The sequence below is a fragment of the Heterocephalus glaber genome, unplaced genomic scaffold (assembly GCF_053883595.1).
Source record: "Heterocephalus glaber isolate CG9 unplaced genomic scaffold, H.glaber_assembly_v1.0 deba00000331, whole genome shotgun sequence".
Taxonomy (NCBI): Eukaryota; Metazoa; Chordata; class Mammalia; order Rodentia; family Bathyergidae; genus Heterocephalus; species Heterocephalus glaber.
Genome location: NW_028258142.1, coordinates 45,415,553 through 45,703,910, shown reverse-complemented (window position 1 = coordinate 45,703,910; position 288,358 = coordinate 45,415,553). Strand labels below are relative to the sequence as shown.

Here is a 288,358-nt window from a genome sequence, read left to right as displayed (position 1 = left end):
CTCCCTAAGCCAAACCAATTAAACTAACAAACAAAATCAAGGCCTCAGCCCTGATGCATCAGCCTTTATAATGTAAAAGATCCTCAACCCTGGACAACTGGAAGGCAGACCTAAGCCGACTGCAGTTCTCTAACCCAAGCCCAGCTTGCCCCTGCCCAGATCCACTCCAAATCAAGCACAAGCTAGACCCTGTTCCAGGGACCCTGAGGTTCCTTGGCACCCCGGGGCATTATGGGAACTATGGGGACAGTGTCCTGGATGATGGTCCAAGGAAGAGGGTTTCATTGCAGGCTTCAGTGAAATCCTTGAGGAAGATTATTGACATGTGGAATGAAGTAGAATGAATTCCAGGGAGGCTTCAAAAAACAAACTATCAATGCTTAGTGAACAGTGGTCATGGAAGGGAAGAAAGTCAGGTGCCTGTATAGGCCTGCTGCTTTGGGTCAATGAACAGCAGTGGACACCACTGTCTTCAGAATCCATTCAGAGAAGTCAGAGCCTGGATTCATAAGCCAGACTATACTGAACCCATTTCATGATGGGTGTGGTATTAGTCTGCCTGGCCTGCCACCACAGAATACCATATTGACTGGGGATCTTAATAGAAATTTACTTTAGTTTTGGAGGCCTGAAAGTCCAAATGAAGGTCCTGGAACCCTTAGTTTCAGGTGAGGATTCTCTTGCTATCTTGTAGACAGTTGTCTTCTTCCTACCTCCTCACACGAGTTTTCCTCAGTTCATGCTCATAGGGGTGAGGGGAGATCGAGTATCTCTTCTTTTTTTTTCTTTCATTTACTTTATTGGTACATTTTAGGTATACAATACAGTTACATTCATCATTGGGATCTTGTACCTTCACATGATTTATCTTGGTTTTTATTTTTTTCCCATTCCCCTGCCCTCCATCCCTTCCACCCTTCCCTATTTACTAAGACTTTGTTTCCATGTTTTTCCTTTTCTCATATTTTTCCTTTTCCCTTCTTTCCTTTCCCCTACCTCTCCCACTTCCCCTACTCCTTTAGACATTTTCTTCCTGTTTCACAATATCAATTATACATTTTGATTCTTATTTATACTTTTAGCTTTTCACACCAGAAAAACTGTTCAGTATTTACACATATGTGTCCTATTTATTTCACTTAAGCGTTTAGCCTCAGTGTGCATCCACTTAGCTACAAATGTCCCCAGTTTCTCATTTTTTTATGGCTGAGTAGTACTCCATTTTATAAAAAAAAAACCACCACACATCTTTATCCAGTCTTCAGTTGTTATTATTATTTTTTTTTTGTACCAGGGATCGAACTTAGGACCTTGTGCTTGTGAGGCAGGCGCTGGAACCACTGAGCTAAATCCCCAGCTCTGTCCAGTCTCCAATTGATGGGCACTTGGGCTGCTTACAAGCTTTAGCTATCACAAACTGTGCCACTATAAACATGGGTCCACATATATCACAGTGGTATGATTCTTTTAATTCTTTTGGGAAGATACCCAGTAGAGGAATAGCTGGGTCAAATGGGACTTCCAATCCTAGATGTTTGAGGCATCTCCATATTGATTTCCACAGTGGTTGCACCAGTCTGCACTCCCACCAACAATGGAGAAGGGTTCCTTTCTCCCCACAGCCCTGCCAGCATTTGTTATTGGTTGATTTCTTGATAGCAGCCATTCTTTCTGGGGTGAGGTGGAATCTCAGCGTTGTTTTCATCTGCATCTCTCAAATGACCAGTGATGTTGTACATTTTTTCATATGTATGATGTTGGCTGCTTTTACTTCTTTGAGAAATGTCTGTTCACTTCAGGTGCCTATTTTTGAATTTGGTCTTTGAATCTGGGGGGCCTGATTTTTTTAGTTCTTTATATATTCTAGATAGTAGACCTTTGTCTGAGGAACAGCTGGTGAAAATTTTTTCCCACATTGTAGATTGTCTCTTAGCTCTGTTGGTGGTTTCTCTTGCAGTGCAGAAGCATTTTAATAAGATGAGATCCCAGTTGTTGATTCTTTGTGCTAGTTCCCGTGCTATTGAGAATTTGTTCATGAAGTCCTTTCTTATGCCAATGTCTTCGAGAGTCCTACCTAACTTATCTTCTAGCAAGTTTAGTGTTTCTGTTTTAATATTTAGATCCTTAATCCATTTTAGTTTAGTGCATAGTGAAAGGTAGGGGTCTAGTTTTCATCTTTGACAAGTTGAAATCCAGTTTTTCCAACACCATTTTTTAAAGCGGCTATCTTTCCTCCAGTGAGGATGGTTGGCTCCTTTGTCAAAGATGAGGTAGCTTAGTATGTCTGGAGTTGTTTCTGCATCTTCTAATCTATTCCACTGATCCTTGGGTCTGTTTCTGTGCCAGTACCATCCTGTTTGTATCACAGTGGCTTTGTAGTACAGTTTCAAGTTGGGAATTGTGATACCCCCTGCCATGACCCTGTTGCCTAGACTTGCTTTTGCTATTCTAGGTCTCTTCTGGTTCCAGATGAACTTTTGGATTGTTTTCTCTAGTTCTGTGAAATATGCTGTTGGGATTTCAATTGGGATTGCATTTAATCTATATAGCAGTTTTGGAAGTATGGCCATTTTCACTACATAAGTTCTTCCTACCCAGGAACAGGATGTTTCTCCATTTTCTTATATCCTCTTCAATCTCTTTTTTCAGAATGCTGTAGTTCTCAATGTAGATGTCTTTTGCTTCCTTCATTAGATTGATCCCTAGATATTTCATTTTTGGGGGTGCTATTGTGAAAGGGATTGTTTCCCTAATTTCTCTTTCAGTGAGTCTGTTATTTGTGTATCAGAAGGCTATTGATTTTTGAGTGTCTACCTTGTATCCAGCTACTCTACTGAATCTGTCAATTAAGTCTAGAAGTCTTTTGGCGGAGTTTTTAGGGTCTTCTATGTAGAGTATCATATTGTCAGCAAATAATGACTGTTTAACTTCTTCCTGGGGCTGGGGATTTAGCTCAGTGGTTTCACCGCCTGCTGCACAAGCGCAAGGACCCGAGTTTGAGCCCCAGTATCAATCAATCAATCAATCAATCAATAAATAACTTATTCCTTTCCTATCTTTATTCCTTTTTATTTCTTTCTCTTGTCTAATTGCTGTGGCTAATGTTTCCAAAACTATATTGAACAGGAGTGGTGATAGTGGACATCCTTGTCTTGTTACTGATTTTCGCATAAAGGTTTTCAGTTTTTGACCATTTAGTATGATGTTGGCTGTTGGTTTTTCATAGATAGCCTTTATCAAGTTGAGATAAAGACCATCTATTTCATTGTTCTTCAGGGGTTTTTTCATGAATGGGTGTTGAATTTTGTCAAATGCTTTTTCTGCATCTATTGAGATGATCATATGGTTTTTGTCCTTGACTCTGTTAATATAGTGTATTACATTTATTGATTTACATATGTTGAACAATCCTTGAATCCCTGGGATAAAGCCAACTTGGTCAGGGTGTATGATCTTCTTTATAACCCTCTCTGCATTCTGTTTGTCAATATCTTATTGAAGATTTTTTTTTTTTGTACTGGGGATAGAACTTGGGTCCTTGTGCTTGCACAGCAGGTGGCGAAACCACTGAGCTAAATCCCTGACCTCTTATTGAGGAATTTTGGTCTATGTTCATTAGGGAGATTGGCCTTTAGCTGTTTTTTTGGTTGGGTCTTTCCCTGGTTTTGCAATCAAAGTAACACTTGCTTCCAGGAATGAATTTGGAAGTACTGCTTCCCTTTCAATTTCATTGAAAAGTTTAAAGAGTTCTTCTCTAAATGTCTTGCAGAATTTAGCAGTGAAGCCATCAGGATCTGGGCTTTTCTTTGTTGGTAAATTTTTAATTACATTTTCAATTTCACTCATTGTAATTGGGGTGTTTAGAATTTTTATATCTTCTTTGTTCAACTTTGGTAATTCATATGTAGCTAGAAATTTGTCCATTTCTTCTGTGTTTTCCATTTTATTAGCGTACTGGTTCTTGAAGTAGATATTGATGCTCCTCTGGATTTCTACTGGATCTGTTGTGACTTCACCTTTTTCTTTCCTAATTACATGGGTTTGAGCCTCTTCTTTCCTTTTTTTGATAAGGTTGGCTAAGGGTTTATCAATTTTTGATTTTTATTTATTTATAGATTTTATTTATTTATTTTTTGATTCATTATTTTTTTTGTGTCATTCTCTTAGTCTCCATTGCATTGATTTCTGCTCTGATCTTTACAATTTCCTCCCTTGTATGAGCTTTGGGTTTCTCTTGCTCTTTTTTTTCTAGGAGCTTAAGATTCACCATTAGGTAGTTTATTTGAGCTCATTCTATTTTTTTTTGTTGTTGTTAAATTCTTTTATTGGTACATTGTAGGTATATAACACAATTACATTTCTCATTGGGAATTGGACCTTTACATAATGCATCTTGGTTCTTATTTTTTCCCCATTCCTAGCCCTCCCTTCACCCCCTCCACCCTTCCCTATTTACAAAGACTTTATTTCCATTTTTCATCATTTTTCCTTTCCCTTCTTTCCTTTCTCCTGCCCCTCCCACTACACCTACCCCTTTGGACCTTTTCTTCCTATTTTTCATTATCAATTATTCATTCTAATCATTGGTACATTTTAGGTATACAATATAATGACTTTCATCTTTGGAAATCTGCACCTTTACATAATCTCTCTTGGTTCTTATTGTTCACCCTTGCCCAGCCCTCCCTTCAACCCCTCCATTCCTCCCTATTTACAAAGATTTTGTTTGTATTTTTCCATTTTCTCAAATTAATCCCATTCCCTTCTATCCTTTCCCCTAGCCCTCCCACTTCTTTCCCCTTTGCCCCTTTTCTTCCTATTTCACACTACCTATTATACATTTTAGTTCTTATTTACACTTTCAGTTTCTCACATTAGAGAACGTATTCGGTGTTTACACATGTGTGTCCTATTTATTTCACTTAAGAATATTCCCTCAATGTGCATCCACTTAGCTATAAATGTCTCTAATTTCTCATTTTTTATGGCTGAGTAGTACTCCATTTTATTAAAAAACCACATTTTCTTTATCCAGTCTCCAGTTGATGGGCATTTGGGCTGTTTCCAAGTTTTAGCTATCACAAACAGTGCTGCTATGAACATGGGTGCACATATATCACTGTGGTATGATTCTTTTAATTCTTTGGGGAAGATCCCCAGCAGTGGAATAGTGGGGTCAAATGGGACTTCCAGTCCTAGTTCTTTGAGGTATCTCCATACTGATTTCCACAGTGGTTGCCCCAGTCTACAGTCCCACCAGCAGTGGAGCAGGGTTCCTCTTTCCCCACAGCCCCGCCAGCATTTGTTATTGGTTGATTTCATGATAGCAGCCATTCTTTCTGGAGTGAAGTGGAATCTCAGTGTTGTTTTCATTTGCATCTCTCAAATGACCAGTGATGTTGAACATTTTTTCATGTATTTATTTGCTATTTCTACTTCTTCGTCTGAGAAATGTCTGTTCATTTCAGATGTCCATTTTTAGATTGGGTCTTTAAATTTGGGAGGTCTGATCTTTTTAAATTCTTTATAGATTCGAGATAGTAGACCTTTGTCTGAGGAACAGCAGGTGAAGATTTTTTCCCACATTGTGGGTTGTCTCTTCACACTGCTGGTGGTTTCTCTTGCTGTGCAGGAGCTTTTTAATAAGAAGAGATCCCACTTGTTGATTGTTTGTGCTAGTTCATGGGAAACTGAGGTTTTGTTCATAAAATCTTTTCCTACACTGATGTGTTCAAGAGTTCTACCTAACCTCTGTTCCAACTAGTTTAGAGTTTCTATTTTAATATTTAGATCTTTAATCCATTTTGATTTTAGTTTAGTGCATGGTGAGAGATATAGGTCTAGTTTTAATCTTTGGCAAGTTGAAGCCCAATTTTTCCAGCACCATTTATTAAAGAGGCTATCTTTCCTCCAGTGAGGGTGTTTGGCTCCTTTATCGAAGATGAGATGGCTGAGTGTGTCTGCCGTTGTTTCTGCATCTTCTAACCTGTTCCGCTGGTTCTCAGGTCTGTTTCTTTGCCAGTACCATGCTGTTTTTATCACAGTAGCTTTGTAGTATAGTTGCAGGTTGGGGATTGTGATACCTCCTGCCATGTCTCTGTTACCTAGAATTGCTTTTGCTATTCTGGGTCTCTTCTTGTTCCAAATGAATTTTTGAATTGTTTTCTCAAGGTCCATGAAGTATGCTGCTGGGATCTCAATTGGAATTGCATTAAATCTATCTAGCAGTTTTGGAAGTATGGCCATTTTCACTATATTAATCCTTCCTATCCAGGAGCAGGGGAAGTCTGTCCATTTTCTGATATCATCTTCAATCTCTCTTTTCAGAGTGCCATAGTTTTCAGAGAAGAGGTCTTTGATTTCTTTCATTAGGTTGATTCCTAGGTATTTCAGTTTTTTGGATGCTATTGTGAAAGGAATTATTTGCCCTATTTCTCTCTCAGTGAGTCTGTCATTTGTGTAGAGGAAAGCTATTGATTTTTGTGTGTTGACCTTGTAACCAGCTACTTGACTGAATTTGGTTATTAAGTCTAGAAGACTTTTGGTGGAGTTCTTGGGGTCTTCTATATACAGTATCATGTCATCTGCAAATAATGACAATGTGACTTCTTCATTTCTTATCTTTATTCCTTTTATTTCTTTCTCTTGTCTAATTGCCGTGGCTAATGTTTCCAGAGCTATATTGAACAAGAGTGGTGATAGTGGACATCCTTGTCTTGTTCCTGATTTGAGTGTGAAGGATTTCAGTTGTTGACCATTTAGTATGATATTGGCTGTTGGTTTTTCATAGATGGCTTTTATCAGTTTGAGGTAGACACCATCTATTCCAATTTTTTGTAGAGTTTTATCATAAATGCATGTTGGATTTTGTCAAATGCTTTTTCTGGGTCTACGGAGATAATCATATGGTTTTTGTCCTTGGCTCTATTGATATAGTGTATTACATTGATTGATTTGCGTATATTGAACCATCCCTGCATCCCTGGGATGAATCCCACTTGACCAGGGTGTATGATGTTCTTCATGATCTCCTGCATTCTGTTTGCCAGTATCTTATTAAGGATTTTTGCATCTATGTTCATTAGTGAGATTGGCCTATAGTTCTCCTTTTCGGTTGGGTCTTTCTCTGCTTTGGGGATCAAGGTGATGCTTGCTTCCAGGAATGAATTTGGGAGTATTGCTTCCCTTTCAATTTCATTGAAGAGTTTAAACAGTAGTGGCAGCAGTTCCTCTCTAAATGTCTTGTAGAATTCAGCAGTGAAGCCATCAGGGCCTGGGCTTTTCTTAGTTGATAAGTTTTTAATTACATTTTCAATTTCATTGATTGATATTGGGTTGTTCAGAATTTTTAGGTCTTCTTCATTCATCTTTGTTAATTCATATGTATCTAGGAATCTGTCCATTTCTTCTGTGTTGTTCATCTTATTGGCGTATAGGTTCTGGAAGTAGGTATTGATGATCCTCTGGATTTTGCTGGGTCTGTTGTCATTTCAGCCTTTTCATTCCTAATTGCATGGATTTGGGCCTTTTCTTTCCTTTTTCTGACAATGTTGGCCAAAGGTTTGTCAATTTTGTTGATTCTTTTGAAGAACCAACTCTTGGCTTCATTGGTTTTTTGTATTGTTCTCTTAGTCTCCATTGCATTGATTTCTCCTCTGATCTTTATAATTTCCTCCCTTGTATGAGCTTTGGGGTTGTCCTGCTCTTCTTTTTCTAGAAGCTTGAGGTTCAGCATCAGGTTGTTGAATTGGGATCGTTCTGTTTTCCTAATATGAATATTCACTGCTATGAATTTCCCTCATAAGACTGCTTTCATTGTGTCCTATAGATTCCTATGTGTTGTATTGTCATTGTCATTTAATTGAAGGAACTGCCTGATTTCTTCTTTAATTTCCTCTGTGACCCATTGGTTATTCAGAAGTGTGTTGTTCAATTTCCACATGTTTATGAAATTTTTCCAGTTTCTTTTGCTATGGATCTCCAATTTCATCGCACTATGGTCTGATAGTATACAGGGGATAACTTCAATTCCTTTGCACTTACTTAAACATGTTCTATGTGTGACTATGTGGTCTATTTTGGAGAATGACCCATGTGCAGCTGAGAAGAATATGTATTCTGATTTTGTGGGGTGGAAGACTCTGTAAACATCTGTTAAGTTCATTTGTTTGAGAGTTCGATTGAGTTCTAGTATTTCATTACTTATTTTTAGTCTAGTTGATCTATCTATTTGTGACAGTGGGGTGTTGAGGTCCGCCACTACAATTGTATTAGTGCATATATGACTTTTCATGTCCATTAGTATTTGTTTTATATAGTTGGGTGCACTAGTGTTTGGTGCATAGATATTTATGATTGTCATGTCATCCTCTTAGATTTTTCCCTTTACAAGGATATAGTGTCCTTCTTCATCTCTCTTAATCAGTGTTGGTTTGAAATCTACTTGATCTGCCAAGAGGATAGCTACTCCTGCTTTTTTTCGAGTTCCCGTCACATGGAGTATTGTTTTCCACCCTTTATCTTTCAGTCTACGAGTTTCCTTTTGAATGAAGTGTGCTTCTTGTATGCAGCATATTGTTGGATTTTGCTTCTTGACCCATTCTGCCAGTCTATTTCTTTTGATTGGTGAATTGAGACCATTAATGTTGATGGTTATAACTGAAATGTATTGATTTGTCATTGCCATGACTTTTTCTTTTTGTTGGGTTCTCCCCCTTTACATTTAATTTCTTGTCATGCCAGATGGGTTCATTCTGCTTTGCTTCCTGGGGTTGTGATCCTCAATGTCTGTTCCTAGGATATTGTCTAAAATTTTTTGGAGTGCTGGTTTGGTATTCACAAAGTTTCTAAGGTGCTCTTTGTCATGAAAGTATCTTATTTCTCCATCAATTTTGTTGTTGTTTTTTGTTTTTGGTACCAGGGATCGAACTCAGGTCCTTGCGCTTGTGATGCAGGTGGCAGAACTACTGAGCTAAATCCCCGGCCCTCTCCATCAATTTTGAAAGATAATTTTACAGGGTACATCAATCTGGGTTGGAGGCTGTTTTCTTTTAGGGCTTGGAATATGTCACTCCAAGCTCTTCTTGCCTTGATGGTTTGTGTTGAGAAGTCTGCTGTGATTCTGATGGGCTTTCCTTTGTATGTGATTTGTTTCTTTTCTCTAACTTTTTGTAGAACTTTGTTCTTCTGTTGAGTTTCTGGAGTCTTAACAATTATATGCCTATGTGTAGATTTTTTTGATCAAGGCTATTTGGAGTCCTATATGCCTCACTTATCTGTATGTCAAGCTCTTTTCCCCTGCTTGGGAAGTTTTCTGCCATTATTTCTGTGAAGAGTTTTTTATGTCATCTGCACTCTCTCCTGTTTCTTCATTGACTCCAATCAGTCTTATGTTATTCTTCTTTGCATCATCTAGCAGCTGCTGGATTGATTTCTCATGTTCCCTTATAATTTTGAAGCAATTTTTCTTTTCCTGGTGATTAATTGCAATCTTATCTTCTATATCTGAAATTCTGCCCTCACATTGGCTCATTCTGCTGTGTCAACTTTCAATGGAGTTTTTCATCTCCTGGAAATCTATTTGCATCTGTTTTATGGATTCCATTTGTTTCTTATGTTGGGATTCCATCATGTTCCTCAGCTCCTCTCTAGATTTATTAATCATGTCTTGCATTAGGAGCACAATTTCTCCTGTTATCTGAGAAATTATTTCTGATTTCATTTTTTCCAGATCTCCTTTTGTTGCCAGTTCAGTGGGTCCAGGTGGTTGAGTATCAGAGTGTTCCATCTCATTTCCCTTTGGGGTTGCGGTAGGTGATCTGGAAGTCTGGTTTTGAGACTTATTTATGTGTTTTCTCATTTCGACTGGGGAGGTGGGCTGTTGGCACCTGCACGGATTATCTCCTCTGAGCTGGGAGAGGTGGGACAGGGGCCAGGAGCAGCGGTAAGAATGGTGGCCCAAAAGCCCTTTCCTCTGGGCTGGGACCAGCAGGAGGGATGGTGACCGGGAAGCCCCTTCCTCTGGACCAGGAGCAGTGGGACGGCGGCTCAGAAGCCCCTACCTCTGAGCCGGGAGCAGCAGGACTCAGTACCGTGGTCTGGTGGTCTGGTGTCCTCTGCATCTTTGTAGTGTGGACTCATTCTATTTTTCTTTTCTTTTCTTTTTTTTTTTTGGTACCAGGGATCGAACTCAGGTCCTTGTGCTTGTGCAGCAGGTGGCAAAACCGCTGAGCTAAATCTCAGGCCCCTCATTCTATTTTTCTAATGTGGGCATTCACTGCTATGAATTTCCCTTGTAGAACTGCTTTCATTGTGTCCCATAGCTTCCTCTTTGTTGTATTGGCATTATCATTTATTTGTACAAACTGTCTAATTTCTTCTGTGACCCATTGGTTGTTCAGGAGAGTGTTATTCAATTTCCATGTGTTTGTGAAGTTCTTGAGGTTTTTTATGCTATTGATCTCCAGTTTAATTGCACTATGGTCTCATAATATAGACGGGATAACTTCAACTCCTTTGCATTTACTTAAACATGTTCTATGAGCTAGTATGTGGTCTATTTTGGAGAATGACCGATGTGCAGCTGAAAAGAATGTATATTTTGATTTTGTGGTGTAGAACACTTGTAGACGTCTATTAAGTCCATTTGTTCAAAAGCTTGGTTCAGTTCTAGTATTTTGTTGTTGATTTTTTTGTCTAGAAGATCTGTCTATTTGTGACAGTGGGGTATTGAAGTCTCCCACTATAATTGTATTAGTGCTTATTTGGTTTTTCATGTGTCCTAATATTTGTTTTGTATAGTTGGAGGCATTAGTATTTGGTGCATACATTTTTATGCTGGCTTTTTGGTTTTTTTGGTACCGGGGATCAAACTTGGGTCCTTGTGCTTCTGAGACAGGTGGCAGAACCACTGAGCTAAATCCCTGGCCTGGTGCATATATATTTATGATTGTCATCTCCTCCTCTTGGATTGTTCCATTTACAAGGATGTAATGTCCTTCTTTGTCTCTCTTAATTAGTTTTGGTTTGAAATTTACTTTGTCTGCAAATAAGATAGCTACCCCTGCTTTTTTCTGAATTCCTGTCACATGGAGAACAGTTTTCCATTCTTTTACTTTCAGTCTATGAGTTTCTTTTTGAACTAGTTGCATTTCTTGTATACAACATATTGTTGGGTTTTGCTTCTTAATCCATTCTTTCAGTCTATTTCTTTTGATTGGTGAATTGAGGCCATTAACATTGATGGTCAAAACTGATATGTATTGACTTATCATTGTCATGTTATTTTCCTGTTGTTGGTACTTTTTAATTTTTTTTCCTCTCCTTTTAATTTCTTGCCTTGCCTGATGAATTTGCTCTGTTGGGCCTCATGGAGTTGTGACCTTTGTTATCTTTTTCTAGGATACTGTTTAGAATTTCTTGGAGTACTGGCTTGGTGTTTATGAAGTTTCTCAGGTGTTCTTTGTCATGGAAGTATCTTATTTCTCCATCAATTTTGAAACATAGTTTTGCAGGATGCATCAGTCTAAACTGGAGGTTGTTTTCTTTTATGGCTTGAAATTCCTCACTCCAGGCTCTCCTTGACTTGAAGATTTGTGTTGAAAAATCTGCTGTGATTCTGATGGGCTTTCCTGTTTCTTTTCTCTAACTGCTTCTAGTATTTTGCTCTTCTGTTGGGTTTCCGGGATCTTGATTATTATGTCTCTAGGTATAGATTTTTTTTGATCATGGCCAGTTGGAGTCCTATATGCCTCACTTATGTGTATGTCAAATTCTTTTGTTCTTTTTGGGAAGTTTTCTGTTATTAATTCTGTGAACAGTTTTTTTATGTCATTTGTACTTTCTCCTGCTTTTTAATGGGCTCCTATCAGTCTTACATTATTCTTCTTTGCATCATCTAGGAGCTGCTGGATTGATTTCTCATGGTTCCTTACTATTTTTAAGAGAACTCTCTTTTCTTGGTCACTGACTGCCATCCTGTCTCTGTATCTGATATTCTGTCTTCAGATTGGCTCAGTCTGCTGTGTATGCTTTCAATAGAGTTTTTAACCTCCTGGATATCTGTTCAAATCTGTTTCATGGATTCCATTTCTTTCTTATGTTGGGCACTCATGGTTTCCATTTCTTTTCTATCCTGGGCATTCATGGTTTCAATCATGGTCCTGAGCTCATCTATTTTTTTTTATTTATCTGTTTCTGTTCTAGAGTCTCTAATCATGTCTTTCCTTCTGCTCAGCATTTCTGTAGTTATCTGGGAAATTATTTCTGTTTTGAATTTTTCTAGAGCCTCATTCATCTGTTTTGTTACTTCTTGTGCTATCAGTTCTGGGTGTCCAGGTGGTTGATTATCAGACTTTTCCACCTAATTTCTCCCAAAATTTGCCTTTGGTGGGTGGAAGTCTGGGTTTGTGCCTTGCTTAAATGTGTTCGCATTTTTGTTTTTGGTACTGTCCTTGGTTTAATTTCTGGGTTGATACTTCAATATTGCTTATTGTAAGTATCATTGTTACTTGTATTTAGAACCCTTATGGAATGATTGCTTCTCAGAGGTGTCTTCTAGGTATAGCTGGTCTTTAGGTTTTGAGTCTCTAATGACTCTGAGGCTAATTTTCATTATACCAGGAAGGACAACTGCTTAGATCAATCACAACACCTTAGCCCAAGTGATATAATCAGCAACAGAATAGCATCAAGCACAGCTTAGAAAATGACAATTTATGGTAGTTATTAATCAATCACCTTTAACTGTGTGAATTAAATCAAAATTGAGGACCAGCCCAACATATGATTATAGTGAATAAACTCTTCAATATAGCAAATTTACCCTTGGGATGGGGACTTAGAAGGAGTTGGGGAGGGAGGGATAGATAGGGAGAAGGATAGGGAAAGGTTAGCAGTAAGGCCAGAGGACACAGGAAGATCATGCAAAGTCTAGGAAACTATTGAAGACAAGAGGAAAAGACAGAATGAAAGAACAAATATGAGGACAGAACAACCTAACAGCAACAGGGAGGCTAGAAACTATTACTTTCCTTTAAAACTAATGACCATTGAGAGAAGGAAAAAGAGAAGAAAAGAAAAAGAGAGAAGAAATCCAAATTAGGGCCAGAACAGGAACAAAAAGGGAGATGAACAACGATGTGGGACAGTGAGAGAATGAGAGAGAGAGAGAGAGAGAGAGAGAGAGAGAGAGAGAGAGAGAGAGAGAGAGAGAGAGAGAGAGAGAGAGGAGAGAGAAAAGAGAAAAAGAAAGAGAAGAAAAAACTTTGAAAAGAGTAGAAAAAATTAAAAATAAAGAGGAAAAAATAAATTTGAAAATAATAAACACAAAATAAAAATGAAGAGCCTCCTTCAGGGTATGTCTCTGCTGTCACAATAGACAATGTAGGCAGCAGTGTTCATATATAAGTCAATGAGTCTCAGCAAGCCAGTAGCAGACCCCTAAGATTCAGGCAGATTTCTGGCTGCAAGTCCCAAGTTGAGCTCCCTGTCCTCCTGCAGGGTTTAACTCTGCAAGGTTCTACTGCAGGTTCCAGCTGCCCTTCCCCTTAAGACAGTCCAGGTTCCGATGGGAGGTGATGATCCCTCCAACTTACCAAGTATGGTGGTCTGGTGTGCCTTTATTGCAGAGATTCTCTTCACTTTTCCTGTGGGCTTCAATTTTCATCAAGGAGCTTGACAGAGGCCCTCTTTCTGTTAGTCACTTCTGCTCTATCTTCTGGAGCTCAGGACAATGGTCTTTATGACCTCCTGTGCCTCTGTAGTGTGGAAGGAGGTACTGGTGCAGCCAGGAGGCCAGGGTGGGGCAGAGTAGGGGGTGGCAGGGCGTGCTGCAGGTGTGGGCGAGACAGAGCCCCCGCTCCACACTCTATGTGGCTGAGGTCCTCACCTTTTGCTTGCTGATCGCTGGGAGGCAGGGTGTGGCTTAGTATCTCTTCTTTTTTTTTTTTTTTTTTGGTAACTGGTATCGAATTTGGGACCTTGCACTTTCGAGGCAGGCAGTGGAAACACTGAGCTAAATACCCAGCCCTAGTATCTCTTCTTCTAAGGGTACAACTATGGTTTGGATTTGGTTTGAGTTTGGTCCTCCTAGTCGGAGGTGGTTAGGTTACTGGAGTCACTGCCTTTGGAAGGAATATACATAGTTCTTAGTGGGTTGTTGCAAAAGATCAGGACTGGCCAATCCCACTATCTAGCTTCCTATCTCACTATAATCTTTTCCTCTGGCAACACTTCTTCAATGATGTCATCTGCCATGATGTGACATAGCCAAGGGCGCCTTCACAAGGTGGAAATGATGGAGTTGCCTAATCTTGGATTTCCAGTCTCCAAAACTATGAGTTAAATAAATCTTTTTCTTTATAAAGTACCTAGACTTGGGTATTTTGTTATAGTAATAGGACAAAGACTAATATACACACTAATTCTATCAGATCAGCGCTCCACACTTATGACCTCACTAATCTAAATTATCTCCTTATATGTCCTAATTCCAAATATAGTTGCATTAAGGCTTCAGTGTATAAATCTGAGATGGATGTAATTTTGGATTATCAGAGGTCAGCCAGTCTTCTGACTGTCTAGAAAGGGGGACAGTGAGGGGTAAAGAAAAAAGACAGTAGAGACTTGCATAAGGGGCCAGAAGGTCAGTGCCTCAGAGCAGGCAAAGACCAAGACACCCCAACCTTGCCACTATTTATTGGGTTGGTTCATAGGGAGTATCAGATGTCTGATAGGCCAGCGATAATCCTAAATTCACAATGATTTAATAATCCAAGGGAGTATCAGATGTTGGAGAGGGCAGCAATAATCCTGAGTTCACAAAGAGCTTATGCCGATGTAAACTTGCCCTTGAGCATCACAACATTATGGGACCATTGAGGCTTCAGACAGCCCTAATAATAATTTAATTGTGAAATGATTTTTTCCCAAAAATTATGTAGAATGGCTCCTGACATTGAGTGGACACAAAGCTATAGCAGAAAATGGTGTTTCACTTTCCTAACTGAAAGGAGGCCAGGAATTCTCCAGGTATTAATTTGGTCAAGGTTGTCTCACAAAGAATATTGGGAGATGGCCTACCACAAAATTAAATGGCTTAAAACAAAACAAACGCACTATCTTATGGTTGTCTAGAGGTAAAACTCTGAAATGAGTCTCATTGGGTTAAAATCAAGGTGTGACAGGGCTGTCTTCCCTCTGGAGGCTCCAAAGGAAGAACATGTTTCTTGGTCTTTTCTATCTTTTAGAGGTCACATGCATGCCTTGGCTCATGGCCTCTTTCTCCATCTGCAGAGCCGGCAGTGTAAGTGAATTCTCTCTCTCTCTCTTTCCCTCCCTCCCTCCTTCCCCCTCCTCCTTCCGTCCCTCCCTCTCTCTCTCCGTCTCCCCCTCCCTCTCTCCCTCTCTCTTTCACTTCCCTCTGAGCTCTACTTCCAAGATCATATCTTCTTTCATTCTAATTCTTCTGCCTCCATCTTGAAACAACAGGAGTGATGACTTCAGGTCCAGTTGAATAATCCAAGATAATCCCTTTATCTCAAGAAACTTTAACCATTTCTACAACATAAGTTTTGCCCTGTAGGTAACACATTTACAGGTTCCAAGGATTAAGATCCCCATCCAAGATGGGGGGGGCATTATTCAGCCTACCACACAGAGAAAAGTGACAGTGCCCAATCACACACACTTAAATGATCTTCCCAGAGGAAGCACACTTCATAGGCAAGATAAAAGGAGAATGGGTAGAAAGAGAGAAAGTTGGGAGGATCTTTAAGATCTTTAAGACCCATGGATGTTTTGCATTAGATTTTACTACAGGAGTTGTGGATTGGCTAGTTGAAAGAAAACAAACTCAAAAGGGTAGCTTATTTATGTGAATCTAGCATTGACCATTAGGTTTATTATAGTCAATAGGTATGAGTGTGTTGGGTTTTAGGTTCATGGGATGAGGAACAAGAAGGCTATATTGCAAACAACTATGCGGAGAGGAAGTTTTAACTAGGCTAAAAGTGATACAACAAAGTCTTAGGATATAAGGCCACTTTATAAATATCAATTTGTATTTCTATGTGGTAGCAACAAGCAGTTGGAAAATTAAATTTTAAAAATATTGCTTGACTACAAATGGTCAGATTGAAGGAATACTTCGATGTGTTGGAATCACATTTATGGTGGTAGTTATACATAATCTGAAAATTAATTAAGAAAGCAATTTCATTACAATAATATAAAAAGAATAACATAGGAATAAATTTAGGAGCCAATATACTTGGATATTGAAATATATAAAATATTGCTGATAGAAATTAAAGAAGACCTAAATAAATAAAAGGACATCCCATGTTCTTGAATTGGGAGATTTAATACTCCTAATATGACAATACTGCCCAAAGCAATCCACAGACTCCATACAATTCCTTTCAAAATCCAAACTGCAATTTTTATAGAGATGGAAAACCCATCCTAAAATTCAAATGGAATCTTAATAGCCCAAATAGTTTTTAAAAGAAAAAAATTGGCAGACTCACACTTCTTGATTTCAAAACGAACTAAAAATCTACAGTAATCAAAACAGTGTGGTACTGGAATAAGAGCAAATATAGATAAATGAAATGGCATAGAGAGCTCAGAAATAAACCCATGCATATATGGTCAATTGATTTTTGACAAGGGTGCCAAGACCATTTAATGGAGAAAAAAGAATTTTTACAACACATAATGCTGGAAAAATTGGATATCCAGATGCAGAGGAATGAAGTTTGACCCTTATACCATATACCAAAAAACCCCCCAAAACCTCAAAATGGAGTAAAGGCCTAAATATAAGAGTTAAAACTGTAAAAATCTTAGAAGAAAACATGAGAAAAAAACTTTCAATGAGTAGGGCAATAATGCATTGGACATGACAACAAGAGTACCAGCAACAAAAGAAAAATAGATAAATTGGACTTCATCAAAATTTATAGTTCTTTTCATCAAAATATATGACCAGGAGGGTAAAAGGATAACCTATAAAATAGGGCAATATATTTGCAAATTATATATCTAATAACAATCTAGTATCCAAATATTTAAAGATCTTTACAACTCAACAACAATCTAATTTTAAAATGGCCAAAAGACTTCAATACACACTTCCCTAACAGAGATAAAATGGCCAATGAGCACATTAAAAAGATCTTCAGCATCATTAGTCATTAGAGAAATGCAAATCAAAACCACAGTGAGATACTACTTCTTACACACTAGGATGACTATAATGAAAACCAAAGCAAAATAAACAAGTGTTGCTAAACATATGGAAAACTTGGGACTCTTCACACATTGCTGGTGGAATGTAAATTGGTGCAGCCACTATAGCAAACAGCTTGATGGTATGTTAAAAAGTTAAACATGGAATTATCAGTTCCTTTTCTAGATACATACTCAAAGTAATTGAACACAAGTATTCAAACAAAAACTTGAACATAAGTTCAAGCACTATTTATAACAGCCAAAAAATACGAGCAACTCAGTGTCCCCTGATGGGCAAATGAATAAACAAAACATGGTTTATCCATTTGTTTGGGGTTTTTGTTTGTTTGTTTGGTACCAGGGATGGAACTCGGGTCCTTGCGCTTGCGAGACAGGCAGTGGAACCACTGAGCTAAATCCCCTGCCCTATCCATTTAACGGAATATTACTCAGCTATAAAAGTATTGAAGTACCAATACATTCTACAATATGGCAGAACCTTGAAAACATTCTAAGTGAAAGTGAACTATCCAGAATAGGTAGTCCATAAAGACAGAAGTAGATTGACAGTTGATTGGGTCTGGGGAGAGGGAGAAATGGCGACTAATAATGGATATGGGGTTTCTTTTGGAGGATTGATATTTATGTTTTAAAATCAGATAGTGGTGGTGGTGTATAATTTTATGAACATACTAAAAATGACTGGATTGTACACATTAAAAACTTTATTGTATGTAAATTATGCCTCAAACTTTAAATAAAAGAATCCATACAACATAGAAATGTAAACCACTCTTTTTAGTTAGTGGTGGAACGTGAGGAAGCTGCTGCCTGCGAAACAGTAAACCAGCACTTCTGTTTATCTGTTTGATTTGCCCTTAGTTCCACCAGTCCAAAACCACCCACCAAGGACCTTGAACCTGTCCACCCCAGGCGAATCCAGACCTTCTGGCTGGGTCCCCCCGATTTGGGCTGACTTTGCGCCTCCAAACAACCTTAGCATGATGTCTTATCTAAAGCAACCGCCTTATGCAGTCAGTGGGCTGAGTCTGACCACTTCGGGCATGGACTTGCTGAACCCCTCCGTGGGCTACCCGGCCACCCTCCGGAAACAGCGGCGGAAGAGGACGACCTTCACCCGGGGAACAGCTAAATGTGCTGGAAGCACTGTTTGCCAAGACCCGGTACCCAGACATCTTCATCCGCGAGGAGGTGGCACTGAAAATCAACTTGCCTGAGTCCAGGTTGCAGGCGTGGTTTAAGAATCGAAGAGCTGGGCCAGGGATTTAGCTCAGTAGTTCCGCCGCCTGCCTTCCAAGCTCAAGGACCGGAGTTCGATCCCCAGTACCAAAAAAAAAAAAAGAATCGAAGAGCTAAGTTCCGCCAACAGCAGCAGCAACAGCAGAATGGAGGTCAAAACAAAGTGAGACCTGCCAAAAAGAAGACTTCTCCGGCCCGGTAAGTGAGTTCAGAGAGTGGAACAAGTGGCCAGTTCACTCCCTCCTCTAGCACCTCAGTCCCGACCATTGCCAGCAACAGTGCTCCTGTGTCTATCTGGAGCCCAGCCTCCTTCTCCCCACTGTCAGATCCCTTGTCCACCTCCTCCTCCTGCATGCAGAAGTCCTATCCCATGACCTACACTCAGGCTTCAGGTTATAGTCAAGGATATGCTGGCTCAACTTCCTACTTTGGGGGCATGGACTGTGGATCTTACTTGACCCCTATGCACCACCAGCTTCCTGGACCAGGGGCCACACTCAGTCCCATGGGTACCAATGCAGTCACCAGCCATCTCAATCAGTCCCCAGCTTCTCTTTCCACCCAGGGATATGGAGCTTCAAGCTTGGGTTTTAACTCCACTATTGATTGCTTGGATTATAAGGACCAAACTGCCTCCTGGAAGCTTAACTTTAACGCTGACTGCTTGGATTATAAAGACCAGACATAATCGTGGAAATTCCAGGTTTTGTGAAGACCTGTAGAACCTCTTTTTGTGGGTGATTTTTAAATATGCTGGGCTGGACATTCCAGTTTTAGCCAGGCATTGGTTAAAAGCATTAGATGGGATGACGCTCAGACTCCTCTGATCAAAGTTCTGGGAGGCATAGAAGGAAAAATGAAAGGCCTTAGAGGGGCCTATCAACCAGCAACCTGAAATGGACAAACCGATCTACTTAAGATCCTGTCATAGTTTTAGATCATTGGTTTTCCTGATTTGCAAAGTGATCTATCCAATGCATTTTAGCCATGTGCAACTAAACACACCAAAAATCAAAATCAAAATGAAGTTGTGAGGGAAGGGAGGGAAGGTCATAACCTTCCTAAACAGAGGTGATCCAATGTTTTAGCCAATCCTTGGTTGAATCTTACGAATGAACAGTGTCTCGAGCTCATTCATGTTTCATGACCAACTGGTAGTTAGCACTGAAAAACTTTTCAGGGCTGTGTGAATTGTGTGACTGATTGTCCTAGATGCACTACTTTATTTAAAAAATAATGTTCATAAGGATTCAATATGTAGTTTAAGAGACAATCAGTGTGTGTCTTATATAAATGGTACATCTGTGGTTTTTAATCTGTGCTAGATTTCAAAACTGTGATCTCCTGTTATTGTATGCAACCTTGAGCCCCACATCCGCAGGGGCCCTTCTGTGATTAAATAGGTTATAATTATAAGCAAAATTCAGAGCAACTGAGTACAGATCTAAAAAGATTACCTTTGGCTGGAGGTGAGCTGCACTGAAGCTTTCTGACAAAATTTCTCTGGACAAGGAGAGTGAGAGAAGAGACAAAAGGATATTAATTCATCTGTAATTTGATGTTGGTAAGCCTACCAGTAAGGAGACATTGGTCAATTGCTCTAACCCTGATGAATTTTTAAACTGAGATCATTGTCGTTTATGCTTGCAGATGTTAACTGGCAAAGTGATACATGTGTAAACTTTTTCTTCCTGGATTTGGCAGATATGTATAATTATATTAAAATGGTTCTAGCACAAAGAAAAAAAAAAGAAATGTAAACCAAAAAGTAAATACTACTGTGTGCAAAGAAATTTTAAAAAATACTATTTATAGGATCAACAAAAAACCATAAAATAGAAAATATATAGGAATAGATTTAATGAAATGTATGTAAAACTTCTACCTGAAAACTACAAAAAAATCACTGAAAGAAATTAAAGAAGACCTAAATAAATGAAGGGATAGGTCAAGTGAATATTTTAGAAGACTCAAGACTTAAGATAATTCATATTTCTCAAACTGATCTACAGGTTCAGTCCAACCCCAATCAAAATCCTAGTAGGTTTTTTTCCCCATAGAAATAAACAGTCTTACTTTAGTATTTATTGGGGGAAAAAACAAGGACTGGCATAACCAAGATAATCTTGAAAAAGACTGAAGATTTACACTACTGATTTCAGCACTTCTATAAATCTATAGTAATCATAACAGTGCAATATTATTATAAAGAAATGATAGGACAGAACTGCAAAAATCACAAATAGGTTCACACATAGATGTTCAACTGATTTTCAAGATAGGCATTAATGTACTTCATTGGGGAAAGATAGTATTTTTAACAGATGGTACTCAAACAACTGAGTATCCATACTGGGGAAAAAAAACTTTGATCCTTACCTCACATCATACACAAATTAATTAAGTAAAACTATAATGCATTAGAAGAACATGTTCATGACCTTGAGGTAGGCAAATATTTCTTAGATAGGACACACATACACATACACACATACACACACAACCACTAACGAATAAGAAAAAAAGATTGAAAAACGGCAACAAAATTAAAATTCAACTCATCAAAAGACATCATTTAAAGAATGAACTCAACATCCTCTTTAGTAGCACTGGCTTCCTGCTTCCCTGATTGAAGGGTTTGGATCATTTAAGAAAATCTTGTCATCTTTCTTTAATTAAGCCTGACAGATTGATAGGTTTTGAGGGATAAATACAACCCTGCCCAATTCAAGAGCTTTCCTGTCTAACAACAAAGATTGCACCTCTACTGACATTTCTGCAAATATCAATAGGACATGGTTTTTCCTCAACATTCTTTTTTTTTTTTGGTACCAGGGATCAAACTCAGGTCCTTGTGCTTGTGCAGCAGGCAACGAAACCACTGAGCTAAATCCCTGGCCCTCCTGAACATTCTTTTTAATATTCAATTAGTAGCCAACTTCCAGTCACTTAAGACATTAAGAATCATATTTTATTTTAAATGTCATGATAAAATTGACAGTTTTAAAACTGCTTGCATAATAATTAAGCTTGTTCAAGAAGCACCTTCTGTAATGTTTTTATACCATAAATGCTAAAGAACTTCATACTTGTAGCATATCTCACTGCTGATACCAAATTCTGTTTTGGTTACTTTTTACATTGCTGAGACAAAGTACTCAACACCCAAAAATTAAAGGAGGAAAGGTTTATTTTTTAATTTTATTTTATACTTTTTGAGGAAAGGTTTATTTAACTCACAGTTTGTAGAGGTTTCAGTCCATAATTGACTGGCTCCAAGGCAGGGTGGCATGGCAGTCAGGCATCTCAGAGGAGAAACAGTTCGTGGTGGGCAGAAGGTAGCAAAGCAAGCAAGCAAGGGACAAGCCAAGCCTCTTTCTATCTCTTATATTGTATCTAAGCTACCAAGATTAATGCAGTACCAAACAAATCAGTAGACTGATTTAGTAATCATCCACCTTTAATCCTAGCACCCTTAATCGCAGCATTGCACCATGAATCAGTCACACACTCTAGATCCAGCTACCTCTGAAAAAGCCTCACCTATAACTACATGAGGCTTTGCGGGGACATCTAAACACAAGCCATAACATTCTGCCCTGGCTCTCCAAAGACTCAAGTACATCCCTTTATGCAAAAGGAATTGAAGTGTTCTTTTACAAGAAATTTCACATGAGCCCCACAACACACAGGAATTTTTATCTCCTTTTTATGATGAGCCCTTAAGATACTTGGGGATTCTTGTAACTGACCCCTGGGTACCTATCTATTAAGTAAACTCAAGCCCAAATCCTCAGACTCCAAATCCAGTACTTCCTACCTATTGTCAGCCCCAGACAGAAGAGTTTAGGGAAATAGCCACTAACTGTTATGTCAGTATGGGAAGATGAATCCATGTGAAATCAACATTTACTGAATTTATAGAATGGTGATGGAACAAACCCGACATTTTTGCTTATTCCAGGATTCTTTTGTGCTGTATAAGCAGCCAACATGGTGCCACTGAAAGCTCTGGGAGTCCTAAGATCTTGTTTCATGGTAGTAAGCAGCATTAGAAAAATCCAAGTATGAAGAGATCAGCTAGATTTTGCTTAACATTGGGGATCCTTGGTTTCACTACTTATGACTCAAGCAGAAGTAAGGCAACAGACTAATTTCTTTCTTTCACAGTTTTTTTTTTTGTACCGGGGATCAAACTCTGGTCCTTGCGCTTGTGCTGCAGGCGCCGAAACCACTGAGCTAAATCCCAGGCCCTCTTTCACAGTTTTTTAAAAGAAGATTTGACAAATTTCACTTAGCCCAATACACCTAAAAGGAAACCACAATACAATGAAAGATTTAAATCAAGGCCTCAAGAACAGACTAATTTCATGAGACCTTTGTTGTGGCCATGGACCAGTCTCAGACATGAGTTTTAAGATATTAAAATCGCTGAGTTGCTCTGCACCTTTTTTGATTGGCTGATTGTTTTCTGTTTTGAATCCTTGTATTTTGAAATGCCAAATCCATTGCTTACTAAATGAGACAAACTGTGGGAAGCACTTGACAAAAGCACACAGGGACCTCAGTAGAGGTGCTGACATCTCCCTGCCCCTGGCAGGGTAGAGACTTAGACAGAGCTTTCTGTGCAGACTCGGATACAAGTGAAGCTGGAGACACTGGAGAGGGAAGAAGCTGGCAAAGGTTAGAAAATAGGGGCCAGTATAGAAATGTGAAGAATCCCAAGAGACAAGTGAGCTGGACAGACGCAGATAAAACAGTGACATGTTAGGATTGCAGAGTGAGTAGGTCTGTGTCAGGCTTCATGGTGTGTATTTTAGTTTTTCAAAGGCATTTGCAAGCTTGGTTCTTTTCCATTCATTTCTTTCAATAGAAAAGTTTCTATAACTTGAATGGTGTCTTGAGGTGTTATATGCCACAAATAGGCATATCAAGACTCTAATGTCTTATTTGAGACGTTTCCATTGAAAATCAGAAAAGCTCCTTTCCCAATTTGTCCTTGATAACATCTTTCCCTTTCCTAAATCCTCCCTCCACCCATAATGCAACAGCAGTACAAGGAGCACATGATTAGTAAAAATTGGAGTACTATATATTTATAACCTCACAAATGACTGCAGGAAAAATCGGATAGACTTTTTATATGCACTGTGAGATAGGAAGCTACTTATTGGAGAATTGTCACACCTGGCTATCACTGGATATTACTGCTTCATTACAATATCTTCTGAGCAGAATGCGCTAGAGTGAGCATTCTGAATCATTTTCAAAAATTCTGCAAATAATACTGTTTCTTAAGGTAGAAACAATTTTCACAACAATTTCTTCTTTTTTTTTCAAGTCCTACCTAGTAACATGTTGCCTTTTGAGTCAGAAATAAGTTAAACCAGAATTTTAAAGTACATATTCATAATAGTTCTGTTGGATTATATAATAGATACTTAAAATAGTAACAAGGAAGCGAATGTGGATGAGCTCTTACTTGGTAACTGCTTGATACGTAACATGCTTATGGTCTCAAAGGCAGCGTGTAGGATTTATGAACAAGATATTTTTTCACGATATCTAACAGAGCAGCTGCTGCTCCTTTGAGGGTTGTAGGATGGCTTTTTACTCTTTATTATTTTTAACAAGCTTTTAATTTAAGGACAGTTTTAGATTTACAGAAAAGTTGCAGAAATAAGACATAGAGTTCCCATATTCCCAACACCCAGTTTTCCATATTAACATCTTAACATCAGTATGGTACATTTGTTAGAATTGTTGAACCAATATGGACATTATTAACTGAAATCCATAGTTTATTCATATTTCCTTAGCTTTTGCCTAATGCCTCATCCTGTTGTATGATGCCAACTAGGATATCATATGACATTTAGCTGTCATGCCACCTTAGGCTCTGTTTGCTATGACAGTTTTTCAGACTTTCCTTATTTTTGATGACTGTCCGTTTTGAGGAGTATGGATCTGATGAAGTGCCCCTCAAATGGAATTTGTCTGATGTTCTTATACTTCGGTTGGATTTACCACGGTAGGGAGGGCAACCACAGAGGTGAAGAGCCTTTGTCATGCCCTAGCAAGGACACTTGCCATTGATTTTCACTGGGGGTGGGAATAGGGTGATTTTTTGACCCCTGAGGGGTGACAAAGAGTTCCCCAAAGAATTGTGTCAGACCCTGGCTCCCAGTTTATGTGCTAGAGGCTGGAGAGAGGATCTTGCACTCCAGATTCAGCAATGGAAAAGCTGGAGAAACTCAACCAGGAGAGACCATGTATCTCCCAGGAAGCCACTGTGGTCTACATTGCTGAATGAAAGTGGTTGCTGCCAAAGAGGGAGACTGTCCCCTGCCACTGGGATCCATTTGGTCTCCGCTGAGTATATACCTTGAAAGGGTACTTAGTGCTACAAGGAAGCCCTGGTATCCCATGGGGTGGTGGGGTGGCTCAGGTGGAAGTCATTTATGAATATGGGCATTTGCTTAGGAGAAGAAGCTATGTTTAAAATGGTGGCCATTTAAGGAAGCATCCTAAGTATATTAAGGCTCAAGCAACTGAGAATTAATAAGCCTATTGAGGATTAATAAGCCTGAGATTTGAATGGCTGGGTTATGAGCTGCAGGGCTTGAGCACATCCCAGGGTATCCTGAAAAAGGGTTTAGCACAGCTCATGGGCTTCTGGGCCTTAGGAGGCAGGAGTCAGCAGCAGTGAGGCTGGCTGTGCAACCCAGTGGACTTCAGTCATGCCACCTCCCCAGTCTCCACTGTGACTCAGTGATAGGGCCAGCGCATTTCCAGTCTTCTCTTAACATGCACAGTCTGGGCCTGGCTTGACGTACAGGCCAGAGTTCTCTTGGGGTGTGCCTTTCCATGTGTGCTCTTGCATGGAAAGTCCCCAGGCTACTCCAGGATGTCCTCTGCAGTGCCCCATCCGGTCCTCCTCGTCGCAGCTGCAGGCAGCCTGAGCCACATTCCTCACCTCTGAGTCACTGCTCCAGGCCTTGGGTTGCCTTGCCTCCAGCTTGGCCTAAGGACCAGGTCACTGTTGACTTCATCTTCTGTTTGTCCTTTTATTCACCACAACACTACAGATTTCTTGTATTGACTACCTGGAATGACTAAAGAAATTTTTCCTTTCTTAAATTATCCCCTTCCCTTTTCTGTGTCCGCTTCTAAAATCTAGCCTATCCAATCCCTAACATTTCTTCTATCAGATTTTCTTGATTATTCAAATACCATTTTAATCTCCAGTCTAGCATATCCAGTGGGTTCCAGACACACTCCCAGCTACCTCTTTGGTGCCCTCTGATCTTCTCCTCCATTCTTATCAATGTCTTATTTCCTTGACTATCTTTGTGGGCCTCCTACGGAGGAATATTGCTTCTCTCCATTCCTCACAGGAGTGCATGGGATAAATGGATAAAAATGAATGATTGCAATGATGCCAAACATCTAAACCAAGTGATTTTTTTTTGTACCGAGAATCGAACTCGGGTCCTTCCGCTTGCAAGGCAGGCAGCGGAACCACTGAGCTAAATCCCCGCCCTAAATCAAGTGATTTTGAGTTCAATGAACCAGATATTTTGAGACCAGGTAGATTTATCTTAAATAAATGGTAGAACTCCCAGAATCATGTCATTGAATTTCAAATATGTATCATACATAGTTCAGGGCTAAATTTGTGCTAATTACTAATTCTAGATAAGTAACAAGGAATGCCAATGGTTTTAGAAAATTTATGTCAGGGAAACTTAAAATTGAAAACATCCTTCCCTGATCATTGGCATTTTTACCCAGAAATGACAGTGGCACTGCCCACCATCTACACAGCACATCTTAGGTTGGGGCTATTTATTCTCGGAACATTCTTTCTAATATTCTGACTTTGAGGAACCACTCATTATTCTATAAACAGTATTCATTGTGTGTTGTGCAAGATGATTCGCAATTTCTAGTTATTTTCCCCAATTAGAAGATTTACTACTTTACTAACTTACACTGTCACACTACTGTTAACTGCTTTCCATAACTTGGTCAAGAATATTTATGGAGTTCTACCATATTCAGGCTCTTCTGAGAGTTAAGCTCCCTGCCCTCCCTACTCAGCCTGGTGAGCAGGGCAACATGCGAAGGCCTCTGGGCTTCACTGGAGGGAGGCAGGGACAGAGGAGGGGACAGGGAAGCTTGCTGGAGTAAGTGGCTGTTGAGCTATGGGGAAGTTCTGCAAATAATACTATTTCCATCAAGTGCTAAGGGATGAGAGAGCACTCTAAGGGACAGAGGACAGGAAGTAAACCTGCCACATTGTGGGAAATCAAGAGTTATGTTGGACACAATGCATTTGGAAAACATAAGGCCAGAAATCTTAATGGGCATTAAGAAGCACTTTTCCACATCCAATATGGGGTTCTGAGGGCAGTGAAATCAAGCTGCAAAGTCTCAATCTCTTCATGAGGATCTGCTCTTCAAGAAGCAGTGGAGATCAGTCATGGGGACCCCAGGGAAGCCAGGACACACCCTCCTGACACTTCTCCCATTCCCAATAGCCCCAGGACAGGCTCAGACCACAAGTCTTAGGCAGGCTTCTCCCATGGGTTTGGGCAGATGGTCAACATCCCTGGGCCTTATTTTCCTTCAGATTAAAATGGGAGTAATAGTGCCTGCCTTGGAGAGTGCTCAGAAAGTCCTGAGGGATTGGCTTGCAAAAATAGCTTGTACCTGGTGTTTGTGGTTAAGGATGGGATGGGATTGGACCTTCCTTAGAGAAGGGCCTGCATGTCAAGAGGCTCGGGGCACTGTGTGGGAGAACTGGACTCTGCCTAGAACTTTCCTTTGGCCCTCTCACTCCTGCTTACACTGACTGAAAAGACAATAAAACCTAGAGTTTCTGGAATAGCAATGAGTCAGAAATGGAAAGAACCTTACCACGTATTGCTCCCAATCCTCTCCCCCCAATTTCATCAAGACAATTTCTGTTCTTTTCCACTAGGTTCGATGACTTAGAAGGAAACAAAACAATAGTTTAGATAAATATCACATTTGGCAAAGCCATCGAACATTTTTAGTCTTGACGCTGGTTTTCACTGAGAAATTTATGAAACACATGAGATATGCAAGGCTCATTGTTGAGCATTGTATTACCAATGAAAAGTAGGTGAAATTAAGCCCAATCTTTCCTTCAAAGATAGTGTATTGGTCAGGGTTCTCTGAAGACCAACCCAGAACCAGAAGTTTGTGTGTGTGTGTGTGTGTGTGTGTGTGTGTGTATGGAGAGAGAGAGAGAGAGAGGGAGAGGGAGAAAGAGAGAGAGTTATCTTAAGGAATAATCCACAGATGGGTAGGTATAGGTAGGGAACATTTGAGTATGAAGACAACTTGAAGGCAGAATTCCTTCTTATTTGGGACCCTAAATCTTTTTTACTTAAAGTCTTCAATAGATTGGATAAGGCCTGTCCATATTATGAGGGATAATTTTCTTTAACTCTACTGGTTTAAATATTAATCTCATCTAAAAAGTACCTTCACACCAATATCCAGACAGTTTAAAACTTGGATACCATGGCCCAGCCAATTTGACACATAAAATTAATGACCACAGAACATGACATGTACATTTGTACAGCAATGTTCTCAGGAACATGTAGGCAGAGTTCCTGGGCTCCTTCTTGCTCTCCTCAGGCAGCTCCAAACCAATTGTCTCCTGCCAGAGAAAGCAGAGGTTGAGGAGTCCCACGCATAGACACAGAGGTTTGGCTCACAGCTTTCTTGCCCCTAGTAGCTGTGCAGTTTTTCCCTTGAACTTCAGGTACCACTGGTGTAAAGTGAGCATGCCACTACACCTACCTACCTTGCAGGATTATTGTGAGCATGAAATGGAAAAGTATATGGGATGCTCTGTGCTCTGCTAGGGGCAGTCACTGTGCTATTGGAAAGGGTCAGAGTGCTCAGACACAGAACAGTGCAGAGAGGTCCTGTCTCCTGATAGGTGGATGTAGGCTCTTCTTATGGGGTGAGAAAACAGAGAAAGAAGCTCCAACCTCAAAGACAAGTCCAAGATCCGTGGGAATACATCAGCAATCCTCCCAAACCTGAGCTCCTATACTGGGTGTCTCTCTTTAAATTACTATGTGCTTGTTCTAAAAATTCAGAGTAAAAAATTTAAATTTCCCTTCTTGGTCACTGTTATGATTCATATCTACAATCCCTTCAGAAGTCTAATGCATTTGGAAGGTGACTGGATAATGCAGGTGCTATACCCATCAGCTGGTTAGCCCATGGATAGGTTCATAGCTCACTGTGTTGTTCAGAGGTGGGGCCTGATCAGAAGAGGTGGATTACTAAGGGCATGACTCGAAGGTGTATTCTTGTCCCCAGCTCCTCCCCCTTCTCTTTGCTTCCTGCTGCCGTGTGAGCAGCTTTCCTCCACCAGGCCCTTCCACCAAGTGGTTTCTGCCATGGACTGAACCCACTGAAGCTGTGAGCCAAAATAAACCTCTCCTCCTTCAAGTTGTGAATGTGGGATATTTTGTCCCCGTGACAGTAAAGTGACCAGAACAGTCATTCTTACCCCAAAATCCTCTCCCTTCTTCAAAGGAGATTACTATTAACTCTGTGGTATGAATCAGTTCACATCCTTTCTTAACAGATCTTTTTCTTTTACTGCAAAAATGATGTTTGTGTTCATCTGTTTTCTGATTTTATAAGGAATACCACATATTGAATAAATTATAAACAATGGAGGTTTGTTTGGCCTGGGCGTCTGGAGGCTGAGAAGTCCAAAGACATGACACTGGTGTGGTCTTTGTGCTATGGAAGAGCAAGTGAGCACATATGAGACATGGAGGGGTGTAGAGAACAGGGGAAGGGGACGTTACCAGAACCTCTGCAGTGAGTCCTAGTCTCCTGGGAGCCACGGCAGCACAAGGCGAATTACAGGAAAGGTAGAAAAATGAGACTTGGAGAAGAAGCTGAGCTTTGGGTCTGATCAGTGCTGCTCTGGGAAACAAAGACAAAAGCCCCTGAGTTTGCCCCACCTTTTATTCAGCACATCAGGAGAAACAAATGTAACAAATGACTTGCAGAGAGGTCGGTACACTGGGATGAACAAAGTGTAACAAATGACTGGGCCGAGGATTTAGCTCAGTGGTTTCTCTGCGTGCCTCGCAAGCACAAGGACCTGAGTTCCATCCCCGGTAGCAAAAAAACCCCCAAAACACAAATGACTAGGGGGCGGTAGAAATCCAAGAACAATGAGGAACTGAGCAGGAGAAGATTTTGTTCCTCCCAGGATGTCTTCAGCTGGTGTAATCTTGTCCTGGAGCATCACAGCATCACCAGACTGCTGAGGTCTTAGCTGTGACCGGAGGCCAAAATGGAATTATGTCTCCAAATGCCATAGCTGGCCTGTAGGCAGGAGAACTAGGCCTAATCAAATGATTTTTCCCCAAAATGATGTGGAATTGCTCCAGACAGAGGGGTAGAGGCCAAACTGATCCTTTTTTATCAGGAATCTACTCCTGCAGTAACTAATCCAGTCCTTCAATAAGAATGAGTTCCTTGGTGAGGGCAGAGACTTCTGGACCTATTCACTTCTGAAAAACCCCACCTCCCCACACAGTTGTATTGGGGATTAAGTTTCCAACATGTGAACTTGGGGGATGCTTCAAACCATGGAAGAGTTTTGTGATTTTGTTGTTCACTGAGCCATATACCACCATATCTGCTTTTTCGTATCTAAATCTGACTTTTTGTGTAATAGGTTTTAAATTTTTCTATTCACTATTTAGAGAAGAAAAGAAAATAAATAAAAATCTTACAAATGAAAGATAAGCCTCGCTGTAAGCCTAAAAATCAGTTTTATCTAGTCCCTTACTCTCTGAGAAAGGCCTCGGCAATACCACCATAGGGTCTTGCCTTTGCTCTCTGAGATCCAGCCTGCACCTCAGTTTCTACTTATGTAATCCATTCCTAGAGTATCCTCTGTTCCTGGCTTCTGTCGTCAGGGTGAGCCAAAAGTGTTGGCGTTCTGTTGCTCTATAATCAAAGAAATGTTACAATCAAATTTCAGAGACTGGTAACCAGAGGGCACAAATCCTTAGGTTACTGATACTGCTACAAAACCTCCCTGACAGTCAAGCAAGAAGCTTGGAGGAACTGTACAAATATATATCTTTGGGGCATCGTTTTCAAAGTCTGGCATGGTCTTTGAAGGGACTTTTTGTTTGAACAAAACAGAAACTCTCATCTTTATCTCTAGTTAGCAATTTCCTCTCCACTTGTTATTGGGGGAGATATCAGTCAGCATGGCCTTGGCCGGATCTCTCAGAAGCCCTTGCAATATTCCACACTGCAAAACCCTCAGGCCATGCCCTCCTGGAATGATCTGAAGCTCCAAGTCACCAGGGTTGGTGGATGTGACTCATCTTCCTGACCCCAAGTGCAGGAGAGTGGCGTGTTTGGTGCTCGCTGTGCACCTGTCAGCAGTCAGTATCCTGTAGGCCCGGAAAACACTGACTGCCCAGGAAAGCCTTTGTCTTTAGTTGGAACAAAAGCACCAGTGGACAAAGGCCACTGAGTCATGGAAGAAAACCAGGTGGATCCAGGAGTCCTGTGTTTGCGTTGAAAAGGATCCCCACTTCCCCATCCAACACTGGCACACAACAAGTAAATTACTAGTGCTTTACTCATTTTTAAGAGTTTTATGGCCTGTTATCATTTGAGACACAATGGTTACATACATAAAATATCAAAAAAGTCGTAAGAAGTGATGATTTTTTAGAGACCAGTAAATAGTTTCTATAAGCTCCTCCTCTAACTCCTTTATTTGCTGGAGCTCATCCATGAGGGGCTTCTGCTGACCCCCCAAAACTCTCATGCCCCGTCTCTTCTGGCCTCAATCACAGATCATTTATTTATTTCACTAGTTTACTCCTTCCTTTACCCCATAAAAAAGTTGAGCTGGCTTATTAAAATATACAGAATAAGGCTAGAATAAATGCCTATGATAAGCAATAAAGAAGATATGGAAAATGACTGATAGGAGACAAATATATGGAAATGTCTATCACACGATGTTGTTCAGTTGCTGTAAGTGGACTGCACCTTTAGATCAAAGACCCCTAGGAGCCAAAGAAATGAAAAAAATAGGCAGAAAGTGCAAACAGAGAGAGGTTTGCCTTTTTAATGCGTAGACCAAAGGGGCAGTGGGTGATCACAGTCCATACAACAAAAGAATGAGTTGAATGCTCTGCTGACATTTTCTCATTTGATCCTGACCGTCATGTGTGGTGGAAATTATTATTATGCTCATTTTACAGATAAGAAAACTATGAATTGAAAAGTCAGACACTAACTTGACCAAAACAACAGGCTTAGTCAATCGTAGAAATCAGATTCAAAACCAGGCAGCTGGACTCCAGCTGTGGATGCTGAACCAGAAAGCTCACCTGGCAGAGTAGTGGGGGCCATGAGGGGCTGTGGAGGGGACTCTTCTACAATAAGCATTTTCATAAGACTGTCCCCTTCCCATTTTCAATGCAGCTCCTTAACACAGGCACAAAAGCATAAACCCAGCTGAAATTCAGTGAAAGCAATTTCTTGATCCCCAACCGTTTAGTCATATGCTTAGTTCTTTGAATATCTAATTTTCTTCTCTGTATTTCCAGCATGAATGCAGGAGGGTGTGGTCTGTGGCTTTGCAGTGTGGAATACTGGAAGGACTTTTTACAGAGATCCGGCCAAGACCTTGCTGACTGATATCTCCCCTAATAACAAGTGGGGAGGAAATTGCTAACTAGAGATAAAGATGAGAGTTTCTGGTCTTTTCAAAGAAAAAGTCCCTTCAAAGACAATACCAGACCTTTGAAATGATTCTCCAAAGGCATACAATTGTATAATTCCTCCAAATTCTTTGCGTTGATGTCTACAAGGCTTTGTAGAGAAACAGTGATCTAAGGATTTGTGTCTACTCATTACCAATCTTATCTATGTGCTGAGTCTATCAGGAAGGCGATCAACAGCTATCTTCTCTCACCAGAGTCAGTCATTCTAACACACCCAGAATCCTCTCTTGTATGATTCACTGGTACCCCAGGAGAAATTCAAAACTGATGTGTTTGATTTCTCCACAGCCTACTAACTTATATACAGGAAGGTCTCATTTTCTTCCTCAGCCCCCCAGGACAGTGGAACACACAACATAAACCTCTATTAAAAAACACCTAAAAGACAATTGCACCTGCCTTGTGGGTTTTTTTTCTCCTAACCTATGGTTTGTGAGATGCTTTAGGAATTGAATGTTTCTTGTATTCAAGAACTCGTACTATTTAAGCAGCATTTCTCAAACTATCAGCATCCATGAGCCAGTTCAAGCCAATGTACATCATCAATTTAATCATAACTTTTTTTTGGTACTGGGGATTGAATGCAGGACCTTGTGCTTTCGAATCAGGTGCGGTGCCACTGAGCTAAATCCTCTGCCCAGTCATAACTCTCAATAATAAAAAATCATATTCTTTAAAAAGTTTTTAACTATGGAGAAATTGAAAAAGATACAACAGTAGAATAGTATAACAAGCCCCCAGGTGCTCAGCACTCAACTTTAACAATAATTGACTCATGGCCAATCTTGTTTCAACACTACACCCATCCACTTCCTCTCTCCCACATTATCCTAAAACAAATCCCAGATATCATATCATTCCACCCATAAATATTTCAGCAAGTGTCTCTAAAAATATGAACCCTTTCTTTCAACATTACAATACTACCATCACAAAAATTATTCATACGAATTCGTAAATATCTTCCAATATCATGCTACATCAAATTTCCAATTGTCTCAAAAATAGTTTAAATTTTTTGTTAGAATCAGGCTCCAAATAAAGATAGATAGAACATTATTTTAAATAGTACTAATTGTTCATGCATTTGTAACAAGACATCATTTGCTATCTCTCCCCAAGATGTCTGTCCTATTTGACGATGGGTCAAGTTCCATACTCCATCAGTTTCCTTCCTTACCCTTTATTTTTACTAAGTTCAACAAACATTCCCACCTCACAGATATTGCCAGTGTGAACAGTATCACATTTCTTATGCCTTTTCCCAAGACCCATGGATTCAGAAAACAGAGATTCATCATCAAAAGCATTTTTGACCCACCATCAGGTTCCAAATCAATTACAACACACATTCAAAATCTGGACAGTGGCACACACCTGTAATCCCAGCACTATGGGAGGTTGGGGCAGAACAATGGCAAGTTCAAATCTGCATTGGGCAATATAGACCTTCTCTCAAAATAAAAAATAAAAAGGGCTGAGGCTGTAGCTCTTTGCAAAGGCCTTGGGCCCAATGTCCACCACGCCCTGTGCCAAGTCTGGACAGATGCCTACTTTAACTTGGGAGACGGGAGCAAGTGGGTCTCCTTTAAACACAAGAACTGTCCCCATCCCTCTGGAAAGTAAATTTCCAACATAATGGGTAGTTCTTAAATACTCATAGATCTCTTGCCTCTCTTACAATGAAGATACTTACCAAATATTAGGAAAGAGTCAAACTACAGTCAGAGCATATTGGATTTTAGTGTAGACTTAAGAAGAAAATCGGATTTCTCAAATTCAGCTAGTTGTTCTTCCTTGTAAGGGTTGTATTTATCTTTTGGACCCTCAAGAACAATGCCAGAATTGACCAGGAGTCAGTGACAAATCGCCAGTAGACACATCACGATGGGCAGAGTCATTCAAGTTGCTGGAAGGTGCTCTGATAGCAGAGTGGAAAGCAGAGGGATAGGATCAGAGTGCCACAAAGCATGGGCAGGAGGACACTGGAAATGTCAGAGCAGGGGGTGAGGTGCTCCTGAAGTCAGGCTGGAGCAGGCTCAAGTAGAAGAGGAAGAGCATAATATGAGAGATGAGGAGGCAAACACTTGGGGGCCAAGTGAATGTGTGCAGAGGTGCAAAGATGGAAGAGGGAGGAGACTGCGATGACATTCACGTTTCTGACTCCAGCATGTGATGCCATAAAAAGGGATCCTAAATACACACTGCTGTGATTTGAACATTATTTGTCTCCCAGTGCTTCATGTGCTGGGAGCTTGGTCCTTGGGGTAGCAATGTTGGAAGATAGGACCATTAGGAGATGAGGCTTAGTGGGATGTCCTTGGGCCTGGCAGCATGCCCATGGAAGGGACTGAGCAACCCCAGTTGCTCTCTCTCTTGCTTCCTGTTTATCTGATGTGAGCTCTTCTCTCTCATGTGTTCCTGCTAGGGTGTGACACAGCCAAGAGGGCCTTTAGCAGAGCATGCCAGTGCAATGCCCTCAAATCTTCAGGACTGCGATTAAAAAAAAAAAACTCTTCTATTTATAAAATTAGCCTGCCTCAGTTATTCAATTATAGTTGTGAAAATTGGACTAGTACAGACACACACACACACTGAAGCCTCTGTCAAATTGTCCATAACCCTGAGATAGAGAAAGCTGATTTTGATTTGGCAATAGAAATGTATCCTTGTGAGATATTTTGTTTGTAGTTAGAGCACGAGTCCTCACCACTGGCTGCATATTGAAAGCATTAAAAGAGTTTAAAATATGCTATGCCCAGGCCCGTGCTCAGCCCAATTAAATCAGAGTCTGAGTTTACTTTTTTTTTTGATTCTTTGGCTTTTGGAGATAGGGTCTATGTATTCTGGCTGGCCTTGAACTTGCAGTAATCTTTGCCTCTGCCTCCCGAGTGCTGGGTTTATAAGTGTGTCCCACCATGCTCCAGTGAAGTTTTTTGAGGCAGGGTCTCACTATGTAGTTCAGGCTGGTCTTGAACTCACTAGGTACCCCAGGCTGGCCTTGAACTTGTACCAATCCTTCTGCTTCTGCCTCCTGAGTGCTGGGACTACAGGCATGCACCACAATACCTGGTTGAGTTTGTTTTGTTTTTTAACCAAGGAAAAATGGATTTAGTTAGTAACAAATTAAATATGAACATGAGGCAAACTTGAAACATAGCTCCTCCATTTATATTTCATTAAAACTCTGAATGACTAAAAAAAAATCTTCTAGCCAGGCATGGTGGTGCATGCCTGTAATCCCAGCACTCTGGGTGGCTGAGGCAGAACTGAAAGTTCGAGGCCAGCCTGGGCAACTCAGCAACTTAGTGAGATCTTGTTTCAAAATAAAAATGAATAAGGACTGAAGATGTAGCTCAGCGTGAAGGCCCTGAGTTCAATGCCCCATATCACACACACACACACACACACACACACACACACACACACATAAATAGAGCCACACATGCACAAATCAGCTTCTACATTTTGGGATGCTGACAATTTCATATGCTGATTTTGATGGAGACTCAACTATATACCTTTTTCAAAACTCATTGCATCATAATTTAAAATTAGTGAATTTCACTGAGTCTAAATTGTACTGTAATAAAGCTGACAAAATATCCAAAAACTCTTTGGCTATTTTCAAGACTCCCTCATCTCCTGACCCCAAAGGTGATTCCTGTGTGCAGACAGAGCTGAGAACCACTGGGCAACAACATGGACACGGACAGTTATATCAGCACAGTATTGATTATCACCTGTACCCAAACCTGAAGGACTCATGGCAGAAACATTCGCAGCTTGAAGCTTCGTTTGGCTCTGCTTGGACCTCTGGAGTTTGGGGTGAGAAATGACCTGAACTTTGGAATGCACAGGTCTCCCGCAGTAAGAAAAAAAATACTACTAATAAAATAAAAGCCCATGGGGAAAGCATGGTGGGGCACAGCACAGGGAGCAAGGTGTCCATTCCATGAGCTTGCCTTCTGCCTGTGGAAGGCAGGAGCCCTCACACTCCTGTGTGCACCATGGTCACACTGCGATACCTGTCAGATAGATTCCCAGCTCCACTCCCTGGGTCAGTCAGAAGGTCTCGGTGTGGCCTAGGAGTCTGCATTTCAGCACATCGCAGGGTGGCTCTCACAGAGAGAGGGTTCATAGAACACACGCCCAGAAACTCTGAGAGGCCTGTGGGAGCAAGCGCCTGAGGGTCCTCCCTGGAGGGCATGTGCAGGGCAGGGCTTCCCTTAATCTCTGAATAGGTAGGTCTGAGGTGGAACCCAGTGTCAGCGTTGGAAATGCCCATCTCAGGGGGTCTTCATGGAAAAGAAATGGCTCTGCTCCAAGTTTTCTCCACATAATGGAAGACGGAAGTAAAGCAGGAAGGGCCCTTGGCTTAATTTCTCCTTGTTTCTACTGAAAGGGAAGCTGGGGGTTTTCCTAGGATGCAAGTCAGTAGGAAGTGCAGGGGCCAGGATGGAACCAAGCAGCAGCCTTGGAGACCTTCAGTTTTACCAAGAGTCCACCTCACAGTATCACTGGTTAGAAATGCAGGTTCTCAGGCCTAGCTCCACACCACATACTGCATCAAACACCTGGGGGCAGGTTCCTAATCTGTCACACACCCTCAGGTGATCCTGATGCTCAATCAGGTTTAAGAACCCTGGGACCAGAGACTCCAGGGCTTCGGTGACCACGGGCTTAGGAAAGCTTCCCCTCCTCCCCTGCATCACCTCGGGTTCTTTCTCATGGGAAAAGAAAAAACTACACATCACCCTCCTGTTGTCATGACTTGTGGTTGGGAAGAAGCTGCTGCACTTGGAGGAAGGGACTCCAGGCTTTGGGTAGTTGCCATCGGCCAGTAGGCTGCTTTCCCAGCTGACTTGGCTGTTTTTCTTTAAGCCTGGGGAGGGCTGCTGGAGGCACATGGGTTCAGAGGTTTCAGTTCATGGTCAGTTGATTCCACTGCTTCTAGGCCCCCGATGAGCCAGAACATCATGGTGGGGGCATATGGTGGAGCAAAGTAGCTCACCTTGGCAGACAGGAGGCCAGATTGAAGAGAGAAGGGAGGAGACAAGAGAGACAGACTGAGAGGAAGGGGCCAGGCAAGATATAGTCCCCAAGGACAGGCTCCCTTCAACTAATCCCTAATCCCTTCAACTGGGCCTCACCTCCTGAGTTTCTTCCATCTTCCAATAATGCCATCAAATTATGAATCTACCAATGGATTCACTGGTGAAGCTGGAGCCCTCATGATCCAAAACATGCCACACTGGGGACTAGATAAGTTACTTTCCTGTCACTGGGACAAAATACTTGACAATGCAACTTAAAGGTTAAATTTTGACTCGTGGTTTTCAGAGGATTCCATATTTCACTGGCTCCAATGCAGACACAGCATAGTGGAAGGGTATGGTGGACGAATGCTGCTCACCTCACGGCAGCCAGGAAGCAGAGTGAGAAGGGAGGAGGCAGGCAGTGAGATATACCCAGCAAAGACACACAAAGGACAGTGAGCTGTCCCTCCAACCAGGCCCCATCTCCTAACAGCACATGAACTCACTCATCAATGGATCATGATCCAATCACCTTTCACAAGCCTCATCTCTGAATACATGAGACGTGAGGGGACATCTAGTTCTCAACCAGGTCAAGGACCACACTTCGAATACATTACATACTTCATATGTAAACAGTAACAGTTCTACACCAAGACCAGACTGCGTTTCAGAAAGAGAGTGCCCATGCTGCTTCCCACATCTCCAGAGATGAAGAGGCTGAGGCACAGGGCCAGGGCCGGCCCCGCGGGACAGGATGAGTTGCTCAGGTCCTTCTTCTCCGTTCCCAATTTGGACCTCTTCCGAGCATTCTGATCCAAGGGGAAGACTGACATGCTCTTAAAAGGAGCCACTGGGATCAAGAATAATCCAGACGTGTTGTAGATTCATTGCGGAGTCTTTAAAGGTTAGACAAGAGTTCACAAGTTGGAAATGAAAATTGGGGGACTTTCTTGGGTTAAATAAAAAGCACAATGTTATTGTATTTTCTTGTCAAATACTTTTACTTGAGGAAATAACTGAAGTATAATTTAATTCAACAGGAAATATCACACTTGGAGGGAAAACACAGAAAAAACTCTTAAGTCAAAGCCAAACATTCTTTCCAAGGCACAGAACTGACATTTTCAGATTGACAGCAGAATAAGCTTGTTTCCATAAAACAAAATCATGAGTCCAAAGTCTGCCTTTGAAACAGTTTCCACTTTGTCTCCATTTCTCAGGCTCAGGGAACGATGCTCGTGGCCTTTCTCAGGGCCAGGTAGCCAGTGACGACATCAGAAGGCAGCCTCCGAATGTAGGAAAACTCTTCGATGGTGCTGAACCGCAGCTTGCTCTGTGGGTCTGTGTAGTTGGCCTGGGTAAGAAATAGGCACAGGGAATGACAGAAAGTTGTTACTGGTAGTGATATTTTAACTGAATCACAAGTTTAAAATTTTTCTTCTATTTTACTGGAAGTGAAATATGTTCATTATGTTTTACTGTCATCACGAACACTAAATTGCTCACTTTGGCAAAGACTTGTTAATTTTCCAAGACTTGAGAAACACTTCAGAGTACAGACTGGAGGAAGAACCACATCAGACTCAGGAGCCTTCTTTTTGGTGCCTCAAGGGCTGCCAGCACCAAGTCCAAGATGGAATTCATGATAGTCATTCCTCTCTGCCTTCAGACTCCCTCCTCCTTCCAACAAATATTCCAGGTCTGGGTTCCTCAGGGCAGCAGATGCCCCAGTGCATGATGGGCCCCTCCCTGCTGCATCCCACCCACCCCCATGCATTCCTCTCCAGGTCATGCATGCCCTATCACTTCCACAGCTCCCTGGGTCATCGTATAACTGCAGTCAGGGTTATCTTTGTCACTCATAATTCTGATCATGTCACTCCTCAGCACAAAATCTCTCAAAATGGCTCCTCTCTGCTCTTGGGACAAAAGCCCAAGTCCTCAGAGTGGTTCCTTAGGCTCTGGGCCTCTCTCTCTCCTTCTCGGCCACACATCCCCACTCTCTGGTTCTGACCACCCCAGCCTCTTTCCTGCCATGCCCATCACGTTTTCTTTGGTGGAGACCCCAACCCTGTCTGGCCCACAGTGTTCAGTAATTACTCGTTTATCCTTCAGGGCTCAGTCTCACAACTCCACCTTCAGAGAAGCCTTATCTGTGCTCTCACAGGAGGTCAGGACCCACCCTCCACTCTACACACCACAGAGCTCTCCAGTGCAAGGCTTGTCTTTGTTCCTCTGAGGGTCGGTGACTGACTAAGGTTTAGCTCCACAAGAAGGACCATACTTTGCTTACCACTGTAGAGCAGCCCCAAGAGCACACTGAACAGTGCACAGGGAGCCTTCAGTCAAGTATCTGTACAACACAGGAATGGAGGAATGAATGAATGAACAAATAAATAGATGATGAGGACCATTACAGAAAAGAGAATCTGTTTCCCAGATATATCAAAATTCTCTTTTGTTCTGTTTTTTCCAAATGTGAAGTAGAAAAAAAATTTACTTACTATATATCTCAAAGCACATGGCTTCTATAGAATTTGGAAAAGAAAACACACCGGTGAGTAATTTTAAGCTCCTTTTTAAAAATTATAAAAGATACCATTAAAGTCTAGACAGATAATGTCCAATTACTCAAGTGTGGCTTGTCTGCTCCACTGTTGTCATCTGTGTGTGGACCCAGATTCTCAGTAACTCTGTGGTTTGTTGAAGGGGAAGAAGCAAGAAGCCAGAGGGAATTGAGTCATAGGTTTCTCATGCTCTAAAAAGTTTCAATCCTGCCACTGGGGATCTCCCTGAAGTATTCAGGAAAATGGGATTTATTCCTAAAAAGCTAAGAATAATTAAAGCTCACTATAAAATAAAACTTTGATCCTTTGGCTTACTCTAAGTATTACTTTTCTGTACCACACTTCCTTTAATCTGTCATTAAAGATAAGGGAAGGCTTAATTAAGAAAATCAGTGACAAGTCTCTTCTGAGGGAGAGCACAGGCTGTGAAGCAGTTGGAATAACTAAGTGGCAGGGAGGCTGCCCTGAAGTTTCAAGCTGGGTGCAGGCATTGCATCTGGCGTGGATCATCTGGACTTCACAGATAAACCAGCTGCGGCCTGGCTGTACTCTGTGGCTGCCTCACTCTAACCACCAAACTGTGCTGAGGTGGCCAGCCCCAGTCCAGACCTCACTGCCAAGAAGGCTGCTGAATAAACAATGTGGAATACAGAGATCCCGTGGCATCAACAAAAAGGTCACCAGAAAACAAAAACCATCTCCACAAATTGGAACAAATTGGACCTGACCCAGGAGCCAGCAACCAATTTTGAACAGAAAGAAGGATGTCAAGTGTTACCCTGGAGTTGAAGAAATGAAAACTTTAACTCTATAGTCCTTTCTTTTCTGATTCTGTCGCTTGAACCTAGATGAATCAAAGGCCACCTTCCTATAGGGAAACCAGCAAACAGCTTTAGGCTTTGTTGCTGCAGGGTGGGAGCAGGGGGTGACAGGCAGTGTTCACAGCTCCCATTTCACCTAGAGCCCTAACACTTCTATATTCTATGTCTTCCTGCCATGCACAAGCACAAGGGAGACAGTTACATGGCTGGCTGGGGACAGGTGTGTCAGTGTAAACACGAGCTAGGTTTACTTTTTTATTACATAACTTTAAATTACACAAGTAAAAAATAAATAAATAAATAAATTACACAAGTAATACAATGAGCCATGTTCACCTCTACAAAAGTTTGCAACATTACAAATAATTCTAAAGTCTTACCCTTTTGCCACCACCTTCCACCCAAAAATACTTTGCCTTGTGCTGAAGAAACCACTACTATGTGGGCATCTTTCTAGACTTTTAAAATTTATATCCTTGGCCAGGGATTTAGCTCAGTGGTTTCGCTGCCTGCTACACAAGCACAAGGACCCAAGTTCGATCCCCGGTACCAAAAAAAAAAATTTATATCCTCACACACATAATAAACACCACAGAGAAATTACTCAAGAGAATTACTCTGGGAGTCTGTGTAGTGTGTGTGTGTGTTTATGTAATGGTACCACACTTTTTACACTGCTCTACATCTTTCTATCTACAACATATCTTACAACTTTACTCATGTTGTTAAATATGCGTTCGGCTCACAGAATACTATGAAAATATCCCTGATGATAGACCTTTATGTTCTTTCCAACATTTTGCTAATACAGTATCTCACAAGTATCTGAGTGAAGTTCCCTCTGCATCCTATTTCTGAGGGAGCTACAAGGAAAACTGTAGGTCATAGGCTTTTTGCTTTTTCACCTCAAAAGACAGTGCCGGTTGTTCTTTAAAGAAGCTGTATGAATGCACATTCCTACCTCACAACAGGAATATATGAGCATATCCAATTCCTTATGTTGGTGTCAAAATATATAATTAAATGTCTTCATTCCTTCCCTGTTTGATGAATCTTTTTCCTAATTACCAGTGAGATCAAATACTTACTTGTTGGGCCTTGGTAATTCTGGTCTTCTAACTCCAAGTTGTTATTTTTTTTTGCTAATTATTCTATGGGATTGTCATTCAATGATTTGTGCATTCAGAATTTCTTAATTCTCACATGCAGTGGTGCAAGAGGTTTTAGGTCATGTGTACCATGGCAAGTCCTCTGCTGACAACAGAAAGAGGGCTGGATCAGTGTTTCTCAACAATACTGTTTCACTTCCTAATAGGTGAAAACCAAGGCACTAGCAGGCGAGGCGACTGAAATGGAGAGAACAAAGCTGGCATTTGTTGGGGTAGCCTCCACATCTGGCCTTAAATCACAGCTTCCAAAGGCTCAAAACAACACAGGGAGAGATTTCTACTCTGGGCCATAACAAAATAATGGGTCTCAGACTAGTTTTCCTGCCATAAACAACTATTAAAATGGGGCAAATACACAAGGCAACTATTTTCAGGCAACACACAAGAGATAGCACAAGGCTGCAATGACTACGAAAAGAGAAGTTCACAAGATGACACCCAGGATCACCTCAACTCTCTCTGCCACAATAATTCTGACTATGGGGGAAGGAGCTAGAGCTCAACAGAACACAGTGGATCCACTGAGCGTGGAGGCAGAGACCAGATTGCGGGGCTATTGAAACAGATGGAATCTGCAAGCTAGGCATGAGAATATGGGGAGCTGCACTAGAGGGGAGTAAAAGTCTTCTTGGGATTGCGATGGCTATGCATGCTCAAGGAAGGATTGCATCAATCTTCCTGGAAAGTGGATAAAAAGGAGCACAGACTTGAGAGGTTGAGCAATGCTGAGAGTCACTGAAGTTCCAGCCCCACCAGAATAGAGATCTCTACAACATTCGAGGCCTCTGGATAAAAGCTACAACTTAGGAGTAAAAACCTTGCCCTAAGTAAGGCCCACTCAAATCCCACCAAAATAAAGCCTAACACCAAACAGCAATAGTATTAGCAGAGGAAGCTGGGCATGGTGGTGCATGCATATAAACCCAGTACTTAGGGAGGCTGAGGCAGGAGGATCACAAGTGTGAGCCCAGCCTGGGCAACTTAGTGAGACTATGACTCAAAATAAAAAAAGAGCTGGGGATAACTCAGGGTGAAGGCTCTGGATCCAATCCCTAGTACTGTCCCCCTCCCAATAAAAGCAGAGAATAAGGAGCTTAGAAGTTAAGTGCAACTTAGTTAAAGGAATTTGAAGAACATCTTGGGCTTTCCATAGACCTGTCCTTAAAAAATTAGGCAAAACTAATCCTATATCTACTCAAGGTGATTGGTCAGTAATTGAGCTACCTACAGGGGAAAAAAAAAAATCAATATTCTTCAGAAAAAGATAACAAAATCTGGAGTTTGTACAATGCAACATCCACAATGTCCAGTACACAATAAAAAAACTAGTAGATATGCAAAGAAATAGGAAAATGTGACCCATAGTTAAAAAGAAAAGCAATCAACAGAAACTGGACGAGATGTTGGAGATAATAAAGAAATGCTGGCGATAGTAAAAAAGCACTTTTAAAGCAGCTATTATACATTTTTGAGGAACATATATGAATATAATATGTATATGTTATATACATTATATATTATATGTAAGTATACATAGTTTATATTTATTTGTACATATATATTTAGCGATCAAATAGTTTTAAAAGACCTAGATATGACAGATTTTGAAACTATCAGACAGAACATTTAAAACTACTACACTTTAAATGTTAAATGAGTTAAAGGAAGGACAATACGTAAAACTAGAAAGTATTTCACCAGAGACATGGAAACTGTAAGACTCAAATGAAGCCAGAAATTAAAATAGTAATAGAGATGAAGAATGCTTCTAATGGGCTCTTTGCAACTTGGTATAGTGAGGAAATATCCTGCAGACACACTGATAGAAATTACACAAATGGAATCGACAAGAAATAAAAGTTAAAAATCAAAATAAACAAAATAAAAGAGCATCGAAGAATTATTAGGACTCTATTAAATGGTTTAACAAGCACATATTTGGAATCTCAGAAGAAGAGAAGGCAAAAGAAATATGTGAAAAAATAAGAATTTTGTACAACTCATGACAGATACTAAACCACAGACACATAAACCTCTGAGAACCTCAAGTAGAATAAATAACAAAAAAATGTTACTTAGACATGGTTATCTTCAAACTACTAAAAACAAAAGATAAAGATAAAATCTTGATAGTAGTCAAATAAAAAAGAAACATTAGAGAGGAACAAAAGTAAGAATTACACCAGACTTTTCAACAGAAACCGTGCAAGTAAAAGGATGACATTTAGACAGAAAGAAAGGAACAAAAGAATAAACTGTCCACCCAGTCTTCTGTATCCACTGAAAATATTGTTCAAAGATGAAGGAGAAACAAAATCCTTTTTCACGTAAACAAAAAGTGAGGGAATTTGTTGCTAGTACCTCTATTCTATGAGAATGCTAAATTAGGTCATTTTGGCAGAAACAAATATGATATTAGGCTGAAAATTAGATGTACACAATGAAATGAAAAAAGCTGAAAATAGAATAAATGAAAGCAAAATAAACTTTTTTTTTCTTATTTTCATTTCTTTAAAAGACAACCAAAGCAAAGATTAATAGCAACTATTTTGTGTTTAAAGCATATGCAAAAATAAACTATATGACCACAAAGGATGAAAGACTGTAACTGAAAATAAGCTATTATAAGAGCTTCACATTACATATGAAGTGGTATAATATTTGAAAATAGGCTCAGATTATTTAAAAATGTGTACTGGAAATAAAAGGGTAAACATTTAACATATTGAGACCCGGTCTCAAAAATATCGAAACAAAAAGCAAAAAAAGTCTGGCACTTCATAAAGAGAAAAGGTTCACTTAGCTCAAGATCCTGCGGCTAGACGGTCCAAACAGCACGGTGCCAGTGTGCTACACCACAGAATGGCGGAGCGGGAACTGGCCAAGTGCAGAAGGGGCATGTGTGCAAGCAAGAGGCCAGTCTCACTGTTCTCATAGCAACGCTCTCTTGTGGAAACTAATTCGCCCTACAAGACCAGACCCAGGCCTGATCCACTCCTGAGAGACGGAATGAATCCATCCAGGAGGGTGAAGCCTTCAAGATCTAGTTACTTTAGTTTAGCCCCACTTCTTAGGGGCTGCATTAATATTCCCGTACTGGGAACCAAGCTTATAATATATGAACATTTGGGGCTGGGGATTTAGTGGTTCTGGCGCCTGCTTCACAAGTGCAAGGTCCCGAGTTTGATCCCCAGTACCAAAAAAACACACAAAAACCCAAAAACAAATATATGAACCTTTGGGGGACAAATCATACCCAAACCATAGCATGTTGCTATATTAACATAGACCTCAGAACAATGAAAATGACCAGGATATTATGTAATGACAGAGGAGACAATTCTCCTTCGCATGATTAATTTGGTCAGTTTGTTACAGAGGTTGAAGTCATACATTTTCATTAAATCACACAACATTTAAAGGATGTGTATGTAAGTTTAAAAAGTGGCTGCTTCATTTCTATAGCTGTGAGAAAAGTTCCATTTTCCAAATTTACAAGAGATGAAGAAAAGATTAAAAAGGAGAGCTGGAAATAATCTTTACAGGTTCTGTACCTGCTCTACATTTTGCAAATAAAGAAATACGGCTCTCTGGCTCCTGAGCTTCAGCAACTTGCCTAATTCCCACTCTTTTGGCTCTGCTAGTGGCTTCCAAACTGTGTTCCCCGGTAGCACTTGAGGGGTCACGTTGGTGGGGTTGGGCCATCCACAAAGGGCCACAGTGGGTAGCCGACTCAGCCCTTTTAGATATGTAGATTCTGTAAAATATTTCATTTGGAAAGGGGGTTCTGGTGCTTAAAAATAAGTCTGAACATGACTATCTTTATCACAGTGGCCCTGTGCAGATATTTAAGGATTTTTGTTTTTGTTTGCAGTGGTGGGGATCAAACCCAGGGCCTCAAGTATACTAGGCAGGTGCTCTTCTATACCCCTAACCCTAAATATTTTTTGAAAGTACAATCAATCAGGCCCGGGATTTAGCTCAGAGGTTCTGGTGCCTGCCTCCCAAGTGCAAGGTCCCGAGTTCAATCCCCGGTACCAAAAAAAAAAAGTACAATCAATCACCTAAAATGTAGCTTTTTAAAACTTAGGCAATGAAAAACAAAATAGTTGTTTCTTTCAAGGAAGTAAAATTCAGGTCTCCCCCCTTCTGAAGCAATCATCCTTCCAGGCTGCTGACACAAGTTGTAACATAAATGCCTTGCACAAACCCACTATCTTCACAGAATATGGGTTCCAGGCAGGATCACTGGTGGTTGACATTGAACACTGACTAGGTAGAAATCTTTTCAATTTAATGTTTAACATATAGAGATGTAATCATACTCACAAGAAGGCCTGAAACATCAGAATACTTCTTAGCTGGTTTAAAGGATGGAGGAGCATCGATACTGAAGTCTGGAAAAAAGGAAAAAGATGACTAAACTGGCCTGAAGACATTCTAATTCCTTCTCTTTCTTTCTAAAATAACATTTGACTATAATCCCAGCAGTTGGGAGGCTGAGGCAGGAAGATTTCCATGAGTTCAAGGCCAGCTGGAGCTACACAGTGAGCTCAAAGATAGCCTGAACTACAGAGCAAGACCTTGTCTCAAAAAGAAAAATTAAGTTAAATTAAAAAAATAACATTTGATAATATTCCTGACATTTTCTTCCTTGGTTATGTACTCACAGAATCCCTTGGGGGTTAACCACAGAAGTAAAGGAGGAATCTTAGAAATAGTACACTGTGTCATAAGCCAATTGCTAGCTCCACATCTAGCCCTGCCCTGTCACCAGGGACTCTATTCTAGCAGAACTGCTGGAAAACTCATCCATCCACAAGCTACTTTTACAGTTTTAGGCTGCATGGGTTGGTGGTGATGAAATGCCAAACAAGCCACTGCCTGGATCTAGGCACCCAGACATCCACACCCTGCTGACTGGTTAGCTTACGTGTCAGCCGTGAGTCACCTCCAAGAAAGATGCACAGCAGGACAGGAAGTAGAGGCATCTTTGAACCTGTATTTCCCAATGACGCTGAACAGAACATGTAACAGCGTTTTAGATAGATTTGGACATCCTGAATCAGAAAGTGTTTACTCTGAAAGGCACTGGCTCAGGGAGCAAAAGCACTGGCCTTTAGGCTGGTTGTTAGAAACTCTTGTAAATCTGGCATTAGACTTGGGCTACTTTGTTTCTGGAAACAAATTTTAAGAATAGGCTTTTGAATAATAAGCTTTTCTAAGAAAAACATCAATATTAACCTGTCAGAACCTATTTCTCCTAAATGAAATTTCACAGTGACACTAAAAACCACACACTCATGACAACACAGATTCAACATATAACGGTTAAGGGAAAATAAGCACATAATATCCCCTGATTGTGGCCACCATAAAATTTTCAGGCTGAAAACTGTTTCCTACAATAACAGGAACCCAATAAAATAACATAGGTTTGTTGTAAGAAAGTTACTAGTCTGGGCATTATAAACACATGGAAGACTCTAGACAGCTCACAGTTAGGATCGTTCAGTTGCCAAGGCAATGCCCTTTCAGCAGCGAGAATCTGTTTCAGGTTCTTCCAGGTTCTGTTCTTCTTGCCAGCTATGGCACCACCATGGCCAGAGTGCTGAAATTAAAAACATGGATCAGAAGAAACAAAAAATCAATGGATACTACCATTTAAGAATCTGACATTTATGCTTAATCATAACTGTCATTCCATCAGCCATCATTGGTACCCGAGACCTTTTAAAAAAAAGTATTTCACTTACACTTTAATCTTTGTTTTTTATTTTTATTTTATTTATTTTTTGGTCCCAAGGATTGAACTCGGGTCCTTGCGCTTGCGCAGCAGGCGGCGAAACCACTGAGCTAAATCCCCAGCCCCATAATCTTTGTTTTTTAAAAGAAGGTTTTGGACTGACAAAATTCATTAGTGGTGACAGAATAGAAATAAAAGGCTATTCCACATGCACAGAGAAAATCAAATCCTTTATTGGGTCTAACTTTGCAGAATTCACTCATGACCTCATCATTTTAAAATAAATTTACTAAAAAGTTAGATTTAACCTCATGACTATAGTTCTAAACTCCCTTCTGAGGGCAAATCTCAAGTCTCTGCCTTGCAAATTACTAGTGATCCACGAGAACTCAAGTAAGCTTCAATCATGGCATGGCAAGCCTTCTGGAAATCTTTTTTATTTTCTTGTTCTATGAAGATTACAAAATAAAATCGAAAAGACTACAAAATATTGGTAACACTGTATTTCTAAAACTCATTCATAAAAAAATAAACTTTCAATGGCATAATCTGAATTGTTGTAATTTATTATATCCTTCAAGAATGAAAGGATAAGTATTCTCTTTCTACTTCACAGTACAATAATTTAGATTTACTTAAGAAAACTGAGGAACACTCTTAAATATTTCAAGCCTCATCTAAAACTTACATAACACCAATAAAAAGGGAAAGAAGATGCATCACGCAAATGACCCACCCTGAAAATATTATCCTTTAGTGAATTCCACAAGGGTCACCAAAGTCCTCAGGGTCTGGAACATTAGAAGATGAAGAAGGGCCTTTCTTCTCCCATCCCCTCCTTCCCACCACAGCTCAGGGGGAGAAGGTGGCAACTTGGCCAGAGGGAGAAGAGGCCGCTAGAGCCACCTCAGCTGCAGCACCGGCACGCTCAGAGGACAAAGTATGTCTTTTTTAATTAACAGAATACCTTAGATGCTTACCACAAAGTTGGGATCCTTAAATGGCAAAGGTTTGGCAGCTTTTTCCACAGGTCCTGTGCTAAACTCAGAGGACACCATTTTATTCTCACTCATGGCTTCCATGCTGACACCCTTAAAACACAGTAAGAAGAGTCTGAGGTCAACTTCTCTCAGGTTCCCCACTTCTGCTCTTAACAAAACAGGACATGCAAAGGAAGACAATGAGCCCAGAGCTCCAGCAGGTACCCAGTCCCAGATGAGGCCCTGCCAGATGAGGAGCACTGCTCTGCAGAGAGGCCCCCAGGAGAGACAGGCAGGGCCACAGCTGCCATGTTTCCCAGCTGCCCTTTGTGCTGTGCTCAGGGATGGCTGTCCTACATGAGCTGGAATTCTGAAAGGTGCTACAAAGGAGGTGCTACTGTCCTCACTTTATAGAAATGAAAACAGGCTCAGCATGATGGGTTCAAGGCCACATGAGTAGACCTTTAGATTGACCTTTAGATTCAAACCCAGGTCAGGATGATTCTAACCCACAATTTCCATCACACCACACAATCCCAACTCCTGGTGATCTTGTCAAATGTGCCTTAAAATATTATGGCAAAAGGGTCTAGTCCTTGAAGGCGCTAGTCAGCCAGAAAACCCAAGCTGCAGCTGGAATGTGTAAATGGCACAACAGGACATGGGCATTCTGAGAAAGGAAAATGGAGAGGAAGCTAGAGGGCCACAGGTCAGCTGGCTGCAGCCAAAGTGCCCTGACCAGCTGGCTGATAGCTTTAAAACCCTTTAAGCTAACACTCACAAAGGAGCAAACCAAAATAAGAAACAACTTCTGATCCCTAATACAATTTCTAATCTTCCCAGACTACTTTTTTAAAAAACCGAGATAGGGCCGGGGATTTAGCTCAGTGGTTTTGCCGCCTGCCCTGCAAGTGCAAGCACAACCGCAAGGACCTGAGTTCATCCCCGGTACCAAAAATAAATAAATAAATAAATAAAAAACCCCTGAGATACAATGTATATACAGTGAAGTGCAGAGATCTTAGGTGTAGCTTTCCTGAGTTTTCTAAGTGTTTCCAATAGTGTAAACCAAATTCCGACCAAGATGCAGAACAGTTCCACAATCCGAGTTCTCTCATGCCCCTTCCTGGTCAATACCTTTCACGTTGTTACATGTATCAGCAGTGTGTTTCACTATTTACTCACTACTGGGCAGAGTAGAATTCCACTATATTTATATGCTAAAATTCATCCATTTTCCTATTAATGAACACCTGGTTTATTTTCAGGGCACAGCTATTACAAATAAAGCTGCAGGGCCAGGGATTTAGCTCAGTGGCTCTGCTGCCTGCCTCGCAAGGCCAAGGTCCCAAGTTCGATCCCTGATACCATAAAATAAAATAAAGCTGCTGTGGTGTGTTTTTATTTCTCTTGGGTGAATACACAGGAGTGGAGTGATTACGTTATCAGGTAAGTGTATTTTTAATTTTACAACAAGATTGTGTATGTCTGCATGTGTTCGTGGGCGCAAATGCACATGCGCATTCCTGTCCCCTCCACGGAATCTGTTGGGGGGGAGAAGAGGCATTAATTGTGTTGCAACAGTCCTCTGAATGGGCTCCTCAAACACTGTCCCAGACTCCTCTCCAGGGTGTCACTACATGGGCCTGGGCTCCAGCCAGAGCCTGGAACCCGTACTTCGGCTCCTCTTTTCACACTGCCTCCTCTGTCTGGGTGGCCTCTCCCCTCAGCCTCCCTCAATCCCCAGTCTTTCCTAACTGCCATCATATAAAACCTGTGGTTACACTGAAATTGCTCTTTTAAGAGGTAGTGGTCCAGGTGCAAAGAAGTAAGACCAGGCCACTGACCAGAGGAACATGAGGGGAGTAGTTCTGAGACTTGCCAGAGTTAGAAGAGACCACTCTGCCAAGCAGCCTAACTATTCCCAAGGGTTCACCAAAAGACGACGCAGCAGAAAACAGATCAATGTCCTTACACTGTCAAGAGGCCAGGGCCACTGGGTGGGGAGGTATATACTACAACCGTAAGAATCACCCAGTGGGCATCTCATTAGAAAAGGGAAGAAAAGTCATCTAGAGAAAATCAAAATTTAATCCAGGGAAAACAGGTGGAATGTGAATGAGATTTCCTGGGGCCAGATACACTTAAATTCATCTTTATTGTTTCATTTTCCATAAAGGATATGACTACTGATACAATACTGTTTCCACCTGGGAGAAACAAACTAAACTGCTACAGAAGAACTGCTACAAAGAGGAGATTGTAAAGCAAAATAAAATCCAAACCTCAAGGCCTTGACAGTGATTACAGGCACACCCCTGGAGTGTGCCCAGCTGCAGGGCCCCATCCTCAGAGAATGCAATTAGCCTTTTTCTTCTACTCCAGAAATGCTACAATACTGCATTTCTCCCTTTCTCTTTATTTCCCTTCCGTGATTCTTACTGGGGAAGCACAAAAGCCTTGAGTACTCAGTGAAAAGAAAGGGGTGCTGGGGATTCTTCTGACATAGGCTTTTTTGACCCAAGGCCCCAGGAGACAGTGTCAGGGAGCAGTACCTGACTGAGATTCAGGCAAGAGAGCTTCCCAGAGGCCGCTAGGAGACACAGGTACTGCAGCAAGTCAGCACAGGCTGGACAGTCTGGAAGTTCTGCCAGGCGAGAGGGTACTACACAACAGACACATCTGCTGACAGGAAGGGGAGGGTGGCATGATGAGAGAGCCAGAAGTTAGCCATGCCAGGCAGCAAGCTAAAGAAGTCAAGAAAGGAATCAAGATGATGCACTGAAGCATGGATTTTTTAAGTGGATCTCTTGCGCTGCAGAGCTCACACCATCTTCTGCTCTTCCTTGTTCAGCAGCAGGCACCCAGGTAAGTCCAGCTGAAAGGACCCAGAGGGGAAACCACCCTAAAGTGCAGAGCCAAAGGGCTCCTGCCTGAGAGTGGAGGGCTCTCTTGCTTCTTTAATCAGATACACACCCACATGAGGTCCAGAACTGGTTTTCTTTTCATCTTTCCTCTTCAACCCTACTCCCACACCCATGTTACTCCAGCTTGTTCCTCCCTTCCCCTCGGCTTCAGTCCAGTGGAGACTTCAGTGTCTACTAATGACAGGATGAAAAGGAGAAGACCTTAGTCAAAGGGAAGATTAACTTATGAGGCTCATATGCAATGAAATAAAATTTAAGATGATGTATAGTTTCTCTATTATGAAAGCATTATTAACACTAAGAGACTTTATGAGATGAACTGTCCTGCCTCAAGTCATGAATGCCCTAAGGACAGGAGAGGAAGTAACGCCTAGACTAAGGGCTGTTCCTGCTCAACACCACTGGGAGCTGATGTAACTCACAGGGGAAAGAAACCTGGTCAGCTTTCTTTCTTTTTCTTTCTCTCTCTCTCTTTTTTTTTTTTTTTTTTTGTGGTACCAGTCAGCACTAAGCTACAAGCTCAGCCTTTTTTATTTTTCCCTTGTGAGATAAGGTCTTGCTAAGTTGCTCAGGTTGGCCCAGAACGTGCAATCCATCTGCCTCAGCCTCCCAAGTAGGTGAGATTGCAGACATCACCACACCTGGTCTGGTATGCTATTAAAGAAGCACATGTCTGTCGGCAACAGATTGGAGTCAGCAAGCCTGGGGTCTCAGTCTGCTCTGCCCAACTGTAGGGCCCAAATAAATGGCGCTGTCTCTCCAGACAGCAGCTTGCATGACTCAGACTCAGACTTCAGGATAACTGGGGCCTTCTGTCTGTGGTTACAGGGAAAGGAAACAAATGTCTTTTGTCTTGTCACTGAAAAATCAAATACCAGCTACATCTGTCTTATAGTAGTCTACATTAAAAAAAAATGGCTGTAGTTTAAAACTACAGAGATACACGGGTTACTTAAACTGGCAAAAAGCTGATGGTGGGGGGGCACACCTGTGATGGTAGCACTCGGGAGGCAGAGGCAGGGGGATCGCTGCAAATTCAAGGCCAACCTGAGCTAACTAGTGAGTTCATGACCAGCCTGAACTACACAGCAAGACTGTCTCAAAAAAACAAAAACCAAAAGGGAGGTTAAAAAACTGGCAAAAATGCCAGATGCAATCTAAATATTCAATTATTCATAAAGAGTTTATTAGACTTTGTAAAATCTAATTGAGAGGACTACCAACACAGAGAAATGTTCCTAAAATAATGCTAAGTAAAAAACAGGTAAATAATGTTATACACCAAATACATCATAAAAACTACATCTAGCTGTAGAAAAAAATAACATGGCCAAGTTATTTTAAATAAACTCTAAAAATACTCTAATATCATCCTATGTAAACATCCTTTGTAAATTTTTAAATCCCATGAAAGTTTCATCCACTTTGTTTTTAAGAAACAAAATAGGTGAAATTATTGAAGTAGGAAAATTCAGGTGCTGAAAGATCTGTAAAATCCCTCTAATTCAAGAAATGCAATCATTTATATAAAAACTCACTTCCCTGCTGATGAAACCTTGGGCAACCAGAGTTAATCTAATGCCCAGAACTCTGAGCCTGGAATACTATCCCCATTTAATTCCACCACCCTTCAAAGTCAACCTCATGTCCCTCTGCCCCTTAGCTTCTTCTTTAACTATCATTGCCTGAGTCATCTTTTTCTGTCCTGTTACAATAAGGTACCAACATGGGAGAATATCTATGATTGGCTTTAGCTCAAGGTTAGAAATTCTGTCTTTCCAGTTGATTCTTATATGTCATATGTAGGAATTCCAGCACATCCCCACATGTACATATGCTTCCCAGTCATTCAAGCAAACACTCATCTAGGACTGCTGTGAAGGGATTTTGCAGACATAATTGAGGTCTCAAATCAGCTGACTTTAAATAAAGGCGATTATCCAAGTGGGTGTGCTCTAATCACATAAATCTTTTAAATCTAAATCCAGTGGTCAGAGATAAGAGAAATCAGAGATATTTGACTGAGAGAGGGATCAGACACAGGAAGATTCTCCATAGGAATGTTGGCAACAGCCTACTGCCAGCAAGGAGATAGGGACCCACAATCTCCAAAGAAATGAATTCTGTCAACAATCTAAATGAACCTAAATACAATTTTTGCCCAGATCTTTTAGACAAGAATTCAGCTTGCTGATTTTTCATTTCAGCTTTGAGATACATGAGGAGAACCAACATGTCTATCTTATCCCAGGACTTCTGACCTATGGAATATGATCTAATAATGGGTATTAACCCACTAAGTTTGTAGTAATTTGTTAACAGCAACAATAGAAAACTAATAAAATATGTATCTATCATCTCTTCTCTTGGGAGATTTTTGGGAGGGTGGGACAAGCTCTTTTGAAATGTCTTAAGCAAACTGCTGGGGACATAACTGAAATACAGTACTACACCATCCATTCTTGCTGCTTGAACTGAACTGAACTAAAACAGAGAAGTTGTGCAGATGAGGGTCATCTCAGGAAAATTCCAGGCAGCTCTCAAGGGGTTACTGTGTTGATAGCTGCATATGCTGTGGATCAGGGAACCAGGGCAGGACAAAAATCCAAGGCTTACTTCCAGAGACAGAAGCCAAGTTCTTTTCTTTCCTCATGGGATGCTGAGGACAGAAGTGGGGTAACTGGTTACTACATCTCTTAAAACGCTAGCTAGGAAGAGAAGAGTCAAGGCAAAAGAATTCACTATGCCAGGAAATGCCTTGCTCTTTCCAGCCTCTCCTGAAGGGGCTGCTGAAACAGAGGTCCTCATGGGATATCTAGTAGGTTGCCCTTTTCCTCAGTGAGGGTCCTGAGGTCACCAGAATTGAAATTTCTATCACGTTGGGTTATTGGAAATTTCCATCATCCGTAAGTCATGTGGCCACTCTCTGAATTGTTGTGATGGGAGTTGTTCAATGCTATCCAAGTCCTTGTGTCCAAACGAAAGGGTCAAAAGAGTAATGAGTTCGATCCCTGGTACCAAGAAAAAAAAAAGAGTAATTTCTCTGAAAATGTACCGGCTACATTACGCGATCTTGGCACAACTGAATATCAAAATATATCATGGACATACTGGGGGTACTCACAATCTGACAAAGGACTCTAATCACGAGTATACGAGGCGCCAGGGATTTAGCTTAGTGGCACTGTGCCTGCCTGGAAAGTGTGAGGTCCCGAGTTTGATCCCCAGTACCGCCAAAACATAAGCCAAATTGTTGGCTCCAAAAAGGTTTCTTATTGGTTCTGCCGCCTGCCTCAAAAGTGCAAGGATCTGAGTTTGATTTCTGGTACCAAAAAAAAAAAAAAAAAAGAGTAAATGAGAAACCCACACATATCAATTTTTTTTAATTATAAAACAATCAAGACACTTCACAACAGATATTAGAATGGTCAGCACATGAAAAGGTGGTTAGTATTAGCCATCACAGAAATATAACTAAAACAGTGAGTGACCACTATCTATTCAACAAAATTTCAAGACTGGCAATGCCAAGAAGATACAGAACTGGAATTCTCATACTCTGCTGGTAAGAATGCAAAATCGTGAAACTATATTGGGAAATACCATTTAACAGCTTCTTAGTTAAATGTGTGTCTACCTTCTGATTCACCAATTCCACTAAAAACCAAGAGAATGGAAAGCATAAATCCACACAAAGACTTGTTTGAACAAGAATGTTCATTGAAGTTTATATATAAAAGCGAAAATCTGAACCAGACGCAGTAGCTCACGCCTGTAATCCCAGCACTTGGGCGACTGAGGGAGGAGGATTGCTGGGAGTTCCAGGTCAGCCTGGACAACATAGTGAGACCTTGTCTAAGAAAAAATAAAGTGCCCAAACCTGTAAACTATTCAAATGTCCAGCAGCTGATTATATAAAGTATCAATATAAGAATGAGTCTCAAAAATACAGTTTCCTAAGGGAACTCAGAAGGCCACAAAAGAAAGTATGTTCCTCAATTCCCAATAATAACAACAACAAAAAAGTATGTTCCATATGATCCCATTTATATTATGTTTGAGCAGATTAGTGATTATCTCTGGTAGGGGCAGAAGAGAGTGGTGACAGAAAAGGTAACAGGGAATTTACTGAGGCCCTTAGGTTTTTTGAGACTGGGTTTCACTATGTAGTTCAGGCTTCCCTTGAACTATGTAGCCCATGCTGGCCTTGAACTCGAAGCGATCCTCCTGCCTCAGCCTCCCAAGTGCTGGGGTTACAGGCATGTGCCACTAGGCCCAGTTCAGTTTTTTTTTTTTTTTTTTTTTTGAGACAGGGTCTCGCTATATAGCCCAGGTTGGCCTTGAACTCACCATGTAGCTCCAGCTGGCCTCGAACTTGCAGGGATCCTCTTGGCTCAGCCTCCTCAGAGTGCTGGGATTACAGGCGTGGGGGACCACGCCCAGCTACTTAGAGATCCTTAGAGCTGCTATCTTAGCTGAGCTTCAACCACAGGTGTATAAACAAACTAGGTCAGTGATTTGTACTCTTGATTTGTGTGTTTTACCGCATGCAAACCTTACCCCAATGGTGTACTAAGAGGCTGGAGAGCGCTACCAAATATGAGGGCAGTAACCATCTATACAGAACAGTCGCTGGGCAAACCTGACACTCCAAGAGCGGTGGTGCACCAACACTCCACCTTTGCTCTCTTACTGCTGTGAATACCGTGTCGGACCAGCGAAAATACTAACCCTTTCAAGCCACCGTGTTGAAAATTCTTTGTGGAAACTGCAGAGCCTGGATCTCCGAGATTACTTTAAATCTGTGCCATAGGCTGTGCTCAGTGCTTTATAGTCATTTCATCTAATTCCCTTAACCTCAAGAGGAACCCGCTTGAGGAAAAACTGAGGGTCAAAAAGCACGTTCCTGAGGACGAGGGGAACCGTACAGATCAACGGGATTTCGTATTTCTCCACGGAGGACATTAGGGCACTTTGCACCTCTGACAGTCCCTGTAGTTAGAACGCAGGAGAGACCCACCCACTTCTGAAAAACTGTCCGGTGTCTCGCTCGAAAAGCGACCTTGAGAAGAGGCGGTCTTCGGCTATCAGTTATGACCTCTCTTTTCCCCTCACAATACAAAGCGGTGTCTCTTTAACCAAATCTCGCGTGTACAACTGAAGGGGAAAAAAATATTCACACCTAGAACTAGAGACTACCTCAAAGCGCAGCGCGCCACACCCAACACTGCGCGCGCTCCCGCCCCTGTCTCGCGATCCCACGCATGCATTCTCGTTCCCACCCAGCCCCGCGCATGCGCAAATTACGAATGCGACGGAGTACCTGTGCAAAGCCAGAGCTGGATACTTTTTTCTTCTTACTGGCGCCATACCCCGCTCCGCTGCTGCCGTTGTGGGAAGGGCTGGCCGGCCTCTTCTTGCTGTTCCGAGCAATCCCTGGAGTGGAAGTGGCAGCCACAATTGGAATTTGAGCCGCCATCCTACCCTGTGTTTGTTCTCTTGCTCCCCTCCCCCTTTCTTAGTGCGGGCTCTGGAACTTCCGGCTCACGCTTACTTCCGTCTTCAGGCTTGAAAACCCGGCCTGGATTCGGGAAGAGTTCTCTGACTTCTCTCGGTGAAATACAAAAGGCGGAGCTCCTAGCAGTCTGTCTCCTTGGTGCGGGAAGGTGTCAGTGGGGCGGTGCCCTGCTACCCTGGTATTCAGAGTCGGCCTTGGGGCACGTGACTGGAAATCCCCAGTGAACCTCTGATCTTTAAAAATAACTGTGTTTTTTAAAATTAATGATAGCGTTGCCTTTCCTGACGTTGAGTCAGACTGGTCACTTTTGATGTCTGAGAATAGAAATTGTCCACTATCAGTAGACCAGATAGATCTCCAAACTGTTAGCGTTCCCTTGGTCACTCACTGCTTTCTCTGGAGGAAGACGTTTGTGTATCAATACCGCCCAAATGGACTAGTGTTTCTTAGCATTTTAGGGGTGAAAGACCCCTTTGAGCTGTAAACTACTATCCTTGGCGTTTCTGCACTCCTCTCACAGCGTTTTACGCTTCAGATTTTAGGGAAGACATAGACGTACTGAAACCTATTTTAGAATCTGTTCCACTCCTTACACTTTGCCTCATACCCTATGTTTCTTCAGAACTTTTATGACATACAGCTCAATGGTTTATAATGGAGTGGTTAATGTCTTTTGGCCCCTGCTAGAAAGCAATCTCTGAGGGGAGGTCAATTATATCTTATTTGCTTATCTGTCCTCAGTCAAAATACCTTGAAATCAATGGTCGTTGTTTTAATTAAGTAAATAATAAGTGAATAAAGTCAATGCAGAGTCTAGTTGGAAGCTAAAGTGACATATGAATCCAGGTATTTGAAAGAAATAGGCTATAGAATGATTTAGAGATGAAAGACTGTCATGGAAACCAGCAATATCATTACTGTTATGGTTTGATCTAAAATGTCTTCCAAAAAAATAAAATGTCTTCAAACCCAGAGTGATGGTGCATGCCTATAATCCCACACTTGCCAGGCTGAGGCAGGAAGATTGCTGCAAGTTTGAGGCCAGCCTGGGCTACACTGTGAGCTCAAGACAAGCCTGCACTACAAAATGAGTCTTTGTCTCAAAAACAACAACAAAATAAAAAAACAGTGTCTTCCAAAAGCCATGTGCTAAAGACTTGGTTGTCAGATGATGGACTTCGGGAAGTGATTGGATTGTGAGGGCTCTGATTTCCTCAATAAGTTAAAGCACTGATGGATTCATTACTTGATGGCATTATTAGGAGATGATGAAAATTTAGGAGGTGTAGTTGAAGGGAGTGGGTCATGGATGTTCCCCCCTATCCCCCTTCCCCTGCACTGTGAAGAGTTAGTTTGCTCCACCACATGCTGGCTCCCATAATGTGCTGCCTCACCATGGACCAGAGGCAAAGGAACCAAGTGACTAAAACTGTAAGCCAAAGAAACCATTCCTCCTTTAAGTTATTTTCTCAGTTATTTTGTCATAGTAAAGAAAAGCTGACTAACACAGTTACATCTTTTCTCCTTTAGAGTTTGGAATAACCTACCAATGTTGAAATATTTTCTTCCGCATTGGATATCTAATTCTATCCTCGACTAAATCCAATCTTTTACATATTACATATCTCAGAGACTCATGCCTCCAGCCAGTCAGCTAAGCAAACCCTCTCTGGTATCAGTCACCCACTCAGCTCTCTTCTTCACTGTTACTGCCCTCATAACTCCAGCTCCCATGTCTGGATCTGCACCAGTCCTCAGGTGGAAGTTTGGGTCTCCATCTTTTCCCAATTCATCCCTGATTCTAGACCAGTGATGGCAAACCTTTTAGAGTTTTCAGTGATACAAACAGCCTGCTCAGCATGCATCCCATAGGTTCAACACCACTGTCGTAGACTATCCTTCCCACTGACTGCCAGAATGTGTTTTCTAAATCACCAATCTACCTATACCACTTCCTTCCTTATATTCCTCAAGGCTCTTTTACCTTTGGGATAAAGGCCAAATAATTTTTTAATTTTGGCATATAAGATCCTTAAGAAGTGGGCCTGACCCTCTTCTCTCCCTCCCTGACATCGAATTCCTGTGGTCCAGCTAGGAACTAACTGTATTTCTCAGGGTATACATTGTTCTTTTAAGTCATCATACTTTTGTTTTCATATTTCCTCTTGTAGGATTGCTTAGCTTTTGCCTAGTTACCATCCATTTTGACACAGTTCATATTTTACTATTAATGAGAAGCTTTCTACTACCTTACCCTCTTTCCCCTCTTGTTCTCATCTCCATTTTGTGCACGTGTTTTTGAGGGCATTGAGCATGGGACACTGCTGGGCTACTTTTTATATTTGTTGAATTTGAATGTCAGCTTACTACATCATCCTCTCTGCTCCTGTTTCAGTGTTTTCTATTTCAATAAATGCCACGTTTACCTAACCGTTGTTTAAACTGTGTCAAGGAAGTTTCCCTTGATACCTCCCCTTGATCCATCTCCATCCCTAACCCTATTCCAGCCACCATCATCTGTCTCTCTTGGATTGATACATCATCATATGAATTGTTTCTCTGCTTCTACCTGTGATCCCTCCAATCCAGTCACTACATACAGTTTGACATAATTTCTTTGAACACAAAATTGTGCATTTTTCAGATTATGACTGCTACCTGAAACCCTTCAGTGGCTTCTTATAGTTCCTGGAATGAAGCTCAATGTCCGTAAGATGATTTCAAAAGCTTTCAGAGACCTGATACCTCTTCAACTTTAACCTCCACTACCAGCCTCTGCATGCCTGCTCAGTTTTCACTTTTGTTGTCCCAAGGAACTAGGACCCTTCTTACCTGAAAGCCTACGCACACATTGCTCTTTCCTAAGGTGCTTTTCTCCCATTGCCACCCTTCTGCAGTCTCATTAACTTTTACTCATCTTTTTTATCTTGACTGAGATGCTATTTTTTAGCCTTTCCTAGCCAGCTGGTCCAGTTCCACGTACCTGGTCAGTCTTGGTCAACCAGTACCTGTTGATTGCCTGTTGATTATTCCTGAGCCTGGAGATAAATACAAGAAAAAGAACTATTCTTAGCTCCTGTTCTCAGAAAGCCCCCAATCTAGTAAGGAAGGAGAGACCTTCTATTTGTCTTCCCAGCTGGACATATGCTTTCAGTGGGCAATTACCAGAATTGTCAAGGATCGAGAAGCAAGAGCGTCCACAGATGATAGTAATAAGAAATATGAGAGAAATGCTTGAGGACATCCATGCAAGGGAGCAAAGGTTTTGAGCTGGTGAGAAACTGGCTCCATATCCATCTTAGTAGTACCAGTCACTGCCCAGTGTTCACCCATGGAGAGACTATACACTTTGCTGCACATATAACTCACGTTTCCTTATAGATAAACATTGATGACCCATATTTTGCTAGCTCGCAAGTTGAGACAGGGCCTAATAAGCCTCTACCAAATTCCCTCCTTGTCTCAAGGATAAGTCATTCTTTGCAAGGTGTGTCTTACTTCTGCCACACTGTGAGCCCTTTTGTGTGTTATCTCTTCTGCCTCTTTGCTTGTACCTCCAGCACCTATGTTCCTCACCAATGCCACGTTTCTTCGGACAAAGGCTGCTGGAGGCACTGTGGGATACCAATGACATGACTGAGACACCTCAGCCAGAGTCATGATCCTAGACAAGACTTAAGGATCATGAATAAATAATGTACTTGTTGAACTACTCCAAATCATTTGAGCCACAGAGTGCCCAGTTTATTGTCTCACAAAAATCTCAGGAAATGCAGTGAATATTTGGAATCATGTTGCTGCTCGATGGAAGACACATTGCATATCTTCTCAATAATGTGTATGAAGTATGCTAGTCACTGCTCACCCTATAAAAATGGCTGCTGTAGTTGACATGGGGCTCCTTGGTGACAGGAAGAAACTTGAAGCTGCTTCAGTTAAGACTTTCAAAATTGCCAGTTCATAGCTACCCAAAGGGGCAGCATCGTGTGCATTGTATTCTGAGCTATGAGATGTGCAGTTAAAACCAAACCTACTGCAATGAGAAGCTGATGAGATCAGTCACAGTCATCTCAGAAGTATAAGAGCAGCACTAGTTCTTGGCTTACCTCTGTGAGGGATCTTCTGGAAATAACCTGGGGTGGTTCTTTTTTTTTTTCTTTTTCTTTTTGCTGTTACAGGCCAAAGTATATGAGAGGTAAATGTCTGTGGGTCATAGGCTCATTTGGATCTCTGTCCCTGTTTTTAGTGTTGTAGGCACTCAATGACAATCTGCTAGATTCCTCATTATTTAGACAATCAGTATATAGTAAAAAGCTCTAGCCAGGGGGCAGGGGAAGAGCATTTCTTCGTTTTGCTTGCTTCTCACTTCATAGGCTGCATGAAAGTACTTACAGGAAGGAAAAAAGGAGTAAATGAAAATAGTCCTGACCTTAGCAAATGCAAGGTCCTGGGCAAAAATACACATGGGGGCTGACCTGCCATATGCCTTGACATTTCAGTGTACAAATCCAGCTGATAAACCATGAAATAAAATATGATCTTTCCTTGGCAAACACACTTTCACAAGTCAGAAGGCCAGGGTTGGATTAGGATGCTCAGATTCCTTGGAGTTCTGCTCCAGATGTGGCAGTGTAGAGAGAACTATCCCAGCCGGGCCCTCCTTTCATCCCTTGCTCCTCAAAGTCTCATGAAGGGACATGGGTACATAGTGTGGAAATGCAACCCACACATCCATGCTTCATCCAACCTCTCCCCCAGACCCACAGACAGTCTGTGGACCACCCCTCAGGCCTTTAGGGAAATGCGTAAAACCCAGACAAGGTCCTCAGAGGCCCAGAAGAGGTCACAAAGCCATTTGAGCAGGAGGTTCTGAGCATGTCTTCAAAGCAGAAGCCATGGACCTGGGTGGGCATGTTCCCCTGTGCTGGGAGCACTGTGCTGGGAGCACTGTGCTGTAGATCACTATGGCCAGGCCTAACTTGCCTCCTTCCAAGGATGAGGCAGGGCCCTGCATGGAAGGAGGACAGGAGATAAGAGGGTGTGGTGGAGCAAGGCCTGGTCGAGAAAATTGTCTTCCTCCCCACCCATATGCCAGAAAACAATCAAGCATGATGTCCTGCAGACCTTAGCTACTCTCCTGGCTCCAGTTACTCGCACCAGGACCTTTTATCTCCCCTTGCACTTCGCTTATCTCTACCACTATAAATAAACATGCTACTTTTGCCTGGGGTCTTTTTCTCCCATTAGGAGTTAGAGCCCCCCCTAGCCCCACCTTATATCTTTTTCTTTTCTTAATCTCCAACCGTCATTCTCTGTGGACCCTTCAGCCACGAGGGCCGAGGCATCCCTGTCTCAGTGCATAAGAGGGGCCAGGTCAGGGAGCCTTGGGTACACTTAGAAGGCTCCAGATGAAGAATAGGAACAAGGGACATGGAGCTCTGAGTTCCCTACAGCTGGCCTGGGAGAGGGAAAGGTGGCCCAGGAGGAGATGCCTTTTAGTTGCCTTGGCAGGAAGTTGATATGATCTTCTACGCTTAAGCTGGGTTATCACAGTGATGGAGGGTGGGGAGGAGGCAACATCGAATGATCCTGATCGTGGGTGGAAGGAAGGTGGAAGAGGCTTGGGGAAGCTCATAGTAAGATTTGAAAAAGCCACCATTTAGAGATATCATGAGAAAGGACCCAGGAGAGACCTGAGAGAAACCTCCTAATAGTGCTCAGTGCCACGTACTCTTGGGCAGGGCGAGCACAACTCCAGAGCACTTTTTACAGTGATGAAAATGTGAACGGGAGCCTTTCAAGCCAGGCACTGCGCCCCCTCACACACAGCTGGTGCAGCCAGGCTCATGCAGTCCTCTTTCTGAACGTTGGTCTCAATGGGTAGTATTGTTGTGCGAAGTCTGAATGAGGGCAAATAGTTTTATGAGCCATTTTGCTTACTAGAATTACTTCTTAAATCCATGCTAGTTATAAGTAAACACCAATCTAGCTCTATAAAAATAATCCAAAAAGGCTGACAAAGGACTTCCCAAATAGTGGGGTACTTACCTTTCATTGTGAGAGGCAGGAGCCTGCTTCCAGGGTGGCATTTTCTTCACCTTTGTGCTCCCCCATGAATCCCATGCTGGGCACTGCCCCTTCTCTTGCCAGAGTTCCCACCCATTACTTAAAATGAATTATTATTTTAACACTTGCTCTTTGTGCATACCACAGAGAAAGAAAACAACTATAATTACTATAATTCTCATATCTCTGAGATTCTCTCCCTTTTTTGCTCTCCTAAAACCTCAAATTTGCTAATCCCCAGGCAGTGACAACACTTGCCTTCCTAAATTGTCAGCCTTCTTCCATCCCCCTTGCCCCATAACATTTTCCTAACTCTGCTGCTGTATTGTTTGTTTTTATTCACACATGACCCTTTGTTTCTGTCAGCTGTGCGGGTACACTGAGATACTAGAGAAGGTCAGACCAAAAGTTTCATGGGTAGTCAGTTATGGAATTAAACAGACAATGTGGAGACTTACAGCTGTTCATTTTCTAAGCTCATGAGCCTCCCCTCCCCTGCCCTGCCCCACCACACACACACACACACACACACACACACACACACAAAGACTGAGAAACCGAGGCTCCCCTTGCTCAGCCCTGGTAGGATATTACTATCTCTGCCTGGAAGTAGGTGAGCCAGCCAGTCCAGCTCTCAGAATGAGTCCCAGCCCTGGGGACAAAGAGCAGAGCTAGTAGAGGGTGTAGCTGAGAAATGGAGATGATTCTGGGCAAAGGAACAGTGAGAAGGACTGAGCCCCACCCCCAGCCTGCTCAGCTCCTATCTTGGCTCTTTTGATCCCAATTTTTGGACCTAGTGGCTCTGACCTCTTGTCTTCTCCCATTCACTTTCATAACTCCCTGCCCGTGTTGTGCAGCTTTCCCTGAAATGTTCTATTTGCTTCCCATCTGCTTACACTAAGTCTCTGAACTTTTCTTAAGGATCAGAGGTTGTCAGTGTAAACTGAACAGTTCTTTAACTCGCTATAATTCAAGGAATTTCTCATAAGCAGGTATATGAAGCATTTTTCCTTATACTGAATGACCCTGCACCATTGGTATTGGGTTCTTCCCTTCTGATTTTCATTTCTGTCATTAAAAGGTTGTATTTAGACATCTTCCACCACACACTCACATTCTTAACATTTTCTGTTTTTTAATATACTCTGGTCTGAAGTGACAAAGTACCACAAGCGTTATAGATATGTTTAAAATAATCACAGGTGCCTAGGAACGAGGCTCTCACAGGGACAGGGTGGTTATCCAGAAAACAAAAATAAGTGACCAAAGTATATGGACTCTGGGGGATTTAGTATAGCTGATCAAGAACCTTATTGGAGGGGGATCTTCTAGCTTTTTTGGCTTTGCTTTCATTATCTCTGAAAGGAGCCAATCAAATTTGCTTACCTGTGTTGTCAGAGTTTTCTTTTTTAAAATTAACATTTTCATTAAAGCATAACTCACATACAAAAAGCATACAAATCGTAAGTGGACTGCCTGGTGAATTTTTACAAAGTAAACATGCTTGGTGATCCATCTTAAGAAATAGGATGTTGGGCCGGGGATTTAGCTCAGTGGTTTTGCCACCTGCTGCACAAGAGCAAGGACCCGAGTTCGATCCCCGGTACAAAAAAAAAAAAGAAAAGAACAAAGAAAAAAGAAAGAACGAAATAGGATGTTATCAACACCTGAAAAGCCCTGATACGTGCCCGTTGTCAATCTCCAAAGGCTACCATAACTCAACATTACCGCTGTCCAGGTCTTCAAGAACAGAGGTTAGTTCCGAACTTTATAAATAGGCAATGACACACTCTATGTATTCTTTTTTTGGGGGGGGCACTGGGAATCTAACTCAGGACCTTGCACTTGCAAGGCAGGTGCCGGAATCACTGGGCTAAATCCCTGGCCCATATTCTATGTATTCTTCTTTTTTTTTTTTTTTTTTTTTTTTTTTTTTGGTGCCGGGGATGGAACTCAGATCCTTCCGCTTGCGCAGCAGGGGGCGAAACCACTGAGCCAAATCCCCGGCCTTCTATGTATTCTTATGAGTCTATTTCTCTGGTGAAATTCATCTTTGGGGCATGTAGCAGTGTTTCATTGCCATTGCTGTATTGTTTTTTATTTTGAGAATATTCTATAGTGTGTTATTCTTCTAGTGGGCATGTAGATGTTCCACCATCTTTGGTTCTTTTGAATCAAGCTGCTTTGAGCATTTCATGTACATATGTTTTGGTATGCATAGGTATAGATTTTATTAGGTTCTACCAAGAATGCTATCTCTAGGTGCCAGAGTATGGTTTAATAGCCAATTGTCAAATAGTTTTGGTAAGTCTTGTGTCAATTTACCTTTCCACTAGCAGCAAATGAGAGTTCTGATTATTCCACATGATCAAGACTTTTTCACCAAACTTTACAATGAAAAACTACTTTGCCAAATAAATGCTCCTAGCAAGGAGAGAGACAATAAGGATGATAGAAATCACACTCAAGTGAAACCTCAAATGAAGCATTGAGTTGTTCTAGAACATGAAGTCCTCATCTCTAAAGCAGGGATTATCTTTAAGACCACTTTCACTGTAAAAACTTCATTCTTTTTGTGATTCCTTTGACATATACTCTTGGTGACTCCCTGTGCCAGGATCAGAATCAGCTCCGAGTGGACATCAGACAGCAGATGCATGTGCCACAGAGGCGCTGTTTCAAGTGCAGTGATCAAACTGGGTCAAGGACACTGAAGGGCTTAGGAAGGATGGGTGGAAAAAGAGAAAGAGGAATTTATAAGAAGAGCTTTTGGCCCCAGAGTAGGGTTATTTTGTCCCAGGTGTCAAAGCAGAGTTGGCAGCATGTCAGAGATTGAACGGAGACCACAGCAGATGCACGCTCTGCTCACTCACAGCCAGTGAAGCACCTCTGCCTTAGCAACACACATCTATTCTTCCATGCCTGCTTGGGGAAGGGGGGCCACCACTAGCCCTGCCAGTCTCCTCCCTACAAAGCTCTCCCAAAAGAAGGTTTGAGCGAAGCAACTGGGTGGTTGGAGCCTGTGGCCTGGGGTCAAACCCTTGCCACAAGGGAGACCTATGAAATGTGGCTCTGACAGTTTTGGCCTCTGTAAAAGGAAGGAGTCCAGATATTAGACCACGTCTATGGTGATTGATAATAACAAGAGATAAATTGCCAGTTGTTCACTCATCCTGGAGTTTTAAAAATTACAATTATAAAGAATAAAATATTGTTATTATTTATTTCATTCTTCCTTGTTTTCTACAATTAAAGCTCTCCAGATCCACACCTTAGACCCATCCCTAACCACAAAGTGCACAACTGACAGGTGTCCAGAAGTGACACAGCTTCTCAAAGGCATGAAAGGTATGCAGGAAGACTTGCCAACCCAAGTGGTGGCCAGAATAAGCCACTGGAATTTTCCATTGTCTGAAGCAGCCATCCAACAGGGCAAGTTTTGTTCCCAGACCTAGAATATAATGCTTTGTGATTCCTCAAAGATCTGAATACTTTTACTCTCACCTTCAAGCACACACCTGGTATCATTCTGAGAGCAGTGGAAATTTGGTTCCTCTCATCTGCCCAGAAGCACAGCTACATACCAACCACTAAACACATCACAAGGGGCCAGGGATATAGCTCAGCAGCGCCACATCTGCCTGGCAAGCCCAAGGTCCTGAGTTTGATTCCCAGTACCCAAAAAACAAACAAACAAACAAACACATCACAAACATATGTAGTGTCATTCTTAACCCCCAGCCTCCTGGCCATTCTCTGGCTGGCCAGACCAACTGGCTTTTATATGGCTGAGCCCTCTAGCAGGCCAGTCACAGGCAGATTGTTTAACAGCGCGTCTGCTCTGCTTCCTCCTAGCCCCCCAATACACGCACAATGTGGTGCTTCCTGTAGAAACCGTGCCTCCTTCTCTCATAAAGGCTAATCCCGCACTTTTGCCACCCCTTGCTATAGGACAAGCAATCATTCGATTCAGCTTGAGAAGGGGGGACCCCATACAGAAAACAGGACCCCAGCCCCCTGCAAAGTTCTGGAGAGCCATCACGGGCACTGCCTTTACCCTGGGACTTCTTTCTAAAATGCAGATGCTCTCTATGGTGGTCAGATGTTTAGTCATCAACTTCTGGGGTCCCACTGTAGATTATTTTGTCAGATCAGTACTTGAACCACGAAGAGTCTTTGGGGATAGGGACAGTGTCTAAAAGTCAGCAAAGAGAGCAGAGCAGCGAGGAAGGGGTGATTTGAGAACAGATGTCATTCAGGGCTCTTGTGACCCCTGCCTCTTCCTCCCACTAAATGCCATACCCCACCTTTTGCCCCTCCTGATAGAAGACACGGCCCAAACTGGCACCCCACCCAGTGTGCACTGTTGCTTGGTTTCACTACCACACCTGACAGATATTGGAACACATCTCTAGCCTGATCCTCAGCCCTTGCTGGAGCACCTACGCTAAACTTGACTCCAAACCCTCACACCTCCCTGCGGCATCTTTGTAGAACACATCGCTCCCCATCCGTTCAACATGAATGTAGCAAAACCAGATGCTGAAATAGCCCTTTCCAGTTTACAAGCGTTTTCATATGTATACTTATTCCACTTAATCCTCACAACAATCTGCCGGTGGGTTGCTATTATGTTCATCCTGATACTTAGGAAATTGAGGTTCTAGGAAGTTAAGGCATATTTTAAAGTGACACAGCTACCCAGTGGCCCAGCTTCTGCATAAGTAACATATCTGATGTCCAGTCATGTGCTGGAGAACATCAGAAGCATTCCTGTAGAACACGGTCTCTCTTCTTCATGTCAGGCCTGAAGCAATCAAAGCTTCATTCCTTCTTTCTTGCTTATTGCACTGGACTGAATCACCAGTACAATGCTGAATAGAAACAATGACAGTGGACATCCCTATCTTAGTCTTGATCTTAGTGGGAAAGCATTCATCTTTGACTATTAAGTATGATGTTAGCCATGGGGTTTTGTAGATGCCATCCTATAATTTAGCTCTGGAATGTTCTCCCCAACAGTTCCTAAGTTAAAGGGTTCATCCCCAGGCTGTGACATTATGGGGAGGTGGTGGAATCTTTAAGAGGTGCGATCTAGTGGCAGAAAGTTAGGTCCAAGGGGGACCTGTCCTTGAAGACAATATTGGAATCTCTCTCTCCCTCCTTTCCCCTCCCCCACCTCTCCCCCTCCCTCTCTCTCTCTCTCTTTCCCTCTCCCTCTTTCTCTCTCCTTTCTGCTTGCCATGACCAAGTGGCTTCCTCTACATATGCTCTCCTCCATTAGTATCTTGTCTCACCATAGGCCCCAAAACAATAAGCCAATTGACCATGAAGTGAAACCTTCACAATGATTAACCAAAATAAACTTTTCCTCCTTATAAGTAGTTTATTTCAGGTATTTTGTCACATAATAGAAAGCTGACTCACACATGCCCTGTATCAAGTTGAGGAAGTTCCCTTGTACTCTGTTTGCTGAGAGATATTAATTGTGAAGATTGGATTTTGTCAAATATTTGTTCTGCACCTATTAATGACACCAGATGGCTTTTCTTTTTAGTCCATTAATATGACAAATTAGATTGGTTTTTGAATGATAAAGTAACCCTGAATTTCTGGGTTAAAGTTCACTTGGTTATAATATATTATCCTTTTAATATTGGATATGGTCTGCTACAACTCTATTAGGAATTTTTGCATCTATGTCCATGAGAAATATTGGTCTGCTGTCTCATTTCTGGTCATGTCTTCATCTGGTTTTAGTATTAGGGCAACAATAATCTCATAGATTGAGTTTAGAAATATTTCCTCCTCTTTATTTTTTTGTAAGACACTACGTATTATTTTTTCTGTAAGTGTTTGGTTGAATTCATCCCTGATAATATTTGTGGCTGTTTTGAAGCTCCTTTGTTATTATTTTAAATAAATAATCCAGGAAATGTCAACAACTGACAATCCCAGTGGCTACTGTTAGCTTCAGTGTTCTCACCAATAGTAGACAGTGTCATGATTTTTAATCATCCCTGCCAGCTCACAGGAAGAATGAAGCTGGCATCTGAAAGATGTTCTAGTGGTAAGTTGTGGGCTGAATTCACAAAGAGCTTCTTTCTCATTTGACCCAAATATTTCAGAAACCAATGGTTTCTGAGAATGAGTACTATTTCAGTTGCCTTAGTGATACCTTCAGCTCCCTCACTTAGGACCCTCAGCCAAATGGGGACCCTCAGCACAGTTCTCACCTCCTCTTCTTAACACATAGTTTCTCCCCTAAAGAGTTCATTGTTTCTCTCTCTCTTTTGTTTTGAAACAAAATCACCATGTATCCCAGGCTTACCTCCAACTTGTGGTGACCCTCCTGCCTCAGCCTCTCCAGTGCTGGGATTATAGGTGTGGGCCAGCACACTTGGCAACACAATGCACTTGGCAGTGCATTGTCTCCTTTGCATGCTTCAGTTCTCTCCCTTCATCCAGGTCCAGCCCGTGCCCTTGATTTCCCTGAGAATCTGTCAATTTCACATAGACCTTTGTCTGAATTTCTGTTACCTTGACAGCTGGTACTATACAGTTAAACCCTTTAAAAAATTTACCTTATGCCATTTTTTCATTGATTCCTGTATATTTTCTAAGTGAATTATAAGCTACTTGACTTACACTGCCTCAGAGCACCTGCTGTGGAGTTGGCTGATTTAAGGCTAGTCATTATAGCAGTTTACATTGCAGTTCTAATTTCAAGAAGTCTGCTCTGAAATAGCACCACAGAAAAGCAAACACTAGGGAGAATGTCTTCTCACATACGTGATTGAGTATGGTAGATGTAAGACTGGTTTATCTCTTTAGTACCATACTTGGTTTTCCTATTGGCAAAGAGAAAATTAGATCAAATTGATCTGCTTTTTAAATGAAAATTCTAAAAGCATGTATGACCAAAAAGTTAGTACCCTTTAATACCTGAAGCATTTTGCCTACAAATTTCATCATATTCTGTCATGAAGTAGAGAGAGCAGGTTTCATATTTGCTGGTGTCAGGTGACCTTTCCAGCCATGGTGCTGCCATGCTTCTTCTGAGGTTACTCTTGTTCTTACTCACTCCCGGGGGTCCCACTGTCACATGCTGTTCCATGCCCCAGACTTCATGCTCATGCTCTTCCCTCAGCCTGAAAATCCACCAAAAGACATATATTAATCATGCTGGAATAGCAAGCAGTCATCAGTTTATTACCAAACCCCATGAAGTCTCTAAATGTTATCTCCATGTTTTCCAGTTCCTCGTTTTTCTGATTTTTGTTTCTCATAAGGATCCTTTATGTGTCTTTGCATCTCCTCATGTGCTCGTGACTCTGCTAGCTCCTAGCTAGCTCATGGCTGTTTGATTTTCATTGCCTTTTCTTGACTTCCTCTATTGCCTTCCTAATTTTTAAAAATTGTTTTCATGACTTGGGCTGGCTCAGGCTTGGGTTACACCAAGTCTTCGTAATGAGGAATCAACAGACACCAACACACCTGAGCAGAGACTAGAGAGAGAGCAAGATGGAAACTCTTGGCCACAGAACCCAATACTAGACAGGGTGTTGGGGAACGCGTCACAGTTTTACTTCTTGATCCAGAGAAAGCCTGCTCAACCATGTGCCTACATGTTTACCCCCCTCTCATGTAACCCTGGAGGCCGGCCATTATCCCGTCTGAATTACGTACAGCGGGTGCCTTGAACCTCCTAATACTGACTGTAAGAGGAAGTCATCTCACACACGCAGCCTAGCCTCAGAGGGACCCAGACACATGTAGATTCACTGGCATTAGGTTCATGTGGATTTTATATGATTATATATTTTTTCCTATTAATATTTTTAAAACTTTTGAGATAAAATAACACTTTAGCTTTAAAAGGCCAATGGTACATTTTAGTAATCATTGATGTACCACACACTCAGTTGTATTTTAGTTCCCTTGTGTGTTACATCCCGGACAGAGCTCATTCAATTCTTGATACACATATGCATATCCAAAATTGGAAAAAACTCATTCTTCTGAAAAATGATCTTCCAGATTTGCCCTCTGCTCTTTGGCCCTCCTCCCCTACTAGGAGTAAAAATGTCAATGTCATTTTGAAATGTGTTTTAAATGATATCTGAAATTTGGAATCCTGGGCATTCTTAAACTCCTTTCCTCTTCACAAAGAGTAGGGAGACTTTAAGCCTTTTGTTTTTGTTTTTGTTTTGCCACTGGTATAAGGAAAATATTTTTTTCAGAACAAAGCAGACTGACTAGATTTTAAAAAATATTTTTAAATTTTTTTAATTAAATTTTTTAGTACATGTCTGAAGTGTGTAATGATTACATTCATCATGGACACTTGGTACATGTACACAACACATCTTAATTCTTTTTATTTCCCCATCCCATTTGCAAAAGATCTCGATTTTCTCAAGTGATAAATTAATTGCTGGCTCCCAGGCTCAAATATTCCTGGTTGGTGAACCACCTGAGTTCTCCTTCCTGGACTGTCCTTCCCCTGACTGGGTTACATAGTGTCAGGATCTGGGAGGAGAGGGAGCTCTTGTTCTCTATGGCCAGGTGGCCTCTTCAGGTACCCAGGTCCTTGGCTTTTTCTGTGCCAAGGGTGCCTGGGGGAGTGGGAATCTAGGCCAAGGAAGCCCATGACCTAAGTTTTCAAACAGGCCCAGGCTTCAGGCTGTGAATGTATGTGAGCAAGTCCCCCTAGGGCTAGGCTTTAAGGAGTGCTTGGTCAACTATAAGCTATATTGACATTCAAATGATTTACAATACCTTGCTTTAAAAAAAGATATCTGTCTCTACAATCAAATCTTGCTAGGACCACTGGTTGCCTGGCCCTCTTCTCTGGGATTCATCCGTCTCTCTGGATGCTGCTAAGCAACTCAGTATAGATCTCCCTGTTTCAGGACCCCATAGAATACTCTGTGTGTACATCTCTCCTGCCTTCCCTTCCTCACAATTACATCTTAAAAGCCATCCTCAGAGAACTGACCAACAGAGGCCTAATCTGGCCTTCAGCTCCATGTTTAGATAAATGAGGACTGAAATTTAAGTGGGAGAGTCTACTGAAAGAGGAGAGTGACAGGAGAGAGATGTCACCTGCCCTTGCCCCTGAAGCACACTGTGGGGTACTAGTGGGGTGAGGCAACAGACTGCCCACACCCCTCCCTGCATGCTGCCATGCAGCCCCGCACAGAGAAAAGGAGAGCGATATTTTAAATGAAATACCGCTGGAGGCTTACAACTCTAAAAGTTAAAGTTAGAGTGAGATGTCAAGGAATCAAGAATGGAAATTCAACTAAATATGTTTGGATACAGAGAAAGTAATTTCCTGTTTGCATCCTGGCTGGTTCAGCTGACTCAGTAGACCAGCCCTTAGGGGCTCAATTTAGGTAGGGGAAAATCCCTCTCCCCTCACGTTTATTCTGGACTACCTGGGTCTGACCCAAGAGCAATCTTTTGGAAGATAAGGCTAACTCCAGCTCAGATGAGAAGGAAGGAAAAAAAAATAAGGACATTACTCTTACAATGCATTAGCGTAAACATGCCAATCAAAAACAAAAAATCAGAATTTAGGTTAGTACATAGGAGGTAACCTAGATTTCCCAAAACCCTCATCTGAATAAAGGTCCAGTGGCTCCTTCAGCTCATACATGCCCTCTGTGGCTAGATCAGCCAGGAAATGTCTTATCTGTAGCTTTGGGTCTCTTTATTGCTAAAGTAGCTGCCAAGAGCTGGTTTCAGCAGCCTCACAGAAGTGATTAAATACAATTTCATGAACTTACACACACACACACACACACACACACACACTCTGAGAACTCTTTACAAAGCCATTCTGTACCAAAATAAGGAGACCCTTATGGAGACTGGTTATTAGCTCTATTATTCTAAGGATGTATTTAGAGTATTCTTGCTGTGTAACTGCATTTGGGACTTTACAACCTTGTAATCTACTAATGCTAAACATGCACAGGCCCAGCTTACAAACAAGTTATATTCTAAAAGTAAATTTACAGATTGGTTAGTTGGCACTCAGAAATTTAGTTGGCACTCAGAAATTAAGTTGGCACTCAGAATTCAGTTTCACGTTAAAACCATGCCAAAACTAATCCATAAAACATGTGCAGTCACACTAGTAGAAAACAATGCTGTTATAATATGATAATGAAGTCCATATATATATGTGATATATATATATCACATATATATGATGTATATCACGTAGATATTATATAACAAATAAGAGCACATAAGTTTGCCAGCTTAGGTCTGGGTCCTCTAACATTCTTTCCTAGCGCTTGAACATGGCTATTTCTGCATCTTGAAAGCTTATGCTGGCCATAAAGCAAGTATAACAAGAGAGGATGTGGAAAATTGTGATGGAATTGTTGGCAAGTCAGAGCCACCCATGTATTTCTCCTCTAGGATCTCCCTGGGCCACCTCCAGTCTCCTCCATGGTCTCTGTTAACTGACCACTTCCTGGCTCCACTCACTCTTAGCCCATTTTCCCACCTTCCTCTCCCAAAACCAGCATGGATGACAGCTACACATAAAGTTCATGAGAAGGAAAGTTTGACATTTACACTTTTAAATTTACTAAAAAATATTTAATTACAAAGAAATCAAATTGCAGGTTCTCAGTTGCCAAGTTCCTACTCCACCTAATTTACAGTAGCCAGGTATAATCAAGTGACACCACATTTGGACAGAAAGGTCTCATAGGTCCATCCTAGAATCAGTCTCTGTCTACATCTAGCATGGTTTTCCCCATTTAAGGCCACAGACCCCATGGCAAGGACTGGTTGCATAATTTGTGGGTTTTATTACAAGATGAAAATGTGGGACCCCTTTTCAAAAGTATAATTTCAGGACAGTGATAGCACAGCCTCAATACACATAAACTTCTCTTGTTTATTGTGATTCCATTTCTAAATTCTTTCCATATTATGAAAAACCAGGTGCTATACTGAGGCCTTTATGCACATTTTCCATTTCAATCCTGCACCTCTAGAAATTAAGTACTGGTAGGTTTATAACCAGTGTACACATAGAGTAAAAACCAACAACAAAACACCAGTAATAACAAGAGCTACTGTTCACCCACCACTTAAAAGCCCTGCTTGTGTTTGATCACTCATGCTGTAGATAAGGTGTGGCATCGTATCTGTACACTATGGCAAAAACAGACATCCCTTTTTCTAGTTTGTACCCTACTCGTGGAGTAGTATTCTTTTTTTTTTTGGTATCAGGGATCGAACGCGGGACCTCGTGCTTGCGAAGCACACGGCAGCACCACTGAACTAAATCCCTGGCCCAGTAGTATTCTTAAAGTATGGCTTGATCCTGTATTAAAAACCTGTACTGCTCACAACCAACTGGATAATTAAGTTCAAATGCTTTATGTCAAGAGCCTGACAATTTGCCTCATGACTACACTATTGTCCTCAGCTCCTCCTTCCCCCTAAGTGAGCTCTCTGCCTCTCTGCCATGCTCAAAGTCATGCATTCACTGCCTTCTGAACATATCTCACACACACACACACACACACACACACACACCTCAATCTGGAATGTTCCCCTAGCTCCATTCAATCTCAATTCCATCTGTTTGACCTAACTCAAGTCTGACTTCGGTGCAGTTTTCCATGTTGTTGGTTATGTTTTTACTTATCACCTTTGTTATCCCAATGAGAACTTCAGTAGATGGTTTGCCAAATGGCCACAGTAATTTCTCCAGGCTTATATGCAGTGCCTTTTGCCACTTTACCCTTAAGAGTCAGTTTCTGTCTTCACCTTTTGGATCTGAGCTTGAATCTGAATATGACTTGTGTTGGCCAGTGGAGTGTTAAAATACTCTGAAGTCAACTGTAAGGAGCCTGGGCTAGCCAGTGAAGGGTGTGAGATACCATAAGGAGCAGGTATGAGTCATCTTAGAGGACCTACCAAAGACAAGATGTCTTAGTCCAAACAGCTGGCCAGCTTCTAGATGTGAGAATGAGACCATCCTAAATCATTCATCTGGACTAAGATAGCCTGGCCTGAAAAAGCCTCCTACCCAACCAGGCAGTTGTGAACAAAATAATAAGTGTTTATTTTTATATGCTAGTACTTTAAAGGATGGTTTGTTATACAGTAAAAGCTAAGAGATTCAAGATCCTAACTCCTTCAGGTGCTGTTATGATCTACCTTATCTGAATCTTCAGAATCCAGCTTTGTACATGGGATCAGATCCTCCATAAATGGTTGCTTTTGATGATAGCAATTAGAATACAGAGTTCCAAGGGTTTTTTTGACTTTCTTTTTTTGGTACAGGGATCAAACTCAGGACCTTGCGCTTGCAAGGCAGGCATGGTGCGACTGAGCTAAATCTCCAGCCCCAAAATTGGGTTTGGAGGAAGACAGGCCTATCCTGGGAATGTCTGGGAGGGATTAACTCCTCCTTAAAACCTGGATGGAGGGCCAGGGATTTAGCTCAGTGGTGCTGCTGCCTGCCTCGCAAGCGCAAGATCCTGAGTTTGATCCCAGGTATAAAAGAAAAAAAAAACCTGGATTGAAACAACTGGGTGATAGCTGAGTACGTGTTAACCTACGTGAAGTTGGTAGAGTATCTTTCGTGAAATCCCTTATCTTATATATAACAATTTAGCTAATATACTAATTTAAGTTCAACAGGAAGAGAGGTTAACTATAGGGCTCTTTGGGATTGAGACACTGGTCCTAGGACTTATTTTTCCAGGGGAGAAAATTGGTCATTATTGATCTTTTCCCTCTTCCACCTGTGGAAATTTATAAATATTTCCCTGAGATTACAAGTTCATATTTTCTTAAGCTGACTGAAGTTTTTATTAAGCAAATAAAATTAAATGGTCCTCAGTGGTAAAATCATCTAAATTCTTCAGCAGGAACAGCCTTGTGCAGCCAGGTCCTGGATGCCATATGCTCTGACAACATTAATACTTCAAACCATGTGGTCAAAGAACACAAGGAATGACATCCTGCCTGATGGTTAAGGCCTGATTGTGGCTTTTGTGGTGGATTACAATAATAACAGTCATTGGGCATTGAATGCTTACCATATGCAGTTACTTGTAAACATGTAATCCTTTTTAATTGTCTCAAAATCCCCTTGAGATAGAGACAATTATTATTTCTTTTCTAAATATGAGGAAACTTTAGTTAAAGCACTAGGAAGTTAAGTAACTTGCCCATGGTCACAAAAGTGGTAAGAAGCAGGTTTGGGGCTTGAGGCCAAGTGTTTTGTTTTTGCCATCCTATAGCTTGCGTCACTTCGGAGCTTGTCTGTTGACACCACCATTAGACTCTGCTGTCTCCTCTCCTTGCTTCCTATTCAGTCCAGAATTTCAGTGTCCCTGCAGCCTAGTAGTTGTTTGAGTGGTAGGTGGACTTATGCTATTTTAACTCTTAGAAGATTGGAAGTGCTTTGCTATGGTTTAGATGTACTGTGCTCCCTAGGGCTAATGTGCTGGAAGTTTGATCCCCAGTGTGGTGAAGTTAAGAGGTACAGCCTGGTGGGAGGTTATTAGAATTTGTGCCTTCAGAAGCAATTACTGTAGTTCCCACAGGACCCTGATTAGTTCTCATGACCATTGTTGTAAAACAGTAAGGCGGGTTCCTCTCCAGGCTCTCTCCTTCCACCATAGTGCCATCTGTCACTATGGCTTCATCCAAGGTAGAATTGATGGGGCTGCAAGATCTTGGATTTTGAGTCTCCAAAACTGTGAACTAAATAAACTTATTTTCTTTATGTAGTACTCATCTTCAGGTATTTTGCTGTAGCAGCAGAAAATGGATGAATACATGCTTATCACATATCTCTTGACTCGTTTAAGGGAGAGTTGGACTTCTTCTGTGAAGCTCTTGAAAAATAACCTGCAGAACTTTCAGCCCGCATTTTGTGGATCCCAGCCCAGCTCCAGGCTGCAAATCCCTTTGGAGAGTCTGAGAATTCACTAGTGGTCATGCCCCACCGCTTGGCAGTGTTTCTGGCTGTGTGCACAAATGAATCTGCAAGATGAGGGACAGCCTCACCTGCCAGTCCTGTCCCTGCCTTTTCTGCTTTAAGTTATAGAGATGAAAAACAGGGAAGAGGAGGAGGAGGAGGAGGAGGAGGAGGAGGAGGAGGAGGAGGAGGAGGAGGAGGAAAGATGTGATGAATCTCTCCCTGTTTAGGTGGGGTCTGCAGCCTCTTTTCCCTCTTCCTTTAGGTCAGTTTCCCTATTGCTATATGCTGCTACTGAGGCTTTTAGCAAAGTCATTTCTCCATTATATTTTATTCTGGTCTGGTTTTATAGTGTAGAAGATTGAACCCAGGGCTTGTACATGCTAGGCAAGCACTCTCCCACTAAGCTACACAACAGCCCCATCCTCTTCCTTTTATTTATAATAGGAAATCTGTGTTCTGTATCTTTTCTTTCCTTACATGCCCCTGGCAATTTGAGCAAAACTCTAGCCTCAGATTCCAAGATGTCTTAAAATGACTTGTTCTGTGCTTTGAGACAGGGTCTCACTATGCTGTGTAGGCTGCCCTTTAGCCCTTGGACTGAAGACATCTTCCTGCTTTTGCCTCCCAAGTAGCCAGAACTATAGGCACATGGCACAGCACATGGCTTTTCAAGAGTTTTTAAATGTCATCAACTGAGAGGATTTCAAACATATCAGTACAACTTTCCTTATGGGGCAGAGAAGATGAATTGGTACTCATGCAGAGGCACAGACTAGAGCTGAATAGTGAAGGAGAAATGGCTCAGGCAGGACCATAGTGTCTCACAGGAAGGCAGAAGCGGACACCTGCCCCAAGGAAAATGTCCAACCTACCCTGGTCAGGCATGCTTGTAAAACTCCAGTTTTACTAGGGCTCAGCCCAGATGCCTTTGCAGAGGAGTGACAAAACCCCATCAGAAGCCTGTGTAGAGCAAAATGTACAAACTAAGAAAGAGTCATGAGTAGCCAGCTGGAGGAAGTACTGCCCAGCGGAGAAAACTCAAATTGCAGGGATCCTGGAAACTCCATGTAAGTGATGCAGGAGAAAAAGAGTCATATACAAAGGGCCCCATAACTAGATGATGATAGAATCAATCTAGTAAGACTCTTCTCCCTCTTTTCTCCCCTTGCACTTGGACCTGTCCTGGACAAGCTGGTGGCAGCTTAGCTGGGTGGGACAAGACAGTGAAAGAGGGAGCAAGTTGTGGTGACAAGGAATCCTTGGCCACCCCCCCCCCCCATTTCCTAGACAGTCAAGGCCTTAGTTAGGGGAGGAGCTTAAATTAGGTGAAAGAAATGCATTTGATATTAGACTGGTTGGAACTTTTTAATCCTTAAGTGTAACTGCAAAAGGTTATGAATCTGTCTAAAATGTTATCCTAGATTGGAAAAAAGGATGATTTGATAGAATTTTCTTAAAGATAGGTAGTGTTTGTGCTTGAGGAGAAAGTTGTTTTACAAATTTCACTCAGTAGAGTCCAGCTCAAGCAAAGGAAGATGTCTTTTGATTTACCTGGGAGTAGAACTGCACATGGTCCTAAAACTCAGACCCAGAAGATGCTGGCTTTGCTAAATTGAAGACCCTGGGTGTGGGAGTGCTAAACACATATGGAAGGATATACTTACATCTATTTCATCACTGCGATCTCAAATACAAGATGAACACGTATGTCCCTAGAAGACAAGGGCGTAAGATCTGAGGTAGTCTCATCAGATCCTTTGCCTAGAGGCTACTTTCAGGGATCTTCCCTGGGTCTCCCTCACAGCTTTGCAGCCCCAACCCAGATGGCTTAGAGTTCATGCCGAAGCAGCACCAAAGCCCAGAACAAATCCTGATATGTTCTGCCTTTGTTTCACATTGAATCCCAGGAATTTTGGAGATTTTGGGAAGCTCTACCCTCATCTTCACAGATAAAGAACCTGGGCTGAAGTTGCCCTTGGTGGAGCAAAATATACATATCTCTCAGTGCACAAATCTTGGAAGACAGGAAATAAAGTTCTGAAGGGACTTAGAAGTTCTTAAAAAGAAAATTCCCCCAAGAAGAACATGTTTCAATGAATCGAAAGGTCACATCACATTCAACAATTCTAAGTAGACTCTATATCAGAAAGCCATTTTCCATTCTGATTTCAGTTCAAGTGCAGAAGTACACCTTGCCCTGTTACTCCCATTGAATGTAACTAAAAATCATAGATAATGTGTGGAGGAGCTAAGATATCCAGGCAGTGTTGGTGTGTGTGTGTGTGTGGCTGAAACAGTAGAAAGAAGATAGGAAAAGAAACCAGGATCACAAGTGAGACTGATTCCTGTGTGCAGTGGCCCAGGTTTTTTATTTTATTTTACTTTGCTTTGTTTTGCCCCCGTCCCCACCTTCCTCCATCAAAGACAATGTGAAACTCAGAATAGTGGCTTCTGGGTGGACCGAAAAATCTCCAAGTGAAGCTCTCTCCTTCTGGCTTGAGGATGGGAAAGGGACTCAAAGATCAGAGAGAGAGAAAGAAGAAGTCCCTCTTGTTTTTGTTGTTTCTATTGTCTCTCCTCTAACCCTCCAGGCAACCCGGTGGTGGTGACGGTGATATTGGTAGCAGCAGTTGAATCTAGTACCTAAAATCCTGAGGGAAGAGAACTCTTTTCTGGCCAAAGGGAAGAGTTGTCCCAAGAGCATAAAGAAAATTTGAATAGCTTTTTGTCTGAATCTTCCTCTTGCTTGGCTTTAGAGGCAAGATACAGTAAAAAATGGGCCACAAGGTGGGGAAATTAAAGTTCCAGACTTCTAACCTGAAGGCCAGGAAAGAGAGCCCTGGGAACCATGAAGTCATACAGATTATGGTGAAGAGGAAAGTCAAGAATGCAATACCATAAAGCTGTGTATGACCACTTATGTTTGTTCCTGAGCTACAAATGCATGTATCTGATCCCAGACATCATTCCAAAAGCTTTAAGAGATGAATTCTTAACTAGACAACCCGTCAGATCTGTGTCTCTGGGAGGTAGACAGGTAAGACCTATTTGAATAGCACTGAAAACTTGGGAAAAAATATAACATAAAGAGCAAAGTAAAGAGAACTATATGGTGGTTAAACTTTCTATATTTCATTTGTAGTGATTAGATTTTAATGCAAAATAGACTTAAAGTTACATATGTATATTGCAGTCTGTAGCTAAGCCACTCAAAAAAGCATATAAATGAAAAGTGTTAGAAGAATTAAAAAAATCAAAAAGAAACAGAGGAACAAAGACAGAAGGGGCATAAGATTGTAGATCTAAATCCAAACATATCAATAAATACCTTAAATAAAAATGGCCTCAACATACCAATTAAGAGACAGCAATTCCGGGGTTGGATTTAAAAAAAAATAAGTCATAACTATATGCTGTTTATAAAATTATTAAACTCTGCTGTAAATATGATGCAGGTAGGTCAAAAGGGAAAGGATAGAAGGAATATGCCACGCAATCCTAATTAAAACAAAGCTGGAGTTGCTGTACATATTAATATCAGACAAAGCAGACTTCAGAGTAAGAAAACTAGCAATAAAAAGGAAATTATATAATAGTAAAATAATCAGAAAGACGCATCAGTCCTAAATGTGAGTACACCAAGCAACAGAGCTTTAAAATATATAAAACAAAAATGGAGAGCCAGCCTGTAATCCCAACACTCTGGGATGCCGAGGCAGGCAAATCTAAAGTTCCAGCTCAGCCTGGGGAATTCACCAGTTAAGCAAAACCCTGTCTGTCTAAAACAGAAAAAAAAAAAAAAAATCAGGGGATAGCTCAGTGAGAAGGCTCTGGGTTCAATCCCCAGTACCCAGAAGACAGTTTCAGGGGGTGGGGGTGGAGGATGGACAGAACTGAAAGGATAAAGAAGTCCAGAAATATACCTGGAGATTTTAATACCCATGTCTCAGTTTTTAAAAATTTGTTGTTGTATAACTGGACGCCCCCCCCCCCGCCGCCCCCATACCGAGGATCGAATTCAGGACCTTGTGGTTGCAAGAAAGGCACAGTGCCACTGAGCTAAATCCTCAGCCATCTGGAATTTCTTTATTAAAAAGAATGTTGAAAAAAAAAAGAATGTTGATATTGAAATAGGTCTAAAAAAATCTAATGACTATTTCACACAGGAATTATCAAACAACCTATTTTAAAGATCTATCTTCCTCGAATGGTTTAAAATACACTATATTTTAGAAAAAAATCATTTTACATACAAGTTTTTTAGGGGTCATAATGGTTTGATATTTTCTTTTTAAAAATCATACATTTCACTCTTTTATTGGTCATACAGATTAATGGGGTTCATTTTAGCAGATTTATACATGCACATAACATACTTTGATCATTTAATGCCCCCCCAACCCCTTTTCCTAGTTTCATTTTTTTTGAGAAAGGGCTTCAGAGTGTATAACACATTTTGTTCATATCCATCCACCCTATTACCTGCCCTTACAGCCCTCTCCTTTCCTCTTATTCCCTTCCTCTTGCCTAACAATAGTTTCCTTTCTACTTCCTGTCATCTTTTTTTGATTTTACATATTAGGGAGAACACGTGATACTTGTCTTTGAGTCTGGCTTATTTTACTCAACATGATGCTCTCCAGATTCATCCATTTTCTTGTAAATGACAGAATTTCATTCTTCCATGTGGCTGGATAATACTTCATTGTGTATATACACATTTTCTTTATATTTATTCATTTGTTGATGGGCATCTAGGCTGGCTCCATCTCTTGGCTATTTTGAATTGTGCTTCAATAGACATGGATATGCAGGTATCTCTAGAGTGTATGCTAATTGCTTTGGTTATATACGAAGGAGTGGTATAGTTGGATGAAATGGTAGCTCTAGTTTTAGTTTTTTAGGGTACCTCCATACTGATTCCCATAGTGACTGTACTAATTTACATTCCCACGAGACACGTACAAGGATTCTTTTCCAGACACCTCCCCCATACCACCAGTATTTATTGGGTTTTTTTGTATTCTTGATGATAGCTGTTCTCACTAGCGTGAGATGGGTCTCAGTGTAGTTTTGATTTGGATTTCTCTTTTTTAATTATTTATAAAACAAATAAACAAAATCAGCAAAAATGTAGAACTGAACAATATCATGAAACAACTGCATCTAATTGGCACTAAACATCATTCCACCCTACAGCAAAATATACACTTGTTCCAGGCATAAATAGAAAGCTTATTAAGATAAATTATATACAAAGTCACAGAACAAACATTAATCAACATAAATGAATTTAAATCATATGAAGATTTGTCTCTGTCCTTAATGGAATTAAGCTGCAAAACGAACAACAGAAATATAAGTGAAAAATCTCTAGGTGCCAGGGATTTAGGTCAGTGGTGTCAGCACATGCCTGGCAAACGCAAGGTCCTGAGTTCGATCCCTGGCACCCAAAAAAAGAAAGAAAGAAAGAAAGAAAATCTCTAGATACTAAGAAATTCAAAAAAACATTTAGCCATGCATCAGAGGAAATTTCAAGAGAAATTTGAAAATTTTTAAATTGAAGGAAACTGAAAATATTACATATTAAAATGTGTGAGACGATGCTACAGGAGCACTTAGAGGAAGATTTCATCAAAAAATGCAAGTTTCCACATCAATCTAAAGGCTGGGGATTTAGCTCAGTGGTTCCGCTGCCTGCCTCAAAAGTGGAAGGTCCTGAGTTCGATCCCCAGTACCAAAAAAAAAAAACCCCCAAAACTAAAATTGTAGCTAAGAAAGTAGAAAAAACAAAAACAGCATAACCCAAAGCCAGAAGGAAGGCAGTAATAAAGATAAGATCTTTAGCCCATTTTAAAGTTTGGGTTACTAGTCATGTCTTTTTTTTCCAGAAAAGTAGTAGAGTACTTCCCCAGAATGTGCAAATATTTTCTCCCATTCTGTAGGCTGCCTTTTTTATTCTGTTGTTTTCTCTGCTGTTGTTGGGCTTTTAATATTCATATTTATTTTTCCTGAATGTACACACAGATTTTCGGATCAGAGACAGATTTCCTTTTACTCTCAGAAAGACCAACAGCAAGAGAAACATGGCAACATTGGGTCTCCACATCCAGCACCCTCACCGAGTGACACTGGAGAGCCAGATGGAAAATAGCGCCTGTGCAAGTGGAGGGTCTGCTGTAAGTTGCAGAGAAATAAATATTTCCTTTGTTTACAAAAAGCAAAGAGACCACTTTCCCCTCTCACCTTCTGAGAATCATTAGAAATCAGATGGAAGGATTTTTACCCTTCCCTTTTGACATGAAAATAAATCTCTGAGGGAAAAGGTAAATCTAGTGTGTTCAGTTTCACAGCTCAGAAATGACTGCAAGATGGGCTGGGGATTTAGTTCAGTGGTTCCGCCACCTGCCTTGAAAGTGTAAGGACCCGAGTTCGATTCCCAGTACAAAAAAAAAAGAAATGACTCCAAGGCTTTGAGCCTTGGAATAATCTCATTATTTGATCAGTTGCAAGTTGCTTTCTATGCTTGCTCTCTACAGTCTCATAAGGACTTTACAATGATATCATGAGCAGACTGGGCCCGGGATTTAGCTCAGTGGTGCTGCCGCCTGCCTCGCAAGCACAAGGTCCTGAGTTCAATCCCTGGTACAAAAAAAGAGAAAGAAAGAAAGAAAATGAGCAGATTAGTCAGTCTTACATCACACACACACCCCAGATAATCAGACATGTATGAATCCATGTGATATAACATGAAACTCATAAAACCACATTTGAAGTGTTCTCATCAAGTAATCAACCTAAATCTGGTCAAGCCTTTAGCCCTATCAATTTGTTTTTTTTAAAAAAAAGGGGGGGGGGTAGAAGAATATGTTGGATGATGAAACAAAGATGTAGTTAGGCTAAATCCTAGAAAGTTTTATTCTTTTTTTTTTTTGGTACCAGGGATCAAACTCAGGACCTTGTGCTTGCGAGACAGGGGGCAGAACCACTGAGCTAAATCCCCAGCCCTAGAAAATTTTATACAATAAATGATTTGGTCTCTACAACAAATAAGTAGCAAGAAAAAAAGAGGGAGGGGAAATTTTAAAAAGAGACTCAAAAGATGTCAACCAATGGAGTATGTAGACCTAGTATGGATTCTGATCAAACATGTGAACTGGAAAGAAAGAAAAGACAGGCTGGTTATGTGTCTCAGAGAGAGTATTTACTTACCATGTGCAAGACCCTGGGTTTGACTCCCAGCACCACACACACACAAAAAGCTATTTATATACAATAGGGAAATTTGAACATTGGCTAGATATTGGATGAATTACTGCTAATTTTTGATATGACAATATTTCCTCTTAAAATAAGTGTTCTTATCTCTTAGCTATACACTTATAAATATTTATAGATGGAAATATGATAGTTGAGATTTGTTTTAAAATAATAGGTGGCAATCTAGAGAAAATGGGGGAAGTACAATAGAAAAAAGATTTGCTATGTGTTGATAATTATTCTTCCTACTTTCATAGATGTCTGAAAATGTCCATAATGAAAGATTTTTGGTTTGAAAAAGCAAGGTCTAAGAAGATAGGGACCTTACTGCTTCCCCTCTGACTGTGTTAGTTTTTCTAGGGATCCCACCACAAAGTACCATGGACTGGTGGATTTAAACAATGGAAATTCAGGCTGGGGATTTAGCTCAGTGATTCTGGTGCCTGCCTTATAAGCACAAGGTCCTGAGTTAGATCCCTGGTACAAAAAAAAAAAAGGAAATTCATTTTCTCACCGTTCTGGAAGTTAGGATCTGAGATCAAGGTGTTGGCAGGTTGGTTCCTTTTAAGGGCTGTGAGTAAGAATCGGTTCTTGCTCTCTTCTTGGCTTGTGGATGGTTATCATCTCTCTGTGTCTTCACATCCCAAATTTTCATTTTCTTATAAAGTCACCAGGCACAGTGGATTAAGACCCACCCTAAAGGCCTCATTTTAACTTAATTCCCTCTGAAAAGACCTCACCTCCAAACACAGTCACGCTCTGAGGTACTAAGAGTTAGGGCTCCAACACATGAATTTTGGGGGACACAATTCAGCCCATCACACACTCAGCACCATGTTGGAAAAGAGAGGGGCCACAATCACTGCCGTCAAATAAATGAATGACAGTAAGAAAGCAGCACCCAGGCAACCGGACTGTACTGCCCGGGCCTTCCTCTGTCCTTAATGTCTTTTCCTAGCCACAGTTTTAAGGATGGGGATCTTGTACCAGAATCTGTAGACCTGTTTGTAGCAGTGGGAAATAGCTATCAGGACAGCAACACAGAGGCCATGAGCAGAGGCTTAGGCATTGTGGGTACCACAATTGTGACTGGCTCTTCCCTATGCTATATAGAGACGCAATCTTAGTAAGAAGCAAGATAATGAGACGAGACCAAGTACACTGCCCCAGGCGTGGTCAAGTGGCCAGTTAGGGACCTGCACTCTTCAGATTGCTTTCCTCTACCACAATGGTAACTTAAAGGAGTGATTACTTAGGCCAAGCCCCTGGCAAAGGTGAGGGGAGACAGGAGTTCTGTCCTGTTCAACAGGCTGGAGCTCTTAAAACTCTTGAAAGCCAATAAAGCCCCTGTGAGATGGCTTTAAACATTAATAACTTAAACGAAACAAGAACATTTCTGCAATAAAGAATGAAAATAATATTCTTTTAGTCTCTAATACATTTAACTGCTTAATGTAAACCCATTATTCCTTTGATTTTCGCCTATAAGAGTTAAGAGAAAATTTATTCAGTTGAAAGTTATTGAATACTTGTGACCTATTTTTAAATTATATTTAATACATCAAAGTTAGCCAATTATAATAATATTAAACACTTTAAATAAATGCTATTTTGTCAAGCTCTTTCTTTTCTTTTCTTTTTTGTTTTGGTACCGGGGATCGAACTCGGGTCCTTGCGCTTGTGCAGCAGGAGGCGAAACCACTGAGCTAAATCCCCGGCCTTTTCTTTTCTTTTCGATTTCTGGCTCACAAATCTTATAGAAGCACTTTAACTTCTTGAAAAGATTTTTCCTAATTATAAAGATAATACATACTCATTGAAGAAAATTTTCTTTTTCTCTCTTTTTTTTTTGGTACTGGGGATCGAACTTGGGACCTTGCGCTTTTGAGGTAGGTGCCAGAACCACTGAGCTAAATCTCCGGCCCTGAAGAAAATTTTAAATAGAAAAAGTTCAAAAAATACATCCTCAGAAAGACCAACTATCAACCTCAGTGAAATTTCTTCCTGTCATTCATTTAAATATTCAAGGCAATGGGATATTTCTCTATACAACATTTTAAAACCACTATGTGATCTCATTTTTTACAAAAGTTTATTCTTAAATATACAATAGACTCCAAAACAACACTTCATTCTAGCTAGAGGTGGCAAAAGATGTTTTTAACTGAAGGAATCTCCTGAATGGCAGCAAACCTCAACAGTCTCACCAGCTCAGACCTGGCTCTTCACATTCATCACCTACTCCGGATGAAGTCTTCCCACTAGTGTCTTCTGGTTACTCCCACCCCAGGGAAAGGAGTGCAGAGTCCCCTCTCTCCCTGCAAGTGCTTCCCTCTCCTCAGATGAGGCATTCAGAGATCGTGCAAACTCAGCTCTCCAACAGGCTTCCAAAAAGTTGTAAATTTGAAGTTAGCTTTTGATTTTAAGGATCTGAGACCCTTATTCTAGGCTCCTCAGACACTCGGAAGAGACTCTGTCAATAAACCCGAAGGAGGAGTTGTGGCAGTGAATCCAATCCCCCAAAATATGTGAAAGGACTATGGGAAAATGTCAGTAAAGGGACTATTGGAATCAAAGAATATGGTAAAGTAAATGGCAGTGGTATGAGTAGAAGTCATAAATTTCTTCAACTCAAATGAGGAAATATAAGCTTTAAAAAGTTATGATAAAAATTGGGGCAATGGAGAGGTATTAAATGTATGGTTGTGTTGTGGACACAGGGCAAGGGAACAAAGTGAGGCATCTCGAAGTTCAGGGGTTGTTATTCACTCACTTTTCCCTGTTGCCAAGGCCTCCACATCTCCTCCAGCCACCACTGCACATCCCTACCTTTGAGCCTCAGCAGTTCATAAGACCAAGTACATAATTGGTGAAGTTCAGTGCAAACTGAAAATGTGCGATATCTTGCTCAAAAGTGTTTAAATTTCAACATGACCACAGCAGAGCACTGGCCCCTAAGTCACACACAGAGGAAGCAGGCTCTTCCAATGCAATTTTGCAAAAGAATAACACACCTGTCTTATGTTGGAGGGGGATGATGACATGGTGTAGGATGGAGATAATATATAAAAGAAGAAAAGAACTTCCGGTCCTTCTAATCTGAATGCCCACAACTTCTTACTTGAGGTTTTCAAGGCTACCAACAAGGAGCCTTTTGAGCTTCTTTCTTCTTGGTTATTGGAGCACCTGTCTGAAGTCTCTTTTCTGAGATTTCTTAAATCAGTTCTGTCCACATTTTTCTGCCCACTTTTAAAATGTTTTCAAATGTCTCATCCATTGTCACCTTTATGTTCTTTGTCCCCATGGGTGAGGCTATTCCTTTTCTTCACTATAGTTTAGTGGAGTTTTTAGGAGGAGATACTTGTATGGGATTGATCTGCCATGTATGAACTTGGAGAGGTACCAATGAAGAGGCACCAAAAAAAGAAGTAAGGATGGTGAGAGACCCAGAATAATATGAAGCCTATAGTAAGCCTTGGTTGAGCTCATTGAATATAGATCTTCTGTACTGGCCAGCTTTGGAGCCAGACTTCCAGGCTGCTATATCACTCTACCACTTACCAGTTGCAGGACCCAGAAATGTCACTTATTCACTTTATGCCTTCATTTCCTTACCTACAGGATACCATAATAGTATTTACTTCACAGCATTGTTACGCAATAAAATAAGTCAGTACCTGAGAACTAAAAAAGAAAGACAGAAAGAAAGAAAGAACGAAAGAAAGAAAGAAAGAGGTTTGTTACTGCTTCAGAGAGAGAAAGGCGAGACTGATGATTGGACCAAATGTAAGCTTTCCCTGGAAATAGGAACACCAAATGGGCACTGAAGACAAAGGAAGGGGCCTGCCTAGCTTCTAAACTGTACTTCTCATTTTCCCTTCTGTAGCTGTTGATGGCCTGACTTCCCAGGGTGACCTTGGCACAGTCAGGAGAAACTAGGCACGGCTTCCACCTTTGAACTGTCTGCTGAGCTGCCCTCTTTTCTCTCCTCCCTTCCACTTGGGCACCCAGGTCCAGGCTGGCAGGTCTAAAGGGTTCAGATCCCACCCTGCTCTCCTAGATGTCTAGCTCCTGAAGCAGGCTCTCAGCAACTAGGCCCCCAGTGGTGATGGTGGTGGTGGTGGTGGTGAGGGCACCATGTGAAGTTTTCATTATAGTGACAGAAATCCAGATGATATAACCAAGAATATCTTGGCTAAAATAAATAATTTATGCCAAATCAGGGTACAGCAGGCCTCAAGGACAACAGTAATAAGTTCTCTGCCCACTCATATCTCAGCATCTACCTGTATATGGCTCTCATTTTCTCAAGCTTGTGCATATACAGGAAGCCACTAGAAATTTGGATCCAGATTCAAGCCAGCAGGCACTCCACAGTCTTCTACTGTATTATGTTTATCTAACATTGTTCCCAGGCCTAGATGTATATGCCAGGAAGTCAATGCATCGTTTGGAAAGATAAAGGCGGACTGTCACAGCTGAGAGGATTCTTATCTCCTTGGACTTTGAGCAACTATAAGCAAAAGGTGAGTAAAATCTAGGAGGGAAAACCAGAGCATAACAGAATGCTGTCTGCCCAGACCTTTAATCTTAATTCCACCCAGGCCAGCTCTGAAATGAGCCCTGTTACTCAGAAGTGCTGGAAATACCCTTAAGGGGAGGCAATTTATTGTACTGCACCTGAATAAACAAAGACTCATAAGATGGTATGCTCAATGCCCCTCAATCTCTCGTTATCTTCTTAAAGGGGAGACTCACGCTTCTGAGTTCATATTTTCCTTGTCAAAAGAGCAAATTTATAATTGTTCTGATGCCTTTTGAGAGAAGGAAAAATTCCTAAATATATTAGAAGAAATAATACACCCCTTAGAAAGAAGAGAAGCTAGGAAATGTGAGATTCTGAGGAAATGAGTAAAACTAAAATGAACCAAAGTGTTGTTGGCTAGAACCAAAAAGTAGCACCAAAGGAAAAAGTGAAAAATCAATATAGTATTGGAAAATCACAACTGAATTAGAATCTACAAAATCTTCTGGGAAAGAAACACAGGAGGGGGGGGGACAGAGAGAGAGAGAGAGAGGATGACAGATGACAGATACGGGCAATGTATAGGGCCCATGCCACCTTCTTATGAGTTGGATGAATCTTGCGCCAGATCCACTCACAGATGTTTACACGTGCTGATTTATGAAAACACAAGTGGTGCTGCTTAAAAAGATCAGAAAGAAATTTTAATATTTGTAAATTATTAGGCAGGAGACTGAAGGCCTAAGAATTTAAGTGACATTTTTACAAACTGTCTACATGGGTTTTTGTCCCACACTAACAATCACTTCTTCAACTCTCCAAACTCCAATTGAGTATCTGTTTAGTTACTTTTCTCTCATTGTTAAGACAAAATGCCTGACATCCAAAATTAGCAGGGAAGGGGTTTATTTGGCTTCAGTTCGTAGAGGTTTCAGTCCATAATCAGCTGGCTCTGAGGCTGGGATGGCCAACAAGCATTGCAGAGGAGAAACAACAGGGCATGCATTAGGCAGCAGAGGCAACAAGGGGAACTTAGCAGTATCTTCCAGCCCTTTTTATCTTGTCCAGACTACTTAGGGCAGGTAGCACTCACACCCTTAATCCTAGTGCCCTTGGGCCTAGCACTGCACCATGAATCAGTTCCAGCTTCACACACTCTAGATCAAGCCTATGACCACATGAGGCTTTGGGGGGACATCCAGACCCATAACATTCCACCCCTGCCCCACCCCAGAGACTCATATACATTCCTTTACACAGAAGGCATTTAGTCCACCTCTAAGAGTTGCCCAAGTACTAACAGTTTCAGCATTGCTGAAAAGTCCAAGTCCAAAATCTCCTCTGAAGGGCTGGGGATTTAGCTCAGCGGAGCTGGGCCTTCCTAGTAAGCACAAGGTCCCGAGTTCGATCCTGGTACTGAAAACAAAAACAAAACACAAAGTCTCCTCTGAGATTTAAGGCAAACTCTTAGCTGCAAGGCCCTGTAGAAATGAAAAGAAAGTCAAACACTTCCAACATTCAAAGGCACAAAATAGACATTACCATTCCAAAAGGTACAGACAGGAGGATACAAAGGAATGGGACCAAAATAAGTCCAACATCCAGCAGGGCAAACATGAAGTCCTATAGTTCCATGTGTAGCATCCGAGGCAGTCTGTGGTAAGTTGTGAACTCCAAAAGGCTTTGGTGGCTCCTCCCCTATGGCACTTCTGGTGGTTGTACCTCCCGTGGGTTTTCTCTTGGGCTGGCTCTGCTCCCTCCCTGCAGCTTTCCTCAGATGATCCAGTCTCCTGGCTTCTCCAAACTCCTGGGGTCTCCACTGCACCTTTGGCTTCACACTCACAGCTTCACATCCTGCCCTCTCAGGGCCACCCTACCTGGCCTCTCAGGCCTTCTTCTGAAGTCTTGGTGGAAACCTTCCTGACCTCACCACTCTTGCATTCTGCATGCACCTAAAACCAGCGCTGCGTGGATGATGCCAAGGTCTGCTGCCAGCTGGAGTATTAGTAGCCAGTCTTCCCTCGCTCTTGGCTGTAGGGGTCCAATGCCGATAAACCAAGTCCTGAGGAACAACTTCCCTAAGCCACCATTTTGAAACAACTTCCTTAGGCCACCGCCATTCTAGAATATGGTGCGGCCGCCACCATTTTGGAACCCAGTTCTCTGGGGCTTTCTTCTCAAAGCAAATTCCTTCACCTTTATAACTCTGAGGCTGCAACGAGTGGAGTCCTGCTGCTTCCTGTGATGCACTCAGGCCATCTTTTCTATTCTCCTGTTCCTTCTTAGCAATCACGAGTTCCTCTGCTTTATCTTTGCCGTCCACAGCTTTACTGGTGCTTCCTTTCTGATCAAACTCAAAACATTTTAAATCATTCTGCTGGGCTTTTTGCTCTTAATTCTCAACATAGATCTGACTAAAAAGCTCCCAACAGTAGCTGTACCACAGCCTCAATATTTGACTGCCTTGAAATCTCTTCTACAAGATTAATTAGCCCACTGCCCCTAATCTCAGTCTCAAGCAAAATCTCTAGACATGAACAAAATACAGACACTTTCTGCCAAGCCATAACACACATCTGGAGTCCAACAGCCAATGCAGTCCTTCTTCCTAGCAGAAACTTCCCTAGCCTGGTCTTTACAAGCCTTCATGTCTTCTGAGCTCTAACCAGAATCTCCCATACAGAACAGCCTAAGGTGTTCCAGCTCTAGTTCTTAGGCTTGCATCTCTGAATCTTTCAGCAAAGTCTCTGAACATGAGCAAAATTCAAACAAACTTTCTGTTGAGCCATAACACACATCTTCTGGAGTCTAGCAGCCAATGCAGTCCTTCCCAGCAGAAACCTCCTGAGCTGCTTAGTCTTTACCAGCCTTCTGGTCCTCTAAGCTTTGATAGGAACCTCCCATACAAAACAGCGTAAGGCATTCCAGTGCTGCTTCTGTAGCCAAGGTCTCCCGATCTTTTCTAACTCTTCCCCTTCCCACATGCCTGGTTCCAAAGGCTTTTGAGCCACATGGCCAGGCAATGTCACAGTAACAACCCCACTTCTCTGGTACCAAATTTCTGTGTTAGTTATGTTGCTGAGACAAAATACCTGACAGGCAATGTTAGAGGGGAAGGGGTTTATTTGGCTTACAGTTTGTAGAGGTTTCAGTCCATAACTGGCCAACTCCAAGGCAGAGATGACAAACAGGCATGGCAGAGCAGAAACAACATGGCATGCACTAGGCAGCAAAGGCAACAAGGGGAATTTAATAGCATCTTCCTGCCCTTTTTATCTTATTCAGACTACTTAGGGCGGGTAGCGCTCAGACCCTTAATCCTAGTGCCCTTGAGCCTAGCATTGCATCATGAATCAATTCCAGCTTCACACACTCTAGATCAAGCCTATGACCACATGAGGCTTTGGGGGCATGTCTAGACCCAAACCATAACAGTATCCTGCAATTCAATTCAATTCTGACACCATCTACCTAGAGTTAACATTAACCTAACAGGTAGTAGGCTCAATCTCACAAGAATGCCCCTGTTTCAGATGCCAGCCATCAATCCCAGGTTGTCACCTATAGATCTGACCAACCAGCTATAAATTAGAGGTTTTCATATCCCTTCTTCATGCTTGATACTTTGCTCTCACAGTTCACAAAATTCAGGGAAACATGCACTTACATTTGCTTATCCACATATCCTTATTAGAAAGGATACTACAAAGGAGAGAGGTGAACACAGGACATGGTCAGAGAGAGGGCTGAGCACAGGAGAATCTGTCCTTGTTGACTTAAGTGTATACCACTTTTCTTATACAAGGCTCTATTCACCACCTCAGAAGTTTTCGAATTTTATTTAGGATTTTTATAGAGGTTCTATTACACAGGTATGATTGGTTAAATAATTGGTCATTTGACTGAACTCAGCCTCTAGCCCCTTTTCCATCCAAGAAGGTAAATGGGTAGGACTGAAAGTTCCAACCCTTTAATCACACGATTGATTCCTCCAGCAACCAATGCCCTTCTTGAAGCTATCTAAGCTCCACCAACCACCAGTCATCTTATTAACATTTAAAAAAGGCAGGAACTTCCAGCCAACATCATTATTAGACCAAAAATTCTCCTATCACTCAGGAATTTATAAACTTTAAATTCAGAAGCTCATGGGCTGGTGAGACAGCTGAGTGGGAGAGCACTTCCCTACCCTAGCAAGGCCTGGGTTTGATCCCCTCACTGCAAAATTAATTGATTTGGAAGCTCTATCTCAGGAATTGATGGGTAGAGACCAGATACATATTTCTGATTACGCCACAGAGAATTTTGGAGAAAAACACAGGAGGGATTTTTTTTTTTTTTTTTTTTTACCAGAGGATATGAAGACATACGGGACAGTAACATAAAGGCTCAAATGTGAAGTTCTAAGCAGTGAAGTGGATCCCACAGAAATAAGGAAGAGCAGGCTGGTTCAGAGACTAGTTGAGCTACTTAAGAGAATTTTAAAAAGTATATTAATTTTGTTATGATTTTTAAATAGAGTATAAAGATGAGAACAAAATGATTCAAATGTCTACCATATGAATAAACCTTAATATTAAACAATAAATAATTTATGTGGATGTGAGAAAAATTGAAATAGTACCTGAGAAGTTATCATAAAAAATGTGGAAGAGGGGCCGGGGATTTAGCTCAGTGGTTCTGCTGCCTGCCTTGCAAGCAGAAGGATCCGAGTTTGATGGCCGGTACCAAAAAAAAATTAAGATTTGGGCCAGAGATTTAGCTCAGTGGTGCTGGCGCCTGCCATGCAAGCCCAAGGTCCCAAGTTCGATCCCCAGTACCAAAAAAAAAAAATGTGGAAGAGGATTGAACAAAAATAAGGATGGTGTTTAAAGAAGAATAAGAGGGCAGAAGATTCTCAGTCTTGTGAGGAGCGATGAGAAACAAAATACTTATGGTCTGAGTTTCCTCAATGTACCAGGGCATGGCCAATAAGGTAAGTTCAGTTTTAATTAATTAGGACTGATATGATGGGATTCAAAAGCAGAATAAAGGGAGTGGAGGTGTAGCTCACTTGCTTAGCATGTGCAAGGCCCTGGGTTCAATCCCCAATACTGCAAAAACAGCACTACTAAACTAGAATATGATGTAAAGGTACCTTTTCTCAAGAGAAGCAGATATCAGTAGCTTATCAAGAAAACATACAGCAATCCTTATAAAGTGAGTGGATATTTCTCAAGTACGTAGAATGTTCCAGGAACTGTTCTGGGTGACAGAATCTGACACTTGCTGTCAAGGAGTTCATAGACTGTTACTGGTCGTTCAGGTCTGTACCATTACTGCTTCTCCCCAAAACACAGGAGGCATGGCAAAGCTAGCTCTGAGGAGATGAGGGAGCCTCAGAGCTCTCAAATCCTCATCTCATTGTGTTTAGGTGTGTCAGGGTTTTTATAGTAAGCAAGAGGGGAAAGAGAATGAAATGAGACAATAGACAACATTTTCATGCTGTTTCATTCCCAGGCCATCCTTGACTTCTTTCCTCCCAGCTTCTTCCCTAGAAACCAACCTTATCTGAGTTGAAGAGAGGAAGAGGTAGTGGTTATGCTCTCAGTCTAAGGAGGTTGAGAGAAACAACTTGTGTCTAAAAGAAAAAAAATTTGACTTTTAAAGATCCATTTTGCCCTGTCAGTTACAAATCTACCGTCTTGAATTCTTTTAAAATTCAATCAAGTGTAATGGAAATACACCATTAAATATAATATATTGTTTTAGTAAGACAATAAGGGCATAACTGCCAAAAAAAAAAAAAAAGCAAACAAACAAACCTGTCATTCCCTGAAAGCTCTGATATGCAGTCAGCTTTTTAAAAATACATGGAAGAGGCCAGGGATTTAGCTCAGTGGTTCCGCTGTATGCCTGGCAAGTACAAGGTCCTGAGTCCAATTCCTAGTACCAGGGGGAAAAAAAGAATTAAAAATACATGGAAGATGAAAAGGAAGGATCAGAACTGAGGAAGACTTTGCATGGTTAGACACTAGGAAGAACAATGCAGAGATGGGGCTTTATTTTTTCCTTAACTGGTACACCTTTTTTTTGAGAGTAAAACAGAGTTAATGGTCCATGAATGTCACTTCTTTCTTTAGAACCTATAAATTTTCGCTAGACATAGGGCAACTAACTATCCCTGTTTGCTGAGGAGTAAGAGAGTTCCCAGGATGCAAGACATTCAGTGCTACAGCCAGAAAAGATCTGCAGAAACTAGGATGTCTTGGTCACTCAAGGTTGGTCCTTGACTGTGCAAAATGAAGATGATTGTTTCCCAGTCTAATTTTTAGCTAGATGTAGCCATGCGATTAGCTTTTTGCCAATGAAATCAAAGTAAAAATTATGTGTGAAATTCTTGGGCTGTTCACATTGAAGCATGTCTCCTCTTTGTTCCTTTCTGTCTTCTCAGTGGCTCAAACAAAAAGGTAAAAAGAAGAGCAGACATGCTTTTTTAGTCTGTGAGATGGAAGCTGCCTGTTACAAATACCACAGCAGTAAGCAAAAGGACATCCTTGTGGGGTCCTTGTGATTATGTAGCTACTTACCCAGCTTGTATGTGTGGGAGAAATAAACTATTTCGCATAAGCCCCTGTATTTTAGGTCTCCCTTTATAGCTGCCTACTTAATATAATATGTAAGAGCACAACCAGGTAGGCTAAATGATTTCAATGGATTTAAGTGGAAAGTTGTTTTCCTGATTTAAGTGGGGAAGGTGGAAGAAAACTAGCATTTGTTGAGCACTCCAAATGCTGAGCACTCTACTACTAGTTACTTTATACAGGATATTTCATTTGTTCTTTACCAAAACAATCATATTAATAGTGTTTGTTGAAAAATAATAGAAAACAGAAGAAGTAGACAAAGTGTTAAGTTTTTGATTTTCAGAAGAGAGAAGGCTTAGACCTTATATTCCCAACTGATGAGTTTGCTGGAAATCTTGGGTCATTTTTAGAGTGGATTAATAAAGGGTGGTTGGTGAATAATTAAAAAGGAAGGAGAGAATACTAAGCCCTAAACGAATGTGCCAAGAACCAACCTTGTTAAACTCGTCTTTGTTTCACTCTTTCGAGAGGGTTTGCTGTACTGCTAAGTCAGCAATAATGTATTTGCAACAAGGCTGTTAACAAGAACATACATGACAACCATGCAGATTTGTTCTAGATACAAGTAGATGGATTAATAATTAATTAAGCACTCATATCCAAAGGGTTCTGAGTAAATGAATCAATCTCGTCTTGGAATGTGTCATGATCTGGCTAAATTTATTAGTGATTTGGATGAATAGATAGTGAAGTATTCATGAAGTTGACAGATAGGATGGAACCAAGAAAGATAGTAAAGATTGATGAAGACAGAATCAGAACCAAAAAGTCTTGCTGGCTCGAACGGTAGGCTAAATCTAGAGTATGTATTTATGCACTTAGATTTAAAATAAAACAAAAACCTATGCAATTAGCATAGGAGAGGGAGAGCTGGAATACAGGACTTGACTACACTCACAAGGCCCTGGGTTTAATCCCCAGTATTGAAAAATACAAGAAAAATAAGAAAAGAAAAAATAGGATGCAGGAATTAATTTGTATTAGGAGGAGAATTAGGATGTTTTAAGTAACAGCTCACAATGAGTCAACAGGGCAAAGCTTGTCTGGTTGACTGCATTGATGGAGTGACAGTCTGCTGTAAGGGGTATAGCTACACTAGCAACGTCTAAACTGGCAGTTTCATGCCACAAGGCAAATGCTAAAGTATCACAGCTTAGAGAAGGACAGGAGTAGATTGAACCTGCTACCTTAGGTGGAGCAAACATTGGAGGACTATCCTGTGGGCACCCTAACTCTATGTCTATGGCCATAGTCTCTTTCTGGCTTTTGTACTTCACTCCTATTTCATCTGACTACCTTCCTGCCCTGGAACTTCAGCTTGGCACTCTGTTCCTGTTGCTTGTGTTGACACATTGGTTCTTCTTGCTTCTTTATGCTTTGGGAATCTCTTCCTCATCTGAGACCTTGGTGTCCTAGATGCTGGATGGACACAAGAATGGAGGTGCTTAAGGTAGGCAGTAGGAATGGTTATGGCCTAAGCACCTCCTTATGAAGAAGCATCTTTTCTGACTATGAGGTGCACAAAGATGCAAGTCCAAAGTGACGACTTATCTTTATGCTTTTTTCTCCAAATTGTAGAAGTTGCTATGTTTCTGAGGAATAATTGATAGTATGGAACAGTATGTTCTATGCATATGTCATACACACTATATATTATATACTACTGCTATCCTACTAAGTAGCCACTATCTACAGAAAAAGAGCTTTTTTTTTCTTGGTACCAGGAATCAAACTCGGGACTTTGTGCTTGCAAGGCAGGCGATGGAACCACAAGAAAAACAGCTATTAAAAAATAACCAAGTGTTGGGTTGGGGATTTAGCTCAGTGGCACTGTGCCTGACTTGCAAGTGCAAGGTCCTGAGTTTGATTCCTTTTACCAGAAAAACAAAAAACAAAAAACACAAGCGCACTTTTTTATTGAGGCAGTCTTGTTAATTGCCCACACTGACTTTAAACTTGAACTTGTGATCCTCCTGCCTCAGTCTCCCAAGTAGCTAGGATGACAGGCATGCACCACCATGCTCAGCTTTTGAGCATACTTTTAAAAGCCATAAAGAAGTCCTAGAAATTAAAAAATATAGTAATAATGGGCTGGGGATTTAGCTCAGTGGTTTTGCCGCCTGTTGCCCAAGCGCAAGGACCCGAGTTTGATCCCCAGTACCAAAAAAAAAAAAGTGCAAGGTCCTGAGTTCAATCTCTGGTACAAAAAACAAACTATATATATATATATATATATATATATATAGTACTATTTCAAGAACTAACAGAACATCAACTTTTGAAATATATGTATTTATAAGTGCATCACTGAGATTACAAAGAATAAGGACAACTCCCAGGACAAAAATGGAATGAAGACTGAAATCCAGGCAAGAAAGACAGCACTGAAGTTGGCTCTCACCTAGAGGCCAGGCCATCTGCTCAACCCTGGCGACCTTGAGCTGTCAATGGATGGCCCTTCAGGGTATGACAAAGAGGAGCTAAAATCTAAAGCCTGTCCAAAGTGCAGGATCTAAAAGGAGATGCTTTCATAAATTTGGGAACACCAAGAGGTATAGTGTCAATGTAACGATAGACTACAAATAAACTCACCCTGGAGAAAAAGACAGCAAGGAAACTCCTTTGTCTTAACTTTGGCATTGACTGGAAGAAAAAAAATCTGCTCCCATAATGTGAAATCCTCAGCAGGATTACACATGTGGGTTTGTGCCTGAATTCAAACTACCCCGGAGGTTTTAAAAACTTCAGTTTGAAAACTTAAAGTAGCCTCAGGCACCCACAGAAGCAAGTCAAATCTTTTATGAAAGAATATGCCTTGAAGTCAGAGCACAAAGAATTTCCACAAAGTCCCAAAGAATAGAAACTCTCTGTCAAGTGTTACAGGATATACAAGAAAACAAGGTAACAGGAGTGAAACTTAACAGGCAGTAAGCTCAATCTACACAGACTTTAGTCATTGGAATTATCAATACTAAATATAAAGTAAGTTTGTTTAGGCTACATACAGAAATTTAAAATGGGAGGCAAAATATGACTAGAGAGAAAGTGCTAATTAAAAATAATCAAGTATAATTTTCAAGGTCTAAAAAGAAGTTCTAGAAACGTAAAATATAATAATATTTTAAGAACCAGGTAAAAAAATCATAAAAAAATGGATGAGTTAATACTGTAAACCAACTAGACCTAATAGACATACATAGACCATTTCATCCAGGAACAGCAGAATATGCATTCCTCCATTCTTCTTAAGTATACACTGTGTGTTCTTGGGATAGACCATATGCTAAGGCATAAAACAATAAATTTAAAAATCAGATTTGACATCGTACAAAATACATTCTCTGATCATAATGAAATTAACTTAGAAATCAATAACAAGAGGAATTCAGAATATTCACAAATATGTGGAATTAAACAATATACTCCTAAATAACCAAAGGATCAAACAAAAAAACCACAAGGGAAATTAGAAAATACTGTCCCATGAAATGAACAAGAATGGAACCACAACATTCCAAAGCTTATGGGACTCAGTAAAAGCAGTCCTAAGAGCTGGGCATGATGATGCATGCTTATAATCTCAGCTACTAGGAAGGCTGAGATGGGAGAATCACAAGTTCAAGGCCAGTTTGGGCAATTTAGTGAGCCCTTATCTCAAAATAAAGCAAAAAGAAGCAGGGATGTGGCTCAGTGATCGAGTACTTGCCTAGCATAAGCAAGCCCCTGGGTTCAATCTCCAGTATCCCCTTCAAGGCAATGCTAACACTGAAAATTTATACCTATAAATGCTTATAATTTAAACAAAAGAAAAAACTCACATCATAGTCAACTTTAAGATGTTAGAAAAGGGGCTGGGAGGGTAACTCAGAATACTTGCCTAGCATGCACAAGGGCTTGGGTTTGATCCCCAGCAGTGTGTGTGTGTGTGTGCATGTGCGTGTGTGTGGGGGGGGGGGATAAGAGAAAAAGAAAGATAACTAAGATCAAGAATGAAAAAAGGGACATTACTACTGATCTTTAAGGAAGAAGGATGAGGAGGAGAAAGAGGGGAAGAAGAAAGGGGCAGGGAGAAAGAAGAGAACAACCTAAAGACTGGGAGAAATTATTCATAACATGTATACCTGGTAAAGCTTTTGTACCCAGACTATATGAAAATCTCTTATACTATAATTGAGCAGTAAACAGACAGCCTAATTTAAAAATGGACCAAGGATTTCACCAGAAATATACAAATAGGACATTGGCACATAATAGTTAATATCATTAGTCATCAGAAAATTGCTAATCAAAACCACAATGGGAGATACTACCAACTTGTACCCACAAGATGACTGTAATACAAATGATGGAAATAATATGTATTGGTAAGGATATAGGAAAATTGGAAGCCTTGCACACTGGTAGTGGGAATGTCAAATCATCTAGCCACTTTGGAAAATAATTTGGCAGTCCCTCAAATGGTTAAATATAGACTTACCATATTACCCAACAATTCTCCCATGTATATAACCAAGATAATTGAAAACATATGTTTGCAAAAACTTGTACACGGATATTCATAGCAGTGTAATTCATAACATCCAAAACCAGAAACAACTCAAATGTCTATCAACTGATGAATGGTTAACAGAAGATGATATGGAATGTGTATAGTGGGATATTATGAGCGATAATAGGGAAAGAAATACTGATCCAACATGGATCAACCTTGAAAACATCATGCTGAATGAAAAAAAAAAAACCCAGATTCAAAGGCTATATATTATAGGATTCCATGTATATGGAATGTCCTGAGTAAACAAATTCATACAGGCAGAAAGTAGATTAGTAGTTTCCAGAGGTTGGTAGAAGAGAATGGTGAGGAGCAAGCAAGGGATGAATAAGGAGTTTCTTTCTGGGACAATGCAAATATTCTGGACATTGTTAGTGGTAATGCATGCACATGTGTGAATATACCAAAAAGACAGTACATTTCTTCACCTTTAAACAGTTAATCCTTTGGCCAGGGATTTAGCTCAGTGGTTCTGCCACCTGCCTTGCAAGCACAAGGTCCCGATTCTGATCCCTGGTACCGGAAAAAAAAGAAAAGAGTTAACTTTTTGGTATGTAAATAACATCATAATAAAGTTGCTATAGAAGCAAAAACATATTAAAAACTCAATAGATAGATTAAACTACTGGAAAGTATAAGTGAACTTACAGCTTTTGGTTGCTGAGATAAATTACCTGAGTGTCACAACCTAAATGAGAAAAGGTTTATGTAGCTCACAATTCAGGTATGTAAGTCCATGGCTGGCTTGCTCCAAGGTGGAAGTGGTGTGGTGGAAAGACTTGGTGGAGGAGGCTGCTCAACCTCAACCTATGGTGGCCAGGAAGCAAAGAACAGGGGAAGAGCCAGAGAGGAAGGGGTTAGGTATCCCATATAGTCTCGAAGGTCGTGTCCCCATTGCCCACTCAGACACTCCCAGAAGTGTGCTTTACTAATCTCCTAAGCATCTTCCAAGCCAATCAAATTGATAATCAAGATTAACATCACAGAACCAGAACAAAATCTGAAAGTCCGAATACAACATAAAAACAGAGAAAGGGAAAGTATGTAAGTTCAAAGTCACTGAGGGTAGAGCAAGAACATCTAACATATATCTAATCAGAGTTCTAGAAGGAAAGAAAGGAGAGAATGGGACAGAGGTAGCACCAGAAGAGATGATGGCTATTTTGTAGAATTGATTAATGACATCAGTTCTCAAATTCAAGAGGCAGAAAAAGTCCCACGATGATTTTAAAAAGGAAAATTAAAGAATTTACCTAGACATTTCAAAGCTCATCTACAGAATACCAAACACAAATTGAAGCTCTTAAAAGTAGTTATTTGAAATACTAGTCAACAATAAAAAGGAACAAACTATTAAAACGCCCAACAACTTGAATAGATTTCCAGAATATTATGCTTCATAGTCTCAAAAGGTCACATACAACATATTAGATCACGTGGGCAGCCACTAACTAAATACCATAGAAATAATGACTTAAATAAGAAATTTATTTCCCCGCAGTTTGGGATACTTTAAGTTCCAGGTGAATACTGGCAGTTGTGATTTCTAGTGAGGGTCCTTTTCCAGGTTGCAGACAGTCATCACTTTTCGTGTCCCTCTGGTGGGGTGCAGGCTGTGGAAGATCATGCAAGACAGTATATGGAGTGACAAAATAATTTGCCAAGGCCAGGATAAGAGTAAAGAAAAGAGCTTATTCAGGTCAGAGTACACTGGGGTAAGTTCCAAGAGAGAATCATACCGTCGGGGTGAGAGATTGGGGTTTTTATAAGGATTTGAGGATGTGGAGAAAGGGTCTAGGCAGCAATGTAATTATCGCAAGGATGTATTTTTCCGGGTCATCTGGCTCTTTGTGGATCTTCCGAGAGCATCTGCATTGTGTCTAAAGTTATGTGTTTCAATTTTACTAGACCATTCCTCTATCCTCAGCAGAAAGCTAAGCTTTAGACAAGGCTATCTATGCACATTAACTTCCAGAGAAGATGAATCAGGGCTTAGGACAAGAAATGAATTAAGTCTTTTGTGGAGTTTTTGGTTAGTTTTACTATATTCTCTTATAACTGCAATTCTAAGGATTTTAACCTTTTTGTTGCCAATGGGTAACCAAAGAGGGGGGAGGAGGGAGAGGAGAGAGAAAAGGAGAGGGAGTGAAGGAGAGAGGTGGGGGGAGGCTCCCTGGTATCTCTTCATTTAACTTTAATTATCGCTTTAAGGTCTTAGTTCCAAATGCAGTCAAATTTGGGGTTAGGGCTTCAACATATGAATTTGGGGGGATATAATTCAGTTTATAACATACAGTATGATTCCATTTATATAACATCTTCAAAATATAAGATTATAGAGATGGAGAGAAGATTAGTAGTTGCTAGGGGTTAGAGGTGGTAGGGGTTTGGATGGGACTATCAGGGGCATCATGAAAATCTTTGTGGTAATGGAATAGTCTTATATCTTTGTGGTGATGGAATAGTTTTGAAACTAGCAGTGCTTACTGGAATCTACACATGTGAAAAGTGACATAGAACTATATAACACAATGTACCAATGTTATTATTAGTAGTAGCAGTAGTAGCAGCAGCAGCAGCAGCAGCAGCAGCAGCAGTAGTACTGAGGATTAAATCTAAGGCCTTTGGGCTGAGCTACATCCTGACCTCCCCTTTATTTTCTTTCTTCTGAATCAAGGTCTTGCTAAGTTGTCCAGGATGGGCTTGAACTTGCAACCCTCCTTCCTCAGCCTCCCAGAGTGCTGGGATTATAGGTGTGTGCCACCATGGCTGGGTATATTACAGGTATGTAAGATGTCATGGGGAAAACTGGGGGCAAGGGTCCAAAGGGCCTCTCTGTACCATTTTTATAGCTTCCTGTGAATCTGTAATTATTTCAAAATGAAAAGGTTTTTTAAAAGCATCCATAAACAAAAATAACTAGTTAATAAATAAAAAATTTGCTTGAAAGCTGATTTCTCAACAGTGATAAAAGAAGCCAAGAAAAAAATGGAATAGTTTCTTCAATATGCTGAGACAACTATTAACTAGGATTGTATTCTCACTGAAATTATTTCAAGAATCAAAGTGAAGGAGCCAGGTATGGTGGCTCATGCCTGTAATCCCAGCACTTGGGAGGCTGAGACAGGAGGATCGCCACAAGTTGGAGGCCAGCCTGGACTGCACAGTGAATTCAAGGCCAGCCTGAACAATATGGCAAGACCCTGTCTCAAAAACAAAACAAATAAAAAACCCCCACAAAAACCAAAAAAACAAAACAAATCAAAACAAAAATCAGAATCAAAGTAAAATAAAGATATGTCCTCAAAAATAGAAACAATTTAATACCAATAGACCCTCTCCAATGCTAATACTAAGGTTTGTGTTTCTAGTAATGACCTCAGAGAGGACTGAGATATAAGAAGAAATGTTAACAACTAAATCAGTAAAAGTGTTAGTAAATCTAAATATTGTTAAACTTTCCAGAAGAAATATAAACAGTGGAGGAGAAAAAAAATCAAATGTATTTTTTAAAGGTAAGAAAGAGTAAAAAGTCAAAACAGAAAAACAGGACAAATGGAAACTATTTGTAGTAGAAATGAAACCATAACCAGTACAAATAAATTCAAATATAATCATCATAGAATAAATTCTGCTTTGAATAAAACTTTGTTGCAGAGATTTAAGAAACGTCTAGTTATGAGCCACTTGCAGGTGACATACCTGAAAGATAAGGCACAGGGAGTTGAAGATGAAAGGATATGGGGAAAAAATGCCAAAATAGAAAAATACTTGTATTAAAAACATACAAAACAGACATTAAGGTAAAACTAAAGGATATAGATTTCCTGCCAATGTAAGGAAGAAATTTCTAAGGGAATGATAACAGAAGCGGACCCCTGGAGTCACTGGATATTCCCATCCCTTGTGAACACCAAATATGGGCTGAAGACCACCTGGTGGGGCTGTCAGGCAGGGTGTTAAAACATCAGAGAAAGAGTAGGACTTAATGACCACAGTTTCCTCGCCCCCTCCCCGCCCCATGCTGAAAATCCTAATATTTTATCTCATTTTTCCATTGTCTTTCAAATTATTTCATTTGCTCATAGCTAGAAGCTTTTCTGACCAGCCAGGTATCAAACAAACAAACAAACAAACAAAACCTCTTGAGACAGGAAGGTCAGGAGTGGCTAAAAGTGGCTGGGAAAGAAGCATGACAAGATCCCAGACACTTGTGCAGACCAGTTCCCAAAGCCTTGTACGTGGGGTTTTTTTATGGGTACCAGGGATTGAACTTGGGTCCTTGTGCTTGCGCAGCAGGCAGCAGAACCACTGAGCTAAATCCTGGCCCTGTATGTGGGTTTTTGATAGGATGGTCTAGATCTGATGTCACCTTGAGGAGTGGGTGATACAAAAAGGACAGTCCATATTGAGTTTTTGCCACTGCATTCTCTCTTGCATGTGGCCCGCCCTCATGCTGCAATGTGTACTTCTTTTCCTACTTTTACTTGGCCCAAATTTGCTCTACAGAGGGCGTTTCTTTTCCTACCCTTGATAAAACTTTGCTATCATTTGTGTTTGTCTTGACCAATTCTTTGCTCTGAACAGAAAGAACCTAGAAACCACCTCCAGGAGACTCCAGCACCCCAAAACCTGGTAACTCTAAAAAGTGTAGTGTACCTGTGTGTATATATAACAGTGTAATTATGTGCATGCTATTGTATATCATGCACGTATATGTACACATACATACACACACATATCCATTGTTAGGAATTGATTTTTCTCAGCTTTAAGGTTGTTCTTCCATGCATGGTTTCTTTTATATAAGAAATCCAAAATATAAATAATTTCAAGAACAAAATAAAAGATAGAGGATTAGAAATAGGGAGTAGACCTTTTGCAGATGGGAAGAGGATCTAGGGATGGAAAGAGAAGAGAGGGAGGGAGGAGTCGGGGAATTAAAAGGACTAAGGTACAATGTTACATTATATGTATTAACTCCCCAGGATGAATGTATTCATTATGTATCACAAACATGTACTTATTTAAAAATCTAAAAAAAATTATCTTCTAATCATTTGTCTGGGTTGAGAAAACTCTCAAAGGGAAAAATGTAATAGGATAATGTCTTATCTTGTCTAACTTAGTCAAGATAGTCCTCTGAGTTACTAACTGATATCAGAGAAATACAAGCACTGCAAAGCCTTCAGGGTGGGGTGGGTAGCAATCATTTGGCAATCATATTCAGCTACTCTCTTCCAATACACAGCCTTAAATTTTTTAACTGCTAGATCTAGATCTATCAAAAAAACACAACAACAACAAGAAAACAAACCTCAAAGATTTTCTTAGACGGTCTCTGGAACTGGGAAGGGACAGAGCCAATTCCAAGATATTCTAAGGACAATTCTCTAAGGATGAGGTCCAGAGAGCTGTATGTTTAAGCCTCTCCAGAGAATTCTGAATCACATTAAGGATTGAGAAATGATTTTAAAGGATATTATGCCTTTAGCATAAAAGAAGTACACTATTTTTCCCATGCTTTAAAATATCAATTTCTCTAGAATATTCCTTGTTTTCTTTCATTGGGAGACACAGAGTTTATATGGAGGTGGTGCTGTATTTGGAGGTAGTAGTCTCAATTTATTCTCTTTTATGGGGGGGCCCCTACTGACTCTATATTTCCCATCATACCTCATTTATTATCATCAACTTTGAAAGATCATGTCCTTTTTTACCATGATGGCAGTAATCTGGCCTCAGACCACATCTAGAAATGAAGCCACAAGGAAAAGACAAAAATGGTCATGACTATGAGATGTGACTTCTGTGATCCTAAAGGAGAATACAGCAATAGTCTCAAGAAGACAAACCAAGGCAGCAATAAGCTTATTGCAGATGGGACTGAATTACAAGATAAATTTAAAACAAGAGGAAATGAAAATAATTAATTTCAACTTCTGTAGTCATTTATTAAGTGAATGGCCTATTGTAATATAATTTGAAATACTTGTTTTAAAATTATTTTTAAATGACAGCAATGAAGAAAGACTAGTAGAAAAAAGAAACTAGTTTTTTGCAAAAAAAGAAACAACAGAGCAAAGAAATGGTTGACTTTGTTACCTCTTCACAAAGTTATGGAATATTTTACTAGAGGCAGCCTCTACCTTACACAATCCCATCAGACACAAAATAAATGACTGAACTCAATTTGGCTTATTAAGAATTCACTATATAAGAGCTACTTAACAATTCTCTAGCTAGACTGTAAAGTTCTCCTATAGCTTGAAACTCTCTGAAAAATAGTTGTGTTCCTTTTGTGTGTTCCCCACATATCTTCAACACTGCTGACCATGTAATAGGATATTTAAAATGCTTGTTGGTTAAATAACTACTTTTTTAAAAGGACCCATTGTGAACTCACATATCCTCATGAAATTTCAGTACACGATGTTAAAAAGACTTAAAAGCTTCCTGAGAGCAAAAACAACTCATTTGCAGAGGGATGAGAATTATATTGGCTTTTGGATTTTCCAGCATTAGGCATGAATACAAGGGAACAATGCCTTGAAAGAGCTAACAGAAAGTGGCTTGGGACACAGAGTTCTGTGCCCAGCCAATTTATTAGTTGCAAGTCAGGCTGAAAGGGCTCAACATTTAATCCCCTTTCTGCAAGAAAAATCACTTGAGCTATGGTCTAGGAAAATGAAAATGAAAATAAGAAAAGACGAAGATATAGAATCCAAGACATAATGGTCACAAGTCAAAACAGCAATAAAAAGAACCCCTGGGAAATTCATAGCAGTGAATACGCATATTAGGAAAACAGAACGAGCCCAATTAAACAACCTGATGCTGAACCTCAAGCTTCTAGAAAAAGAAGAGCAGGACAACCCCAAAGCTCATACAAGGGAGGAAATTATAAGGATCAGAGGAGAAATCAATGCAATGGAGACTAAGAGAACAATACAAAAAAATCAATGAAGTCAAGAGTTGGTTCTTTGAAAGAATCAACAAAATTTTCAAACCTTTGGCCAACCTTGTCAGAAAAAGGAAAGAAAAGGTCCAAATCCATGCAATTAAGAATGAAAAGGCTGAAATGACAACAGACCCAGCAGAAATCCAGAGGATCATCAATACCTACTTCCAGAACCTATATGCCAATAAGATGGACAACACAGAAGAAATGGACAGATTCCTAGATACATATGAATGACCAAAGTTGAACAAAGAAGACCTAAAAATTCTGAACAACCCAATATCAATCAGTGAAATTGAAAATGTAATTAAAAACTTATCAACTAAGAAAAGCCCAGGCCCTGATGGCTTCACTGCTGAATTCTACAAGACATTTAGAGAGGAACTGCTGCCACTACTGTTTAAACTCTTCAGTGAAATTGAAAGGGAAGCAATACTCCCAAATTCATTCCTGGAAGCAAGCATCACCTTGATCCCCAAAGCAGAGAAAGACCCAACTGAAAAAGAGAACTATAGGCCAATCACACTAATGAACATAGATGCAAAAATCCTTAATAAGATACTGGCAAACAGAATGCAGAAGATCATCAAGAAGATCATACACCCTAATCAAGTGTGATTCATCTCAGGCATGCAGGGATGGTTCAATATATGAAAATCAATCAATGTAATACACTATATCAATAGAGCCAAGGACAAAAACCATATGATTACCTCCATAGATGCAGAAAAAGCATTTGACAAAATCCAACATGCATTTATGATAAAACCCTACAAAAAAATTGGAATAGATGGTCTCTACCTTAAACTGATAGAAGCCATCTATGAAAAACCAACAGCCAATATCATACTAAATGGTCACAAACTGAAATCCTTCACACTAAAATCAGGAACAAGACAAGGATGTCCACTATCACCACTCTTGTTCAATATAGTTCTGGAAACATTAGCCATGGCAATTAGACAAGAGAAAGAAATAAAAGGAATAAAGATAGGTAATGAAGAAGTCAAATTGTCATTATTTGCACATGACATGATACTGTACAGAGAAGACCCCAAGAACTCCACCAAAAGTCTTCTAGACTTAATAACCAAATTCAGTCCAGTAGCTGGTTACAAGGTCAACACACAAAAATCAATAGCTTTCCTCTACACAAATGACAGACTCACTGAGAGAGAAATAGGGCAAATAATTCCTTTCACAAGAGCATCCAAAAAACTGAAATACCTAGGAATCAACCTAATGAAAGAAATCAAAGACCTCTTCTCTGAAAACTATGGCACTCTGAAAAGAGAGATTGAAGATGATATCAGAAAATGGACAGACATCCCCTGCTCCTGGATAGGAAGGATTAATAGAGTGAAAATGGCCATACTTCCAAAACTGCTACATAGATTTAATGCAATTCCAGTTGAGATCCCAGCAGCATACTTCATGGACCTTGAGAAAACAATCCAAAAATTCATTTGGAACAAGAAGAGACCCAGAATAGCAAAAATAATTCTAGGTAACAGAGACATAGCAGGGGGTATCACAATCCCCAACCTGAAACTCTACTACAAAGCTACTGTGATAAAAACAGCATGGTACTGGCAAAGAAACAGACTTGAGGACCAGTGGAACAGATTAGAAGATGCAGAAACAACGCCAGACACACTCAGCCATCTCATCTTCGATAAAGGGGCCAAACACCCTCACTGGAGGAAAGATAGCCTCTTTAAGAAATGGTGCTGGAAAAATTGGGCTTCAACTTGCCAAAGATTAAAACTAGACCTATATCTCTCACCATGCACTAAATTAAAATCAAAATGGATTAAAGATCTAAATATTAAAATAGAAACTCTGAACCAGTTGGAACAGAGGTTAGGTAGAACCCTTGAAGACATTGGTGTAGGAAAAGATTTTATGAACAAAACCTCAGTTGTCCATGAACTAGCACAAACAATCAACAAGTGGGATCTCTTCTTATTAAAAGGCTTCTGCACAGCAAGAGAAACCACCAGCAGTGTGAAGAGACAATGCACAATGTGGGAAAAAATCTTCACCTGCTCTTCCTCAGACAAAGGTCTACTATCTCGAATCTATAAAGAATTTAAAAAGATCAGACCTCCCAAATTTAAACACCCAATCCAAAAATGGGCATCTGAAATGAACAGACATTTCTCAGACAAGGAAGTAGAAATAGCAAAGAAATACATGAAAAAATGTTCAACATCACTGGTCATTTGAGAGATGCAAATGAAAACAACGCTGAGATTCCACTTCACTCCAGAAAGAATGGCTGCTATCATGAAATCAACCAATAACAAATGCTGGCGGGGCTGTGGGGAAAGAGGAACCCTGACTGCTGGTGGGAGTGTAGACTGGGGCAACCACTGTGGAAATCAGTATGGAGATACCTCAAAGAACTAGGACTGGAAGTCCCATTTGACCCCACTATTCCCCTGCTGGGTATCTTCCCCAAAGAATTAAAAGAATCACACCACAGTGATATATGTGCACCCATGTTCACTGCAGCACAATTTGTAATAGCTAAAACTTGGAAACAGCCCAAATGCCCATCAACTGGAGACTGGATCAAGAAAATGTGGGTTTTTCAATAAAATGGAGTACTACTCAGCCATAAAAAATGAGACATTAGAGACATTTATAGCTAAGTGGATGCACATTGAGGCGATACTCTTAAGTGAAATAAATAGGACACACATGAATAAATACCGAATAGTTTCTCTGGTGTGAGAAACTGAAAGTGTAAATAAGGACTAAATGCATAATAGATAATGTGAAATAGGAAGAAAAGGGGCAAAGGGGAAGGAAGTGGGAGGGCTAGGGGAAAGGATAGAAGGGAATGGGATTAATATGAAAAAAATGGAAAAATAGGTACAAAAATTTGTGTAAATAGGGAGGGTTGGAGGGGTTGAAGGGAGGGCTGGGCAAGGGTGAAAAATAAGAACCAAGAGAGACTATGTAAAGGTGCAAATTTCCACTGATGAATGTCATTATATTGTATACCTAAAATGTACCAATGATTAGAATGAATAATCGATAATGTAAAATAGGAAGAAAAGGTCCAAAGGGGTAGGGGTAGTGGGAAGGGCAGGGGAAAGGAAAGAAGGGAAAGGAAAAAATGATGAGAAATGGAAAAAATGGAAATAAAGTCTTTGTAAATAGGGAAGGGTGGAGGGGGTGAAGGGAGGGCTAGGAATGGGGAAAAAATAAGAACCAAGATGCATTATGTAAAGGTACAATTCCCAATGAGAAATGTAATTGTGTTGTATACCTACAATGTACCAATAAAAGAATTTAATTTAAAAAAAAAAAAAAAGAACCCCTGGGCTATTGGCTGAGCACAGGTATGAAGGCAATTGCTTTAAATTAAACAAGTTGTCAGACAGCTTGGAGATGAATGCATTTGATAAGAAACTGGATTCACTATAGCAAATGAGTATCATTTAAGAAGTTGTTATAACTTTAGTGATAGGATTAAAGTGATTGTTTCTTCTGCAAACAAGTAAAAAGCAAGAAACTCCTTAAAAAACCAAAAAGCTGTAAAGCAAAAATCACTGCCTATATAAAACAAATTAAATGTAGCATGATTCCAACTAAAATATAAAGTATAATGAATGATATACCATTTGATCTTAGTTTTTGAGATATTTATTTTGTAGTTACACATATTTTGGAGAAGAGTTCTATTTTCTTCTCTACAAATCTAACTATATTTCTTTTGTTTTCATTTTTGGTGGTAGTAGGAATTGAACCCAGGGCTCACATGTGCTCGCAAGCATTCTACCACTGAATACATCCCTACCCCTTGTTAAAATTTTTTGAAGCAGGCTCTTGTGAAGTTGCCCAGGCTGGCCTTAAGCTCACAATCCTTCTGCCTCAGCCTCCTGAGTAGTTAGGATTACAGACATGCACCATCTTATCTGACTAACTACATTTCTGGTTTCTGTGAAGAATGATATATATACATTATAGTATTATAAGTGTTCTTTACTGGACTTTAGTTTTTTAAATTAACTTCTATAGGAGACATAAAAGACAAAATTTTAGTGCTAAATCACGGTGGGGATATTATAAATCTTCATATTGTAAGAGTTGTGAGAGGGAAAAGGAAGAGGGTATATGAAAATGTAAGGATAAATACATATATATCCTTATTTTTAATAATGAAAACTTTATCCTTGAATATCAAGAACTTTATATTATTTAAAGGTATAAAGTGAGTGAAAGAACTATGAAACCAAGAAACAGAAGAGAAGGGAGATAGCAGTGGTATTAATCATCTCAATTCCTTGTCTTTAATAAGTAGAATTCAAAAGACATTCATGTGTGGTAGAGTGGATCATTGTTCTAATTGTTCCCAATTCTTTGCTCCCTTCCTCTAATATATTCTGCACCTACGCTCTTTGTCATGTGACTTTTTCTATCTTTCCTAATAAGAGTGCATATAGCCTTTTTGTTTGTTTGTTTTGTTTTTGGTACTGGGGATCGAACTCGGGTCCTTGTGCTTGGGAGGCAGGCAACAGAACCACTGAGCTAAATCCCCAGCCCTTTTTTTTTTTTGGTACCAGGGATCGAACTCGGGTCCTTAGCTTTCGAGGCAGGCGGTGGAACCACTGAGCTAAATCCCCGGCCCAGTACATGTAGTCTTTTTACTCTAGATTTGGCCATGTGAATTATTTTGAACAATGGAATGTGAGTAGAAGTACCAGTGCTTAGTAGTGAAGAGGCTTTCAGAAATATCACATTTATATACCTCTTAAACTAAGGCCTTCTGCCATGGGAACAATGTGCTCCAAACAATGGCCATTCCCTTGACCCAAAATGAGACACACAGAGGCATGCCTGATCTAGTCCAGTATAGCTGCATTTAATGACTCACAAATAAATGAATATAAATGTAAATCACAGTTTGGGGATTGTTTGTATGGCAACAATAACTGGCAATTTAACTGAAATTGATAAATCAGGAATTAGAACTATGTTATTTAGAGTTGGGGGTAGGAGAGGTAAAAGTGGCAACACAAATAGTTAAAGGTAATTACTTTTGGGGTAGTGTTGAGGGAGTTTCATTTCATATCTTCCTGTCCTATGTGAGTTTCTGTCATATGCATGATGCAATATTTTTTATGTTTAAAATATACAAAATACAGTGTGTGCCATCCAGGAGATAATATAAGCCTTTGAAACATAAAACATTATAGCAATAATTCTGTGTAGGCAGAGGGTAGTTTCACGAATTAGATGTTTTACAAAGAGCAAGAGACAAGGCTGCGCAGGACAGGTTGTCCATTGAGGGTTCTCAGAGCTGTTTAGACAAGGGGTGTGGCATGTGTCTGTGCATTGCTATTGTCCTGTAGCTTTAGTTACTACATCCCTTGGGTCTAAACTTACAAGAAAAGAAAAGCCATGTCTCACTCTTTTGTTAGAAATAGTTGATCAGTATTCAGGTAGATCATTTGTCTGCCTTGCAGGACTGGAAAGATATGACTTAGTAAATGAAGAGGCCAAGAAGATACATTTTATAAGTCCCTGGAAGCCACTCCTAATTGAAAAAGATGTAGAAATCTACTCCCATCCTGTGTGTGCATTTTGACTTTTTTTTTTTCACCTAGTCTTCCTAAATGCCATCTAATATTACCATGAATTCAAAGCTAAAATTTTGGTCATCTTATCCTAAAGATTGTGTCCACCCCCATTTCCCTTCTTGCTCTCTCTCCCTCCCTCCCTCCCTCCCTGCCTTCCTCTCTTCCTCCCTCCACCCTCTACAGTGCTAACAATTAAACCCAGGATGTGTGCATGGTAAGCATGTGTTCTACCACTAAGCTATACCCAGCTCTATAATGTCAGGAGAAATTTTACATAATTTGGGGGAAAAATTATTTCACAATTAAAATTATGATTAGGCCTAGTTCTCTTGCCTACAGGCCAGCTGTGGCGTGTTGAGACATAATTCCATTTTGGCCTCTGGTCACAGCTAAAATTTCAGTGATCTGGTGATGCTGTGATGTTCCAGGACAAGATTACACCAGCTGAAGACATCCTGGAGGAACAAAATCTTCATCTGCATAGTTCCTCATTGTTCTAGGATTTTCTCCACCGCTGCCCTCTGAGTCACCTTTTACATTTCTCTCCCCATGTACTGAACTCTCTGCCCTGAGTCATCTGTTACATTTGTTTCTCCTGATGTACTGAATAAAGGAGTGGCAAGCTCAGGGGCTTTTGTCTTTGACATTGATCAGGCCCAAAGCTCAGCTTCTTCTCTAAGTATTTTTTCTCTCTTTTCTAATAAATTAATTTGCCTTGTGCTGTCGCGGCTCACAGGAGACTAGGACTTACTGCAGAGGTACTAGTAATGTCTCCTTTCCCTATTTTCTACACTATAATACTTCTTTTTTGTTTTCTTTTGTGAAGACCTCTTGCTTGAACTCCTGGGCTCAAGTGATCCTCTTGCCTTAGTCTCCTAAGTATCTGGGACTTCAAGCACACACCAATGCACCCGGCTATAGCACCAATTTTGAATCCAGTATCTATCACTTCATTCATTCTCTTCATTTGAACTTCCTTTTTTCCCTAGAATTAAAAAATTTTACTTGCTACATGTCAACATTCTTAATACAGTTTGATCTGAAAGAGTTTGACTAAAATATGTTGAAATTTATTGGAATTGGTGAAGTCAGAGAAAGCAAATTTAAATTTACTTTGAATAGATTCCATCAAAAGTATTCACTTAATGTGGTCTTAAATGTTTATAACAAAAAGTTTTCTTCTCTCAAAATAAAGTTCTAAGATTAATTGAAGATTCTTTTAAATGAGAAAAAAACAGTAGTATATCTTCTAAAGCATTGAACTTACAAATTATGCAGCAGACTGCTAGGTATACTAAATGTAACATGAAAATATGTTCACTGAAAAAATGTGAAAACTATAAGCCTTCATGAAAAATTATAACAAGGACTTTACTCCATTTACTTTTAGCTACTTCATAAATACCACAAGAGAAATCAGACAGTTTGTGATGAAAATTTCAGAAAATTTCTTTTTCCGTAACGCAAATGTGTAAATCTTTCCCTTTGGCTCCTTCTGCTGCTCCTCCTCCACTGTGTTGAAGAGATAGAGTTCTTACAGAGTTTTGGTTAAGTATTTAGTTTCTAAACTGACTGGACTGTTTAGGCAGGTAGCTCCTGCCTAGGGTTTTCCTGTCACTGGGTCTATGACTTTTCCAAATGTAAAAATGAACACATACTTTTTCTGTGGAACAGGTAAAGCTTTGGGAAGCACAATATACCCAAATGTACACAGTTGAAGGGCATTTTGAGGTAGGTAGTTTTCTTGATTATTAAAATGCTTGAATAAATAGGGATCCAGAGGAAGCCTGGTCACTCTCACTTTAGCAATTTTTTGCATTGTTGTCCCAATCACCTTCTTCACAGTCCATTTGGCATGAATGGATGAACAAGTGACTGACTTGGCTTTGGTAACCTCTCTCTAGCCTGTGGAACCCCTGTATTTGATTTCCTTTTAAAAATATCAAACCAGGGGGAGCTCATTGGTAGAGTGTGTGCTTAACATGCATAAAAACTTGGGTTTAATCCCCACACACCCACTCTAGCCTGTGCCCCCCCGCCCCAAATCTACAGCCTCTTGAAACTTGTTTCGATTGTCCTTGATGCTTTTTTTGTATCTGAGTTAGGTTTTCCTACTAAAGAAAACCTTACTTTCCTTTAGGTTTCCTTAAACCTTCCTTCCTGGATTTCCTTAAAAATTAAGAAAAAATGCAGAGAGATGACTTGCCTGGCTTTTTAAAATTTCAGTCTCTTACATTTATTTTTGCTCATACTTTCTTCACCTTCACTAATCATTGTGTCCAGACAATCTGTCCTGTTCTTTTCAATCCAAACCCTGATCCATCTGCTGTGCCTCAGGCTTTTCTTCACTGAGGATCCAACTTTCCTATTCCTCTATAGTTGCTGACTTCACACTTCAACTGAGCCTCTGATCTGCAGTTCCTAGCATTTTTTCCACTACAATAAACATTTTATTCCATATGGATATCCAAGATACAATAGATCAGCAGTAAATCATCCCTTTCCTCTCTGACTCAAGAAAGCCAAGTGGAATGCAAGAAACTGGGAGTGACATTTTTACAGGGATAAAAATGCAATCTGCACTAATTTAAGTTTTAAAAATTTATTCTCAACTTCTGTTGCAACCAAGCTAGAATAGTAGATGGAGTATACTTCCTATAGGAACAGCTCAGAGCCCTGGGCACTGTATATAAAACAAACAGAAGACTCAGAAAGTGGAGAGAGGATGGGAGTTGACTAGGGATTTTAGGATTGGAGGAATGATAGGGCAATGAGTTCCCTGGGTTTTCTTCTTGCCTCCCATCCCCTGGACTGAGTGCTAGAGAACAGACAACTTAGGAACACCACAGGATCAGATTTCTTAATAATAATAATAATACATCTTAAGAAAGAGCTGCTCACTCTAGCCCATGGATCAGGAAAGGGGTAAAGTAGCTAGATAGAAAACTTTTAGAAAGTAACTCCCTTATTCCAGCCAAACATTGCAGGAAAGATATGACCTCAGCCTTTATGTCAGTTAACAAAGGCTGAATAGAGACCCTAGACTCCCACATTCCCCTCTACCACCTTCACTATGCAGCCTTCATGGCCCCTTATTCCCTGCTGTGGTGGTGTCAAGAAGACCAAGTGGAGAGCCAGGACTTTCATCCCTGCCAGGTGATAGAGTGGATGACCCAAAACAGGCAAGCAAACAAACAAAATGACCCATTATGCTGAGTTAAAAAGCCAATCTTAAAAGGTCACATGTCATATGACTCCATTTATATAACATTCTCGGAATGACAAAATTATATAGAGAGAGATTAGTGGTTACCAAAGGTTAGAGATGGGTGGGGCAGGAAGGGTGAGTGTGACTATAAAAAGGTAGCTGAAGAGACATTTATGGTGATGGATCAAGTTTTATATCTTCATTCTGGTGGTAGTTACAGGAACCTACACATGTGATAAAGGCACAAGCTATACACACACTGCACTGATGTCAGTTTGCTGGTTCTAATAGTTCACTATAGTCATGTAACATATGACTATATAAGATACTTATATACATATATGATATACAGTCATATAAGATATATAAAAGATATAGTAATTGGGGGCTGGAGATTTAGCTCAGTGGCATTGTGCCTGCCTTGCAAGTGCAAGATCCTGAATTTGATCCCCTGGTTAAAAAAAAAAGACAATAGCCATTGGGGGATACTGGGTGAAGAAAACAAAAGACATCTCTTTTCAATTTTTAAAACCTGTCAATGTATAACTGTTTCAAAGTAAAAAGTTAAAAAAAAGTTCGCTCTGATGTTGATACTGTTGATAGTCATTAATGTTGTAATCCAAGTATTTCCAGCTCTCTGTTTTCAGGGGACACACTGGGATTGACTGTTTGTCTGCCTCCTTGAAAGATATGGTCCCATGATTTGATTTGGTCATTAAAATGCCAGTGGTATCTCCATGAACTTAATTCTTTCCATGATTCTGGTCACAGAATTCGTTGCACAATTCTTTTTTTTTGGTACCGGGGATCGAACTCGGGTCCTTGCATTTGCGTAGCAGGTGGTGAAACTGCTGAGCTAAATCCCCAGCCCCATTGTTCCACAATTCTTCTTGCTCTGAGGAGGAAGCCTAGAGGCCCTGTACAAGTTGCCACTCTCTCCTAGTGTCTCTGTCATTGAGGAATGACAAGTTGCTATGGATTCTTCATCATAGACTCATAGTGATGGATGTCCAGAGTCCCTAGGACTCTAGGGGACACAGATATGGGATAGAACAGAACTTGCAGTTTTACAAAACCAGGATTTGGGGCTCTTGAATATAGCCATTTAGTATAGTACTATAATTATTGGTCAGTTACCCGCCCCACCTCCCACAAATGTCTAAAATGTTCTGCTTTGATCACCAGGTCCAAGGCTCTGTTGGGCTCTTGAATGATTCTAATTCCACCTTTGTTGGCCCAAGACTCTCCTTACCATGCCACCGCCATACTTTCCTCACTGCTGACCTTACACATCATCACCACTCAAAGGATGAGCAGGCTCCTGCCTCCATCCAGTTTGCACTCTTGTTCCTGGGCCTTGGAGCTGTGCAGCTGTTGTCAGCAATGATGTGCTATGGGCAGCGGAGCTACGACAGGATGACGTGCACCCATGTTCCTCAAGCTGCAGCCACAGGGTAGAGCTGCCAGGTCTTTGCTTGGCAAAAGCAAAATGTAAAAACTAATTAAATGATATAGCTTACACATGTGGCATGGTTCCACATATTTCATGTTCTCTGACTCCAGTATGGGTTTGTCTTTGCTTGTCTCTTTTTGATCCAACACCCTCTTCCTTCTTCCCACCCTGTGGGTGCTTCACACACAATTCTGTGCAAACTTCTTTTCCTTCTCCTTTCTCCTCTTACCACAGGGTTCAATTGCTCTTGGGGATCTACTTCAGGGAATCTCTGACATCTCCCTATTACAATGACTCCAAGGTGCCACTTCCTTGCTTTCTAGCTGCTGAGGAACTAAGGACTGGGCCTTATTAACAGGTTGAAAGAATATTAGCATCACTCAGACAACAACCATTTTAGAGGGCCTTACCGAAAAAATGCAGTTAATGATTCAAAGGGAGGAGCAGCTGCCTCTGGTATGCGGGAATATAGCAAGGCAGGGCAGATGGACTACTTACTTCACTGAGGGTAGTTCAACTTCAGTGTTTCAACTAAAATTTCTTCAATGGCAAGATTATAGAAACCATAAGAAGGCCTTTAAAAATCCATTAAGTCATGAAAAAGTAATGAGTTATACTATTATCTAGCCCAAAGGTAATGCTCCCTCTGATACATACATCTGTGTAACTCAAGGAAACCACGTTCTTGGTCATACAACAAAAGGCAAATGAGAAAAGCATTGGGAAAGATTATGTCAGTGTCTTTACTTTGGATTCCCTGATCTGTGTCCCTTGTTGACAAATCTCAACCCTGTTGTGAGATATCCAGTTCCTTCCTCCTCTCAAACGTGCTAACCCTTTTCTACCCCATTTCCTGTTCTTTTAGTGGGTGAAGTGAAAAAACATTTTTAAATGAATAGGAATGGGTAGGGGGTGTTGGAAGGTAAATGTACGGGGTTATACAACCAGGTGTGAAAAATGATTTTATTACACTGTACAACGTAAGGAGCACACAATTTTCTTTTTGTTCTAAACGCTTTTTCCTTTTTTTTTTAATTGCAAAGGACTTTCACAACCAATTTTTTAAAAGGTACTATTATCTTGAGCTATTTAACGTTACACTGAAGCATTTAAAAAAATTGTTTTATTAAGGTAATTTTACGTATCTTAGAATTTAAGCATATAATTCAGTTATTTTTGGCAAATCCACAGTTGTACAACCGTTACCACAAACTAATTTTAGAGCATTTCTCTAACTGGTAAAATACTTCTGTGCCCTTTGCAGCCATGCCCCTTTCCTACCCCTACCCCAAGGCAACATCACTGTGTACAGGTTTGCCTTTTCTGGACATTTTATATAAATAGAATCATGTAATATTAGCTCTTTTGCACCTGGCTTCTTCTCTATGTTCTATCTCCTGTAAATATTTTGTCCCACTGCATGAATATACCATATTTTATTTACTCAGCATTTCTTGGTCATTTGGATTTTCTCACTTTTTGACTATTACAAATAATGCTGTTATGAACATATTGTTAGTTCTCTTGGCTACATACTTAGTAGACATGTTGGGTCAAACGGTACTTTCATGTATAACGTTTTAAGAACCTGATAAACCATTTTCAAAAGTAGCACACTTTTTCATTTCCATAAGCAATGTATGAGGGTACTAATTTCTCCACCTCCTCACCAACACGATTTTTTTTTTAATTGCAGCTATTGTAGTGGGTGTGAAGAACTTTCCCACTGCAGCTTTAATTTGCATTTCCCTAAGTGACTAATGATGTTGAACATTAATTGTTGATCATTTACATATCTTCTTTGGTAAACCGTCTTTATTTTGGTTCACATTTTAATTGGATTATTAGTCTTTTTATTAAGTTGTAACAGTAATTTGTATATTCTGGATACAGATCCTTTGCCAGATATATGATTTGTAAACCTTTTCTCTCTAGTTAGGGTTTTTCTTTGGATACACTATTTTTAAAAGACATGTTTATTTCAAAGTGAACTTTCCTTGTAAACATTAAGAGGCTAACAACTGACTCTGCTTCTACATATTATATAAATACAGTACTTTTAAAACGGTGCCTTTTATTTTCAAATACAGTACTTGGAAGATGTAGATGATCAAGAAACAGGACAGTAAAATTCCCGAGATAATCCTCTGTAAAATTTCTTGCTTAGTTTTTCGGTTATGTGAACATGTACTATACAATTTTATTTTCACATTTATTTATTTGTGGCGCCCGGGATGGAAGCCAGGGTCTTGCTCATGGTAGGAATACGCTGCATCATTGACCTACACTCCCAGCCTACATGTACAGCATGTATTTAAAGGTTTAAGTACAAATAGAAGAGGCTCATCTTCCTAGCTCTTGGTTGGCAAGCAGTAAGATACAAACCTTTTGAACGACTTAATTTAGTAAAAAAGACTGCCGGTTAAGCCCCGCGTGGAAGAGGACTGAGGTTCTGTCTTCTACCCTTCAAGAAGGGTGGGCCTGGGCATTGAGAATGAGCGCTTCCCAAAGGGTGTAGTGGAAAGGCCCTTCTCATGTCACTGCGCAGGGCACTTTATCCCCAAAGTCCCCATTCTGCCGGGGGCCCCGACATACGTTTGTTTTTCGGTCCCCGAGGCGCGGCTGCCTTTTCCGGCCCAGCCTGGGTCCCGGGCTCCGCAGGCCTGGACTAGGCGCCGCCGTCAGAGCCTCAGCTCCAACCCAGTGGAACCCTACAGGTGGCTCCGCCCGAGTGAGGGGCGGCCTCGAGCGCGGCCCCCGGCCGACCGAAGGCTTCTGGGGCGGTGAGGGCAGCTCCATTTTCTCTCACCGCTTGCGGGGCTCGACGTGAAGCCGTCCAAGTTTTGTTTTACTTGCTGCGGCAGCCTCTTTGTCCGTTCACGGTTCAGGGGAGAAATCTCTCGGCTCAGGCCGCACCGAGCTTCGAGCGGTCGGGCGGGCGGGAAGAGAAAGCCGAGCGCGACGCCGGAACCTCCCGCCCCGAAGGCCCCGGCAGGCGCGCGGGGGGCTCGCCGCAGGGGAAGGGCCGGCGCATCCGGGCGAGCGCGGCGCCCACGCCTCCCCCGCGCAGTCGCACGCGCCCCGCGCCGCCGAGCACGCCGCGCGCCCTGAGGACCCGCCCGAGCGAGCGGCCTGCGGGCGGCCCCGCGGCCCCGGCCCGCCGCGCCGAGGGACCCCGAGCGAGCGAGCGAGCGGCAGCAGCGGGCGCGGGATGCGGGGCGGCCCGGACTAGCACGCCCAGCCCAGGAGGCCCGGCGCGGAGGCGGGGGCGGGCACGACGGAGGCGGGGCCCGCGCCGGGCCCGCCCGCCCGCTGGGGGAGCCGCCGGCAGTGGCCGAGGAGGCGGCGCGGCGGACGGCGGCCCGAGAGTAGCGCCCGCGCTGCGGCCCGCGGGACCGCGCCGCGACCGCCCGGGCTGGCCCAGAGGAGCGCCCGCCGCCGCCGCCGCCGCCGCCGCGCGCGCAGCGAGGTGAGTGTCCGCCCGCGCCTGGGCTGTCCTGGAGCCGCGGCCACTAGCGCGGGCCCTGAGCGGGAGGCGGAGGCCCGTCCGCGTCCCGCGTCCCGCGTCCCTTTGTGGCCGGCGCTACCGCGGGGCTGGGGCCCGGGCTTTGGGTGGGAGATTCCGGGGCTGCCGGACACGCGGCATCTCTGGTTGGCAGCTTCGGTGAGCAGCGAGTTTCCGTCCTAGTTTGACATTGAGTTAGAACCGTTTTTCTTTTAGAAGACGGAAGTTTGTTTCATGGACAAAAATATAGCTAAATATGGCTTCTGGGTTCGGCCGTCCGGTACTTGGAGCCGCGGTACCAGCCTGACCCTCGCGGGCCGGCGCGACGGGGGAGGGGAGGACACGCCAGCAGCGGGGGGCGGGGGCTTCTCGGCCCGCTGCCCGCAGAGGACCCGGCCCTAAATTAGCAAAGGTCTGCGAGGGAAGTAGCCGACTCTAGGGTAATGTGGCAGCCCTTCTTGCAAGAATGAATGAATGAAATGTCATTCACTCTCTCAGAATCAATACAATGCCCATTTAAAGATTTCCCGAGAATTGGGATGATTTGCATTGTCATTGTCACTTTTACCTGGTCTATCTTGCTTAGCGACCCCCTCCCTCCTGCCCTCAAAATTGTGACCTTGACCTGGTTCCCAAAGCCGCTTAGCTAACCAACTCTTTCATTATTCCAGTGCTTTTTGCACCATATCTCTGTCTAGAACTGTAGTGCCCAGTGGTAGCCACTGACCGCATGTGGTTATTTAAATTAAAATTGAATTTTAAAATATTTAACTCCTCCGTCACTAGACATACTCCAGGTGTTCAATAGCCAGATGTGCCAGGTGGCTACAATAGAACAGCTCTTGTCCATACTATCTATCCATTTATTTGGCAAGTGTTTATCAAATGCTCTTTGTCTAGGTTTTAAGTCTTGGGAGTACTGTGGTGAATAAGAGAGACACAGTGTCCTTGCCTTTATGGACCTTGTATTTTGCATTATAGTTTGAGGGTGTTCCCATGATACTTGAGAGCTTTGCTTTTTCTTGCATGGTTCGTGGACAAGCTTCAGCCCTTGTCACCTGGGAGTCTGGTAGAGATGCAGAATCTCAGGCCCCAACACACATAACTGAATGAGGAGCTTCTTTCACTGGATACCAGGTTGAGTGTACTTTGAAATCTGAGAAGCATTTTTTCACAGTGTCAATGATAAACTGGATTTGATAAATGTTTTGATGGTTTGGTACTTCTTTTAAGCAGCCGGCTGTAAAACTTTGGAGCTCTCACTGTGTATACTAAATGTCTGGCTTCCTCTGCTGGAGTTTAAGCTTTATGAAAACTGGGATTGTGGCTTTCTTTTCCAGCTCATGTATCCCTAGTGCCTGGTAACCAGTAGGCACTCAATAAATGCTGAGTAAATGAATGAGTTACTGGGATAGTTAAAACTGGGTTGTTAATCCCAGTCACATGGCATCAGGTGGGATCAAGGGCCCAGTGTCACAGTGAAGATGATCTATTTGTAGCTTTTCGGCTCGAAACCCTAGTCACCTGACTGAAATTTTGGTCCTGGCATGCTGGAGTATTCTCTCTCTCTCTCTCTCTCTCTCTCTCTCTCTCTCTCTCTCTCTCTCTCTCTGAGAAGAGTAAGAAATTTGAATCTGAATCTTAATCATATGTTAATGCCTCATACAAGTTTTTGTTTTTTAAACTAAATTCCAGACTTTATTTGGATCTCACTAGTTTTTCCACTAATATTCTACTGTTCTAGGATCCAATCCAAGGTACTACAGGGTATTTAGGCATCATATGTCTTTAGTCTTTGGTCTGTGACATTTTTTCAGTCTTGTTTTTCGTAATTTTGGTGGCCTGGAGGAGTTCTGTTCTTTTCTTTTCTTTCAGACAGGGTTGTACTGTGTTGCCTTGGCTGGTCTCAACTCCTGGGCCCAAGCAATCATTCTGCCAAAAGAGTCCCATCTCCCCACCCCAAGGGCTGGGACTACAGGCATGTACCATTGAGCCTAGCCATTTGTTTCTCTTTTGCAGGTAGCCATTCTCTCAAGTTCGGCATAAACAACCCTGGACTGCTGTCACTGTAGATTAGTATTGCTTTATCTAAAATTTTATATAAAGTTATGTAATGCTTTTTAAAAACTCAGGTGAATGTTTTTGAGATTTACTCTCTTAGTAGCCTATTCCTTTTTGTGGCCGAGTAGTATTCGTTTGATTGTCTCATCTTTTTTTAGGAGCTGCTGCTTTTGATTGGCTAGGTTGGTAAGGAAGGCTTCAAAGGCATTTGAACTCTTGTACTCAGTGTTTGGGAACCCTCTCAAATCACCCTGTCTTTTTGTTATTTCAAAACAAAACACTGTCTCTCTCTATCCGTTTTCTGTAGGCGCTGTGCTTATTTCTGGCATGGTGCTTTTATTCTCTTCCTAAGATCACCCTCCTCACTAATGAAAGTGCCTCCTTTTGTTCAAATATTTGATCACTTCTCATCTCCTTTATGAAGCTTGTTTCCCTGATGATTTATGCTTGTGTCACTTTACATGAATGTGTGGTATTTGAGGGTACAAATAAAATTTTATATTCATATCTGCATGTCCTCACTTAGGCTAGCGCAAAGTAAGATTAGTAAAGGGTTAAGAGGGCCATCTGAAATGTTCACATTTGGGTGATGACCACTCTTAGAATAGTGAATGAAGGTCTAGTTTTTTTTTTTTAAGTTAAACTTTTTATAGTGAGATAATTATAGATCTACATGTACTTTTAAGAAGTATTTCAGGAAGACCCCATGTACCTGCCATTTACTCATTTACTCCCAATGATATCATTTTGTAAAGTTAGTACAATGTCAGATCCATGACAGTGACACTGATACAATTAAGAGACAACATTTCCATCTCTACATTCCCAGGCCTTTTTTAAATGTTTTATTTTGGGACAGATTTCTGATAAGTTGACCAGGCTGGCTTGAATTTGTAATCTTCCTGCCTCAGCCATGCTTCTTTCTCATAACCACCCACTCTTTAAGTCTTATTAAATCATTAATCGGTTCTCATTTCTATAATTTTGTCATTTTAAGAATTTTATAAATGTAATCTTACAGTTAAGTACCTTTGGAATTGGCTTTTTCACATAATTCTCCAGTTCTCGTAACCTAGGTTGTTGCATGTATCAACAGTTGCTTCCTTTTTCTTTATTTTTTAATATTTTTGTGTATCCTTTTATTGGTACATTTTAGGTGTACAATATAATGGCATTCATCATTGGAGATAGGCACCTTTACATACTCTCTTGATTCTTGTTTTTTCCCCCCTTCCCCTGCCCTCCCTATTTACAAAGACTTTGTTTCCATTTTTTCATTTTCTCATATTAATTCCATTGCCTTCTTTCCTTTCCCCACCCCTCCCACTTCCCCCTCCCCTTTGCCCCTTTTCTTCCTATTTCACATTATCTATTATACCTTTTAGTCCTTATTTACACTTTCACTTTCTCACACTAGAGAAACTATTCGGTATTTACACATGTGTGTCCTATTTATTTCACTTAAGAGTATCGCCTCAATGTGCATCCATTTAGCAATAAATGTCTCTAATTTCTTGTTTTTGTTGGCTGAATTAGTACTCCATTTTATTAAAAAACCACATTTTCTTTATCCAGTCTTTATCCAGTCTCCAGTTGATGAGCATTTGGGGTGTTTCCAAGTTTTAGTTTCTTACTTTTTCTTGATGAATAGTATTTCATAATGTAGATGTATTTATATGGTATACTTTTTTGGGGGGCATCGAACTTGGGTCCTTGTGCTTGCGTGTCAGGCAGCGGCACCTCTGAGCTAAATCCCCAGCCCTATATGGTATACTTTTATGTTTAACTGTTCATGTATTACACATCTGGCTGTTTCTAGTTTTTGGCTATTTCAGATAAAGCTGCTGTAAACACTCACATCCAGAGTTTTGTGTGAATAAGTCTGCATTTCTCTGTGCTAAATGTGAAGGAATCCAGTTAGGTTATGTGGTACTCATGTGCTTAGTTTTTTTTGTTTGTTTGTTTGTTTGTTTGGTACCAGCGATCAAAATCAGGTCCTTGCGCTTGCGCAGCAGGCGGCGAAACCACTGAGCTAAATCCCCGGCCCATGTGCTTAGTTTTTAAAGAAACTGCCAGGATGTTTGCTAGAGCAGCTGTAATAGTTTGCATTTCTATCAGTGATGTATAAATGATCAGTTTCTCTGGATCCTCATCACATTTGGTGTTACCGCTATTTTCCCCTAATGACTGATAATACTGAGCATCATTTTGGTGGTGCTGGGGAATCAAACATTGAGCTTTGGGAGTTCTTTATATATTCTGGATTCTAGTCCTCTGTCAGAAATGTGATTTGTCTGAAGACTGAATGTCTTTCACTTCCTAAACATGGTCGTGTGTCCCCCCCCCCCCGCCCCCGGCCCCTGTACCAGAAATTGAACTCAGACCTTCGTGCTTGCCAAGCAGGCACTGTGCCACTGAGCTATGTCCCCCAACCTAAACACGGTCTTTTGCAGAACAAAATTTTAAAAATTTGTTGTAGTCTAGTTTCCCAATTTATTATTTATGGATCATTCTTTTTGTGTCAGGTATAGAAACTCTTGGGCTAGACATACATCCTGAATTCCTGAATGTTTACTCATATTTTTTTATAGACATTTTATAGGTTTACATGACCCATTTTGAGTTTTTTTTTTTTTTTTTGAGTCGGGGATTGAACTCAGGGCCTCGCATTTGCCGGGCAGGCGACACCACTGAGCTACATCTCTGGCCTTGAGTTAGTTTTTATATAAGGTGTAAGACTTAGGTCAAGGCTTATTTATTTATGGATGTTCAGTTGCTTCAGCACCATTTACTTTTATCTTTTGCATGTTTATCAAAAAATAGTTGGATATATTTGTGTAAATCTATTTCTAGATTCTCTGTTTTATTCCTTTGATTAATGTGTCTCTGGTAATAGCACACAGGATTGGTTACCCTAGCTATAAAATCTTTAGATAAAAAACTTTTAAATGAGGTACACCGATTCTTTCCACTTTATTCTTGTTTATCAAAGTTGACTTAGTTTTTCATGTTTCTTTGCTTTTTCATATTCATTGTAGAATAATCTACATCTCCAAAAGCATCTTGCTGAGATTTTTTTTTTTTTTTGGTACCCGGGATCGGTTTCTTGCACTTGCACAGCAGGCGGTGAAACCACTGAGCTTAATCCCTTGCCCTTCTTGCTGAGATTTTGATAGAAATTTTGTTACACCTGAATCACTTGAGGAAAGTGGACATTTTTACTATGTTGCATTTTGCAATCAGTGAGCAATATCTGTTTATTTAGGTCTTTGATTTCTTGTTTTTTTTGTTGTTGTTGTTTTTGAGACAGGGTCTTGCTGTGTAGTTCAGGCTGGCCTTGAACTCTCTGTGTAGTCCAGGCTGGTCTCAAGCTCTCTGTGATCCTCCTGCCTCCGTCTCCCAAGTGCTGGGATTACAAGTGTGCACCACTATGCCTAGCAGGTCTTTGATTTCTTTCATCAACCTTGTGTAGTTCTTTCATACAAGTTCTCCATACAGATTTTCTTAGATTTTTGTTAGATTTACATGTAAATATATGCTATATATAATACAATATATATAAGTATAATGAGCTTATATAATGTAAATAATATACTATATTGTAAGTAGTATTGCAGTTTTAATTTTGATATCCAGGTGTTAAAATATAATTAACTTTTATATGCTAATATTGTAGTCTGTGACCTTTTATATGCTGATCTTTTATTCCATGATCTTGCTGAACTCAACTCATTAGTTCTAGGAGTTTTTGTAGATTCCTTGGGATTTTTTTTTTTTTAATGTAGAAAACCATATCATCTGCTGATAGAGGTGATTTTATTTCTTCATTAATATTTTACATGTATAATATTTTATGTCCTTTTCTTGGCTTACTTCTCTGAAGCTTCTGTTACTGTGTTGATTAAGAGTGGTGAGAAAAGACATCTTTGCCTTGTTCCTGATCTTAGGGGGAAAGTATTCTTCCATCATTATATATACATTAACTATAGGTTTTTCACTGGTGCCCTTTATCTAGTTGAGCATCTGAATTCTATTTACTATTCTTTTGTTCCCTTTCTTCCCATCTTTCTGAGAGTTTTGATCATGAGTGGATGCTGAATTGTGTCTCCTGTTTTTGTGAATCAGTTGATAGGATGTGGCTCTCCTCTCTGCTCTGCTTCTTCCCCCTCCCCTCCCCTCCCTTCTCTTCTTTCTTCCCTTCTTTCTTTCTGGTACTGGGGATCAAATCCACATCCTTGTAGTTCTTCATACCTACATGCTAATCCTACACTCAACCCCTGGGCTACATCCCCAGCCCCACAGTTTTTCTTCTTGACATGATGGAATACATTGATTGTTTCTTTTTTTTTTTTGGTACCAGAGATCGAACTCGGGTCCTTGCACTTTTGCAGCAGGCGGTGAAACCACTGAGCTAAATCCCCAGCCCATACATTGATTTTTGAATACTAAATAATTTTTTGTATATATTTCTGAGTTTTATTTGCTCTACTATTTTGTTAACAAAATTTTCCCTTTGTATTCATGAGGCCATTTAACACTATAAATTTCCCTCTCACCACTGCTTTAGCTGTATCACCCAAAGGTAATATGTTGTATTTTTATTTTCATTCAGTTGAGTGTATATTTTATTTCCCCTGAGACTTCCTCTTTTACCCATCGATTATTTTGAAGTCTGCTGTGTTATAAGTGTTTGGATATTTTCCTCTTATCTTTGTGTTTCTGGTTTCTAGTTTGATTCCATTATGGTTGGAGGACATGTGTATGATTTCACCTATTTTAAATTTGTTGAGGTTTGTTTTATGGCCCAGAATACAATCTGTCTTGATATATGCTTTGTAAGCACTTGAATAGAACATATTTTCTACTGCTATTGGCTAGTGTGTTCTCTAAAGGCCAGTTAGATCCTGAGGAAAGAAGTCTTGATTTTTTAGGTGAAATGACCTGATTTTTAATGTTGGAAATTAATTTGAGTTTTAAAAAACTTTTTGGGAGGAGAGAAGGAGCAAAACTCTGCAGTTTGGCATCCTGGAAGTTGCCTCCCAGGGAAAGGCTGGAGTCAGTTTGTGAGTGTGAAGAAGAAAAGAGTAGTAGTTTATAGAAAAAGGAATCCAAAACTATAGAAAGGAATGTAATTAAATATACAAGTAGATAATATTATCTTTGAAAAGGAGGAAGGACTGAGAAAGAGGAAGAAAGGAAATGTGAAGTAAAATTGAGGTGGAAAGAACTTAAATCTGATGAGATAGGATTTCTCTGTTGGTTGATGATGCCCTCCCCTCCCCCCTCCTCCCGCTCCCCCTGGGGAGATGTACACCATTATGGCTTGACCTTACTTAGATCCCTTTACCCTCTCCTGTTTATGATTGTATTTCCGTTACATTGTTTAGAACCACATCAGACTGTGTTACAATTTTAGCTTCCATAGTCAAACATAAATTAGAAAACTCAAGAGAAGGAAAGTCTACTGTATTTACCCTAAGCCTATTATATTTAGTCATAATTTTGCTTACAATGCTCTTTCATTTTTTTGGTACTGGGGATCAAACTGGACCTTGCGCTTGTGAGGCAGGAGGCGGGACCACTGAGCTACGTCCCCGGCCATGATGTTCTTTCTTGATATCTCAAGATTCCTTCCTTTATGATTTCCTGTTTTAAAAACTTTCTTTAGCCATTCTTTTAAACTAGGTCTCCTGTGGAATATTCTTTTAGTTTCCTTTGTACAAGAATAGCTTGATTTCTCTTTCAGTTTTCTTTGAATCTAGGATTCTGTGCTGATAATTGTCTTTCAGCCCTTGAAAAAATATTGTACAACTTTCTTCAGCTTTCTGTGGTTTCAGGTGAAATTCACTGTCATTCAAATAACTTTTAAAATTTTTCTGAAGTGTATGGTACCTCTTGGTATCAGTTTCTTTGGGTTTGTCCTGTTTGGGTTTTCTTAGCTTCCTGAATTTCAAAATTTATGACTCTTTGCAAATTTGGAAAGTTTTCATCATTATTTCTTTGTGTTTTTTCACTTCTTTCTCTTTCTTGTCTCTTTTCAAGACTCTGATGTCTTGAACATTAGATCTTTTATAGTTTCACAGGTTCTGAAGTTGTGTCCAGTTTTCTTTAATTTTTCTGTTGCTCAGATTGAGTACTTTCTTTTGCTTTATGTTCTGGTGCATTTTCTCTGTCCCTTCGATTGTGAGTCTACCCACTAAACGCTACTGTATTTTGGTATTTTTCAGCTATAAAATTTGTATTTAGTTCTTTATATCTTCTGTTTATTTGCTGAGGCTTTTTATTTATTTTTAAATTATTTTGAAATATGCTTGTAATTGTTGAATTATTTCTGTCATGGATGCTTTAGAATTGCTGTCAGATACACTAATTCTAACATCTCTGCTGTCTTGGTGTTGACATCTACCAGTAGTCTTTAATTCAGTCCGAGGTCATCCTGGCCCTTCTTATGATGAATGATTTTTTTTTATTTTTGGTACCCGGGATTGAACTCAGGACCTTGAGCTTGTGAGGCAGGCGCAGCGCCACTGAGTTAAATCCCTGGGCCTTATGATGAATGATTTTAAAAATAAAAACCTAGATATTTTTATATTATGGTATGAGATTCTAGATCTTATTTAAGCTTCTTGTTTTTGCTACCCCCTTCTTCCCCCATCTCCAGCGGAAGGAAGGGGAGGTGGGGCAGGGCATTGCTTGCTACCTTGTTATCATTAGGAGGAATTAGAAGCACAGACTCCCCATTTGGGCTCCATTAACCCAGTTTCTTCTTAGTGGGTTAGAGGCCCAGAATCTCCAAGGGAGAGGGTATGGAAGGGTACCTTGTTACTAGCTGATGTGGATAAAAGCTTGGGCTCCCTAGCTGGCCTTCTGGAATACTACTTTGGTGTGGAGGAGCTTGGAATCGTGTTACAGATGGTGGTATGTGAACCCAAGGCTGCCCACCTGACCTTTGTTGACGTAGGGGGGGATGGGACTGCAGTCTTTTTCTATGGTATTTGGAGTAGAGTGGTTAATAATATAATATAAAAATATTGTCTTATTAGCATGTTTCTTTGCCAGTCCTTTGGCTAAAGAAAACAAGCTTTAAAGGGCTTTTTTGTTTGTGCCACTAGCATTGCTAGGTTATTGGCTTCTTCTGCTCCAAATCTGGAGTATATGAGGCAAAAATAAATACTAGAGAATTCACCATTATGTTGTTCCTTGGTCCTTAATGCTCATTACCAGTCTGCCTTCTCTTCACTCTTTAATAGTTCTCTGTCCAGTCTTATTTTTGTTTTATATGTAATGCTCAGATTTTTTAGTTGTATTTATTGGAAAAAATGGGAAAAATACATCCACTTCATTATCTCAGAAATAAATATTCCTGGAGGGGTAGTTTTAACATTTCCATCTTTCAGGCTGATTTTTCCTAATATAGATAAAATATGATTTAAAAACTATAATATATAACTTTCATTTTAAAAATTATTTGATTCAATAGATGCAAAATTTCTATATGTTTACCCCAAGCCCCTCTAACCTTATTTTTCATCGACTAACACTGCCTGAAGTGTTATTTGGTTCTTTTTGAAATTATAAATCAACAGTTAGCCATTCAATTTAATGTCTATTACTTTCCTTGTATTTTTATAAGGACATCTTCAGTGGGAAACCAACCATTTTTAGTTCTTAAAAGGGGGCCGCATTTGGGATTGTTTTTAAGGTAGATGTAGGCATGCACAATAATGAAAATTGAATACATTTCTGATATTAGGTGATCTATTCTTTAAATTTTAGAATTCTTGTAAGTTCTTATAAAATAATTCTTATAAAATTACCACCACTTAGGGGAGGTTGAGGCAGGAGGAGTGCATGGTTCAATCCTGTCTGGGCAACTCAGTGAGACCCTGTAAAGGCTGGTGATGTAGCTCAGTAGTGGAGCATCTCTGGATTCGATCCCCAGTACAACCACCACCACCACCACCACCACAACCACAAAAAGGCCTTTAAAGGTATTGTAATTCATGACTTCTTATATTAGAGATCATGTAATTATTTTGGTTCTGTAGCAGTGTCTATCTAGGCAGAGGTTTCTGGAATGTTTTCTTTTGGTTGGCAGTCTTGGCTACAATACAAACAAAACCTTTGTAGCAAGCAAGTCATGAAGTGATTTGAAGACTGTTCATTATGTTTAAATGTCTCAGTTCTTGCTAGATTTTTGTGTCTTTAGTAATCATAACTATTCCATTTTAAACAGTAAAATAGTTTGTAATGATTTGTAGAGATCCATACTAAATTTTACATTCTTTGGAAATTACACATTATATTTATAATTTGTTGTTTTCCTTCAGATTGACCACTGTGGGAAAATTTCTGGTAATGTTGAAGTTCTCATTTTTCCATTCTGAGGAATTAGTGAGTCATTAATAAAGACTTTACTAATACCTGCACCATTGTGTGGAAAGGGTAGTAAAAAGCTAGGAGGACAATACTCTTATAGTAGTAAGGCATGAGGTAAGTCCATATTCTGTTCATACTTGGGCTGCAGAACTAATTTTTAATTAAGTCTTTTCATCCAAATGGAACACAGTGGGAAGTAATAGGACTGTTGTAGGGAGAGTAACCATGAGGGTTTTAACTTTTATGTAGAGTAGGGTCATAAGAGAACTGACACTGCTTTGCCATGGGGGATAGAAAATAATGGTAAGATGGTATCTGATCTGCAGCTTGGGAAGGGAATGAAAATGTAGAGGGAAGACGAAGATGGATAATTGTAGACTGAAGATCTTTGAACAGAGCTGGAAATTCTTTGATGAGCAACCTTTGGGGCATTTCAGTGTACGAAATGTATAGATGCTCCTGGAGAGAAAGGTCCTTTTGTGGCAGAAGCTTTTGACTGGAAATACTTTTAAGTTAGAGGAGGGGATACAACCCTGGAAGCTGGTCCTTACGCCGTCGTCAGCTTTTGCCCATGGAAGGTTTAAAGAGCATCAGGGCAATAGTGAGTTGGTTCAGAAAGATCTGAATGCAGGCTATTGAAAATTGGAGATGGAGCTGCAAAATATAAGTAAAACAATACAGATAACATTGGCCACATGCCACACACTATTCCTAGGTGCTCTTTAATTTAGTATAAACTAAATTAAATTATTAATTTGTTTGATTTTTATAACAGTATTAAATGGCATACATGGAAAGGTTAAATGGTGAAGCTGGGACCTGCACCTGTACCTGTGTCTGTGCATTTAAAATGGCAGTCTAGGTGTAGAGCTTATGAGGTTTTTGTTGGGTTTTTTTTGTGGTTGTTTTTGAGCTTATGGTCTTAACCACCAGACTAGGCTGTCTTGCTAGGGTAACTTGGGCAAGATTCAGAGGGGCTTTGAATGCCAAAGAGAATACAGATGTTTGAAAGCCACAGGGAGCTGTTGAAGATTTTATTGATTAATTTTTTTTTTTTTTTTTTTGGTACTGGGGATCGAACTTGGGTCCTTGCACTTGCGCAGCAGGCAGCAGAACCACAGAGCTAAATCCCTGGCCCTTATTGATTAATTTTATCAGAATTAAGCTTGAATGTACATGTAGATGAATATATTATTGTTTTTTCAAAAAACTAGAGATGAAAAATGATGCTAGTGAACTAGTCCAGGTGACTGTATGTAGCAACATACAGGTGCATTTTTAGAGGTGGAATCAGGCGTTTTTGTTGATGGACTAAGGAAAAGAAAGAATTCAATCACTTGCCCTCTGAATGGATGCCACCACTAAAAACGGTGGAAAATAACCAGGTGAGTTTGAGAATAGTGAGTGTGTCTTGTCTTTTCTTTATGCAGTGTTGGGGATAGAACCCAAGGCCTCACACATGCTAGGCTAGTGCTCCACTACTGAGTTATCCCCAAGCCCGTTGAGTATGTCTTTTTTTTTTTTTTTGGTACCAGGGATCGAACTCCGATCCTTGCGCTTGCGCAGCAGGCAGGGAAGCCACTGAGCTAAATCCCTGGCCCCCGTTGAGTATGTCTTGAGACATGTCCAGTTGTAGGTGCCGAAGAGGGACTCCAGGTGGGACTACCCTGCAAGTATCATGGTTGAAGAACTGGACCTTGAGGGGAAAGGTCAGATCTGGAGATTCAAATAAGTGTCATCAACAGTGAGATAATGAAAATAGGGAGTGATAGAGAGGGCTAAGGAATAAACCTGAGGGGTGCTTAACAATTTGGGACGTAGAAGAAGAAAATGTTTATCACATCCTTGCTAAATATTGAGTATCTGCTATGTGCCAGGTACAGTGAATACAGAGTGAAAGAAACAGACATACTTTCTGTCTTGGTTGGTCATAAAATGTAATGAAGCAAAGTTAGAGCAAGTAAGTAAGTAATAGAGAAATGACATTTCAGCAGAGATCCAGAAGTTGAAAAGATTTTAATAATACAAGTGGGGGCAAGAGGATTCCCAATAAAAAGAATGGTATGCGCAGATGCCACATAACAGAACAGGGCTCATTCTAAGGAACTGAAAGGTCAGTGTGGCTGAAGAGCCTTTGGTGTAGGGGGAAGGGGATGAGATGAAGGTGCAAAAATTGTTATCAGTCAGCTGATGCTTATCCTCACTTATCCTCAGTGCTGCTGAAAGGCTTTGTAGGAGAGAACATTGCTTGAGTATGCTCACTGTGGTGGTAAAGGATTTTGTTTTACTAGAGGAGCAAGAAGTCTTGATTTTTCAGGTGAAATGTCCTGATTGTTAAATGTTGGTAATTCAGTATTTCAGAAACCTTGTTTTGAGGGTAGAAGGGGCAAAACTTTTTATTTATGCAATTTGGCATCCTGAAAGTTACCTCCAGGGAAAGGGCTGGTGGAGTCAGTTCATGAGTGTGAAGAAGTAAACAGGAATCCAGAACTATAGAAAGGAATGTAATTAAAAATACAAGTAGAGGATATTATCCTTGGAAAGGAGGAAGGACTCAGAGAGAGAGGAAGGAAGAAAATGTGAAGTAAAATTGAGGCAAAAGGAACTTGAATTTTATGAGGTGGGATTTCTCTGGGGTCACAGCTGGGATTATATAATGTTCGAGGACCTGTGAGGTGTACATGAGTGAAAGTAGAAGGTCAGAGAGGGAAGGCAAGAGAGGAGTTTTAAAGAATAGTAAGGGCTTTGTCTGGTTAGTTAGCATAGGTTTATAACAGACTCACCTTCAGCCAGTGAATATGGTTTTGATGTTTCTCTAGTACCTTAGAATCTTGGAAATTGAAGCAGAAAAAGTGAGTAGTGGAACTTGTTTAGGTTTAGAGGTTGTAAGATTGAAAAGAACAATGACTTGAGTGATGTGTGTGTGTGTGTGTGTGTGTGTGTGTGTGTTAAAGAGTGCATAATTATGATGGTTGTATGACTCTAGGTTGGTAGGTAAGCACTTGAAACTAAAAACTTGGTCAGGTCAGAGAAGAGGAGGTGATACGGAAGCAGATTGAGAAGAGAAGGTTGGCAGGAGTGAGGGAATCTAAGTGCCAGATGGTCAGGAGATTGTGATTGGGGAAATAGTTTATGGCTGGGCTTAGTTTTGGCTGAAGCGTTTTTGTTTTGTTTTTTGAGACATGGTCTTGCTATGTTAAACTCACTGTGTAGCCCAGGCTGTCCTCAAACTCATAATGTTTCTGCTTCTGCCTCCCAAGATCCCAGGTGTGCACCGCCATTTCCAACTCTGAGGTCCATGTTTAAGGTATAGATAGTTAGGTTGGTGTTGGCTCCTGAGACAAGACAGATTACCAGCATTGAGGCTGTTGAGGACCAGTCTCAGAAGGGAAGCTTGAGGGCTGGGGATTTAGCTTAGTGGTGCTGCCACCTGCCTCGGAAGCGAAAGGTCCTGAGTTCTACCCCTGGTACCAAAAAAAAAAAGAAAAGAAGGGAAGCTTGAGATAGAGTTGGAAATGGAGAGGAAGATGGCAGATCCATTGCTGAATTAAGCTCATTGGGGAACGTTGGGATGTCACTTAAAAGATCAATCCCAATATAAAGATAAATATTTTGGGGGTGGGGCTTAAACAGAGTAGCAGATTTTGATTCATCCTCAGTTCACATTTAACTATTACAATATATTATTGTAATCATATGGAAATATCCTATGTAAAATACTCTCATACATGACAGATAATCATAAACTAATACACAAAAAGATTTGAACTGATCCATTCTGCTCAGGGCGAAGAGAGGTGGGTTCCCTCTGGGATTCTTAACCACACCCAGAGATTGTGACCTGTTTTGTTCCCCTTTACTTGTGACTCTCAAACTGGTTGAATATGTAACTAATCCAGCCAGGTCTTCATCTAGGAGCCTGGGAATGCTTGAGTTGCCACTCTCGGAGGGGCCATGGGCTTTGAAAGATCTTCAGAATTTTCTTTCAGCAGTGGAAGTAACCTGACCATAAAACTGTGCCAATAAGACGCCATCTACTCGCCATCCTGTGTATAAAACTAAGCAAAAATCAAAATGATTGTGAATTTGGGGAAGCTCCCTTCTCCCTATCTGGTGGCAACATGTTTCTTTTTAAAAATACTGTTGGGAGAGTAGGACAGTAAGGGTTTTTTTTTTCTTTATTAAACAGTGGGATTTTTTTTAAAAAAGCAGAAATAGTAACATGTTATATAGTAAGATATTCTGTCAGTACCAAAAGGCATACAGTGAAAAGTAATTGTTTCATTCTAGTCATTTATTCTTCACTTTGTAAGTGGAAGTTATAGATCTTTCTGGGCCAAATGAAAATTGCCTGAAATATTTTTTTGTGAATTAGAATATATGAAAAGATGTGATAATTTAACTAGAGGGGAAAGAAATCACCAATTAGGTATGACTTACTGGTGGACATATTTTTAAAGTTAAATTTGGAGAGCATTTTGAAAAAGAAGGTGGGGAATTTATATTTTGGGAAGAGAGGGTACTGTGAAAACCAGAGAAAACAAGAGAGCTTTGGAAGAACTCAGGACATTAGATGTTAAATACAGAGGTTAAAGTAGATTATGTCAGAGAAGAGCCAAACATGAAGAAGCTTTTGCACTCTATAGTAGGAGTTTATCTAAGCCCTAAACTGGAAAAACTTTTTTCCAGAGACCCAAATAGGAGCACAAGACAGTAGCTCTATTCAGATTGGGGAGAAAGGTAGAATTAGGCAGACAAGCCAGCATAAACTAGATTTAGTGATATACAGTAGGGTAGTAAACATTAGAATTACTCCTGGAAAAGAGTGTTAAAGACTGTAAACGTGAATCAAGCCAGCTAGATTTCTTTTATGCTATTCTCTCATTTCTGAATATTCTCCACCTGTAAGTACTACTGAGCTTTAGAGTTTCATTATAAATTTGAACCATCAATATGCAAAAGTGTGTTGATCTAAGCAAAAAAGATTTCTAAGGGATGAGAAGAGAAGGGGAAGGCAGGAAAGATGGTCACCTAGACTTAATTCTTCGTAAAAAGTGTCCGGTTTTGTATTCATGTGTAGATATAGAGTATGTTCGACATATACAGTGACTATTCAGATTAAAAACTCATTTTCCATAAAATGTCTTTATGAGGTGTGATTAAAAAAAAATAGTGGAGGGCCAGGGATTTAACTCAGTGGTTTTGCCGCCTGCTGGGCAAGTGCAAGGACCTGAGTTCGATCCCTGGTTCCAAAAAAAAACAAAACAAAAATACAGTGAATGGTGCTGTTGAGCGCCATCCAACAGAAAGGCAGACTCATAAAAAATTATAGTGTGTTCTCATCCACCTTATTTACTGGATTTGGCTCTTTCTCAAAGTCACAATGAACATGAAAGGTAAATGTTTTTAGTGGATTCTGGACATCAAGGCAGCCATGAAAGCACAATTAAAGATGCTCATCTAAGAGGACTTCTAGAACTGTTTTAGAAAGTGGTAAGAACAATGGGATGATAAATGTATTTGAAGTTGAGGCGGAGAGTATATTAAGGGGAGGGTAATGGCAATGTATCTTTTACTATAATCTTAAATTTTTTTTAACATTTATCGTTTTTTTTGTTTGTTTGTTTTTGGTACTGGGGATCAAACTTGGGACCTTGCTCTTGCAAGGCAGGCGGTGGAACCATTGAACTAAATCCCTGGCCCTTTACCATATTTTTTGATCACTCTTCATAGCACCGTTGAACCTGAGGTTGAGTGCTTTTTGATTACAAATTCTTTGAAAGAGATCTCATAAAAATACTTGGCCTTGAATTTCGCTAGGCAGTAGCTTTCAGAGTACATGTACTCTTCCTCCCATGCAGCTCTGAGTTAAACTGCATTCCTCTGGGGCAGTCCTTCATACTCATGTCCTAGAATAAACTTCCCATTCCTCATCACCTTTTATCCTCAAGGAGCTCACAGGTTTTTGGGGAAGCTAGATGTATAGATTAAGTATCCCTTAGGCAAAATGCTCAAAACTAGAAGTGTTATAGATTGGGGATGTTCAGCCTCTGTAAGTAAACAATATAATATGATTAGGTGAAATAATAAAGATCTTCATTAAAAGAGTAAAATTTGCATACAAGAATGACAGAAAAGAAGGAATAACTGACTACATCTTTCACTTCTTTTCCTTCTTCAAGACACAGGAAATGCAGGCCCATGCTGTGACTGTAGCTAAGTCCCAGCCTTTGAAGGGGCATTATCATTCCAAATACACTCCTTTTCACAAGATCTTTGTGGTAAATAGAATAAAACCCTCTAAAAACAAATTCCCAATCCTACCACAGTAAAGAAGAGTTAGTGTATGAATAATGCTTTATGACATAAAATTCTTCTCATTACCAAACCCCAGTTTTCCAGAAATCCGAGTTTTATCACAAATTTCTTTTGGCATTTTTTGACATGGCAGTCTTTGTTCATTGACTGTTTTTTTCTGCTGTTTTGTTTGTTTTACTTTTTTTCTGCATTTCTCTTTAGAAATTTGACCTTTGATATTAGAGGAAATCTACATAATCAGCTTAGGTTGAAATAGAATTCTTATACAGGGCTGGGGATTTAGCTCAAGTGGTTCTGCCGCCTGCCTTGCAAGAGTAAGGACCCCAGTTGGATCTCCGGTACCAAAAAAAAAAATTCTTACACAAAAAAATTCACGTCGGGTAAAGTGTATGCAGACTGTGTTGGATAGAGTACAGTATGTGAGTTGGCATGAGATTAATAAGGCATTGTTCCTAAAGTCCATTTCCTGGGATGTTTCAGAAATACAGTAGCTTTGTTTTTCAGACTTCTTCTTTGAGATAGGATTTTCTCTTGTACAGTTTAACATGTTCACCATGGGGCTGTAATTTGTATGTCTCACTGGTGTGTGGCTCTGAACCATTGGTAGTAGGTACATGCATGACTGTCCCATCAGGAAGCATGGGACAGTCCCGTCAGGTGGTACAGCCTCCTGATGGGACGGTCAAGCATATACCTTCAGTGAGTGGTTCAGGCTGGCAAGAAGAATGGCTTCTCTCTTTGTTGTTAAATGTTTGAATTGAAAGCACTGCTGTACATATTAATTTGTTTGGATTAATTAAAGCTCTAAATTTTATGTTAATTCTTCACTATCTTGGCATAATGAATATTATTGAGACTGTCCAAAAAATGTTTTCCGGTTAGAGAATTAATTTAAAAAATGCAAGATGGAAGTTAAAGATATTATCAGAAGCACTTGGGAGAATGCAGTGATTAAGAGACAGAATGAATTATTCGTTTGATACTGGTTTTAATTTCTCTGTTTAGTATTAATTTCTCTAGCTTCTCTCTCTGAAAAATGAAATTCCTCCCTAGTAATTGATTTATCTTCAATATGCATTTGATTCTTTTTGGTAGAGGTGGAAAATAGTTCTGATAGTTCCAAAAGTCATTCTGAAATGGATAGAACCCAGATTAGTTCAGTTTTTTTTTAAGCTTCACTATGCCTGAAACCTTGTAGGTATACTTTTGTGAAATCACAGAATGTATGAATTTCAAAGAGTAGAACTTATTATATAATTTGTGAGTCCAAGGCAGAAGCAAAATGTGAGACCTTTATTTAAAAAACTGTTAAGATCTCAGCTATTTGCAAGGGTAAGGCAGAAGGGTTGCAAATTCGAGCCCAGCCTGGGCAACTTGGCAAGACTTGCCTCAGAATAAAAAACAAAAAAGGGTGGGGGATGTAGCTCAATGCAGAGGTCCTGGGTTTTATCTGTAGTACTCCCTCAAAACAAAACAAATGGCAAACAACCCTCCTAACCGCCCCCCCCCCCAAACAACAACAGAAACCCTATTAAAAGCTTCAAGACGGTGATAGCACATCATTAATCCAAACGCAGGACCCTTCTAAGTTGTGCAGTCCTATATGATTGCACATTTCATAACTCATGAAGCCTGTCCTTCAAGGAAATCTAAAGAGCTTGCTTAACAAAAGCCCTTCTTTTAATAGAAGAGGATGTACAGCATTTATATACAACTAGATGTTGATAAATTGTTACTGTACAGTGAGACTAAAACATTAACAGATGTTTCCAGAGGTTTTAATTTTTTGGGGGACCTTTAAATTATAAGCATTTTGAGATAATTAATTTAAAGTTACTGTTCTTTGCAGTGGTCATAAAAATAGACATGAGTTGTTTAAATAATTTCACATTTTTATCCCAATTTATTTCTGAATTATTTCTGAGTTCTTCCTCAACAAGTTTTGTTTTGTTTTTTTGGTACTGGGGATTGAACTCAGGACCTTGCGCTTGCAAGGCAGGCACTGGAACCACTGAGCTAAATCCCCGGCGCAACAAGTTTTGTTTTTAAAAATTTTTGTTACTGGGCCAGGACTTTAGCTTAGTGGGAGTGCACCTGCCTCACAAGTACAAGGTTATGAGTTGGACTCCCCTGGTACCAAAAAAATTTTTTTTGTTACAGAGGCTAGAGGTGGTAGAGCATTTGAACCTTGGTTTAATCTCATTGTCAAAATAAATAAACATATTTTGTCATAGTTATTGTTCTGATGCAAAATTCATTGGGTTAGGTTTAAATTTATTTTCCTGTAAATTGAAAGCTCTCATGGATCTCTAGACTCATAGGAAGGAAGATGAAGAGAATCAAGGAACTTTTATAATAAACAATGTAGATAATGAGCTTTTCCAGTAAAAGTATTCCCTTTCTAAGTGAAGCACATAGCCTGTTGCTTGTTGGATGCATGGAATAGCCAGCATGTTTGCTATTGAAAACTTGCTCTGTGCATCTCTATCACTACAATTTAAAACAAAAAGCTAATTTGAATAGTAATCAGATAGCTTGTGGCAAAATCACTTTAAACTTAAGAAAATTAATGATGACTGCTGATAGAAATAAATAGAAGTAGCTTAAACATGATTCCTAATTAAATCACTAAAATGTGAATGTTGACCTTTTCTAATAGTTACTGTGGCTTAGGTAACTTTGTCTCATTGGCATTCAATTTAATGCTAACGTACAGATAATTTAGTGCAAATTAGACCTTGTCTTTTAGCCTCTTAGACTCAGGTGAATACACTGGACAATTAACTGAAGAGAGCTACTAGAAAATTATATGCATATGGCCGGGGATGTAGCTCAGTGCCACTGTGCCTGCCTTGCAAGCCCAAGGTCCTAAGTTCAATCCCTGGTACTGCAAAAAAAAAAAAAAAAAAAAGGAAAAAAAAACCCTAAATGCATAAATTAGCTCTTCATAGTATGTGAAAATTAAGAACATGATACCATTAAGGGAGTTTGTAGTGTTAACAGCTACAGTGTAATAGAGCCTTTTCTAATGTAACAGAAATCAGCTCAGTTGATTAGAAACCATGAGAATTAGCATGTTTCTAAATTAAGGGTGTGATGATCATCTGTTTTACTTGGTGTGAGCATTTGCTAGCCAGAATGCTAATTCCAACTTTGATTTTGATTGACTTTGTTGTTCAGTAGAAGTTCAGTCTCTAAGAAGGAGCTTCTTTTTCCATTAAATACTGGCCTGGGAGAACTAAGATCCTTGATGTGGTTACAAGATAACTCTTCCATGGTTAAGGTAGAAACAGAACTGAGGACAGTCATGTTCATATTGCCATTTACAAAGTGGCTTTGAAAATTAAAGTGTCCTACAGATTAAATTTAATTTAATAATCTGGTGACCATATGTAGAGTATACATATTGTATAAGCCTAGTGTTAGACTCAGTGGGTAATAGATGAATGAGATATAATTCCAGTCTGCAAAGGATGAAATGTAAGAATAGCTACAATTAGAATGAAAAATATGGTTCAGTTGGCTTAGTCATTTGTTTGATAGTTACTAAGCACCTACTATTATAAATTATACACTGTGGTCAGCACTGCAGATTCAGAAATGCTTTCCAGGAACTGTCACATGGGTGATGTTGACATATAAAGATGCAACTGTATTAATAAAAGTATCATGGAAGGGGAGGTATTGAGGTGAGTCCCTAGCACTATTTCAGTAGACACTGCTCTGGATCCTGGGGATACTAAACCTCTGCCTTCACAGAACTTTGATCAGGGTCTTAAAACTTTGGAAGATGAACCAAGTAGAGGCTGTTTCAGACAGAGGAAGTAACAAATGTGCAGATAAAAAGTATAAGAAAACATGGCATATTTGAGAAGCTAGGAATAGTTGGATGTAACTAAAGGAAATTTATAACTTTATAGAAATATTTATGTTATTAAATAATTTACTTAGATTTTTAAGAGACAGTTTGCTAGCCAGTCATGGTGGTGGATCCCTGTAATTCCAGTTCTCAAGAGGCTGAGGCAGGAGGATTGCTGCAAGTTTGAGGCCAGCTTGGACTACACAATGAGTTCAAGGCCAGCCTGAACTACATAATGAGACCTTGTCTCAAAAAAAAAAAAAAGAGACAATTTTCTGTCTGCACCTGAGATTATGTATGAGTAAGGAGGTGCAGGAAGCTAAACTTTGGGAATTGGGAAATCTAATTATACTTGCCAGATGCAGGAGTTATTCTCATGGTCTTGAGAGTGGAAAATAGTGGCAACTTAGAAGGGCAACAAAAGAGCTCGAAGTGCTGTGTTATTACTAGTAGCAGATTTAGTACAGTATGTTGCTGTGTTAAAATGCTGTATTTTTCTGCCTTGGCAAATATTCTCAACTTGGTCTATTTTATTTCTTTTTTTTCCCCATTAACTTTATTGGTACATTTTAGGTATACAATACGGTTACATTCATCATTGGGATCTTGTACCATTACATGAGTCTCTTGGTTCTTATTTTTTTTCCCCTTCCCTTGCCCTCCCTTCACCCCCTCCACCCTTCCCTATTTGCGAAGACCTTGTTTTCATTTTTTTCCTCTTCTCATATTTTTTCCTTTCCCTTTTTTCCCTTCCCCTACCCCTCCCAATTCCCCTGCTCTTTTAGACCTTTTCTTCCTGTTACACAATATCAGTTATACATTTTTAAAATTACAATATTAAGATCTAGGAGACATTACCACAGATTTTACAGAATTTAAAAGGATATAGAAAGCATACTACAAAAACCTTTTTTGAAATAAATTTGACAACTTCTAAGAAGTAACTTAGAAGACACATTAATGAAACTAACTCTGGAGGAAATATAAAATTTGAATAGCACCTATTAAAGAAAGTATATTCCTAGCTTGAAAACCTACCTGTATGACAACAGCAGGGTCATAAACATTTTAACTGATAAATTATATCAATTAAAGCAGAAAAAAGAAGGAACACTTCTCCCCTCATTATAGGAACTCAACATTGTGCTAATCCTAAAATTGGATAAAGATAATAGAAGAAAAAAATATGAACATAGGTACAAATTTGTTTAACAAAACAAACTATTAGAAATCAGATCTGGCAGGATGTAGAAAGTGGTTTTGTTATAGGGATGGCAGTGTTGGTTCAGCATTGGAAGATCCACCCCCAAAAGTCATCATTTTAACAGAGGAAAGGAAAAAGCCACATGATCCTGTCACTAGTTGGAGAAGAAGTATTGGACCAAATTCTACAGCTGTTTATAGTAAAAGCTGTCAGGAGACTAGAAGTAGAACAGAAACTTCTCAACAAATTAAAGACATGTAATCCATACTTCCAGCGAGAATGCCTTGTATGAATGGAGAAGATACAATGTTTTTTCCTTAAGTTGGGGAAAAAGGGCAGATATGCTTACTCTTTATCTGTCCATTAAACTTTGAAACCTAGTCCCCACCAAAATAATCTGGCAATAAAATGACACAACTAGGATGGGATTGGCATGGCAGAAGCAAAATCTTTATATGTAGATGAAATGATCATCTCCAGAGAAAATACTAAGAAATCTCTAGGAGCCCCTAGAACTTGTACTTGAATTTAGCAGGATTAGAAACACAAGGTCTATATAAAAATTCAGGTCTGTATATAGTTGCTATAAATGAAGAACTGGATATTGAAATTTTAAAGTTATGTAGGAGTACAAAGGACCCAGAAAAGCCAAAAACAAAAACAAAAACGAAAACAGTGTTGGAAGAGGTTTAGTACCCAATTTTAAGACTTCCTCTAAAGCTACAGTAATCAAGGCAGTGTTGGTGTAAGGAAAGACATATAGATCATTGGAATAAAACAGAGAATCTAGAAATAGAACCACACATATATGGTCCACTGAGTTTTGAAAGATTATTTAACATTAGCATTTTATACAATATAAACTCAGTTCAAGAGCTGAGGAAGAGATAGTGTCTTCAGCAAATGGCACTAGAACACCTGGTATCCATATATAAAAAATTAACCTCAACCCTTTTTTTCCATACATGAAAATAATTTGAAGGGATCTATGAACCTAAATAAGAAAGCCTAAAAGTATAAAACTTTAAGAAGAAATTATAAGGGAAAATATTTATGAATTCAGGGTAGGCGAGAACTACCTAGGATACAAAAAACATGATGTATAAAAGAAAAAAATTGATAAATGAGATTCCATCAAAATTTAGAACTTTAAATGACATCATTAAAATGAAAAGTAGTCCTTAAACAGACCATATTTACAATGCATATAACCTATGAGCAGGATATATAAAGAATTCTTAGAGCTCATTAATAGACAACCCAATTAAAATGTAGACATAAGAAGATGATAAATAGCCAGTATAGCACAAGGAATGGTGTGCAACTCTAGAATCAGAAAAATACTAATCAGTACAATAATAAGATTGAATTATACACTCATTAGGGAGATGAAGTTAAAAGTTTTAAAAGCCTTGTCATGACATTTTCTTTTTGTTGGAATCTCCCCCTTTGTGTTTAATTTGTCACCCCCAATGGATTCATTCTGCTGGGTTTCCTGGGGTTGTGATCCTCATTGTCTTTTCCTAGGGCATTGTCTAAAATTTTTTGGAGTGCCGGTTTGGTATTGATGAAGTTCCTGAGGTGCTCTTTGTCATGAAAGTATCTTAATTCTCCATCAATTTTGAAAGATAGTTTTGCAGGTACATCAATCTGGGTTGGAGGCTATTTTCCTTTAGGGCTTGAAATACATCACTCCAAGCTCTTCTTGCCTTGAGGGTTTGCATTGAGAAGTCTGCTGTGATTCTGATGGGCTTTCCTTTGTATGTGATTTGTTTCTTTTCTCTCACTGCTTGTAGAATTTTGTTCTTCTGTTGGATTTCTGGAATGCTAACTATTATATGCCTATGTGTAGATTTTTTTTGATGAAGGCTAGCTGGAGTCCTATATGCCTCACTTATCTGTATGTCAAGTTCTTTTCCCCTCCTTGGGAAGTTTTCTGCCCTCACTTCTGTGAAGAGTTTTTTTATGTCATCTGCACTCTCTCCTCTTTCTTCATTGACTCCAATCAGTCTTACGTTATTCCTCTTTGGATTGTCTAGCAGCTGCTGGATTGATTTCTCATGTTCCCTTACAGTTTTAAAGCAATTTTTCTTTTCCTTCTCACTAATTGCCATCTTATCTTCTATATGTGAAATTCTATCCTCACATGGGTTCATTCTGCTCTGCAGACTTTCGATGGAGTTTTTAATCTCTTGGAAATCTGTTTGTATCTGTTTTATGGATTCCATTTGTTTCCTATGTTGGGATTCCATCATGTTCCTCAGATCCTCTATTTTTTTTATCTGTGTCCTCTCTAGATTTATTAATCATGTCTTGCACCATAAGCAAAACCTTTGCTGTTATCTGAGTAATTATTTCTGATTTCATTTTTCCCAGATCCTCTTTTGTTGCCAGTTCAGAGAGTCCAGGTGGTTGAGTATCAGAGTGTTCCATCTCGTTTCCCTTTGGGGTTGCTGTAGGTGATCTGGAAGTCTGTTTTTGAGGCTTGTTTATGTGTCTTCTCATTTCCACGGGGAGGGGGATGCTTCTGGCACCCACATGGTTCACCTTCTCTGCCCTAGGAGCTTGGGATGGCAGCGGGGGAGCTTCCTTCTGGGTGCTGGGACCAGCTGAGCTTCTTGGCCCTAGGAGCCTGGGATGGAGGCGGGGAGCTTCCTTCCAGGTGCTGGGACCGGCTCACCCTCTCTGCCCTAGGAGCCGGTCTATTTTATTTCTACACATAACTTTTTCTAATATTTTTGTCTTGAACAGGATCACAAAGAGTTTATTTTTACAAGTAAATTCTGTCTTTAAGTTTTGTAGGCTCTGTTCTTTGGGAAAATTTTGTCTGACAAAGTGGCTTCATAACTAAAACTTATTACTTGTATCATTAAAAAGATAATTTATTGAATATAATTATAAGTGATTATATAAAACATGAGGTCTAGTTTTATTGTCTTACTTTTAAGATAGAGAAATAAAATTTGAGAGATAAGTAGAAAAGCAATAAAAGTAATTACAAGATTCCAGAGTACTGTTGTGGGTTTGGAGTTTGGTTTTTTTAAGCTCTGATGTAATCTTCATGCCAGGTTCTTAATAAAGAGAAAAACTATATTAAAGAGTTCATAGTGCGTATCTTCATAAAAGATAGAATGTAATAATGTAAAATTATTGGCATTTCAAAAATTCTTCAGAATGTCATTTGTATGAAACTTGTTAATTCTAATCTGTTTGGAAACAAAGGATCAAGTATAGCCAATATATTTCTGAAGCAAATGCTTATCCTATAAATTTTTAACATTTAATGTAGAGCCAAGAGTGTATCTCAGTGGTAAAACACTTGCCTAACATGTGCTTTGGGTTCAGCAACACACACACACGCACACACACGCACAAACAGTCTGGTATTACAAAAACCCTTTATACTTCCCTATGATGTATCATCAGTTAATTCTTATTAAGCTCTGGATTTGATCCCAGCAACACACGCACATACAGTAAAACAATCCACACTTTTCATCCAACCCCTGCACTGTAGGTTAGGTTTTCTATTCTGTTTTCCTAATTTACCCACTGACACCTATTAGGGCAAGGATAGACAAACATGGAAGGAAAGTAAGCACAACACCCTACTGTACATACATAGAAACCTGATATATGAAGTTGGTGTTACAAATCAGATAAGGAAATAGAATACTCTGTTTCTTCGTGGTTTTGGTATTTTTTTAAGGGGGGGTGGTTAGTTGGTTGGTTGTTGAGATGGGGGTCTCACTCTGTTGCCTAACCTGATCGCAAACTCCTGAGTTCAAGTGATTGTCCTGCCTTAGCCTCATGAGTGTTGGATTTATAGGCACATGTCACCATGCCCAGCTGGAATACTCTTTAAATAGTAAGGGATTATTATTTAACAACATAAAAATATTGATCTCTTACCTCAAACCATATTGGACAAAGAGTGGAAAACTCCAGATGGAGTAAAGATTTAATTGTGAATGGCAAAACTTAAACTGTCAGAATAAAATATTAGAGTGTTTTAGACCCTAGTTTTTCATAGATGACAAAAGCATAATTGTGGAAGAAAAAGATTAATAAATTAGTCTGTACTAAACATTAAAATTAAAATACTTTGCTTTTTTGTTTATACCTAAAGGAGAATAAAGTCTGCATAATCTCAAGTATACATAATGTATTTCTAACAATATAAAGGAGAAAAGGTTTTTTAAATCACAATAATATACCTATATATACATCAGTGTACACACATATGTAAATGTGAAAAAGATAGCCACTAAACATTTATTATCAAGGCGATGCAAATTTAAAAACTACCTTGACGAAACTGTTGAAGTTGGACAACACCAGACATACCTCCTTCTATACCATTGTGGCAGTTTTCAGCAAAAGGGTCAGTATATTTTGTGCTTTGCAGGCCATAGCAGATGAATGGGTATGGCTGTGTTCCCACAAACATTTATTTACAAAAATAGTAGTTTGCCAACTCTTGCTCTGTGATTACCAGAATTAAAATGGCTTATTAATAGCAGAAGAATCATAGATGATTCTTAAAAACAGGTTGGATTTAAAGGTAGTAGAATAAATTTTATGATTTCATTTCTGTGAATTCCAGAGGTTGAAAATTTCAAGTATTTTCTTCTCCAGCACAAACACAAATCAATACTTTGAAATAGTTATATGTAAAATATTTGTGATAAAGATAATTAAACAGTAATGAGAAAAAATACGGAGATTTGCTCATTAAACTTAACTCATTAAACTTAGCTTGTTGATGATTCTTACATCTAATTTCTGTCCAAAATGATGATGGAATTTTTTTCTGCTTCTTCATAGACTCGAGTGTAACTGACATTGTGGTCTACCAGCAATTTCCCATTTTTCAATTTTCTTATTGTGCTTTCCTTGCTCTCCCACTCCTGATGTTGAACCAATATACCATCTGTAAAGTTACAGTATTTTTTCCTTACCAGCTATAAGTTTTTTAAACTTCTCTCCCAGGTTACAAGAAAACTGTTGTTTTCAAAGCACTGGTTTTTTTGTTTTGTTTTGTTTTTTTGTTTTTCCTGATTTATTTAGCCATTGTACCTGTTTCTTACAGGCTGAGTCCCTGCTTCCTTTATGTATTTATGAAAGCTGACCATCTGGTGCCATCTTCTGTCCTGCTGTTAAGTGATGGCCATGTTCGGTGTGGGGAGGCATGCACATACAACAGAGCTGGTGTGGCATGAGGAGTGTGTGTCCCAGAGTCATTTTTTCTTTTTGGTAAGATGGTAAGCAGACTAGACCCACTTCACTGGTTTTGGGGAAGATTGTGTAAAATAGTGCCAATAAGCAGTTAATAAGCACTCGGTATTATTATTATGCTTTATTTTTCCTTCTTTGACTTGAATTCCTATTTTAAAAAAGACAAGCTTTGGGCTAGGGATGTAGCTTAGTGGTAGAGCACTTGCCTAGTGTGAGCAAGGCCCTAGGTTTGATCCTCAGGACTGTAGTCAGTCAATAAAAAGCCTTATTGCTTTGGGAACTGCATATATTGCATGTACTTTTCATCCAGCTTGTGTTGCATATATGGCTACTATGCGGCTAGTACTAAGCTTGAAATATTCTCACCCTAAAGTCTTTGAGTACAATATTGTCTAATTTCTTTTATCTCCATAGTTTATAAGCTCCTGTAACCTTTCAGTGTTACATTTAAATCACCACTCACTGTTACTTGCCTAATAATTGGCAGAAACAGCCTCCAGTGCTATGTGACTTTTTTCTGCATTCTTACCATTGACCTTAACTACTTAGAACTCTGCCCTCATTTGTTTTAGACAACATTCTCCAGAACTTGCTCAGACTTTTCATACCTTCTGGTTCTCTCAGTGTTTATGTTCTGCCCACCTTTAAAACTTCTGATTTTTCAGCTTGCTCAACTGGAAAATACAGATAAAACCAACCTGAAAGGGTTATTTTTAAGATAAAATTCTGTAATGCATAATCATTCATGGAGGAACCTCATACCCATATATCCTGATTAATTTATCCTGGGCTGAGGGGATGTCTGGTGTGAAAACAAAACTTCCTAAGTAATATGGCACATTGCAACCATTCAGACAGTTCCTCCTCCCCATCTTTTGTCTCACTGTTGTTCTGTTGGACTTTCTGTTGGACTACCAAGAATTGATATTGACTATCTCCTCCCTAAGGATAGTGACATTGTCTAACTCATCTTTTTTCTCCCATGAGCTGGTAAAACACTTGACATATAACAAATAGTTACTTAATAAGTTTAAGTGAGAGAATGTGTACATGCTCTGATTTTGTTCCCAAAACATCAGTGTTTGCAATATTTGGCCTGTCAATGTAGGATGTTAAATTCGTTGGTAATCTTAAGCTTTTAGCTGAGACACATTTAAAAGTTATTTTTTTAACTTTGAATTAAAAAAAAATCTAAATATATAAAACCAGAAGAAATAGTAAAATTAATCCCCTTAAACCTGTATCCATCCTCCAGATTCAACAAAGATCATGATTTTTGCCGTGCATGTTTCACCTTTCATCTTCCTCTATCCCATGCACAGATATTTTAGAAGAAATTTTGTCATTTTACCTGTAACATTTCTCAGTGTAGATCTTTTTTTGTGTGTGTGCGGGCTCGAACTCGGGATCTTGAGCTTGCGAGGCAGGTGCCAGAACCACTGAGCTAAATTCTCGGCCTGAATTTAACAATTCTTAAATTCTCTAAAACTCAAGTAGAGAATTGTCATCTGCAAAATATTTATCTTTTGGTCAACATTTTTCCATAATAAAGACAAACATATGCAGGTGTTTAATGTTTTTAATAAAGAAGTGATAGCCTAAGTGTTCAGAGGCTTGGTAGAATATAATTTTGAGAATTAGATGGCATTTACAAAAATAATGCAAAAGAAATGTTTTGAGTTATTGATGTTGTTGCAGAATTTAAGAGACCAGAGAGAGCAGTGAGTGAAATAGGATTTATTTAAGTGCGCATCGGTGCACAGATTTATATCTAGAGGCTGAGCTTTGAACAAAGAAGAGACTCCAGTTTTACACATGTGGTCAAGGGGGTCGGTCTTCCTAGTGCCACGAAATTGGTGGCTGGGCAAGTGGGTTTCCAGAAGCAGAACAAAGGCAGTTAATCAAGTAATGACAGTTTGGCAACTTAGCATATCTTGGTGGAAAAAACTGGATCTTATGTAAGTGAGAGGTCATAAAATGTTACTTACATGAATAAAATTAACAGCCACCGTAGTGGGGAAAAGAAACAACACCCATAGGAAGGGAAGAAGTCTGAGGGGGAACTGGTTAAGGTTGGGAGACTTGTTTTTCCTTTTTTTTTTTTTTTTTAAAGTTCTGCTTCCTTGTGAATGAAAGGATTTTTTTTTGGACTTTTTCCAACTGTTTGCTTAACTTTCTATGACATGATTAAGTAAATAGCTAAATTGCAGGGTTATTTTGTTTGCTTTTTTGGTTCCTTGATGAGGAAGCACATCCTATAATCTGCCCACCAAAGAACTGAAAAAAAAAAAAAAAAGCTCAAGAAAAGGTGCTTGAAATGTCATCCCCTAGAGTGCATCAGAATTAGCATTAGTGTGGAAGTAACTGAGACTACAGGGAAGACCCAGTTGAGAGAATGTGGCAAAGAATAGCTATTCACAGAAAAATCAGCAGGAGACAATGCAAACAACCCTAAGGTTATATACTAAGAAAATTAAATGGTATTCTGGAGAAAACAAATTAGGAAAAGAACAATAACACAAAAATTGAAATACCAAATTGTTGACTAGTTAAGGAAAGAAAATGAAAGATAATGTGTTTTGTAGTATATGTGATAAATCTGTAATAAATCTAGGAAGTTGAATTGTTGAGTAGAATACTATCTGTAACATACTAATAAATGAACAGTTTGGTTTTTTTCAATGTAATTAAATATTTCAGGCTGTTATCTTGGGTCAAAGTTAAAATATACCACTACTCCAACTTTTTGTTTTTGTTATTTGAGCAAAATTGAAAACTTTAGATCTTAAAAGGTCACTTTTAAATTAATCCAAGAAACATCATGCAGTATATTAAGGAAAGTTCAAAAGAACCTCTATGTTTGTAATTGAAAAAGACAACCAGATTTCATCTGGTGTTACTGTCCTTTGATATTTTTTTTTTCTCCTCCCTAATGATTCTCTTATGGAGGAAGAAAAGTATGTTACTGAGCTCTGGGGAATGCATAGAGGAGGAAAAATAGGGAAATAGAATAATAACAGAGATTTCTACATTGTTTTTGGTCTTTCTCATCTGTAGCGTAGTGTCAAGAGACTGTGGGATCTTAGTCTTGTTATCTAAACTGGCAGGGGCAGTACTACTGGTTGGTAAGTTGTAGTCATTCTTTCTTACAGACCTGAGTTTCCTATGGGATCATTTCTCTTTAACTTGAACCTTTAGCATTTTTTATAGTGCAAGTCTGTGTGAGAGAGTTGTTTTGGTGTTTCTTTACCTGAAAATACCTGTTCCATGTAGAAAAGTTAGAGTTTATTTTTTTGGTTGTTGTTGTTCAGTACATAGTATGTTTTTTTTCTTCTGTCTACTTTCAAGATTTTTTTCTGTATCTTTGATTTTCAGCAGTGTGAATATGATGCTGTAGTGTAGTTTTCATTGTATTTACTACCTTGCTTAGGTATCATTTGCTTTAGATTTACAGTGTTATTTTTCCCCAAACATTGTAGCCATTTTTACCTGTTTTAAAAAAATTTCTATATATGCTTTTATGTTTAATTTTCTTTGTGCTCTCCTTTTGGGACTCCAATTTAAAATTTTATGATGTATCTTAACTTACCAATGAAGTCTTGTTTCATTAAAGTTTTTTCTTCAGATTGGATAGTTTTTTTCTGTCTTTAAGTTGATTAAATTTATAGTTCGTTGTCTCTAATCATTGTTAAACCAGTCAAATGAATTTTCCATTTTAGATTTTGCTTTTTTGATCTACATAGTCCTTTTTTATAGTTTTAACTTATCTGATGAGAGTACTCTTCATATATTATTAACTTCTTGAACATATTTATTATAGCTGCTTTATAGTCCTTGTCAACTGATTCCAACATCTGGGTCATCTGTGTTCAATACCTGTTGAATAGTTTTAAAAAAATATTGGTCACATTTTCCTGTCGTGTAATCTTTTATTGTTTAATGGATATTGTGGATATATGTGTTTGTGACCAAACTATTTTCTCCAAGAGAGTATTAATTCTTTGTTGTTTTAGCAGACAGTTAACTGCCTAGACTTAAACTCTATAAACTGTTTGCCCTGATATCTCTTCTCAGTTATTTCAGCCATCTAATTGCTGCTTTTCTTTGAGTCTGTCCTGTGTTATATGATTCAGGGCCCACCTAAAGTCTGAGGGAGGGTATACGTATTTTGGAGTTCCTACTTTTCTAGGATTTTTCTTCTTGTTTTCTGGTTGCTCTGCTAGCTGGAAACTTCCTTTGATCCCTTTAGCAAATATGATTATAAATTCTTGAGTTTCCACTACTTTGAGTGTAGGTTGGTTATCTGCCTTCAGGCAAGCACCTATATAAAGGATCATCTCACCTGTGTAGCTCCCCTCTTTCAAGGATTGACTTTGCCTCAGTTTCTGCCTTTTCTTTGCTCTCTAGTTTCTATGTATATTTGTTCCCCAGGGCCTGCAAATAGTTGTTTTATTTATTATTTCACTTTATTTTGTAGTATTGAGCCCAGGGCCTTGTGCATACCAGGCAACCACTCCATAACTCAGTGATATCCCAGTCAAAATCACTGTTTTATATTTTGGCCAGAGATCATAATTTTCACTTTTAGTTGTTTGTCCAGTAGAAGCTGTTCTACTTTTCTGTATGTAAGTCTCCAATGTTTTTACTTTTATCTTTTTGGAATCCTTATTTTTTGGTGTATGTCTCATAAATAGCACAATTTATCATTTATTTCTCTATAGAGTACAGTTTATTTTGTGCTAGGTGTTGAACTGAGGGTCTTGCTTAATTTTAATAACTGGTATACTTGAATTTATTTCTAACATTTTATGTTTTCTATATTTGTAGTTCTGTGATTTTAAATTTCTAATTTTCTTTTGGATTGGTTTTATTATTCTTTTTTCAACTTTGATTTTTAAGTTTTATATCTTTGTGTGTGTGTTGTTGTTGTTGTTGCAATATAGTAAGATTGAACCCAGGGCCTTCACATTGAACCACATCCCTAGCCTTTTTTATTTTTTATTTTTAGTTAAAGTCTTGTCAGATTGCTCAGAATGGTCTTAATTGTCTGATCTTCCTGCTTTATCCTCCCAGAGTGCTGAGATTACAGGCATGTAGTACCATACCTGGTTTATATTGTTTTTGCTTAGTTGATGTTACCTTTTAATTTTTGGTGAGATATTTGAATGAAAAGTTTAACATTCATCAAATAGGTCTATCCCAGTGATGACAAACCTTTTAGAGCTTTCAGTAATGTAAACAGCCTGCTGTAGCATGTATGCCATAGGTTCACCACCCCTGGTATATACCATAACCTAGGTATGAGGTAGGCTGTGCTACTAGGTTTGTGTGAAGTATAGCCTGTGAGGTTCACACAACAGTGAAATCACCTAATGATACATTTCTCAGAACATATCCCTCTCATTAAGTGGTGGTACATGACTGTAATGCTATGTCTACGATGGACATGTCATGCATCATGTTTTAGTTTGTAGCTATTAAATTTATAGTGAAATTTTACTTCTGTGCAATGTCCTATAGAAGTAGATTCCTTAATTTAGATCCTCTGCGGTTTACATCTTCTTGTTTTTCTTCACAGGGTACATACTTATCTAAATCAGTAATTGCAGTTGTAGAGTGGTGTATTAGGAAGTTTTTGATTAAACATAGAAGCAAAATACCCAGTGGATCACTAGGGGCTTTATTGTCTCACATAACAAATTCACACATAGTTTTTAGGGTTGGTGTGACTCTGTGATATAATCAGGGCCTCATGTGCTTTCCATGTTTTCAATTTTGTCATCCTCAGCATGTTGATGATGGCTTCCCTTATGTCCTGAAGATGACTACTGTACTTCTAAGTATGCTGTAGAAACACTTTGTATAGGTGAAAAAGTGTAGTTCTCTGTTGAAATCTTTATGAGGGAACATAACTTGCCCCAAATGTTTCCCAGTAGAGCTCCCCTCAAGTCTCATTGATTAGGATTTGGTCATTTGCAGTGGCAAGAGGAATGGAATGGCTATGGTTGGTGTGGACCAGTCAAGAATGGGTGGTCTAGTGGAGAATTATCACTGGAAATAGGTTGAGGGTTTAACACAGTGAAAAATGGGGGTAGGGGTGCGACAAAAGTATCTGCCACAAGTGCTGTTTTTGGTTTTCCCACCTGGAAAGTTAATATCCTGGTAGTTTTATAAGAGGAGTAAAGATAATTTTATAGCATATCTACTGAGTTTGGTGTTGGTTCCTAGTAGTATTTTATTAATTGAGCTACTCATTTATGTACTAGACATTAAACACATTATGTGCCAGCTACTGTCCTCAGCATGGGGATAGTAGCTGAATAAGATGTGGTCCTTGCATTCATGTGGCAGCAACCTACAGTGGAACAGAGTGGCTCAGTTAAGAGGATAAAATAGAGTTAGTTTGCAATATACTGATTTTAGTAAATTTATTTTTCAACAGGAGATGTGGGACATGTGGATTGCGAATATGTATTCATTTGAAAAACCAGTTTGGGGTAAGTTGATAGTTGGGAATAAATGATGTCAGAGTTGTATTTCTCTTTTCAAAACTTACGTTGGTTGGACTTCATGCCTCATATAAATGTAAGAAGAGGCCTTGTACTAAAATTAAAATCTTTAATAATTAGAGAAGCATAACTATATAGTCCCATTACTAATGAATTAGTACCTTAATTTCTCATGAAGGAGGTCAGTTTGAAGACTAAATGAAGACTGGGTTCAGAAATACAAAGATACTTCTTACGTAGTTTAACTTGGGAGAGCTTATCATTGATGCCGTCATGTGTTCTGGAAATCATTCACAGAACCAGTGGTGAAAGTTTATCTCTGAGCCACTTTTGCAGTACTTCAAATGACTATTTGAATTTTTATTGTGTTAGACTGTATACAAAACATTCCTGATTGTTTCATCTAAGAAAGTACCTGTAGAAATACCGTTTAGTATTTACTGAGTGTATACTATAGTATGAGTGTTGTACATTCCCTCATTTAATTTCTTGCAGTTGCACTGTAATATCGGTATGTTTTTCTCATTTAAAAGGAATAAGGAAGCTCAGATTTTTGTTAATAAAGTAGTTTTTCTAGGGCCACATAACAATTTTTGAAACTCAAATTTGAATTTCAGGGCTGGGGATTTAGTTCAGTGGCACTGCGCCTGCCTCACAAGAGCAAGGTCCTAAGTTCAATCGCTGGTACCAAAAATAAAATAAAATTTGAATTTCAACATTTGGCCTAATAAACACTGAAGTATGAATATGTTGATTGTGTTGGAGTTCCTAAGGCTATTCCCAGGTTCATTAATTAACCCATAGGCTTCAGCACATGGTACTAACAGCTAAGATTTATTTCAGCAAAAGAATACAAAGAAGTATTAGCAGAGGGCAAAATGCACGGAATGAAATCTGAAGAAAACCAGGTACAAGCTTCTGGGTCCTCTCCCTGTGGAGAAACACAGGATGTACTTAATTTCTCCAGCAGTGAATTGTGGCAACACGTATAAAATGTTTTCTACCAAAGAAACTCATTAGAGGCTTAATGCCCAAGATTTTTATTGGGACTGGTCATATAGTCACCTCTGTCTAGTATATACCAAAATTTCAGGTTCCCAGATGGAAAGCAGATGTTAGCATGAACCCATATTGTTTATGCAGTTTAGGCATAGTGAGCCATACTTACAAGTAATTGACAGATTTTATTTCTCTGAGAGAGAGTTTGTACATTTTTTGTCTTTTTGTCCACAACTATTTGTATTATATACACATGTATATTATGTTGAAGAACAATATAGGGAAATAGAAATTTAAACCACTTAAGTGAGGATGTTACAAAATTAATGTTTACTTCATGAAGGCCTGACTTGTGAGTGGCTTTTAAACACATGGGATCTTATTATTATGAGACAGGAACTCTCTAAGTTACCAAGTTACTCAGGTAGGGTTTGAACTTTCAGTTGTCATGCCTTAACCTCACAGAGTGCTGGTATTACAGACTGTACCACCATGCCTGGCTCTTTACTGCTATTTGAAATCTGCTTTATGTTACGCAAACAAGACAAAGTAGATAGGGAAAGTTCCGTACTTGAAAGTGAGGAGTTCTAAGTTTAAAAAGTTAACCACTTAACAGTTAACTCCAAGCATTACTGGGGCAGTGCATTTGTTTATGTACTGACTATCCCAGATGTTGCTCCTGCAGGTGTCATTTCAAGTAGATGATTCTTGTATCGAATAAATTTGATTAAATTGTCATTTCATATTTCCTGTTAACTTATAAAAATTAATGAAAAGATACGCAATTTTTTGTCATCCCATATTTACATAATTGGACTAGTAAGTGGTTAAATAGGATTACCTATTGTAGAACTTGACAGACTCCTTAGCACAATAATATGCAATGTGAGTCCCCTACAATCAATAGAGCATATGTGTAACATTTCCCTAACTTATTGGATCATAGAATTTCTTTGGTGAAGACTCCAAATATGGGTCCTGATATAACATTCTTTCAAACAAAACTGGTCAGTGACTAAATAATAGTGGGAAGCCATTAAAAGATTTTAGGCAAAGGAGAGATAGAGGCAAAACAACTTTAGAAAAAGAGCAAAATCTTTTTTTTTTTTCTCGGTACCGGGGATTGAACCCGGGTCTTTGCGAAAAAAGCAAAATCTTGTATGTTATGCTGCCTTCCTGATAAAACTTTTTTGGGACTTCCCTATCTGGATATCCCTTTTCCCGCATATCTTTTAGAACAGTGTGATTAGGTGATGAGGTGTGGGTCATTGCCTTCATGCTTGTGGCCATCTACAGTAACAAAGTATCAAAAAATCTTTAGCAAATATTCAGTATATGTAGAGAATTTTAAATGAGTTGTGACTCAAAAATGCTGTATCTTTTTTTAAAGGAACAATATAATAGACAAAAATTAGGCACTATGTCTTTATTTTAATAATCTCATTTTGAAAAACATTTCTGAAATTTTTAAAACTTCTCTAAAGTTTTATTCCTTTTCCCAGCATCAAATTCTTTTTTATGATCTTTATGACTTTTTATTTTCCTCGAGTTGTGTCATCATAATCATTTTTATGTCTTGTATCTAGATGTCCCCCATAGCCTCATGTGATCACAGGTGGGGTTTTTTGGAGGTGGCTGGATTGAGGGTGTGTGTGCTGAGATTAAAGGTGCCCCACCTAGGGTTTGAGTGCTACCCACTCACAAAGGGTGGGCAGCCTGGATGGAATATAAGGGACCAAAAGAGGGCTGCTGCTGTCACTTGCTACTTTGCTGTCTTCTCCCTGTCCTGCTTTGCCATGGACTGTTTGTCCCCTATGATGTCCCTCTGCCATGCTACCCTGCCTTGGAGCCAGCTGTGGACCAAAACCTCTACAAACAGTGAGCGAAAATAAACGTTTCCTCCTTTGACTTTGGATGTTGGATATTTTGTCTCAGCAACCAGAGAAAGTAACTAAGACACCATTTAAACACTTTTTAACTACTAGATTTCTTTTGTGGTAGATGGAATATGATTTTAAATAATAAAATGGTCATAGTGGCTGCATCCATTCTTCGCCTTATGAAAACAAAATGTAACCTTTAAAATCAAGATTAAAACAAGGATTCTTGTTATCTCCTTGTTTGGTAGTGTACTAGAGAATCTAGCAAGGTGGCTGAATTTAAAATCTGTAAGTGGGCTGGGAATGTAGCTCAGCGGCACAAATGCCTGCCTGGCAAGTGAGAGGCCCTGAGTTTGATTCCTGGTACCTGAATAAATAAATAAATAAATAAATAATCAAGTGCATTTCTGTAAAGTAGCAACAAAATAGTATCATTTCAGGTAGAGAAAAGATATTAAAATATAAAACATTTTGTGACAAGTATTTGTATCAAACCTTTAAAAGAGAATATGATTAATTGAAATATTAACAGGTCTAAATTAATGGAGAAATAGAACGTGTGAATTTAAAGACTTAATATTGTAAAGATAGCAATTTTCTCCAATTATTTATAGGTTTATTTCAATCTATTTAAAATCACACCAGCTTTTCTTTTTGAGTAGAGCTTGAAAAGTTGATTCTAATATTTTTAAAAAAGATTAATGAAGTAAGAGTAGTCAAGGCACTCCTGAAGACAGTGAAAGAAGAGAAGACTTGCTTTACCATATTTCAAGAATTAGTAACTAGGGCAGGGGATTTAGCTCAGTGGTTCTGCCTCCTGCCTCGAAAGTGCAAGGTCCTGAGTTTGATCCCTGGTACCAAAAAAAAAAAAAAAATTAGTAACTAGAGACATTTATAGTTAAATGGATGCACATTGAGGCGATACTCTTTTTTTTTTTTTTCTGAGGTGATACTCTTAAGTGAAATAAATAGGACACACATGTGTAAATACAGAATAGTTTCTCTGGTGTGAGAAACTGAAAGTGTAAATGAGGATCAAAATGTATAATAGATAATGTGAAATAGGAAGAAAAGGTCTAAAGGGGAAGGGCAATTCGGAGGGGTTGGGGAAAGGAATAAATATGAGAAAAAGAATGGAAACAAAGTCTTTGTAAATAGGGAGGGGTGGATGGGTTCAAGGGAGAACAGGGGAATGGGGGAAAAAATAAGAACCAAGATATACTATGTAAAGGTACAAATTCCCAATAATGAATGTCAGCATATTGTATACCTAAAATGTACCTACAAAATTAATGAATGAAAAAAAGGAATTAGTATAAAATTCTAATAATGAGGATGATAGCAGTATTAAGGAGAGACAGGCAGATCAAGGGCATAGAACACAGAAACCTAGAAACTTGGTTTATGACAAAGTTAGCTTTGAACACCTTTAGTGAGAGGATGAATTCTCTTTTAAGTAGTTCTAAGACATTGGTTATCCACGTGGAAACAGTGACATTGACTTTCTGCTGAAACAGGAAAGGGAAAACTTTAGAAACTTTTTAAATAAAACATTTTTAATGAGTTCTAGGCAAAGAGAAATTTAAAACAGATAACCTGAACCCTAAAAGTTTGCTTTGTTAAGAAGATAAGCTATAAACTGAGAAAAAATAGTTGCAAGACATAATGACACAACATTGTGTAAAAATTTTTACAGACTAATAGGAAAAAGACAACCCCATCTAATAGAATAGTAACCAGACTAAAACTGGCACATTAGAGAAGAGGAAATGGAATGACCAGTAATGTTAGGGATGATGAGGAAGTGTAAATTAAAACTACATTAGAATACCAACTGCATACTCACTAGGATTGTCAAAAATAAAAAGGTCTGATTGCAGTAAGTTGCTAAGGATAAAACACATCCATCAGAGCTCTTGGAGGAGGGGAGTTTGCTTCACCCACCTGGGAAAACAAATTGGTGCTATTGGATCATATTGAAAATATGTGTATCCTTTGAACTAACACCCCAAGTATGTATTTTAGATCAGAAAATGGTGTGATGATTCATGAGTTAAGAATAGGTTTTTTAAAATTCATTTTTAAATGGTTGAAAAAAAGAATATCTTATAGTTTGTAATGTGAAAATTATATGAAATTCAAATTTTAGTGGCCATAAATTCTTAGATATTGTCACAGTCATTTATAGCTGTTTTTAGAGTACCACATAAGACTCAGGTGGTTGCAAGGGATTGTATGGCCCACAAAACCAAAAATCTTTAACCATTTAGCCCTTTGCCAAAAGAATTTGCCAGTCTCTGCACCCTAAATATTCTTACACATGTGTACTAGGTAATATGTTCAGGTCTGGTTATAGCATACCGCTTGTAATAGCAGAAACCTAGAGAGAACCAAATGTCTATTAAAAGTAGAGAAACCATGGTATGTTAAGTTGATAGAATTTTTTTTTTTGGTACCAGGGATCAAACTTGGGACCTTGTGCTTGTGAGGCAGGCGGCAGAACCACTGAGCTAAATCCCCAGCCCGATAGAATATTATTAAGTAGTGAAAATTAATTGACTATAGCTACATGAAACATATGGGTAAATTTCAGGAACACAGTGTTAGGGGGGAGAAAAGCAAGTCTCAGAATTTCCCATGTATACAGTTTAGAAACAAATGTTACTAAAACATTGTTAATGATAAAAGTGGGGTTAAACTCAGGACAAAGAAGGGTAGTAATTTCAAAATAGGGGTTACCTTTGAGGAGCTGGGAAAGAGATGAGATTGAGAATGTCAAAGATTATGTTTCTACCTGTGTGTTGTGATCATTTATTTCTATGACAAGTTTTATACATACTCTAGATTTTTATGATCAGTAGAGGTGAGCAGAAATTCATCAGTGCACCAGAACCTTCTTGATTTTGCCTATAGAATCCCAACCTCCATGCTTCCCCTTCACCTCTTAGGCATTTTGGTTGTATCAGGAGCCCAGTTCAGACTCTTTTAAGCAGAAGAAGAGGACTGATAGGATTCTCAGGTGGTTACAAAAGCAGAGGAAGAATCAAGGACTTGGTTATCATTACAACTCTCTGCCTCTCTTTGTGTGGTTCTGCTTAGTTCCAAATTTGACAAAAGGTGGACCTTTTCCACATAGTGGGCTGTGTGACTGATGGTCTCCCAGGTCTGTAACTCAAGAGGCCAAGGAGTCAGGTTCTGTGGTTGGCCTGGGTAGGTCATTTGACTAACCTGTCACCACAGAACTGGATTTGTTACTAGAAGAAACCCTGGAAGGAGGGGAAAGGAGGGGAACAAGGCCCAGTCATGAGCCAAGAAACCTCCTCAGTTCCTGTCTGTTCTGTGTTTATTCTTAAGTGCAAAACAGTATATTGGCCTTCTAAAAATATCTTTGTGGATATTAGGCCTATTTTGAAGTGAGCAAAGTGAGCAGTAAAATGTTATGTTGCCCAAGACATACTACTTACTCAGTGATTATTGTGGAAACAGGTTAAAAATGTCTGTGGAGCATATTATTTGTTAAAAAATAAAAATATAGCATGACCATGGAGGTCTTGCACGCTACCACTTTATAGTCATATCCACCTGATCCCATAATAAGGTCATTTAAGACATTATAACATTTACATCAAAATAGATAATACAAACTTACTTTAAAACATGATAAATCTATTCTCAATGACTGAAAGGAATAATAGAGTTTAACTGGGATGTGAGTTTATCCTTTTCTGTATTGCCAGGTTCATTGTATTGCACATATATTACTTTATAAATAGGAAAAATCATAAACTTACAAGATACTCAAGAAGTTTGGTTTATTACCTCAGGAATTGGTATGCTAATTAAGGTATCAGACATTATTTGTCATGAGTGGGAATATTTGCACCTTTAGCAGTCTGTACCCTTAGTACCCCAACTATTAAGTTTGTTCCCCTGACCTCTAAACTTGGGGTAATACCTGAGGAAATACTAATAATAAATAATTCATTGATGGGTTGCTGAGTAGTGTCTTACTGTATAGATGTATAAGTTGGACACTCTAATATGAATCCAAAATGCTCCAAGATCTGAAACTTGAGTGCTAGTGTGGCACTCAAAAAGTTTCAGATCTTGGAGCATTTCTGACTTCAAGTACGGGGTACTACACCTGTAAAATCTGTGCAAATTATTGTAGAATTTGAAAAATCCATAGGTTAAACAGTTCTGATCCCAAGCATCTTGGATAAGAGTTGCTGAACCTATACTATAATTTGCTTATCCATTTACCAATGATGGATATCGGAATTGTTTCCAGATTTTGATGATTATGATTAAATTGCATTAAAGATTTGTATATGGGTCTTTGTATTCACATGTGGTTTCCTTTCTCCTGAGGGAGAGGAAAAGGCAGATTTGTCAGGCATATCTGGGCCTATTATATATTAATAAAAAATTAGATTTTAGAAGACAATAAAGCCACACTTGAAAACCATTGCATCAGTACTCAGATGCTTTGGCAATGTCCAGAAGAGGTAGCCTTTCCATGTGAAATAGCTTAACATATAAATTTGTTATCTAATTTCTCTGATGAAAACTATTGTTTCGTGATGTTCTACCCAATAATTCTCTCACTGTTACCATAGCTATCAGTAGCTACACAGTGCATGTGACACAGTATCAGTTGTCACATTGCAGAAGCATGATTTTGAGGCAGGAATATGACAGTAGCATCCTTGTTCTCACCTTGCAGTCAGAGAATGTTGGTCTGATGGAAGATCAAAGTCCCCAGAGAGACAATAAGAAGTAATAATATTTTTTTTCAGTTTTAATTTTTTTTTTTTTGGTATCGGGGGTCGAACTCAGGACCTTGCACTTTCAAGGCAGGCGCAGTGCCACTAAGCTAAAATCCCCGGCCCAAGTTTTAATTTTTTATTTTTATTTGTATTACATAATGATTACCTTCCTTGGGGGAATTGGTACATGTACATGACACATCTCAATTTTCTTTCATCTCCTTTCCCTCACTCCTTCCCTCCTCCATCTGTTGATCCCCTTCTCCTGTAAAAAGATCTGTCTCCCTACGTCCTATTATGTCTTATACTTTGGTCTTTTTTTTTTTTTTTGTCATTGTCTACCTCTGTATTGTTTTTTTTTTGTTGTTTTTAGAGACAACTTTATTCCTACAGACAACTTTAAAATTTGAGTTTTTGCTTACTTACATATACTTTTTAAAAAATCCCACCTGTAGGGCTGGGGATTTTTTTTTTTGTATATCCTTTTATTGGCACATTTTAGGTGTACAATATAATGACATTCATCATTGGAGATATGCACCTTTACATACCCTCTTGGTTCTTATTTTTTTTCCCCTTCCCCTACCCCCCCTTCAACCCCTCCATCCCTCCCTATTTGCAAAGTCTTTATTTCCATTTTTTCATTTTCTCGTATTAATTCCATTGCCTTCTTTCCTTTCCCCTATTCCTCCCACTTCCTTCCCCTTTGCCCCTTTTCTTCCTATTTCACATTATCTATTATACCTTTTAGTCCTTATTTACACTTTCAGTTTCTCACACTAGAGAAACTATTCGGTATTTACACGTGTGTCCTATTTATTTCACTTAAGAGTATTGCCTCAGTGTGCATCCATTTAGCAATAAATGTCTAATTTCTCGTTTTTGATGGCTGAGTAGTATTCCATTTTATTAAAAACCCCACATTTTCTTGATCCAGTCTCCAGTTGATGGGCATTTGGGCTATTTCCAAGTTTTAGATACTATGAACTGTGCTGCTGTGAACATGGGCGCGCATATATCACTGTGGTATGATTCTTTTAATTCTTTGAGGAAGATACCCAGCAGGGGAATAGCTGGGTCATATGGGACTTCCAGTCCTAATTCTTTGAGGTATCTCCATACTGATTTCCACAGTGGTTGCACCAGTCTGCACTCCCACCAGCAGTGAAGCAGTGTTCCTCTTTCCCCACAGCCCCGCTAGCATTTGTTATTGGTTGATTTCATGATAGCAGCCATTCTTTCTGGAGTGAGGTGGAATCTCAGTGTTGTTTTCATTTGCATCTCTCAAATGACCAGTGATGTTGAACATTTTTTCGTATGTTTATTTGCCATTTCTACTTCCTTGTCTGAGAAATGTCTGTTCATTTCAGATGCCCATTTTTGGATTGCGTCTTTAAATTTGGGAGGTCTGATTTTTCTTTTAAGTTCTTTATAGATTCGAGATAGTAGACCTTTGTCTGAGGGATCGCTGGTGAAAATTTTTTCCCACATTGTGGGTTGTCTCTTCACACTGCTGGTGGTTTTTCTTGCTGTGCAGAATGCTCTTTATTTATAGAGAAAACGTGATATTTAAGCTTGTGTGTCTGATTTATTTCACTTAACATTATGGTCTCTAGGTACATTCATTTTCCTATAGATGACTAATGTATATTTGTTTCTGTGGCAGAGTAAATCTCCATTATATATAAATACTGGATTTTCTTTATCCATTCATCTGTTGATGGACTTTATAGGTATTACTTAGTATTTGTTTCAGGTGATATTCAGGTTGCCACCCAGCAACCATGTGGAGAACTATCATTATCTCTCTCTCTCTTTTTTTTTTTTTGGTACGGGGGATCGAATTTGGGACCTTGTGCTTTCGAGGCCGGTGTCAGAACCACTGAGCTAAATCCCCGGCCGCTACCATTATCTCTTACATGGATAGACCCACTTGCCTGTTCTGAATTGTTTAGGTAAATACTCCTCTCCAGCCACAATGGAACATGTTACATAAAGTTGCCCCTAGAAGAAGCTGCTACATTGTTTGTCATCCTAGTCCTTCTAAGCATATGCTTACATGGCTTTCAGCATGGGATACATATACAAAGTGTGTTTCCTGTTTACTACTTCCTTGGAATGCACATATTTTGTCTTTCTCCTGATCAGCAATGACAAAGGCCTTTGATTCTTAGCGTCAACTACTCAGGGGCATAATTCTCTTCCTCTCTTAAGTCTCTCTGACTTCTCCAGAAACCCACAAGATGAACTTGTGTGCCTTTTAGAAACATGTCTAGTCAAAGTATCCCAAATGACTTTTCCAGATTTGGTGATGTCTCTCCAGTCATTTTTTTATGATCTAACAAAATAATAGGTGATGAGAGAGTGGAAAATAGAAACTAAAAATCAACAATGTCCAAAACAAGATTAGGGCTTAGATCTTATGATAAATTTTTGTCTTCCATGTTTCCTGGGTGATAGTCACTGTGGAGTTTTTAGGATGGGTTTCAGTGACAAAGAGAGACAAGGATTAGCTTGATAAAATCAACTGCTGCAGTACAGGCTGCAGGGACAGCTCTTTGGGTCTGGGAACTCTGGAGGTTGAACTAAGTTGGGTTCACTGGTTGTTTAAACTCCTATGGCAATTAGTAGTTTGGTTTTGCCTTAAAATTTAATATAACATTTGAATAGAAAGTTAAGACTACTGTGTCGATGGGTGCAAAGTAGCATTCACTGGTAATTTTTTTTTTTATTTTTATTTTTTTTCCCCACTGGTAATTTATATGTCTAATTATAGGGAATTGAACACATTTCTACACATTTATTGGCTATTTACATATCCTTTTTACAAAGTGCCCATTTAAATTCTTTGCCCATTTTCCCTTTATATATTGCTTTATAAGAGTTATAAGTATAATTATGAAATTTTGTATTAATGAAATTAAGTCATATTTCTTAATGTTTATAATATTAAATCAATCATGTAATTAATTTTCTAGGTTCTGAATTTTTAAGTCATTCATTTTTCTCTTTCTCTTTATAGGGTATGAACGTGATTTCTGATGAAACTGGATTGGGATAATTTTCATGATCTTTGTATATTTATATATATATGTATTTCAAAATTTTGCATTTGACTTAAAGTGCCATGAGAAAATTTGCATATTGCAAGGTGGTCCTAGCCACCTCCTTGATTTGGGTACTCTTGGATATGTTCCTGCTGCTTTACTTCAGTGAATGCAACAAATGTGATGAGAGAAAGGAGAGAGGACTTCCTGCTGGGGATGGTGAGTAACATAATACAATTGTTTTGATAAATATATCACTAATTTTACTAATTTGAATAATATAAAATTTTTGCCTTTTTTGATTAATTATAATCTAAATATAGACTGTGTGTGTAGTGGCTGCACTGTGTGTATATGTATGTATTATATATAATCGTTTTTCCAACAGTTCTATAGTGGGTTGTTCTAACCATTAAAAATATTAAAGTATTGTTGAATAGCTAAATTCACTTTTTATGTTCAGTTGCTAGCACTGGATGCTAGTAATACCTAGGCTAACCCCTAACTTACTTTGGGTTCCTCTGTAAGTTTTAATAAAACATTTTTATTCAAAGGTTATTAATTTGCATCATATTTACTTTATGGCTCTGCTGTTTAGTAACTTTATTAGATGACAAAACTCTGCACCCTTGACTGTTGTTAAAGCTATACCTTTTGTCTACCTTTAAATCAAAGGACAGGTATTGCCATTCTCCAGGAATAAACTCAGGTCTTTTTTTCCTTCTTGTTACCTAATTTATTGTCATTATAGTGGGAATTTATGGTGCTATATCTTAAATACAAAGCCTTAGAAAGGAGAAAGAATAAGATCTATAGCATGTGAAGATTTACTTGCTGAGGGTTTTTAAAACTCTGATGTGTGCTAGGCAGTGTATTCAGTGTTACTGATACACAGTTGAATCAGACAGAGTTCTCAAGATCTTCCCTTAAAGAAACTCAGTCTAATGAGAAAGAATAATTATAAAATGTCAATATAATAAATATCACACTAGAGATGTACATAAGAGCATAAAGGAAGGAATGCCTTGAGGTGTCTAAGGAGGTGCAGTGGCAGAATATGCTTCAGTAAAATATCCAGGAGAGCCAGCGTTTATCAAATTTGGTGAAGGAGATGAAGATCTGTTAAGCTAAAGAAAGAAGCCTGTGCAAGCTAAGCGAGGAAGAGTCGGTGGATTCGAGCATGAGATGAAGCTTTTGAGGTGGCAGAGGCCACAACTTGAATGCCACAGAATGCTTACGGCATGCTGAGGATTTTGCACTTAATCCTCTTGCCACTGGCATCCCATTGAAGGATTTTAAATGGGAGTTAAGTCATCTAATCAGATCTGGATTTTCAGAACACGTTGGTAGTCATGTGGCTGTTGAACTGTAGGAAAATGAGACAGATAGCAGAAGCTAGTTGAACCAAGGTACCAGTGAAAGTTTGGGAAAGTACATAGGGCTTACAGCAAAATGACATTATAATAATGCAATTTATGTCATTTGGGGAGCCACTGAATATTTGGGAATAAAATGAGAAAAAGGTTTTGCAGTGATGGAGAACCTTTTAGAGATATCCGTGGTATAAACAGCCCTCAGTGGCATGTGTGCCATAAGTTTGCCACCACTGGTTTAAGGTGATCCTCAGATCTTTCTGGTTAATAAGAGATGGGGTTCTTAGAAAAGGAGCAGTTTTGACAAGATTTTGGGTTAGAGAAGCCCAGAGTGACATTTGTGCAGATTTTACCTAAAACAAAGATGAAATATTTCTGACAGATTTGGTAATGGGGTTTCTAGTGACCCTGGCAAGTGTCACAAGAGTGAGTGTGAGTGTGGAGACCACAGGATTTGATGTATCAGCAAAGTAGTACACGTTTGTAACTTATTTTGAGGAACCTTTAGCATGAAGAGGCGATAATACAAAAGTGAAGAAAAAAAAAAGAGGAATGGAGCCAAAGTTGCCTTTCTGTGTATGTGTGTATAGGAGAAGTTTTAAAATACAAAGGAAAAAAGGGAGTACTTGAAAGAGCAAATTCTCAGCACATGAGACAGCATGGTATCAAAACCGTAAGAAACAAATTCTTGAAGAGGACCTTAAGGTTAATACAGTTTTGAAAACCACTAGTCATAATCTTCAAAGAAAAGGAGTACGTTTTGTACAAAGCACAAAAGTACAAAGTAAAGGGAAAATAGTTTGAAAATAACAGTGTGGAGCTATGAGATAGCATCATTGCCTCTGGAGAAAAGGTGAATGAATAGTTCTTCGAGAAAATTTTGTAAGGTTAGTGGACTTTGGAGGAGAGCTGGATTTGAGTTAAATCTGGAGATGGGAAAATATGAAGAGGCTTTTGTAATGACGTGAGAGTGTGTGGTGTCTGGTGGGACCCATTGAGAAGGAAGTCATCTGTGGGAAAGTGAGAGGTAAGAGGGAAGGGCCATGAGCCAGAAGGTGAGTAAGTAGCTAAGGGAAGGTGATCTTGAGAGGCAGTGTTTTTGATGGAGCGTTGAAGTGGCTAGTTTAAGACTATGTTTCTGTAGTCTTACAAAGTTGAAGGGAAAGAAGGAGAAGTAAGTTGTGGAAAAGGATTGGTTGATGTTAATAAGAACAGTTTGAAAAATCTCCCCTAATGTGAAGTTTCAGTGCAGTGGTGGTTGAGTGCTCCCAAGTTCAGTCAGAACCCTGCCATTTCTTGTTCAGGTTCCACTGATGACAAATTGCTGTGGTGCCTCTGAAGTGGCACATCTTTTGCTGGAGTGGTTGGGAGATGGGGGTGGGACGGTTGATGGCAGGTAGTGAAATTGGCATATATGTTCTATCCTCTAACTATCTCTAGTAGAGCCTCCAGGACTTCAATTTCCATGTTACCTGAAAACCCAAAAAGCAAAAAATGGGGCCAGGGATTTAACTCAGTGGTTCTGCCACCTGCTTCGCAAGCGCAAGGACCCGAGTTCGATCCCCAGCACAAAAAAAAGAAAAACAAAAACAAAAAAACAAAAAATGGAGCAGATATGACTTGAGAGTAGTTGTTTCCGTACTGTATAAAGATATTCTGAACATTCAACTCAGTGCAAATTTGGTAAAATTTACCAAAATCTCTTCTTTATGTTATTATAAAGTGTCCTAGATTTAAGTAAAGTTTTTATGTTGCTTAGGGGGTTAGATTAAGCATGCCTATAGTCTTGGCACTCTTGGAGGCTGAAACAGATTGCAAGTTCAAGCCCTGCCTGGGGCAATTCAGCAACTTGGTAAGGCTCCATCTGAAAATTAAAAAGAAAAATTTTTTTTAAAGATCTAGGTGTATAGTTCAACATGAAGGATCTGGATTCAATTTCCAGTACTATAAAAATGAATAATAAATAAGTAAACAAACAAATAGTAAGGTTAGTGTAGGTAATTGCCTGAGGATTTTTTTAAAATTTTTTTTTTACTGCTTCTCTTTTCAGAATTAGCTCATTCAATATATGGATTTAGATACTGTGTATTTGGTATTTCTGTAGATGCCATTTTATGTAGAAATTGGTCCTTCATGCTAACACTGTACTTGGTTGTGTTTTTTTGTTTGTTTTTGGAACAGAGTTTCACTGTGTAGTTCAGGCTAGCCACGAACTCACTTTGTATCTCAGGTTGGCCTTGAACTTGCAGAGATCCTCCTGAGTGCTTGGGATTACAGATGTGTACCACCATGCCCAGTCTACACTTGATTTTTAGGTCATTGATGATTCAGATTTCATGTTCTCATGGTAGAATTATTTCAACTGTCAAACATTAGGAAACCTTGAGAGAACAGGTTTGGGAAGAAAATACCAGTGATTAAAAAATATTCCTGTCAAGCTTTTAGAAACTTAGAATTATTTTTAGGCATTTACACTTTTATAAATTGAACACGAAATTGGAACAAGGGTTGATACTGAAGTAGCAGAGTGTTACCATTATATTTCCTAACAGATCATATTTTGATGTTTAAAAAAATCAGATAATAGATTGCATTTCATTATATCTCATATAGTTTATAATAAGTACTTATTTTATATGCCACTGTGAAAGCAAAAACAGTTTGATAACATAAGCCGCAGTCCAATTTCAGAGATGTTAAAATGTGGAAAAGTGGAATAGATGAAATACAGTACCTAAAGACAATAAATATGATAATTGTAGCATGGTGTGGTGGCACATGCCTGTAATCACAGCACTCTGGGAAGCTGAGGCAGAAGAATCACAGGGTCAAGCCCAGGCTGGCAACTTAATGAATTAGTGAAACTCTGTCTCAGAATAAAAAATACAAAAGAACTGGGGATAGAGCTCAATGTGAAGGCCATAGGTTCAATTCCTAGTGTGTGTCAGGGGGACTGTGTATTAAAATTAAAAAAACATAGTTTGGAGGAAATAATTTTTGCTTTGCTTAGTATTTTTTTTTCCCCTGAAAGGGAGTTGTAACTTTATTATACCTTCTACTTCTGTGAGAAAAACACAAATTAGAAATTTGAATGATTTACTACAATAGATTCAAAAGTATATCTTGTAGTTTGTGTTAGTTTTACTTTCAGGCTTTCAGAGTGAATGTGTAGCTTTTTTGGTAATTAAGTTCACAAAACATGGTGCTTGTGTGCATTGTCATATAAATGAAGTCTCACTGAAATATGTAATAAAATTTTTTGTACTCCTATAATACTTGGAAACAACACTGTGTTAGCTTTCCACCACTGAGAAAATACCTGAACTGAATCATCTATTGCTTTTGGCGTGCAGGGTAGTACATTGTGATGGGAATGCATGGTGGAGGAAGCTGCTTGCCTCAGTGGCACCTGAGAAGAAAGCAGAGTAGGGGTGCAGGGGCCCAGTATCCTTTTAAAGGCATGCTCCCACATGACCAAAAAGCTTTCTAGTTAGGCCTTACTTTGTAAAGTTTCTACCACCTCCCAGTTGTGCTAAGGGCTAGGGACCAAGCCTTTAGCACATGGGCCTTTTGGGGGACACCTATCCAAATCATACCATACACCTTTGTCACTCTCTTGCCAAGGTTGATTTGATTCTTTATTTGTTTATTTTTTTTTCTAGTACTGGGGATCGAACTCAGGACCTTGCACTTGCCAGGCAGGCACAGCGCCACTGAGCTACATCCTTGGCCCATACAGAAACTTTTTAATTTAATGTGATCCCTGTTGTTGATTCTTTGTATTGTTTCCTGTGCAATCGAGATTTTGTTCATAAAGTCTTTGCCTAAACCTCTGTCTTCAAAGAGTTTTAGCTATTCTGTCTTCCAACATATCAGAGTGTTTCTATTTTTATATTTAGATCTTTGATTCATTTCAATTTTAGTTAAGTGTATGGTGAAAGATAGGGGTCTAGGTTAATTTTTGGCATGTGAAAAACCAGTTTCCCAGCACCATTTATTAAAGAGGCTATCTTTCTTCCAGTGAAGGTATTTGGCCCCTTTGTCAAAGATAAGGTAATTGAGTGTGCTTGGAGTTGTTTCTGTGTCTTTTATTCTGTTCCGTTGATCCTTGGGTCTGTTTTTTTGCCAGTAGCATGCTGTTTTTATCACAGTAGCTTTGTGGTATAACTTCAGATTGGGAATTGTGATGCCCCCTGCCTTGGCTTTGTTGCCCAGAATTGCTTCTGCTATTCTAGGTCCCTTCTGGTTTCATATAAACTTTAGAATTGTTTTCTCTACTTCTGTGAGGTATGTTTTTGGTATTTTGACTGAGGTTGTATTAAATCTGTATAACAGTTTTTTAAGTATGGCTATTTTCACTATATTGGTTCTGCCTATCCAAGAATGAAAGATATCTTTCCATTTTCTGATACCCTCTTCTGTCTCCTTTTTCATAGTACTATAGTTTTCAATGTATAGGTCTTTCACTTCTTTGTTAGATTAATATCTAAGTATTTCATTTTTCCTAATGCTGTTGTGAAAGGTACTTCCCTAATTTCTCTCACAGTGAGCTTGTTATTCATGTACAGGAATGCTATTGAGTTTTGAGCATTGACTTTGTATCCTGCTATACTGCCAGATTTGGTTATTAATTCTAGAAATCTTTGGTGGAGCTTTTGAGATCTTCTATGTAGAGTATCATCAGTAGATAATTTAACTTCTTCCTTTCCTATCCATATTCCTTTTATTTCTTTCTCTTGTCTAATTGCTCTGGCTAATGTTTCCAGAACTATATTGAATAGGACTGATGGTAGGACTGATCCTTGCCTTATTCCTGATTTTAAAGTGAAAGCTTTCAGTTTTTGACTATTTAGTATCATGTCAGCTGTTGCTTTGTCATAGATGGCTTTTGTCAGATTGAGATAAAAACCTTCTATTCCAATTTTCTGTAGAGTTTTTAAAATCATGAATGTGTTGGGGGTTTTCAAATGCTTTTTCTGCATCTATTGAGATGCTCATGTGGTTTTTGTCCTTGGTTCTGTTAATGTGGTAATTGCATTTATTGATTGTTGTATGTTGAATTATCCCTGCATCTCTGGATGAATCCTACTTGATCATGGTGTATAATCTGCTTGGTGATTTGCTGCATTCTGTTTGCCAGTATCTTATATACTATTTTTGCATCTTTGTTCATTAGGATGATTGGTCTGTAGTTCTCTTTTTTTGGTTGGATCCTTCTCTGGTTTTGGTATCAGTGTAATGCTTGCTTCCAGAAATAAGTTTGGGAGCATTGCTTTCCTTTGAGTTTCATTAGAAAGTTTGAGGAGTAGTGGCATTGGATTTTCTTTAAAGTTCTTGTACAGTTCAGCAGTGAATCTGTTAAGTCTTGGGCTTTTCTTTTTCGGTAGGTTTTTTTTTTTTAATTCTTGAAATTAATTGACTAATATTGAGTTACTTAGAATTTATATATCATCTTGATTCAGCTTTGTTATCTAGGAATCTGTCCATTTCTTCTGTTTTTTCAGTCTTATTAGAGTACATTTTCTCGAAGTAGGTATTAGTGGTCTTCTGGATTTCTGCAGGATCTATTGTGATTTTTGTCTTTTTGTTCCTAATTGTAGGATTTGCGCTTTTTCCCCCCCTTTTTGGCTAAGGATTTATCTATTTCATTTAACCTTTTCAAGAACCAGTTTTTTGATTCATTGATTCTTTTTTTCTTAGTCTCAATTGCATTAATTTCTGCTCTGATCTTTATAGTCTCCTCCCTTGTATGTGCTTTGAGTTTAGCTTGGTCTTCGTTTTTTAGAACCTTGAGGTTCAACATTAGATTATTTACTTGAACTTGGCTTGGTTTTTCTGATGTGAGAATTGACCACTATCAGTTTCCCTCATAGGATTGCTTTCAATGCATCCCATAAGTTCTCGTATTTCTTTTTTTTTTTTTCGATACTGGGGAATGAACTTGGGCCCTTGTGCTTGCGAGGCAGACGGCAGAACCACTGAGCTAAATCCCTTGCCCAGTTCTGGTATTTCTTACTGGGATTATCATTTAATTGTAGAAACTGTCTCATTTCTTAATTTCATCTGAGACCTATTGGTTGTTCAGGAGGGTGTTATTTAATTTCCATGTGTTTATGAAGTTCTGATGCCATTGATTTCCAGTTTCATTGCACTATGATCCAATAATATGCATGAGCTAATTTCAGTTCCTTTGCATTTACTTAAGCATGTTCTGTGAGCTAGTATGTGGTCTATTTTGGAGAAAGTCTTGTGTGCTGCTAAGAAGAATGTATGTTCTGTTGTTGGGTGGAATATTCTGTAGATATCTACCAAGTCCATTTGTTCAAAGATTTGGTTTATGTTAAGAAATCTGCTGTGATTCTGGTGGGCTTCCCTTTAGAGGTGATTTGTTTCTTTTCTCTAACAGCTTTTAATATTCTGTTCTTGTGTTGAATTTCTGAATCTTGGCTCTTATATGCCTTGGTGTGGTTTTTTTCTGATCATGACTGTTTGGAGTTCTATATATGTGCCTCACTTACCTGTATCTCAGATTCTTTTTCCATGCTTGGAAAATTTTTTGCTATTACTTTTGTGAACAGTTTTTTATATGCCCTTTGTGCTATCCTGATTCTTCATTGCTTCCATTTAATCTTATATTAGTCTTCTTTGTATCATCTAGCAGCTGTTGAATTGATTTTTCGTGGTCCTCTTCTATTTTTATGAGGTCTTTCATTTGAGGATCGACAACCATAAGCCAATTTTCTAGATCTGATAGGCTATTTTCACATTGGTTGACTTTGCTCCGTATGCTTTGAGTAGAATTTTTAATCTGTATTTCTGTTTGATTCTGTTTTATGGAATTCAGTTCTTTTCTGTGTTGGGCATTCTTGGTTTCTATGTCTTTCCTAAGCTCCTCTTTTTTTTTTTTTTTATCTGTATGTACTGTAGATTTACTAATCATTTCCTTCATTATGGTCATAGTCTCTTTAATTATCTCTTTTGTTTTGCCAAGAGTCTTATTGATCTCTTTTGTTATTCTGCTGCTACCATTTCATAAAATTCAGCTGGGAGGTGTTTTATTTCTCCCACCTCAGTGCCCCCTTGATTTACCTTGGACAAGTTGGGGTTTATGGGTTGTATCTTGCTTTCGTGTTTTCTCATTTTCTGTTTTTGTTTGTGTTTTCTGTGTTGAGGCTTGTAAATTATTTACCTACTGTAGTTTTAATACTAGTATTGAGACCTCTTTAGGAAATGACTACTTTTCAGAGCTGTCGTGTAGGCATAGCTAGCTTTTGGCTTTTGACACTCTCAATTTATTAGGGATGAACAGTTGCTGCCTGTTTGGCCTAGCACCCATTTCTTTGGTATTGGACTATAGTATTGTTTATGATTCCCAGACAATCTAGGTATTGGCATATAAGGAAGATCAGTTGATCACAACAACTATGTTACCTTGGCTAAAGTAGTACAGTCAAGAATATAGCATCAAGCACAGAGGAGAAAATGACAAACTGTGATAACTATTATTTGCCACCTTTAACCATAGGTACAAGATTTATAGTTACATAAGATCTAAGACAAATCAGACAATTATCCACTTAATAGAGCAATTTTACCCTGAAAGGAGAAAATTTAAAAGGGATAAGAGAAAAGGAGAGCGATTAGAAGCATGGTTGAAAGACAAAGGAAGATTACACAAGCCTTAAGAAACTATTGAAGAAGACAGGGAAAGGAAGAAGGAAAAAACAAGCACAAAACAAAAAGTAAACAGTCTTCACATTGATGAAAAAACAATAAAAAATCCAAAAATGGTAAGCAGAGAGAAACAAAATTTTTCTGTAATTTCAAGCCTGTGGTTGTATTCTGGGATCTATACTTTTGTGGTAGTTTCCAGTTCAGGACGTGACTCCGCTCTTTCCTGTAGACAAAGGAGGCAGTTGGATCTCAGATCTGTGCTGGATAATCACAACAAGCCTGCAATAGGATTAGGTCAGGGTGCTGCTTTTGGTACTTTCAAATCCACAAAAATTCAGGCTGATCCCGCCTCTGCTTGTGGGGTTGGGGCCTAAGTCATTCAGCCTGCAATTCTCTGGATATCTCTTGCCAGCCTGACCATGGCTCCCTGACCTTGGATGTGTTCCGCAGTTATGCCTTACTCAGTCACTGTGGGATTTTGACACTGGGAGCCCTGAGATGAAGCAAACTCATGACTGCACTGAGCCCCAGGTTCAGTTGGCTCCTCCCTAAAATGGCATCCAACTAAGCACCCTTTCCAGGGGACATAGAAGTCACTTGGACTGGAGTCACTCACCAGCTGTTATAGTGCCCAGCATTCACTGCTCCATTTCACTGGTGTTTTTCTCCCTGGAGGCCTCTGGGAATCTCTTGCTTTTACTGTGTCTCTGTAGATTTGAGCCTCCTCTCTCACTCCACAAGCCTGGGAGCCAGAGAGAAAGTGCAGATTGCCCCTTTCTTTTTCTGTGTTAGGATCTGTCACTTCACTTTATGGGCTTCAATTTTCCCTTCAGATCCTTTCTGATCCTGGGGATCCACTTCCCTCCTCCTCTTCTTCCCCAAGTTGTTTTTTTCCAGTGTCTGGATTCCAAATCTTGGAGAGGTTGACTTGTTGCTGCTTATTCCACCATCTTTTCAGAAGTCATTGATTTGAATCTTAGAAATGATTTTACACATGAAATTTTGTGTTAGAAAGTTTTTTTCAGTTCCTGAAATGATGTCCAAGAGCCATTTCAGTTGGTTTCAAATAAAAACTTCCCTAAACTCATTTGTTTTGTTGGATTTTGGTGCTGGGGATGGAAACCAAGGCCTAATGCTTGCTAAGCACATGTTCTACCGTTGAGCCACACTGCCACCCTCTATAGTCATTTTTTAAAATTTCCATAAAAGACTGCAAATAAGGTACATGGAAAGTTAATACTTGCCTTTTGTTGTTGTTGGTTGCTTTCTAGTACAGTAAGTACATTAGTGGTTAAAATATTACTACTCACAGGCATTTCATCTTGCCCTCTGCCAAAGAAAGTTGTTTTCCTCGTCCATGTAGGGACATTATAATTTCTTTATTAGAATATTACAGTGTATTCTGTAAATCATCCATCCAGTAGTCATCTAACTTTTGGTTTATGTTAACTTTAAATGTGGCTCTGAAATCTCATATTGTACTAGCAGATTATACTATACTATAGTATACTAAAGTTAGATTATTGTACCAGGTGATCACATTTATAAAATATTACAGCAGTAGGATTATGTGTATTGCCTGATTCTTTAAGATGTCAAGGTCAGCAGTAATGGTGCAAAATTTTAAGTTTCTGGTAATATAGTTTCTTATGCCATAAGTGATCAAGTTGATGCTTTGTAGCACTTACAGTAATACTTTCTTAAGTCTTCTTTTATGTCTCTACCATGGGAATTTGAAACAAAAAAAGAGGGATTAGAAAATTAAACTACCATAATTTGATATCAAGAGTTGTCCCTGTGGCATGTATCCTCCTGCTCTTTGTCCCCAAACCCTCGTTATTGTTACTGTTATTGAAAAAGAAGAAACTGGATTTTTTTCTTTTCCAGTTTCTCTAGATTTGTATGCCTTTTAATGTTGTTTATCATGTCCCTGTGTCTCCTATATTTCCTGTAAGTTGGTATTTGGGTCCAAAGCCTTGATCTTTTTTTAATCATCAGCAAAACTTGTTATAGATAGTGTGTATGTAATGTAGTACTCATAATTTAAAAACTGAGCAGTGTGTTTCCATTTTAACTTTTCTTTAAAGCATCATGTTATACTAAACAGGGCAAAGTAAGCAGAAAGATGTTTATAATCATGGCCCCTAGATGTCATCTAACTTTTAATTTATGTTAACTTTAAATGTGGCTTTGAAATTTCATATCGTACTAACAGATTATATAATGTAGGCCCTATACTAAAGTTTAGATTATTGTACCAGGTGATCAAATTTATAAACCTATTATATTAACCTATTCTTTAAATTATTTGTGCCATCCATAAAAGATCATTGTTATCTCTGCTGTTTCCTTTTGACTCCTGGATGTTCCAATCCCAAAATCTGTTGATGCTCTTTAGTTTTAGTCAAGTAAGTAGAAGCAGTTCTTAAATTTTATGATTTATTATTTTTAAAGCTCTAAAAGTTTATATGGGACATTATACTTCTGTACTTGTGTTATAGTTTTTATTATACTTGTTGAACAACCTTACATTTAAAGAACTTACTTTCTTGGCAGACAATAGACAGGATTTGTTTTTTAAAACTGTATTACTTAAGTTTCATATAATTTCAAAAATTACTTCTTAATTTTTGAATGTCCCTTTTAAGAACAGGGGAAAATTATTATGTATCACTGGTTTGGTTTGGTTTGTTTTAGGTAGGATCATACTATGTAATCCTTGAACTCACTGTGTAGCCAAGGCTGGCCTCAAACTCATGGCAGTCCTTCTGCCTCACTTTCCTGAGTGCTGAGATTACAGGTGTGCACCTCCACTCCAGGCTCACTTTTTTCCTAATAGGTCTGTGAAATAGATTTTTGTAGTCTGGAAAGAGTTACTGAGAACACATTGAATAATTTCACATTCTGTGTATCTGGTACTAGTACGCTCTTTTGTACCACACTATCTCAGATATCCTGCAGAACAGCTTTGTCAACTAGTGCTCTTTTGGGCAGATGAAGGCTGACTGAAAAGATGGCTTTTGTACTTCTTTGATGTCATTCTTAGAGACATTTTGAGGATGCCTAAAAAACACTGTAGGAGAATATAACTTTCAGCTTTAAATAAGTAATGTAAAAAACATGTTTTCATTCTATTCTTGGCCTCACCAAATTTTCTATCCATCTTTTAGATAACGCAGCATTTTCCAAGTTTAATATATCTAAGAACCTGGTTTTTCTTGGATTACTTAAGACCCCCCCCCACCACCACACTAACATCTTGAAAATGTATAACAAGGAACAAGTTTGGAAAGTGCTGACCTGGTATATTACTCTGTTTTTATATGTAAAATCTATATGTATATACAGTGGACCCTCAAGTTACAACCGGCCAGACATACAAACAACTTGGGTTATGACCAGAGTTTATTTTTAACTTATGACCAAAGTCTTGACTTACGACCCAAATACCAGCCACTTATGCTTCCAGATGGTCTGAGATACAGATTTAACCCTTAAAGAGTTGTGGAAGGAACATTACAACATTCTCCCTGTGTGGAGTTAATTGAGAACCACTGGGCCAGTGTCTTTCCAAGGACACTGAGATTTGCCTATATACAGGAGAGAGACTTTGAAGGCTGTGTAGAGGAGCCTGAGCCTTCAGTTGACCAATTTAAGTTACAACCAGCCCGAGGGAACTAATTGAATAAGACAAGAGTCCACTGTATATCACAATATAACATTAGTTTTGTTTAGAATTATCATTCCTAATGTTCTACTGTCATAAACCTTGTTAAAATGTCTACTATTATCAAGTGTAGGATTTTCATCTTGACTTACTTTGAATGCCAGTTTTACTGACACATTAATTCAGCATATAGTTACAAAACTCTTAAAAAGCACTATGTTAGACTCCATAGAAGCATGAATGAATCAAACCCCAACCAAAAAGACATTATAATCTAGTGTGGGAAAGTTGTGTAACAGGTGTAGCAATCATTACTCTAAGAGTTAGAAATTAATTAGATATAAAGGACCTAGATAAAATGATGTGGTATCTGAGAGTAACAAATGATTCTCTAGAAAAGATTCAGAAAAGTTGCAGGCAAAAGAAGCCGTTTTAGTTGGGTTTAAAGAAAAATTGGGGTTTCATATGGAAATGATAGGAATGGGAAGGTGTTGTCAAGGGAGAGGATGTGTGTGAACAAAGGCTTAGAAGCAAGAGAACATGAGGCACATTTGGAGGAAAGTGGTGAGTGACTGTTAGACTGAAGGATGATATTCTTTTTTTTTGGTACCAGGCATCGAACTCGGGTCCTTGTGCTTGCGTAGCAGGCGGCGAAACCACTGAGCTAAATCCCCGGCCCAACTGAAGGATGGTAGAGGAGAACCTAGCAGGTGATAGATTTGGAAAATTAGGTTAAATTCCATGTTAGAGAGGTTTATGAACATTGAGACCTTGAGAGTAACAATAAAGGTTGTGTTTTAGGAAGGTTAATGTGGTGATATTTGAGATGGGAGTTCAAAGCTGTGCAGTAATTCGGATGAGTAGGACAAGATGAGGAAGTCTTGAGTTGGATTATCAGTGTGAAAGTGGAGGACAGTGCAGCCTCTTGAAGGAATTAAGAGACTGGGAGAGGGTGGGCCCAGAAATGGCTCTTATTGTTGAGAGCATGTGAATCAATTGCTGTGAAATTGTTAGTTAAGTTTTCTCCTTATTCTTAGTTCTAGAGCCAGTACAAAAACCTCATGAAGGTCCTGGAGAAATGGGGAAACCAGTCATCATTCCTAAAGAGGATCAAGAGAAAATGAAAGAAATGTTTAAAATCAATCAGTTCAATTTAATGGCAAGTGAGATGATTGCACTCAACAGAAGTTTACCTGATGTTAGGTTAGAAGGGTAAGTACCCTCTGTGCTTCTGCTAGTACTTGAATGAAAAGTATGCTTTGAATGAATTCCCAGTAAATTACATGTTAGTGCTGGTTGTTCCTTAAAAGTGAATGGTACATCACTAAGGTTTTTTTGTTTTTATTTATTTATTTTGTTTGTTTGCTTGTTTGTTTTTTTGGTACTGGGCATCAAACTCAGGACCTTGCGCTTGGAAGGCAGGAGGTGGAACCACTGAGCTAAATCCCCGGCCTGGTACATCACTAAGTTCCTATTTACTGCCTTTGAAGCATAATTAAATGCTGTTAAATAATATCTCAAGATATTACTGATCTAATAAGTATTATTTCAGACATTGGAAAATAGTTGTTTATATTAATGGGCATGTTAAACTTCATTATTACCAAAATAGTCATATATTCAACTTCTTCGAAAAAGATGCAAGTTGTATGTAACTTGAAGCAGTGAAATACACAGTCTTAAGGATACAGCTACTGAATCTTTATATGTGTACACCTTTGTAACCATCTTCCAAACCAAGAAAGAATATTTCTGTCACTCCTGAAAGTTCCCTTATTTTAATATTTTTCCAGTCATTTTTCCCACTCCTAGGGACAACCATTGTTTTGACTTCTCTAAACACTATGTCTTCTGTTTTACTTTTTATAAATTGATCCTTATCATATACTATATACTCTTTTATGCCTTTGAGATTTTTATTTTTGCATATGTCAGACATTTACTTTTCTTCACTGCAGTGTAGTAGTTTTTTATATGGATATACCATAGCTGATATATACATTGTTAAATATTTGGGTTAACTTTTTGACTATCATAAATAAAGCTGTTATTGGATTCTTGTGCATGTCTGTTGGAGGACTTAAACTCTACTTTTTATTGGGTATCTATTGGGGGAAAGGAGAATATATTACACAATTTATATAGCTTTGGCCCGTGCTACTAAACATTTTTATAAAATGTATCAGTTGGGCTGGGGATTTAGCTCAGTGGTTCCGCCACCTACCTCGCAAGCACAAGTTCCCAAGTTTGATCCCTGGCACCAAAAAAAAAAAAAAATATATCAGTTTACAGTCCTGTCACTAATGTAAGAAGTCTAGTTGCTCCAAGTGAAGAAGTTAGTACAACATATCTGGACTAGAGGACAGTAGGCTCAGTTAAAGCAAAGAACCATGCAGAAAACAAATGGATTCAATGACCATGTGTGGACTAGCTGCAGAGACCCCAAGCCACCTGCTCTGTATGACTCTCATCCTGGCAGTCAGGCTTTCCTTCTCCAGGCAAGGAATTGGAGGATCTTTCTGAGCAGGTTGACTAGCCCTAGAGAAAAAACTTTCTACATTTTTGTTGGTTCTCCAACTAATTACTCTTATGAAAACTAATAGCTAATAAGCCCCGCTCATATTTAGCTTTTTAGTCTTCCATTTTTTTTTTGTCTTCCATTTTTAATAACAAACAGATGACCACGGAATACTAAATAACACAAAAAGCAGAGTTCAAAATAAACAGAAAAAGGAAAAAAAATTGTTCAGGAAAGTAAACAGTTTTTGAGAGTCTCAGATTATAATATAACATCTGTTGACTGATCTCCACTTAAACTTGCTAGATAAAGATATTCTTCATCCCCTCTGTTTGATTTTTACCTATGTAATATTCAGTGGTTACTTAATATGAACACTTTAAGCATTACTGAAGAAGGCTGTAGTCTTCAGGAATCTACAGTTAAGATGATATCAATATTAAATAAAATAAACCTTGAGCCAGGCATGGTGGCTCAAGCCCTGTAATCCCAGCGCTCTGAGAAGATACAGCAGAAAGTTCACAAGTTTGAGCCAAACCTGGGCAACTTAGTGAGATAACTGTCTCAAAATAAATAATAGAAAGAGATAGGAGTGTCTCTCAGTGTGTAGGCCCTGGCTTCTCTCCCCGGTACCTCAGTCTCTCAATCAAATAAATGATCAGTTGAGCATTCCATCAATAAACAAGTCAACCAACATTATACTTCTAGAAATCTCAATTGCCTCAACTTATTTTTATTAGTAGAGTTTGGTTTTGTAATTTTAATAATTCTCAAGTATATAATCACTGTTCACGTATTAAGCATTTCTGCCTTTTTATCTTTTTTTTTTTCTTTTTGGTACTGGGGATCGAACTTGGGACCTTGCTCTTGCAAGCCAGGTGGCGAAACCACTGAGCTAAATCCCTGGCCCCTTTCTATCTTTTATGCAGTTCTTAAAGATACTTTTATTAACTAGTAGCTTTTTCATGCATTATAAGTCACTTTTTGACTGAAACAGTTCATGATATTTAGACCACTTTAAATGGTGGCAAGATAAATGCTTGCATATCACATTTCAGACTGATGAAAACTTAGATCTGAGAAGGTACAGCTTTGTGCAGGCCACAAATACACAATTCTTCTTACCAACCATTGGTCTCCATGGTACTCTACTAACATAAAGTAGCCTTTTTATGTTTTCTTGCTTCATCTGTGTACTGGTATCCTTTAAAATTTTTTTTTTTTGGTACCGGGGATTGAACCTGGGACCTTTCGCTTGCAAGGCAGGCGGCAGAAACACTGAGCTAAATCCCCGGCCCTAAAACTTTTTTTAATCATGGAAAATTTCAAATGTATGTGAAGAGAAAATAGAGATAGTATCTCATGTTTTCACTACATAGCTTCATCCTAACAGTTGTATTCACCCATACCCTATTGTCTCCTAACAATCTCTGCCTCTGGATGTTCACACTTTTGTGTAGTGTTCCTACATTGTACTACAGTTGACACCGTTTGAGCTGTAGAACATAATATAAGTAGTGTATCTCTTTGAAAATCAGGTTATTAAGTATATCGTAGCATCCATTTTGGTCTTTTCATCCTCATTTTACTCATTTGGTCTGAAGTGAGCTGGCTAACATGACAGGAGCAGCCTAGTAGAGGAACCTTCTAGATTTGTTACCTTCTGTGCACAACTAGATGTATAAGACTAGAAGCAGATTTGTTCAGCAATACCATTTACAAATATTTCAGTATATACCTTTGGAAGATAAAGATTCATAGAAAAGGGAAAAAAAATCATGAAACTTATTTTCATACCTAAAAAAATTAACACTGATTTATTAATGCCGTGAAATAATTAGTGTTCAATATTCCTACTTATATCACACATTGTCCTTTTTTTTATAGTATCAGGATAGAAATAAAGTCTATACATTGCAGCTGGCATATATGTCTATAAATTTCCTTTTAAATGTAAGATCCTTCTCTATCATTTTTCCTTCATAATTTATTATTAGAAGAATGCAAGTTAAAGTCTGTTATCTTTCCTCAGGCTACATTTTGTTAACTGCATTTCTATGGTGACATTGAATGTGTTCCTGTTTACTTAAGTCTTTCCTGTAGTCTTAGTTATAACTAACTAATACGTGGACCAGTATCCTTAAAGTCAAATAAATTCTGTGCTTATGGTAATAAAAGGGTGAAATCTGGCCTACTGTGTTGCATCTTCGTTGGAGAGGTCCATCATATGTCCCATTTGTCTGTTTTTTCTTTTTGTAACTCTTTTTTTCTCTCTCTGTTTTTGTAACTCTTATTAGCCAGTTCTTAAGTACATTGAAGAAGAAAATATTTTTTCTTTTTTGTTTTGTTTTCCCTCTGGTACTGGGGATTGAACTCAGGACCTTGAGCTTGCGAGGCAGGCACAGCGCCACTGAGCTAAATCCCTGGCCCCTTTGTTCTTTTCTTTCTTTTTTTTTGGTACTGGGGATTGCACTTGAGTCTTTGCATTTGCAAGGCAGGTGGTGGAAGAACCACTGAGCTAAATCCCAGGCCCCGGCCCCTTTTTTCTTAATTAACAATGTGAATACTGCTGCATATCAAAACTTATGGGGTGCAGTTAGATCTATGCTTAGCTGAAATTATATGGCTCAAAATGCGTACAGTTTTTCAAAAAAAAGGAGATAGAAAACCAGTGAACCAGCAAAGCATGGTGATACATGCCTGTAGTCTCAGCACTCTGGGAGGCTGAGGCAGGAGAATTGCAAGTTTGAGCACAACCCAGACAATTTAGCAACTTTACCAGACCCTGTCTCAAAATAAAATTAGGGTTGGGGATGTAACTCAGTGCAACACAGCCATGTGTTCAATCCCCTGAGACGGGGTTGGGGGAGGAGGTCCATTTTAAGAAATTAGATTTAAAAAACCAACAAAATTGAACTCAGAACAGTAAAAGGAAAAGTAGAAACTTACAGACTGAAAGTTAGGTGTGGTGGCACATGCCTGCAATCTCAGCACTCAAGAGACTGAGGCAGGAAGATTGCCAGTTCAAGGCCAGCCTGAGCTACATAGCAAGTTCAAGGCTGGCCTAAACTATAGAGTGAAAACCTGCCTCCAATAAACAAACAAACAAATAAATAAAATCAACAACAAAAAAAGTCTTTTGAAAACTTCATAAATAGTAAATAATTATACAATAGAAAAACAGCAAGGCCAAAAGTTGATTCACTGAAGAAAATATATAAGGAATGGAAACGGTGGCCACTACACGTCCAGATCTTAAAAGACAACATAGTAAAACAGAAAATAATAAAATAGAATACAGATATTACAAAGCAGAAAATACTAGGATAAAATACAAACATAAAGTATAAAGGTTCAGAAAGCTGAAAGTTCTTGCTAAGAAAATTGAGAAATGTTTTCCTAAAGAGCACATATTAGCCAGACATGGTGGCACATACCTGTCATGCCAGCACTTGGGAGGTTGAGGCAAGAGGATCCCAGCCAGTTGGAGGCCAGCCTGGGCTAGTGAGCTCAAGACTGGCCTGAACTACGTAGCAAGACCTTGTCTCAAAAAAAGAGGGTATGACTACCTATCCCGCAGACATTTAAGAGATTATAAATGGATTATGTGAGATACCTGAAATAATCTGTTTAATAGAAGCAGAGAAAAGAATGTCTGTTTCCAGGGGCTCAGGGGAGGGAACAATGAGAAGTTGCTTATTAGCAGACATAAAGTTTTAGTTGTATGAGGTTATAAGTTCTAGAGACCTACTTACTGTACATTGTTGTGCCTATAGATGACAGTGCACATAAAAATCTGTTGAAAAGGTAGAGCTCATGTGTTTGGTTTTTTTTACTGCAATAAATGTAAGATGACTGATATTAAAAGCAAAATTATCTTGTTTAAAATTTTAGATAAAATTACCAGTTCCTAGAAAAAATGTAACCGACAGTAAAGGACAAAAAAATTGTATCCTTCCTTATACCATATATCTTTTTCTTTTTTTAAGATAGCATATAGAACAGTGTGTTTGCATGTTGATAACAATCCAATTGAGGAAAAATTTGAGAGGGAAGTATTATATAAAGAGACTTGAATGTGAGTAGGTGAGAATGGATATAGTTGGCTTTAGACAAGAACAGGGAAAATTCAGGCATTGTAGCAGGAAAAAACAGAATATTTGTGATCCCACATATGTGCAGGATTATACATGTGTCGATGAAACTATGGAAATTTTCATCTGATGGTTCTATTTTTTTGTTGAAATTAGAAACAAAATTTCTAACAAGGAGCATGGGAGAGGTTGCAAGTCTATGGTAGATGTGAAACAGTTTGAAGAAGTTGATTAGGAAGTTAGTACTGCTGGGGAATACTGAGAGCCTGTTTATGTTTTGTGGTTGTAAACTTAAAATGAGACCACTCAGCATGATCATAGGTTCTCTTTAGCCACATGCAGCAACTCAAAGATGCAAAACAAGTGCAAAGTTAGATTGAGCTAGAGTTTCATAAAGGTTGACCTAAGAAGTCTAGTTTTATTATCTTTTCAAGTTTTTCACACCTTTGCTAATTGATAGTTTCAACTGATAAAGGTGTATATTCTAATTTTATTCCTTTAGCAATGGCCCTGGGCATGTACTTGTCTTGTCAGAGTGTGAATTTAATTTACTTATCAACACAGTGAGTGCATATAATATATATATATACATATATATATCCCCCCATTACCTGGGATCAAAGTCAGGACCTTACAAGGCAGGCACAGTGCCACTGAGCTAAATGCCCATCCTGCATGTAATATACTTTTGATCTGAGGATTCATATTCTTTAGTGCTGAGACATTCCTCAAATACTGCTGGTCACCATTCCCTCCAATCTATTCTTCTGCACCTATTTGTATGTGTATATTGGACCTTCTATTTTTCTCCCTTTATTTCTTTTCAGACTCTCTAGATTAACTTTTGTTAATATCTTGGTAGTGCCAAAGTCCAGGTCTGGCTGTGCCATTTACTGCGTTTGTGTTATCTGACTTTTCTGTACTTCAGAATCTGTACCTGTGAAATAAGGAAAATTGCTGGGCGTGGTGGCACATGCCTGTAATCCCAGAACTTGGGAGGCTGAGGCTGGAGGATCACTGCAAGTTTGAGGCTAGCCTGGGCTACAAAGGGAGACCCTGCCTCCAAAAAAAAAAAAGGAAAGTAACAGTGGTAATTAAGAAGACTCGTAATGTATTTTGAATACTTCCTGGATTTAGAGGTATTTGAATACTATAGAAAGGCCATAGAGAGGTTCAGGGAGTGAGCTATATCCCCAGAGTGATTCTCAAGAGAAACTGACTCCTAATGGGCTTTTTCTTCTTTCTTTTTCTGATGCTCACAGCCTGCCTTCCAAAGTACATTTACAATGAAATATTAAGTGAGAAATACAGATTAGCATTAAATTACCCTCACACAAAGCTAGGCAAACCTAGTCAGCATGTGCTTTGCAGACCATTTCCCCAAGGTGAAAGGACAGTGTGTAACAGCCTCTAGAGTGTGACTTTTTCACCACTTTTTTTGAATCCCCAAAAGCCCTGTTTGTTTTAGGGCATGTGCTCCATTGAAATAGCTGGCTGTGTCCAGATCATCTTGTCTGCCAGGAATGTTTACTACCTTATAGGTCTTCAGGGGCGTGTTTCCTGAAGGAAATCACACTGTCTCACTGTTAAGAATAATTAAGTAGAAGTAACAATCACTGAATAACTTTTGTGATGTGTGATCTTAGGGAAGGAGGTTTAAGACAAGTTCCAAGTCATTCAAGATGCCACATCCAAATGATACCATTTTAAGTGGTAATTATTTATTAGGCACTATACACTTTATCATATTTAAACAGTTGAGCAAACTAATAGTGGTGTCCCCAGTTTACTGATGAGGAAATTCAATCTTAGATTATATGATTTGTTTGAAGTTATAAGTGACCTAAGTGAATTTGATCTCAATTGCCATGACAAAATATGTGCTCTTAATCACTATACTTTGCTATTGCTTTTATGGTTAATCTTAGTTGATCTTAATCTGAATGAGAGTACACTAGAAGACAAATTTTGTGATGTTTCCTAACGCTGCCTGGCAGGTAGCCAGGTTCCTTATGAAATGCAGAATTGTTTTTGGTAAAAGCTAGCAAAAGACTAAATTTAATGGGTGACAAATATGTAGAAATCATAACTAATAGGAGACATGGAGAAGAGGATTGGATTACATAGGCATTTCACCTTGGAAACTTCTTAAATCTTTTCTGAGTTCTTTCATACTGTAATCTTTGACATAAATGGATGATTGATGAATAGCACAAGTTTTGTCCTAAGTTATGAGATCAGCCTGTAGTTTTCCCACACAATAACTGCCATATTGGGCAAACTATTTTATTTCTATAACCCTCAGATTCTTTATCTGTAAAACTGAGAGAGTAACATCTCTGATTTAGGGTTAGTGTAAGTGAATAATGTATCTGAAACTCTTGAAACAGTTTCAGGAACCTAATTAAAAACAAGCCAGCAAGCCAGGCGTGGTGGCGCACACCTGTAATCCCAGGACTTGGGAGGCTGAGGCAGGAGGATCACTGAAGTTCGAGGCCAACCTTGGCTACATAGTGAGTTCAAGGTCAGCCTGAACTTCCTAGCAAGATCCTGCCTCAAAAATAAATAAATAAGCCAGCAGGATATTTTCATGGACTGATGCCATGAGAGGGTAAGTAGAGTTGGACTTTAGCAGCAGTTTATCAGGAAACTTCTGTCCTGCACTCCTGAATTGTTAAGATACTTGCATTGATAGATTTTTCTGGCTCAGCCCAGTCTTGCTGAGATGAGTACTACTATCCTAAGCAAACGTTAATGATCTCTTTATTTCCAGAAAGACCATTAAGTCACTGACGTAGGCACTCAAGCTAACTTTCAGACCATGTAGTGCATTTCCTTCATCAGATTTTATCCAGTAATCCTTTTGCTTACTTGTAAAGAATATTTATTATATAGACCATCTTTTACTTAGTGTTGTACATAAGGACATAAATGAAACTAAGTGTATTTTCCCTTACTGTTTAGAAACCAGGGATTTTTCTCCAGCTCCACTCCAGTGTATAGTTCACTGCCATTACCAGCATCAGCTCTCTGTGGTAGAAATGGTGTAGTTTGAACAAACTACCTCTTCCACTCATCCTTTATAAGGATGTGCTCTGTAAGTTTGAAATTAGTGGCAAATACATAGAAAGCTAATCAGAGAGAAAACAACCACCACTTCCATCCAGGATCAAATAGAGAATGTTGTGCAGAAAAGTACTCATAAGAAACAAGTATAAATAACATTTTACATAGTCCTTAATATATACATTAAATAATGATATCATCAAAGTTACAGTATAACTACACCAAGAGACTGAGGGAATAGGAAGTGTATGTGTTGGGATAGGGGTAGAAATCAACTAAATCGTCATACTCTATAGTAGAAAGCCAATGAATGATACTTAGAACTAGAAATTTAAGATACAGTAAATGAAAGTACAGAGTAGAGTACTTAAAACTTTGGAGGTAATTGGCAAGTGGAACAGGTGAAAAAATTGACAAGGCTTATAAGTGAGGGAACAGATTTCTTTTTAAAGTATCTGAGAAGTGTTTGAGAAGTGTTTGATTCTTTAAACACATACATATGTGTGCAACTTCGATCACTAAAAAATAAAAATTTTTTTACAAAGTTGTTTAGGTAATTCTGATCTTTACATACATCTCACCCCATCATAGGCTCACTGATCCACTCTAGTGCTTCTTAAACTTGCTAAGGTAGAAAGGGAGAAAACAGAGTTTTCCCCTACTTTCTCTGACTTTTAAAGCACCACCACATCCTCATTCCTTAGACCAGAGAGGGCTTCTCATGGGCTCTTTTTTATGCATCCAATGCACACTTCTGGCTTTTGGACTGTATTTGAGTGTTAGATGGCTATGCTAGAGGGAGGAAAATGGAAAACTCACCACTGAGTCAGTGGAACTTTAAATTCTGGTCTTCTCCCGTGGACCTGCTACCATTTACTTTTCAGATCCCCCTCAATTAGCTGCTGCATGAATTCTATCTAGACTTATAATTCCACTCCTCTGGAAAGACAGAATGAAAAAATGAAAATCTTCACTGGAACCAAAAGTATGCCCATTTAAAGTGTATTATTCAGTGATTTATAGTCAATAGGGTTATTCATCTCTTGCCAGTTTGAGAAATTTTATCACCTCAAGGTATCTCTTCTGAGTATTGGTAGTCTTTCTGCATCCTACTCCCAGCTCGGTGCTTAAATTGTAATTAATGTAGTCTGTTTAGATTTGCCTTTTCTGGACATTTCATATAAATGTAGCCATGTACTGTGTAGCCTTTTGTGTCTAGCTCTTTCCCCGAGTATAATATTTCTGAGATACATGCATGTTTTAGCATGTATCCTTTATTTTTATTGCCTAGGGTTATAGCATTGTATAAATATGCCACATTTTGTTTTTCTGGTCACGAATTGATAGACATTTGGGTTGTTTCCACTTTCTGACAGTTATGAGTAATGTTGCTAAGAATTTCTGTGGATATAAGTTTTAGGTTTTTTCAGGTAGGTTCCTATGAGAGGAATTGGTGTGTCCCATGATAGCTATGTTTATTTAATAAATTAGCAAACTTTTCTAAAGTAACTGTACCATTTATATTCTCACCAGGAATCTTATGAAAGTCTAGTTTCTCCATATCCTTATCAATTCTTTATTGTCTTTTTTACTGTAGCCATTTTGGAATCTTAATTGTGATTTTATTTGCATTTCTCTACTAATACTATTGAGGATCTTTTCATGTATTTATTGGCCATTACCTATGAGGAAATGTCTCCAAATTATTTGCTTATTTTTTATTAGATTGTCTTCCTAATAAATAGTAAAAGTTTTTTATGTATTCCTGGTATAAATCCTTTACCAGATAAATTATTTATTCATATTTTCTCCCACTTTTAGCTTGTTTTTTTATTTCCTTTTAGTGCCTTTGGAAGCCCAGAAAATTTTAATTTTGAGGTCAAATTTATCAGTGTTTCTCATGTGAATTGTGTTTTTAGTATCATATCATACTTAATAGTGAAAGACTGAAAGCTTTTCTCCCACGATCAGAAGCGAGGACTCTCTGATCTCGCTACTTTTATTCAGCATTGTTCCGAAGGCAGCCTGACCTTCAGAAGTGCACATTTTGTGCAGAAAGGAAAGAACTCCCAGAGAGGTCCCGTCTTTCTGGTGCAAGAAACAACAAAGGGTGGGAGAGGAGGGAGCTATTCTTGCCTTTGCTCTTTGCCTTTTTTACTACTGCAGCTCCCAGATAGTATTGCCAAGACAGCACAGCAAGGGAAGCTGTAGCCAGCCAAGCAACTAAAATTATGGAGTGGAGGGTAAAAGGTAATTTCTCTTTCTGACTAGAGGAACTCTGGTTCCCAGAGCATGGGTAGAATCACTGTTGCTTTCTTTTTCTGTTTCTTGCCACTTGGCTTAGAATACGAGACACAGCCCTGTGAAGTGTGCAGCAGAGCAAGGAAACTAAAGCCATAGCTCTCTAGCTGTGGTGGGAGACTTAACATATCAATTCTCTTCTAATTGATGTTTACATTTAGTGTGATTTCATTTAAATACCAACAAGGGATTTAAAAATTCAGAAAGGCAAAGAAGTAGACTACCTAAAATAATTTTGGGAAAAAAAAAAGAATAAAATTAGAGGAAATACAGCACCCAATTTTAAAACTTATTGTAAAGAAAGCTACAGTATTCAAAACAATGTGATATTGGCAAAGAGATAGATACATAGATTAATGAAACAGAATAGAGTTTAGAAATAGACTTATAAGATACGACTATTTGATGTGTTGATTCAGGCGCAAAACATTCAACAGAAAGGTTATCTTTTCAACAAATGATGTCAGAATTATTAGACATCTATATGAAAAAATGTGAATTATCAACACAGATTTCCTATTATATAAAAATTAAATTGAATCGTAGATCTAAATCTCAACACCTAAAAATTTGCAACTTTTAAGAGAAAGTATTCTGGGTGTGGAGTTGAAAAGCATTTATATATAATACCAAAATCATGATTTCATAAAAAAAAATGTGATAAATTGGAACTTCATCAATTTTTTTTTTTTTGTACGGGGGATCAAACTCAGGATTTTGCACTTGCGAGGCAGGCATGGTACCACTGAGCTAAATCCCCAGCCCATCTCTATCAAAATTTTAAGCTCATTCTGCTGAAGACACTACAAAGAGAATGAAAGAAGAAGCTCCAGACTTAAAATATTTGCAAACCACATACCAAACAATCATATCTGAGATATTAAAGAACTTTTAAATTTTAAACACACAGTTTAAAAAGTTAATACAGTGAAAGACAAAAGACTTGTCACTGTATCTAAAATTCTGTTTGGTTTGCAAATGAAGACATTAGCCTTTGTGAAAATGCCAGTTAAAACTATAACAAGATACCAATCTATACCTATTTAAAGGATAAAATAAAAAATTAGTATGAAGTGCTGACAAAGATGCAGAATAATTGGAATTCTCATATTTCTGGTGGGAAAGCAAAATGCTAGTCTCCCTAGCAAAGTGGGAGTTTTTTTATATAAGGTTATATTTATCATGTAATCCAGTGAGCCCATTATTAGATATTTACCCCAAAGAAATGAAAAACATGTTCACACAAAAATCTACACATGAATGTTTATAGCGACTTTATTCATAATAGCCAAAATCTAGAAACAGTAGACAAGTGGATAAAGCAACAAAATGATATTCATCAGTAAAACTAATAAACTATTGATACATACAAAATCTTGAATGTATCTCAAAGACATTATACTGAGTGAAAGAAACCAGTTTCAAAGATTACACATTGCGTGCTTCCATGCATGTGGCATTTGTGAGAAGACAAAACTATAGTAATGGGTTAAGTGTAGGGGCAATAGACTATAGAGTTCTTTGAGGAGATAGGACTGTTGTTTCCTGATGATAGTGGTGGCTAAATGAATCTGTATACATGTTAAAACTCATAGGAATTACCCCCCCAAGTCATTTAATGAAAAATGACATAAAACCAAATACTGATTTGGTGTCTAGCACACTACCAGAAAGAGTTATGAATTGTTACAATTTCTCTAAGGAATAATTTCATAGTATCTACTAAAGATGAGCTTATTCATCCCTGTTTCTCAACAATATAGAAGTGAATACATAGTTGCCAAAAGACATGTACATGAATGATGATCACAGCATTATGCATAATAGCCCAGATGGAAAATACTAATGTCCAGGAAAGGAAGCCCCCTCCTGAAGGCTAGGATTCAGACATTAGAATTCCCTGGATAGCAGAAATGTTTTGAGGTTTCCCTTGACTTGACCTTTTATACAGTGCCTTCCAGTATGAGTACTGGTAGGCATATCTAACCAGAGGGAAGTATATTTAGGTGTGCATTTGGGAAAAAAATCAGCTAGAACTGGCAAATAGGAACCACCTGTCCAGAGGGCAGGCAGCCAAGACTAGGAAGCCAGCTGCTGGGTTGCCTGGAAGACTCTGAGAATCTGCTTGTTGTTATGCTGCTAAAACTCAGTGGGGCCAGGGATTTAGCTCAGTGGTTTTGTTGCCTGCCTTGCAAGCGCAAGGACTGGAGTTCAATCCCTGGTACAAAAAAAAAAAAAAAACAACTCAGTGGTACTCTTTGGAGAAGGTCTGATTATAACTCACTGGATGGCAGAAAAGTTTATCAAATACTTCTGGGTTACCACACTCTACTGGCAGGCACATGGAGGAGAGAAAAACAAATTTAAGCACAAGGGAACCAAAAAGGAAAGTTTCTTCCCCCTACAGTGTCCCTCCAATATCCTTTATTGACAGAACTTAAGTATGCAACACCCCAGCTGCAAAAGAGCCACTTGTAGGGCCCAGGTCCTTTATCACAGAGCAGGTAATGAAAAGTCTGTTTGGAGCTGAGAGGCAATAGATAGATAATGGGTCCGCTGCATAACAGTGAGGAATCATCTGTTATAGATAATGCATTATTTGTTTATGAATTCTTGTGTTTTTAAAATCCCTGTCTTAATTTATAATATGGTAAGTGTCACTAGATATAACCCACATGAACAAAAGTTTTGGGAGCGCAAAGTTTCTAAATGTGTATAGGGATTATAGGTCAAAAAGTTTAAGAACTGCTGCTTTATAAGCAGAATTCACCTATAATGCAAAGAGTCTAGGAGAAAAGAGACACAAAAGAAACCTCTGGGTGAGTGCTATTTCATGCATTTATTTTGTGGAAATTCATTCAGCTATATAATTAGATTTGTGAGTGTTTTGTTATGTATATTTTATTTAAGTAAAAAGTGAAGATTCTCCCCATCCTCCTTTCCTAATCGTATACCCTGTTTTAAGCCTATACATTTATGTAACTTTTAAAATTAGCATAAACTTACGCTGTCGCGTTTTCATAACTGAGTGTGAAGAGCTGAGTTGAGACAAGATGGAAGAGAGTGGGTTCCTAACACTGCCTGTGGTCTTTCTACTCATCTTCAGCTTTGTGTCCTGTGAATTCCCTGCAACACACACACACACACACACACACACTCACACACAAACACGTACACGCACATTGTTAATCCATTTCCCATTTCAAAAAGAAATACCTGAGGCTTGGTACTTTATATAAAGTTTGTTTGTTTTGGGGTTCGCACATTGTTAATCCATTTCCCATTTCAAAAAAAATACCTGAGGCTTGATACTTTATATAAAGTTTGTTTGTTTTGGGGTTTTGTTTTTTGGTACCACAGATTGAATTGAATTTATGTTGAGCTACATCCCCAGCCCTTTTTTGTATTTTTTATTTTGAGACAGTCTTGCCAAATTGCCAAGTTTCTGGGGCTGGAGTGGGCTCAAACTTGGGAATTTTCCTGCTTCTACCACCCAGAGTGTTGAGGTTACAGGTATGTGCCACCACACCCATTACCTCTAATGTTCTTATACTCTTAATTCTTTTCCTTAAAATTTTAGAATTCTTTAATCTGTCATTAGTTAAATAAATCTAGGTTATTTTTTTTTTTCTGCAGAATCTATTGTAGACTTTTTTGTCTTCTTCCTTTCTATGTCCTAGCCATGGACATGGCCAACAATGCCATTTGTACACTGGATTTTTCCTAATCATCTTTCCATGTCTTACTTGGTTTTTGATGTTTTAATAAGTTAGCAGCTACATAATCTCTGACTTCACAGTTTACTATAATACAGATTAATATGGGGGGAAAGATCATATATGACGTAATATGGTTCAGCTAAATTATGTAAGAAACCCGTTGAGCCCCTCTTAATTATACACAGGCCATTCCTGACTTTTTTTTTTTTTTGGTACCGGGATCGAACTCGGGTCCTTGCGCTTGCGCAGCAGGCACTGAAACCACTGAGCTAAATCCCTGGCCCTTTTTTTTTTTTTTTCCACAGAATGATTCAATCTTTCTAGGAGGCAAAAGTGGGCAAAACAAGCCATATTGTCACATAGTAACTGGTAAAAACAATTTTTTTTTAAAGAATGGAGGGGAAACTTACTACAAAGTCAGGACAGTAGTACCCTGTGGGGACAGAGGGTAGTGATGGTTGTCACCAGGGGACACAGGGAAATTCTGGAGTGCCAGCAACAGCTTCTCTGCCGTGGGGTGTGCTTAGCTGTTGGTTTATCCATTAAACAGCACATTTGTTTTATATATTTTTCTGTGGGCCATGTTTCACAAAATTTCCAAGAAAAAGGGGGGATTCACTCTCCCAAATGTAACACCAATTAAAGCCAGAATGGTTGATAACAATGGAAAAAATCAGAAGGCCCAGAAATAGACCAAAGATGTAAAAGACAAACAAAAATTTAATATTCTATAAATATAGCATTACAAAGGAAAATAGTGGCTTACAATACTGAAGCAATTGATAAACTCTTTGCAAAGATTATCTTCACCTCGTGTAGTATCTCCAAATAAACTTGAGATTGATCAAAATTTCCTTTTCATTTCAGTTATGTAGATTAAATGTTATGTTTATAAACAAAATAATTCCTACTGAATTAAAGACAATTGTAAAAAAGAAAAAAGAAAACAAAACCAAAACTAGCATATTTATCCATACCTGGGTTAAGACAAGTATGTTCAAGCACACATGTAAAGGTAGACTTCTAAAGAAAACTATGCTGAAATATAGTAAGCTGTACAAAAAGGCAACTAACACATTAAAACGCTGTATGACAAAGGATGGATGCTCTTAATTTGTAAATAATTTTAACCAAGAAAAAGGACAAGCTGTCTAAAACAATAACAGAACAAAACATATGAATAAGTAATTCTCAAAAGAATGAATAGAAATGGAAAATAAACATTTAAAAAACACCCTTCACTAAGCTTTTTCTGTAATTAATTTGCAAATATCCTAAATAGTAATTTTAAATTCTGGATGATTGATAGATTGCTAAAGGGAATAGAAGTGGACACAATCTCTGAAATGAGTAATATATAGCAAGATTCTCAAAAGCTTATATACCTTTCCTCTAACAATTTCACTTCTTAAAAAATGTCTCTGGAAATAAATGTATGCATGTTTTTCTGGGGTTTGGGGGTTTTTTGGGGGGGATACCAGAAAGTGAACCCAGAGTTTGCATTGAGCCACATTCCTACATTCCTCTGCCCTTTTTAAATTGAGACAGGGTCTCAGTGAGTTACTTAATTGCCCAAACTAGGCTCCAACTTGTGATCCTTCTGCCTCAGCCTCCCAGAGAGCTGGGATTACAGGTATGCACCACGACACCTAGTAGATGTGATTATCTTTTAAGATACTGATCAAATCATTATTGAGATTACATAATAAACAATCTTTACACAATAAGAAATTATTTTAAAAATTATGGTACACCCTTGAAAATATTCTGCTATCTAAAATGCAGATATTTAATAAAGACAAGTGTTTGCAATATTCAAATATTCATATTATCTATGAAACTATATGGTATGACTGCATTTTCAAAATATAAATGTACAGCTGTACATAGAAAACTAAGCAACAGTAGGAACACTTAAATGTTACAGGCTTGTGCCTGGCTGGTGGGTTTCAAGACAATGAAAGAAACAAAATTTAGATACCAGTAAAATATCACCATTAGCATTTGAAGTTGCTGTAATATTTTATTCTTTGTTTCTTTGTTTGTTTGTTTGTTTTTTGGTACCTGGGATCAAACTTGGGTCCTTGCACTTGCAGGCCAGGTGGCTGAACTACTGAGCTAAATCCCTGGCCCTAATATTTTATTCTTTTCTTTCAGTAATGAATTTTTTGATAACATAAGTGTTAATTCCTTTGAAGACAATAATCCTTTAAAATGACAGAAACATGAGGTTTCTAAGGCCTATATATGACTTCTTTTGGGGGAAAAAGAAAGCAATATATTGACAGCTGAACTGTAACTTTTACAAACTGGTTTCCTTATCAGACACGTATGTCCCACACATGGACAAACAGCACCGATGCCCGAGACCCACCTCCTTTCACCTAGCTCAGTCAGCTTGGACATTTCCTGTACCAAAAGTTACTCCAGGCAAATCTGACCTTCTAGTAAGACCCCCCACCCTCTAGCATCTCCTCAAAGTATCCCTTGTACCTAAAGAGAAGGAAGGGAATAGCTTTCTAACATAAGACAGGGCAAGGAAACAAATACCTGCTGAGGTTTTCCTAAGTGTCCTCCTAGATACTTCACCTCCAGCAGCTCAGGATTCCATGCAGGCTGCATTGTCTTCTCAAGACAGCTCCCTCCATTGCTTGGAAAAGGAGGGAACTGACTCCCTAATTCACTTTAGCTGTCCAGGACAACTCTGTACTTCATTAAAAGATACAATAAATGGTGTTTAGAGGTAAGATTAAGGAAAAAAGCAAGTCATTTGATTTCATTTGGCTTAAAGAAAAAAAAAGTGCTCTACCACATACTAAAATACCAGATCAATGCACAACAAATTGCAAAACTTTAATACAATATGGTTAAACACATTATTCAAATATTAAACTTTCCAAGCACATGAAGATCATCATCTGAAAGACAAACTGGGTTTTTTCTTGTAGCTACCTTTGTGTAACTATAAAACGCTTCCCTCAACTACGTCTGATGCTGATCTTGATACTTATTAGAAAGTCTGATGATATTAGGTAATGACATCTCAACCATTGGAGACTTAGGAGATCACCCCAATGCCCATCTTCAGAACTCCTCATTCCTCATTGGAGGACAGAGCATCATCTTCATCCCTTCTCGGTACTTCCTCGAGGACTCCCCTTCTGGATTGTAGCTCTGCATTTTAATATTCAGTTTTTCTGCTGATTTTTACACTGTGAGCTTCACTTGCATCTCCTCAGAATTCTGTTTCTGCTGTCACTAAAGTGCCAAAGATTCTAAAGTGGTCAGCAGCTGTTTGGGCAGATGGTGCAGCGGCAAGAGCCGCGCTGCAGTCAGCCATTCCTGACTTCGAAGTCATTGGTCTAATAGTCTGCAAGTTTGGTATTCAGAATGCATTCTCCTAGAAAACACTAAATATCTTGGCTTAGTCACTGTGAGGTATCTGAAGCATATTATTACTTTCTTAATATATATGTAATGTTACTAATTACCATTTATAACGAGGTTTTTTTAAAGTGATTTTTTTTTTGTACCAGGAATTGAACTCCGGTCCTTGCGCTTTTGAGGCAGGTGGTGGAACCACTGAGCTAAATCCCTGGCTGTTTTTTGTTTTTTTTTTTTTTAATGGTACTAGGGATTGAACCTAGGGAGCATTGAACAATGTCTCTGGCCTTTTTCTTTTTTGTTTTGAGATAGGGTCTTACTAAATTGCCTGGGCCTTAAACTTGTGATCCTCCTGAATCAGCCTCTCAAGTAGATAGGACAGTAGGCATGCACCACCCTACCAGTTGTAACAGATCTTTAAAGGGAAACTATTTCAAAAATATTATTAGGAATCTTAACACATTTTCTTTCTTACATCCTAGGCAACTATTCTTCTGGGCTCCACCTTTTTTAGCCCATATTTGGAGGGAGTGACTATAGAGAGGGTTAGCAGGCTGTGTTGGCCTTCTGATGGGTCTTGGGATGAACATAGGGTAAGAATGGTGTGGAGAGTGAAGTGGCAGTGAGGCTGCAGGTCTTCTGGATCTGGTAGCTAGATAATGGGGATATGGGAAATAGGAAATGGAGATCATGCTGTGAAGGGGAGGGGTGTTTTAGGAATGGGTAAGAGGATGGGAAGGTCCATAATGAAGGACAGTGGAAGAGGAGGAACAGGGTGTATGGACCTGTAGTGACCTCTTCCATGTTTCTCCTTTAAGCCCCCTTTACATTGTCATCTTTTTTCCCTTGCCCTTTTCCTTTCTTCCAACTGGCAGTGAGTAGTTCTGCAGTAAAGCGTTCAGTAAGTAAGATTGTTACAGAAACTTCAAAGGAGAATTTTACTTGGTGTTTTGCTCATTTCCTCCCCCCTCTTCCCTTTGTTCACTTCTAGGGAGCACAAAGTTTGAGAGCTTGAAAAATCGGGAAAAAAAAGGTTGGTACAGCTAGTTCAGTTGTAGATAAGAGTTACAGGTACATTCTGTAGGTGGTGTATGTTCTAAAATATACCTTTGGCTACCTGATTGCTTACTGTTGTTATTGTTCTATAATAGTTTGTCCTCTAAACTGCATTCTGACCAACAGTGTTGAAAGAAGAGACCATGTTACCTAACAAAGCACTTAAAATGTACAATTTAGTGTGTTGATATTTTGTGAATACATTTCAGGTGTGTTTGGTCTTTGTGGTGATTGCATGTAGGTACTATCAGCAATAAATGAGATGCGTATTAATATGTAATTTTCAAGAATTTGTTCAGCAGAGCCTGAACTTTTGAGTCTTCGGTCAGGCCCTGCAGCTTCCACACTGTCACTGTCCTCAGCTTCTCATCTGTGGCTCCAAGTATCTGCATTATAAAATGTCTAGGAAGATTAAGAATGGTATACAGGAACTACTCAGTAAATGTGATTTCTTTTCGTTCCTGAAAGTTTTACTTTTGTTTAGATTATTAAATGGTGTACATTCTATGATTCTCATTTCTTTTGTCTAATTGGATTTTTGATAGACCTTCAATTTGGAACTAATAATACAGCCTTAGTTCAGTCTCCATTAAATTAAATCAACCAAAAACATTCATCAGGAAGAGCTTCCTAATTTTAAGAATACACGAAAGTGTACCTTTAACATAATTTTAATTTAAATATATTACTGTAGGTACTATTTATTGAACATATAAGATTAACCAAAATTTAATGAAAAGGAACTAGGAATCTCGCCACTAGAGCAGACAATTCTTTTACTGTTTTATCACCCCTCTGGTCCATATTCATTTATTATGTATCTTAACAGTCACTTTTTTATAAAGGCATTTGCTTTGTCTCTAGGTGTAAAACAAAGGTGTATCCAGATAATCTTCCAACAACAAGTGTCGTGATCGTTTTCCACAATGAGGCTTGGAGCACACTTCTTCGAACTGTTCATAGTGTCATTAATCGCTCACCAAGACACATGGTAGAAGAAATTGTTCTAGTAGATGATGCCAGTGAAAGAGGTAAATTTTAAATTTTAATGCCAATAATATACTACACCTTTTGTCATTAACAGTTTAAAATATAGTTGCTGTAATTTTTAATCTAAAATCTTTTACAAACTTTAATTTATCCTAAAAATATTTGTGGCATTTGGACTCATTCACATGTGGAAAAGTATACTGTTGTGAAACTTAAAGTACTACTTCAATGAGTATTTAATTGTGTGTTATCTTAATCTTATTTTGGGAAGAAATAATGCTTTAAAATGTAAATGTTTATGTAGAACAGTTAAAAAAACCCACATAATTTTGTTAGGATTTCTTCTGTGGGAAGTTGTAGCCTTGAGTCAGCAGAAAAAGACTAGCTCCTACTTATAGCCATGAAGAATTGTAGTTCTGTGTATAGTAGGAAATACAGTATCTTTGACAACAAAATGAAGTCTAAAATGAAGGAACCTTAGTTCTCCATTTCTTTGAAGCTTTCCCTGTTTTGTTCATTTGTGAGTTTCAGTAATCATTCAAAGCTAAGAAATGAGGTTGAGGATTTAGCTCAGTGGTTCAGCCACCTGCCTCGCAAGCACAAGGACCTGAGTTCAATCCCTGGTACCAAAAAAAAAAAACAAAGCTAAGAAATGGAAAGATTAAGACAGCTGTTATGTAATGTGATTCTAATGTCACGATCTGTCTACTGTATTTTCCCCAAGTACTGTATACTTATAAGAATCAGAATTTGTCACAAACTCAACAATCTCATAACCTGTTTTTGGAAAAGATATTGATCAATGGTGCCTTGGGCTGGCTTTCTTTATTCTGAATTCTTGGAGATTTCACACTATAGAGTACTGTATAAAAGATTTACTCTAACAGGATACTTGTTAAAAAGATACTTGTTAAATTTAGAAACCCAGAATTTCCCAATGGGGGGAGTGTATTTTTCGTAAATAGCACAACTATTTAGGAATCATTGGCGTCATGTGTTCCTCCAATAGTCGTATGTTCACAGAAGAAAAATTTGGAGAGAACTACAAAAAGTAGATTCTAGGGCCAGGGATTTAGCTCAGTGGTTTCGCCGCCTGCTGCACAAGCGTAGGGACCCGAGTTCAATCCCCGGTACCAAAAAAAAAGAAGTAGATTCTACCTTTTTTTCCTTCCTTGACCATCTTTAAACTTCATGACCCTTCATTTCAACCTCTGTTATTAGTATCTTCAACTTTTTTTGTTTTCTCATTGCACCTACTAAGATGGCTTAAGTATTACACCCTCTTTATCCTGCTCCCATATTAAATAGTTTGTTTAACAGTAATTAAGGTTAGTCACATCATATATTATTTGGAGCAATTTATGTGTTGATAACAATTTAATTTTTTATTTTTTTTGTACCAGAGATTGAACTCAGGACCTTGCGCTTGCAAGGCAGGCGGCAGAACCACTGAGCTAAATCCCCAGCCCAACAATTTAAGTTTTGTTATTTCGCCAGATTGTACAGTTACAAATGAAGAACAAGATAAAATTCTACTTTCTCAAATGTCTAACTTAATTTAAAAAATAATTTATAGGGCTGTGGATTTAGCTCAGTGGTTCTACTCCCTGCCTCGCAAGCATGAAGTCCTGAGTTCGATCCCTGGTACCAAAAACAAAACAAACAAAAAATTTATAATCACACAAGACATAGAAATAGTATAATACATAATTCAATGTCAAAATGATTGGTAGTTGTTATAAATTAAGAATGCCACACTTGGAATAATTACTGTTGACAACAGAAGTATAAACCTTACACGAGGTGAGGTGGCCACCGGGACAACATTTTGTTAGAAGTTAATCCTCTTTAAGAAAATTAAATCAACACCTAAAATGTACCAATAAAAGGATATACAAATAAATAAATAAATAAATATTAAATCAACACAAGGAGCAATACAGTATATACCTAGTCATACAATACTTAATGAGGATAGTTCTGAGAGATGTATCATTTTGCAAATATAAATCTCCCCCATACATTTTTTTTTAATTAGTGCATATTGGTTATACAGATGAATGGGATTCATTTTGGCAGATTTGTATGTACATGTAACTACTTTGATCATTTTATCCCTCCATCACTCCCGTTGCACCATGCCTCCCATGTTCACTTTTGGGAGAGGGTTTCAATTTGTATATTTGCTTATATCCATCCCCCTATTACTTATATTATATTATCATTATTGCCCTTATGCCCTTTCCCTCCCCCTCATTCCCTTCTTCTTGTCTGATCATCCTTCCACTTTTTTGTCACATTTTTTAGATTCTGCATAGTGTATTAGGGAGAACATGTGACATTTGTCTTTTTGAGTCTGGCTTATTTCACTCAACAAGATGATCTCCACATCTATCCATTTTCCTGCAGATGACAAAATTCCCTTCTTTACTACCAAATAGTACTCGATTATGAATGTATACCTTTTATCCTTTCATCTGTTGAGGGCACCTAGACTGGTTCGGTATCTTGGGTATTGTGAATTATGCTGCAGTAAACATGGGTATGCAAGTATGTATCCCTATATTATGCTGACTTTAATTCCTTCAGATATATGCCAAGGAGTGGTATAGCTGGATCAAATGGTAGCTGTATTTTAGGTTTTTTAGGAGCCTCGGTGCTGATTTCCATAGTGGCTGTACCAACTTATATTCCCTCCAGCAGTACAGAAGGGTTCTTGTTTACCCATATCCTTGTTAGCATTTTTTTTTTTTTTTTTTTTTTTTGGTACCGGGGATCGAACTCGGGTCCTTGCGCTTGCACACCAGGCAGCGAAACCACTGAGCTAAATCTCCGGCCCTGTTAGCATTTATTGTTTGTATTCTTTTTTTTTTTTTTTTAAAGAAAACAATCGTACTTATTTTGAATAGTTGCACTTCTTTGTTCTCTGTTGAATATATCGTTCTCTTCTATCAGTCAGTTCTTTAAGAGGCCCTAGTACACTTCTTGGAAGATCTACTCTGAATACCACAGATTGGTCAGTGTTGTGGAATCTAGGATTTCTATGGCTGATAAGTGTTATTCCAATTTTTAGGATCACGTTTTTCTATCAAAAAACATTTCCTTCTTCATCCTGAGGTCTCTGGGTGAATAAGCTCTGGCAAAACAGATGCTCAACAACTATTTAAACATGCTCTGTAGAGATGACTCTGTTGTTTGTATTCTTGATGATAGCCATTCTGACTGAGGTGAAATGGAATCTCAGTGTAATTTTGATTTTCATTTTCCTAAATGGCTAAAGATATTGGACATTTTTCATATACTTACTGGGCACTTGTACTTCTTTTGAGGAGTGTGTGTTCAATTCATTGGCTCATTTATTGATTGGGCTATTTGATTTTTTAGTGTGAAGATTTTTGAGTCTAGAATATATAAAATTCTAGACATTAATCCTCTGTCGGAAGAGTGGCTGGCAAAAATTTTTTCTTATTCTGTAGGCATACATACCTGCAGAATATTTATTCTGTAGGTATACATACCTGCATACCCATAATAATGTTTCTTCACTCTGTTGTTTCCCTTGCTGTGAAGAAACTTTAATTTGATACAGTCCCATTTGTTGATTCTTGGTATTCCTGTGGTATTGGAGTCCTCTTCAGGATATCTTTGCCTGAACCTGTGGCTTCAAGTGTTTCTCTTATGTTTTCTTGTGACAGTTTCAAAGTTACAGGTATTATACATAGGCCTTTGACCCATTTTGAGTTGATTTTTGTACAGATGAAAGATACAAAATCTTAGGCTAGGGATTTAGCTCAGTGGTTCTGGCGCCTGCCGCGCAAGTGCAAGGTCCCAAGTTCGATCCCTGATACCAAAAAAAAAAAAGATACAAAATCTTATGGATCGCCATCATACGTGCTGTCCATTGTTAACCAAAATATCATTATATAGCATGACTGTACAAACATTTATTCTACAAGAGATTTTACTTGGTTTATTTATGTGTTGATATTTATTAAATATTCCTCAAGGGAAGATGGTTTCTTAGATAAATTATTTTTCAATATCCTCCCTTAGCTTTTCTGTTGCTCTGTGAGTTTGTAGGAAGGTTGTGTAGAATAGTAAGTTTTTGTAGGATATGGCCTCACTAGACATCTGCATATAGCTACCAGTGGCAAAGAAACTCAATAAACCAGCTGTCTTCCTTTTTCTGCAGGCCTTACTTAATACCCACCTTGTATGAATCTGTGAGAGAAAACTGATAGGGGCAGATATTTACTATGTTGCTCTACCCAAGGTGCTTAGTCACCAGACAGAATCCCCAAGTACTACCCCAGAGCACCTGATCAGGGGACTGATTCTATGTTTTTTATGTTTTGTTTTTTAACCTAGAAATCTTCTAGTATCCAGGTCCTAATTTCTTAGATCTAGGAACCACTCAGTATCATTTTTTTTAGTTATAATTTCAGACTGGCTATCCAGATTGAGAATTTAACATATTTTCTGTGGCACCATTGTTTAAATAGTAATTGTTAGTCGAAGGAACCAGAGCAAGTGCTTTACTTTTATGTAATTCTGTGAGTCTGCTTTTTCCTATTCATGAGACACATCCAGGTCACCATCATTTGTCACCTGGAATGCTAAAATAAACTAACCAGTCTTTCTCCCTGCACACAGTTTCACCTCTTCCCATCTGTCCACCACAGTACATACAGAATGACATGCAAACATAATGATGTAAGCTTTCTAATTAAAGCCTGCATGACCTGACTTCATCCAGCATCTTAGTCACATCTCAATCCATTCCCTGCCACTTCATTCCCACATTTTTGTTCTTTGTCCATTGTACTATCTGCAGCATAGATAACATCTAATCACGCTAAGAGTTCATCTCAAATGTGATTGAGTTAGAGAGGGATTCTTTGACCTCTCTAGGCCCTGCCGTGACCCCCTGTACATACCTTGGAACACTCCTCTTTTACCACAGTGTTCACTGGAGTCTGTTATTGACCTGTTTAATGTGTATCTTCCCTTGTTAGACTAACTTTTCCATCAGAGCCATTTACTCACTATTACCTATCTCCTCAGTGCCCATACTGCCTGTTAAATGGTAAATAATATAGAATGAATTTATTTACTTATTTACTTACCTATTTTGCAGTACCAGGGATTGAACTCAGGACCTTGTGCTTGCAAGGCAGGTGCAGTGCCACTGAGCTAAATCCCCGGCCCATAGTGTGGGATTTATTGAATGAGTGAATGAAAGAATGAATGATCTAACACCATTTAATCTTCACATTTGCTACTTCTTGTGCATGTTTCCTAATTAGAGAGTATAGCATGAATAATCTGCTCATGGTCTTTAGATACTTGATTTCACAGTTAACCTACTGAGTAACTCTATTAAATGTGAAGTAGATGCTGTAAGTTTCTGTTTCATTGATGAGCAAAATAGGACTTAGCACGATAGAGAGGGCTTGGCTTCTTTTTTTTGGGTACCAGGGATCAAACTCAGGACCTTGCGCTTGTGAGACAGGCACAGGAACCACTGAGCTAAATCCCCAGCCCAGGGCTTGACTTCTTAACCAATCTGTACCTCACTTTTGATTGCCTCTGTTGAAACTTTATTGTTATAAAGTCTATATCAAAGTCAGGGTCTGAATTAATCCATAGTTCATATCTGAAGTTATATGACATAGCCTCAGAAGGTTATCTTAAAACTTAGAACTTATACACTGTTTCTAATCTGAGGTTACTGCTGTTTTTCTTGTTTTATACAGAAGAAAGGTAAATTAGGGCCAGATTTACTAGACCCTAAATTCCTTGCACTTCCTGCTGCCCTTTACAGCTCTAGCTAATATTTTTTAGATGTTGTTTGAACAATAAAATTTTTCCTGACATTCTCAGTCTCTGACAATCTCATGCTTCCTGATGGAGGGATGCTTAGGGGTTCGTGTAGAACAGTAGATGTAAAGATATTCTTACAAACAAGATTCAGCCTCATTTTTAGACTAAACATAATCTCTTCTCATGGCTTCATTTTTGTAGAATGAGGCTTGACAGTTCCTATTCTCCTACCCAGTCATCGGCCCCTTAAGTCTATATCAACTGAAAGAAAGACACTTATTTCTTAGCCTTACTGTATGAAATCCACAAAGATGCCAAGAAAGTTTGTAAATAACAGGTTTTTGGAGTTATCGTGTCACAGAATCATGCATTTTTCATTTTGTTCATAGAGAGCAAATATTACAACTTTTAAAGATGTGGGACTTGATTTTAAGAAGCATTTTAATCTAATATTTTTGAAGATTTTAACTGGGAGAAACATTGCTTATATATCAACTTTGACTGATCTAAGGTATTAGAATATATCCCTACCACATAAGATTAATCAAATTTCAGACATAAAGTATAAATTTATGTCAGATCAGGTGTTACCATAATCCTGAATTATTCTCTCCAGAGTTCCCTTTAAAGGCAGACCTAGGGTTGAATTTTGAGTCCAGCCTTTAACAAACCATATTACCTTGATAAAATTCATGTAATATTCAGGGCCTTTGATTTTCATTTCTAAAGTATGCATAATAACACTTAACTTTACAGGGTAGTTGTGAGAATTAAGTGAGACAAATATGTAACTAGAATTGTGCCAAAAATAGTCACAAAATGTTAGCTGTTACTACAAAATGACACTGCTTACACCTTTTTTGGCACTGCTTACACATTTTTTTTCTTTTTCTTTTTTCCCATGGGTGCTTCCACCTTTTTACTTGGAATCTAGTTAGGTCTTTCTGACCTTAAGGCTTGGTTCATAAAATAATAATGGTATTTTTAAGCTATTCTCTATAGCCCAAATAATTGGAAATATTTTAGCAGAAATGGAAATTATTAGTAATCCGGTGTGATAGGACATGTAGACCTTTCTCTTACACAGATTTCATATCCCTGATTATTTCATTATTGACCCATTCTGATTTTACCAGATGAGCAAGAATCATTTTCACTCCCGTTTGATCTCCCCATTTCACCATATAGGAAGTACTTTTAGTATTTGAAGAACCTCTTAATACATACATCCTGACTTCTGTGAATCACTAAAGTCCTATTGGACAGAGCTAGTCATAGGAATTCTAGTAGTTCCATCTCAAGTATTTCCTTCCCTGGGGAGATTATCATCTTGCCTATTGTGTGGGGACTAATCGGAAAGATATTTGCCCATATCACCATCAGTAGCTTCTCTGCCATAAATACTACAGAATAATTTGATCCAAAAGATCTTTGCTCTCTGCTTTGAGTAAGTTGCACATTTTTTGCTGCTTTTTAAAGTAAGTTGTGAACTTTGAAGCTAGGACATCTTTGCCTTATGGGCATAACCTTATCTGACCTTTCCAGGATAGCTCTCTCTTTCTCCTTTTCCCTCCTCCCCACCCCCATTTTTAATTACTTTTCCCTCAAATTTTTTCCTTAGACTTGCTTGCCTGTTGAAGATCTCTGCCTACAGTACACAGTCCAGTTCTTCTAGCTTCTCTTCTCAGCTTGACCTCACTTCCTGATTCCTGATGAAAGAACTGGGTAGTCTTTAACACTATGGTGATCAGCAGACAATTTGTTTTTGCAACTGAAGAAATTTCACAATTTTCAGAACTATAGCAGCAGTGGCATATTCTGTTCCTTCTTTCTGTGGAAATCTGGATTTAATGTTCTTGAATTACTTTTTTTCTGTTGTTGATACTTAAGCATGATTAGAAAAAGAAGCATCAGGTCTGAGAGAGAGTTAGAGAAGTGTGGTGATGTACTATCGTTGGGGATGCCTGAGTCAAAGATGGTCTCCTGGTTCCACATGTAATGAAGTAGAGGCAGCTCTAATCTGTGCTGTCATGAAACAAAAAGGCTTCTGTAGTGAAATGTGTCTGTGAGGAACTGAAAGTACTTAATAAATATGTGTTAAAGAAATAATTGTGTATCAGCCAGGTGTGGTGGTGCACTCCTGTAATCCCAGCACTTGGGAGGCTGAGACAGGAGGATTGCCATGAGTTTGAGGCCAGCCAGAGCTACATAGTGAGTTCATGGCCAGCATGCAAAACAAAGCAAGACCCTGTCTGAAAAAAAAAAACCAGATTTTTTTCATATCAGAATTGCTTTACATCTGGTTTGTACCAGTTCACTTTTATTTTCATGTTGTTTTGTTTTCATAATTTTTCAGACTTTTTGAAAAGACCTCTAGAGAGTTACGTGAAAAAACTAAAAGTGCCAGTTCACGTAATTCGAATGGAACAGCGTTCTGGATTGATCAGAGCTAGATTAAAAGGAGCTGCTGTCTCCAAAGGTCAAGTGATCACCTTCTTAGATGCTCATTGTGAGTGCACAGTGGGATGGCTGGAGCCTCTCTTAGCCCGGATCAAACAAGACAGGTAATGTTTTGGAGCTTCTAAGTTTGTTCTCTTAGTGTGTTTGTCCTAAGTTTATGGTGAGTTATAAAATTTGGTATTTTAAAATAAGTACAAAAATGGGTGGGACTGGTGGAAAGATGGCCGAGCAAGGGAGTGCGGGTGAGCTCCTGGATTCAGGAGCTCCTTGGTCCTCCATGTGTCTGTTGATTTTGAGAATGGCAAGATCTGGGAAAACCACCTTTGTACAGAGGCTCACATGACACCTGCATAGCCCAAGCTCTCCACCTTGACCGATCAACCTGGACCTAGCTGAACATGAAGTTCCTTTTCCTAACACTTCGAAGTATAAAGAAGTCATGAAACAAATGTGGACTTGGCCCCAACAGTGGCATAGTGACCTTGTTCAATCTCTTTGCTACCAGATCTGATCAGGTGACAAAATTGAGAAAGCCCAGAACACTTCTAAATATGTCTCTATTGGCACACCTGGACAGATTGAAGTAATGTACCCGGTCAGCTTCTTGGACAATCATCGCCAAGGCCCAGGCATCCTCATTTCCAACAGTAGTCATCTATGTGATTCACATCACGAAGTACTAACCCAGTGACTTTCATGTCTAATACATTGTATTCCTGCATCATCCTGTACAAAACCAAGCTGCCTTTCATTGTAGCCATGGACATCATCGATCACACCTTTGTAGTGGAATGGATGCAAGATTTTGAGGCTTTCTAAGATGCTTTGAATCAAGAGACTACATATGTTAGTAGCCTCACGAGTTCTGTGAGCCTGGTGTTAGATGAGTTTTACAGCTCACTGAGGGTGGTGGGTGTCTCCACTGTTCTGGGCATCAGCTTCGAGAAACTCATGGTGCAGGTCACCAGTGCTGCAGAAGAATATGAAAGGGAGTATCCTGAATATGAGCGTCTGAAGAAATCACTGAGTGATGCAAGGAGTCAACAGCAGAAGGAACAACTAGAATGGAAAGATACGGACTCTGTAGCCTTGGATGCAGGAACCGCCAAAGACAGCATATCTCCCATGCTGAATCCTTCTGACCTGATCCTGACTCGAGGAACCTTGGATGAAGAGGCTAAGGACACTGACAGTGATACTGATGACATTGATCACACATCCTTCTGACCTGATCCTGATTCGAGGAACCTTGGATGAAGAGTCTGAGGACACTGATAGTGATACTGATGTCATTGATCACAGAGTTACAGAGGAAAGCCATGAAGAGCCAGCGTTTCAGAATTTTATGCAAGACTCAGTGGCCCAGTACTGTAAGAGAAACAACAAATAAACTATTAGGAAATTTCAAAAATAAATAAAATAAGTACAAAAAATAGTTTCCTTTCAAGTTGTCTATAAAATGCCCTGAAAAGCACTGTTAGTGAAATGTAAAGAAGACCACATGCTAAGGTTTGCAGGACAGTTTATAAATTGTCTTGTTAATGAAGATGGTTTTGGAATATATTGTTACACCTTCTTCACTAAACTGGAACAGAATAGATGGACAGTAAACTCAAAGAAGGCAGGATAAAACCTTTACCTGTCCTTGTTCTCTAAGGCTAACACTGGGGCAGCTAGGTCACGTCATCTTTATCTTCATTGGAACTATAGCCTTTAACTTAAACAGTAAAGCAAGAACTAGAAGGGCAGAAGACAAGTATGTCCTGAAATAGTTAACTGTGTATAGAAAAGTACCATAACCTTAGCTAATATAGGAAGACCATTGGTACAGTGTGTGTAGCCTATGTAGGCTTTCATGTTACACATTTTCCAAAGAATTACCTGTTGCCTGGCTCATAGCTCTTATGTTTCCAGAGCAATCCTTACTTAAGCTGGCTAGACCTATATTAGTTGAATTTCTGCTTGTCAACGCAATTTGAATTAGCAGCTGTTTGTGTTAACATTAAATTTAGATTTTAGTTTATCTTAGATTGTAGGACAAACTTTTACTAACCAAGTAGCAAATGGAGAGAGTTAAGGTTACTGTATGTATTCTACTTGTTAGCAAATGCTGAATTGTATCTCTTCCCTTTTAAAAATAAGAAAAACCAGCATTGGGCTAGAGGGAGGATCTAGCAGCTTTAGGAAAGAGAATATTGCCCTGAAGAATTAAGGGACGAGAATATCTCTATAAATTATTTTCTATAAATAATAGATGACTTAGTTTAGGAAATACCTATTTGCATAGAGATGATACACACCCTTGAGAAACAGGAGCCTAAATCCATAGAAAGCAGTGTGAGATGATGACAGCATAGAAGGGAATAGACTAAAATAACATAGTGACTTCCAGTTTGGGGTTCATGGTAGATTAGATATCCTGAATAACTGTTTCAACTGAAAAGGCTAAAATGTTGTATAAAATAGAGAAGAGATTTTTAAATGCATCATTGAGTTGTCACAAAAGTTAGAAATTTGCAAATCTCAAAATGAAAGCAAATAAGCAGTACAAATACCAAAGTCAGCCTTCACCTGTAGGAATTATACTGAACTCTGAGGACACTAAGTTTTTGCCTTGATAGGTGAACAAGATGAGAGGATAGAAGAGAAAGTGAAGGCCCTACCTAATGCAAGAACATTAATAATACCTGTATAAAGCAAGGATCTTGAAATCTATACCTTAATGTATGTGAGAATGAGAAGTAGATCTACCACCATATCAAAAAATCTTGTCTGTCTCAACTTTGGTGTGGGATAGAAGAGGGGAAATAACTCCCATAAGGATTTGTAAAAAATATAGAAAAAAATGGGAAACAATGAAACTTTCTATGAGACTAGCATAACTTTAATTAAAAATCAGAAAAAAACTACGAGGAAAATTATTGCCCAAACCCATTCATGAATGCTAGTACAAAAATCTTACAGTATCAGCAAACTGAATCCAGCAGTGTGTGTGTGACATATATATAAAATATGTGCACAAATGTGTAAAACTTATCACTGATTGATTTAGTCTGATATTACAAAACCCACTCATGAGCTAGCCACACCTGTAATCTCAACTGTTCGGGAGACTGAAGTGGCAGGATTGCAAATTTGAGGCTAGTTTAGACAATTTAAGACCCTGTCTCAAAGTTTTAAAAAAATTTTCTTTAAAGGGGGGTATAGCTTGCCTAGCCTGTGTCAAGGCCCTGGGTTCCATCCCCATAAACACAAAACAAAATAGCATCAAAAATAAATAAATATATAAATATTAATTTATGTAATGTACCCTATTAGCATGTTTTTAAAACTATGATTATAAATAAAAATATGTAGCTATTTCCCTAGATACAGAAAAATGTATTCACTAAAATTTAACATCCATTTAGTATTAGAAAATGCTTAGTAAACTGATAGAATGGAAATTTACTCATCAGTGGAAGAATAGCTGGATAAGGGGGAGAAGTGCCTCAGTAAGCAGATACTATATAGGTGAGAAAATGTTGAAAGCATTTTTAAAAATATACTGAACAAGATAAGCCCTAAAAAGAAAAAAGTTCAGAATCACCACTGTTATTATCATTAGAAATCTTTGCCTTATAGTGAGTGATACGATGAGGGAATGAAAGAATATTTATTTGTTGTAAAAAACCAAATGTTGTCAATTGCAGAAGGTAATGCTTGCCTTTGAAGAAAAATAACTATGCACAAAATAATAAAAATTTAGCAGTGTTGCTAAATGTGAGATCACTATAAAAAAATTATCTTCTCTGTACCAACAAAGGATAGTTAAAATATATAATGTAAAAAAAACCATTCATAATAGCAAGAGAAATCATGGACTGTACGTAGTTAGGAATATATTTCTCAAAAGATGCACAGCATATAAAATTATTTAGGTTTTGTTTTGTTTTGTTTTGGTACAGGGGATCAAACTCAGGACCTTGTGCTTATGAGGTAGGCGTGGTGCCACTGAAGGTTTTGTTTTTTTGAGACAGTGTTCTCCCTATGTAATCTAGGTCAGCCTTGCTGTGTAGCCCAGGCTGACCTCAAACTCACAATCCTCCTGCCTTACCTCTGGAGTATATTACATACATGGGCCACCACACCCAGCTTTTGAAATATAAAACTAGTGAAATGGCGTTGAAAGATAATCCAGGTGGAGAGAGGCTAATGCCTTGATGTAGGAAATAGCAGGACATTTTTTCACCATTGTTTTTAACATGATAGAATATATTATTATTATTTTTTAAAACATGGTATATAATTTATATAGATGTTACAGTAAGCAAGGACATTTTAAAAGATTTTAAAATTTGCTTTTATGATGTTAGGAGAACAGTGGTATGTCCTATCATTGATGTGATCAGCGATGATACTTTTGAGTATATGGCAGGCTCTGATATGACATATGGTGGATTTAATTGGAAACTCAATTTTCGCTGGTATCCTGTTCCCCAAAGAGAAATGGACAGAAGGAAAGGTGATCGAACTCTTCCTGTCAGGTAATTAATTTACATTTTCCGTAAAGTACTATTGGCAAAGCATTGTGACACTTTGGAAATCATGAGTGTATTTTGAGACACATGAAGCAGTTGTGTACCTTATATGTAATTAAGAACCATATTGCACATATATCAGTATTTTAAAGAAATTTTTCCTCCAATCATTTAGTAAAATTAGAATTTTTCATCCTGTAAATATATTCATAAGAAATGACAACACACATACATTCCTTCATCACTGTACAAACGTTTTGGTTATGTGTAAGTCCAATCAGTAAAAATAATATGTAGCTTAAATCAAAATGCCCATTTATGCCAAAGGTTGCAGTTTTTTGAATTTTTGCTTGAAATTCATACATATTATGTAGAAAAATTCGAGGTACAAGAATTTGAAATTTTTCATTATGTTTCATTGTTATGTGCCATCCCAAAAATGGAACAGTAGCCATAAAATCATGATGTCAGTATGTGAAAATATTATTGAAAACTGTGTCTCTGAACTAAAATTTTTATTGAGACTGGTATGATTAGAAAAACTTTTTTCAAACATAAATAACTAGAATTAACATAAAATACAGCAAGGATTTTCTTAATGGATTTTCTAATGTTTCTTTTGTTCCACAATTCGTCATATAATGAGGATCACATATAATGAGATAACAGTATTCATGCAGTTCAGGACATGAAATTGAAACCTTTGAGACTTCTATATCATCCTAGGATTTTTATCCCAATTGCATTCACATGGTTTTTCTGTAGTAATTAAGAGTTCCTCCAGTTCCTTCAGTACCAGGCTGTCTTTTTCTCCTAATCTGAGCTTCTCAGGTCTTCCTTTCCATGAAATCAAAGAGTTGAAAAGATTTTTCACTGTGTTCTTTTCCCAAACCAGCTTGAGTGCTTAACGGTGCAATGGACTTTCCCTCTTTATAGCTGTTAATTCAGTCTAAATCAGGAGTTCTTGAATATTTTGAAGGTGATAGACGTCTTTGAAAAATCTAATAAAAGCTGTAGATCTTCTCTAATGGGATAAAATACACACACTCTTATGGAAAGATTTAGCAGATCAGGAATCTGCTGTACTAAACAATAACTGGATGTTAGCCTGCTTCCTTTAACTCTTACAATATTAACCCTTTCTCGTTCTTTTTCTCTTCAAACCTTTTTTGTCTTGGAAACTATTTACAGTAGAAAGGTCAGTACTGCTACTGTAAGCAGGGCATGGACATTCTAGAGTTGCATAGGTGACCAGTTCATTTTAAAATAACTATCTTTATAGTATTCTCCATTCCTAAAACTTAGTTTTTCCTAGCTGGAGTCTGTTTTTCACCACACTCATCCTTCGAATCAATCTCATCCATAGAAATCAAATGATTAACTGATACTCATTTATTTAAACCCTCTTTCATGCCAGGTGTGGTGGCACACACCTATAATCCCAGCACTCAAGAGGCAGAGGCAGGAGGATCACTCTGAGTTCGAGGCTAGCATAGGCTACATAGTGAGCTCAAGGCCAGACTGAACTATATAGGAAGACACTGTCTCAAATAAAACAAATATAAATAAATATGTAAATCCTCCTTCATTATAATTTCTCTACCTAATCCCACTTTTTCCCATTCCCAACCCACCCTTTTGCATACTTGGGCCATGTTTTGATGAATTGAGGCCCCCCCCCCCTTTTTTTTTTGCAGAAAACGTACTGTACAGTACTTTGTCAGCATGGTGATCTCAATAGGAAAGTATTGCTTTTATTCCTTACTTCATCTCCTCCTTTCCTTGAAGGAAGTAGAAACTAAGTAGAAGAAAAGGACCTCACTGTTTTCATCCTGTTTAATCTTATGTCTTTGTAGTATTTTCCACCCTTTAGAACCTGGCATGTTAACACTAGCCTGAGCCTAGTTGGTTAATATACTTAATTGCCTTTGTAGTTAGTAGAAACTATGGAGTGAGTAGACAGTCAAATGGAGAGGATTATGAAGAATAGCTTCAATTTAAGGAATTTGAGGTAGAAGATCAGTCAAGACTAAGGAACAATAAAGGTGCTAAACATGGAAATATCTTTAGGACTTTGACAGAGGGAGATGTCCTGGCAAAAGCTGTCACAGGGACAGTGGATGTAGCAGTCAGCATGACCAGCGTGCATGTCAAGTCTGACACAGAACGCCCCTGGGGCCCTGTAAAGGTTTCTGAAGAGTATAAGTATCATTCTGTAATAAAACTATATAGTACTTTTAAAATCAAAAATGGAATGTAAATTTTACATCATTAAAATTAATGATACTGTATTATTATTGTATTTCAGAACACCTACAATGGCAGGAGGCCTTTTTTCAATAGACAGAGATTACTTTCAGGAAATTGGAACATACGATGCTGGAATGGATATTTGGGGAGGAGAAAATCTAGAAATTTCCTTTAGGGTAAGTTCTCTTTGAAAAAAAAGTAAATCTTGTTTAACCTCAGACATAGATATGCTTTACTTATTCATGTTGTCTCTAAATAAAAAATGAAAATTTAATTTAATATGAATTTAATCTGACTCCAGAGCCTTTGGACCATGAAAAGTTTGGTGATGTTGTTAAAGGTTCATTAGAAATTCTTTAAGCAAACAATCAAGTTAGCTTAATAGTCTAGCTATAAAATTTATACAAGATTAGGGCTGGGGATTTAGCTCAGTGGTTCCAGCGTCTGCTGTGCAAGCGCAAAGTCCCGAGTTCGATCTCCGGTACGAAAAAAAAAAACCAAACAAAATTTATACAAGATTACCTACTACTTGTTTTTAATTTCTATTATTTTCAAGGAGATAATTAAAGTTCAACAAAACAAAAACTAATATGTAGTTTATATATGCTGCTCTGGAACTTAACTTCCAAAAACATAATTTCACATCCCATTGTATGGTTTTTGTTTGATGTGAAAATTGTTTCATATAAAGCAGGTCATTTTATCAGCTTTATATTTGTTAATTTAAAAAAACAATTCTGAAATGGCTCTGAATTAATTCAGTTCACTTGATCTTATATAAAAAACTCTGCATTTCATGGTCATTAAAATCAACATTTTTTTCTCTCATTTTTGTGGTATTTGGGATTTGAACCCAGGTCCTTCACATGGAGCTACATCACCAGCCCTTTTTGACACAGGGTGTTGCTAAATTGCCTAGTCTGGGCTCAAACTTGTGATCCTCCTGCTTCAGCCTTCCAAGGCGGTATAATTACAAGCAGGCACCACTACCATGCCTGGCTTTAAAATTGACATATTTAGATGACATTGTACATTCTTAACTAATCAATTTCTTTTTTTTTTTTTTTTTTGGTACTGGGGATCGAACTCAGGACCTTGTGCTTGCGAGGCAGGCCGCGGAACCACTGAGCTAAATCCCCAGCTTAACTAATCAATTTCTAATGCATACCTTTTTATGGTAAAAACCACACTGAAGTGTATCATTATCTGAATCAGTAAGCTTATTCCCAGTGAATCCTGTCTAACTCTGTCACTTTATGATCCTGGGAAAACTTGAAGATAGTTGGCACACTAAATATTTAACAAAATCAAAACTTTTTTCTAAATGCAATTTTAATTTCAGATAGCTATGAGATTTTCAATTTAAGGGGAAGAATATATTTTGAAAGGAGGAGAAAGATTATATTAAGGATGTAAGCCCATACTTGGTGATCTTTCTTTTGACCCTTTTCAGTTTTTGTTCTAATAAATACAACAAAATATGCTATCCCTCTTACTGAAGAAGTCGTGATGGATCTGGTTTAGACTTCTAGATTCTGTTTAATGTATGAGCTGTGACACAGGTTTGGAGACATGGGACAGAAAAGTATCTAGCTGAATACTCCTTGGTCATATATTTTTTAAAGCCATGAACCACATTACAAAACACATCATACACACACTGAAATTGAACATTTCATGAGATGTTCTTGTTAACAAGAGCTGGTCACAATTCAGTTTGAATTTGTAATCCTCTTATGAGTCATAGCCTGCATTTAGAAAAATACTGCTGTTATTCATATCTTCTCTATATTTAGCCTTTAACCTATCTTTTCTGTATTCCAATCTACTTTTGGTTTATCAAAAGCAAAAATTAGAGCAACATTTATTCCTGTGGAGGTGATCAAATAGGAGCCCCACTGTATACCTTGGATACTATGAAATTCCCACTATGGAACTTGGTAGATAGCAACAGTTTTTGTTTTAAACTATCAATATCTAATGTAGTCTTCTTTGTCTTCTTTGTTGTTGTTTCAGATTTGGTAGCATGAAGGTATTTTGGAAGTTTTTGCGAGTAACTACAGGTTTTCCATTTAAGTTTAGATAAAAGCCTTTTTTTTTTTTTGGTACCAGGGATCGAACTCGGGTCCTTGCGCTTACAAGGCAAGTACCAGAACCACTGAGCTAAATCCCTAGCCCAATAAAAGCCTATTGTATTCAATTGAAAAGAAAGTGCCATAGGAAGAATGAGATGAACTTTACCTGGAAAGTAATGTTGTGTATAGTCTTCTCTGCTGTTGTTTTCAGATCTGGCAGTGTGGAGGAACTTTGGAAATTGTTACGTGCTCACATGTTGGACATGTGTTTCGGAAAGCAACACCTTACACATTTCCAGGAGGCACGGGGCAGATCATCAATAAAAATAACAGACGACTTGCAGAAGTGTGGATGGATGAATTCAAGAATTTCTTCTATATAATTTCACCTGGTTAGTTTATTTTGCATTAGAAATACAAGGCTGTACCTTTCTTGTCCCTGAACCTAATATATTCTGAGGAGAGGCAAGAAGGGTAGAAGCAAAGCTTTGATCAGAAGTGAACACTTGCCTCATAAGGTCATTGTAAGAAGTAATGAAAGTTCAGTGTAGAAAGTGCTTAGCAGAATGCCTAATATATTCTGAGCAATACTGCTAAATAATCCAGTTCAGTTTTGCTAGCCCAGGTGTTACTCATGTTCTTTTTTATTTTTTAAACCTAACCTCAGTATTTGACATTTTATTTCTGTAAGTTTTATGTTGTTAATTTTCACCTGTTTTTCCTGGTTTTGTGACTTTCTGGATTCTTGACTTTTTCATCCTACATAGAAAAATCACTTTTCTTTTTTGGTACCAGGGATTGAACTCAGGTCCTTGGCGCTTGTAAGGCAGGCAGCGAAACCACTGAGCTAAATCCCTGGCCCGAAAAATCACTTTTTTTAGCAGTGGATCATGCATTCTCCATAAGCAGGCCTTAGATACCATCTTTAAGGGTTTCATCAAGTGTCAAAATACCAACACAGAGCACTATAGCATGCTTCAAGGAACTTTTTTCTTCTTCTCTAAGTTTGTTGTTTCTTCAGTTGTGGATCTGCCTGACCTTGTTACTGTTTTATCCTTATCGTCCAGTTACTACAAAACTATCTAGTGGCAACGTGCACAATTCAGTGAGTTGTGTGAGAGAAACATGATTGGAAACAATTGCTCCGTTTAACATTAAACAAAATAGATCTTGATTTTATTTTTGTTTTGGCCTTAAAACATAATTGCATGTAGTAGTATTAGTATATATTTCATTCTCACATAAATTTTGCTTTGAAGTATTAAATGACATTTTAATGTCTTTTCTTTGTTTTATGCCTTGGAAGTGTATTCATAATATACCACTGGTATACAGTACTGTATATACATTGTACAGTGATGTATATATATCACCCAAATGATAACACCTTTTCTTTCCAGCTATTTTGTTAAAATCAACATATAAATCAGTGTGTGTTCCTAATAGAATACTAATAACTCAGAGTTAATTTATTTCTTTCAACAGGTGTTACAAAGGTAGATTATGGAGATATATCATCAAGACTTGGTCTGAGACACAAACTACAATGCAAACCTTTCTCTTGGTACCTTGAGAATATCTACCCTGATTCTCAAATTCCACGTCATTATTTCTCATTGGGAGAGGTAAAAACATACATATTGTGTTTATTTCCTCATTTTGAAAAAAGGGAGGGTCAAATTTCCAACTTCCACTGTACTTGCTTCAAAGTACCTTCATATTAAAATTGCATAACTTCATCAAGTGTGAGAAAGTTCTTGTTTACAGAGTCTGCTTCATAACTTGAAATCTTCTGATTTTTTTTTAAAACAAGGTCTTGCTATATAGTTTAGGCTGGCCTCAGACTCACTATATAGGCCTAGACTGGCTCAAACTCACAGGAATCCTCCTGCCTCAGCCCTCCTGAGTGCTGGAATTATAGGCATGCACCACCATGCCCACCTGGCCTGATTTTTTTTTTTTTTATTGCACTAGAGTTAATTAAAATAGAAATGCTCTATTCCTGACTCTTTAGGCTTTTGTTCAAGAAGTAAGACTCTTGTTACCATATAACAGTGTCTTCAGCAGGCTTGTTGTTTTAACAAAGTAACCCATTTACTTGTAAAGATAATATTTTAGTGTTAGTCCAAATGAAAACTTGAAAAATGTCAAGGTCATGATAAATTGTAAAGAACTGACAAGGAAATCTGAAAGACCATTCATAATAAATTCTTATTTGGGCACAGGTTTATTTTCCTTTGGAGATTTTAAATCTCTCTGGGCAGGGAAGTTGGAAAGAATGTTGATCACTTTTAATTATTTCTCTTAGAATTAAATTTCTTTTGAAACCTGAAGTAGGCTGCTTATTAATGGTTATAATTAGTTACTACTATATCAGTAGAGTTGAATAGTTGTCACAAAAAACATATTTCCCACAAGCCTAAAATATTTACTGTCTGGCCCTTTAAGAAAATATTTGCTGACCCTTGGGATATGCAAGCAGGAGCAATCACTGGGCTTTCCTTATCCTCAGCTATTGTTTCTGTTTTTCTTGATCACTTAGAGCCTTTATTTGAGGCATTTTCTCCAATTGATAAAATTAAAATTCCATCTTACTCCTTAAGTATAAGTAATACTCTTTCTTCCACAAAGTTCAGTTTCTGTTGGGTTGATATGCGTGGAGGTATGTGTATATTGTATAATTTTGCCATTTTCCTGCTATTCTTTCACTCTAGCAATGTGTTTCCTTAACAGGCTGGACCATCTGCAATTCATTGCAAGTCTTTATGAGCTTTTAATTATAAAATTGGCTTTTACAGAAAAAATGTGAAGGGGGCTCCAGCCTTTTTTGTGATAGAAAGTGATAGGACAAAATTTCCTTTTGTAAGTCAAGCAGCCAGTGATGATCTATGTGGACAGAGCCACAGCCAGGCCATGTGCTACCATTCAGTCTTCCTGACCCTCCCCACTCTGTAGGAAGTTGTCACTTGTTCAGTTCTTTCATTTGTTCCTAGAGTGTTTGAGTACCACCTATATGGTAGGTGTTGTTTAAGTGCTAGGAATAGAACAAGTAAAGTTGTATTGTTAATCTACAGTCTACGGGGGAACAAATTATGGAAAATCACAGAGGTGGCAAGAACAGAGGGATAGAGGATGATAGGTGAGCCTGGGTCATAGTGCTGTTTTATGTATGGTAATTGGCCTCTCATAAGGTAATTTTTGAGCAGAGATCCAAAGGAAGTAAATAAGCCATATCGATTTTTGAGGAAAGTGTATTCTAGTACAAGGGAAGATATCCACAGAGGTGCCTAAGATTTATGAAAGTATACTTGGCATGTTCCAGAAACAGCAGGGAAGCTAGTTGTCCAATATAGAGTGAACAAGTAGGAGGGTAGAAGAAGATATGGTCAATGACTTGATAGTCAAATCATACAGAGCTTGTAGGCCGTAGTGAAGATTTTAGATTTTATTCTGAGTAAGATGGAAAGCCATAGAGAGATGGCCAAACTTACTAGAAAAAGATGAGATTGCTTGCTATATGGAGCAGAACTATGTGGGAGCAAGAGTAAAACTGATGTTTTGGTGAAAGGAGTATAGTAATCAAGGATTATCTCAAGATTTTAGCCTAAGACACTAGTGCTGTGGAATTGCCATTACTGAAATGGGAAGACATAATAAAAACAGGTTCTAAAGGGATTTCGCAGAACAGTTTAGGACACTTTAAATTTAAGATCCAGGAAAAGATGGTAAATAGGTAGTGACATTAAAAATCTATAGTTTGGGGAAGATATTGGGAGTGGATATCTTACTTTAAGGATTGTCAGCATGTAGATGGTTTTTAAACCCACAAAACTACATGCTATTGGGAACTCCACAATTTAGAAATCATGGGGATGAGAAGAAATCAACAAAAAAAGTTGAAAAGAAGTAGTGAAGTAGAAGGGCAACCAGAAAAACATCCCAAAGACTGAGGAAAGGATGTGTTTGAGGAAAGAAAAAGTAATAAACTGTTGAATACTGCAGAGAAAACAACATGAATACAGAAACTGGGCATTGCATTTAACCGTGGATATGTTCTAAGCGGCCTCTGCTTCAGAGTCAAGATGAGTTTCTGTAAAGATTTTTAGGGACCCTGATGGCTTTGTGAGAGAGAGTGGGAGATGTGTAGATCATGAATGTGTATTAGTCTTGCAAGAAATTTTGTTATAAAGGAAAGCAGAGAGATGGATGGTGGCTGGAGGAGAACATGGGGTGAAGAAGGTATTTTTAAAATTTGTTTATTAAGATTAAAAATGCTGATGTGAGTGACCTAAAGAAAACATGAAGACACAAAGAAGAAAAGACCAACTTCACACCCATTAGCATGGCTTCTGTCAAGAAAACAGACAACAGCAAGTGCTGACAGGGATGTGGGAAAATTGGAATACTTGTGCACTATTGGTGGGATACTTGTGCACTATAAAATGGTATAACTGTTCTGGAAGACATTATGGAGATGCCCCAGAAAGTTAAAAATACAGGGCTAGGAATGTGGCTCAGTGGTAGAGTTCTTACCTAGCACGCACAAAGCCCTGGGTTTGATCTTCAGCACTTAAAAAAAATGAAATACATAAAAATAAATTTAAAATACAGCTACGGTATGATGAAACAATCCCACCTCCAGGTGTACTATATCCGCAAAACAGTTGAAAGCAGGGTCTCAACAAGATATTTGCACATTTATGTTCATAGCAGCACTGTTCACAGTTGCTAAGAGATGGAACCAACCCAGATATCCATGAATGGATAAACAGAATATGGTACTTACACACAGTGAAATATTATTCAGCCTTTAAAAAGGAAGGAAATCCTCACATATACTAGAACATGAATGAACCTTGAGGATATTATGCTTAAGTGAAATAAGCTGATGACAAAAAAAATATAATTCCACTTACATGTACCTAGAGTGGCCAAATTCATAGAAACAAAATAGAATGGTAGCCACGAGAGGCTGAGGGAAGATAGAGAAATTTTGCTTAGTGAGTATAAATGTTTAACATTTGCAAGATGCAAAAGTTTTGGAGATCTATTTCACAACGTGATTATACAGAACACTACTGAGCTGTATATTTGAAAGTGGTTAATATGGTAAATTTGTTTTGTTTTTGTTTTTTTGACCAGAGAAAGGGTCACAGTAGGAGGTGAAAGGAATATAGTAATCCAGTGCACAAATAGAGAATATCAAATGGGGATGTGGGAAGAGGACAGTTCATCCCTTGGAATAGGATGGGGACAAGTCCAGGTTGGATGTAGATTTGGAAGTGGAAGCCAGTGTTTATGATCATAGTGTGAGGAAATTCTCTTCTAATAACTTGACTTCTTCAGTCCAGTGCAAGATTATCTGCTGAGAGTGAAGAAGAGGATATTGATAGGTGGTGGGGTTTGGGGAAAGAAGGAAAATAAATGTCAGACATAATGCAGGGGATGGGAAAGCAAATAGGTCACAGAAGGGAGTGCTCGTTTCTGCAGCACATATACTAGATCACAAAAGGGAGCTGGATGGTGGTAAGTTAGTGAAACCATTTGGCCTGTTTGTGTTTTCCTCAGTGCCTGGGTAGGCAGTAGTCTCCCATATTTGTCCTTAGGAATTATTGAGGGTACTGCATTGTTCACTTGTACTCTCTACCTCTGAACTTTTTTGTAACTTAAGGAATTTAAAGACAAGTGAGGGGTTTGTTGTTTCTTGAGTTGCTGGTGATTCTCACTAATGTCCCTAATGAGTGTTTCCTCTGCTGCAGACCCATGCCAGTCAATAAAGGCCCAGGATGAGTGATATCCCATGGAAAGATTTATAGCAGTCACTCCTGTAAGTGGCCCTTAGAGTAGGGAATGAGAGATTGTTTTTTTCCTTTGAACTGACCCAATTTTGTACCCTGACCATTGTTAGCTGGGTCAGAGTATAGGCATATTACAGAGTCATTTGTCTAACCTATAGTAGTTGATGGCTGAGGCAAGTTGGCCTCTTAAGTACCTCTTCTCAGCTGGCTTCCTAGGTAAGTCACGGATTTTACCATCTGTGCCCTTCTTGTCATTGCCTTGTTAAATTAGCCTTATGGACCATTCATAAACCATGACACATCATCTAGGTTAAAGATCTGATATCTGGGGCAGGGTTTTCAAGCACCCAGCACTGTAGCTTGGGATGTTATGCTTGTGATCATAGCTTCCTCTCTGTGAGCTTTTCTTTGTCAATGACTGGAATTTGACTTCTCAGAGATCTTTTGTCATACTGCTAGGGCCCAGGAAAATCTGAAATCATAGACTCTAAGAGCAGAAAGAGAATTTAGGAAATTTATGATTAGAGTAATAGTTGTTAGAGTATCTGACTTCAACTAAATCTGACTTCCTTAGCTCCTATAGGACTTGAAACCAAATAAATGTGTCTCATTGTGATATCTAGTAGTTGTTAATCCAGTAGTTGAATATTCTAAACAAACCACAAAAAGCAGACAATTCAGACCTTTACCAGTTTAGCCAGTCATATGGGCTGACCAGTTGCTTTTCCAGGAAGATCTAATAATCCTAACATTTACTAAGTATATACTCTGTGTGTGTGTGTGTGTGTGTGTGTGTGTGTGTACCTGTGTGTGTGTGTACCTGTGTGTGTGTGTACCTGTGTGTGTTTGTTGTTGGGTTTTTTTGGTTTTGGGGTTTTTGGGTTTTTGGGTTTTTTTTGCAGTACGGGGGATTGAACTCAGGACCTTGTGCTTGCAAGTCAGGAACGGTGCTACTGAGCTAAATCCCCAGCTAGCATATACTGTTCTTTATGTTAAGCACCAGTCTGAATGTTTTACCAATATCAACTCCTTTTATCCTCACCTCAACACTATGAGTAGATGCTGTTATCCTCATTTCACAGGTAAGTAATATGAGGCACAAACAAAAGGTATAACATAAATAACATAGCTAAGGTCACAACCACAAAATGGAAGAGAGGGATTGAACACAGGCAGTCTGGCTTGAGAGACTACAGTCTTAACCACTAACATATTTCATATTTGACTGGTGTTTCCCTTATGGCCAAGAATGAATAGTTGAATCCAGATTTCTAAACATGCTTTAGCAACTCTTATGTTGTCCACTCTAAGAGTACCAGGAGTCTGGAGGAAACTGTACCAGAAACCAAGAAACCAAAACTCTCATGTCTTGGCCTGGTTTCCCAAGAATGAGCACACTCATAATTATTTTCAGCTCCTAAGTGAAAAATAGCAGGGGTAGCCATGTGTACCTAAATTGGTACTTTAGGAATGTGTTTGAAGAGTTGCTGGCTCTGTGGATTTGGAAAGAACCAATACTTATTCTATGCCTACTGTGTTTCAGTCCCTGATCGAAGCTCTGTATTATTTCACTTAGAGCTGCTCTTCTGTATATCGGCATCTAGACCTGTACATCCAGTGCAGTGTCCATTTGCTTTGTTAAATTTAATTACAATTGAATAAAATTTAAAACTTAGGTCCTTAGTTACACTAGCCACATTTAAAGTGGTCAGTAAACACATGTGACTAGTGGTTACCATATCGAACAGCACAAATCTAGACATTTCCATTCTTACAGAAAGTTCTATTGTATGATACTAGAGACATAAACACAGATAGCCAGCACCAGATGTGTCTGTCTGTATCATGCCGTGCTACCCTGCCATTCTGCAAGTTTCTTCTTACCCAGCCCCTAAGTTGAGAAGTCCATATTTGGGTTATCAAACTTGGTGTTTCCAAAAATCATAACAAGTATGTACCCTGTGTAGTTTTCCTTACTCCTAAATAATTTAGAGTTCTTCTAAAACAATTATCACAAGATGTATCATATCACATTTCCAAGGGATTCTGCCAATATTCAACTCCTTGCTAGGTAAAGGAGAACACCCGGACCATAATGGTACTCAGGAATGTCTGCTTCAACCAGGAAAAGGTCCCTTCTTTTCACACATCAACTCAGCCTTTTAGTTTAAAGATCGCTAATAATTTAGAATCTCAGTTGCCATTAGACATCCTGATGAATAGTGAGTATGTTACCAAACAAGGTGACATCCTCTTTCGGAGATAGTCATCAAGATGAGATTAGGCAGGAGAACAAACTAGAAGGGATTCAATGTATTATAAGACTATGGAGAAGTTAACTCTATACTGTGGAGAAGTTAACTATACTATATACATCAAAAGATGGGATAAGACTGGGAAAATCCAGAAAGAAGCTAACCCATCTGTTCCTTCATTGAACTTCAAAATATCCCCTAACTTGTGAGAAAACTAACACTTTTTTAGAAGTCCAACACAGAAGACATTTTCCTAGAACATCCTTACATTAGCTAGCCTTACATTCTTGCATATATTTTCTCTTCTTCATAGTAATATGCCTATGTTTTATGTCATTCTGTATTTTCCAAACAGCATTGTTTTAAATATACTTTAAAATGTCAGGTGTTGAGTAACCAACCTTGGTACCTATTTCCATCCCAATGGAAAAAACATTGAAATAAGTGTGTGTTGCCCCCATTTCTACTTTCCACACCTCCCTAGGAAGCTGGTAACCATTTACATAGCCTTAGAGCTATGTGGAATTACAATTTTGAACATCTAATTCAGCAGCCCTGGAAAATTTGTTTGCTTCTAATTTTTCCTTTTTCCAGAGACACTTCAAATTTAACTCTCACCAGAAAAAAAACTGTTAGGTGATCCTTTTTCTCCCAGAATCCCAAAGAACAAAATTGTTCCCTAAACTTAAGTCCTAGTCTTCCTGATTTCTAATATCACTTGTAGGAACACATGTGGACTACCTCATCTATGGAGTGAAGAAAAAGGATATTCCCCCAAAATTACATCTTCTAGCCAACCAGTTTATCAAGGAACTCACTTGGAGAGCAGCCATCTTCTTTGGCTATAAAGAAACCATGTATTTTTTGAGGAAAACAAGCTCATCTGTCCTCCAGTGTTAATGGCACTCAAAAACGAAAATGTTAGTGCTATCCTCTTCCGGAAGTCTAATCTGCAGGGCATTTCTCTGCTTTACTTGTGCTTTGGAAGTGTGCCTTGGCCCCACCAGACCCTAAAGCTGGGTCTTTGCCCACTCATCTCCCTTGGGCCTCACTGCCACATCTTGCTGATCCATGTTGATTGTTCTTCACTCTAACAGCTGATAGGAAGCATAAGTGTCCTGTCCTTGGAGAGACTCCACTTTCAACATCTAGTGGTCAGGAGTAACCCCAGGGATAGAGATAGAGGCCAGATCTCTCATGTCAGAAAACAACTGAGAATTAGAGGAATGTTGTAAAGATGGTATAAGCTGTATGTACAAATCTCATAAAACAATGTCTGGTACAAAGTAAGTATAATTTATTTGCTGTAATTTGTTAGCTGTATCACTTATGGAAACAAAATAACCAAAGTTTATTGTAAAATACTGACAAAGTGATACAAAGCTCTGTTGCATTTTGGAAGAATTTGGGGGGAGGTGAGCTTTTTTTGTTTTCATTTATGGTTTGATTTGGTTTTATTTTATGGTACTAGGGATTGACTCCAAGGCTTTGGCACTGAGCTACACTCCAGCCCTTAATTTTTTTGAGATAGGGTCTTGGTGAGTCACTAAGTCACCTGGGATAGGCTATAATTTGTGCTCCTCCTATCTTAGCCTCCCAGAGTACTAAAATTATAGGTATACACTACCATACCTGGCTGAGAATTGCAATTTTTAAAATTCATTTTGAGTTTTGGTAAAAGACAATTATGTAACCAAATAGCCATTTCATTCAGCAGAGTAGGAAGCTGGGGATAACATGGGTTCTACTTTAATCATTCCTTTAGCGAGTATCCCCTTTTTCCAGCAACCTTTACATCTATACTGTATTAGGAAGAAAAACTTAAGGAAAATGAAGGATTGGTGTGTTTGTCATTTTTCTCAAATCTATTGAGACACGGACACATCTCATCATAACTTGAACTAAATTCTTTTTCATGTAAGATAGTCATTATCACAAGTATTAATTGATCACCCACTGGGGTATAGGAAGATTTGCTGTATGCAAATTTATATTTAGCTATAAAATCTTTTATATAATCTATGCGGCAGTTGGCTCCCAAATTAAAGTAATAGGTTAAAATGATGATGTGAATTATGTGGTAAAAAAATTTCTGGACAATATGATATATTGGATCTAGAGCAAAAAAAAAGACTAGGATTTCCAGCTTGAATAATTTGACATGTGCAATTACTAATAAATTGTGGAATGAGAAGAATGGGAAGTTTTTTGAGGAATAGAATAATAGTAATTCTTGTTTTGAGGTGGAGACACACTAAAATGTTGGAATGAGGGAGTATTCATTTCTATTTATTTATTTATTTATTTATTTATTTATTTATTTATTTGGTACTGGGCATCCAACTCAGGACCTTGCACTTGTGAGGCAGGCAGTGGCACCACTGAGCTAAATCCCCGGCCCAAGGGCGTATTCATTTTAAAATGTTGACAACTTGGTTCTGAATAAAATGAGCCTGAGGTTTTGGTAAAATAGCCAGATGGAAGTTCCGACTAGTGAAAAGATGACAGTGCAGAGCATTGGTGACTCTGAGCCTACACGTGCTGGATTCTGATGTAGGTACCTAGATGTACTGTCTTACATAATCTCCAAATAGCACTTACATCTTATCCCTCCACCCCCATTACTGATCTAAAAGATGTTGAGCCTCTTGAATTTAAACCTGGGCCTTTTATGCAAGAATCTCAGTTTCTTATTCCTGGCTGCCTGGGACTAAGACAGTTTTTTTACACCTATTACCTTTAATCTTAATAAGACAAGTATATCTGGACTTCTTAACATCTTACTAAAATATTGGAATAGTATGTAGACATTTATAAAAACAAATGGCTTATTTGTAGTTTTAACTTCACCTATGTTTTATTCATCACACAAAACTACATATTTTTCTGTCATGACATGACCAATATAGTCTGTTATATATCTCCCTCTGGCTTACTTGCTAACAGTGCTATTCATGGGAATAGGTTTAGGGCTTTCAGATATTCATTAATTTAATGTACCAAGTTTTTAAACTGCAGTGGTTTAGAGAAAATATCAAAGGGAATTGCTTAAGATAGTTCTAATTCTGATGATTTGAATTCCTTTTATGTCACTGACAGATGTTAAATGAGAGAGTTAAGTTTGTACCACAACAAGTCTGGGTTTCTAGATAAGCCAACTTTCAAGTTCTTTGACTAGAAAATGCCAAAGACCTTAAGTCTCCTGAGAAGTCATCAGAGTAGCTGTCACAAGTCATACCCTTGCCTTGTTAGTAGTATCTTTTTTTTCTTTTTCTTTTTTTTTTTTTTTTAGTATCTTTAGGGAACTGAACTATGTATAAATTCTAGGGGAATAATGTGGAAGAATGAGGCTAAGAACTTAAAGAATTTCCCCCTTAAGGGAAGAAAATATGTAGCTTGTAAGACCTTTCTAGCCAAAGAATTTACATAGCCAGATAGTGATTTTTACCCCCAATCTATAGCCTTTACCTAAAGAATTTAAGGTAATTTCAAAGTAGTACAAAGAAAGCCTAAATTGATTCTTAGTGTTGTATGTATCTGTGTGTCTGTCTAGTTAACCTAACTATTGTTATTTTCATTGTCTCATAGATACGAAATGTGGAAACAAATCAGTGTCTAGATAACATGGCTAGAAAAGAGAATGAAAAAGTTGGAATTTTTAACTGTCATGGTATGGGAGGTAATCAGGTGAGTATCTTAGTAAGATTTTTTTTTTTGGTGGTACTGGGAATTGAACTCAGGATCTTGTACTTTCGAGGCAGGCGAAGTGCCACTGAGCTAAATCTCTGGCCCCACTTAGTAAGATTTTTAAAGGGATACTTTTAAAATGTTTCTTGCTTTCCCCTTTTTATCTGATACACCATTTGGAAATATTTTTCAGTTCAAAGACAAAATAATAAAGACCATTAAATAAAGGAAGACTTCAACCTAAGGATTTTTTTTTTCTAGGCAGGGTCTCACTTTGTAGTTCATGATGCTCTTGAACTCACTATGTAGTCCAGGCTGGGCTTGAACTCACAGTGATCCTCCTGCTCAGCCTCCTGAGTGCTGGGATTGCAGGCATGCACCACCATGCCTGGCTAATATAATGATATTTTTAAACAAAACATTTGTGGAAGAGCCTTTGTGAGAACTGTATTGACAGTACTGAGCACAAGATTTATTTTGCCCTTTTTTACTCAACAGATGAAAACCCTTGGCAGTAGTTTAGTATATACAGAAAAAAAGGCCATTTCTACCTTTCTTTGTGTAGACTTAATGGTAGGTTTCTGAGTCATTCACCATTAATTTAACCACTTAACAGTCCAATTATTTAAATACATGACAAAAAAAATTGGCACTTTTTCATTAATTCTTATGATAACAGGAAATATAAAAATGACAATTTTAACAGATTTATTCAGTACAAGCATCAGCTGGGTGAAGTGACACTCAGCATAAGTAGTTAATAAAGTGCAAAAATCATGTATCTTGAAATACTTGGATTTTTTTTTTTCCTTGTCAGGTTATTGAGCATCTAAAAATGCCAGATAATTTTTATTCATAAAACTTACATGTGTACATTTTTGTTCTTCAGGTTTTCTCTTATACTGCCAACAAAGAAATTAGAACAGATGACCTTTGCTTGGATGTTTCCAAACTTAATGGCCCCGTTACCATGCTCAAATGCCACCACCTAAAAGGCAACCAACTCTGGGAGTATGACCCAGTGGTAAGTTATCCAGTTGCCTAGAAGAATTTTTAAAAAAATAAGGGTGTGTCATTGGGTGTTTTTATATTCTTTTTAACTAATGTGATTAATATTAGTTAAAAGGAATATGCTTAATATGGGCATTAGAGGGCCAGGGATTTAGCTCAGTGGCAACACACCAGCCTTGCAAGCACAAGGTCCTGAGTTTGATCCTGGTACCGCAAAAAAACCAAAAAGGCTATTAGAAATGGCTTGAATATTCTGTTCCAGCATGTTATTGCTATTTTGGATGTGACTGCCCCATGCATTGAAGGATGCAGAGCATCTCTGGCCACGACAGCAAGTGCCAGTGCCATTATGACAACCAAAAATTTAAAATACAAAAAAGCATCCCATTCTTAAGTTCATTGAAAAGCATATTAAGCAGGCAATTAACAAAACCTGTTTATAGCATAGCATTTTTAAAAAAATGAGTTATTTCCCTAATGTGAGTCCTCAAGGTAAGAGGCTTCTGGTGTGGATTCCATGGCATAGTTGTATAAGGGAGAAGATAACTATAATCTCGCTTTTTCCATTTGGCCATAAAATGGCTGCTGTAACTCTCACTGTCACGTAATAACTCAAGGCAAAGAAAAGGTAAGGGAGAATGTTTCACTACCACATAGGTTGCTCTTTCAGGAAAGCTAAAGGTTTTCCTGGAATCCTCTTAGCAAGCTCAGCTTATTTTTCATGGGCCAAAAATAGGTTCTTTAGTCATCCCTAGCTGAATTGAAATCAAGGAAAACAAGCTTTTGATTTTCTAGTCTTCATAGTGTGAACTGAGGTGGCCAAGAGACAAAGATTGGAAATGGCTGTTGACTAGCCAACTTACAGCCTGCTACAATAGATATCCCCAAAGGAAGTATTTGATTAGAAATGGAGGAAGCTGGAGATGATTTGGGGTATTTTGAACCAATTATGAGTGCAGTTTTAAAACTTCTAGATCACTTTGGAAAGTTTTTTCCCCTGAGAAATTTTATTGGCACAGGCTGTTTTCTCCCAGAATCAGACTCCAAATTAAGAATTGATTTTTACTATAAATGGTTTTTAAATTAATATTTTTTAAATTAATGTCCTGTGTAAAGGAGAAAAGGGAATTGGGCAGAAGGACGTCAAGCTCCCTTACTTTGTTTGTTTGTTTGTTTTTTCGGTACCGGGAGGGAATGGTCCAGCCGTTTGAACTGACTGCATAGGGTGCTCTTAAGAGCAATGGCCCATCAGAATGGCCCTCCCACCATCCATTGAAAAGAACAGTCTGGAAAGATAACAAAATATTCATGTCAGTAATCTATAATGTAAACCCAAAGTCATGAAATCATAGATTTCAAAGGAATGCTAGAAATAAAATCTAGGATATATTAGTAGAAATTGAAGCCCAGAATGTCAGTTAATTCCTAGGGTCGCAGATCATGTAAATTGTATAAACTAGATCTCAGAAATAAGATTCTTTTTTTTTTTTTTTGGTACATTTTAGGTATACAATATAATGACATTCATCATTAGAAATTTGCACCTTTACATAATCTCTCTTGGTTCTTATTTTTTCCCCCATCTCCTGCCCTCCCTTCAATCCCTCCATTCCTCCCTATTTACAAAGACTTTGTTTCCATTTTTTCATTTTCTCTTATTCATTCCATTCCCTTCTTTCCTTTCCCCTACCTCTCCCACTTCCCCTTCCCCTTTGCCCCTTTTCTTCCTATTTCACATGATCTATTACACCTTTAAGTCCTTATTTACACTTTCAGTTTTTCACTCTAGAGAAACCGGTATTTACACATGTGTGTCCTATTTATTTCACTTAAAGAGTATCGCTTTAATGTATATGCATTTAGCTATAAATGTCTAATTTTTCATTTTTTATGGCTGAGTAGTACTTCATTTTATTTTATTTTTATTTATTTATTTTTTTGGTACCAGGGATCGAACTCAGGACCTTGAGCTTGCAAGGCAGGCAGTGGAACCACTGAGCTAAATCCCTGGCCCTAGTACTCCATTTTGTAAAAAAAAAAAAAAAAAAAAAACCCACATTTTCTTTATCTAGTCTCCAGTTGATGGGCACTTGGGCCATTTTCAAGTTTTAGCTATTAGAAACTGTGCTGCTATCAACATGGGTGTATATATATCACTGTGGTATGAGTCTTGTAATTCTTTGGGGAAGATACCCAGCAGGGGAATAACTGGGTCAAATGGGACTTCCAGTCCTTGTTCTTTGAGGTAACTTCATACTGATTTCCATAGTGGTTGTACCAGTACACTCCCACCAGCAGTGAAACAGTGTTCCTCTTTCCCTACAGCCCCACCAGCATTTGTTATTGGTTGATTTATTGATAGCATTTCTTTCTGGGATGAGGTGGAATTTCAGTGTTGTTTTCATCTGCATCTCTCGAATGACCAGTGATGTTGAACATTTTTTCATATGTTTATTTGCTATTTCTACTTCTTTGAGAAGTATCTGTTCATTTCAGATGCCCATTTTTGGATTGGGTCTTTAAATTTGGGAGGTCTGATTTTTTTTTTTTAAGTTCTTTATAGATTCTAGATAGTAGACCTTTGTCTGAGGAACAGCAGGTGAAAATTTTTTCTCACATTGTGAGTTGTCTCTCCACACTTGGTGGTTTCTCTTGCTGTGCAGAAGCTTTTTAGTAAGAAGAGATCCCACTTGTTGATTGTTTGTGCTAGTTCACAGGCAACTGAGGTTTTGTTCATAAAATCTTTTCCTACACCAATGTCTTCAAGAGTTCTACCTACCCTCTGTTTCAGCCAGCTCAGTGTTTCTGTTTTAATATTTGGATCTTTAATCCATTTAGATTTTAATTTAGTGCATGGTGAGAGATATAGGTCTAGTTTTAATCTTTGGCAAGTTGAAACCCAGTTTTTCCAGTACCATTTATTAAAGAGGCTATTTTTCCTCCAGTGAGGGTGTTTGGCTCTTTTGTCAAAAATGAGGTAGCTGAGTGTGTCTGGAGTTGTTTCTGCATCTTCTAATCTGTTCCACTGGTCCTCAGGTCTGTTTCCTTGCCAGTACCATGCTATTTTTATCACAGCTTTGAGGTATAGTTTCAAGTTGAGGGTCATGATACCCCCTGCCATGTCTCTGTTACCTAGAATTGCTTTTGCTATTCTGGGTCTCTTCTTGTTCCAAATGAATTTTTGGATTGTTTTCTCAGGGTCCGTGAAGTATGCTGCTAGGATTTCAATTGGGATTGCATTGAAACTATATAGCACTTTTGGAAGTATGGCCATTTTCACTATGTTGATCCTTCCTACCCAGGAGCAGGGGATGTCTTTCCATTTTCTGATATCATCTTCAATCTCTCTTTTCAGAGTGCTGTAGTTTTCAGAGAAGAGGTCTTTGATTTCTTTCATTAGGATGATTCCTAGGTATTTCAGTTTTTTGGATGTTATTGTGAAAGGAATTATTTGCCCTGGAAATAGGATTCTTGATCCTTGGTCCAGAACTCTTTGTATAATACCATACTGTCTTAGATTAAATTTGTAATTTCTTTTCAGCACAAACCCTCAAGTTAAGGAGAGCTTAGAGTGAAGTATTTCAAGCCCTAAAAGAAAACAACTTCCAACCCAGATTGATGTACCCCACAAAACTATCTTTCAAAATTGAGGGAGAGCCGGGGATTTACCACAAGGTCTTGAGTTTGATCCCTGGTACCCCCCCCCAAAAAAATTGATGGAGAAATAAGATACTTTCATGACAAAGAACACCTGAGGAAATTCATGGACACCAAACCAGCACTCCAGAGTGTTCTGAAGGATATTCTAGAAAGAGATAAAAAGGATTACAACTCCATGAACTCCAGCTGAATGAATCCATCAGGCACGGCAAGAAATTAAATAGAGAAGGAAAAAAGGGAGCCAACAACAGGAAAATAACATAAAAAAGATAAGTCAGTACATACCAGTTATAACCATCAATGTTAATAGTCTCAATTCACCAATCAAACAGAGTGGCAGAATGGATCAGGAAGCAAGATTAAACAATATGCTGCATATAAGAAACAGATTTAATTCAAAAAAGAAATTTATAGACTGAAAGTCAAAGGATGGAAAACAATACTCCATGAGACAGAAAGCCAGAAAAAAGCAGAGGTAAGCTATTCTTCTCGCAGACAAAGTGGATTTCAATCCAAGGCTAAGAGACAAAGGTCACTACATCCTTGTAAAGGGAATAATCCAAAAGGAAGAGATAATGATCATAAATATATATGCACCAAATAGCAGTGCACCCAACTATATAAAACATATTAACAGACATGAAAAATCATATAAGCACTAATACACTTATAATGGGGGACTTCAGTACTTCACTGTCACAAATAGATCAACTAGATAAAAAAAACCAAATATTAGCACTGAACCAAACTTTTGAACAAATGGACTTAGTAGATGTCTACAGAGTGTTCCATCCCACAACATCAGAATACGCATTCTTTTTAGCTGCACAACGCACATTTTCCAAAATAGACCACATACTAGCTTCATAGAACATGCTTAAGTAAATACAAAGGAATTGAAATTATCCCATGCATGTTATCAGACCATAGTGCAATGAAATTGGAAATCAGTGGCAAAAGAAACCACATGAACTTGATAAACACATGGAAATAACACCCTCCTGAACAACCAATGGGTCACACACGAGATTGAAGAAATCAGTTTCTACAATTAAATGATAATGACAGCACAACATACCAAAACTTATGGGACAAAATGAAAGCAATCGTATGAGGAAAATGTATAGTGGTGCATACCCATATCAGGGAAACAGCGAGGTCAAATAACCTAATGTTGAACCTCAGGCTTCTAGAAAAAGAAGAGCAAGTCAAACCCAAAGCTCGTATAAGAGAAGAAATTATTAAAATCAGAGCAGAAATTAATGTAATGGAGACTAAGAAAACAATGCAAAGAATCAATAAATTGAAGAATTGTTTCTTTCAAAGATTAAATAGATAAACTCTTAGCCAACCTTATCAAAAAAGGGAAGGAGACTCAAATCCATGCAGTTAGGAATGAAAAGGGTGAAATCACAACAGATCCTGCAAAAATCTAGAAGATCATCAATACCTACTTTAAGAACTTGTGTTCTAGTGAGATGGAAAATACAGAAGAAATGGACAGATCAGCCAGCCAGTGAAATTTAAGATGCAGTTAAAAATCTACCAACAGGGCCAGGGATTTAGCTCAATGGTTCCACCGCCTGCCTCACAAGCGCAAGGACCCAAGTTCAATCTCCAGTACCAAAAAAAAAAAAAATTACCAACAAAGAAAAGCCCAGATCCTGATGGATTCACTGTTGAATTCTGTAAGAAATTTAGAGAAGACCTAATGCTGCTACTTCTCAAGCTCTTTAATGAAATTGAAAGGGAAGCAATATTCCCAGAGTCATTCCTGGAAGTAAGCATTACCCTGATACCAAAACCAGAGAACAGTCCAACCAAAAAAGAGAACTACAGTCCAATCTCCCTAATGAACATAGATAAAAAAATCCTCAATAAGATACTGGCAAACAAAATATCAAGGTTATACACCATGACCAAATAGGATTCACCCAGGGATGCAGGGATGATTCAACATATGGAAATCATTGAATGTAATACAACATATTAATGGAGCAAAGGACAAAAACCATATGATCATCTCAATAGTTTTAGAAAAACATGTTTGACAAAGTGCAACATACATTCATGATAAAAACCCTACAGAAAATTGGAATAGACGGTCTTTCGCTCAATCTGATAAAAGCCATTATGACAGTGCAACAGCCAACATTATATTAAGTGGAGAAAAACTGAAAGCTTTCACTCTAAAAACCGGAACAAGACAGGGATGTCCACTGTCAGCACTCTTACTCAGTATAGTTCTGGAAACATTAGCCAAAGCAGTTAGACAAGAGAATGAAAGAAAAGGAGTAAGGTTAGAAAAGAAAGAAGTTGAATTATCATTATTTACAGATGACATGATACTTTACATAGAAACACCACCAAAAGACTTCTAGATTTAATAAGCAAATTCTGTAGTGTAGCTGGATACAAAGTTAACACTCAAAAATCAATAATCTTAGGGCCTGGGATTTAGCTCAGTGGTTCCTGTGTCTGCCTCACAAGCGCAAGGTTCTTAGTTCGATCCCCGGTACTGAAAAAAAAAATCAGTAGTCTCCCTATACATGAATAACAAACTCACTGAGAGAAAAATTAGGGAAACAATATCTTTCACAGTATCATCCAAAAATATGAAATACTTAGAAATCAGTCTAAGGAAGTAAAAGACCTCTCCATTGAAAACTACAGTGTACTGACAAAAGAGACCTAAGAGGATATCAGAAAATGGAAAGAGGGCTGGGGTTAGGCTTAGTGGCTTTGCCGCCTGCTGTGCAAGCGGAAGGACCCGAGTTCGATCCCTGGTACCAAAAAAAAAAAAAAAAAGAGAATATCTCAGAAAATGGAAAGATATCCCTTGTTCTTGGGTAGGAAGAACCAATATAGTGAAAATAGCCATACTTCCAAAATTTTTATACAGATTCAATGCAATTCCAACAGCATATCTCATAGAATTAGAGAAAACAATCCTAAACTTCATTTGGAACCAGAAGAGACCTAGAATAGCAAAGGCAGTTCTGAGCAGCAAAGGCAAAGGCAGGAAGCATCAGAATACCTGACATGAAATTATACTACAAAACTACTTTGATTAAAAAAAACCCCAGCATGGTACTGGCAAATTAACACACCCAAGGATCAGTGGAATGGATTAGAAGATGCAGAAACAACTCCAGACACCTTACCTTTGACCAACACCTTCACTGAAAGATAGTTTCTTCAATAAATGGTGCTGAAAAAACTGGGTTTCCACATGCCAAACATTAAAACTAAACCCGTATCTTTCACCATGCACTAAACTAAAATTGAAATGGATCAAAGATCTAAATATTAAAACAGAAACAATCTGCTGCAAGATAGGATAGGTAGAATTCTCAAAGCATTGGTTTAGGCAAAGACTTTATGAACAAAACCCCGAATGCATAGGAACTATCAGAGAAACACCAACTGGGATCTCATCTTATAAAAAAGCTTTTGCACAGCAAGAGAAACCAACAGAGTGAAGAAACAACCCACAGTGTGGGAAAAAATTTTTGTCATCTGTTCCTCAAAGGACTACTACCTATAGAGAACTAAAAAAAAAAAATCAGACCTCCCAAATTTAAAGGCCGAACCCAAAAATGAGCATTTGAAATGAATAGACACTTCTCAGATGAAGAAGTACAAAAACAAATAAATATGAAAAAACTACCTTTCTGTTAACACTCATCTGTCCCACCCTATTGAAATTATCCTAAAAATCAACATGTTATCATTAAATCTAGTATGTCAGTGAGTAGGTAGAAAGACAGAGTTACACCCATCAGCCATTTATTAGGAACCTACTTTGTAAGTGAGGCACTACATACTTTAAGTTCATTATCTCTGTACCTCACAGAATCTGCTCAAAATATGTAATGTGATCTTTATTTTAAAATTAGAAAGCCAATTGGGTGTGATGGTGCATGCCTTTAATCCTAGCACTCTGGGAGGCTGAAACAGGAGAATGCACGTTGGATCCTAGCTGAGTGACTGACTTAGACTCTGGTTCAAAATGAAAAATTTAAAAAGAGGTTGAGGGGTTGTTCAGTGCAAAAGGCAAGGGTTTAATTCCCAGGACTCCATGGGTTGGAGAAGAGAAAGCTCAAGTTACTCAGACTATGAACCTAGTCTACTTCAAGTTGCCATGCTCTTTCTTGTGTACCACAGCACCACCCTTAGCCAAGAGGATGGGTTCTCTGGATTTGATACTGATGTTGACTTGAGATTATTGTACCAGATCTCAGACATTCCAACATTTTTACAGTTCTGAGTCTGCAAAACAGCCTGAGTTCCTGAAGACTTGAGGTTTGGAATCACAGAGTTAACTTGAACAGCCTGATCACAAGGAAATGAAAGAATTTTGAAATAGCTGTTTGGAAATAGGGTGGAGATCCTAAATTAGGCACCACTAATCTGTTATTTTATTTCTTTTTTTCTTTTCTTTTCTTTTCTTTTCCTCAAGGAAACTAAAGCATTTTTTTTAAAAAAAATAGCTGCTCTCAGTGTTACAAAACTTATGCCAGAGTTAAAGCTTAGAATTTAGGTCATCTTACTGCAAGTCCAGCGGAGCCCACTGTACCCCATTGCTTTTCCTTCCTGTATATCTCTTAATGCTACTGTTAAATGTATATCTTTCCTCCATTATCCTTAAAATAATCTACATCCCCTTCCCCCAAATAATCTTTTCTACAGAGGTATTAATAATCACTTTAAAAAAATGATGGTTGCGAGCCGGGGATTTAGCTCAGTGGCACCACGCCTGCCTTGCAGGTGCAAGGTCCTGAGTTGGATACCCGGTACTGCAAAAAAAAAAAAAAGGTTGAGATTTTTTCCCCCTCCACTTTCAGGTTAAGATTTTTTTTTTTCTGTCACTTTCAGAAATTAACCCTGCAGCATGTGAACAGTAATCAGTGCCTGGATAAAGCCACAGAAGAGGATAGCCAGGTGCCCAGCATTAGAGACTGCAGCGGAAGCCGGTCCCAGCAGTGGCTTCTTCGAAACGTTACCCTTCCAGAAATATTCTGAGACCAAATTTTCAAAAAAAGACAAAAAAAAAAAAGGATTGACTGGGCTACCTCAGCATACATTTCTGCCACATTCTTAAGTAGCAAAAAAGGAAAAGTGCTTTCCTCCTCTGCAGGATGTAAGGTTTATCAGCCATTAAAACTCAGACTCCTCTAGCTTTTCACTAGCTGTGACCAGCCTTCCTGTCCAAGGACGTGAAACTGCATAGTAGTGAGACTGTGCACACTGATGTTTACAAGATGGAAAGAGTCTTTCATCAAGAGACATGGGAAAGAATATTCAGATCACAAAACTTAATCAACAAAATGTGCTTTTTGAAGAACTGCACCTTTTATGGTTTGCTTGCACATCAGTAATTTCTGCTGAGTGTGCTGTCATAATGAAGATATTTCCAAGATTTTTTTCCTGATTAGAACTGGTAGCCAGTATATTAACTATTGATATACAAATAGATGAAAAAGAACTGGAACCAGATTCACAATCATGAAAACAACATTTTTAAAACAATTTAAAAAAATATATTAAACAGGGTTTAAAGAAAATTACAACAGAACTATGAGAAGTACAATTTGTTATAGTATAGTATCAAATTTCTATATAGATTTTATACCTCAGAGGGGAAAAATAACTGATTCCAATGACATTCATTTTGTTTTCATCTGTGATAGTCATGGATGCTTTTATTTTTCTTGGGGTGCTGAAAATGAGCTGGGAAAAAAGCTCTTTGAACATAGTTTTAATTTCTACAACATTTTTTATTTGGTTTGTGGGCTATTAGAATTGTAATTTTTAATTGCCTTCTAAAAATGGAGAAGAAACATGATGGTGTCTGGTCTCAGCTGAACAACTTAAATATTTCAGTTGCTCTTGGGTCAACTGGCTTACAGTCTGTCTCTCCCTTTGTCTCCTACACACGTGCATACACACACACACAAATTTCTTGCCACATCAACTTCTTAACTTGATTCAACAGATTATGCCTAATACCCAAGATTCATACTACTGTATTACAGATTTGTTTTCCTAGCAATAAATTTTTAGTTCTTTATGATTCCACTTAACAAAAAAGGCTTATAGAAGCGTTTATTATTTGGGTATTTGGAGAAAATATATTTGATGGTTTTTTTGAAAACCTTTTTCACTCCATACTCAGATGTACTTCATTGTCAAGTGCATATTTAAATTAGATTCTTGAATTGTAATGTTGATCTGCTTTTTTAAAAATAAAATTTGACTGAAAATGTTCAATTGGCACTTTTTACTGAGTTAGCCAAAGAAGTGCAGCTATTTTTTCATATGACTAGGCCTGCATTTCTTCCCTAAATTACATTTAGGTTAAATTGGTTTTATTGTCTGATTTTTAATATTTAGGTATCCATTAAAAGTTGATGTCAGTTAAAGGTAATTTTTAATCTTATAGAAGGAAAATCTCTTTGTGACACTCCCCAATAAGTAAAGCAGTCTTTTGGCAAAGGTGCATATATTTTTCCTTTCTGCTTGTAAGATTATATTTAATAGTTGTCTTTTCTTTGATTATCAAAGACTGTCACTGCAGGCAGTGCTATTGTGCCTAAGAATGTTTCTGAAAGTCGTATCACTAATGATACTTGCCAACTTGGGTATACACAAAGCTTCTCATGTCCTTTTATTAAAAGGTTAATGCACATCAAGCACACGTGGATGTTTTAGTGTGAGGCTATAATACAGAATGCATAAACTGTCCCCAGGAAATTTGAAATGATGCAGGTGCTGGATGGAATTTTTTTCCTACTCCATAGCTGTGTTCAGTAGGCCTACTGCTTGAATAAATCAAATGTCTAATCAATAAATTATTTTCATGCTCAGAATTTCAGGTTTTTGTACTTCAGCATAGTTTGGTTTTATTCTTTACTGTAAGGAAGCTTAATAGCAATGTGATTTAAGGTTTTGTTTTGTTTGGGGGTGATTTAATTCATGGGTACTTTTAGAACCTGATAGATAATCCCATTGCCTTTATTTTTCTAATTAAAGTATTCCTAAATACTTTGAAAATATAAAATATTCCTGAATAGTTGTGCCTTACATTGGTTTTATTTGAAGTTTAAATGAATCCCTTTTCACCGTAGCTATTTATAAATTAGGTGCATGCTAATCTCTTGTAAGTCAGATTGAGAAAAAGAAAAGCAAAGGATGAATACATAGGATTATTTGACAAGTGAAGAATTAATGAGTGTGACCATTAAAGATAATTTGAATCTTACAAATCTGTTCACTCCATTCCAGTCTCAATACATTTTAATATTGTCTCTGTCCTAATTGGAATTCTTGATACAACTTTGTTCACAATTCTGCAAATGGAGGATACTACATGGGCCATATCTTCATTTCCACTGTTCTCTATTTGGTTGAAAAACAGGTTCCTGTTTGGAAGGATTTGGTACTCTTCATCTTCCAGGAAGTATACCAAGAGGACATTTATCTCCATAGTTAACATGTTTGAAAGGAGAAATAAATCCAGAAGGTAGTGTTTCAGAAGTGATAACTTTGAGAGGTTGTATACAAAGAATGAGTTTGTTTTTATGCTAATAGAAAATTAGATCTGTTTCAAATTAGATAACACTTCTTCCATTCTCTGATTTCTTAAAGATTACTGAGCATTTGCTTAATCAATCAGCAATATTTTTCAGGATATGAGGTAAATATACAATTCTCTATTATAAATCTATACATTAGCAATAAACACTTGAAATAAAATTTTTTAATGTACTATTTATAATAGTACGAAGTTGAATATCCAGGAAGAAAGTTAATGCAAAACAAAAGATGTGTGTGAATACTACAAAACTGTGCTCAGAAAAATTAGTGCTACAATAGGATACTATTCTCATTGATTGAAAAGACTGCCTAGAGTTGAGATGTCAGTTTCCCAGAAATTGATCTGTAGAATTTTTTTTTTTTATTAGAGCTGGAGTAACTGGTATTCATACAGGAAAAAAACCCTGAACATTAATGCTTTCATACCATCCACAAATTACTGAAAATGGGTTGTAGACCTATATGTGAAGAAGACAATTTTGTAGCTACAAAACATCTTCATGAAGTTGAGGAAAAAGAAGTTATCTTAGAACACAAAAGCTAGTAAACTTAAAAAATAATAAATTTCATCAAAATTAGATATTCATCAAAAAAATCTCACTAAAGTGAAAGGGTAAGCCATGGCCTAAGAAGATAGTTGTAATACATACACTGTACTACCTGGCAGAGGACTCATAACTGAGAAAAGCAAAGAACTTAACCACTGTAACAAGAACCTAACACAAGAGAAGATTTGCACACTTTACAGAAGCTATCCAAGTGTACAATTAGCATAGGAAAACATGCTCAACATCAGTCATGAGAACACAAAAAGAAACCACAAGTTCATACCACTGTATTTCTGTCAAATGGTGATAATGTGGAGCAACTAATAGAAATGTAGTATTATCATCTTGGGAAATTGCCAGTTTTTAGAAAGGTAAGCATGGCTACTCTCATTGTTTGCACTTCTAGAGATGAGCTCAATAGAAAGGAGATTGTACCTGATGATGAAGTGTGACTTCTAGGAACGCAGGCTTGGTTCAACATATGAAAATCAACCCACATAATATGTCACATTACAGAAAAAAGGACAAAAACCACATCAGTAGATCATCACAACAGAAAAGACATTTGACAAAAATCTAACACCTTTTCATAATTAAAAACTCGAAAAATTGGGAATGGAAGGGAGCTTCCTCAATCTGATAAGGGTCCCCAATCAGAAATACACAGCTACCATCATATTTAATATAGAAAGACCATGCTTTTGCCCTGAGATCAGGAACAGTACAAGGGTGCTCATGCCACATCTATTTACCCTTGTACTGGAGATTCTAATGAGAGCAATTAGGCAATAAAATGCATCCAGATTGATGAAATAAAATTTTGCAAAATCCTAAGGAATCCATTAAAAAGCTAATAGAGCTAATACAGCAAGGTTTCAGAATATAAATACACAAAAATCAGTTTATATACCAGCAATTAAAAATTTTTAAGTTAAAACAATTCCATTTAAAATAGTATTTAAAAGACTAGAGCTGTGAGTATAGACCACTGGTAAAGCACTTGCCAAGCATGTGTGAGGCCCCAGGTTTGATCCCCGGTAGCGCATGTGTGCGCGCACACACATCCCACAGAAAAATATTAAAGCGAACCTAAATAAATACCACATATTCATAAATCAGAAAGATTCATACTAAGATGGTTGTCATAAATTGGTTAATGCAGTTGCTTCCCTGGCATCCACTTTTAGGCCTGACAAAGTGTTTGAAATCAGTTTTGATGCCCACCCTTCATCTAGTTAAAAACTTCCATTTCCTATGTTGTTTGCAAAATAGCTTTGTTCCTCATCCCGCTGACCCAAGACTCAGCATACTGCAGAGCTACTGACCACAATAAAATCTAATGATTAGCACCAGAGTCACTTGTTTACCCTTCTGTCTTAATCACTTTGTCAGTGGGGCCTTAACAAAGGCATATTCCTGCAGGTCTCTTTCCCTCACCCCCTACTGATTGAACTCCTTTTTCCCAATAGCTTCTCATAGGCATCCCTAACCTTTCTGGAACCTGTGAGTAATAAATTTCTTCTGTTTGATTTGGTTCCTGATTGTATCTCACTTGACACACACACCACCTGAGCCTAACTCTCCTCAGTTAGGACTCTGAGACCATGGCTATCTTGGATTATGGTCACTCAACAAAAAGACCTCAAAATCAAATTAGAAACAATGGTGGAAATCACAGTGGTAATCAAATTGATCTACATTTTGATGTAATCCCTATCAAAATTCCAAGCATCTTTTTTTTTGACAAGCTGATCCTAAAATACATATGAAAAAACCGTGATACACAGAATGATCAAAACAACCTTGCCAAAAACGTTAAGAGCATTCACACACTCTTGATTTAAAGTCTTCCTACAAAGCTACAGTAATCAAGACAGCATGGTACTAAGGTAAGTATTAAATAGAATTGAGAGTTCAGAAACAACTGATATTTATGGTCACCTGATTTTTCAACAAAAGTCTCAAGAAAATTTAATGGAGAAATTATCATTTCAATAAGTAGTGGTATGAAAACTTGTCTGCACACAAAAGAAAAAGCTGGGCACCTATATCATTCCACATACAAAATTTAACTTCAAATTGATCAAAGGCCTAAACATAATGGCTAAATCTATAGAGAATCCTTAAAAGGAAACACCAGCATAATCTTCATGACTTTGAATTAGGCAATGGTTTCTTAGATGCAAACCCAAAAGCACCAACAAATGTAAAAAAGGAGGGGTGGGGGTGGACTTCACCAAAACTTAAAATTTTTCTGCTTCACCAAAACTTAAAATTTTTCTACATCTTGAGGATGTAGCTCAGTCATAGAGAATTTGCCTACTGTATGTGAGTCTGTGGGTTTGATCCCAGCACTGAAAAAAAAAGTCAAGAAAGTGAAAATACCCACAGAATGAAATAAAAGAAAAAATATGGGGCCCCGGCCACCAGCCTCCAGCTTGGCTGTGCACGCGGGCAGAGCAGGCGCTGCCTGAGTGCGCCCTGCTCAGTCCAGCTCGCTCCACCCACTTCTCGACCAGGAGACCAAGCCAGAGACCAAGCTGGAGACCAAACCAGTGAGGACCCCCGGGCATGCACACCAACCTCCAGCTTGGCCATGCGCACAGGCAGAGCAGGTGCAGGCCCCTGCAACAACAGCCCCCCACCCCCACCTCTTGGCTGTACAGCTACTAGGATCCACACTACAGAGGCACAGGAGAGAATAAAGGCCATTGTCCTGAGCTGCAGAAGGGAACAACAGAGTGAGGGCCTCTCTCAGGCTCCCTGATGAAAACTGAAGCCCACTGGAAAAGTGAAGAGAATCTCTGCAATAAAGGCACACCAGACCACCATGCTTGGTAAGTTGAAGGGATCATCACCTCCCATTGGAACCTGGACTATCTTCAGGGGAAAGGCAGCTGGAACCTGAAGAGTTCAACCCTGCAGAATAGGGAACTCAACTTGGGACGACTTGCAGCCAGAAATCTGCCTGAATCTCACGAGTCTGTGACTGGCTTACTGAAACTAATTGACTTATAACTGCACACTGCTCCCCACGTCTATTGTGACAGCACAGACATACCCTGAATGAGGCCCATCATTTTTATCTTTTATTTGTTATTTTCAAAATTACCACTATTTTTTTTTTTTGCTCTTTAATTTTTTTCTTCTTTACTACTCTTTTAAAATTTTTATTTTTCTCTTTTTTTTTCTTTTCTCTTTTCTTTCTCCCTCTCTTTGCCTCACTCCCTTGTTGTCCCACATTGTTCTTCATCTCCCTTTGTGGTCCTGTTCTGCCCCTAATTCATATTTCCTCTTTATCTTTCTTTTCTTCTCTTTCCTTCTCTTGCCTGTGCCCTCTGGCCTTACTGCCAACCTTCCCCTATCTTTCTACTACTTACCTATTCCTCACTCACCAACTCCTTCTAACTCTCCATCCCGAAGGGTAAATTTGCTATATTGAAGAGTTTATTCACTGTAAACATATGTTGGGTTGGTCCTTGATTTCGATTTAATTCACACAGTTAAAGGTGATACATTAGTAACTACCAAAAATTGTCATTTTCTAAGAGGTATTTGACATTGTGTTGCTGATTGTATCATGTGGGCTAAGGTGCGATTGACCTAATCAGTTGTCCTTCCTGGTATAATGAAAATGAGACAGCCTCAGAGCCATTAGAGACTCAAAACCTAAAGACCAGGTATATCTGGAAGATACCTCTGAGAAGCAGTCGCTTCATAAGTGTTCTAAATATATCAATAAAGATATTTACAATAAGCAACTTCAAAGTATCAACCCAGGAATTAAACCAAGGACAGTACCAAAAACAAAAATGAGAAGACATTTAAGTAAGGCACAAACTCAGACTTCCACCCCACCAAAGACAAATTCTGGGAGAAACAAGGTGGAAAAGTCTGATAATCAACCACCTGGACACCCTGAACTGATAGTACAGGAAGTAACAAGACAGATGAATGAGGCTCTAGAAAAATTCAAAACAGAAATAATTTCCCAGATAACTACAGAGATGGTGAGCAGAGTGAAAGACATGATTAGAGGCTCTAGAACAGAAACAGATAAAAAAAAATAGATGAGCTCAGAAACATGCTAGAAGTCGTGAATGCCCAGCATAAGAAAGAAATGGAATCCATGAAACAGATTCAAACAGATATTCAGGAGAATAAAAACTCCATTGAAAGCATGAAGAGCAGATTAAGGGAATCTGAAGATAGAATATCAGATATAGAGGACAGGATTGTGGTTAAGGACCATGAAAACAGAGATCTCTTCAAAATAGTAAGGGACCACAAGAAATCAATCCAGCAGCTTCTAGATGATGCAAAGAAGAATAACATAAGACTGATAGGAGTCTGTGAAAAAACAGGAGAAAGTACAATTGACATAAAAAAAAACTGTTCACAGAAGTAATAGTAGAAAACTTCCCAGACAGAGGTAGAGAATTGGACATACAGATAAGTGAGGCATATAGAACTCCAACTAGCCATGATAAAAAAAAATCTACACATAGACATATAATAATCAAGATCCCAGAAACCATACAGAAGAACAAAATCCTACAGGTAGAAATCTTGAAGACATTGGCATAGGAAAAGACTTTATGAACCAAACCTCAGTAGCATGGGAACTAGCAGAAAGAGTCAAAAACTGGGATCTCATCTTATTAAAAAGCTTCTGCACTGCAAGAGAAACCACCAGCAGAGCTAAGAGACAACCTACAATGTGGGAAAAAGTTTTTAGCAGCTGTACCTCAGACAAAGGTCTACTATCTAGAATATATAAAGAACTGAAAAAAATCAGACCCCCGAAATTCAAAGACCCAATTCAAAAATGGGCATCTGAAATGAACAGACATTTCTCAGAAAAAGAAGTAAAAGCAGCAAATAAATATATGAAAAAATGTTCAACATCACTGGTCATTCGAGAAATGCAGATGAAAACAACACTGAGAGCCCGCTGCAGACAGGCAGGTCTGCCCACGCCCTACTGAGGTCCTGAGTCACACAGAACAGGCCGAATCAGCCCGCTGCAGACAGGCTGGTCTGTGCATGCCCTACCAAGGCCCTGAGTCACACAGAAGACACCGAATCACCCTGCTGCAGACAGGCAGCCACCTGGTTCCACACTAGAAAAACGCAGAGGACACCAGACCACCAGGCCAAGGTACTGAGTCCCACTGCTCCCGGCCCAGAGATAGGGGCTTCTGAGGTGCCATCCCACTGCTCCTGGTCCAGACAAAGGGGCTTCCCGGCCACCATCCCTCCCGCTGCTCCCAGCCCACAGGAAAGGGCTTTTGGGTCACCATCCCTACCGCTGCTCCCGGCCCCTGTCCCACCTCTCCCAGCTCAGAGGAGGTAATCCATGCAGGCGCTAACAGCCCCCCACCCCAGTCGAAATGAGAAAACATGTAAATAAGTCTCAAAACCAGACTTCCAGATCACCTACAGCAACCCCAAAGGGAAATAAGATGGAACACTCTGGTACTCAACCACCTGGACCCACTGAACTGGCAACAAAAGGAGATCTGGAAAAAATGAAATCAGAAATAATTTCTCAGATAACAGGAGAAATTGTGCCCCTAGTGCAAGGCATGATTAATAAATCTAGAGAGGAGCTCAGGAATATGATGGAATCCCAACATAAGAAACAAATGGAATCCATAAAACAGATGCAGATAGATTTCGAGGACATGAAAAACTCCATTGAAAGTCTACACAGCAGAATGAGCCAATGTGAGGACAGAATTTCAGATACAGAAGATAAGATTGCAATTAGTGACCAGGAAAAGAAAAATTGCTTCCAAATTATAAGGGAACATGAGAAATCAATCCAGCGGCTGCTAGATGATGCAAAAAAGAATAAAATAAGACTGATTGGGCTCAATGAGGAAACAGGAGAGTGTGGAGATGACATAAAAAACCTCTTCACAGAAATAATGGCAGAAAACTTCCCAAGGAGGGGAAAAGAGCTTGACCTACAGATAAGTGAGGCATATAGGACTCCAAATAGCCTTGATCAAAAAAAATCTACACATAGGCATATAATTGTTAAGATTCCAGAAACACAACAGAAGAACAAAGTTCTCCAAGCAGCCAGAGAAAAGAAACAAATCACATGCAAAGGAAAGCCCATCAGAATCACAGCAGACTTCTCAACACAAACCATCAAGGCAAGAAGAGCTTGGAGTGACATATTCCAAGCCCTAAAAGAAAACAGCCTCTAACCCAGATTGATATACCCTGCAAAACTGTCTTTCAAAATGGATGGAGAAATAAGATACTTTTATGACAAAAAGCACCTTACGAACTTCATGAATACCAAACCAGCACTCCAAAGAATTTTACACAGTATCCTAGGAACAGATATTGAGGATCACAACCGCAGGAAGCAAAGCAGAATGAACCCATCTGGCATGACAAGAAATTAAATGTAAAGGGGGAGAACCCAACAAAAAGAAAAAGTCATGGCAATGACAAGTCAATACGTTCCAGTTATAACCATCAACATTAATGGTCTCAATTCACCAATCAAAAGAAATAGACTGGCAGAATGGGTCAAGAAGCAAAATCCAACAATATGCTGCATACAAGAAACACACTTAATTCAAAAGGAAACTCATAGACTGAAAGTTAAAGGGTAGAAAACAATACTCCATGCGACAGGAACCCCCCAAAAAAACAGAAGTAGCTATCCTCTTGGCAGATCAAGTAGATTTCAAACCAACACTGATGAAGAGAGATGAACGATGCTACATCCTTGTAAAGGGAAGAATCCAAGAGGAAGAGAAGACAATCATAAATATCTATGCACCAAACACTAGTGCACCCAACTATATAAAACAAATACTAACGGACATGAAAAGTCATATATGCACTAATACAATTGTAGTGGGGGACCTCAACACCCCACTGTCACAAATAGATAGATCAACTAGACTAAAAATAAGTAATGAAATACAAGAACTCAATCGAACTCTTGAACAAATGAAGTTAACAGATGTTTACAGAGTCTTCCACCCCACAAAATCAGAATACACATTCTTCTCGGCTGCACATGGGTCATTCTCCAAAATAGACCACATACTCACACATAGAACATGTTTAAGTAAGTGCAAAGGAATTAAAGTTATCCCCTGTATATTATCAGACCATAGTGTGATGAAATTGGAGATCCATAGCAAAAGAAACTCAAAAAATTTCATAAACACGTGGAAATTGAACAACATACTTCTGAATAACCAATGGGTCACAGAGGAAATTAAAGAAGAAATCAGACAATTCCTTCAATTAAATGACAATGACAATACAACATATCGGAATCTATGGGACACAATGAAAGCAGTCTTACGAGGGAAATTCATAGCAGTGAATACGCATATTAGGAAAACAGAATGATCCCAATTCAACAACCTGATGCTGAACCTCAAGCTTCTAGAAAAAGAAGAGCAGGACAACCCCAAAGCTCATACAAGGGAGGAAATTATAAAGATCAGAGGAGAAATCAATGCAATGGAGACTAAGAGAACAATATAAAAAAATCAACGAAGCCAAGAGTTGGTTCTTCGAAAGAATCAACAAAATTGACAAACCTTTGGCCAACCTTGTCAGAAAAAGGAAAGAAAAGGTCCAAATCCATGCAATTAGGAATGAAAAGGGTGAAATTACAACAGACCCAGCAGAAATCCAGAGGATCATCAATACCTACTTCCAGAACCTATACGCCAATAAGATGGACAACACAGAAGAAATGGACAGTTGAACGAAGAAGACCTAAAAATTCTGAGCAACCCAATATCAACCAATGAAATTGAAAATGTAATTAAAAACTTATCACCTAAGAAAAGCCCGGGCCCTGATGGCTTCACCGCTGAATTCTATAAGACATTTACAGAGGAACTGCCTCCACTACTGTTTAAACTCTTCAATGAAATTGAAAAGGAAGCAATACTCCCAAATTCATTCCTGGAAGCAAGCATCACCTTGATCCCCAAAGCAGAGAAAGACCCAACCGAAAAAGAGAACTATAGGCCAATCTCACTAATGAACATAGATGCAAAAATTCTTAATAAGATAATGGCAAACAGAATGCAGAAGATCATCAAGAAGATCATACACCCTGATCAAGTGGGATCCATCCCAGGGATGCAGGGATGGTTCAATATACACAAATCAATCAATGTAATACACTGTATCAATAGAGCCAAGGACAAAAACCATATGATTATCTCCATAGATGCAGAAAAAGCATTTGACAAAATCGAACATGCATTTATGATAAAAACCCTACAAAAAATTGGAATAGATGGTCTCTACCTCAAACTGATAGAAGCCATCTATGAAAAACCAACAGCCAATATCATACTAAATGGTCACAAACTGAAATCCTTCACATTCAAATCAGGAACAAGACAAGGATGTCCACTATCACCACTCTTGTTCAATATAGTTCTGGAAACATTAGCCATGGCAATTAGACAAGAGAAAGAAATAAAAGGAATAAAGATAAGAAATGAAGAAGTCACATTGTCATTATTTACACATGACATGATACTGTATAGAGAAGACCCCAAGAACTCCACCAAAAGTCTTCTAGACTTAATAACCAAATTCAGTCCAGTAGCTGGTTACAAGGTCAACACACAAAAATCAATAGCTTTCCTCTACACAAATGGCAGACTTACTGAGAGAGAAATAGGGCAAATAATTCCTTTCACAATAGCATCCAAAAAACTGAAATACCTAGGAATCATCCTAATGAAAGAAATCAAAGACCTCTTCTCTGAAAACTATGGCACTCTGAAAAGAGAGATTGAAGATGATGTCAGAAAAGGGACAGACATCCCCTGCTCCTGTGTAAGAAGGATTAATATAGTGAAAATGGCCATACTTCCAAAACTGCTATATAGATTTAATGCAATTCCAATTGAGAATCCAGCAGCATACTTCATAGAACTCGACAAAACAATCCAAAAATTCATTTGGAACAAGAAGAGACCCAGAATAGCAAAAGTAATTCTAGGTAACAGAGACATGGCAGGGGGTATCACAATCCCCAACCTGAAACTATACTACAAAGCTACTGTGATAAAAAAAACAAAAAAACCAGCATGGTACTGGCAAAGAAACAGACTTGAGGACCAGTGGAACAGATTAGAAGATGCAGAAACAACGGCAGACACACTCAGCCATCTCATCTTCGATAAAGGGGCCAAACACCCTCACTGGAGGAAAGATAGCCTCTTTAAGAAATGGTGCTGGAAAAATTGGGCTTCAACTTTCCAAAGATTAAAACTAGACCTGTATCTCTCACCATGCACTAAATTAAAATCAAAATGGATTAAAGATCTAAATATTAAAATAGAAACTCTGAACCAGTTGGAACAGAGGTTAGGTAGAACCCTTGAAGACACTGGTGTAGGAAAAGATTTTATGAACAAAACCTCAGTTTCCCGTGAACTAGCACAAACAATCAACAAGTGGGATCTCTTCTTATTAAAAGGCTTCTGCACAGCAAGAGAAACCACCAGCAGTGTGAAGAGACAATGCACAATGTGGGAAAAAATCTTCACCTGCTCTTCCTCAAACAAAGGTCTACTATCTCGAATCTATAAAGAACTTAAAAAGATCAGACCTCCCAAATTTAAAGACCTAATCCAAAAATGGGCATCTGAAATGAACATACATTTCTCAGACAAGGAAGTAGAAATAGCAAATAAATACATGAAAAAATGTTCAACATCACTGATCATTCGAGAGATGTAAATGAAAACAACGCTGAGATTCCACTTCACTCCAGAAAGAATGGCTGCTATCATGAAATCAACCAATAACAAATGCTGGCGGAGGTGTGGGGAAAGAGGAACCCTGCTCCACTGGTGGAGTGTAGACTGGTGCAAGCACTGTGGAAATCAGTATGGAGATACCTCAAAGAACTAGGACTGGAAGTCCCATTTGAGCCCGCTATTCCCCTGCTGGATATCTTCCCCAAAGAATCAAAAGAATCATACCACAGTGATATATGTGCACCCATGTTCATAGCACCACAGTTTGTAATAGCTAAAACTTGGAAACAGCCCAAATGCCCATCAACTGGAGACTGGATAAAGAAAATGTGGGTTTTTTTATAAAATGGAGTACTACTCAGCCATAAAAAATGAGAAATTAGAGACATTTATAGCTAAGTGGATGCACATTGAGGCAATACTCTTAAGTGAAATAAACAGGACACACATGAATAAATTCCGAATAGTTTCTCTGGTGTGAGAAACTGAAAGTGTAAATAAGGACTAAATGTATACTAGGTAATGTGAACTAGGAAGAAAAGGGGCAAAGGGGAAGGAAGTGGGAGGGGTAGGGGAAAGGATAGAAGGGAATGGGATTAATATGAGAAAATGGAAAAATAGGAACAAAATCTTTGTAAATAGGGAGGAATGGAGGGGTTGAAGGGAGGGCTGGGCAAGGGTGAAAAATAAGAACCAAGAGAGACTATGTAAAGGTGCAAATTTCCAATGATGAATGTCATTATATTGTATACCTAAAATGTACCAATGATTAGAATGAATAATTGATAATGTAAAATAGGAAGAAAAGGTCCAAACGGGTAGGGGTAGTGGGATGGGCAGGGGAAAGGAAAGAAGGGAATGGAAAAATGATGAGAAATGGAAAAAATGGAAATAAAGTCTTTGTAAATAGGGGAGGGTGGAGGGCGTGAAAGGAGGACTAGGAATGGGGAAAAAATAAGAACCAAGATGCATTATGTAAAGGTACAATTCCCAATGAGAAATGTAATTGTGTTGTATGCCTACAATGTACCAATAAAAGAATTTAATAAAAAGAAAAAAAAAGAAAACAACACTGAGATTCCACCTCACCCCAGAAAGAATGGCTGCTATCAAGAAATCAACCAATAACAAATGCTGGCGGGGGTGTGGTGAGAAAGGAGCCCTTCTCCATTGTTGGTGGGAGTGCAGACTGGTGCAACCACTGTGGAAATCAATATGGAGATACCTCAAAGAACTAGGGCTAGAGGTCCCGTTTGACCCAGCTATTCCCCTGCTGGGCATCTTCCGCAAAGAATTAAAAGAATCTTACCACAGCAATATATGTGCACCTATGTTTATAGTGGCACAGTTTGTAATAGCTAAAACTTGGAAACAGCCGAATTGCCCATCAACTGGAGACTGGATAAAGAAGATGTGGTTTTTTGTTTTTTTTTTTTAATAAAATGGAGTACTACTCAGCCATAAAGAATGAGAAACTAGGGACATTTATGGCTAAATGGATGCATATTGAGGCCATACTCTTAAGTGAAATAAATAGGACACACATGTGTAAATACTGAATAGTTTCTCTAGTGTGAGAAACTGAAAGTGTAAATAGGGATTAAAATGAATAACTGATAATTTGAAATAGGAAAATGTCCAAAGGTGTAGGGGTGGTGGGAGGGAAAGGGGAAAGGAAAGAAAGGAAAGGAAAAATTATGAGAAAAGAAAAAAATGGAAACAAGATCTATGTAAATAGGGAAGGGTGGAGGGGGTGAAGGACACAGGTAATGGGGGAAAAAGTAAGAACCAAGATACATCATGTACAGGTACAAGCACCCAATGATAAATGTAAGTGTATTGTATACCTAAAATGTACCAATAAAAGAAAAGGAAAAAAAAGGACCCAGAGTAAAAGACAGCCTATAATTTGTGAAATAAAGATTTGCAAAGTACTGTATATCTGAACAAGTGTAAATATGCAGAATATATAAAGAATGCCTATAATACCACAACAATACATCAAATAATCTGTTAAAAATAGCCAAAGGACTTGAAGAAATGTATTTCCAAAAATGATATACAAATGTTCAGAAAACATATAAGAGATTCACCATCACTAATTGTCAGCAAGCAAAATCACAATAAAATATGTACCGTGGACCCTTGAATTACGACTAGGCTGACATGTGAACAACTTGAGTTATGACAGGAATAGTAGTTTTAACTTATGACCAAAGTCTTTAGTTATGACCTGAATGCCTGCCACTTGTGCTTCCAGATGGTGTCAGATACAGATTTAACCCTTAGTTCTGAAAGGAACATGACAGCATCCTTTCCTGTGTGGGGTTAATTGAGAAATCCTGGGCCAATGTCTCTCTAAGGACACTGAGATCTGCCTGTATACAGGAGAGAGACTTTGAAGGCTGTGTAGAGGCGCCTAAGCCTTCAATTGACCAACTTGAGTCACAACCCACCCTTGGGAACTAATTTAGTTCATAAGTCAAGGGTCCACTGTATTGGATGGAATGACAATAACAAGTGTTGGTGATGATTGGAACCCTGTGCATTGTTTATAGAACTATGAAATGGTACAACTGTTATAAAAACAATATGGATGTTTTGCAAAAAAACCTTTTTAATGATCCTCATTTGGGTATATATCCAGAAGAAATGAAAGCAAAGTCTTAGAGATATTTTCATTCTCTTGTTCATAGTAGCACTATTCACAGTGGCCAAGGGGTGGAAGTGACCCAAATGTCCATCAACAGATGAATGAATGCATACATAAAATATAGTACATATACACAATGAAATATTACCCAGCCTTAAAAAGGAAGACAACCCTGTCAGATGCTGTAATATGGCTGAAACTTGAGGATATTATGCTAAGTGAAATAAGCCTGTGTCAAAATGAAAACTACTGTTTTGATTCTATTTATATGAAGTATCTAAAATAGTCAACAGAAACAGAAAGTAGTTTTGTGGCTAACATTCATTGAACCTGAAAGGAGGGGGAGATGGAAGTTGTGTAACAGGTATAGAGTTTCACATTTGTAAGATAGAAAAGTTTTGGAGGTCCATTGCACAACAATGTGTTTACACATAACACCACTGAACTGCACACATGAAAAGTGGTTAAGATGACAAAGTTAAGTGTTTCGTACCACAAGTTTTTAAAATGAAATGAAGTACCTATACATGCTACAACATAGAGGTACCTTACAAACATTTGAAATGAGGAAACCAGACACATATTGAATGATCTCCTTTATGTGGAGTCTTCAGAATGGGGATCCATGGAGTCCAAAAACAGATCAGTAGTTGGCAGGGACTTGGGGGACAGGATTTATTTTTGAGATTATGAAAATGTTGTGGAATTGGATATGTTCTGTAGTGGATATGGTGCATAATTTTGTGAATATACTAAAAACAATTAAATTGTACATTTGAAAAAGTAAAAAAGTTGAGAGTGTTGGTGCCTACCTGTAATCCCAGTACTCTGGAGGCTGAGGCAGAAGAATGGTCAGTTTAGGCCAGCCTGGGGTGCTAGGAAGTTGAAGCATAGCCTGGAGTACTCAATAAGACACTGTCTCAAAAAATAAAATAAAATACATTTAAAATATGAAGATGAAAGAGACATTTTCATAAAATTATAAACTGATGGGCTGTGGCCAAGAGTCATGAACTATAAGAATTCTAAAAGAATTTCTTTGGGGACTAGAGTTTAGCTCAGGGGTACAGCACATCCTTAAAAAGCACAAATTCCTGCATTGAATCCCCTGCATCAAAAAAAGAAAGAAGTTATTCACACTGAAAAGAAATAGTAGCATGTGGAAATTGAGATTTTTTGGTTTTATTTATTTATTTATTGCAGTGCTGGGGATTCAACCCATAACCTTGCACAAATTAGGCAAATGCTCTACCACTAAACTACATCGCAGCTATCTTAGTTACTTTCCTTGTTGCTGGAACAAAATACCCAACACCTGCAACTTAAAGGAGGAGAGGTTTACATTGGATTGTATTTTAGAAATGTCAGTCCTTGCATAATTGGCCAGCTCCAGGACGGGATGGCATGGCAGAGGGCATGGTGGACAGGAAGCAAAGAGTGAAGGGAGGATCTGGTGAGATAGATAAACCTATCTAGGCCACAACCCTGTGACCTGCCTCTTCTGACAGACCCTACCTCCTAACAGCACGTCAGTTATAGGACCCAATAATCCAATCACCTTCCAAAAGCCCCAGTTTTGAGCACATGAGACTCTTGGGGGGCATCTAGATATAAACCATAACAACAGTCCTTGGGAATAATTCAATGAAATATACCCAAGACGTCTATGTGGAAAATTATAAAGCAGTGAAGAAAAATTAAAGAAGAGGTCCAAAACAGAAAGATAAGCCATGGTTATCAATTGGAAGACTTAGTGTGTTTCCAGCTACAAATTATGTAAACCCCTCATTCAAGGGCCTTAAAATCAAGGAAATGTGTCGCCTCAGCCAGCAGAGGTTCGGAGGGAGGCTTGCCTTCAGATCCACCTCTTCCTCTCTCTGAAGCCACATCTGAAGCCAGGACTGAAATGGCTGCAGCAGCTTCAGACATCACACCTGGGCACAACCACTTCGAGAGGGAGAAAGGACATTTCATAGAGGCAAGAAATCCTTTTCTAGGACATCCCAAAACACTTATCCCTGCTCCCTGCCTGCTGGGGGACACTTGCCCATTGCCTACCAGTCACTGATGAGGGAGGTGAGGATACAGGGAGAGGTTTAGATTAATCCTGAAGGATGAAATGGGGGTTGGGAAAGCCACCTCACTGACCACCACAAGGATGCTGCTGTTCACTCCCTCACCCAGTGCCCTCTTTATCAAGATCTGCACTAGTAACTCCCTCCGGTCTCCCTTTTCCCAAAGAACTTGTGAATACTTGCTCAGATGCTGAAGGAACTCTGACAGGGACATCCCTCTCTTCTCTCTGCTAGAAGCGCAAAGCTTTATTTCTCACCTTCCTCCAGCCACTGCCCAGGTCTCTGCATCAGAACTGTGTGTGTTGACTTTAACCTGCCTTTGTCTTATTTTCCCACTTTTACTTCCCGCTTGTTGGTGTTTCCTCATTTCTGTCTTGCCAGTCAGTGTAAACACTTAGTGCTCATAAGCAGGAATGCAATTCTCTCAGCTAGAGCTCACCAAGGAGGGAAGAGCCTTTACTCCTTAGGAGGCAGTGGCCTGGCTCCAGGGTCAGGGGCTGCAGGGCAGCTGCCAGGCAGACAACCGAAACCATCTCTGTCACTGTGATTGGAATGGCTATGTGTTTGAGCTAACAGATGCAGAGCCAATGACTCAAACCAAAGGGTGTGGCAAGGGGTTCAGTGGGGCCATGATTTCCCCGGAGACCTATGTGCCCAAGGTTTCCCAGGGGCCTTGCCCCCGGGGGTGGGGAGCAGTGAGGCTCAGGAACCCACTCAGCCAACTAACAGTGTGGAATTGGTTATGGGAGATTTCCCTTGAAATGATTTCACTTGTTCCTATAACTGTCCCCAAGCTCCTCTGTTTGGGAATAGCTTCCCTAACACTTTTGGCCCAATTCTACAATGTGTTGGCCACTTTCAGTTGTTTCCTTCAGACGTTTAACCTTGAGTTTCATTTAGAGCCTGTCCTTGCTTTCTCAGCCTGCCCTTGTGTTTTTGGTGGGCACAGGGCCCTGGGGGAATCTCCCCCTCAGCTTCACCCCAGTTCTTGCATGCACCCCCCTCCAGAGTGGAGGAGCAGGAGCCACCCTTGGAGGTTAATGCCTAGGGGGTGGGCCCCTTTGCCACTTATTTTCTTTAAAAACATTTTTTTTTAATTTTGGAGGAGAGGCTGGCACCCCTCAGAAGGGCTGGCACTCCCCACTCTCCTTGTCTGGACATGAGGCTGAGCATGGCAAAGGTTGGGCTGTGTGCCTATCTAGGTGCCCCTGCCACCTGAGCGGTCACCTGACAGGCGTGAAGAACTTTCCACTTTTTATCCTCAGTTTTCTTTGGCCTTTGTCAGATTTCAGGGCAGCAGGCAACATCGTGCTGCACTTCCTGTGGGGGCTGGGATGAGGAAGGGGTCACCATCTCTCTTTTTTTTTTTTTGCTACTGGGGATCGAACTCTCGGGACCTTGCACTTGTGAGGCCTGTGCAAGAACCACTGAGCTAAATCCCCGGCCCCTACAGTCACTGTTCATAATCAAATCATTTGAAAGCCCACATTAGGGGTCAGCTGTGAGAGGAGAGAGTCTGGCCTGGGGGAAAAGTGCAGGGTTTAAAGTCAAGTGGCCACAGGTGCAGTAGATGTTTGATAAAACATTATTTGTTGCAAAGGCATCTGTTTAACATACTTTTCCAAAAGTATTCTTCTACTTCAACTTTACTTCAAACCAACAGCTAAATTTATATTTGACTGTAAACCCCTAGAGACCTTGCTATTTTAAATCAAGAACAAAACAAGGATGCCTGTGATCACCATTACTACTTAACTGCTCGGGGAGTTTCCGTCAATACATTAGGACATGAAACAGAGACAAAAAATATCATCTGGAACAACAGTTTGTTCTCCTTGTTTGTAGATGGTTGTCAACTATTTGTATTTGTTCTTTACTCACCAAATTTGTTTTTTGCTCACTGTCTGTCACCACTCAAGGACTCAGAATGCCCAACTCCCTGGCCTCACAGAGCCGACACCGTTGGGATAGGGGAACAGACAAAAGCAAATCAACAGTGCCATGTGCCATGATAAAAACTAAAGCAGCTGACAGAGTGACCAAAGGGAAGGGCCATTCTAAAGCAGGTAGGCAGCCCACCTGAAAAGGGAATATTTAACAAGAGCCCCAAAGACATAAAAGAGCATGCTGTGGATCAACTGGACAGTGTTCTAGGTTGGGGAACAGTGAGGCAAAGGCCAGGGTCAGCAAGCTGGAAAGACTAACCTGGGTGTATAGCTCGGCATAGCGAGGAGACCAGAAGGGTCCAAGACAGGGTTGAGAAGCAGGCAGGAGTCAGAGGGTGTGCACTTTACAGGCCATGGGGAAGACTTGGGTTTAATTTGAGTGTGATGGAAAGGATGCTTTCCAGCCAAAGAGCAGGATGAGCTGACTTAAGTCTTTAAAAAGTCATTCTAGTTGCTGTATGGAGAATCTTCTACCGGGACTAACAGTGGCAGCAGGCATCCAGTGAAAAGAGTGTTTTAAGGATCCAGTCAGTGAGAGGGTTTGGGACAGAGAGGCAGCAGGGGATTTTGAAGACAAAACCGACAGACTTCTGAAGCTGTTGGTGTCCCTCAGTGGTAGAGAGCTTGCTTACTGTGTGAAACGTCCTGGGTTTAATCCCCATTGCTGATAAAAAATAAAATAAAATAAAAAACTTGTGGATGGTCTGATTGGATGTGGAATGTAAGACAAACAAGGAGTCATGGTCATCTGGCCAGAGAGACAAGTGCCAATGACTGCATCTGTGCTGCTTATGACACCAGGTGGGCATGTACATGTTCTAGCCCGGAACTGAGGGGAAAACAAAATATTTTGAGTAATCAACACATAGGTGGATAATTTTGCCCCAGGACAGATTATACATAGCACACCACCTGTATTTGATTTAAGCAATGGAATTTGGGGTTTGGATTGGATGATACTTACATGAGATTTTGGGCATGATGCTCTAATGGATTGAGACTTTGGGGGACTTTGGGATGGAGACATCACATATGAGATGCAAGTGATCTTTGAGAATCAGAGGTGAATTGAGATCACCAAAGAGGCCATGTCCTCATCTCTGGAACCTGTGACTATGTTGGCAAAGGGAAATTAAGATTACAGAGCAAAATAGGTTGCTAACCAGCTGACTTGAGATGGAGATGTTATTCTGGAGTATCTGTGTGGCCTCAGGGTAAATCGTGTGTCCTTAAATGTGAAACAGGGAAGCAACAGAGTCAGGGGCAGAGTCACATAATGTGACAGACTCAACTGGCCACTGGTGCCTTTGAAGACAGAAGGAGGCCACCAGCTGAGGAACACAAGGAGCCCCCAAATCCGGAAAAGGCAAGAAAAACAGATTATTCTCTAAAACCTCCAGAAAGTCATGCTGACGACTTGGGTTTAGCCTGGTGAAACTGTTATCCAGTTTCTGTTTCTGGTCCCAAACCTGGGTGATTTTTTTCCCTCTCAGAATTGTAGAACTAATAACAAAACTGAGCATCAATTGAGCAGTGAAGGAGACTTTTATTCTTGGCCAAGAATAGGAGAAATGGCAGATAAAACTCTAAATCAACTTCTCAACCCACTGAGGCTATAGATCTGAGAAGGGACAGGATAATGATATGGTTAATTCCCATATATCTGGGAATGGGTGAAGATTTCCTGAGAACTTGGGTGCCACCTCTTTTTCCCTCCTTTTAAGGTTCTTTGCAGCAGTTGTCAACTGTCATGATGCTGGGGGATGTCATTTAGCATGCAGATGGGTCAATAATGAAGTCACAGCTTTTCTGGCAGTCACTTTGGTAGCCAACTTAGTGCCTACTAGTTTTGTCTAGCTTGCCTGAAGAGGAACCTTTGACCAAGAGGTAATCCTGTCTTTAAAGATAAATAAGATTAGGGTGGGGTAAAAATTTAGATGGGTCAAGCAGGCAGTATAAGATTGGGGCAGAGGAACACAACCCATTTGGGACTTCTGACCTCCATAATTGTAAGATAATAGGCTTGTGTTTTTAAACCACTAGTTTGTGAGCACTAATTTGTTATAGCAGCAATATGAAGCTAATACAATGATAGATTACACTGATTAACTTTCAAATATTGAACAAGCTTTATACCCCTGAAATAAATCCCATTAAGACCTGGTATATAATTATTTTATAGGCTGATGAGTTGTGTTTACCAATGTTTTGTTAAAGACTTTTGTTAAAGAATATTTTTACTTCGGTATTCATGAGGAATGGCTTATTTTCTTCTACTATTATTGTGTGGTTTGGTGGCAGATTAATGATGGTTTTATAAAATGGTTTGAGGAAATGCTCCTTACTGTTCTATTTTCAGGGAGATATGCTATTGAATTAGCTTAGAATTCTTTAAATGTTTGGTTGAATTCTCCAGTTAAACCACCTGCACCTGAAAATTTCCTTTACAGTATTTTAAACTACAGGTTAAATTTCTCTAAGTAGTTAGGGGTCAATTTAAATAGTCTATTTCATACTGGAGAATTTGGTGGATTGTACTTTTTGAGGAACTGGTCTACTTCACCTGAGTTGTGGAATTTTTGTGTAAGAAGTTGTATGTAGTATTCTGTTATCATCCTTTTGATGTCTGCAGAGTGTGACGTTCTCCTGATTCCCTCCTGATATTGCCAAATCATCTTTTCTCTTTACTTGTCAGTTTGGTAGAAGTTTGTATTATCGATCTTTTCAGCAAATCCATTTTGGTTCACTGATTTTTTAAAACATTACTTTTGTGTTTTCAATTTCATTTTTTTTTATTGATTGTGTATCTCTTATTAGTACACGTTTGCAATACATAATGATTACATTTATTGTGGGGAGTTTGTACCTGCACACAACACATCCTAATTATTTTTGTCTCCTTCCCCTCCCATTCCTTTCTGCTGCCCTTACTGTTGTTATTTCCTTTCTTCTGTTGCTTTGGGTTTATTTTAGTCTAGTTTCTCAAGATGAGAGTTAACATATTGATTTAAGATGTTTCTACTTTTTACACAAACATTTAGTGCTATAAATTTCCTTCTTAGCCCCATCTTAGTTTTCTTCCACGTTTTGATATGTCATATTTTCACTGCCATTAAATTCAATATTGTTTTATTTTATTTTTAATTTCCCTTGATATTTTTTTCTTTGACTCATGAATTATTATGTTGTTTGGTTTTGAACTATTTGGAGAGTTTGTTATTTTTTCTGTTATTGATTTCTAATTTGAACCCATTATGGTGAGAGAACATGATCTATATGATTTTTAATCCTTTCAAATTTGTTGAGGTTTGTTTTTATGATCCAAGATATGATCTATCTTGGCAAACATTCTCTGAACACTTGAAAAGCATGCATATTGAATAAAGTGTTCTATAAATGTCAGGAAATTCTATTAGTTGATGATGATCAGTTCTGTTACAGCCTTACTAATTTTCTGTCTAATTGTTCTATGATTTGTGTAGAGAGGGATATTGAAGTCTCTAAATATATTTGTTTTTATTTTTACTTTGTACTCTATCAATTCTTCCTTCATAGATTTGGCACTGCTATTGTTTGATGTGTTCACATATAAGATGGCTTTATGAGGTGTGATCATAAAGATGGTGAATATTGAAATTTAAAAATTGATTACAGTGAAAGACACATTGCCACTAGTCCCCTTGAAAGTATTTCCCCTCACTTTTTTTTTTTTTGTACCGGGGATCAAACTCAGGACCTTGCGCTTGCAAGGCTGGCGGCGCCACCACTGAGCTACATCCCCCTCATTTTGAACACACTTGTCCCCTTGTTCTTACCACTTTCTGAAGCAATTTATATTTATGGAAATTTTTGTCAAATAACATTACAGTGTTTTCTCATCCATCTCATTCACTGGATCTGGCACCAGGCAACTTCTGGGCTCTTCCCCAAAATTAAAATGACCATGAAAGGTAAACATTTTGAATCCATTTAGGATGAGGAGGCAGCTACAATAGCATAACTAAAGACACAAGAGAGGACTTTCAGAACTGCTTCAGAAAGTGGAAAAACAATGGAATAACTGTGTTTGAAGCAAGGGACAATAATCTGAGGTGGATTCATGGCAGTGAGTCTTCTACTGTAATAAATTTTACCATCTCTGGCAATTTTCTTTTTTCTGTAGTCTCCTTTATCTGATAATATAGCCACACTTTTAGTTTGCTTAATGTTTGCATGGTATTATATCTTTTCCCATCCTTTTACTTTTAATCTACATATATTGTTATATTAGAAGTAGATTTCTTTCTTTTTTTTCTTTTTTTTTTGGTACCAGGGGTCAAACTCAGGTCCTTGCCCTTAGAAGTAGATTTCTTGTACACAGAAATAGTTAGGATAATTTAAAAATTCAACCTGCCAGTTCCTGTCTTATAGTTGATATATTTAGATTATTTACATTTAATGTAATTATTAATATGTTAGATTTAAGCCTTCCATTTTAGTTTTGTTTTCTGTTGTTTCCTCTGCTTCAGTGTCTGGGTTATTTTTGTTTTGACTTTCTGTAGGTTTTATTTTTAATTTTATTTATGGAGATTTTTTTTCTTTATTGAGATACTTAAGACCTGGGTACATCAAATAAAACCAATTTCTGGGGAAAAAAATCAAAACCAACAATAGAAAAAAAAAATGCCTGTGCCGTAGCAGAACCCAGAGAATATACTTTCATAATTGAAAAGTGCTAGGTGCTTCATAATTGACCTTTTGATACAAAATGACCTACTCAATTTGCAACTTGTGGTTCTCGGTGTTGAGGTCTGTAGGTTTTAGACTCCCATTTGTATTTACGTTCTAGAGTTTTAATTTTTTTATGATATTTAAAAATTTATCTTTGTATAGCATTTTAAGCAATTGCTCAAAACATTACAATATATATATTTAAAGTCACAGTCTACTGATGTTGAAAATTTTCAGCTCAAGTGTGTATTTGATTTTTAACATTCATCGTAACTGTGTTATGAGTGTACACACAAGATTTTTGAACCAGAAACAGATTTCTAGCTATTTATGTTACAGAAATAATAATCATGTGATGAAATAATAATCATGAGATGAAAATGTGATGAAAGCCAGGCAAACTATCCCACACATACGAAGTCTGACAGTAAGGAGTACAAAACACTCCATGTTGGCCATTATACACAGGAGACGCGTGCTCCCCTTCTAAAGGACTCTTCCTAGAAATGCCTTCCTCTAACCCTTCCATATGAATAAACATTTCCAGGGACCACATGTACCCATTGTCTCAGCTTTTACAGAAAACAAATGTCTCTTGTGTCCTAGGTTTCATCCCTTTTGAAATTTCAGCACCCAGGATGATATGCTTTAACCAAGGAGCTCATGGCTCTTGGAGAGATATGCTCAGGCTTATTGGATGGTAGCAACCAAGTCTGCCATTAAGGAAACAGACAACTGCAGATATAATCTTAACTGTATGTGAAAAGTAGTGTGTTCCATTAGGAAGTAAAAATAAACATTCACTATCTCTATTGAATATAAATTCTGAGTCTCGAGCATTGAGAATTAGGGGAAAATTTATTTTCCCACAAAACTCTGCCTCCTTTTAATTTTCTTTACTCTCCTTCCATTTATGATTGTTTTCACTATTTCCTCTATGTACACTGAGAACCACATCAGAAAACAGCAATTTTTGCTTCAATTCTCAAACTATTTAGAAAACACTAAAGAAAAAAAAAAACTATTATAGTTACTCACATTTTAATTCTTTCTGGTGTTCCAAGATTCCTTCTTTCTGTGTAAAAACTTTATTATAATTCACATATCATACAAATTTACCCATTTACAGTATTCAATTCAGTGGGTTTGGGCCGGGGATTTAGCTCAGTGGTTTTGCTCCCTGCCTTGCAAGCGCAAAGACCCGAGTTCGATCCATGGTACCAAAAAACAAACAGACAAACAATTCAGTGGGTTTTTAGCATATTCACAGAATTGTGCAACTATCTTCACAATCGATTTTAGAACATTTTCATCATTGCCGAAAGAACCCCATGCCTTTAGCTGTCACACCTTAGTCTATTTGTTTTTCCTCAGTCTTAAGAAACCACTAATCAAGGGCCAGGGATTCAGCTCAGTAGTTTGGCCGCCTGCCTCACAAATGCAAGGTCCCAAGTTCGATCTCTGGTTCAAAAAAAAGAAAGAAACTACTAATCTAATTTTTCTTCATAGACTTGCCTATTCTGGACATTTCATATAAACCAAATGTTGCAACGTGCAGTGTCTTGTGACTGGTTCCTTCATAGAGCACAATGACTTCAAGGTTCAGCCCTATTTCTTCATGTGGACATGCCACGTTTGATTTATCCATTCATCAATTTATGGACATATGCTGTTTTTACTTTTTGGCTATTATGAATGTTTCTATGAACATTCATGTACAAATTTTGTGTGAACATATTCTTTCACTTTTCTTGAGCATATGCTTAGGCATATAATTGCTAAGTCATAGGACTATTGTTCACATAACATTTTTAGGAACTGCCAAACTGGTTTTTGAAACAGTTACACTGTTTTACATTCCTACTATCACTGTGTGAGGGTTCTAATTTCTTCACTTTCTTGACCACAATTATAATTACCTATCTTGTTCTATAATAGCCATCCTTATGAGTGCGGGGAGTAGTATCTCATTTGCTTTTGACTTGCATTTCCCTGATGGCTAACGATGTTGAACCTCTTTTCCTCTGCTTGTTGAGCATTTATACACATTAGAGAAATGTCTATCCAGTTCCTTTGCCCATTGGAAAAAATACATGATTACGTCATAAGAATTCTTTATATATTATACATATAAGACCTTTATTAGATATATGTTTTTAAAATGTTATTCCCATTACATGGGCTCGTGTTTTTACTTTCTTTTTTTTTTTTTTTTGGTACCAGGGATCGAACTCGGGTCCTTGTGCTTGCACAGCAGGTGGCGAAACCACTGAGCCAAATCCCCAGCCCCAGTGTTTTTACTTTCTTGATGGTATTCCTTGTAAGTATAAACATTTCAGATTTTGGTAAAATACAATTTACCTATTTTTTCTTTCCTGTGCTTTGGGTGCCATATTTAAGAAACTACTGCCAAATTCAAAGTCACAAAAATTGACACCTGTGTTTTCTTCTAAGAGTTGAATAGATTTAGCTCTTAAATTAAGAGCTTACCCATCCAGTAAGTCTTTGTTCTTTTTTTTTTTTTCAGTTAAATTTACATGTGAAATAAGGTAAGGGAGTCAAGATTCTTTATCATTTTCTTTCTGTTCCAAGAACTACTTTTATCCATTTTTGTAGGGTAAGAGTGTGGGCAACACATTCTCCTTCTAATTTTTCTTCATCTGAGAATGTCTTGATTTACCCTGCATTCCTAAAGCATATTTTCACTGGCTACAGAATTCTGGGTTGACAGCTCTTTTCTTTTAGCATTTGAAAAATGTCATGCCACTTCCTCTGTTCTCTGTGGTTTCTGATGAGAAATTTACTGCCGTTTGAATAGTTTTTTTTTTCTTTATAGGCAAGGTGTTGTTTCTCTCTAATAACAAGATTCCTTTCTTTTTTCTTTGGTATTCAGAATTTTGATTTTGATGTGACTCGATGTAGCTTTCTTTGGGCTTATCTGGTTTGCGATTTGCTCAGCTTCTTGAATCTGTGGGATTGTATCTTTACCCAAATTTAGGGTTATTTTCAGCTGCTTTTTTTCTTTGAATACTTTTTCATCCTCACAAGTTCTCATCTCTTTTTGCAACTCCAGTAGCACAAACGTTTACTCTTTTATTATAGTCCCAAAAGTCCCTGAGGCTCTGTTCTCTCTCCCTCCTCTCTTTCTGTTATTTTTTTCTATTGATCTGTTTTCTAGCTAATGAATTATTTTTCTCCTCATTCCTATCTATTCTGCTATTGTATCCATCTAGTAAGCTTTTTTATTTCAGTTATTATAAGTTTTTTTAGTTAAAATGTTTCCATTTGGTCCTTCTTCACTCCAGGGACTTTTTATTTATTTTCTAAAAAAAAAATACATATATATATATGGTTTAGTTTATATATATATATATATATGGTTTATATATATATATAGTTTATATATATGTGTGTGTGTGTGTGTGTGTGTATATATATATATATATAGTTTCAAATGTGTTCATAATGGCTAATGAAAATATTTTTATATGGCTACTCTGAAATGCTTGCGAGGTGATTCCAAAACATAGGTTTTATCAACATTGGTACTTGTTAATTTTATTTTCTCATTCAAGTTAAGATTTTCTTTGTTCTTCAAATTATTTTCATCTTGGACATTTGGGATATTGTGTTAGGAGATCCTGAATCTTCCTGGGCATGGTGGTGCATCCCTGTAATCTCAACACCTGAGAGGCTGAGGGAGGAGAACTGTGTATTTGAGGACAGCCTAGGCTACATAATGAGTTCCAGGCCAGCCTGAACTACTTAGTAAGACCTTGTCTCAAGGGAACAAGCCAACAAACAAAAAAGACACTCTGAATCTTAATTGAACTCTCTGTTTAGCAAGCACTGTCTGACACCGTGCCAATGGTGACGGAAAGTTCCCTGCTCAGCCTCTACTGGAGGCAGAGGGACACTTGGTTTGCGTGGGGTCTGTCTCTGACACCTCCCTGATGAGCAGTGGGGCCTCTTGTTAAACTGAGGCACAGGTAGAAGTCTAAGCTCCATGCTTGGCCTTTTCTAACAGAGGTGGAGTACAGTTACGGTTTTATTTTCAGTTTTATTTAGGTGGAGTGAAACAGTTTTTGTGGGGATTTTAAAAATCTGTTTGTTTATTAATATTTTCTGCCTTGTTAGGGTACCTCCTTCTGGTCCTTCAACTAAAGGGAACTGATCTCTCTCTCTCTCTCTCTCTCTCTCTCTCTCTCTCTCTCTCTCTCTCTCTCTCTCTCTCTTTCTCTCTCTCTCTCTCTAATCTCCACTCTGGTGTCCCTATGTTTCGGGTTCCTCTAGCATCCAGTCCAAGTACATTAGGCTAAAACAAAATGAAAATAAAATACCCCAGAGAATTCACCATCATGTTGCTCTTTAGGTCCTGAATCCCTCACTGGTTTCTCTTGTTCTTTCACCCCCTTACATTCAGTGTCCTCTTATTTTGTTTGCTATCTAATGCCCAGGGCTTTTAGCTGTGTGTAACAAGATAAATTGAGAGAAGTATATTTATTCCATCTTGTCTTGAACAGTGTCTCCCTTTCATTTAACATTTTTAGACATTTTAATACTCCTGAGGTTGGGACATATCTTAGAATCACTGTGGCATGTAACAGTCTCCTTTTATAAACTCCATGGTGCTTGGCTTACAAAGGACTTTCACCATTACCATCTCTATTGGGTTTTCTGTGGCTGCTGAAACAGGTTACCTGAAACATGGTGGCTTAAGACAGCACAAAGGAGTTATCTTGCAGTTCTGTAGACTAGAATTCCAATGTAGGCTAAAAGAAGGTGTCAGCAGGGCTGTGTGTAGATTTCAGAGGGAGAATTGTTCCTTGGCTCTCCAGCCTCTAAAAGTTGCCTATTGTCCTTATCTGTTTCTCTGTCTTCAAAACCAGTAACAACAGGTGAGGTACTCACTTTTCAACCCTGAAACGCCCTTTTCTACCTCCCTCTTCCACTTGAAGGACCATTGAGGTACTTTTAATGGTGTCAGCTGGATCAAGAGGCAGGCAGGGGTGTACCTGTCCCATGTATACACCAGTGTTTTAGCTGTCAGATCACACCTGCCCTCACCTGCCCTGCCCAGCCCTGTAGAAGGAGGAGGGAGGATGTGTCTCATTCCAGGACCCCATGTTATCAGAGCTGGTAGACTGAGTGGCCCCTGACCCAAAGCATCTGTGAATTGTGTGAGTCTCAGCATCTCCATGAGATCGTAGTACCTGTGTTAGTTAGCTTTTCATCACTATAATAAATACTTGAGTTAAATAAAATTGTAAAAAGGAAAAGTTTGCTTTGGCTCACAGTTTTAGAAGTTTCAGTCCATGATCAGTTGGCCCCATTGCTTTGGGCCTGAATTGAGGCAGTAAATCATGGTAGAAGCATGTAGTGGAGAAAAACCACTTCCTTTGTGGCCAGGAAATGAAAAAGAATGGAGGGGACAGGGACCCCAACGTCTCCTTCAAGATCACACCCCCTGGCAATGACCGGAAGACCTCCCGTTAGGCTCTGCCTCTGAAAGCTTCCAGTATCTCCCAACAGTGCCACACTGGTGACCATGCCTTTGACATGTGGGCCTTTGGGGACACTTGAGATCCAAACTATAACAGTATCTGACTCCATGAAGCTAAATGGTGTGAGGTAAAGGGAGCCTAGGCCCCAGAATCTCAGCACCTGCTCCAGGTCCAGGTCCAGGTGGCAAAAACAGGCTAAAATGTCCTGGAGGACACCCAGCCTGGCTTTCCTGGGAACCTAGGAGGGTGCAGGGCATAAGACCAGTCTTCTAGGGCCAGGGATTTAGCTCAGTGGTGCTGCCTCCTGCCTCACAAGCACAAGGTCCCGTGTTCGATCCCTGGTACCAAAAAGAAAAAAAAAATCAGTCTTCTGCTGTGTGGGGTTATGGGGATCTGCCCATGTGCTTCTGATGTTAGTGACAGTTTGTGGAATAAATCTCCTGAAGAGCCCAAGTTCCCTGAGCTTTCATAAGGATTTCCCCGGGCCCAGTGCAGAAACAGAGAAGAGAAGGCAGATACTGAGAGGCCCCATGGCTCACATGGAGTAGTAGGACCTGAATCCGAGCCTCTGGGTAGATACACCACCTTTTGCTAAAACTCAAGAAGAACAGACAAAAGTGGAGTAGAATGGAGTCCTGCAAACGTTCTGCCCACGGTGGTTGAGGTTGTTGCACAGCCCCTCCTACTGCAGATGCACAGGGAAGGTCCACGGGGTGAGGCCAAGAGGTCTTTGGTAGGCTTCAGGCCCAAAAGGTAGAGACTTAAACAGAAAGGCAATGGGGGGCAGGTGACAGGAAAGAGATAGAGACCAAACAGGGGAGTGACCATCCATGACCTCCAAACCCCAGGCCCAGCTCGAGGCTGGGATAAAGAGAGGGCCCTGGCCTTTGGGGCCCCACGCATCTCTGCAGTGGAGATAAGTCAGGGCTGCCTGACACTGCTGTCAGTTTACTATGCCACCTTTGTCGATCCCCTGCCAACTCAATTTCCCCTTTAATCAAATCAAGGGGGTGGACATAAAAGATTCTAACCCAGAGCTCCCTGCCCTGATAAGCTAAGTGTTCTGGTTGACTGTCTGACACAAGAAATTTGTGGCTTCCTCATTCACTCAACAAACATTTACCAATCACCTACTGTGTGCCAGCAGCAGAGTGTGGGCTGGGCTTCTACAGATGACACTCAGGGACAGGGATGCGTATAGCAGATGAGAGCATGATTTCCTCAGAGCCTGGTGTGCACAGAGGTGAATTCAGCAAGCCATTGCTCATCTGCCATGTTTAGAAAGCCAGCCAGGCCTGGGGTCACCACCTCCTCCAGGGGTACATGCCATACTGGGCAGAACTCAAGTGTGTGGAAGCAACCTGGCTTTGCCACCCAGCTCCTATAGTCTGCTGGATGTGATCAGAGCTGGGAAGACCCACAGAACATTGAAATCTTCAGATTCCAACAGCCAAAGACAAACTGGCCACAGATAACAGAATCCATAGGCCAATAAGACTCACTTGACCCCAACAGAAATAAAGGCAAAAAGACAGCATGAAGCCCAGTCTCTAAATTCCACCCGGCAACTAGAACGTGGGGACCCTGAGCTGAAGCATAGTTTACAGGTAAGCAGGGCTAGAAGTTTCCCTGACGGGGGACCCAAGAGGACTATCTGGCCAGGAAGCCTCAAAGAGCCCCCAACCTTCTGGCAACCCATGGTGGCCCATTTATCTCTGCCTGAGATTGGTCATTTTGAGGGGCTGGGCTCCAGGACACCCTGTCCTCCAGGGCTGGGGCTGGGGAAGGAGGGTGATGGTAGTGAGGGCTGGTGGAAGCATTGGGATTCTGCAGTGACACATCCCTGCCCCTCCTGGGGTCCCAGGTCCTGGAGAGACTTGAGGACTTTTCTGTGATATGACATGACCCGTCAAACAAGGACATCTAGGGGACATGGCAAGGGTGCCTCTCTGATTCACCCACCCTTACTGCACTTTGTGTCCGCTTTGGAAATCCCAGCATTAAAGAACACAAGCAGTAGGTGCATGCATTGAAAGCATACAGCCCGGCCAACTTTCACCCTGAGCACTGGAGAAGAATATTGTCATGGTAGGGAAAGAATAATGGGTTCGCTCCACCTCAATCAAATCAACACAAAACAAATTAACGAGAGAAAAAGTGTTTTATTGCCTATGTAGGTATGGGAGTCCCACAGAAGTATGAGACTCAAAACCAGGGCCAGATGATTAAGGCTTATATATAGCATCCTGGGCTATAGGAATGAATAAGGAACTTGGGGATTGGAGAGGGGGTTGGGAAAACAAGTTGGAAAGAGAGAGGTGGAAGGACATGGAGACTAAAGGTTGCCTTGTTATGCAGCTAAAAGTCTCCTGGGTGATAAAAGTCTCAGCCGTCTTCTGACACAGATTCTTTACCAATATAGCTGTCCTTCATAGGTGTAAATGTCCTCCAAGAAAGAGCAGCTTTTCAGACCTACCCGTATGCCTGCAGTTTCTCAGAATAACGTGCTCAAAATATGCCACAGAAGTGTATTTTGGGGTAGATATTCTGGTCTCCTACAGTCCTATTCTGTGGTGTGTCCTGAGCCCTGACAGCTAATTCTGTTCCCCCACTGGGCTCCCCCGCATGGGGCTACTCACAGCATTGTTTACACGGGGCCTGGGAAACATGCAGTGAATCCCAGGGGTTTGGTCCCAGAACTGCTTCCCGCTATAACAGAGTCCTGGCCACTCAAGTATACTCGCAGATGGCAGAGTCCTCAAAGTGTAAGCTACAGACTTGATGGACATCCCATTTTCAGGGGGCCCTCCCACTTCTGATGGGTCAGAAATGTGGGGGATGCTGAAGTGTTAAAGGATATTTTCCAATGGAAAAGTAAAATTATTACTCTCATGCAAATATAACATGGACATTATTTTTTATAGTAAATGCACATACCAATAAGATAGTTACTTATTACCATTATCGAGTATTAGGTACTGTACAGAATTGTATGTGCTATACTTTTATATGCCTGGCAGTACAGTGGATCTGTTTATACCAGCATTGCCATAAACATGTGATTAATGCATTGTGTTACAAAGTTAAGACGTCTATGATGTCACTAGATGATGGGAATTTTTCAACCCCGTTATATTCCTGTTGGATCTCCATGATTTGTGCTATCCCTTATTGACCAAACTTTATTATGCGGTGCATGACTGTAGTCTTACATCTCCACTGTCTGGCATTATTAGATGTTCGATAAATACTCTCTGAACAAAAACATGGCCAATTAAACAAAATAAGTGGCAAACATTAAATGCAGTGTCACAAGTAGCATTGATCCTGATGAAACTTGGGTTGTGCTTGGTGATTTGAAAGTAGCTGATATTCTATGCTTTTTTTTTTCTTTTTGGCTACATTTGCTATGGGAATAACCTTCTAGGTGTTCACAACTTAGGTACTTATAGGAAAATGATAACTTTTGAGGCTTACTTCCCTAGTTACAAACACAAGACAAAGTTAAAAACAAAAGCTTAAACATCATGTCTTGGCTCTTTGGGTCATTATTATAAATACCTTAGATTGGGCCATTTATAAGCTAGAGAAATTTATTGCTCATTGGTCTGGAGGCTGGGAAGTCCAAGATCAAGGTTCCAGCATATAAAATGGACATCACTGAAGGATTTCTTTATCGAATTATGAAAGAGGAACCCTGTGGGATGTTTCAGTTAGTTAAGAGGAGAATGGAAAGAATGGATATGTTTATACTTCAGGAATACTGAAATAAATTTGCAAATGAATCCGAAACTATCTTTTTTTTTCCCCATTAACTTTATTGGTACATTTTAGGTATACAATACAGTTACATTCATCATTGGGATCTTGTACCATTACATGAGTCTCTTGGTTCTTATTTTTTTTCCCCTTCCCTTGCCCTTCCTTCACCCCCTCCACCCTTCCCTATTTGCAAAGACCTTGTTTCCATTTTTTTCCTCTTCTCATACTTTTTCCTTTCCCTTTTTTCCCTTCCCCTACCCCTCCCAAATCCCCTGCTCTTTTAGACCTTTTCTTCCTGTTACACAATATCAGTTACACATTTTTAAAATTACAATATTAAGATCTAGGAGACATTACCACAGATTTTACAGAATTTAGAAGGATATAGAAAGCATATTTCAAAAATCTGTTTTGAAATAAATTTGACAACTTCTAAGAAGTACCTGGGAAGACAAATTAATGAAACTAACTCTGGAGGAAATATAAAATTTGAATAGCACCTATTAAAGAAAGTATATTCCTAGTATGAAAACCTACCTATATGACAACAGCAGGCTCATAAACATTTTAACTGATAAATTATATCAAACATTTAAAGCAGAAAAAAGAAGGAACACTTCTCCCCTCATTTTAGGAAATCAACATTGTACTAATCCTAAAACTAGATAAAGATAATAGAAGAAAAAAGTATGAACATAGATAGAAATTTGTTTGACAAAACAAACTATTAGAAGTCAGATCTGGCAGTATGTAGAAAGTGGTTTTATTATAGGGATGGCAGAGTTGGTTCAGCATTGGAAGATCCACCCCCAAAAGTCATCATTTTAACAGAGGAAAGGAGAAAGCCATATGATCCTGTCACTAGTTGGAGAAAGAGTATTGGACTAAATTCTACAGCTGTTCATGGTAAAAGCTATCAGGAGACTAGAAGTAGAACAGAACCTTCTCAACAGATCAAAGACATGTACTCCATACTTCCAACAAAAATTCCTTCTATGAATGGAGACGATACAATGCTTTCTCCCTAAAGTGGAGACTCTTCATCTGTCCACTAGACTTTGAAACATAGGTCAAAACCAAAATAGTCTGGCAATAAAATGACACAACTAGGATAGGATTGGCATGGCAGAAGCAAAATCTTTATATGTAGATGAAATGATCATCTACAGAGAAAATACTAAGAAATCTCTAGGAGCCCCTAGAACTTGTACTTGAATTTAGCAGGATTAGGAACACAAGGTATATATAAAAATTCAGGTCTGTGTATACTTGCTATAAATGAAGAACTGGATATTGAAATTTTAAAGTTATGTAGGAGTACAAAGGACCCAGAAAAGCCAAAAACAAAAACAGTGTTGGAAGAGGTTTAGCACCCAATTTTAAGACTTCCTCTAAAGCTACAGTAATCAAGGCAGTGTTGGTGTAAGGAAAGACATATAGATCATGGGAATAAAACAGAGAATCTAGAACTAGAACCACACATATATGGTCCACTGAGTTTTGAAAGAATATTTTAACATTAACATTTTATAGAATATAAACTCAATTCAAGAGCCGAGGAAGAGATAGTGTCTTCAGCAAATGGCACTAGAACACCTGGTATCCATATATAAAAAATTAACCTCAACCCTTTTCTTCCATACATGAAAATAACTTGAAAGGATCTATGAACCTAAATAAGAAAGCCTAAAAGTATAGAACTTTAAGAAGAAATTATAAGGGAAAATATTTATGAATTCAGGGTAGGCAAGAACTACCTAGGATACAAAAAACATGATGTATAAAAGAAAAAAATTGATAAATGAGATTCCATCAAAATTTAGAACTTTAAATGACATCATTAAAATGAAAAGTAGTCCTTAAATAGACCATATTTACAATACATATAACCTATGAGCAGAATATATAAAGAATTCTTAGAGCTCGTTAATAGACAACCCAATTAAAATGTAGACATAAGAAGATGATAAATAGCCAGTATAGCACAAGGAATGGGGTGCAACTCTAGAATCAGAAAAATACTAATCAGTACAATAATAAGATTGAATTATACACTCAGTAGGGAGATGAAGTTAAAAGTTTTAAAAGCCTTGTCATGACTTTTTCTTTTTGTTGGAATCTCCCCCTTTGTGTTTAATTTGTCACCCCCAATGGATTCATTCTGCTGGGTTTCCTGGGGTTGTGATCCTCATTGTCTTTTCCTAGGGCATTGTCTAAAATTTTTTGGAGTGCCGGTTTGTTATTCATGAAGTTCCTGAGGTGCTCTTTGTCATGAAAGTATCTTAATTCTCCATCAATTTTGAAAGATAGTTTTGCAGGTACATCAATCTGGGTTGGAGGCTATTTTCCTTTCAGGCATGAAATACATCACTCCAAGCTCTTCTTGCCTTGAGGGTTTGCACTGAGAAGTCTGCTGTGATTCTGATGGGCTTTCCTTTGTATGTGATTTGTTTCTTTTCTCTCACTGCTTGTAGAATTTTGTTCTTCTGTTGGATTTCTGGAATCCTAACTATTATATGCCTATGTGTAGATTTTTTTTGATGAAGGCTAGCTGGAGTCCTATATGCCTCACTTATGTGTATGTCAAGTTCTTTTTCTCCTTGAGAAGTTTTCTGCCCTCACTTCTGTGAAGAGTTTTTTTATGTCATCTGCACTCTCTCCTCTTTCTTCATTGACTCCAATCAGTCTTATGTTATTCCTCTTTGGATTGTCTAGCAGCTGCTGGATTGATTTCTCATGTTCCCTTACAATTTTAAAGCAATTTTTCTTTACCTCCTCACTAATTGCAATCTTATCTTCTATATGTGAAATTCTATCCTCACCTGGGTTCATTCTGCTGCACAGACTTTCAATGGAGTTTTTAATCTCTTGGAAATCTGTTTGTATCTGTTTTATGGATTCCATTTGTTTCGTATGTTGGGATTCCATCATGTTCCTCAGATTCTCTATTTTTTTATCTGTGTCCTCTCTAGATTTATTAATCATATCTTGCACCATGAGCAAAATCTTTGCTGTTATCTGAGTAATTATTTCTGATTTCATTTTTCCCAGATCCTCTTTTGTTGCCAGTTCAGAGAGTCCAGGTGGTAGCAGAGTGTTCCATCTCGTTTCCCTTTGGGGTTGCTGTAGGTGATCTGGAAGTCTGTTTTTGAGGCTTGTTTATGTGTCTTCTCATTTCCACGGGGAGGGGGATGCTTCTGGCACCCACATGGTTCACCTTCTCTGCCCTAGGAGCTTGGGATGGCAGTGGGGGAGCTTCCCTCTGGGTGCTGGGACTGGCTCACCTTCTTGGCCCTAGGAGCCTGGGATGGAGGTGGGGGAGCTTCCTTCCAGGTGCTGGGACTGGCTTACCCTCTTGGCCCTAGGAGCCTGGGATGGCAGCAGGGGAGCTTCCTTCCGGGTGCTGGGACTGGCTGAGCTTCTCTGCCCTAGGAGCCTGGGATGGAGGCTGGGGCTCCAAAACTATCTTTTCCACATCGGGGCAGGGTTGCTCCTTTACCAGAGACAGTTCAATTACATTTGAATCGCTATCAGCCATTTACAACTTACAGAGTGATAAAATACCACAAATGAAATACCCACAGTTTATTGGCTGCTAGGTGAGTACTTTTAGGGATAATTGCCTATCTTTGGGAAAGAGGAAAGCTGCTGTCCCTTTAAATAACTGTTAAGGTTCCTTCAAAATCATTTTTTGTTTGTTTTTGTTTCATATAAGGCCCTCCAGAGAAACTTATAAGGCACCAGACAAAATCACTGAGTTGTTCTGACTCAACTTTCTAGGTGACCCTATGTAAACTTTATTATAACACTGAATTTTCCAGCCACAGGTGTTCCTGTCTACTGTTTTGTGGGGTTTTTTGTTTGTTTGTTTTTTGGTACCGGGCATCGAACTTGGGACCTTGCACTTTCAAGAAAGGCAACAGAACCACTGAGCTAAATCCCCAGCCCCCTGTCTACTGTGTTTTTGAACGTGCAGCACTCAGACAGAGCATGATGGGAGCGTGCCACCTCTCCCTGTGATGATTTTTCCTATATGAGTATGTAGAAGTTTCTCTTGCTTTCTTTGTTCTGGAAGACACTGCGTTGAGAATTATCTCAATTGTGCGCTTTAAGTAATAAACCTCTCCACTTTTTTTTTGTTGCAGTCCTGGGGTATGAACCTAGGATCTTTAGCCTAAGCTACACCCCCAGCCCACTGTTTTTTTCTGTTGTTATTTGTTTGTTTGTTTAAATTTTGAGACAGGTTCTCACAAAGTCACTGAGTTACCCAGGCCAGGCTTGAACTTCCAATCCTCCTGCCTCAGCTTCCCAGAATGCTGGGATTACAGCACCACTTCTTTTCACTCTCTTGACTCCTGGTTTTGCATATTGACTTTGCATGACCAAGGGATGAACCTATTGCATTTGGTTATAGTTTCCCATTAATGTACAGAACAAGGTCTGGTCACACTATAGCCTGGCCACTTGGGGCCACACCCTCGGGAAGGTCCACAGCTCTTTGCTAACCTTGGGGACCCCAGCCCTACTGCCCTTCCTGATGAGTATGAGAGTCTTGGGGAGCCCTGAAGGAGATCTCAGATTCCCATGGCAAAGATCACCATGCTTTGCAGTTACGTGCCTTTGAGTGCCTCAGAATCCACCAGGAATAAGCAACTTACTTGTATTAGCACCTGAAATAAGTTGTTCCTAAAAGGAATGAATTTGCCAGAGAATAAGAGGCTTTACTTATTATCAGACACTGCTAGCCTTTAGAGCAAAAATCAACTGAAACAACTAGAATTCTAAAACGTCAAGATGTGGGGTTTTTAATGAATTGCCACCTATTTTTAGCAGCAGAAACCAAGGAGTCAGAGCTGCTGAGGAATCCAGGTTTTGTTCAAGATGTTGTCAACTCAGCAGGACTCCACTGAGTGGGGACTTGGGCACTGTATTGGTCAGCTTTCCTGTTGCTGGACACAAAACCCAACAACTACAACCTAAAGGGGAGAGGTTTATTCTGGCTGATGGTTTCAGAGAGTTCAGTCCATAATCAGTTAGCTCCAAAGCAGAAACATCATGGCAGAGGAGAATGACAAGGCAAAGGTGCTTAGTTCATGGTAGCTAGGAAGCAGAGTAGAAGAATGATGTCAGGAAGGAAGGGGCGAGGGAGCTCACACCCCCATGACCCAGCCAGACAGACCCAGAAGTGTCTGATCTGCTAGGCATCTCTTATTCAGTCCAGTTATCAATCACAGTGAACTGTCATAGACATGATATGGTCTGGGGGTTGGGGTGGTAGAGCTATATTCCTGGGGACCATCTCAGTTCCCCAAAGTCTAGCTCTGCACTGTGTTACTGTGTTTCTGTCACCTCAGCCCTTTCCCAAGCCTGGTCCCAACCCCCTGAACTGCCCTGAATGGCGTGGGAAGGAGCTAGGGAGGAGGTCTCAGGTGTAGTAACTCTGAGAGCCAGAACAGAACAGGTACAGCTGAGCCAGTCTGATTCCTCCATCAAATACTATTTGCCCCCAAAGCACTGAGAGCTCGGAGCCCAAACCGTGCTGGAGAACAACTGTTGAGCACTCAGCACACAGCAGTCCCCCAGGAAATGTATTCAGATATCATAATGATATTCACCAAGCCTCTTCTTATGGCGACTGGACTCCCCCACCCCTTTCATCCTGGGAAAGAGGTTTAGCGTTGGCTTAGCAGCTGATCCAGGCATCAGCAAATATGTATTGTACTGTAGGGATGCAGGGAGCCCTACCCCCGACCTGCAGTTTTGATCATTGAGCCTCTGAAAAACTGACAATAAACAAAAGACAGCGTCATACATTTATTATCTCTTATTGTGTATGGCACATGGAAGTGTGGATGGAAGAGGGCATTGCATGAAGAAAAAGTGAATACCAGAAAACCCAGTGTAACTTACAAGTTTACATCTTCCTCATAAGAGCAATGGGCTGGGGAACATGTAAGAGTGAGTAATTATGGAAAGAGGAACAGGCCAGACAGAAATAGGTGACAGCCTGTCTGTACTGGATATAAAATCAGAGTTCCTTCCTCGTCTGATATGTTGATGGTCTCTGATAAGAATTCTAGGGAGAGTTTTCATGACGCTGGGTTGTATGTGGATTATCCATTGCTTTTGATCAGACAAAGGGAGACTCAGGAAAAGTGCCTCAAATGCATCTGCTGTCCCTGTGGTTTGAAGTAATTGCATACTAATGTGGTATATTTAGAGATATTTCCTGGGCTCCTTCACCATCTGGGGAGGCTGTGCTAGGGCCCAGGAGGGGGCGGATGAGAATAATGTGAATCAGGCTTAGTGCACTGCAGGAGCAGGAGGACCCAGGTGCAAGAGGTGATGGCTAGAGCAGGGGCCAGAGGGGGCATGGACGGGGTCAGGGGTAAATGGTGAGCAGTGCAAGGGCAAAACACTGCAAGCTTCATTTGCTTAGTAAGGACATATTGAGCATCTGCTGCAAATAGGGATAAAATGGGGGGAAAGGCCACGCACAAGTTTCCTATTTGGATTCTGTGGACTTTCAAAAGATGTTTTGTGGAAGCTGGAGTCCCCAGTGACATAGGTCTAGAAACTCTGGGTTAGGCAAACAAGGCAATTCTCCCCATTGTTTCAAGATCAGACCTCACTGCCGCTTGGGCTGAAAGATGAGGCCAAACTTCTGTGGGCAGAGCGCCCTCTGGGGGACATACCGTGGAAGCAATGCAGCCAGCTGGTCTGAGCCAAGACCCTCCTTTCAAGAGTAGGGGTTTGTCTGGGTCTCACTGAGGCAGGCATGATTAAAACCTTGGGGCGGGGGGGGGGGGAGGAAGAAGGAGGAGGAGGAGGAGGAGGACGACGACGACGACGACGACGACAACAACAGAGCTGCTTCCTGCCTGCCCTGCCTGCAAATGTCTTCGGGGACTCAGAGCCTCACCTGGGCCCAGGAATCCTCCCCAACAAGCTGTCTCCTCCAGAGGAGCCTGCAGTGGGGAGCCAGGGTGAGGCAGGATCCCAGCTGCTCCCCGAACAAATGGGCCCAATGCAGGTGAGGCAGCACAAGGAGGCTGCCCAGGACATGGCAGGTGGTTTTCAGATCACAATTTTACCATGGGTCTCTTTCTTGTAAGGCCACAACAAGTTCAAGTTTAGACATGCAAGACCAAGCATGATGGAGGAGCTGCCTGCGCTGCCTGAGCTGCCTGAAGGATCCGAGCCCAAATCTAGACTCCCTCTCTAAGGTGGTCTCTGATGCGCACAGGGTCCTCTGGAGCTCAGCAGGGCTTTCCTGAGTCAGTGGCCCCACAGGGAATCTCAAGCTGTCTAGCCCTGGCTTCAGGTGCTAACAGCTTTAGAGTGAGATAAGGCCCTAGTCCTAGGCCTCCCCCAGGGGCGATCAGCAGCTTCCTTCCCACCAGCCCTGTTGGTCTCTGGGCAGCCAGGCTCACCACAGCCTGCAGGAGGTTAGCAATTCCCAATCTATGTTGTCTTTAAAAGTCCAGTGGCGTCTGCTTCCACTCTGGAGACCAGCCTTGCCCCTTAGGTCCCAGTTGCAAGGTAGCAGAAATCTCTTTGGGCTATTTCAGCAGATCCCCCCCCCCTCCACACACACACACACACACACACACACACACACACACACACACACACACACACTGACAGCCAGACCCCAGGGGCACATGCCTCCTCTTTAGAATGTTGGAGCCCTGTGCAGTGGTGGGCAAGGAGCATGTTGTCCCTACAGCTTGCTGACCAATCAGCCAAGACCAAGTGTCCTTAGCAATGAACAAGACACATGCGGAGCTGCCCTCAGAGTCTCACAGTAGGTGGGGAAAACACAAGCAGGATAGACCACTGCAAATGATTGAGTAAATGACATAATAAGGATCATAAGGGGGAAAAATATAGAAATTCTATGGGCGCCTTGGTCTAAGCCAGGCGAGTGGGTGGTCAGGCGGGCTTCCCTGAGGAAGTGAGAGCTGAGCTGGGACTTAAGGGTGAGGAAGAGTTGGCTGGGTGAAGAGCACCAGAAAGAACATTCCAAGTGGGGGGAGCAGCATACACAGGGTCCCAAAGCACAGTTCCTTCCTAGGCCCTTCTCTGGTTCACTTCCATGCTCCCCATGAATGAGGCCCAGCCAAGCACAACCTCTCCCTGGGTCCCTTGTGCTAAGGCCAAGCCCTCTTTCCTGCTGTTCTCTTCAGTGCTCTTCAGATGGGCTGTTCTTGTCCCCAGAGCCTGTCCTGTGTCCCCAGCTTTGCCTTTGCCTTGGTACTGTGGCTCTCTTGGGAATGTCTCCTCTCCACCTGCTAATATCCCTCCTCCAGTTCTGTTCGAGGAGAGATGGAGTAAGCACGCCTCACCCTGTATGTCCCACCAAAGGCCACTGTAAACTCTGGAAGGCATCAGGTGGCAGCTGCATGAGGACTCTGAGAAGCACACAGTAGCAGGTGCATGGGGAAAGAAATCAGAGTTTGAAGTACTGTGGCTCTAGGAGTGAATTACCACTTCTGTTCCTCCAGAATCCCTCTGCCTGGATGCAAGTTACCACCAAACCTGGAAGTGGGCCCAGGCAGCGATGCTGTGATCTGGGCAGTGCAGATGTAATCAGTAGTCAATCTCAGAGAGAATTTCATCACCAACTTCCCGCCAGCGGCCCCACAGAGGAGTGTGTAGAACCTGGCCAGCTAAGAGTTAGTGAACATGTATGTGACTCATCGGGGGCCTGCTAGCCCCTTGGGCTTCAAGGAAGACTGCAAAGAGTTCTTCTCACTGAGCAGACAGTCAAGTCCCTCTGCTTTGTATGGAGATGGTCCTAAGGCAACAGCGCAGTAGGCATTGCAGGTTTTAACCTGCCCAAACCCTTGGTGACCCAGGCCCAGGCCTTCAGGGGCATCTTTGTGAACTGAGGACACCATTGAATCAGTAGCTTTGCCTTAGGGACAAGATTGGGAATAATGTTTTTCTTAAAGGATGGCTACCACTTTTTCATGGAAAGCTGAGATTTTGCTAGGGCTCAGTTAATGAGCCCTGGAATACATTTCCTGTTCAACAGAGAGGTCTGTGGAGCTCTTTGTATGGTTTCTCATTAAGTTTATCCACCTTCAAATAGGCATGTCAGGCCTAAGAGGCACAAAATATTCACGGATCAGGCATTCAGTTCAGTAACAACCTGAAAAAAAAAAGAAAAAAAAAAAAGCGTGTTGTTCTTGGTAGATTGTCCAGAAGGTGGCGCTCATATACTAAGAAATAGTCTGACTAGTTAGGCAGCCATTAAATCTTTAAAATATATTTTTCTTCATCCTGCAAGATTCTATGCTGTCTCTGCTGCTGGACCACCAGAAATAAACAGGGAGGTAAAAGAGGAGGAGAAAATGATACCAGAAGGAAATGTGGAACATTAGAAATGAAGATCAGAAGTAGTAAATATCGGGGATAGAATAATAGTTATTCTCTTCTTGAGTTCTTTAAAATAGTTCTGTAAAATATGTATGTGTGGTGATTAAAAGCAAATTATGGCATCATTTAAAAGGGTTTCAGAGTATGTAGATGGAATACATAAGGAAATTATAACAAAAAGAGGGGAGAGTAAGGAGACCTATATGGCAGTAAGATTTCATATTCCACTTGAAATGGTAAAATATTCATTCTAAATAGATTGTGGAAAATAAAATAAAATAGGAACTTTGACAAGTTATATGTGAGCCAGATGTGGTGGCACACACCTGTAATCCCAGCACTCCAGAGGCTGAGGCAGGAGGATCATGATGAGTTTGAGGCCAGCCTGCACTACATAGTGAGACCCTGTCTCAAAAAAAAAAGAAAAGAAAAAATAAAAAATTACATATAGAGAAATAATGTTAAAAACACATTAGATAACTTAAACTGGAATACTAAAAAATTTAAATGTAGAAAAGAGAAAATGGGGATGAAAAATAGAGGAAACAAATAGAAAACAAAAGATAAAATGGAAGGCCTAAATCCAAGCATACGAATAATTACATTAAATGTAAATGATGTACAAGTGCATCAATTAAAAGATAAAGATTGGCAGAATGCACCTTATAAAAGTGACCCAAGTACATACTATCTGCAAGAAACCCTTCAAATATTAAGATATAGGTAGAAAAAGTGGAGACAAAAACCTACACCCAAACAAAGCTATTATATTAATATCAAAGTAGATTTCAGAACAAAGAGGGACAATATGTATTGATAGAAAAGTCAGTTCAAACCAAGAAAGGGTAATAATTCTGAAGGTATAAGCACTGGGAATAGAGCTTCAAAATATAAGAAACAAGTGATCAGAACGGAAAAGGAGTAGGTACACTGACTATTATACTTGAACACTACAGCATTCATTTCTATATAATATATAGAAATAATAGACACAAAATTAACTAAGGTAAAAGAATGAAATAACGTTATTTAATTTATTGGTATTTACAGGACACCATACACAACAGCCGAGACTACATATTCTTTTCAAGTACACATGGATCTTTTACCAGGATGGACCATATCATGAAATTATAAATCAAGCCTTAATACATTTAAAAGGATTGAGATTATACAGAGTATATTTTCTGACCATAATGGAATTACACTAGAAATCAATAATTGAAGGATATTAGAAAAATCTACAAACACTGGAAAAGTTAACACACTTGAAAAAGGAAATTAGAATATATGTTGAAAGGGAAGAAAATAAATATAGAATAAAAATTTGTGAGAAATAGCTAAAGTGAGAGGGGAATTTACTACATTAAATACTTATATTGTAAAAAAAAAAAAAAGAAATATCTCAAAACAACCATCCACCTTATACCATACGGGGGTGGGGGGCAAAATCAGCCCAGGAAGAAGGAACCAATAAAAAGCTGTTATTAATGAAATTAAAAATAGAAAAATGATTGAAAAAAACCAATGAAGGCAAGTGATGACTCCTTGAAAGATCAATGTACCTCCAGTCAGACTGACAGATTTTTTTTTTTAGGTACCGGGGGTTGAACTCAGATCCTTGCACTTAACGAGGCAGGCAGCGGAACCACTGAGCTAAATCCCTGGCCAGACTGACTTTAAAGAGAAACTATTAAGTCAGAAATGAAAAGGGAATATAACTGCAGACTCTACAGATATTAATAATAAAATTTCTATGCTAATGAATTTGGATCAAATCCTCAAAAGCCACTATCAAAGATAGTTAAATAAAATGAAATAAAAAATAAGAACAATAACAATTTTAAGCAATAAATTCGTAAGATAAAATTGTAGTTTAAAAACCACCAAACCCAGATGCTTTCACTGATAAATTCATTTTTCCTTATATAACAGCTTTATTGAGATATAATTCACATACTGCACCGTTTACCCACCTCAAGTATACAATTAATTAGTTTTTGGTATATTTCAGGTTGTGTAGCTATCTGGACAATTACTTTTAGAATATTTCTAACTCCAAAAAGAAATCCTATAGCCATTAGCAAATCACTCCCCATTTTGCTCCAACCCTACCAGCCATGGGTAGCCACTAATCTACCTTCTTTTTCTACACTTGATCTTAGCCAAAAGGCTGAGAAGTGATCTCTACCTTCTTTTTCTATGGATTTGTCTATTTTAGTCACTTCATGCATATGGAATCTTAGGATACATGGTTTCTTTGACTTCTTTCACTTCCTACAACTTTTTCCAAGGCTCATCCATATTGTCACATGTCAGTATGTACTTCATTTTGTTCTGTGGATAAGTAATAGCCCATTGTATTGATACATCACATTTTTTAAAATGTATTAACATTTACAGTTATAGCGAGGTAGTCGACTGCTTTGAAAGTTGTCAAATTTGGTACTTGATGCAGTCTGGCAAAAATTTCTTTTACTAGTACCAGTTGTTTGTTTGGTACTCCTTGTACTAGCTAAAATTTGGTGTCAGTTGCCTCATTACTTGCTATCCTTTCTAGCCAGAATAACTTGTTTAGTACTTGTTGTTGTGGTACTGGTCTTATCTCCCAGAGCCGTTAACGATGAGTACCAAGGTACCACTGTATTTAAAATATTACTAATATTATAATATAAAGAGATAGTTTGGGCAATACTCTATGACTGTGGAAAAGGGAAACTACAGGGATAGGAAAGAGATTGGGGTTGGTGGTGGAGGAGAGGAGAAGACTACAAGGAGAAGCATGAGAGGACAGTGGCATGGTGTACAGGTGTGTGTTGGCATGTGCCTTCATACATGTGTGTGTGCCACCTTTGACCGATTTTTTCACCAATTGATGAACAATTGGGTTGCTTCCACTTTAGCCATTATTAATAGTATAGCCACAAACATTCATGTACAAGTTTTTCATTTATCTTGGATATATACCTTTAAGTGAATTGCTGGGTCTATGTTTATCTTTTTGAGTAACTGCCAGATTTTTCCAAAGCAGCTGTGCCATTTACATTCTCATCAACAGTGTGCAAGAGCTCCAGTACCTTCACATCTTTAAAGCACTTGTTACAATCTTTTTTAAAAAATCTAGCCATCCTAGTGAGTGTGAAATAGCGGCTCATTGTGATACTGATTGCATTTTTCCTGAGGACTAATAATGTTGAGCTTCTTGACATCAGCTTATTAGTCATTTGTATATCTTCCTTAGTGAAATGTCTATTGAGATCTTTTGCCTTTTAAAACATTGAGTTGTATTTTTATTACTTAATTATAAGTGTTTTATCAGATACGTAACTTGTAAATATTTTATTCTATTCTGTAATTTGGCTCCATTTTCTTGGTTATATCTTTAGAAGTACAAAAGTTTTAATTTCAGTGAAGTCAATTTTATTTTTTATTTTGTTACTGTTTCTGGTGTCATATGCAAGACTATTTTAAGTAATGATGATTTATACTTCTATACTTTCTCCATAAGAGTTTTACAGTTTTAACTTTAACATTGGGATCCATTTGAGTTTATCTTTATGTATCATGTGAAAAGCATTTTGGATGTGAATATCTAGTTGTCCCAATACCAAAGACTTCTTCCCTCCATTGAATTATCTTTTCACTCTTGTTGAAGATCAATTGACCATAAATAAGAAGGTTTATTTCTAGACCCTCAATTTTATCGGTCTGTATGTTTATCCTTATGCCAATACTATATTTTCTTGATATTGTAACTTTATATTAAGTTTGAAAAAGGGAAATGTAAGTCCCTCAACTTTTTTTTTCAAGACTGTTTTGGCTGTTCTGGGTCCCTTGCATTTCCATATGAATTTTTTAGATTAGCTTGTCAATTTCCAAAAAAAAATGTCATCTGGAATTTATAGATTTTGCCCAATTAATGATATTGTCTTCTAGTCCATGAACATGGGTTGTGTTCATTTATTTAGGTCTTCTTTAATTTCTTTCCACAATATTCTGTGATTTTCAGTGTTAAATTCTTGCCCTTCTTTAGTTGATTTTATTCATATTTCATTTTTGATGCTATTTTGGAGGCTCACAAAACAATACCCCAAAATATGCCACTTTGGAATGTTGAATACTTTGCACTAAAGAAGATTAGGAAGGGTTAGAATCCCAGAGTCAGGTCTCTCTGATCTTCCCCTGCCCCCCTGTCTTTTATCCCTCTAAACCACGGAGAGGGACCTTCTCTGAAGTTCCCTCATCCACCTAAAGATAGATCTTCCTAAAAGGAACAGAAGTGTTATGAGTCTACTCTCCGAGAATCTCAACAATGAGAGAAGTTTAACTGTATCACAGGAAAATAGCATGAGGGTGGATACCACATCCAGATAGACTTTAACGTGGGCTCTCACCCATTCTTTTGAAGGCCCATTCAAGCTTTCCAAAATCATTTTCTCTTCCCTAAGTTGCCTAAACCCTCCTCCATCGTCCCTTATGAGGAGAATATATAAGTTTCTCAATCTCCTTGCGTTTGGAGGATATTCACTTTCCTTGCATATGATTCCTCTTGTGCATGTAATAAATATGTATACTTTTTCTCCTTTTAATCTATCTACAGTTAATTTATTTCATAGACTGAACTATTGAAAATTCAAAGAATAAGGAGAAAGTTTTCCCTTCCCTACATTATTATAAATGGATGTGTTTTCTTAATTTTATTCTTAGACTATTGATTGCATAGAGAAGTACAATTGTTTTTTGTCTATTGATCTTATATTCTGCAACTTTGCTGAGCCCATTTATAAGTTTTAATAGTTTTCAGTGCATTCCTAAAAATTCTATATCTGCAGGATCATGTCATCTGCAAACTGAAATAGTTTAAAGAAGGATCAGATAAGGTAGTGTATGTGTTTTGCACATTACAGTCGCTCACAGCTTATCTCATGTATCCTTGTTGATGTCATGTCCTCTGCTCTGCAGCATTAGCCCTCCCTCTGCCACCCATGCTTGACTAGGTTCCCAAGAGATATGTGGCATGGATCCTGCTCCTGGATAAGCCAGTTTCCTCTCAGCTCTGAGCACCTCTCTCAGCACTGTCACTGGACTCTGGCTCCAGCTTGTTCTCCAAGGCAGAAAGCAATCCCAGCCCTGAAATGTGCACACCCCACATGGTGTTCCCTAACACGGAAAAAGGAGAATGGCAGTGGGGGTGTTTACAATCTGCCTTCATTCCTTTCTAGGTGGGACCCCTACTTGTGCATTCTGGGGGACAGGGGATTCTTTTTTTTTTTTTTTTTTTGGTACTGGGGATCAAACTCGGGTCCTTGCGGTTGCAAGACAGGCTGCGGAACAACTGAGCTAAATCCCCGGCCCAGGGGATTCTTTAAAGAGGGAACAACCCCTGGGTACAGCAACCTATCACAGTATTATTGATTGGGTAGCTCCTTCTAAAAGTGGGTCACCAAATAAATGTTACCAAGTTCTGGGTTGCTCACCTCTCCTGGAGTTGGATTCCAGGTTTTTCTCATCTCAAACAAAGAATTGAACGAAACAAGCAAAAAGCAGTGGCAAAGTTTATTTGAAAAAATAAAAGTGAAGAGTGAGAGAGATATTGACTCTGCAGAGCAAGCTTGGGCTGAGGAAAAAGCAGGATAGAAGTACCCCTGGAAGAGGCAGGCCAGGCTATCATGAGGAAAGCCACGATAGCAAGCTCTTTTTGTCATCTGTGTCCTTTTATATTTCACGGTTCCAAATCTCGAGGAATCCCGCAAAAACTTCTACATACAGGTCCTGAGAGGCAGTGCTGGGCTCCCACACATCAGGCTGATGTCAGGTCCCGGGCATCCTATTGGAAACCTGCTTGAGTTCTTGAGAAGTTCATGTGCAGGGCTCTGGGAACTGTTCTGTGCCTGTGTTCCGGGATCTAGGAATTCACAGGTCGTGCCCACTTCCCCAGCCAGCTCTGCCACACTCTAATTCCTGTCATTAGCACAGCAGCCTCCAAACTAAATTCTGACTCCAAATAGAAGTAGAAAGAGCTACAAACATGCTAATTGTAAATTAAATTTTTAAAATCTAGGCAGTCTACGTCTATTCTTATTATATATCTGTAGTGTCAGCTCTCTATTACCATAACAAATATCTGATAATCAACTTATAAAGAGAAAAAAATTCCTTTTGGCTCACAGGTCAGGAAGTTTCAGGCAATGGTTAGTTGGCCGTTGGCTTTTGCACCTGTGTGAGGCAGCCCATCATGGCAGGGAGGGAATAGTGGAGCAAGCTGCTTGCCTCAAGGATGGGGGCAAAGAGGAAGAAAAGAAGAGAAAGCGGCTGAGGTCCCATTATCATCCCCTCCAGGGAAATGCCCCTAGTGACCCAAAACCTCTCACTAAGCCCCAGCTCTTAAAAGTTGCGCTGCCTCTCATAGTGCCAAGTTGGGGACCAAGCCTTTAATACATGGGCCTTGGGGACATCCAGATCCAAACTGTATCACCTGTGTAGTAGTTTCTAAGAACTCAGCACATGATTACTGCTTGTCCCCATGGCCTGGGCTCTACTTTCAGTTCAGTGATGAAAATGGGACTGAGCTGTCCTGGGTGGCTTTGCTCCTTCCCTGACAGGACCATCTTGAACCAGGTGGTTCTTAGATCGTTCTGTGGGTTCGGGTGCTTCGAAGTGCACAGCCTCCTCTTAGCTCAGGACGCAGGCCCAGGAGTATCCCCTGGCCCACCCAGAGTGGTCCGAGGCATTGGTGAGATCAGAGGCCCTGCTGCATCCTAGGTAAGTCTGGGCCTTTCTGGGGCCATTGTAACCAGGAGTGTGGAGAAGCCTCCAGGCAGAAGAACCGCTCAGCCCAAAAGCCACCTAGTGAATGCCAAGCCCAAGCTGGTCCCAGAGGGCACAGGGCAAATGTGACAATTCTGCCTCATAGGAGCCCATACCGACCCACAGATCCTCCCCACCCAGGTAACCACACCAGCTGCATTCCAGTAACTCAGAACTTCTCAGGGAGTGAAAAAGATAACAACACTATTAGGAGCAGAGCTTGCTGAAAGGAAGGCAGGTAGCATTTTGGAGATGCATTGCTGTTCGGCCTTATGGCACATTTGCATTTAAATAGCCTCTTGATCTCTTTTTCTGAACTTTAGAATAATATGGCCTTAAAAGTGCTGACTAATAAGGGTGGTGTTGCTTAATTTTTACTTTAATCTTAACACTGATATATTGTCTTATCCTAGCTGTTCCCCTTCAACTGACATTTGCAAATGCAAGGTTTAAGTTAGCCTTTTTGTTGCTGTTGTTCTTTTTGGTTAAAAATCAGACAGCTCATGGGCTTGAGGGATTGCTCTGAGTGTGGGCTCCCTGGACCACTTAGACTCTGTGGGGCAGCCGGGGGTGCTCTGGGGCTGGTTCATGCTGCCTCTCAAGGGTCAATTATTAAATTTTTAGGCAAGTTGCAGGTCACTTCTTCAACAATTATTATTAAAAACTAAACAATGTGAGCCTACAAGTAAATTATATTTAGAATGAATATTAAAATATTTAAATCTCATTGTTTTGTCATCACTTTACTACTGTGTACTTGTATCTCTCTGAGGCCATGTACAGATTGTATCTCTGTGGTGGAAGGACTAGTAATGGTGTTCAAGCTGGTGACTTGAAATCAGCCAAAGTGGGAGCATTTACAAACCTGTATCCTCTTTTTTTTTTTGAACTGAAGAGATGGTTGTCAACTGTTTATCAGCACACTCCTGGCAACAGCTAGCACAACACAGAGGAGCATGGGCTTTCTTCGAGAAAAAGCCCAAGAAGTCTTTATTTACTCTACACCTCTTCCAGTCCCCCCAATAACCCTACAGGTAGCTTATCTGTTGGCCTCCAGGCAGGACAGTGTCCAGAAGGAAAAATAGCTTCCTTTCACCCTTTGAGGCTTTTTGGCTGGTC

The 288,358-nt window shown here is 39.0% G+C and overlaps 3 protein-coding genes and 2 pseudogenes across 8 annotated transcripts; 3 read left to right on the top strand and 2 right to left on the bottom strand.

Moving 5' to 3' along the window:
* Nucleotides 1-18,116: 18,116 nt before the first annotated feature.
* Nucleotides 18,117-19,555, top strand: LOC101698890 (homeobox protein OTX2-like; annotated as a pseudogene).
* Nucleotides 19,556-38,357: 18,802 nt separating this feature from the next.
* Ino80c (INO80 complex subunit C) lies at nucleotides 38,358-57,254 on the bottom strand. 3 transcript variants are annotated; one of them, XM_004855217.4, is made up of 5 exons: nucleotides 56,909-57,254; nucleotides 48,659-48,769; nucleotides 47,432-47,543; nucleotides 46,262-46,329; nucleotides 38,358-38,729 (listed from the first exon to the last, which is right to left on the bottom strand). In XM_004855217.4, the coding sequence occupies exons 1-5, from the start codon at nucleotides 57,062-57,064 to the stop codon at nucleotides 38,598-38,600; spliced, it is 579 nt and encodes a 192-aa protein (XP_004855274.1). In that variant the 5' UTR covers nucleotides 57,065-57,254; the 3' UTR covers nucleotides 38,358-38,597. The 3 variants fall into 3 exon arrangements, with proteins under 3 accessions (XP_004855274.1, XP_012931472.1, XP_012931471.1); XM_013076018.3 differs by lacking the exon at nucleotides 56,909-57,254 and adding an exon at nucleotides 55,936-56,832; XM_013076017.3 differs by lacking the exon at nucleotides 48,659-48,769.
* Nucleotides 57,255-94,714: 37,460 nt separating this feature from the next.
* LOC147830119 (uncharacterized) lies at nucleotides 94,715-123,975 on the bottom strand. The gene is made up of 6 exons (XM_087188649.1): nucleotides 123,919-123,975; nucleotides 121,113-121,226; nucleotides 120,882-121,007; nucleotides 120,133-120,835; nucleotides 100,536-100,620; nucleotides 94,715-94,854 (listed from the first exon to the last, which is right to left on the bottom strand). Exons 1-5 carry the CDS (start codon nucleotides 123,973-123,975, stop codon nucleotides 100,571-100,573), a joined length of 1,050 nt encoding a protein of 349 aa, XP_087044775.1. The 3' UTR covers nucleotides 94,715-94,854; nucleotides 100,536-100,570.
* Galnt1 (polypeptide N-acetylgalactosaminyltransferase 1) lies at nucleotides 120,723-239,740 on the top strand. Of its 4 annotated transcripts, XM_087193320.1 has the most exons (13): nucleotides 120,723-120,792; nucleotides 154,330-154,384; nucleotides 165,067-165,310; nucleotides 178,843-179,017; nucleotides 198,808-198,974; nucleotides 207,113-207,320; nucleotides 211,572-211,742; nucleotides 214,045-214,162; nucleotides 216,273-216,453; nucleotides 217,547-217,686; nucleotides 227,703-227,801; nucleotides 228,691-228,825; nucleotides 237,351-239,740. In XM_087193320.1, the coding sequence occupies exons 3-13, from the start codon at nucleotides 165,172-165,174 to the stop codon at nucleotides 237,495-237,497; spliced, it is 1,680 nt and encodes a 559-aa protein (XP_087049446.1). In that variant the 5' UTR covers nucleotides 120,723-120,792; nucleotides 154,330-154,384; nucleotides 165,067-165,171; the 3' UTR covers nucleotides 237,498-239,740. The 4 variants fall into 4 exon arrangements, with proteins under 4 accessions (XP_087049446.1, XP_087049449.1, XP_004855277.1 ...); XM_087193323.1 differs by lacking the exon at nucleotides 154,330-154,384 and having other exon boundaries at nucleotides 120,777-120,792; XM_004855220.4 differs by lacking the exons at nucleotides 120,723-120,792; nucleotides 154,330-154,384 and adding an exon at nucleotides 178,419-178,515 and having other exon boundaries at nucleotides 165,161-165,310.
* Nucleotides 207,327-211,565, top strand: LOC101709539 (GPN-loop GTPase 1-like; annotated as a pseudogene).
* Nucleotides 239,741-288,358: the final 48,618 nt, after the last annotated feature.

Bases quoted from the DNA above. Each gene is read 5' to 3' on its own strand.
- Galnt1 (XM_087193320.1), top strand. From the start codon at position 165,172: ATGAGAAAATTTGCATATTGCAAGGTGGTCCTAGCCACCTCCTTGATT. The intron at 211,743-214,044 runs GTAATTAATTTA...ATTGTATTTCAG, and splicing joins GATCGAACTCTTCCTGTCAG to AACACCTACAATGGCAGGAG. The intron at 228,826-237,350 runs GTAAGTTATCCA...TGTCACTTTCAG, and splicing joins TCTGGGAGTATGACCCAGTG to AAATTAACCCTGCAGCATGT.
- LOC147830119 (XM_087188649.1), bottom strand. From the start codon at position 123,975: ATGCAACAACCTAGGTTACGAGAACTGGAGAATTATGTGAAAAAGCCA. The intron at 121,008-121,112 runs GTACCGGACGGC...ATGTCAAACTAG, and splicing joins GGCTGGTACCGCGGCTCCAA to GACGGAAACTCGCTGCTCAC. The intron at 120,836-120,881 runs GCGGGACGCGGA...GGCCCGCGCTAG, and splicing joins GCCACAAAGGGACGCGGGAC to TGGCCGCGGCTCCAGGACAG.
- Ino80c (XM_004855217.4), bottom strand. From the start codon at position 57,064: ATGGCGGCTCAAATTCCAATTGTGGCTGCCACTTCCACTCCAGGGATT. The intron at 48,770-56,908 runs GTACTCCGTCGC...CTGTGTTTTAAG, and splicing joins CCAGCTCTGGCTTTGCACAG to GGTGTCAGCATGGAAGCCAT. The intron at 38,730-46,261 runs GTGAGTATGATT...TTTCTTACCCAG, and splicing joins CTGATGTTTCAGGCCTTCTT to GCCAACTACACAGACCCACA.